Source organism: Lygodium microphyllum, chromosome 27 (genome assembly GCF_053477565.2).
Source record: "Lygodium microphyllum isolate KBCC chromosome 27, Lygodium_microphyllum_v1.1.10, whole genome shotgun sequence".
Lineage (NCBI taxonomy): Eukaryota > Viridiplantae > Streptophyta > Polypodiopsida > Schizaeales > Lygodiaceae > Lygodium > Lygodium microphyllum.
In genome coordinates this window covers 66,942,074-67,230,431 of record NC_141161.1, presented here as the reverse complement: position 1 = coordinate 67,230,431, position 288,358 = coordinate 66,942,074, and the positions used below count along the sequence as shown (strand labels likewise).

At 42.5% G+C, this 288,358-nt stretch overlaps 2 protein-coding genes across 11 annotated transcripts; one reads left to right on the top strand and one right to left on the bottom strand.

The window, feature by feature from the left end:
- The first annotated feature begins 23,250 nt into the window (after positions 1-23,250).
- Positions 23,251-26,615, top strand: LOC148012423 (uncharacterized). 2 transcript variants are annotated; one of them, XM_087669243.1, is made up of 4 exons: positions 23,251-24,179; positions 24,287-24,803; positions 24,899-25,240; positions 25,519-26,615. In XM_087669243.1, exons 2-4 carry the CDS (start codon positions 24,510-24,512, stop codon positions 26,068-26,070), a joined length of 1,188 nt encoding a protein of 395 aa, XP_087525369.1. In that variant the 5' UTR covers positions 23,251-24,179; positions 24,287-24,509; the 3' UTR covers positions 26,071-26,615. The 2 variants fall into 2 exon arrangements, with proteins under 2 accessions (XP_087525369.1, XP_087525368.1); XM_087669242.1 differs by having other exon boundaries at positions 24,284-24,803.
- Positions 26,616-56,566: 29,951 nt separating this feature from the next.
- On the bottom strand, positions 56,567-250,927 carry LOC148012422 (pfkB-like carbohydrate kinase family protein). 9 transcript variants are annotated; one of them, XM_087669698.1, is made up of 15 exons: positions 250,644-250,743; positions 237,459-237,598; positions 195,470-195,581; positions 195,270-195,359; positions 194,412-194,510; positions 193,706-193,780; positions 191,415-191,467; positions 191,183-191,333; positions 179,374-179,484; positions 148,268-148,394; positions 72,912-73,015; positions 72,594-72,738; positions 72,432-72,484; positions 72,270-72,331; positions 56,567-57,046 (listed from the first exon to the last, which is right to left on the bottom strand). In XM_087669698.1, the coding sequence occupies exons 3-15, from the start codon at positions 195,578-195,580 to the stop codon at positions 56,989-56,991; spliced, it is 1,239 nt and encodes a 412-aa protein (XP_087525824.1). In that variant the 5' UTR covers position 195,581; positions 237,459-237,598; positions 250,644-250,743; the 3' UTR covers positions 56,567-56,988. The 9 variants fall into 9 exon arrangements, with proteins under 9 accessions (XP_087525824.1, XP_087525825.1, XP_087525823.1 ...); XM_087669697.1 differs by lacking the exon at positions 237,459-237,598 and adding an exon at positions 202,025-202,136 and having other exon boundaries at positions 56,568-57,046; positions 250,644-250,762; XM_087669699.1 differs by lacking the exons at positions 237,459-237,598; positions 250,644-250,743 and adding an exon at positions 219,615-219,725.
- Between the last annotated feature and the right edge of the window lie 37,431 nt (positions 250,928-288,358).

Genomic DNA, 288,358 nt, shown 5'->3' with positions numbered 1-288,358 from the left:
TGGACTTTTGAGAGTCCTTCCCAAAATGATCATTATCTTTCTTGCCACTTTTGCCACCTCTAAAGGATAAAGCATGTGAACTATGAAAAGCATAATTGTTTTTCTTGTTAATTTCTTCGATCTCAGAAGAGCACTCTCTACATCTTTCTATTTTAGCCCATCAAGTTTGTTGGTATAGATCGCAGTGCGAAATACATCCCAAAACTCAGGTAAAGTGCCAAGCTGAAACAAAGGATGCAGATTATCATGAAACTCAATCCCTTGTTGAAGCAGATTCTTCATGATAGAATGAAACTAGCTAAAGTGAGCAGACAATGGGGTCCCCTCCTTCATCTGGAGATCCATCAAACTATTTAAGACAATACATATGTGAAGTGGGGCTCTCCTGTGTATAAAGTTCCTGAATCTTTTCCCATAAATTCCATGTATTTTGATCTTCATCTTCAATAACATTATTGTGGACCTCTTCAAAGAGTGATACAATGATAGTGGACTTGCATAGTGCATCTAAATCAGCCCAGTCATCATCATCCATGTTCTTGGGTTTAATACCCTTGTTTCTTAATGGCTTAATCTGCAATTTCTGCACCAAAACCTATCGTATTTGAGACTTCTAATAGCCATAGTTAGTGCCATCCAACTTGGCAATGTTAAACAAGGCCATATCTTTGAGATGACCAGCCATAATGGGTCGAACAGAGGTAGACTATGCAGAAAAAAATGTGTTGTAATTAGTAGTAAACATGCCAAAACCACCACCAAAACAAGTTGAAAATAAGAGAAATTGCTAAAATGACCAGTTGTCCACCAAATAGTACCAAAATTACATCAAAATGACATGATTAAGCTCAGTAAATACATCACAGTCCACATAAAACAGCTTGCTATAATAAATTACCGTAGTGAGAAAAAGAGAGCAAACAATGAGCTAATAGTGATCGAAAGTCAGGTGTGATTGCCAAGTTAGATCCTGCATCAAGTGGGCATATAAAAGACACTATAGTAGCCAAGAACCATGAGCCAAACACCCAAATGTGTTAAAGCAATCGATGTCAGTAGAAGGATGCAACCCCTGGCTAGAACTCAGAGAGTAAGCCAAGCTAGATGTATGCCTAATTGATAGGACTTGACAAAGGTTGGTGTATAATCAAAGAAGATCAAATCAGCCCAAAACCATCCAATGCAAACAAGTATCTATCAAGAGCATAGACATGTAAGAGATCCGAGTCTCATATACTGAAGAAGCTCAACTGCATAACCCGCAAGCTCTATATTATCTAGAGATCGCATGAAGCTCCCACTGGCAAAAAGATCAATGTCAATCGAGCAACCAAGCTCAAAGATAGCATGTGAATACATAAGATATCATAGAGCCAATACTGTATATCAACAGAGCATCCAAAGCGAGGGATCAGTCAATCATCACCTATAACATCTAGTACATCATGTAACAGTCAATGACAAATCTCTGACAACCAAATAAGCATCCAAGCGCTCCAAAGTATGCAAATGAAAGCCCAACGGAAGCTCCAAGTGGCAATCAAACAAAAACAATGTAAGGAGCATGCATTTCTGACATATGGTTCAAAGCATGTACCGAAGGGTCAAGCATAGACCATAGGCATAACAACTGTCACAAAGCATGCCATTGTAGACCAATGCTAATCAAATGCCAATCGAGATGGAGATCAAAGCTCAAAAGGCATTTCAGAGCAATACAAGACATGTGCCAACCTTCATATACATATGAATCACTCAAGAAGCACACGTGACCAATAGGAAAAGCATAAAGTGACCAAATAATCTTTAGCCTTAGTGTATTACAATAATAAAATCACTACTAAACTCATATAAAATAGGGCAAAATTTAGCTTCAAATCATTACCATAACATATGCATAGCATTCCTTGACATTTGGGCATCAATCGAGTACCAAATGGCATAAACTAGCTAGTACCAACCAAGCATAAACATCAAATGCTAATGTAACACTACCTATGGACTATTATAATAGCCTTGGAACTAATGTATATCAGTCCAAACACAATGACAATGATCAAAGCCTTCAATGCAAAGCTCTAGGCATGTTCGTATGCATTAGATGAACCCTTTTCAAGTGCCCAAGGCCTTTGAGAGCTACTTTGGACCAAAGTGAAGCAAAAATGTGACCTGTGAGTAGCCATGCCAATGGCGCCTTCAGTCTTGGAGGGGTTGGGGACTGCAACAAGGCTTTCGCTAGGTGTGGAGGGTCCTAAAGACCAGAGAAGCTCCCTCTTGAAGGGTAAATACAACAAGAAGGTGCATCCCTCTCAAGAAGCAAAGAGGCATGGCTACCCTGTTGTTCATACCCTATGAACTAAAGTAAAGAAACAAAGGAGAGATCCAATACCTTCAAATGAATGCCCTAAGGGTGCGCAAGAAACCCCAATGCGATCCCAAGAAGGATGAGACCAACCAAAAGCTCAAAGGTGCGGCTATGGCTATCAAGAGTGAAAACCAAGCTATAGGTATTTGAATGAATGTTGAATGTGTGCCAGCTCATGAAGAAGAAGACTCTGATACTAGTTGAAGGGAGGTGAGCCCTGAAGTGGAAGTGTAGAGACTATCAACTGCCAAGACCCACAGACCGCTTATTGTTTCAAGCGTTCCAAGACGAGCACTAATGGCTACCTCTCACATAGCCGATGTGCTATCCATCTCTATGGGTGTAGTGAGCTTATCTCCATGCCTGATCAAGTTGTCTCCTCTCCCGAGCACTCTAGGAGCTCCACGATCCAAATGCAAGCTTCAAGCAAGCTCCATCCTCAAGCTTCCACCTCCAAGCTCCATTGTTGTGAGCAAGAGAAGAGAAGAGAAGATAAGAGAAGAGAAGAAGAGAGGAGAAGATGGAAAGCTTCTCCACCACGGTCCCTCACCCTCACACACTTACTCCCTCAAGCACATGCTCAAGCAAGCAAGCAAGAAGAAGAAGAAGAAGAAGAAGAAGAAGAAGAAGAAGAAGAAGAAGAAGAAGAAGAAGAAGAAGAAGAAGAGAAGAGCTACTTTTGGCCACACACAAGAATGAGCTTCCCATTCACTTTTCAACTTTATATACAAAACCCTAAATCCCTTTTGCGCGAACATCCCCTTTTTTACATGGCTGGCTATGGCCTAGGTCCTTTTTTCCATTGTCCTCCTATCCTCCTAGCTTCCTTCCAACTGCCCATCTACCTTTACAAATTGCATGGGTGAGAGCCCAGAACTCTTAGAATAAATCATGGTGCACCTTGCGCTCTTTTACAATAGTATTGACTTGCACTTTTTCTTGTGCGCCTTTCCCCTTGATTTAGGACTTTTCTACACTTCTTGTGTTTTAAAATTCATCTTGGCGCGCCTTCGTCTTCTGTTTCACTTTTGCCTTGCCCTTGTCTTATGCTTTAGATTTTTCAAAATTTCCACCTTGTTTGTTTGAGGGTTAATATTACCCCCGTCCTAGTTGAGTGTCAGTCCCATGGCACTTGTCAAGGGATGAGTTGGATTCTGTTGCTAGAGTAGCCAAGTAGCTCTATGAGTGTGTGTACGAGTCGGGTTGGGAGCTGTGTTGGAGGGATTTATGGAACTGTGAGGCCTTGGAGTTGATGATCCCTTGTCTTGGAGGGATTTATGGACTTGAAGGGCCCTTGAGCTTGGACTGAGCCCTGGTCGTGGAGAGAGACTGGTGGGCAAATCTGGCATTGAAATTGAAAATTTTGTTGGATAGATCCATCATCTGGCCCTCTGTGGTGACCTTCTTATGCACTGTTCCAAACGAGCTTCCTCATTCACTTTTCAATTGGGGTTGTTGCGTCTGCCCCTTGGTATGTTGGGTCGGCATGGTAGGATATTTCTCAAGGTGGGGAGCACATTGCATGGATGATGGGGTCACTGAAGCTGGTAGTGGGGCCTTTGGTTGTACCTGGAAAGAAAAGAAAGGTGCATTACGTGTGGGTGTGTCCCATTGTCATATGGTGGATTGTGCGCGTACTAGTGGAATGGAGCTTAGGTGACACGTCTAACCACAGGTGAGTGTTACCTCCGTGGGTGTGTCCTGCCCTTAATGTGCCCTAAGTAGGAAGTGGGGGATCAAAATGAGGTTAGGGGGTTAGGAACGGAGCGGACTGACTGAGGCCATCGGGCGCGTGTAACTTGAGGACCCCTAGGTGTAGTGGCCATGGTGGATGTGCAACTTGCGGGGTGGATTTTTTTTTTGCCATAGGGGTGCTCTCAGACTGTACCATGTTCTTACTAGGACGAGTTGCAAGGTGGCCTTAGGGATTTAGTCAAGAAGGAGCAGCTTTGTAGGTATTCTTTGATGTTAGCCCTCACATTGAAAGGCGTGGTTGACAAAAAAGGGTGGTTACACCTGGTAAAGTCAAGGATCCTCATGTCTTCAAGGATCCTCATGCAAAACGAGGGAAGTAGGGTTGCCCTCATCATGATCCTAGCTATAGCACAGCTATCTATTCCTTGGTTAATGTCAAAAAAGAGTGGGGGAAGGTGGGCTTCCTCAGCCACTGGCTTTTGTTTCAATAGAAACCTAATGATCCTCAGGTAATTACAAGTGGTTATGATGGCTGGGTCTAGGCAGGAAGAGAAATCCTCAAGAAAGCGATTAATAGAAGGGCGCAAGTCCCCTATTCTAAAAGTCATGCATTCCCTCGGAGTTGCTACATTGATATTATAGATATTCAAAAAGTCATACCTGCCATGCACCCCCCTATCGTAATCCACCCCGTGTCTACTAGGGCAGGGCATGTAGGTGGGATCATTCCGTTCTTCCTATAGAGTGTTGTAGAAGGCCATCCGTGCATCAAAATTGCTGTCCCAAATCCTCCTTTGCCACTTTGACTGCGCCTTGTAGCCTTGGACGGTTTTGGGAACCTGATAGACCTTGTCCTACCAGTAGTCCATGGGCTCCTGCATCCAATGTGTGATGATGATACTCTACTCCTCGACCCATCAGTTCGCTACAGTATTGCCCAAATGAATGATTCCTTCCACTACTTCCAAGGGTAAGACTTGGTTTAAGGCCCATGGGTAGAGGAAGGAGAACTCTTGCTCCTCCTCATGCGTCCACTCTAGGGCTCACCTCCCTTCAAGAATAAGCATTAAAAAGTAGTGTGATCAAGGGCTTTTCATAAGCACAAATTGGGACCAATTGTTGCACAGATTTTAACTTGGGGAAGTTACTATATGTGTATCCTCTACATCACATGCGTTCAACGTCTATTTATAAATGTCCTTATCTGTGTTTTTTTTCTGAATAAAACATAACCCTTTTATATTCAATCTATAAATAACCCCTTTATATTATACCCTTCTGTATGTAAAAAATGTATAAAAATGGCATTTTAAAAATACCTTATTTTGAACCCACGTGATGCACACACATATTCATGAGTAACTTACCCGAGGATTTTAACCCAAGTTCTGTGCTCTTCTATGCACTCCAACTAGCCACTTTAACCATAAGACTATTGTTGAGACATCAAGCTCTCAACATAAGCTAACAATAATGTACCTAGATTACTATTTTTGCATTCATATAATTGACATGGTTGGTACTTGCATCAACATATCATTCCATTGATACTTTATAGCTAGTCACCTACCCAAGTTATGGGATATCTTTCTAATTAGCATATTCACGTTACACACTATTTGTATATTATGTATATTGTATACTATCTTTATTCTTGTAGACTGTTATAGTAAAGAAGAGAAGAAAGACTAGGGTTTTCAGCTTCCTATCTTGTGTGCATTCTCTATGTGTTATATGCCTTGCAAGAGCTTAAGCTCCCTTTCTCTCCCCCATCATTGCATGGTATGAGAACTGTGTCCAAGCAAGGAGCTATGAGCCACAAGCATAAGAGTCTACAAAGAAGCCCTGTTGTGGAGAATATTTGTGGAGATCTCTCTTGTGCAATCTCTGATTGAAAGCCATCTTCACCAGCTTGGAGTGCTCGAGGGAGTATAATAGACCTTCGGTGGTCTAATGTTCTGTGGTTGGATTCATGTTCTAAGCACATTTGGCCTTTATTTGGGAGGTATAGACTATCCGTGTGTGAATTTGATAAGCTTCATAAACTTTGCAAACCTTATCATTTTGCAAACAAGTTACAGGTGTTGGGTGTGGGAGGCAGCTTTTGCAAACTATTAGACATTACATGTATTGCTCAAGGTATGCTTATGTAGTAATTTTAATACATATAAAAATTTACCTAAATTAGAAGACTATCAATAAAATAGTTTTTTTAAAAAACTACATAATGACTAAGGGATTTAATCACATGATCAATGATAAGCTTGACAAGCTCTTATGGATAAAGGTTATTAGGACTACCTTGAAGGAGATAATACTGAGGCTCTAGAGTTACCAAAGAAAAATGTAACACTAGAGCATACCAACATATTTAAGAAATGGAATCAATGTGCTTAGACAATCATATATTAGCTTTCCATCAGTGTTTCAGACAACACAATTGGGTATATATAGGATGCAAACAATCCTATAGAAGCATGGAATAATTTGGTCAAGTTGTTGGGTAGAAATACTAAAGCTAGAAAGTTGCAATTGAACTCTAACTTAAACAATGTCAAGCATGGCAATCTATCTCTTAATGACTAAACATTGAAGATTATGAGCATTGTCGAAGCTCTTTGATCTATTAAAGTGTAGGTTGATCATGATGATATAGTTGTTGCATGTTTTTGCATATCTAATATCTATGTTAATATTAGAAGAGAAAACTTGGATTGTACTACATCTCCATCACAAAACAAGAACAATTTTAAACAGGTGCTCTACTCTAACATAAGTAGAGGTAGAGGTTGTGATGGTGGTTGTTATGGTTAAAATCATGGCCAATCTCATGACTCACAAGAGTGGCTACATAAGAGGCTAGTCTCAAGGTAGGAGGAGTCATAAAGGACGTGGCAAATAGGATGTAGTTTATTATAACATAGAACACTATAAATGTGGTCAAAGAGGTCATACTATATATGATTGTCTAGAATAGACAAGAGGTGAAAATAACAAAAATGAAGAAGCAGCATAACAATTATGCATCTATCAGTAAAATCAGGTTAATAATAAGAAATTCCTTATGTAGCACATGATAAATGTAATGAATATAGATAGATCAATAGTAATTACTAGTGATGTATGGCATGTGGATTCGAGTGTCTCTAACCATATGGTGTCTCATGGAGAATGATTTAGAGAAGTTAAAGATCATGAAATGCTTGGTTTAATGGAAATAGTTGACACTAAAATGCATCCTATTGCTTATATTGGGTGTCCATTGTCTATGCAGGATGGAAAAGTCAAATGTTTGGTTGATGTGTTGCATGTGCTTAATATCACAAAGAACTTGGTTTTTATTGGGAAAATGTTTGAGCAATTATTACAAGTAAAATTCAATCAGGATGGTTTCTTTGTAGAAGATTTTAGGAATGAATGTAAACTAGTTGCAAAAGGCAAGCATCCAGGAAGGATGTTTACCTTAGATATAAATGTACCTGAGCCGAATGGTGTTATGTTTGTACAAGGTGTAGAAGTTGTGGCTAATATTGACATTTGGCATAAATATATTGGGCATGTAAATGTGCAACGGTTGAAGAATATGTAGTCACGTGAAATTGTGATAGGATTGCCTAAGTTAAGAGTGGCTAATATGCAAAAAAGTGTGTGAAGCATGCCAATTTGGAAAACAAACAAGTCATGTATTTACTCATGATAAGTATGCAAGTAGGCATTTACTTATGTGGTACATTTGGATGCATGGGATCCTAAAAATACTATATAAATGGTTGGATATAAGTATTATGTAACCTTTATTGATGATCATAGAAGGAAGGTATGGGTATATTTCATGCATGAGAAAAGTGAGATGTTTTTTCACTTTTGGGATTTCAAAAATCTAGTTGAGAAACAAGCATGTGTGTAAATTAAGTGCTTGAGGTCAAATGGAGGGGGAGAGAACCTCTCCAATGAATTCAATAGTTTTTTAGAATAGCATGGAATTCAAAGGCTATTTACATGCAGGTACACTTTAGAATGGAATGGTGTTGCTAAAAGGAAGAACATACGTGTTGAAAATTTTGCATGAGCCTTGATGGCTAAAAAGAACATGCCTCATGATTACTGGGCTAAATTTTTATTTACAGCTATGTAGATTGAATAGGTTCCCACTATAGTTGCATGATGTGATACCAAAGGAGAAGTTTACTAAAAGAAGAAACTAGATTTGCCACATATTAAAGTATTCGAATGCATTGTATATGTACATGTTCTTGATGAGCTAAGAAAGAAGTTAGATCCAAAAGATAAAAAGTATGTATTTGTAGGATATTCCCTTGAGCAAAAGGGTTACATATGTAATAATCCAATTACATGCAAGATATAGATAAACAACAATATTGTATTTGATGTGATGAGCACTTGGTATGTTACTGAAAAAAATTTGTTGTAGATGATGTAAAAGAAAAGGTGGTTTTAGAAAATGTGGGTCCACAATTGCAAACATTGACCAGGCCAGAAGAGTTCTCTTTTTGTAGGTCTATCGAGAAACCATGGAGTGGCAAGTTGCATGTGAATATCACTCCTACAAAGGCAGTGTTGGGGATAAAGGGCCACTTTGGGCACCCATTGGGGTTGTACCTTTATTGATATACCTATCTAGAAAAACCTGAGTGGTACTATCTTTTTGTACCCACAAACCATGTCTTTGTCTCTCTTCCTATCCCCCTACGTTATTGCATCTATTGAAGCTTTGCACTCCATTGATCAATTCACTTCAAACTAGTATCAAAGCTTGGCATTTTTGGAGCTTCAGAAGCTAGAGCAATAAGTGGGAATGAGAGCTTTGAGCATTTTCCAAGTCGTAGTCAAGCCTACAAAATCAAATCCTTGACAGCCATATCTCACCTTGGAAGGTTTGTCTTGATCTACTCTCTCTTGGCATTCATCAGGGAAGCATTTGAGCTCTATCAAGAGCTATTCTTGAGCTCATTTTGGAGAGCTTTGGGCACACAAGTAAGTCAAAATAGGGCTATTGTCACTCAATTTTTGAAGATTTTCTTGTTCTCTACCCTTCTAAGCTTGATTAGAGGCTACCTTGGAGCCTTAATAGGCACCCCATTGGTGCCCCTTACATTTCCCATGCCCACAAATAGCATGTTGTGGCCTGTTTTGACTCTAGGCAGCCAACATGATGTTGCCAAACTATGTCTGTTTGCTGGCAGTTTCCAACCAGCCCATCCTTCAGCTCTCCATGCTTCTTGGTAGCTCATAAATTATCATTACTACATTTAGATGCTTAGTACTCATGCTAAGCACTGATCTTGGTCATTGGAGGTGATTGCCATTAGTTTGGTGGCTGGAATTTTTAGACATAAGATTGGAAAACAAGACAACACATACTCTTTAGTGTTTAAATACTTATGGATTATGCTTATGTGGTGGCTACTTGATGCCTATTGATGCTAAATGGTTGGGGATGTATGCCTCTTGTTTGGACATGCTTTTGGGACTATCTTTTAGTTTTCAAAGACATTGGTGGCTATAATTGATAGGCTAAAATTTGAAATTTTTACAAGCATATCATGTCTTGACTTGACTAATTGGTCATGTTTGTTTGATGCAAACACATGCCTACTTGTCACCAAAACACCATGGGATGTTATGTCCATGGTTAGAGATCATTTTGGGCTGGTTTTAGCAGGGATTGTACTTAGTTTGATTGTCATTTTGGCTATTGTAAACAGTAGGGCTGAATGCAAACTTGATAGTATATGCTTTATGTATTAGTCTTGGACTCGATTTTGGGTGTTCCAGATGATATCTTGATGTCTACCACATACCAGGAAATGGTTTTGGAGATGTCTTGTGCTTGATCTGGAGGTTGAAAATCTTGCTCTTGGCTATAAGAAATTTGCAGATAGCAGGGTCATATTTGCAAGTGGATTTTGACACAACTGTATGCTTTCAGTGAAGCTCTAGGCAAGCTTTTGGTATTGATCTAAAGTGATATTTTTACACAGTGATTGAATACATGTCATACCTCATTTATGAGCTGAAAATAGATCATTTTATGCAAACATTTGTTGCTGTACACAGTGAACAATAGAGACCTTTTGCAGGTAGATTGGTATCTACACCTGTAGGATGCTATTTGGGGATGTTTCTATGCATGCTACTGATCTAAAATGTCACTGTCATGCTGAAATATGATAAATAACCAGAATTGAAGATAAAAAAGCACACCACAAGTTGGTTTTCTTCATCCCTTCTTGGTCACTTGTTTGGGCACATAACTTCGCGATTTGGAAAAAGTAGTGCTACAATGTCTTGGTGAAAAAGAAATAGGTGAAGCCTATCAAGATGAAGGGAATATGTCCACGACCGACACAACACAAGACGATTGGGATGATCTTGATGAGCTTGCTCACTCAACCATTGAGCTTTCAGTTTTTTATGCTTTGTTGTTTAACATAGAGGGATTGGACTTTCCCTATGTGGATGAGACTTGAAGAGTTGCATGCTCAGAAGAGTTGTATGATCACAGTGGTAAAGTTTATTGGTTGAAGAAGTTAATGGATCTCCGCATGAAAGAGGGTATTGCCATGTCTAGACACCTTAATGAGTTTAATTCCATTTTCAGCTAGTTGACTGCCTTGAAGTTCAATATTGATGATGAGTTCCAGGATATTTTCTTGTTATGTACTCTACCTGAATGCTAGGATACTTTCAGGACAGCCATGAGCAACTCAAATGCTATGCTGATGTACTCTGTTTTGTAGAATGTTCTCTGCTTATGGAAGAGATGAATCGGCAGAACAATGCATCCAACAAGTCTTCCAGTGCTTTACATACTAGAGGCAAGTCTTAGCTTCCTACCTATCTACCTCAAGCACCGGTTTGGGGGAAAACCATACTTCAATACTCAATGCAAATCACGCAAGCACTCAAGGCTTGAATCCGTTGGTCCTGGCAACGGAACCAAAATGTAGAGGCAATCAACCGCCAAGATCCACAAACCGCTTATTGTTTCAAGCATTCCAAGATGAGCATTAATGGCTACCTCTCACATAGCCAATGCCCTATCCATCTCTACGGGTGTAGTGAGCTTACCTCCATGCCCCATCGAGTTGCCTCCTCTCTCAAGCACTCCGGTAGCTCCACGATCCAAGTGCAAGCTTCAAGCAAGCTCCATACTCAAGCTTCCACCTCCAAGCTCCATTGCTGTGAGCAAGACAAGAGAAGAGAAGAGAAGAGAAGACGAGAGGAGAAGATGGAGAGCTTCTCCACCATGGTCTCTCACCCTCACACACTCACTCCCTCACACTCTCACACTCTCACACTCCCTCCCTCAAGCACATGCTCAAGCAAGCAAGAAGAAGAATAAGAAGAAGAAGAGGAAAGCTACTTTTGGCCACACATAAGAATGAGCTTCCCATTCACTTTTCAACTTTATATACAAAACCCTAAATCCCTTTTGGGCGGTCTTCCCCTTTTTTACATGGCCGGTCGTGGCAGGCCTTGGCCTAGGCCCTTTTTCCCATTGTCCTCCTATCCTCCTAGCTTCCTTCCAACCGCCCATCTACCTTTACAAATTGCACGGGTGAGAGCCCAACACTCTTAGAATAAATCATGGTGCGTCTTGCACGCTTTTACAAAAGTATTGACTTGCGCTTTTTCTCGTGTGCCTTTCCCCTTGATTTAGGACTTTTCTACACTTCTGGTGTTTCCAAATTCATCTTGGCATGCCTTCATCTTCTGTTTCACTTTTGCATTGGCCTTGTCTTCTACTTTAGATTTTCTAGATTTTTCACCTTGTTCATTTGAGGGTTAACAAGAAGCATAAGCGAGAGCAAGAGCTATGGTGGAAGGAGAGAGAGAGAGAGAGAGAGAGTCCAAATGTGGAAACTCCAACAGTCACAATGTGTAACTGGACTTCCCTTTATATCAAATGTCATTGAAAGAATAAAGAATGAAGTGACAGTGATGGGCGCTTACAGCCTACAATGTGGAAGCATGGGTATTGTCAGTGTAGTAATACACAGGCGGCTAGGCAGAGGTGCCTTTACCCCTAACGATTCTTTATCAAAGTATTTTCCCCCTTCTCATTGATACTAAAATCCTTCATTGCTAAATTCACATTTGTTTTGCCTCTCCCACTAATAAAGCTCCATATGATGGAAAATTTGAAGATTCGCTATTAAATGTAGAGATTGATCCAACATAGTTAAGGTGTTCAACAATTGGCCCCTTTATCCTACACAAAATTTAGTGTATGTTTTGGTGGATGGTGAATTGGGAAGGATTGGGTTGGATACTTAGGCTTTGACATAAAATTGCTTCGATTTTTTGTTCTAGGAAAGTATGCACAATTTTGGGCAGCCAACTAATGGTGAATTGGGAAGGATTGGGTTGGATACTTGGGCTTTCACATAAAATTAATTTTGTTTTTTGTTTTAGGAAAGTATTCACTCAAATGTAGAAAGGTCAATGGGGGAAGTATGATAGGTGTCCATGTTTGGCATACTAATTTGATCAAACAATTAAATATAGACTCCAAAAATCAATGGGTAGCTACCATATTAAAAGCCAAGGAAGAATTTGTAGTAGTCTTCATGTATGCTAATTCCCTTTTCACTTCTAGAGCTCGTATCTGGTAGTCTCTCCAATACTTATTCCCTATCATTATCATTGGAGACTTCAATATATTGAACACATCCATGATAGGCACTTGTAGAAAGGGAAAATTATCTCAAGCAATTTCAAAATGAGTATAACTTAGTTGAGACTGATAATGAGGGATTTTCACCTAGTCAAACAAGTGGAAGGACAATAAATAGAGCTTGCCTCTCCTCTATATTCATGTCCTCTTTCACGAGTGCCAATGTCAAGGTTCATAAGGACATATCCATGCCTGACCACTTTACCATTCACGTGACACTATTTAACAATGACCATATCATTAAATCTAATTGGTTCCATGCTGATCCTAAATTACTTAAACTAAATGTAGTTAGGGAACTTGTCTAGAACATTTGTATTTAGGCCTTTTCATTTTTCCTCATTCCACTTAGCCTAGCCATAAGTAATTAAACAAAAACATGATCCTCTTTTGTCCATAAAAAGGAACATTATTGCTCATAGAAAAAAAAAGACTGCATAAAGCTTCATAGAGCCTTGAATTAGAGCCAATGGTCAATCTAGGAGATGTCTTTACTAAGGAGGATCTTGTTAAAACCAAATTATTGTTTAAAAAGGAGATGAAGCAGAAGCCAAGAAAATCCTCCTATTCACAAGGCTTGGTGGGCTAGGAAAATTGATAGGCCAACTAGCAAATGCTCAATCTCCCAAGGAAAAAGAAGGAATGGGAACTACTATCATAGCTAATTGATGATAATGGTGACCAGGCCAAATATCAATAATGAAATTTGGCCTTGGTATATTATTATGCCAATATCTTTAGCAAACCCTATTCATAATATGATGAGAAAACACATGCTAGAGCAAAAACTGCTTGGTGTAGACCTAAGGTAATTCCCCGCTCATTAGTTGGCTATCTTGGATCAAGACCTCATTGTACTAGTGCTCGAAGACACCATTACTCAACAAAAAAGGGAAAAAGCTAGGTTAGATGGACTCCCCAATGAACATTATCAAGAGTTAAAAGATTTCTTGCTCCACTCCCTCCTAGTGGTTCGAAAGGAATATTTGATATTCAGTGCACTACCTCACTACCTAAATGCTAGGGTAATTAAACTCATCCATAAGAAAGATGATAGGTCCCTATTCAGCAACTGGAGGCCAATTACATGCCTCACTTCAAAATATAAAATATTTGCAAAATTTTTAGCTAGGCAAATCTCTTGATTGCTTGATCATTGGATCAAAAGGAGTAAAAAAGTTTCACTAAAGGGAGATTTATTCTCACTGCAATTATCTCTCTTTGGGGTAGATGGAACATGCTAGTAAAAAAAATAAGATATTGAGGATGGGACTTCATATTTCAATCCTTAAGCAACATGGGTTTTGGTAGCTTCATTAGATTTGTGATGGTTCTATTTGGTAATGTATCTTCCAAAGTCTCCATGAATGGTGTTCTCATCCCTCCTTTCCCACTTTGGAATCCATTAGATAAGGTTTCCCACTTTCCCCCATTCTTTTTGTCATATATAGAGATGCTCTAGGCTAGCTAGTGCAGGCAAAAATAGAGGATAGAAAAATCAAATGTATTACCCTCCTAGATGGCATCGATTTAATAGTGCTTAATCTTTTTGCAAATGACACAAATGGAGTTGTACACAATGAGGAGTCCTCCCTAAGATATTTTTGGGTGTGTATAAAAGAATTTTGCCTAGCATCAAGTTTGGTAAACCCTAGGAAAACAAGCATAAAGGCTATTGTAAAAGACACACCAACTTGGCTGATTGAAGTAGACCACTCCATCATTAAGGATGGGAAAATTTTCAAGCTCCTAGATATCCCCATGGGATTTATGGTCACATAACACCAAAGTTGGCAATGGATTATGTCAAAACTAAGAAAAAAACTAGATTTTTGGAAGGGTTCATAAGGCAACTTAGCAGGTAGGTTTGTGGTCTCCTTAAACATATGCTAATTGTGTCGATTACTTATTCCTTGGCTTGTTGGAGACCTCCTCAAGCCTCAACTTGAAAGAATATGTAGGAACTTTTTTGGGGATTTTAGAAGGAAAAATCCAAAAGGTAGCATGGAGCACATGTGTCTTCCCTAAAAGTAAGGGGGGATTAGTCTTGCCAAATTTGGAAAAGATGGATGACAAATTAATAGTTGCTAGATGGGTGATTAAAAGCATACATCTCCCTATAGAGAACTAGGCCATGCTCTTCCATTGAAGTGTTCCACACTTTGCACTCTAGGATTATCCAAAATGGAAAAAGCTCTTGATCATCACTAGCACATTTGTGTTGAAATTCCCATTGAATATGTAAATCCTCTCCTCTTGCCTAAAGTATATGGAATTCATAGTTCAAACCCAAAGACAAAGTATACCTCAACTAGAATTCAAATGTTCCCCTTCCTTGGGTAGCACTTGACTCAATTTGGTTCAGTATATTTCACGAGAAAATGTTAATCTAATTCATCTAGACATAGGATGGAGATTATAAAAGAAGGGATCCAACATTGGGAGCATCTACAGGACTTTCATAATTGTTAGTGGCTTCCCCCCGAGCAATTGAAAATCCCAGATTCAATCTAAAAAGAGAGGACATGGCTTTCTTAATTGAGAGAATGAATATTTAGGACCTGAGGTTGGCCAAGGCTATTCAATTGAAAAGCCAATTCATTCTCAAAGCCATCACATGGGAGAGTGGACAACCTCTGTTGCAAATCCTAAACTTCCCCTCTCCAAAACCTCAAACCAATCAATAAAGTTAATGATAATATACAATGACACAAAAGCTAATGGGTTAGGTTCTCCCAATTGTGGTATCCAAACATCTCTCCCAAAAAGTTAATACTTCTATGGCATATTCTCCATAAAGGACTCTGGGTTGGTAAAAGAGCTCTAAAATTTGGGAACAGTAATGAAATTGAAACATTAACTCATTTATTTATGAACTATAGGTGCAATAAGGAAGTGTTTGAGTTTTGTCCGTTCGATGATTAAAGAGTTCCACCCCTTCAAACTAACTTGGAAAAAAATCCTCTTAGGAGAGGCCAACAGCGCCTTATTGAAATTTGGACTTTTCTTTGTGCTTATTTTCTTTGGGCAATCTAGTTACAAAAGAAATGATACGATTTTTAAAGGTTTTTATTTGCTAATTGTCATGGCCTAAAATTTAAATTTGTTTGGTAGCCTTGTAATGTAGAGAAAGGTTTTGTGATCCAAGCTACAAAATAGTCCAACATTTTCAAGAAGAAACAACAAAAGGAGCGTCAAGATAAGGAAGCTTGTGTACTTGTTGCTATTATGGCCACAGGACATGGCTTGTGCACATCCTCACTATCATCAACAAAGTTGTTTGCCAATACTAATAAGCTAGTTACATACTGATGCCAGGAGGCATATTTCACGGTGGATTCTGTGCCATGGTGGATTCCGTGATGTTTTACGATGGATTCCGTAAACTTTGTTGACCGGGGCTCATACACAAAGTGGATTCTTTGTGCAAGAAGTTGATGGGGACGCCTATCATTTTCGGGCATTTCATTAATTTAGTATGTACATGGGTGATTCCATAGCGGGTGATTCCGCAAAATACATATTAAATTAATAAACATTTATGAGTTTAAAGTACGCACTTGTAATAAATTAAGGTTAGGATTGATTTCTAACCAGTTGATTTATTTATGTAGCTGAAGACTGCTAGGTATTCACTTTTGTCGGTTTAATTGTATTATTTTACTAACGATTGTGAATGCTTCAGTTGATGTGTAGAGATAGCAGCAGTGGCGGAGGAAAGCATTGGAGGATAGCGTATATTCAAGTTATCACTTATATTTTGATGGGCGCATACCTTAGGCATGGTGCCTATATTTTATTGCGCCTATTTATTGAGGCGTTGGATATTTATTTATTATTTTGTATGCGCATGGGCGCACGATTATGATATTTGTATTTGGACATTGTATTGGGTATGCCTGACTCTTTGGGCGCCCGCCCATTAGCTTTATTTCTATTTTGTGCTAAAGCAAACTCAAAAGCCAAAAGCGTGCTATTTTGTAATTTGGGCTATTATTTGAGCTTGAAGATGATTAATACATAAAATACATGCTTTGTGGAGCGCTCACACAAGGCATGGAGGAAGATTGCACCCAATTGGTCTCTTGTTCATGTCGTGCATGCTTTCTACCTTGAGTTTTGTGCAAAAAGTAGAGTTCTTTTGTTCTTGGGGACCTTTCGGCGTTCACTACGCGAGTATACAGCGTCCGATCTGCACACCAGTGGTATCAGAGCGAAGCTGAGATCGAGAGCTTCCAATCGCTACCCATCTTGTGCCAAGGCGGAGCTCCTGGAACGATCGAGCTCTACGGTCAGTCTCATCACGAACGGTCGATACGGGTGGATTCCTGGCAGTCAAGAACCTCTGTTTACAGCCTCTGATCGTGAAGGACCGGCCTGTAACGGTGGAGGACCACTCTTACATCCTCTTCTCCAAGTCATCTTCTTACAGTAAACAGAGATAAGTTTCATAACTTCATAAGCTTAAAAGCTTAATATAAAGCTTATAAAGCTTAAGAAGCTTAAAAGGTTCCATTTTTTAAATTCGACGGCAGCAGGGCGGCTCTTTTCCGTGAATCGTGGCAACAGAAAACGGCCCCCCCCTACAATTCGACGATTTTTTAAATCACTAAGCTTAAAGCTTAGTTACACAAGTCCTAAATCACATGAAGCTCCAAAAACTCTGCAAGTTTTGAAAGTCTGCAACTCTGCAAGTCCGGCAAGTAACCAAAAGTCAAAACCGACTTGTGTTCAAAACTCCCATAAGGACTGTTCCTGAGCAGAAGCACCGAACTGCGAAGTTGTTCCCTGGAAGGTTCTGTTCACATACGCAGACTTGCTGAACCAGTTTCAGCACATGCAGAAGGTCAAAACACAGATTTTTCAAAGATTTCAAATCTCGCAATTGCCAAAGACGAAGACCATGAAAGCCAAATAAAAATATATAAGCCTTGTACACCCGATCTTAAGCTATGCTCATCCCGCTAATTGGATTTTGAGAGTGTGAGGTCTTTTGAAGTTTTGCAGGATGACGGAACAAAATATGGATGATTTGATGGCTGAAGGCGATCTTCCTGAACCTACGGTGGAACAAAAGTTGGATTTAATTATGATGCAGTTGGACGAAGAACGAAGAGCCCGGCAAGCATTGCAAGTTCAATTGGCCAATTTACAAAGATCGACTACCGATAAAGAGGAACCACAATCTGAAGATCTTATCCGACGTACCATTGATGCAACTCTCGAAGCTCAATCCATCCGCAAAGAAACTAAGATAAGTAAAAGAAATTTCAAATTCCGTACTTTCAATGGCACTCGTCGAGATGGAAAAATTGTTCTTGCATTCATCAGTCAATTTGATGATTACTTTCATGAGGAAACATACGCTGAAAAAGATAAAATCAAGTGTGTCACTAATCATTTAGTGGATAGAGCATCTCTTTGGTGGACCGTGGTTCGTAAGAGTATAGATTGTCCCACTACCTGGGAGAATTTCAAGACGAAGTTTATGCAGAATTTCCTTCCTCCACAATTCCATGAAAAATCCATAAAGCAATGGGACCTTCTTCAGCAAAGAGATCGTGAGCCTATTCCTCAGTACACCGAATGCTTTTGGAATGCATTACTCCAGTTACGCATGCTTAAAGACGTACCTGAAGCGACTCACAAGTGTAAGTATATGTCTGGATTACTTGGGCATTACTACGCTGAAGTCAATATGTTCAAGCCTGCAACTCTTGAAGATGCAATTTCTTTAGCTCATGACACTGAAGACAAGCTTTGAGGAAGAGACAAGCGTCCACAACAACTTCAAGCAAATGGTAACTATGGTTCTAAGCAATTCAATTCAAATTTTAGAAGATTCAATCAAGGTCGTTTTCCTTTATCATCTTTCCGTAAGTCTTGGACAAAACCACCTACTTTGTCATCGAATACCAATTAAAACCCTAAGCCATCTTCACAGCCAAATCCTAATATTCCTAGACTTCCTGCCATTGCAAACAATGTATCTAAAGCCAAACCTATAGTGTGTTACAAATGCCATCAACCTGGACATCTAGCAGCCAATTGCCAATCGAAGAAGCCACCTGTCCATATCAACTATCTTGGAGCAATGGAAGATGAAGAACATGAAGAAATGCCTGACTTTACGGAAGATGAAGACGACATTACTACTCCTTCGGATACTTTACCAGGTATACCAACTCCACATTCTTTGTTAACAATGAAATGTTTAGTGCATGGAAAAGAAAAGAAAATTTTGCATGATGATGGTAGTACACATGATTTTATTTCTGCAAAGTTAGTGAAAGAATTGAAATTACAAACTGTTCCCACGCATTATCGCATTAAAGCAGCATTCTTAGGCACAAGGTATAATGGAACACAAGAGGTGCATGATCTAGAAATTCAAATTGGTGAATATACTGAAAGAAGGAATTTTCTAGTTGTACCATTACAGTCCAAGGATATTATTTTAGGTATGCCTTGGCATCATCAGCATAATCCTGATATAGATTATTCCACGCATTCAATATAAATTAGTTGGAAATAACTGGATTCCTATTGATTCACTGTCTTATAATGATGGATACATGTTTTATGAAAAGAGATTATGTGTTACAGTTCCATTCAAATCTTTTGTTTTGAATGAGATTCATTGTCCTCCATATCAAGGTCATAGAGGTATCATATCTACTTTGCGTACATTGACTGAAGATTTTTATTGGCCACATATGGACATTGATGTATCTAGCTTTGTTTCTGAATGTTTGATTTGTCAAAGAGTTAAGAGACATCATGGTAAACAGTATGGATCACTTATGCCTTTATCTATTCCATCAAGACCATGGGAACAGATTTCTATGGATTTTATTACTAGTTTACCTGATACTAAAGCTAACCATGATATGATTTGGACTGTAGTAGACAGGTTTAGTAAACAAGCATATTTCATTCCATGTAAGAAAACTTTAACAGCATCTCAAGCATCACAATTATTTTTGAAAACTGTTTTCACTAATCATGGATTACCAAAAGTTATTATTTCTGACCGTGATTCTAGATTTTGTAACAACTTTTGGATTACTTTGTTTGCTAACCTAGGAACAAAGATTGACTTTTCATCTGCATTTCATCCTGAAACTAATGGATAAACAGAAGCCACTAACAGTACTATTTTAGATCTTTTACGTGCTTACACTATTTCTAAACCACAGACATGGGACACACATTTGCATTTACTACAGTTTGCATATAACAATACACCACACACATCTACAAAGAAAGCACCGTTTGAAGTGATTTATGGTTATAGATTATCTACACCTGTTGCATCTTTATCAAATAGAATTCAGAGTGCTGATGATATTGCTAATATGCACGCTACTATTTTTGATGAGGTTAAAGACATGATTGCCAAAACCCAGCAATCATATACAAAACAAGCCAATAAGAAAAGACAGGCCATGAATTTCAAAGTTGATGACTATCTTTGGTTGAGAATAGAAAAACGTAGATTACAAAGTGTAGATAAACACCCGGTTGTAAAATTAGCACCTAGATTCTATGGACCATTTAAGATCATTCACAAAATTAATGACAATGCATTCAAGTTAGAATTACCACCTCACTGGAAAATTCACAACACATTTCACATTAATTTATTACGACCCTTTAGAGGCCAATTACATGTACACCCTGTTTATGAAAACCCACCTTTGTTAGATGAACAAACTGAAATACCTGAACCTGAAGCTATCCTAGATACTGACTTTATGACCACTAGAACTGGCCGAAGATATTCTAGATATTTAGTCAAGTTTAAAAACCATCCTATTGAAGAGGCCCAATGGATGCATGCTAGAGACTTAAATGCTTTCCCCCCTCTGTTAACTCCACATTGAACTAATAGCAATTGAGGACAATTGCTATCCCACCCCGGGGGTATGATGCCAGGAGGCATATTTCACGGTGGATTTCGTGCCACGGTGGATTTCGTGAGGTTTTACGATGGATTTCGTAAACTTTGTTGACCGGGGCTCATACACAAAGTGGATTCTTTGTGCAAGAAGTTGATGGGGACGCCTATCCTTTTCGGGCATTTCATTAATTTAGTGTGTACATAGGTGATTCCATAGCGGGTGATTCCGCAAAATACATATTAAATTAATAAACGTTTATAAGTTTAGAGTGCGCACTCGTAATAAATTAAGGTTAGGATTGATTTCTAACCAGTTGATTTATTTATGTAGCTGAAGACTGCTAGGTATTCACTTTTGTCGGTTTAATTATATTATTTTACTAACGATTGTGAATGCTTCAGTTGATGTGTAGAGATAGCAGCAGTGGCGGAGGAAAGCATTGGAGGATAGCGTGTATTGGAGTTATCACTTATATTTTGAAGGGCGCATACCTTAGGCATGGCGCCTATATTTTGTTACGCCTATTTATTGAGGCGTTGGATATTTATTTATTATTTTGTATGCGCATGGGTGTACGATTATGATATTTGTATTTGGACATTGTATTGGGTATACCTGACTCTTTGGGCGCCCGCCCATTAGCTTTATTTCTTTTTTGTGCTAAAGTAAACTCAAAAGCCAAAAGCGTGCTATTTTGTAATTTGGGCTATTATTTGAGCTTGAAGATGATTAATACATAAAATACATGCTTTGTGGAGCGCTCACACAAGGCATGGGGGGAGATTGTACCCAATTGGTCTCTTATTCATGTTGTGCATGCTTTCTACCTTGAGTTTTGTGCAAAAAGTAGAGTTCTTTTGTTCTTGGGGACCTTCCGGCGTTCACTACACGAGCATACAGCGTCCGATCTGCGCACCACATACCAAATGATAGATGCCCAACCCCTGCCCAAATGTGGACATGCAATTTTTGAAACTAGGCATGGATATGAGTACAAAGCCTTTACACACCAGAAGGACACACTTTGCCAAAAAAGTTAAAAAAAAATGTTTATTATTTTTTGATTGGTTGCAATTGTAAAAAGTACACCCTTGTCTGTCACTTTACAAACTAGGTAGGGAAGACTCGCTATCCAAAAGTGAGTGGGGCGTTCACTTGTTTAGCATGTAAACAACATGTCATGTCCTCTCAGATGTGTAAAGGACCGCGGATGCCCAACCTCTAAAGACGTACTTTGATTGATTAATACTTGCAAAGTGGGCATTCCTCGTTTGGTGTGTAACTAGCCTAAGTCAACAACATTAAGGCTATCACACTCTTTTGTGTCAACTAGTCTTATCTTCCATTGTTTTAGTTACCATGTCTAGCTGATAAGCACTATCACCCAGAGCCTACTTTTGCAATATGCATCTCTCATACTTAATACAACACTTTAAGCCTTTCGATGAAAAGAAAATCTATTATGATCGTGGTGTAAGCTCCAAATAACAAGTTACTGATCGAATCGATGTCTAATGATCGTGCTTAGGGTGTTATATTGTTAGTGTTAGTTTAAATATTAGATAGGTTGGTAGATGGATGAGGGTAGTTACAAACAATATCAATGGACTAATATTGAAATATATTTACAAAATCATAAAAGATGCCTATAGTTGTCCTTAGCAAAGCAAAAACCTACCTTAAAGGCTTGCATTTCCATGCCCTCTTGCACCTCTTTGATCTTTAGAAAGAGCCCATCACTGCCATTATCAAAATCTTTGGAAATTAAAATAGTGATTTTTACTGCATTTTTAAATGAATCCATTAAGGGGGAGGCCTGCTAGAGGCACTTAAAACCAAGTTTAAGTTTTAAACGTTTAGCTTAATGTAAGGGATAAGTGTAGGCACTGGGCAGTAGTGGGCAGCGCCCACAAGTTACAACCCATGCATGCGCTTGGGACATCAATGGAGCTGCTACAGTCACTTGTGTACTCTGTATGTGCGCGCGTGCAGATTGCCGTTGAACAAGGAACACAGCTTTTGGCAGGCACAGAGAGAGAGAGAGAGATGATGATGATGATGGAGGACCAACAGGAACCTAGGCCTAATGGGACTCGGGAGGCTGGAGCCTGGAGCTATCGCAGCCGATGTGAGAGGATGGGTACAAGGTTCTTTTCTTTATTATCCTTATTTACTACTGTTTATTAATGTCTGAATTGGAAATACACATTGACATAACGACTAGGACGGAAGGAGAAGAGACAAAGGTGGGGCGAGTCTCTCCCCTCCTTGATTGTTGCTGGTCCAAATACACAGACACACAGTCTCACACACAATATACAAACAGTGATATAAGGTGCTCTCTCTTTTGTGCCCCTGTTTCAACATGCTGTCTACCTGTAGGGTGCTGCTGAATCCTGATGATGACCAATGAGGCTGGTGGTGGGAGCCAATAGGTAGCCTAAAAAGAAAGCAGGGGAAAAGAGGGAAAGAGAGACAGACTGCAGAGAGAGAGGGGGTGGAGTCTGGACTCTCTGCACTTGACTGATGATGAGAAGGATGTGATGTGCATCACCACCCTCCCAAGGTGTTTTTTTCGCCTCCCTCTTCTTTTCCTTGTTTTTAATCATATAACCCATATTTTGTTATTATTATTCACTTCTTTCTTCATATAACCCATATTTTATTTTTTAATTATTATTCACTTTGTTTCCTCTCATCGGCCTTCTCTCTCTCTCTCTCTCTCTGTGTGTCTGTTTTCTAATACAGTAGGCCTCACAGCCTACTAGGCACCAAATTAGTATTCTGAATTTCTGCTGTTTTCTGTCTTTTGGGGCCTCTGCTTTCTCTTGTTTGGTAGGCGCCATATCCCGGAGCTTCTTTTGCCTCCTGAGTCCTGCCCTTTGTTCCCTTGCTTTTTTTCCGTTGCAGCCAAATTTTGGGAAGGTGGGAAGTCACTCAATTCAGTATCAGATAGTCTAGAGAGAGAGAGAGAGAGAGAGAGAGAGGAGAGAGGAGGGGGGAAGAAGAATAAAGAAGAAAAAGAAAGTCAGCAGCAGTGCAGCACACCATCACAGAGAGAGATACACACACACACCCCCACATTCTCTCTCTCTCTCGTCTAAAGGCAAATCTTCTCAGAATAACGTCCCCGCACACACATAACCCCCCCATCCCCCCGCCCCCCCCCCCCCCGCACACACACACCCACACAGGCTTCTTGCTCAGCCCATCCTCCCCACCTTCCGTTACCCTCCCCTCCTTAAAGAACCCGCTTCTCCCCTGTTCCTCCATTTTCTTTCAACTTATCGTGAGCCTTCTCCATTCTACATTACGCCTCTGTTCATCTCTTATCATGGCCAATGTATCACCTGTATGTGGGGCCTCACCCATGGGACTGTCATCTCATGAACCGACATGCCTCTGTTTCCTCTGTTTCATGCTCCCTTCGTGAGCCATTGAAGCAGTGGTCCAAAGCAGCAGATGATTAAGAACCACTCAGGAAACCCCCCTTAATCTGTCGGCAGCTGTCTTTGTAAGGGTGATCCAGCTCGTTTTTCTAGCACATTATGGGTTTGCGCACTCATTAAAAAGCTTTGTTTAATCATAGTGAGGACCCATTTTGTGGGAATTGTGCAGCAGCCTTGCAAATTGTGAAGAACGTTGAATACAGCACTAAAGAGAGCCCGACAGTAGCTTATCATCCTACATTTGCTGCATAAATCACTTCAACAAGCTACACTCTCACAGTTATGGTAGCTTGGCATGATACATTTGGTACAAGACTACTCAAATAAGCTGCATCTTGTTAGCAGAGTAAGGATTCAGAAGGGACTCACATTTAAAACAGCACGTCTCAGCTAACATGAGGCCTAAAAAGAAGAGTCAAGTTGGGGTTTTGGCAAGCAGCAACCTTCGGTTTCTTGGGGAGTCTCTTGCACCTTTGGTAGAAGGTCCAATCCCAGAGGATCAGGATGACAATGGCAAGCATGACAATGCTTGGCTGAACTTGAGGACCTGGTTGAAGGGCTCCATGTCCCTCTCTGGAAAGAGGCGCTCCGACCCGAGGCTCCTTTTGGGGGTGCTTGGCTGCCCTCTTGCTCCTGTTGCCGTGTGCTCAGAGCCCTTCCCACAGATTTCCATCAAAGATGTTGCAATTGTGAGTTTGTATCCTTTTTGCTACTGCAATGCGATCAACACAAGTCTTTGCCTCACAATTCTAACAAGTTTCCTTCTCATGTGCTTCCTATGCAGGAAAACTCCTCTGCACAGTACATTGTTCAGCAGTACATCTCTGCGACCGGAGCTGCAAAGATGCACCATTCTGTGCATAATTCGTATGTTACAGGGAAAGTAAAGATGTTAACATCTCAATATGAAACAGCCACGAAGGTGTCAAAGATTCCCTTGAAATCTGCTGAGAATGGGTGGTTTGTTCTCTGGAATATGATGCCAGACAAGTGGTCTATAGAGTTAGCTCTAGAGGGCAGTATGGTTCAGGCTGGAAGCAATGGCAAGCTCGTATGGCGGTACACTCCGTGGTTGGGCGCTCATGCAGCAAAAGGTCCTGTGCGACCTCTTCGCAGAGCACTTCAAGTGAGCCCCTTAGCCTCTTGGTCATTTGCAGTAGATGTAGAGACAAGGATTCGAAATATCTTGTGAATTATGCTGAATATAAGCGTTTCATCATCTCAGGAAAAGCATCCCCCTCCCTCAATCACCTCAAATGAGTTACATTTGTGGATTGGTTAACTGAATTATATAGTCACTTCACATTGACAAGCTTGCTTTTAATGGGGTCGATTTTTCTTCACTCAAATTGTGTTTGTTGGTTTGGGTTCTGTCTAACAATCCCTCTTTCTGTCTGTGCCTAGGGTTTGGACCCATCAACAACAGCAAGTATCTTTGTAAATGCTCGGTGTGTGGGTGACAAGAAGATTGGTGATGAGGACTGCTTTGTTCTGAAGCTTGCAGCTGACCCTTCGACACTCGGTGACAGAAGTGATGGCCCAGCTGAGATAATAAGACATGTCCTGTGTGGTTATTTTAGTCAGAAAACGGGCTTGCTCGTCTACTTGGAAGATTCTCATCTCACTCGAATTCAGGCCACTGGCTGTGAAGCAGTATATTGGGAGACAACAATTGAGTCCCACTTGAAGGATTACAGGTCAGTGGATGGTGTGACAATTGCTCATGCTGGGCATTCTACTGTCACTCTCTTTCGATTCGGGGAAGAGCCTATGAATCATTCGAGAACTCGAATGGAAGAAACTTGGAGTATTGAGGAAGTTGCTTTCAATGTGCCTGGTCTCTCAGCAGAATTTTTCATCCCACCAGCTGACATTAGCTTACCAGAATCAACAGATGCCTCCCTCACCTCTCAAGGCTCTAGCAAGGTTCAAGCCATGAGCAAAATGAGTGAATAGGTGGTAATTTCCAACCGCTCAGTTTGTGGAAACAGCTGTGTAGATAATGTATTTGTGTTGGAGCCCAAAGACCAGATCATGGGAGTGCTTCAGCCTGATTTTCGACATCGAACCTTGTGCATCAGACGTCGTGCTGGTGGTATATGAAGAAGATGATCAATCTTGCTGAGATGCTTTGGCTAATTTGTAACATATAGGCCTGCTGATTGATAGGACTGTAACCTCGAGTGGCAAGATGAACTGCTGGGTTTATTAGGGTGTGTCAATACCTGTGACCAGTTAGAGAGACACAACCGCCTAGGTAATTGTAGGAGTTTCCTAAGGAAGCTGACCGGTTATAACACCACGTATTTTTCTCCAAGCAAGTTCTGCAGGGAGAAGGAAATCAGCCCTTGTCATTGTGACTGTTAATGACAGCTTCAGCATACTTGGAAGAGTTTCCAAAGGGAAGCTCTTCTCAGTATACTGCTGAACACGCTATGTAATTTTCTCAAAAGCAAGCTCTGGTAATAATAATAACCGAAGATGATTGTGGATATGCAGAGGCTGGCTTGGCTTCACAAGTTCTGACTGAACTTCCTGATGAGATGGGATGATGCTCTCCATCCATAATGTTGGACAATCGGGTTTGATCATTTGTTGGTAACTGGGTATAGTGTTAATCTTGATAAATAGACCTTACCTGGTCTGTGTTTATATATATATATATATATATATGAGACATAACGTATGAGACATAATAGTGGAAAGTAGTAGATATCACCACTAGCCAGAACAGGCCTCTCTTTCATTTTGCCGGAGTCTTCAAGCAAGTCTCCAAAGCCACCTGACTTAATATTTTATAGATTGTTTCATTTACTCCTATCCGAAGAGTGAAGCCCATGCCCAATTGAATTTTATTTGCATAAGTTTGCATAGTCAAGTTCAATAGTGTGTTGTTGGTTTATTTTGACCACTCTGAGTTAGAACTTAGGAAGTTCTTGGAGTATCTCTAAAATTTATGGTACTCCATGAACTTGCTCAAGTCGAAAGACTGAATCATTGTTTGGTAGGGAACATGTTCTTTCTTGAAGATCATTTTCTCTTTAGCTTACCTCTCTCTATCTCTCTCTCTCCCCATTATATGGCTCTCTCACACCTCAAACACCCTCTCCTCTTACCAGCATAAGTGGGGTCCTAGCCTAGTTAAAGTATGGGTGGCATTGGTGCCTTTGCTCCCATTTTTGCTTGTTGAAGTCTAAAGGCTTGGGCCTAGGTGTGGCATAGCCCTAACTCTTTCAAAAGTTGGTCCTAGCCTAGTTAAAGTAGGGGTGGCATTTATGCTTTTGCTCCCATTTTCACTTGTTGAAGTCTAAAGACTCAAGCCTAGGTGTAGCACAGCCCTAACTCTTTCAAAAGTTAACTTGAGTTCAGCCTCCCAAATCAATTGAGGGGTTGGGATTTAGACAGATTGGTGTCTTGACTCCTCTTTATGGCCTTAAACATTTATCTTTGCAAGAACACAAAATTTGAGTTTCTTGAACATTCAATTGGTTGAAGGTAGCTTGCCATAAACTTGTTGCTATGTAGCCTTAATAGGTATTTGCTAGTTTCTTCCTTACTACAGTTACATCCACTTTTTAAAACCTCTATTCTTTATAGACATACATTCTATCACGACTTTCGCTAACACATTAACCAAGATTTTATTAGTTGCTTTTGCTTCACTGTTTGCTTGTAGATAGTAGGGACTAGACTTGTGGTGCAAGACCAAGAATGTGGACATAAGATGTTTGATGACTTCGTTTAGGAAATGGGTTCTTGATCACTGACAATCTTGATGGGGTAGTAAAAGCATGAGATCACATGCTCCCACAAAAACTTGGATGTGGTTTTGGTATCATTCTTCCTAGTGGCCTTTACATCTACCCAAGAGAGTGGGTCACCATAGCTAAGAATGTAGAACCTTTGTTGTGGCATTTGTATCAAAGTTGCTTCTTGCAATTCCTCGGTGTGCTTCTTGTAGCACACCTTTAATTCCATTCTCATGCACCCATTTGCATACGCATATTTGCGAAGACCATCCCACCGCAGTGGATTGAGTTGATTAGCAATCATATGATAGGATCAAGCACTTAATCAAAAGATGTGTGAGATGTGTTTTTTCAATGGGTTTTTGGTTGTATAGACAACATTCTGTCCAATGAGATGCAAGATCCACCTTGAAGAGCCAAGGCTCTTGTTGAATACAGAACAAATGGGCACCAAGGTAATTATCGTTAATCCCAAAATGCTTACTTGGGTTTTGCCATTTTTCTTGAGTACCATGACAATGGGTGCTACCTACACATATTTTGCGAAGACCATCCCGCCCTAGTTGATTGAGTTGAATAGCAATCATCTGATAGGGTCAGACACTTAATCAAAAGATGTGTGAGATATGCCTTTTCAACGGGTTTCTTTGGCAGTCCATTTTCTAATGTATAGACAACATTGTCTGTCCAATGAGATGTAAGATCTACCTTGAAGAGCCAAGGCTCTTACTAAATAGAGAACAAATGGGCGCCAAGGAAAATTATTGTTAATCCCACAATGCGTACTTGGGTTTTGCCATTTTTCTTGAGTACCATGACGATGGGTGATACCTAGTCCGTATGCTCAATCTTGTAAATGAATCTTGCTTTTGGCAATTCCTCAAGCTCATCTCATGCATGGTGTATGTAGCAAGGATTTACAGGATAGGGTCATTATTTAGTTGGCTTGGCAACTAGTTTCAAAGGAATGGTATGTGTTAGTACTTTAGGCGGCATGCCCTTGAGGTCCGAGTTATTTTGGGCGAACACATCTTGATACTTCTTGACTAGATCAAAGAGTTACTATATATTGTCTTTTGCAGTGAGGTCCTCAATTACCTAGACTAGTTTAAGGGTTTCCCCTTGTTCAACAAGATTAACCTCCTTGACCTTTGTCGAGCATTCAATGGGTTCACTAGTTTACCCTTTTCTTTTTGCACAAAGCAACACAATGACTCTATCTTCTTTTTTGTATTGCGTGAATGGTTTAAGGAGATCCTGTGTGGCTTCTTTTGGCTCTTAGTTTCCAACTCAAACTAAGGTGTGATGTTTTTATGATGTTTGCACCTGAGATGAATTGGGAGTTTTGTTTTGGCCTTGCGAGATGGTGGCGGTATTCCAGGGTCTAAATTGTCACTCCCATTCGTTTTTAAGCTGGTATTCTTTGTTAGTGGAGCATCAAAGGGGGCTAGGTCTTGTTCCTTATCGACCAAGAGTATTTTTGAAGTGGGAACCAGTTCAGTGGGATGATATATTCCATTTTCTCAAGTCTAATACATCTAGGTACTCCAACATTCAATTTCATATTTAAGTTTGACTATGCTCACATCAATGACCAAACCTTTTATTTGTGACGGCCTTGGATCCATCAAGATTTGCTCTATCATTCAGCCATTGCTGTTGTAGTCGATTGAGTTAGTGTTAGTAAAATTGTCTTCATTATCATCCATAGATTCATCACTCTCATCTTCTATGTGTCAACCCCCCTACTTGTGATTAGAGAAATGGAGAGGTTGTTGTGATAGTCAAATAGGATTTGATGGGGGTATTGCTAGGTGGGGCTATGGAGAAACTCTTTGAAGATGGGGGTATTTGCCTTTGGTTTGTCACAAAAATAAAGCCTGCACTAGCTTAACAACTTGCATAGTTCAAGCTATTCATTAAAATAGGATAGCCCTTGGTGAAAACTTGTGGCACTGACTCAGTGGCCATCATGAAAAGAGACACTTAAACATAGCCTAATTGAGGGTTGATTGTTTGGATAGTAGGGTCTTGTGCTTCTCTTTGACTCAAGTATTCATGAGCTTCTCAATATTCATGTTCCTTTGTGCATGGCAATTCTAGAGTAGCAAGTATGTGCATTTAGTCTTGCTCATCTTCAAGGGATGAAATGTAATTCGTGAGAGGCTATTGGGTAGAAGGGCAACTAGCATCTCCTCGCAACATGCTAGAAATTGCATCTAGGTCAACTAGACATGTTTTCCAAGTCTCCATTTCAATCGTATTGCATCCTTCCTATTCCCAAGGAAGACTAGACCATTGCTCTAGTTCTCTATGAGTCATGCATTTTACATCCAAGGATGTCCAAGAAATAGCTCATAGTCGATCCCTTTCATGACAACAAAGATAACTAAAAATTGTACATGGTACTAGCCAATATTTTAATTCTCCTTCTAAACATGCTTTAAATCCATGGATGACAATTTGATTGAAGTGGATATGTTCAATTGTAGGATTCTCTTAGGCGTATAACATGTTCTTGCTATACCAATGCCAACTCTAGCTCTAGTATCGATGATTCCTTTCTTGGTAAATTCATTGAGGTCTTCTATTGGAAGTGCAGTTGTGTGATGGTTTGCTCCTTCTTAGAAGGTGTTAATCCCTAAGGCTCCTAGGGTGGTGATGCCAGGAGTCATATTCCACGGTGGATTCCATGAGGTTTTGCGGTGGATTCCGTAAAATTATATTTGTTGTCGAGGCTCATACACAAGGTGGATTCCTTGCGAAAAGTCGATGGGGACGCCTGTCCTTTTCGGGCGTCTTGTTAATTTAATGTGCAAGTGGGTGATTTCGCAAAATATATTTTTAAATTAATGGATGTTTATGAGTTTAAAGTGTGTACTCGTAATAAATTAAGGTTAGGATTGAGTTCTAACCAATTTATTTATTTTGTAGCTAAAGACTGCTAGGTATTCACTTTTGTCGGTTTAATTTTATTATTTTCTAACAATTGTGAATGCTTCAGTTGATGTGTAGAGCAAGCAGCGGTGGCATTGGGAAGCATTGGGCAATAGCGTGTATTCAAGTTATTTAGAAGAAATTATCATTTTGATGGGCGCGCATCTTAGGCGTGGCGCCAATATTTATTTTGACGTGTTTATTTATTAAAGCACCTGATATTTATTTATTATTTTGTATGCGCATGGACGCACGATTTAAATATTTGTTATTGGACATTGTATTTGGGCACATGCCGACTCTTTGGGTGCCCAATCGCTTTAATTCTTTAGTTGGACAAAAGCAAACACAAAAGCTAAAGCCTGCTAATTGTAAATTGGGCTATTTTTTGAGCTTTGAGATAAATAATATATCAAATACATGCTTTGTGGAGCGCTCACACAAGGCATGGGGAGAGATTGTGTCCAATTAGTCTTTTGCTTCATGTCGTGCAAGTCTTCTCTCTTGTTTTTTTGTGCAAAAGTAGAGTTCTTTTGTTCTTGGGGACCTTCCGACGCTTGCTACGTACGCATACATCATCCGATTTGTGCACCAGGTGGGCATAGTTGGGCAACTTGGTTGTGGATCACATGTTAACGGTGTAGAGATTATGGCATCCATCCAACTTTTGAATTCCTGCCATATAGTGGGGTTTCCTTTTATTAGAACTTTGAGAGATGTTGGTGGATGCAAGGGTTGAGATTAGGGCCTTATTTCTTCATATAATAGAATCTACATTGTTCTACATTGTGTGGAATTGTGGTCTCTTGTTTGTGTGATTTTTGGCCAAAATAGAGTGGATGAGTGGTAGAGTTTCCAAGGTTTGGGGTTTAGGCATGCAAATAATTATGCGAAGAGCTAGAGTGGTTGGAAAGTTTGACTGTTTCTAAAATGGCCTCAAATGGTTGCTTCCACCCATTCCTTGACCATATCAATTGTGGCCAATTGTTACTTATGATAAGTTTATTTTGTGCATTTGACTATAGCAACTTTCTCCTTTGAGGTGTACCATTGTGCTTTCTACACTCAATATAAGAGTTATGCCCTATTGAGTGGTCAAGCCTTTCCTTCAACATGCTTTTGCCTCTTTTTTCTATTTTTCTTGATAGGGTTGATTGGAATGGGAAGGACATCTTTGTCTTTGATCATTTCAACAATGAAGAGACTCAATTGCATTGAGGGTATGATTGCCTTGCTATAATGTTGGCTTTTTGTCTTGGGCAATCTTGATATATGTGTGATTCCACATTCAAGGCATTGTTGGTCTACTTTGCTCTCTTTAGATTGTTCTTGCATTCGTGGACAATGCCGCAAGGACATGTGTCTTGGTTCTCTGCAGTTCTAGCAAGCTATAATTTCTCTAGGCTAGATGTTCTCTTTCTTATTCTAACATCATAATAGACACACACCTATAATCCATCAAGATCGGATGATCCTCTTCATCGCAACAAATAAAGGGATTGAGTGTACCCCTTGTCCTCTACTGATTTCTTGACATAATGGATGGGCACACCACTTGGGGGATGAATAATGATTGGGCATGGTGGTTTAAGAATTCCTAAATGGTTGATTTTAGATCTTTTGTGGTATTTGTCTTCTCTTAATGGGAAGCTACTAGGGTGAGAGACTACAATTGACTTGGATAGTTGAAGGCTCCATTATATTGGGGATAGCCAAAGTTGGGGTTAGGTCATGGTAGTTGTTGCAGAGCTCTATAGTAGGCGACTTCATGCCCAAACTATCCACAATTAGTGCGTATACATTCTAGCCTTGAGTACTTCGAAGGGAGGTGGTCTCTGCTAGAGTAAATGCACAACATATTCTAATGGTAAGGTTGGGACATGTTCATGTTCTCTATCATTTTTAAGAGATGTCACATCGTTGTCTCTTCACATTAGCCATTAGGTCTTATGTGTCATTTACTTCACCCTTTCCATGGCTTTTGAAAGTCTTGGTGATTACCTATAAGTTACTTGCCATGGTTTTATAAAACTCTTCATCATAGATTTCCTTGATGAATGCTTTGGTTACAACCTTGGCAATGGGTCTTTCAACACTACTAAATGTATTCAAAGCGGCTTCTTACTTTGGAGACATAGTCTTGCAGACTCTCCCCCCCCTATTGCTCAATGTTCATTAAGCAAATGGTGAGGTTATCATCGTAATTAACCTTTGTGAAATGCTTGATAAAGAGATATTTGAGTAGGATGAATGAGGATTATTTAGTGGCATCAAACCCGGTAAACTAGGTTTATCCCTTCTATCTGAGGCATAGTTTGAAGGCTTGTGCCTTTTTTGTGTCACCCATGAGGTTATTCATCTTGCAAACTTGCTTGAACTGCTCAATAAAGCTATAAGAGCCATTCCTAGTTCTAGCTATTTTGCTATCAATAAATTTTTTAACTTGGTCTTTACTTCCAAGTATATTTTCCATTCCCCATCAAGAGATTTTGAGTTATGTGCGTGTCTAGTTGTAGAATATCAATATGGTCAAATGGGTATTGCTGCACTAGCTCTGATAGTGAATCTTGTGAGGATTCTACAACTTAAGTGCTCAACAACATTCTTTGAATGCTATCCATTTTCACTTGCATGGCCACAAGCTACTATTTAGTGTCATTGATGTCAAGAAACCAGTTTTGGAGTATCAATCCATTGCCCCTAGAGTTCCATAGGTTCTTGTGTCATAGCTTCTAAGGTCATGGTCGAAATATCGAAGTTGGCTACTCATTAGAAGTTATTAATAGTAGCCTGGAAATCATTTGAGGCTCCACCCAATGTATCAAATCTCTTAGTTATGGTCAATACAGTCCTTGTGGTCTCTTGATTGACTAGCTGAGTTATATGGTTGATCGAGTCAAGGATAGGTGTATTTTTAATATCAAGAGAGCCGTGAGGACTAGGTCTTGAGTGGTTGTGGGGTTCAGGAGATCATGTCCACTATGCAGGCACATGCATCTATGTTGTGGTCGCAAGTCCTAGGCTTCCTATTGTTGGTTCATCTTTAATGTTTGTGCTATTTTGCTATCCTACCCATTTGTTTTGACAGTGTTTTGAATAACCAAAAAGAAACAACTTCTTGTCTGAATTTTATAAAACTTTTGGTGCACTATGTGTAAACAGACTTTCTAAACAATTTGTGGTGGGTACATTTTGAAACTCACAATGTTACTTGATTAATTCGTTTGTCCCCATGCTGAGTTTCAAAGTTTCAATTGTTGTTTAAAACCTTTTTTGTTGTTTTGCCCCTTTTTAGTCGCCTTGCATCTTGTTTAGTTCTTCCTTCATTTTGTGTTGTCTAATTTTTGGATTTGTTTGATTTCTTGATTGAATGTATGCATGTGCATGGGTATGGTGATGTGCAGTCTTTTCATGCAATGCATTCCCATTGTGGGTGCATGAATGTGCGGATATAAGCTATGTGCATTAATTTAGTTGCAATCGTCTATGTACACAATAAACAAGAAATTGTGCTAAATTAGATGCGTGTGCTAAACTTTAAATGGATCTAACGTTTGTGCAATTGTGCACATTGCAAATAAGGACTCATGTGTGCTCTAAATGGAATGTACGAGGATGCATGCCAATACACTACAAGGTGCTTATTCTTCCTTTGTCATCCCTCTTGGCTCCCCCTTGCAAATAGGATGAGCTTCGGAAAAGTGAGAGAGGGAAAAGGGGACAACTAGTAGGTATGTGGCACACGTCTATTTTTGGTGTTCTAGGGTGATGTGTGCTAGTGTATGTGTACATGTGCATCATGCACTATGCACTAATGCACTAAATGGATGCTCATGTGCAGAGGTGTTATGCAAGAAGAATAAAGTTCTAGTGAGCTAAGAAATGGATGTAATGTGATGTGGGCAATCTAGGTGCAAGTAGCCAATTGCATTGGAGGTTACTTGTGTGTGGGTGCACTAGTGCACATGTGCACTAGTACATGTGTAATAGTGTATATGCACTGTGCACTATGCATTGTGCATTGATGGGTGATCTAGTGCTCACAGAATCTTACTCATGAAGGTACTCACCATGATGGGATGGAGAAGCGAAGATAGCATGCAAAGAGCTTTATACTCCATGTCCCTCACTCTCTCACAAGCTCTCAACTCACTCTCCTTTACTCTCTCTCAAGGCAATAGTTACAAGAAATTAAGAAGGTAAAAGTTAGCACATACATGAATAGCTTTTTCCATTAGTTCTTATCCTTCTTATACATGCAATTTAGGGTTAGGGTTTCCCCATGTTTCTTGGGGCATCTTTCCCCTTTTGTGGCATTTTTGACCAATCGTGGATCCTATTCATGCTTCTAGACCTTAACCAAAAATTGACGAATACAAATGATAACTTCAAGTACTAGTTGGTTACAATTCGCATGTGGATAGGAGTCTGTTCTCAACAAAGTCATAACACAAAATTTTACAAAACATGTTTCTTTTTTAAAAATCCATGGGCCCCTTTTCTCTTTGCAATTAACATAGAGTCCTCAAACATGGGTACTATAGTCATAGATTTATTCAGTGTTCTTCTAGCTCATGTTCATGTGTTTTGACTATCAGATTATGCACATGCCTAGCTTCCAAAAATATGTTAATAAAGAGGTCCTTGAGCACATCAAAATTATTGTGTTTGGTGTCATTCAAGTTGGTGAACCAAGTTCTACCCTTCTCTCCGAGACACAACCTAGAATCCTTGTTTGTTTGCCCGAGTCTTGGAGGTCATTGGTCTCACAAACTTGTTTAAACTCATGTAGGAAGCTACATGGATCATTTCTTATCGTATACTTCTTGATCTACTTTGTGAATATGGGAATTTTTGCTTGGTTCTTAGTGTTGGGTGATGTTCCTAGTCTTGAGGTTACTAATGCCACACTACTTTTCTCATCATTTAAACTGTGTAGTCAAGAGCTTGATCAGGGTGATATCTACTTTGAGGACTCTTTTCCTGTCAACATTTTTTCATGATCCAATTCTTTCTATGACTAGCAAGATACACTGGATCTAGTTCAATTCAACCTCTCTCCTTTACCTATCAAATCTTTGTGCCTACATGAACTTAGCAACTTGATGCAATATATCTCTCCCTAGTATCCTTTTCTCACCTAAGTCTACTAGTATCTCTTGTCTTGTCCTCCCTATGTGCACTGTCCTTATTTACTAGTCATATTGCACTAGTAACTTTGTTGAATCTTTGTTGAAAATTCATTCAAGTCAAAACCAAAATTATCCATGTTTAAACTAGAGGCAAATATGGTCCTTAACTCCTATTGTGTAACAAGGGTATTGATGAGGCTAATTAATCTATATAAAGAAGTGGTGGCTCTTGAGGAAAACACATCTCACTCTCAGAATTTATCATGTGTTGAACACTAAATGCTAAAAAAGATTGTCATCTAATTTTCCCTAATCAACTAGTACAGCTTATTGAGTGTGTTTTGCATGTGAGATCTAGAATAATTCTGATGGTAAGATCCATTTCTTAGAGCATGTTCTCTTCGATTAAGTTGAGAGTTAAGTTTCTTAGATGGTTGATATTGGGTCTTTCTGGTTTTTAATTTAGTTAGATTTCACTCTCCTCGATTGTCTCCTTGGGGTTGATTAAATTATTCACTTGTGATTCTTTTTTGGATTTATCTACTTATGTGTAGATGTTTATTTTTGCAAGAAATCAAAGGATATGCAAGTGCGATGTGCACAACTAGGATTTTGCTTTTCCACAATCAATGTGACAATGCAATTGCAATTATCTTGGTGATGATGGTGCTCAAACAACTTGTTTACTTTCCAATTCAATTATGAAATGCACAAAGAAGTATGCTCTTTCTTATGATCCAACTACTTTGTGAGCATTTTTGTAGGTCAACTAGGGAAATATCATGGTCTTCTTAGGGCTTATCTCTCTTGATATAGGCACTCTTGATGGTCTAGTTGTTGATGGTCTAGTTGCACGAGGTCCCAAGGTTTCACTATTATGCCTAGCTAGCACCTCCACTCAAGTCATCCCCATGCTTTGTTCTTCTTCTCAATCTCTTTGACCACAGCATTTGACCACAACTCGATGAGTCCTAAGTATTGTGCAAGTTGCCTAATGCCTAATATAGCTAATTAAGGTGATGAGACATGGTTTGGTGCAATGTTGGTGATGCAATTATGGCCTAGCTTTTTAAGATTTCACATTGGCATGCAACTATTGTTCAAGGCACTATGACTCCCAATGGAATTCCCTAGTAAGACACATAATCTGAGGGTGCAGACTAGCCTATTTATGCAAATTCAACTCAAGAGGACCCAAGTTCTTGCCAGAGTCCCATTTGCAATTCAACAAATTGTGGAGTGCACATGTAGATAATATTATGCTTGCGAGTCATAGCCTTGTGCTATGCTTAAGGGTTCACTCTAGAGCTAACTTTAGATGCTAGGGTCTTGTAGTTCCCACAACTTAAGGTGGATGCGCCTAAGGTTGATGCCTCAAGTCTTGGTTAAGTGAGAAAGTGTTGTCACTTGCTACTGCAAGCTAGGAATACAAGGTCTAAGCCTAAGTTCCTAGGTGATTGCAAGGTCATGAGTTCAACCCAACTTATCCTTGAGATTTGTTGCATCTTTCTTAGGAGATCCTTGAGACTTGTCAAGACATATCTAACCATGTGCTCATAGGCAAGTTGGAAATGTGAGCCTTTAGGTTCTTAGGACTTAATTGGACACTCTTATGCATTCCTAATTCTCATGATCACACACATGTGGCATTGTCATCTTGAAGTAGGGTTCTTGTGTCTCCAAGCAATGCTCACTTGTGTTAAATCTTTGCAACTCCCCTTATGAGTGCCACTCCTATAGTGGCAAATGGCTAAGGGTAGGCTACTCAAGGTTGAGTTGGTTTGGGATGGTTGAGGGCCATATTGGCTCGAGGCCGAGGTGACAACATGATAGAGTTTGAGCCTTATGTGGCTTTAACTGAGCATGGAGGCGGCAATTGTGAAGGACATGCCAAGGTGATAAGGAGTATCTAAGGGCCAAGTTGCAAAGGCTTGATTACAAGCCATAATGGGGGCGAAGGTGAGTTGAAGGGTTTAATGGCTGAAATGATGACAAGTAATGGCTATGGCCTTCTAAGCCAAGACAACACGTATCGAAGGCCTTGAAGGTTGAGATGATTCAAGTAGAGTATGGATATGGGGAGAGAGAGAGAGAGAGAGAGAGAGAGAGAGAGAGAGAGAGAGAGAGAGAGAGAGAGAGAGAGAGAGAGAGAGAGAGAGAGAGAGAGAGAGAGAGAGAGAGAGAGAGAGAGAGAGAGAGAGTAAATACACAAAAGAACAAAAAAAAGATGATTACTCAATAATAATCATAGCATCCATACTTATTTGCAGCAAGAGTTGGAGTAGATGATGTCTTTGTTGTAGCCAAGTTACACATTTGTCTCCTTTGTGTCCCTTTGCACGTGTCCACACCACTTCTTCTCTTTTCCTTCCTCATCCCTACTCTTCAACCCCCTAGTGGCACTTTCTATTCCCCAAAGCTCAAAAATCAAGACCAAAATGAAAAAGTTAAGCCTTTCTCTCCAAACTCAAAAGCTATGGGGAAATTCAAACCCCCTACTTTTCAGAGTGCGTGCGAGAAGCAAGCTTTTTGAATGAGCTTTTTTGGGCAACCTCCATTTCTTGTTCCACATAGTCCACTTATTCCACCCCTTGATTTTTTTGACCTCTACCACCACCACCACAACTTCCTCCACCACCACCACCACCGCCACACCATTGCCACCATTGCTGCCACCACCACGACTACCTTCACCGCCACTACCACCATCTCTACCACTACGGTCACTGTTGCCACCTCCACCACCACTACCATTATCCCCACCACCTCCATGATTGCGACCACTACCTTCACTCTATGTACCTCCATCTCTCTCTCTCTCTCTCTCTCTCTTTGTTTCTCCCTCTATGTGTATATTCTCTTTTTCTCTTTCTAGCACACTCGATCACATAGCACTCCATCTCGTGTAAACAATCTCTCTCCCTCTCTAGCATGTAACGTGGATTCATTCATGCGATCACCTCGGAACAATGGAACACCATGGCCCACACACACACACACACTCTCTCTCAAATTACTCCACATCTTTACTCTCTCTCGGTTTTTAGGGTTGTACATGCAATTTCTCCCTCTCACTCTACATTCTCTCTCTCTCTCTCCCCCACCCCCCCCCCCCACACACACATAAACATATATAAATCTTAGTCACTCACTTACTCTCCATGTTTATCTCACTCTCTCTTCTTCTTTCTCTCTCTCATGCATGCAATCAATCCACATTGTATGATAATGCCTCACATTAGATCATGGCACATGTTGTACAAACACGTCTCTTAAATCCTAAGTACGTCTCTCTCTCTCTCTCTCTCTCTCTCTCTCTCTCTCTCTCTCTCTCTCTCTCTCGTCATTAGGACGTTTTTGATGTAAGAGAAGAGGAGAGGAAAGTTTTAAAATAAAGTTTGATGAGAGATAAGAGAAAAAATAATTACTAGCTAGGAAGTTTAAATTATATATATGTTTATGATATATTTTAATATGAGACATAGTAGATTGAGACTTTTTGAATGAACTATATCGAAATGTTTGAACCTTATGAACAAAAAACTATTCTCTTTTAGGAAAATTTTCTCCTAATATAGAAAACCAATAATTAACATAATATATAATGGCTTTTGTCTTTTGCATCGTGTATTTGGAAAAATAAAGACCCTATCAAAGTTTTTTTTTTGTACTATTGAAATTATAATCAAAATGTGACTTTTTCATCTAACTATACTTGGGCAAAAAACTTTTAAATAGAGGAAGTTGATCTCAAGTTGGAGAGAGAGAGAGAGAGAGAGAGAGAGAGAGAGAGAGAGTGTGTGTGTGTGTGAATGTGTGTGTATTTTGATAAAAGTCCAAAGTTATTAATGTAAGAGTAGCCCAAAGGTAGTATTATAGTATTATAGGAGAGGGTTGCTATAATTGTTTTAAGCCGTAGAGAAAGAGAGTGTGTGAGTGTGTGTATGTTGATAAAGATCCAAAGCTATTAATGTGTAAGAAAGGCCCAAATATAGTATTATAAAAGAAAGTTTAATTTTTTTTAAAAAAGCCACACACACACACACATAGAGAATGTGTGTATGTGTTGATAAAGGTCCAAAGCTATTAATATAGGATAAGTCCAAAGGTAGTATTGTGGTATTATAGGAGAGAGTTACTAGAATTTTTTAAAGCCATGAGAGAGAGAGAGAGAGAGAGAGAGAGAGAGAGAGAGAGAGAGAGAGTGTGTGTGTGTGTGTGTTTTGATAAAAAATCAAAGCTATTAATGTGTAAGAAAGGCCCAAAGATAATATTGTAGTATTGAGAGAGAGAGAGAGAGAGAGAGAGAGAGAGAGAGAGAGAGTGTGTGTGTGTGTGTAAAGATCCAAGGCTATTAATGTAGGAGAGGGTCTAAGGTAGCATTATAAGAGAGAGTGCTAGAAATTTTTGAAGCTTCAAAAATTTCTAGCACTCTCTCCAATGATTTTTTAAAAGATACCTCTTTCTTGTCTCTAATTAATAATTGTTTTAATCTTCACACACACACACACACACACACACACACACACACATCCAAAAGTTATTTTTATCTCTTTCTCCTCCCTTTCTTCTCCATTGAGCCATAATACCCTTCCAATTGAAATTCCTTACATTCAAAGTACTTGTTTCTATCTCTCTCTCTCTTTCAAATATCTTGATTTGTCTCTCTATGTGTATGTGCATGTGCATGAATGCACGCTTGTGTGTATCTCATTAAGAACTTGTTTCTATATATCTCTTTTATTTAAAAACTATTATCCCAAAAAATCTTCCTCTCCCTCAATACTATATATATATATATATATATATATATATATATATATATATATATATATATATATATGTATGTATGTATGTATGTATGTATGTATGTATGTTGGAAGTCCTAATATGCGCGCACACACATGTATACACATGATTAGTTCAAAGAAGTATGACTATGTTTTATAGTATGTGAATATTAATATTACAACAACATGATGTTAAGTTAGCAAACACATGCACAATGAGAGATTAAGAAGATGGTCTCTCTCTCTCTCTCTCTCTCTCTCTCATTAAGTATATTGATTGAGCATCAAATTTATATTTATTTTTACCAATCAATATCCCTTCTTGCCACCACAACAAATAATCACAAATGTACAAGCTTTAATAATAATTTTTTATTTTTTAACAAATATTTTTCTCTTTCCAAATATGAGATGTAAGTTCTTTTCAATAAGCATGGATTGGTATATAAACATGTCTATATTTGCATCCATTCCAAATGCTCACTAAACATTTTGCTTTATACATGGCTCTAGCAACCTCATTAAACATTGGTTAAAAAATAACAACATATTATTAAAGCTTGCACATTTGTGAATTATTTGTTGTGGTGGCAAGAAGGGAGATTTATTGGTGAAAATAAGTACAAATTTGATGCTCAATCAATATGCTTAATGTGAGAGAGAGAGAGAGAGAGAGAGAGAGAGAGAGCATCATCTTGATCTCTCATAGTGCATGTCTTTGCTAACTTAACATCATGTTGTTGTAATATTAATATTCACATGCTACAAAATATATTTATACTTTTTAAAACTAATCATATGTGTGTGCGCATATTAGAACTTCCAATATATACACATAAATACATGCACATATATATATGTATATAGATTAATGAGAGAGAGATTTTTAGTGATAATAGTTTTTGAATAAGAAAGAGATATAGAAACAAGTTCTTAATGAGACATACACAAGTATGCACGCACGCATATGCACATACACATAGAGAGACAAATTAGGGTAGGTTTGCCCCCCTCCCCCCCCCAAAAAAAATTGTGAGTAGTACAAATTGATATAAACTATATATCAAGGATGCCATTGGTAAACTTTAACTGCTCTTTAGGTTTAGCATTACCTTATATATAGCTCTAACATCAATGTCACTTTCTTGCTTCATGTGATAATTGACATTTGAGGTTTGTTAAATTTAAGAGTCTTTTAGGGAATCATTACTAGAAAATGAATAGATACACCCAAATTGTAAATCATACAACATATGCTAGGAAAACATGAGTCTAAAAGACATTTTAATTTATTGAACAATTGTACAAAAATCTACTTTCTCTAGGTTAGTTTGCAGACTGAGACTTAAGTAGATGTCTCGATTTTCTAGCCCTCCCCCAAAATACTTTTTGTCCCCTCCCTTAAACATAATGCCTTTTTTATTAAGGTTAGCTTGATTGTTATTACTCTTCTTTTTATTGGAATTTTGATTAAGATTAGCTTGATCGTTTTCTTTTTTCCCTTTTCCTATTTACTTAATGAAAACCATCATCAGTAAGTTTCATTTTTTCTTTAGTTTCTATAGACTTCTTTAATTTTAATCTAGACAATCCTTAGCAAAATATCCCTCCTTCATGCATTTGAAGCATGCATTAAGTAAATTCTTGTAAGATAGGGATTGTTTTGTGATCAGATTCTCCTTGAAATTAGATATGAGAAGAAAGTCAAGGAGCTTATTAACAAATACTTGGGGAAACCATCAAGGATTAACCATGTTTGTTGGTCTCTTCCCTAATATCTTCCCAAAAGGGACAATCAGAGTTTTAACAAAGGACCAAAGGTTCTTGGGGAGGTGTGTGAGCTCACTCAACTGAATTTGGAATTGAAATTACCATCCATTGGTGTATCATGTTGATTACCCTCTCAAAGATCAACTTAGTGAAGGAGTTTGTCTCCAGAACTTAAATAACTATAACAACTGGCTAGGAATTTTCTCTAGTCTCATGGAACAATGAAACATTGAAACTACCCAACGTAGCTTTGAAGGACTAAATAGAACAAACAAAAGGGTGGCCTAGGATTACCAAACCTACTCAAACTATTTAAAGAAATGGTAGCCAAATAGATTGTCCAAACCTTCTAGCATAAATAAAAAGAATGGGTTACTCTAATCCTAAAGAGCTATTACAAATTTCCCTTTGAAGAATACCCAAGAAGGGGGAAGAGAGAGAAAGGGTGATGAGAGAGAGGACATGTGATGTGTAATTTTTTCTTACCAGAAAGAGGTCGTCAATAGCCCCTTATCGGACAAATTTTTTTTCCGACGACCCATTCCTAGCGAGGGCAACTTTTCGCCCAACTGAATTTGTGGCTTTTCTTCGCCCAATAAGGGGCTACCAGCAACCCCTTTTTGGCAAAAAAAAAAACCACAATTCTGAGAATAGACAGCATGGGAAGATGAGAGAGCAACAGAGTGTGGTTTTTTTTCCCGCCCAAGAAGGGGCTATTGGCGACCCCTTCTCGACGAAAAAAAATCCCACACATCCAAGAATGCATGGGGAGAAGAGAGAGTAATAGAGCGATGGGAGAGGGATGAGAGAGAAAGACAATATAAATAAAGCAATGTTTGAATGAGTGTGCTACCATTGTGCATACTTTCTTGATATGAATATGACTTTTTGCCCTCAAGATGGGCCATTCTACAAACAAGTGAGCATGTCATGTTCCGTGCTGCGTTTTGTGGTAGATATGCTGAACTTTTTTTTTTCGTCCCCTTGGGCGAAACCGACAACCCCTTCTTGGGCAAAAAAAAAAACGCTCTGTTGCTCTCTCTTCTGTTGTCTATTCTTGGAACTATGGTTTGTTTTTTCGCCAAAAAGGGGTCACCAATAGCCCCTAATTGGGCGAAAAAAACCACAAATCTAGTTGGCAAAATTTACTCTCTCCAAGAATGGCTTTTACTTAAAAAGGGGAGGCTTGGGAAGGGGGTAGGTTCGAGGCTTTCTAAACCTACAACCAAAATAAGACAAGTGCAGCCAAGACTTTTGACCAATTTTTTCTTTTGCATGTTGTCATGAAAAACATTTCATGGGTGTTCAATTATAATCTTATGCTTGAATATACGAAACTCAAATAAAGTTTGCTTATTTGAAGATGTGTAGTAGAAAAGCACTTAACATAAGGAAATGAAGACATTATTACCAAGAGAGTGCACAAGTACATACAAACATAGAACCATGCTAGTTAAATAACATAACGAATAACTAGCACAAGTCTCTTATTTTTTAAATAATTATGGGGGAGAGTGCCATTCCCTTACATGCGTTGGAGAAATATATATATTATTTAATTATAATTGGATGAACATATTTAAAAATAGTTTAGAAAAAGATTCTAATATTTGAGCAAGATCAAACTCTTGACGATTGTGTTAATCCTTTTGCTAAAGTCAAGCCTATCATGATAACAAACCAACCTATCATTTTGCATGTACAAATGTCAAAGTCAAAGTTTATTCAAATCTAGAAAAACTAACACAAAGGATTAGAAAATTGTAATATTTTTATTACTAATGAAATAATTAAATAAATGGAGAGCTTAAATGCAAATGATCATTTTCCCACTCAAAAATGGCAATGGACCAATTGTTGCTTGTAGGTTATTTGCTTACTTTTGACAAGTTAAGCTAATCTATCTTGAATTATAATGTCGAATTATAAGCATTTATTAGCACATACATAGTACACAATCCAACACCTTAGCCAACAATTTAACATATTTATCCATCCAATCAGGTAATGCCAAGATGGTGAGTGACATTAGGTACTCATACTAAAGCATATCCTAAGGCAATAAATTTGCACATAACAAGATGCAATAATATACCAAATCGTCTTTATATCCCATGACACTACCCAAGGTCTAATCGTGCTCATAATCGTGCTCATTAGGAGAGTCTATCAACGCTAGGATGCAACCTCTCCCCTAGTGACAACATGAATATAAACAACAAACTTACATTTATTACTTAAGCGACATCATGCATCACTATTTGTATGTTTTAAAGATGCACTAAATGGATTGCTTATTTAAAGGATGGTATGAACATATGTAAACTATAATGGATCTTTTAAAAATTGGTAGTTAAAAGTATAAATACCTTGTGCCTTCTTGTTACCAATGCATGTTACTATTAAAATAGAAAGCATTTCATGAGCCTCATATCACAATGGGATTGAAAGATGCCACAGTAGTAGGAATGACCCACTTCTCACCGCCTACCATACTGCAATGAAAATATGAAAATTTTTCCATAGTCCTTGTTTGCTAAAATTTAGTTATGGTTAAAGTCAACAACCAAAGCTATCTCAAGCATATGATTATTTTAATGAACACTTGAAATCGTCTTTAAAAGTAAGATTTTTCTAAGTAATGAAGTTTCTATTGAAGGTAAGGTATCTACATTAGAAGTATATCATGGCCTACACCAAATTTCTTAACAAAAGTCATTGCTCATGATAAAAGGGGTGGGGAGAGAGAGAGAGAGAGAGAGAGAGAGAGAGAGAGAGAGAGAGAGAGAGAGAGAGAGAGAGAGAGAGAGAGAGAGAGAGAGAGAGAGAGAGAGAGAGAGAGAGAGAGAGAGAGAGAGAGAGTGTGTGTGTGTGTGTGTGTGTGTATTAAGTTATGGACAATTTGCTATGGGAAACTTTATAGACCTAGGCATTTTCTTTCAAACTTCTCAAGATAATTAGTACATCTTCTTTTACCCTTGCAAGATCATCTTTAGAGTGATTGATAGATGGTGATGTTTCTATGCTTCCACATGAATTTGATTATGCAAACTCTTAAAATGTTCCAAATTGTCCTAGTTCCTCCGTCAAACTCTCGTACTAGGCCACCATAGGGGGCCATATTCATACAACCTTCCAAAAGCCTTCCATGTTGCCTTTGCTTCTACACATTCCCATACCAAATGTAGTATATTCTCATCCTTTCACTCATATAAGGAGCATATGAGGAAAGCTCATATGCTTCCTAAGTTTATCCATAGGATGTAGCTCTCCAACCACCACTTTCACAAGACTAGCTTCGACCTAACATAGAGTGCATCATTGCCACACACATCGAATCTTGAGCTTCCAAGTCTTACTTTTGGCATATAGGGAACAATTCTTCCATGTAATACAAGTATGTTGAATGACAATTGGCTTATAGCCATGCCATGTCCAAGTGTTAACCTCAACACAAGAAAAAGTGAAAAAAAGTAAAAAAGTGCAAGTCGGGAGCTAAAGAGGTAGCCCAGAAGGAAATCGGATTTGGAAGAGCCCAAAAGCGCAGGCATGGCCACTAGAAGTCCAAGGCGCAACTCAGAGCCCAAAAAGTGCTAAAAAAGAGAAGATGCACCTTTGAATGTAAAGGCACAACCAAAATCCTTGTAAAAGAGCACCAGGCTCCCTCTTGTGCAAATTGTAAGGGTAAACGGGTGATAGAAAGGAAGATAGAAAGATAGGAGGACAATAGAAAAGAGGGCCTACTAGGCCACGGCCGGCCATGTAAAAAAAGGGATGATCGCCCAAAAGAGATAAGGGTTTTATATATAAACTCAAAAAGTGAATGAGAAGCTCATTCTTTGGTGTGTGGCAAAAGCTTTTCTTCTTCTTCTTCTTCTTGCCTTGTTGTTTGTGTGTGCTCGAGAGAGGGAGTGCGAGAGCGTGAGGGAGTGAGTGTATGAGGGTGAGGGATCTTGGAGAAGAAGCTCTCTATTATATAATCTCTTATTCTTCTCTTCTCTACTTTTAACTTGTCTCGTGAGACTATGGAGGATGGAGCTCGAAGGAGAGGGATTGAGGTTGCTTGAGCTCGCATCATGAATCGTGGAGCTACTGGTGTTCATGAGAGAGGAGGGTACTCAATTGGTCTCTCTCTCTCTCTCTCTCTCTCTCTCTCTCTCTCTCTTTGTGCGTTAGTGTGGGAGCTTTCACTCAACATCCAAGACCCACAGACCGCTTATTGTTTCAAGCGTTCCAAGCCGAGCACTAATGGCTACCTCTCACATAACCGACGTACCATCCATATCTACGGGTGTAGTGAGCTTACCTCCGTGCCGTTCGAGTTATCTCCTCTCCCGCGCACTCCGGTAGCTCCACGATCCAAGTGCAAGCTTCAAGCAAGCTCCATCCTCAAGCTCCATGCTCCAAGCTCCATTGCCGCGAGCAAGACAAGAGAAGAGAAGAGAAAAGAAGAAGAGAGGAGAAGATGGAGAGCTTCTCCTCCTCGGTCCCTCACCCTCACACACTCACTCCCTCATACTCTCACACTCCCTCTCTCAAGCACAAGCTCAAGCAAGAAAGAACAAGAAGAAGAAGAAGAAGAGGAGAGCCACTTTTTGCCACATACAAGAATGAGCTTCTCATTCACTTTTCAACTTTATATACAAAACCCTAAATCCCTTTTGGACGGTTATCCCCTTTTTCCCTTTTTTACATGGCCGGCCGTAGCCTCTAGGCCCTTTTTTCCATTGTCCTTCTATCTTCCTATATTTCTTTTCACCGCCCATCTACATTTACAAATTGTACGGGTGAGAGCCCGATGCTCGTTGAATTAAACCATGATGTACTTGCGCTCTTTTACAAAAGTTTTGACTTGCACTTTTCCTTGTGCGCCTTTCTCCCTTATTTAAGACTCTTCTCCTTGTGCGTCTTTGTCTTCCATTTCTCTTTTCCTTGGCCTTTGTCTTTGTCTTCTGCTTTAGCTTTTTCGGATTTCCCACATTCGTTCGTTTGAGGGTTAACATTACCCCCCTCCTAGACGAGTGCCAGTCCCATGGCACTCACCGTCATAGGTAGCAGGTTGTAGCATGCACCGAAGACGTGGGTGACAAGGACACCTGTGGTTTCCGTGGAGGAGTGTTGGTGGTAGTGTGGCAGAAGGTCCTGGGGGCCTGTTGGTGGCCAAGGTGGTTGGTGGAAGGTTGTGGGAGTTGGTGGTAGGGCTATTCTGTGTTGGGGATTGCATTGATGGGGCCAGCACAAGTGTTGGTTTGTTGGGGATTCTGCACATGACGATTCTTTGCGGGCTTGTCGTATGGTAAGGGGTAAGCATTCAGAGTTGGGTGTTGATGAAGAGCGAACGACACTTTCGTTGGAGTCTTCAACACCTGCAATTGAAAACCTCTCATGTGGTCTCTTCCTAAGGGTAGTGCTAGTCTTCTCTATTGTACACAAGACATAGTTTGATTAGTTGGGGAGACAGGTCGAACTCTAAGCAAGCTGAGAGTATTATCCTGCACTTGAGGACCCAAACTGTGTATATACTTCGGTGCAGATATTATGTGAGTGCTCGTGCATATTTAGATATTACATAGTTAGAAGACCGTGGGCTAGTTTCTCGTAACAATGTGTTGATGTAGCAAAGTTGTCCATGTTGAGAAGAAGTTCACGTGAAGGTATATGAGACATCCTTTGCATTGTGTGACTGCTTATGACACGAACTGGCCTTCAGATGCCACCTTTACAACAATTGCTAAAAGCTATGATCGACTAGACCTTGATCTTTTGGACAACCCTTTAGCAATGGAGGTACATATGTTGCCTTGCTCGTGGGAAGAATCTAAATTCGTATTCGTTAAAGCTCCCCAGGCAGTTGAGAAATTAATTGCCACTGAGATATCCCAAGAACACACACGAAAACAATGCCTCATTACGTCTTATGATAACATCACAATCCTTGCCACTGACCAGGAAATGGAGGAGTTGAAACGGCTTGCTGACAATGACTCCTCTTTCTTGAGGAAAGGGTATGCTCTCCGACTTCAATGGGAGCAAGAGGGCTACCAAATCATGACCAACATTGAGCAATGATGTGCAATCAAAACCTCGGAGTATGATCCCACTTATGTAGATCCAACCTTCTATAGGGTATTGACCACCATTCGTAACCGACCCCTAGAAGAGCACCTCCTAACCCACCTGTATTTAGATCGAATTCTGATTGAGGAGGAGTTGCACATTGCTAGTCGAATAGACTCTGGTGATTTCCTCATGGATGTTCTCACCTACATCACTCAAGTAGGCATCCATCCTTTCGATATGGATCGTTATGCTAATCTAGAATACAAACCAAACTTCTATGCTTGGCTCATGCAAAAGTAAAAAACCGTAGTATGTGGTAAATGCCCTTGACCTCTCAAACCTTAATCCTAGGAATGATTATTCTCAATTCCAAGAGGAGGGGGTAAGGTGAATCAAACATGTAAGATGAATGAAATATGCAATGAAAAAATCCTCAATCAATGTCCAACAGTAGAAAAGAGCGGATGAAAACCAATGTGTGATTGAGGAAAAGTGTCAGAATTTTTTGGAATGAATGGACTATTTGAAGGAAAATTATCTTTTTGTACTTAAAGCATTTTATTCTTTCCATAAAAGCATAATCAATTCATGCTTACCTTTCAACAAGAAATTATCTTAAGAACACTAATGGTGAGCTATGGTATCATGGCAGGAACTCAAAATGGTAGCACAATAGGATTGGGCCCATTGGCTTCCATTCACGAAAGAAAAAAGGGAAAAGTACTGCATCTCCCTCGTGAACCGTGCCTATAACTAGCTAAAGTTCAGAACTATCCATAACATTGAAGTTGTGGCCTAGGAGGAGGCTGCCAAAAGAGTCATAGAGTAGTGTAATTTGGCAAAATACGTTGAGAAATTTGGGCAGGAGACTGCCAACCACACCAAATGCGTAGATTTCTTGAGAACTTATGATCCTAATAGAGAATGTGGCATGGTGATAGTTGGAAGACCGAGAAGGAGCCAAGCAGGTACATGTCTAGCTCAGTAAGGCCATGGTGGAGAAGGCACTAGGACTGGAACCCAAGGTGGAAAGGAGGCCGAAAAGAGATGTCTATACCATGTTGAACATGAAGAAAGACTAGGTTCTGACCAACGATGGCATCAACATTCAAGACATCCCCAACCTAGAGATAAGGCTCCAAGCAAAGGCCATCCACTCCTTGTTCTCTAGCCAAAGGTATAATTTGCTCATACACAGAGTCAACATGTCTATGTTAGAGAGCTTGGTAGCCTACTCATCGAATGAGGTCAATTGAAATGGGTATGTGAGAAAGATGATTGACCAATTAGCCAAGGCACTGGCTGGAGAATCCCTAGCCTCTAAAGCTAGGAGGTCATTGTCATCTAAAGCCTCTACCATTGGCTTCAAAGGAGTCTTAACGGCCATTATCAAAGAGGCCTTAGGGGAAGCGCAAGAAGACAAGGAAGTCCGTGAGACGCAAGTACGTCCCCCTCCGCGCCAAGAACAGGAGTAGTCCAATGAAAGGAGGGTGAGTGAGGAAGAAGGAGAGCGGCAAGCACAATCTAGCCGAGGAGGGGCCAAGAAAGAAGGACGAAGAAGAGAGCAGGAAGAAAGGAAAAACAACTCTGCTGACAAAAGCCCAAAGGGAGTCCAAATTGCCGAAGAAAGGAGAAAAAGAAGTGAGGAGGAGACGGAAAGAGTAAAAGAGGAATCTAGGGAGGTTGAAGAGGAAAGGAGGAGGAAAGTAGGGTAGATGTTGCACAAGTGACTTTGGAATCCCAACAACGTGTCTTCCTCCACACTCTCTTGGACGCCACACAATCTAAGGAAAAGGAGACCATTGAGTCATTAAGGAGAAAGTTGGAGATCATCCGCAGGGCTCTAAGACATGGGATGCATATCCAACCGCAAATTGTAGGGCCCAAAGAAGCAAAGCCACTAGAGCATTGGGGAGAAGAGAAGCAAAGGCCGACTAAAGATATAGGGCCCAGTTTTGAAAGGGGGCAGCAAGACACGGCTCCTTAGTAGAAGGTTCTTAAGACAAGACCCTACTTCGCAAGAATGCCATCTTCTACTACTCTTTTTTTACCTCAAATGCTACAACGATATTTGTGCAATAGCTAGGTCAATGATGCGTGAAAAAAAAAAAGAAAATGAACAAGAGATCCCAAGAAGGAAGTCGCAGGGAAATGCACTGCACATAGGCCATAGCCACTATAACTAGGGGTTCTTAAGTTAGGTGCTTCTGGTGGTTTTGGTCAACAGGCTCTGCCCCTAACCCCCTAGCCCATTTTGATTCCCCACATCATGCTTAGGAAACATTAAAGGCAAGAAATACCTAGGGAGGTTACACTCACCTATGGTTAGACCTATCTTTCTAAGCCACCCCCATCACACCTCTCTTATGCACGAACTGGGTCCTCAAGTGTGGGACAACACCTAGGCTTCCTTGGTGCCAAACCCAACTCCCAAATCCACTATCATGAGCACAATGCACCACACGGTAAGGTAGACACTCCCTCCACGTAGCGCACATCTTTTCTTTTCAGGAACAGACAAAGACTACAAACCATCAACTTTGGAGGCCCTGTTATCCACTCCAGCCATTCTTAGCCTCCACCACCTCAACATTTTGATCAGCTTCTCTCCAACGACTAATCCCTGAGAGACCTCATCATCATCAACTTACCAACCACCCTTCCAATCATCAAGCCCTCACATCAACACAGGCACACAAGTGCCATGGGACTAGCACTCGGCTAGGAGAGGGGTAATGTTAACATCAACACAAGAAAAAGTGAAAAAGCACAAGTCAAGAGCTGAGGAGGTAGTCCAAAAGGAAATCGGACTTGGAAGAGCCCAAAAGTGCATGCATGGCCACCAGAAATCCAAGGCGTAGCCACATCGAAGCCCAAAAAGTGCTAAAAAAGAGAAGGCACACATTTGAATGTAAAGGTGCAATCAAAATCCTTGTAAAAGAGCACCAAGCTCCCTCGTGTGCAAATTGTAAGGATAGACGTGCAATAGAAATGAATCTAAGAAGATAAGAGGACAATAGGAAAGAGGGTCTAGGCCACGACTAGCCATGTAAAAAAGGGGATGACTACCCAAAAGGGATAAGGGTTTTGTATATAAACTCAAAAAGTAAATGAGAAGCTCATTCTTTGGTATGTGGAAAAAGCTCTTCTTCTTCTTCTTCTTCTTCTTCATGCCTTCTTGCTTGTGTGTGCTTGAGAGAGGAAGTGTGAGTGTGTGAGGGTGAGGGATCTTGGAGAAGAAGCTCTCCATCATCTCCTCTATTCTTTTTCTCTTCTCTTCTCTTCTCTTCTCTTGTCTCACGCGGCTATGGAGGATGGAGCTTGAAGGAGAGGGATTAAGGTTGCTCGTGGAGCTACCCGTGTGCACAAGGGAGGACACTACTTAGCACCATGGACCACTTATTATTTCAACTTGTAAGCTCCCAACACTTGAAAGAATAAGTGGTTTGTGGGTCTTGGCAGTCCAAAGCGTGAGCTCCCAACACCAAGTATATTGACTTGCAAGAGTGCTTTGAGGACTTCAAGTTTGTATGGACACACGTAAGTCCATGTCAATAGAGAGACAATGCAAAAAGAATGAGAGAGCACAAAAAATAAGAGAGAGAATGCATAAAGGAGAAGAGAGATCTTATGGACTAATCTCCAAGTCCATAATCTCCAATTGGCCAGCTTCTATATACTCCAAGAGGCTCATGGACTACCCTCTTTTCTAGAGGGTACTTCGTTGACTCTCAAATTGCTAACACATAGGTTGTAGTAGTTAGTGTCGAGCACATATGTTATAACCTCTACTCCATGGACTTGTGTGCAAGTAGAATTTACTTGGAGTGGCTTAGCTCTTAAATAGTCTTTTCTCATATGGCATCTCTCTAAAGTAAACTTTGTAAATCTATAGTAATAAGCATAAGAGCATTGAACCAATGCTTCTTTTTGGGAAGTGAGCCAATCCTCCCTTTTCTTATCCATAACCATATTCATCAATGCAACCTCTTCATTTGAGATTCTAAAGTATGCGGCTATCCTTTAGGGGCTCAATAGTTTTGGGCTTGTGCATCTCCTAGATCCTTCTAGTTATTGATGCCATTAAAGAAGACAGCTTGAGCTACTTTTACAGGTTTCACATTACTAGACTTAAACCATCCCTCTAAGCATGGGAAGATAGCCACACGTTGTGAAGTAGTGAGAGATCTCTCCGATACTGGGTACCAATCTACCCCATGTGTCAAGTAACCCCTTTTAAGACTTCACTAGCATCTATCTTATATTTTTTGATGGGTAATATTCTAGAATGAAAATCCCCTCACTAATTAAAACCATACCATTTTCCTATAGGGAGAGATGCATGTTCCTGCCAATATCATAGATTATTAGACCACTGATAATTAACTTCTAACATTAGAATGAGGGATCACGAGAGCACTTTGCCATTGCTAGTGAGATTCAACACTCCAAGGCCACCTTCTCTCTTCTTTGAAGTAAACAACCTCCCAAACAACAAAATGTATTTCCATCCATCTTTGTAGCTCTAAACGAATTCAATAAAGGATATCTCAATGTAGTCTAGGAGGGTTTGCTAAAATTCAACACCATAGCTACTACAAATGCCACTAGTGAAAGAATCACCTTCACCACCACAAATCTTTGTTTGACTATTATTAGTTGTAAGATTCATCCAATTTGTTCCATGGTTCATGATGATGTACCTCTAATTTGAAGCATTCCTAGCATCTACAAGGTTAATCTATTGATAACATCAAAGGCAATTTTCATTGCATCGAGCAATCTCAAAAGTAGTTATTATTTGCATTGATTAGTCAAGTGACATAAAAAATAGTATCTCATACAATGTTATGCCATAGTAGTTTCTCCTATTATCAAATTAGTATTTGACTTGGTGTTAGTACCATAATGCATCGGCAATCCAAACATTATCTAATGCGATTGAAAGCTATAGCACAAGTGGAAGCACACAAGTGAAAGCAAGAGCTATGGAGGATGAAGCAAGAGAGTGAGAGAGAGACATTGTATGTAGGAACTCTAACAATCAAAACATGTGACTGGCCTTTCCTTATTTGATACTCATTGAAAGAATAAAGAATAAGTGACAAAAATGGATGCTTGCCACCTAAAGTATACAGGTGTGCAGTCATGATGTGTGAAGTAGAGGGTGGTGTAGGCATAGATGTCTTTACTCCCAACAACCTCTTACTTAAAGGTGAATGTGCCTCTAGTGAGAAGAGAATAAGAAAAAGTGACAAAGTAAAAATGTACATAAATTACAATAGGATGAGGAACATAAATCATCTCATCCTACGCCCATCATTTTTCAAAGGAAGACAAAACGTTCAGCTGAGATCTGCAAGATTCTTATAAGTTAAGTTCTTGACAAGATCAACGAACTTGTCCTCTACCATCTCCTTGATGAAGTGATAGTGCACCTCAATGTGCTTTGTCTTCGCATGGAAGACCAGATCCTTGGCCAACTAAATAGCAGTTAAAGAGTTTGAATGCAACGTAGAAGTAACATTAATACCAAGGTCTATCACCAAACAACCTAACCATAGGGCCTCCTTGCAAGCATATGTGATTGCAACATACTTTACCATAGTAGTAAATAAGGCGATGCATTTCTGCACACTGGATATTCAAGAAACAACACCTTCAACAAAAGTGAAGACATACCCAGAGGTGGACATCCTACTATCTACATGTCATATATAGTTGAAGTCAATGTAACCCATGACTCTAGTATCTTGACCACCATAGCAAATGATTATATCTCTAGTGCCTTTCAAATACTTCATGATATCCTTTACGACATTCCAATATGGTCGACTAGGTATAGCCATATAGCGTGCCACCACAACTCCCACTACAAATGCTATGTCTAGATGAGTGGCTATCACAACATACATAAATTTTTCCACTATAGATGCATGATAGCCAATAGGCTTCACATCCACATAAAGTACTAAGATAATAAGACTGCCATCATGAGCCTTCTATGTATAGAGACATGGATCCATATTACTATGTGTATATCTTTGTAAATGCATGAAAGTATCAAACTTATGGTGCCATTTCCTAGGTATCTACTTAAGGCTATAAAGGCTCTTTCTCAACTTGCATACTAGGTGTTGCTTGACTTTTTTCTCAAAGCCCATAGATTGATGTATATAAATCTCTGCATGGCCTCATCCTGGGTAAGAGGCCCACCAGTATATGTTACCATAACATAGTCCATAAAAGACATAAACTAATCATGCTAATGTCTATCTCTAGTAGATCATTGCAAAACAAGCTATGGAGCTTGCAAATCGTATTCAACATCATGATCATGGGCCACTAGAACATTAGCTATAGATTTTCTAACTAGTTGTATGGTTTCAAAGCCCTTAGATTGATGTATATAAATCTATGCCCGCCGCTCCCAAGAGTGACTATCACCTATGTGCATGGCCTCATCCTAAGTAAGAGACACACCAGTATCAGCTACCATAACATGGTCCATGAAGGGCACAAACTAAGTATACTAATGTCTATCTCTAGTAGATCATTGTAAAATAGGTTCTGGAGCTTGCACATCCTATTCAACATCATGATTATGGGCCACTAGAACATTAGTTGCGAATTATCTAGCTAGTTGTATGGTCTCAAAGCCCTTAGATTGATGTATGTAAATCTCTGCCCTCTTCCAAGAGTAACTATCACCTCTGCGCATGGCCTCATCCTAGGTAAGAGGCCCACTAGCATATGTTACCATAACATAGTCCATGAAGGGCACAAAAATCAATCATGCTAATGTCTATCTCTAGTAGATCGTCACAAAATAGGCTGTGGAGCTTGCACATCCTATTCAACATCATGATCATGGGCCACTAGAACATTAGCTGTAAATTGACTAGTTGGTTGTATGGTAATAGGAGGCTTCTCTTGAAATATCACGTTGTGTACTTCAACTATTTGATCAGTTTGCTTATGCATCTTCTTCTTATGGAAAATATCATGGCTATTGATTACCTTCCTAACCTGCAAATCCCATAGGTAATAGACTATCTCACTTACATCCCTATAACCAAGGAAGACACATTTTACTAATTTAGGATCTAGCTTATTGCATTTGTCCTTGAAAACATGGCAAAGAGCCTCAAATCTAAAGATATACAAATGAGCATATGATATAGGATTTTTAGACTATACATCCTCAGCAACTTGACAACCAATAATAGTACATGGAGATTTGTTTATCAGGTATATAGTAGTAGTAACTACCTCAATAAAAAAATGTTGCAATAAGACTACTTAACTAAGACTCTCTTTTGAATTGTCTTGTTTATGCACTCGCAACACCATTTTGAAATGGGGTGTAAGGTGTGATCAACTGACGCTTAATACCATGCTCATTGTAAAACTACTCAAATGCTTTAGAGACATATTCACCCCTATTATTTGACATTAGGCATTTTAGCTTATACCCATATTTATTCTCAACAAGATCAAGCAAACATTGAAATGTAGCTAATATATTAGATTTCTACTTTATGAAATATACCCAGACATTATGTGAATAATCATCAATGAAAGTCACAAATTACTTCACACCACCTAATGATTAACAAGGCATGGGACCACATATATCACAATGAATAAGAGCCAGAGGCTCACCCATGCGCGTATGCTATACTTCTTATGAGAACTACGTTACGATAGAAATGAAACCAATTCTTATGCGGGGATACATGAAAAGAATCCCATGAATCAAGTAGCTAACAAAAATTGTGAAAAAGTGGACGAGACATAAACCAACTAGCTAGTATCAAGAGAAAAAATTGCCAAGTTGTAACCATCATTAGACTTAGACTCCAAGATATTTATCTCCTCAATTTTTATGTGAAAATTACTAAGAACAATGCTACTATCATAAATCTTATCTTGGATTTTTCCCTTGCCTTTCTCATTGTGTATCTTACGGCATTGTGGCCTAACATGGCTTTGCTTCCCACAATAATAACATGTAGGAAATGCCTTACGACCACATGACTTATTATGAGACTGTCTGCAATATTGAGACCTTTGTAAGTCTCTACCACAATGGTCATTACCGTTCTTACCATCATGTTTGCCTCTAAAAGAAAGTGTCACAAGTAAGAATAATATGAAAAGATTATCCTTATACTAAATGCCCTGTGAAGTCAACAAGTTAAAAATTGAGCGAAACTCATTCAAATGCACAAATACACTAGTCCTTTTATGCGAAGATCCATAAGCTGTTTCAACCAATACATCTGTAAAATAGGACTTTGCTTGTTATAAAGATTGCATATCTTTTTAAATAATTGCCAAGCATTATCCTCAGGTACCACAACATTGAGACAAACCTATTTAGACAATGATAATATAAAAGTGGATTTACATACCTCATCCTAAGTATCCTAATCAATGTCTTCGAGCTTGACACTCTTGGTTTTCAAAGGCGTAACCTGCTTCTTTTGAACTATTACATGTCATATATGTGACTGTCAATAGGTGAAGTTTGTGTCATTAAGCTTTTCAATATTAAAAATAGCACTATCATTCGAAGAATCAACCGTAACAACAGTATACCAATGTAGAATCCAAGAGAATGGACCATTGTAAATGATTGCAAATTAGCACCCAAAATTCAACCAAAACAAAGGTAAAACAAAAGAAAATACCAAAGTATAGAGTTGTCCACCAACTACAAGTAATAGACTATCAAAGTACAATGTCTACTTTCTAAGATGATGGTGAAAACTGTAATTATAGCAATACTAAAATAAAGACATGTATATATCAATCCAATTGTGGAAAAATAGCCAAGAAATTAAGCTTCCACTCCCAAGAATATTTGAGTAGCAACTAGGATACAAAGCAACAGCCAAGTATAGACCACTAGTATCAAAGACTACCACAAACTCAAATTGTCAATAAGCCATACATTCCATAAGTATATACATCATTGACAAACTATTGATAGAGGTGAGTGCTAGTGTCCAAGGCATACAAAATCAAATGAGCCCATAAGCACAGATAATTGTATCCAATAGCATACATGAGAGCATATGTATAAACGAAGAGTTTCATTGTCTCAAATAACCAAGCTTTGCCAAGTAACTACAAGCATCTCCCACTAGAAGCAAATTCAGAATGCAAAGTGAGTAAGAAAAGCTCAAGACATATACATTAAAGCATCTAAGAAGCTCGAGTGCGTCACAAATATATTTGAGAGCATAAGTATCAAATGAAGATTTAATATTTGTAAGTTAGTAAAGCATATAAGCTCAAACCAACTTACGAAAGTCCAAGTACATCAAATGCAGCTCAAATCCAAGTACCAAAGCATGCCATAATATACATATCCAAGCTCATACATCAATAATAAATATGGCCATAGACATGTAGCATACTTAAAATACCATGTAGAACAATAGGCATTCAAAGCATGAAACTCACTTTTGTATGCTTGATGTCCAAACTATTATGATAGCAATAAACCTCTGCAAAATTGAGCTAATGAAGCTCAAAACAATCCAAATAGCATTCCAAAAACATAACCATACCATTTGGGCATCAAAAGAGAATCCTCAAAGCATCAAACATGCATTATGAAATTCATTGTTTGTTGTCTAAACTAGAATTGTTTTGTTCTATGTGAAACAAAGAATAAAAAATTGTACAAAATCAACTCTCATTGGGCTTTTCGTTTCTAGATATAGAATGTCAAAAATTTGTTACCATATGCAAAAGTTATTGTTAAAATACAAAAGTACTCTCAAGTTGCCATAACTATCCACAACTTCTACAACATGCTTTGTATCTACTTAAAAGGGATAGAATGGCTACTCCTTAGCTTAATAAGTACTCAACAAGGGTCAGTTAAGCCTTGGGAAGCTCCTCGACAAGGCAAGAGAAAGTTGGAGCAAACCAAGATAAGGAAAGACTCAATGTATACCTCGAGAGGAAAAAACAATGGTTGCCATGAAACCTTGCGCTGAAACGTTGAATCCGAATTGAAGTAGAAGATGAAGAAGCTTCTCGAATGGTTGGCTCTGATACCAATTGAAAGGCAAAGCCTAAGTGGAAGCACACAAGTGAAAGCAAGAGTAAAGTAGAAGCTATGATGAATGGAGCAACAGAGAGAGACATTGTATGTGGAAACTCCAATAATCACAATGTGTGATTGACCTTCTCTTACTCGATAATCACTAAAAGAATAAAGAATAAAGTGACAATAGTGTACGCCTACTATCTGCAATGTACAAGTGTGCAGTCACAGTGTAAAGTAAATATAGGGCAACGTAGGTATAGTTGCCTTTGCCCCCAAAATTTAATATTAGGACTTTCAATTTATTTCTCCTTATGTGTTGGTAGAAACAAAAGAGCCATCAAAAGACCCCTTACTTTCATATCCAAGAATTAACAACTCCATCTGATCTTTCACTAGCCTCTTGTTACTATCAAGTATAGGTTGATGATGGAGGATGCAAGAGCTCATGCGGCATCGATGGCTCCCATCCACATTGGATTGGAATAGATGCCATGGAGACACACAATGAAGAGAAGTTCCATTTACTCTATAGCATCAATTTACTTGTTGTTATCAAGTATGGGCTAATGATGGAGAATGCAAGAGCTCATGTGGCATCGATGGCTCCCATCCACATTGGATTGGAATAAATACCATGGAGACACACACAATGGAGAGAAGTTCGATTTACTCTATAGCATCAATTTACATCAAATTAAGGAGAAAGGATTAAGACATGTGGCCATTCTTCTATGTTACCTATTGTCACTTCTCCCCCCCAAACTCACCCCCACAAAAAAAAAATTTCTTTTAAAAATGTATATATAAAAACATGCCTTGTTTTTAAGTTTAAAAATGTAGTTATTTTAGCAATTTTTTGTACTGCTTGGAAACTTGGAATCATCAACACAACCTAATTGTCAATCGCATAGAGTATACAATATCCTTGGGAGATTGAAGGTATATCCATGGTTTTGCTAATCAAGGTGATGTATAGCTACCAACATTTATTATAGAGGAAACTCAAGTCCACTAAAGGCATTCCAATTTCCAGATATACATGTGATGCTTTGATATTTCAAAAGTAAATATTCCAACATTGCAACTCATGTGCCTGGGTCAATACTCCATCTTGAGGCTCACAATTATAGGGGCCTTGCCAATCATTATATCAAAATGTGATGGACTTTGCCAATATTGTTAAATGATAGGACTAATCTATGTCTTATTATCTGGCTAGAAGTGTGTAACAATTTGACGTAGTTTATACTTGGAGGAAGTATACAAAGAAGGGTGGAATAATTGGCTTTATGCTAATTGTTGGAACAATGGCAAGAGAGTAAAATAAGAACACACATTATGTGCGAGGGCAAGGGATATACTAGAGCCTAAGGACACATTGCATTAATTATAAAATCAATCAACAAAAATAAATAAGATTTGACAAAAACTTATGTGTCAAATATATAATATTTTATGAGTTCCCCCTACCATCATGGCACTTAGCCAAACAACTAATGGGCAATAATATGAAAACTAGCAAAGAAACTAGGGGATGATTATGAGCCTACTTTACATCTAAAATCTCTTCAATCTTGGAACTTTTGTTCACAACTTTAAAATAATAGAGAATAATGAAAGATAATAACGACCCTTAGCAAGGTTGTTGACAAGGCCCAACTAAGTCCTAGAAGTCTGATGCTAATAGGATAGAGTACCATGGTACATGTTTAAAGCATAAAAATGCATAGTTGTACATACATGGTTTGTTGAGAGCTTAAATTTCTTTACTACAATTATGAAGGTTTGCTTTGAATCAAGACAATGAAACAAAACAAAACAACGAACATTGTTCACAAAGTAACTAGTTACACAATGATTTAGTTAGTTGTAACATTGATTATAGAAATTAAAATAAATACATGCACCATGACCATGCACTCAAATTAAATAGTATATGAAAGATTAAAATCATCTAGAACATATTGGTAAAGAAAACCATAGATACTCACAAAATCATCATACGATATAGCATTATCCCGAACAAGAGAATCACAAATAAAATACCAACAAAAATCTTGAAATCATGTAGTAGTGCCTTGTTCTTGTATAGGTTCCTGATACTCCTAAGATGTTTTCAAGGGAGTGCAACTTGAAAACCTGATAGACTAATTGATGTGAAACTAGAGAAATTGAGGAATGTTATTAAGATTCAATATAAGAGGATACTCCATACACCGACTTGCACATCACTCATTCAACAATATGCCCAAACCTTTTCACCAAAAGTTTTCCAAGAAGAAATCTAACAAAAGAGAATCTCTAATGTGATGAAGTAGCCTGCACTTAGCTTCATGACCAACTTTGAAAGAAGCAAACAAGAAACAAAAAGCCTCCATTTTACCGAAGGAAGAAACAAATCAAAGGAAAGAAACAAAGAGAGAAGGTGGTGAACTTACCTTCTTCAATTTTTAGCAAGAGTAGTGTTTCATTTACTTGGGGAGTATTTAAAAAATGGTGGTTCTAAATTTGGTAACTATTAAGCCATACTAAAGACATCCTAAATATATTTCTTGCTACATTTAGAATAATTTCAATCATTGGAAATAATTTCTACTCTTAGGGTGCATGTGGAGGACTCGTCATTTTTAAGGAAGGTTTCAACAACATTTGGTTACACTACTAAAATTAGTGCTCCTTGTACTAACAAACTCAGTCTGGAGACATCTTAGTAATATTGCTGGCACATAGCAGCAAATGTCTTCAACATGACCATTTTGGAGACTTATTTACAAAAGGATTTAGTCAGGCTGCCCGATCTTTTGTCATTCATGAAGCTTTTGTGATTACTAAAATGGTGGATATGGACATAAATTGTATTGACAAGAACTCTCAAAAGCAAAGTGTCAATATAGCAAGCAACCTTGAATGGAGTTGAACCCTTTCTCTGGTGTTAAGACAGTTATGTACTGTGACATTATTCTCAGATTCTCCAAAATATTAGCACCACTTACGCAATAGAACCATGAGTGCAGTGAAAATGATGCAACCTAATTTTCTGGAAGCCCTTGCAGGAGCAAGATTAGGTTACCCACCATGCTTTCTTTATCATAAGAAAGCTCACCTTATTGTGGCGATCGCAAGCCTCAACAACAAGTGCAAACAGAGATTCATGACTTCTTATTCTAAGATATTTTGCATAAATCAATTCATTTATTTTTGTGAACTGGGTTCTCCAACTGGCCTGTTTTCTAAAATAATTAAGGATCCGGAGCTCCTCCGTCACGTCGCGCTGCTGCCCCGCCCCGACTGTCCCCTCGCACCAACCCGACCTGCTCCCTCGTGCCCACCCTGCTTGCGCTTGCCCATTGCCATCGCACCACCCCTCCCCTGCCCGTTGCCCTGTGGCGCGCCCTCCCCCCGCCAGCTCCCTCCCCCGTGGCGTGCCTGCCCTGCCTAGCTCCCCTCCCCGTGGGGTGCTGCTCCCCCGCCTAGCTCCCTCCTGCTACCATCCCCTGCGCTGCCCCTGCCATACCCACCCTCACCCTGCTGTTTGGCACTGTCCTTCCTGCCTCTTTCACAGGCGTAGTGACAGCCGTAGGAGTCCCAAAGGTACGGGTGGCAGTGAAAGAAGCCAAGAATATTCCACAATTCCTAGAGATTGAGGCACGCGGACACTCCTTCAGGCAGCACATCATTGTGACTGGGCAGCCTCAGCAATGCCTGTGCTGCCATAACTTTGGGCACGAGGCATTAGAGTGCACACGCTTCGGAGCTAGGGCAGCTTCACCGATAGCCCCACAGGTGGATGCGGACGGTTTCACACGAGTACAGAGACGACAAAAGAGGGAGACGGCAGGGGGCCCACAGGCAGCTCCTTAGATAGCCATGGCAGGGAGTAGGACGGCGAGCGTCGCCCCCCCGGCAAAGCACCACGCGGCCGCCCCCCTCGCCCTACTTGACAGGTCCACAAGTCTACACATCCACCCCCCATAGAGGCGTCGCAGGCCGCCTCACACGAGGGCCCACATCCCACAGCCCCCACCTCCTCCCCCCCCCAAGAGTTTTTTTGCAGTGGAGCGTGGAGTGTTCCCACTATCCCTGGAGATGGGAATCTTCGTGGTACGCAAGTCTACGAGCGGCAAGGTCCATCTACTAGCACCATCGGATGGACCAAACTATGCCTTCTTCCTTTAGACCTCTCACACAAGAGATTGGACGACAACTCAGATAGAGGAGGAGGTGAAGAGCTAGGTGGCAGACCACATCTCCCAGTGGATGGGAGAAGGTGGGCTGGCACTTATCTCCCAGTAGTGGCCGGGTTGCATGATGGACATCAACTGGTGGGCTGGGGCCGAGGTCCCTTATCTGGGCATTATCTTTTGAGCCCCTCCGCAGTGGAGAGAGCCGGTGGATGTGATCGAGTGGCCCCTGGCACAGGCAGCCCGTTTCTACCAGTGTACAGAGTGTCGCCTCTCAGCCTGGTTGATAGATGCCATGGTGGTACCACTAGGCGCATCCATCACCCCCATGGTCACCCGAGGGCTACCACGGCGGAATGGAGTTTCACCATCCAGGCCGACAGCAAAGCGTATCCGCATGCCTCATAGTTCCTCTTCTTCTTCAGCAGCTTCCACATTGAACAAATGCTTGTTCGGTCAGTCATCACAGGTCTCCCTATGAGTTTACACCTTGCATCCTGGAATGTGAATAGTCTCCACTATAGTGGGGCAAGTGGTTCCAGGAAGTTGATTGTTCGGTGGGAGCTACAGCCGGCCATTGCTGAACGGATTGACATCTTACTTCTACAGGAGCATAAGCTCACTTCTACCCAGGCCCAAAGGGTAGGAAAGGTACTCCCGGGCAGCTCGCACACTTATTGCAAGCACGCCATCGGTGCCCACGACAGGAGTGAAGGCGTATGCACCTCTATTGGCTTGAGTCTCACCGCCTGTGTACAAGACCACAGGACGATAGTGGCAGGGAGGGTTCTATGGATCAGATTGGATATTGGGGATTCATGCCTTGGAGTTCTTAATATCTATGCCCCTACTGAGGTTAGGGCACGCAATAGGTTCTAGGTGGAGATCGTGGATGGACTCCTGGATCGTTGGAGGAGACTTCAACAACTTGGAGGCTTTAGAGGACTAGCAAGGCAGAGGCAAAAACTACTAGGGCATGGCTAGGGAGGAGCAGGAGGCATGGGAGGTCTTCCTACTCGAAATAGGAGCATGCGATGCCTGGAGAGATCCTGCCTTTCATAGGAGGGAGAGGTCGCTGGACTTCTCTTGGGGATACAGGCGGCCGGGTGGTCCTGCTGGAGCGGTTGGAGAGGTTCTATGTGGGAGAGTGGGGATGCTCTCATGGAGGCCAAATTGGGCAGTTGGCGGGACATCACGTTGTCCGATCATTGCTCGGTTCTCCTGACACTTGATCCCCCAGCATCTACCCTAGACACATGATCCTGTCTGATCCCTGACTCAATCTATAGGAGGGAGGAGGTGAAGAGACAAATTGAGCAGATTTGGATGAGGGAGTGGGGCAAGAGGGACCAGTTTGCGGAGGAGATTGCAGAGGTCCTAGCCGAGTCCAGCAGTATCTGCCAGGAGGCAACCATACAGGCCATGCAATAGAGCTGGGAGGAGGAGAGAGCACTTTGGCGGGACCTTGCAACCATGTAGACATTATTACAGGAGGTGCCAAGTAGTCCCACCTTCCACACAAAAGAGGTGTATGCGCGAGCAGCCATCGCTCGCCTAGAGGACATGCACTCGGAGTTCTCTTTCTACACCTTAGTAGCCTTCTGGCCGCGGAAGGAGGACACGATGTGCAAGGAGGTTTTTCAGGAACACTAGTCTCACACCTCAGGAGAGCAGATACGCAGTCTTTGGGATCAGTATATGGGAGGACTCGTTCTAGCCCAGATTGTTGAGAAACATGGATCTAGAGCTAGTTAGCTATGGTGGATGTAAATCAAACATATGATACATTATTAAAATGAGAGATTGTAACTCAAGTGAATTAGGTTCCAAGATAGATTAGCTTGGACTCATAAACACAATCTTGAGTGAATCAAATTGATAGTGCCATTTCATTGAAATGAGTGTCAAGTACATGCTTATATAGCCTTTTTGGATAGTACAACTCTTCCTCTTTGTGCTTATGGGATTTTGGACATCTCTTCTTAGAGCTTCTAGAGCATACATCTTTGTCATATCTCTCATACAAAGCCACTTATGGGCAAGCCTCTTTTGGGCACACATTCAACCTCTATGGGCATACATCATTTGATTTCTCAATACCCCCCCTCAAATGATGAGTGTCTACCCTTACTGGCTTTTGCCTCCCCTGCATGAAAACATGGACCAGGAGACTAGCTCTTTGGCAGCCTAGTCAAGTTAAGGCTTGAAACTTTACATCTTTGGTAGGGTTTTTTCAATATCCACTATGGGAACAAATTCCTTAAAACAGTTTGTCATAGTTGTTGATGGTAGCGGAAGTATCTTTTTCTTCTTTTTCATTCATGAATTGATTTTGGTGGTGGTTATTCTGCATCTGCTGTGCTCTTTTCTTGTGAAAGCATTCACTGGCAATATGGCCAGTTTTACCACAATAATGACATGTCACCCGATTCCTGTTGTCGGTGTTGAATCCTCGGCCTCTTCCCTTGGGTCCAGTAGCTCCTCTAGTGTATAAGAGGTTTTCCCTTGAGCTGGTCTCTTTTACATCTTTGCTTTTAAATTTGCTTTCTCCATCAAGCAGTGAGTGCTCAATATCTTTGAGCGAGAGACTCGGAACATTACTTAGAGTGGATACAAGGTTCTCATATGGATCCTTGTTTACACTTGCAAGCAGTATGGCTATTGCTTCATCTTCATCAATATTCTTTTTAAGAGTTGCAAGTTGAGTTTTTAAACTCTTAAACATTTAATGTGTATGGTTATAGAAGCACTGTCTTTGATATCTAGTTTATAAAATTGCATGAGAAGTTTTACCTTTGAATTCTTTGCTTGGGTACCAAACATTCTATCAAGTTCCTCCCAGGCGGTTCTAGCATTTCTAATGCCAAATATATGATGTAGCACATCATCACTTAGTCCCCATGCAATGATGCCTAGTGCCTTATTATTCATCTTCCTCCATTCTTTGGATTTGAACTGGTCTTCTTCAACGAACCCGTTTTCATCATCTTCCTTCTTGTTATCTGCATCATCTTCAAACAAGTCCCATAAGTCTTTCCGCATAAGATGGTACATGGTCTTCTCCTTCCAGGCATGGAAGCCTTCACCATTAAATTTTGCTATATGTTCCACTTCAGTCATCTTTAGTAGGAGGTCTTACCACGAGAACTCTCGGCAGTGTCTATCCTTTTACAAGAAGATTGAGATTTACAAGGGATTCGATAATTGTGCAAGCAAATAATTTCATGCGGGAAGGTCTTACCAATTGGCAATCTTGCTCAATGGCAGTGTCTAATCCCGATTACAATTTCAAAAATTGATATTGAATTTCAGTGAAGGTTTGAATGCAACCAAAGGTGTGTGTGAACGAGGTTCTCAAGAAAGGACTAGTACGAATTTTTTCTTAAAATGGATAAAACAAGGTGTGAACAGGGCTTTAATAAGGGAGACTTCAAAACCTTTAATGATAAGGTTTTAATATAGTAAAAAATATATCATTTTCTGCATTCGGTGGTCAGCATCAATTCAGCCTTCCTTAATCAATGGCTTTCACAGGTTCCAGCTTGTCGTCTCGTGCAATGCTGTGGCTGGAGAGACCGCTGTTGGTCAGCTTTACAGTCAATTCCTCCTTGCCATCCCCACCAATTCCTTCAGGCGGAGGGCGCCCCAAGTCTGCATCCTTGTCGGCAGCTGGCACTGATAATAGAACTCTCTCTCTCTCACGGTTTTTCAAAACAGGAGAAGAGCGGCTGCTGGCGCTTTCCGGAGAGAGAACCTGCTTTCCCGCCAGTCTCTGTCAAGCATCCAAGAGACGAATTTGAAGATGCAGCACCACATGGAGCTGCGTTCTATCCTCATGAAGAGCTTCATTATGGTGAACGTTTCTCATGGAGAGAGCCGGAGCCTCTTGGGACTGCAGTGGATATCAACAGAAATGGGGTTGCATATGCCACAGGCTCAGAAATACCAGGATTAGGAGGGGGAGCAGTTATGGGTGTAGGCACACCTGGTCTTGGTGTTGGTGGCCTGGTCTTGGTCTTGATTGTTTTGTCTTCCTCAATCACAACTGAGGAGTAGAAGAAGAGGTCTGCCCCATCATGTTTGCTTTCCCTAAAGATGATTTTAGGGACATTGAGAGCAGCCCCACTCTGCAGCAAGACAGATCAGTCTGATCTGAGGTAGTTCCAGACTCTCCACCTAACAACCCAAACACCAAGTCTTCTCAACTTGAGCTCTCTTCCTTCCTCTCTATTTCTCTGTTAAAAAAAAAACAGCCCCTTCAATATAAACTCTAAACTGATCTTCTTGAGTAGCAGCACTTTCTTCCTTGAGCTCCTTTGGTAGCACCTCCTTCCTTAAGCTTCTTCTCCTCGTACACACAATGGATGTTGGATGGTTTGAAAGATTGGGATTGGAATGAGCTTGTAAAAGGAGAAGAATGAAGGAGGGAAAATCCTAGAGCATGCACAGAAGAAGAGATTCCACCTACTAGCTTCCTAGCTCAGCCATGGCTCCGATACCATGTTGAGAAACACGGATCTAGAGCTAGTTAGCAATGGTGGACGCAAATCAAACACACGATACATTATCAAAATGAGAGATTGTAACTCAAGTGAATTAGGTTCCAAGATAGATTAGCTTGGACTCATAAACACAATCTTGAGTGAATCAAATTGATAATGCCATTTCATTGAAATGAGTGTCAAGTACATGCTTATATAGCCTTTTTGGATAGTACAACTCTTCCTCTCTGTGCTTATGGGATTTTAGACATCTCTTCTTAGAGCTTCTAGAGCATACATCTTTGTCATATCTCTCATACAAAGCCATTTATGGGCAAGCCTCTTTTGGGCACACATTCAGCCTCTATGGGCATACATCATTTGATTTCTCAACACAGACAAGGTGATGGAGATTGCCATTGACAACTACAAATGCCTTTTCTAGCAGGAGATAGCCTCAACTAGAGAACAACGATGTAGACAGTAGGTCTGGGATCACATCCCGTCCCTCGTTATAGAGGAGATGGGATGCTCCCTCCTAGCCCCCTTCACAGAGAAGGAACTAGAGGAGGCTTTCCATACACAAGACGGGTAAAAATGCCCAGGAGAGGATGGCCTCTCTAAGGCTTTCTTCACTACCTACTAGGAGGTGGTAAAGGACCCCCTACTGATGGCCTTCCAAGAGATTTTCACTTCAGGACAGATGCCAGGGAGTCTTTTGACAAGCCTCATCAATCTTCTCCCCAAATGGGGAGACCAGTTGGAGCTTTTCCAATGGAGACCGATCACCTTATTATTAGTGGCCTATAAGGCACTAGCAAAAATGATCGATAGACGACTACACCCTGTGCTTTCAGACATCATTCATGACACACAGACAGGCTATGTCCAGGGTAGGGGCATCCTAGACAATGTATTCACATTCTTTGAGGCGACAGAGTGAGCTTAACACAGTGCATAGGGACTAGCTGTACTACTCTTGGATTTCGAGAAAGCTTATGACAGGGTGGATTGGGATTTCCTAGAGGGCATCGTGCTAAGGTTGAGCTTCCCCCAAGCTTGGATCCGCGGGTTCTCCGCACTTTACAAATCGGCTACCAGCAGGGTTCTCATAGGTGGTAGGCGAGGGGAGGAGTTTCAGCTGGAGAGATCGGTGTGGCAAGGCTATCCCCTGGCCCCATACCTGTTTCTACTCTTTGCAGAGGCGATGTCTCACTTCCTCAGGTCACAAGTGAGTGGATTACGCGGCCTCCGACTTCCAGTGAAAGAGAAGACTCAGTTGTTAGACTCAGAGTATGCAAATGATACAACACTCTACATAGAGGACGATGAGTTGATGTTGGAGAGAGTGAGGCTGGCTCTTGAGGTGTTCTGTTCTGCAGCGGGAGTGAAAATCAACTGGCGAAAATCAATTGCTTTTCTCACGGACCCGGACTCTAGCACGAGTGGGGCGTCCACCTAGGATTTAGATGGGTGAGCAGAGGACAAATTGTTTGTTACCTAGGGTTCCAGGTGCGACTTGACATCACTCCCGCCCATCAGTTTCTTCCAGTACTTCTCTTTTCGGTCCTTGGTGTTTGTCTAATCTTGTTGATGTTACAAGATAGATTTTCTTGCAGTATAAACCTTTTTTCCTTGGTGTCTCTCTTGGGCTTGTGGGCCCAAGAGAGACACCAATGAAAAAAGGTTTCTACTCTAAGAAAATCTATCTTGTAACATCAACAAGATTTTGTTTCATTCTTTAGAGAACCACAATAAGGAAAAGAACACCACTAGCAAGAAATCTTCACATAGCATCATAGAAACAATTATCCCACGGTTCTAACTTCAATAAATTTCATCATTCTCTTCATATTCTTCATATAATTCATCAACAAACAAAGAGAATAAAAACTGACCTACTGGAGCATTGCTCGCCTCTCACTAGCAGGCCGAGCCTTGATGGTCAACCAAGTCCTCCTAGAGACAGCCTGGTACGTCGCCTCGTGTTGGTGCTTCTCCTCATCCTATGTAGTGCAGCTTCACTGCCTAGTGTGAAACTTCCTTTGGTCCGAGTCAGACGACTTCAGGGATTCCAAGGCCAAGGTGGCGTGGGTGACTATCATACGGCATCGGTCAGAGGGAGGGCTTGGGATCATGGACCAGAGTATCAGAGTATGGCCCTCATAGGCAATCCAGTAGTCCGCGGCCTCACACCAGGAGGGCAAACCTGGAAGGTCCTATTGCAAGAGGGTCTTTAGGATTGTAGACCGAGGCTTGGTGGTGAGTGGAGGCCGTTCCTGAGATGTATTTTCACGACAGCCCAAATCACCCCCTCCCCCCCCCCCCCCCCAAAAAAAATCACCTTTCCTACGCAGCTTGCTCCACGTGTGGCAGGGCCTCCGTAAGGCCCTAATCCAGAGCCCCTCAAGCTGCCAGGAGGAGATAGACCATCACCCAGTGATCTCGAACCCCCAAGTCAGAGATCAGGAAGGGGCACAAATTGGCGAGCGCCCCCACATTCAGTGGGCAGGTTGGGAGGCCGGCCCGGCTTGTACCATCAGGACATGGCAGGAGGTGTATAGGATGGTGGACGAGGAGGTGCTGCAACGAGTATCAAGCTACCAGAGAGGAGTGGAGTTGAGAAGAAGGAAGATAGATGCAGCAATACCTGAGGAGTGGCTTGCTCCCCCGATACAAGAGCTGATAGAGCCTAGGGAGGTATGGGCCGCTAGTTTTTCACCAACACGCATCCCCCTCCAGGTGGCAAGTAGAGTGGGCGACGCTCCACCTGGGACCTTCACCGTGCAGGAGTGGGGGCATTTGGCTCTTGACAGAGGGCAGCAGGATGAGGGGATAGCTGTCATTTTATAGAGGAGGATCCGGGTGATTGGCCTTTAGGGGAAGACATGGCGGCAAGACCCTTTTTTCTTCTGGGAGGAGCTCAGGGAGTGGCACCTTTGGATCTCGGAGGGCACGCCACTTGATGAGCTGGAGTGGGATCCGGGAGTATGGCTATGGCCGGCCACTGTGGTCGCCAAGAAGCCACCGAGGTTCCTCGAGTACACTGCCAGGATTGGCAGTCACATACTGATGTAAGAGGATATGGATTGGGCACCATTACGTAGCAAGTACTGGGCGGAGCACAGCATCACGGAGCCTTTCCGACGGACCTTTTGGCGCTGCCTATGGGATAACTGGAGGCCGAGGAGGGTATTGTATTTCTTAGGGCTGGTGGCACATGGAGGCTTGGCGGTGGGAAGTTGGCTTGCCCAGATGTAGGAGGAGGGAGGTTAGAAGCGCTGCACACAGTAGCCTCTAGAAACCCCAAAGCACTGCCTTTGGTCATGGGAGGAGGCACAGCTCATGTGGAGAAAAGCATGCCGCATCCTTTGCCATATAGTACCCAGCCTTGGATGTATCTCATGGGGAGCTTTCTGCTCTGGCAGGCAGTCAACTAGGGCCGTCACCTTTTGTGTGAGGCCAGGATGCAGGACACGATATTCATTATCGAGGCAAGGTCGTGCGCAGTGATCGGTTTGGAGGCTCTACCCATTTGCCAGGCACAGAAGCCCATAGCAAACCACTCTGAGATATGGGAGATCATAGGGAGTCTTACTGGATGGCATATCTGGAAGGCGCGGTGTTAAGAGGCTTTTGGCGGAGAGAGACTTTCAATACAGGTGACCTTAGCAGAACTTTGGACCTCCATCATCCACTCCCTCTGTGGCCGATGGGATCAGGTGTGCAGGTTGAGTCCAAGGCTCGTCAGGAGCTCCGTTGCCATTTCATGCGCACTTAGGGCGGCCAAGACCTGTTTTTGGAGATGCAGGCAGGCAGCCCTAGATGGCGATACACCCCCCCTCCATGGCTTCTTGCCCCCATCCCCCCTAGACCACCTTGAGAGGCTTGTACATCTGATATATTTGTGGCTTTGCATCGGCTCCAGCTAGTCTGTTGAGCATGAGCACTTCCTTGTATTCAGGTTTTTTCTGAAGTAATATAATCAGCCACATTTTATTGCCAAAAAAAAAAAACATTTCATTTGTGACATAATTTTTACCTTCAGATGTTCTTTTGCTGATTCAGCAAGAGACAAACTAAGAGGAAAAGGCTGAAGGAAAAGGAAGAGTTGCTATTTGCTAAGGCTTCATCTAAAGCTGGGGTTCAGATTGCCTGAGAAAAGAAAGGCATTACTGGTCTTCTGCAGAAGTACCTACTATGTGCAGAGTTATACATTGCAAGTCAAGGTCTGACAGAGGCTACAAGTAGGTCATAAGTAAGGCAGGTGCTGCTCAATCTGTATGCATGAAACAGAGATGTAGCCTTGCAGAAACCTTCACTAATTTCCCAGATGGTTTTTTGCAAGCCTAAGCTGTTTGCCTGCTCCCAGCCTGCTTGCTTCTCTCCTGTTCTGATATTGATGACTAGTGACGGTAATGTCATTTTTGTGATAACAAGAAGCTTGCAGCTGTAAAACCAAAAAAGGCTTGAATGTTCAGTGGTTTGAACAAGCCATAGCTCAATCCAAGTGCAAGAAGAACATGAGAAGTTTCATATTGTTATCCTGCCCTATAAGAAGAGCATTATCCTTCCCTTCTTCTCAGGTCCTGATAGAAATTTTATGGGCTATAGTTCTTACATTAATCCAATAACAGGACTGGTCAAGGTAACTGGAACCCCTTACAACAAATTTGAGCAATGCAAAGGCATGCAATATAAATATTGAATGCATACATAATATCTAACACTATATACATGTGCTTGTACGACTTTTGGAGACATTTGAGACCTTGAAAATATGGAGGTATTCTCTCCTAGGAGTGGTCATTAAGTTCAGGAAAAATGAATACCTTTTTGTTTGAATAATTTGAGCTCATGCATGCTGAGCAGCAATGAAAAAATGACATTACAGATACATTTGAATGCCATTACTGTTGAATACAGAGAATTGGCTCTCTAGTTCATGAGGCTCATACAGCAGCAAGTTTCAGATATGGAATCAACCTTGGATCAGTTTGATATGGTAGACCACCACGGGCACCCAGAGCTCGACAATTAGCTGCAGCCTTTGTAAATATATACAACAGTGATTCTCTTAGAGAGATTCACAGAAAATTAATTGCGGAAATTACTGTTAATACTGAGGTTGGACAAGGAACTACTTACCACAGAAGCTCCAAAAGGAAGCATCTTCTCTGGTGGCATTCTGGTGCATAAAGCTGTGGCACAAAAATTTAGGCTAAACAACGAATCTTAAAATCAAACTTTTTGCCAAGAGAACAAGTATAACCTTTGTACTGGATTAAACATGAAAGAAAGCATAGATACCATAAATTACAGCACCAATGAACGCATCTCCTGATCCAGTTGTGTCAACAAGTTCAGCAGCTGGTATTGTTTCTGCTGTGCCAACTAGAAATCTTCCAAGAACATGATTGCTATCAATTGGTCTCGATGTTTTCAACAAGCCAATCTAGCAAGTGAGAGGCAACAGGAATTGAGTCACCAAAAAATCCCATACAGCCTGAGCATCAGAAACTACAACTTGACACCTCTTTGGCTATCTCATCCCCTATGTAGAACAACATTAGATGATCACTTCAGCTTTCATCTGCAAGTCACCTTGTATTGATAGTTTTTACTGACCTTTGAGGTGATCACAAACGGTTGGGAATCTCTTCTATCCTCCCTTTCTCTCTCCAGGGACTCAATGACGGAGTTTGCATCAAGTACAGCAGCATTTGCGGGATCTGTATCATACATAAATATTAACAGCTCCATTGCTGCGAGCACAAGATATGCTGCTGCAAGCCTCTGATGCAACTGAGAGTTTAGACTCTAGAGGATAAATGAAAGGTGCAGCTGAGCGTTAAGTGATTTGGTTACTTCGACATATTGTCTGTCTTCTTTTCCTGACTATTGAAACAAATAATAGACAGACCACTCTCTAAATTCATTCAACTGCACGGTTACCTCAATCTCATTACATATCTCAAGCCACAAAAATATAAAAAAAGGTAACCAGATCATGGTGTTGGTTATCCAGATCAAAGGAAACATTGAGGTGTATAACTCGCTATCAATGTGGTATTGATCATTTGCTTCTAATCAACTGTAGGAGCGTCATCAGCTATTGCTGCTCCCTTTCAATAAAAAGTCTGAAGACTTGTGAGTCCAATGGCTGTGACAGTGTATTACAGTGCTGATACAATACCATAACTGATGGTAAAGGCAAATTGTCAAAGTGACTTTAACTAAGGATATTCCTAAACAAACAAATCTCTCCAACCAATGTCCTTTTCCATCTTCATCAAAGATAAGGATCCACAGGTCTAACCAGGGAGCTTTCTTGTTTCTTAAGTTTACGTTAGACTCAGAGCTGTGTGCAAAAGGCAAGGGGGTGCTCGAGGTCACCACAACCATCTCAATATTCAACAGTGACATGTACCAACAACCGCTTGTTTTGTTTCTTCTATTTCTCTTTCTTGCCACTTCTGCTTAAATATAATGTGATTTTCAGCTTTAGAAGTCGAATCAGTGATGCTCTATCCCCTGTATCTGTGTGTAACGAGACATCATGCACAAACAGTGAGTGAAGTTGGGCAAAGTCACTAGCTTTTAAGAGATCATGGTGTTTGGAGTTAAGCCAGCCAAAGTACTCGTAAGTGATTCGTCTTATTCCCCAAAGCAATGGAAATAGACTGGAGATCACTTTTGTGGGACATGAATCACCTTGCTAATGATTACTGAAAAGATCCTAGCTAAGGCAATTGGCCTCAGGCTCACTCTAAAAATGCCAAATGTTATCAATTTGACTCCTGTTCTGGTTGTGGGAGCACAATATTAGGCAATAATTTACCTTTCGAGATGTAAAGTAGGAGGTAAGATATTATCAGTTAACCTATATAGTATAGTTTTGTCCCAGAGCTTATCAGCCAGGCTGCAGCAGAAGGATATCAAGGATAGGCTTTCAAAAGTAGTGTATCCCAACAGTCACAGCACTGTAGGATTCTGAACATAGCCAGGTTCTTGTCAGTGGCGCCAGAGGGGAGTGGTTTAGCATGCAGAGATCAGTCAGCAAGAGTCCCCTTTAGCTCTGTTTCTGTGTCTGTCAGAGGCTACTAGCACTTCCTTGACAAACAGCCAATTAGGTCTAGAAGAGATCATACTTCCCATCCCAAATGATATGATGGGATCTTGAGTTAGTAGATAACACAACTACTTATCTGCATGAGGACAAGTAAAACTTCAATGACATCATCTACTTCAATGTGTAGCTTTGACCCTCCTCCAAGGAATGTTAGGAATGCAAGACCCCATTGCCCCCTGACCAGAGCTAGCCAGGCAGCCTCCTGCATGATGAATAAGGTATCTGAGGGGGCCTCTAAATCTACCTGTGTAGCTACCCACCCATGGCCCGCTACACAGGCTCTTAATGAGAAGAGATTGCTGCATCAATCTCCCATCTCCTGGCCTCTGCCACCCTCCAGAGACCTGCTACCTGTGAAGTTCTTTTAGAACTGCATCCTTGGAGATGTCTCTCCAAACCCTAGTTGATCAAGCCGGCTCCTAGCCATCCCATCCAATATGTGTACACTCCCTGAGCTGATGCAGCACATCTCCAGACCATTGCGTTCCACGTGATTAGTTGTCTATCAATCTATTCCTAGCAAATTGGGAATCTCTACTCTAGTGTTGTGCACCCTTAGACCACTAGCTTGCCTTGCAGGGCCTTGAAACTTCGACCAAGGATCCGACTTGCATACAAGACACAACACAAGACTGTGACCCAAGGTCGTAAACAATTCTATTGGCACCCATCTGATTATCCAAGGATATAACACTTCCCCCTTATGAATGATTGTTGTCCTCAACAATATTATGAAGAATAAAGTACAAAAAACCATTCTTCAATAAACTCCCAAGTTACCTTCTCCTCCGGGCCATTTTCACACTTGATTAGATACATGAGATAAACAGTCCAACAAGATTGTTTAGTCCTATAGTCAAGAATCAATTCAGTTTCGAGCGGAATGTAACAAGTAATATCTTCTAGTCACAATACTTCTGGATCGGGATGACCAATTCAGCTTATGCAAGTTGTTCTTTCAAATGACTCAGATGTTCGGAGGTAAATCCAACTAGTAAGACACACTACTAATCTACTTGATAAGCTGGAAGGGTCCACAATACCTCAAAGATAGCTTATAGCACTTGCCGGTAGTCATTGGACAGTAGTCCTTTTTGACATTTGAGGTATACCCAAATGCCCTCTTGGAGCTCTCAAGGAATATGATTCTTGTTAGCGTAAAACTTAGCACAATCTTGGGCTGTTTTAAAGATTTTCTTTGCAATTGTTAACATTTCATGCATCTCATGCAAGAAGTCAACTACAGACTGCATCTTCACTCCTTTAAGCCATGGTTGTCAAGTACGAAAGGTACAATACGGTATGGTATGATAAAATACGATACAAAATGGTACCTTATGATTTTATAAGGTATGGTACGATGTTAGTACCCAAAAAAATTAACATCATTAAAAAAAAACCATAAATCATTAAATGATAGAACACATGTTTAAAGTGGAAATATCCATTTCATTACAAAATAAGATGAATACATGAGGATGGCCGTCGCAATCGCATGGGTTGCACACAACATGTGATATAACTAGAGTCTAGTACATACATGGTCCATAGATAATGCATCATAGTGGCATGTGGATACAATGATAGTAGATACAAAAAAGAGAGAGACCTATGAATCTATGATGAAGATATTGCAACGCTCATGCCCGTCATGTCACGCTACTGTCCCCCCGCCCCGACTACGCACGCCCGTTCGTTTGCCCACACCGTCCGACTGATCGCCTTGCCCTGATTGATCGCCCCCTCGCCCCGACTGATCGTGGCCGTCTGACTCCTTGCCCCCGCACTGTTCGCGGCCCCCCGCCCTGATGTTTTGCAACGGCCGCCTGTCTGCTGTTCCCCCCCCCCCCGCCTAGCTGTTTCCTCCCCTGCTTGGCCGTTTTCCCAAGCCCTGACAGACTCGCCGCGCCCCCCCCCCCCCCCCCCCCCCTGCCATCGATCTATCTACAGGCAATGGAAACCTCTGGTCAGACGCCAGCACACTCAACGAGTGCTCCCCAGTCAAATACCTTGCGCGTCGTCCTCTCTGAGGAGCAGCTCTTAGCTGTCCGAGCTAAGGAGCTGGAGCTAAAGGAAACAACAATTTATGGTCAGGTAGTAGGACATTCTCCTGCCAGGGCCTAGCTTCGAGACTGGCTTCACTCCACACTACGCATCAACATAGCGCAGATCGTGGAGGTGGTCCTACTGGGCCAAGGGATCTTCATGGTATGCGTCCACGAAGGGGGTCATATACATGGTCCCCTGGTACAGGCTTTATTGTGGAGGCGTTTGCACTCCACAATAGGTTTCTCCGGCACCCAGTCACCCTTCTTTTCCCCGGCTTGGCAATAGAGTATCGCCAGTTGGTGGAAGACTTTGGTCCGCTCTTCGGCACTATCCTTTCCGCATCCTTCGCGGATGTAGTGACAGCAGAAAGAGTCCCAAAAGTACGGGTGGCAGTGAAAGAGGTCAAGAATATCCCATAGTTCCTAGAGATTGAGGCGGACGAGCACTCCTTTAGGCAGCAAGTCATTGTGACGGGGCAGCTAGGGCAGTGCCTGCGCTGCCATGACTTTGGGCATCAAGCAGCAGGTTGCACGCGTTTCGGAGCCAAGGTGGCTCCCCCGACATGCCCGCAGGTGGACGTTGATGGCTTTACACGGGTCCAGAGACGACAAAGGAGAGGGAAGGGGGGGGGGGGGGGGGGTGCAGCCAGCGTCTCAGACCCAGCCTCGGCAAGGAGTAGGAGGGCATGTGACGCCTCCTCGACAAAGCACTCCACAACCCGCCCCACCCAGCAGGACCGCAACCTCCCACATTCACCATCCGCGCCACAGACTACCTCTCCTGAGGCCCCACAGCCCCCACACCCACCTCCCTCCACATCCCATGCTCCCACCCACCCCCCCCACCCCCCCCCCCCCCACCCACTGGCCCTGGCCCATAGCCCCCCAGTTCTAGGACCACCAGCCCCCCCCCACACCCGCCATGTACTTCCGTCCATCTCACCATCCCTCGATCATTCTCCCCCCCACCATCTCCCATACCGAGCACCCCCCTGATCCGCACCGTTTCTGGCGAGCTCCCCCAGGCCCACCCCCCCTTCAACCACAAGACGTGATGAGCCACACATGCCTACATCCTCTTCGTACCAGCAGTCCCCCCCTTTCCATACAGCCACCAACTCATCCACCCCTGCCGTCCGTCACACTTTCCCAAGACAAGCTCACCTACTACCACAGGAGTTCTTCCACAGTGGCCCATGGTCCTACTTGAGAGTTACGGAGCGCGGAGAGTTCCCACAACCTCTAGAGGTGGGGATCTTCGTGGTTCGTAAGTCAAGGAGGGGCAAGGTCCATCTTCTAGCACCACCGGATGGACCAAACTATGCTTTTTTTCTTCAGCCCTCTCACTCAAAGGAGTGGACGACGACATAGATAGAGGAAGAGTTGAAGAGTCAGGTGGCGGACCACACCTCCCAGTGGATGGGAGAAGGACTAGCATTGTTTGCACAGCAGTGGCCTAGTTGCATGATGGACATTAATTGGTGGGCTGGTACCGAGATCCCTCACCTGAGCATTATCTTCCAAGCCCCTCCACAGTGGAGGGCTCCGAGGGATGTGATCGAGTGGCCCCTGGCACAGGCGGCCCGTTTCTACTAGTGCATAGAGTCTCGACTCTCCGCATGGCTGATAGACACATTGGTAGTACCACCTGGAACGTCTATCACCCCTATGGTTCGGCCGAGGGCCACCACATGGGGGAATGGAGCTCGCCGTCCAGACCGGCGGCAAAGCGCACCTGCATGCCTCATAGCTCCTCCTCATCAGCAGCCTCCACACCGAACAGATGCCTGTTCGGGCAGTCACAGGTTTCCATATGAGCTTACACCTTGCATCCTGGAATGTGAATAGCCTCCACTACAGTGGGACACGTGGTTCTAGGAAATTGATTGTTCGACATGAGCTGCAGCCTGCCCTGGCCGGACGGATCGACATCTTACTTCTACATGAGCACAAGCTCACCCTCGCCCAGGCCCAGCGGGTAGGGAAGGTACTCCTTGGCAGCTCGCACACTTACTGGGAGCACACCATAGGTGCCTACGTAGGAGTGGAGGTGTGTGCACCTCTATTGGTCTGAGTCTTACCGTTTGTGTTCGCGACCACGGGACGATAGTGGCAGGGACGGTGCTATGGATTAGATTGGATATCGGGGACTCTTGCCTTGGAGTCCTTATTAATATCTATGCCCCCACGGAGGTTAGAGCACGCAGGAAGTTCTGGGTGGAGATCGCGGAAGGACTCCCAGAGGTGGACTCCTGGATTGTTGGAGGAGACTTCAACAACCTGCAGGCTTTGGAGGACCAGCAGGGTAGAGGGAGAAACTACCAGGGCATGGCCGGGGAGGAGCAGGAGGCATGGGAGGTGTTTCTACTGGTAGTAGGAGCACGCGATGCTTGGAGAGACCCTGCCTTCCACAGGAGGGAGAGGTTGCTGGACTTCTCTTGGGGATACAGACGGCTAGCTGGAGCCCTGCTGGAGCGGTTGGACAGGTTTTATGTGGGAGAGTGGGGAGGCTCTCGGGGAGGCCAGATTGGGCAGTTGGCGGGCACCACGTTGTCCGATCATTGCCCGGTTCTTCTGACACTAGATCCCCCAGCATCTGCCCTAGATTCATGATCTTGTCAGATCCCTGACTCGATCTACAAGAGGGAGGAGGTGACGAGACAAATAGAGAAAATTTGGACCAGAGAATGGGACAGCAAGGGCCAGATCGCAGAGGAGGTTGCAGAGGCCCTAGCTGGGTTGAGCAGGATCTGCCAAGAGGGAGCCATACAGGCCAGGCAGTAGAGCTGGGAGGAGAGAGCACTCCGACGGGACCTTGTAGCCACGTAGAGATTATTACAGGTAGCATCAGGGGATCCCACTCTCCACGCAGAGGAGGTGCATGCGCGAGCAAACATTGCTGGTTTAGAGGATAGGTGCTCTGAGTTCTCTTTCCGCACCCCAACAGCTTTTAGGGCGCGGAAAGGGGACATAATGTGCACAGAGATTTTTCAGGTGCACCAGCCTTGCACCTCAGGAGAGCAGATACGTGGCCTCCAAGATCAGTATGGGAGGATCGAGACGAGGTGATGGAGATTGCCACCGACTATTATAGTCGCCTCTTCTAGTAGGAGACAGCCTCAGCTAGAGGATAGCGAGGTAGACAACAGGTTTGGGATAATATCCCGTCCCTTGTCACAAAGGAGATGGGACACTCCCTCCTAGCCCCCTTCACAGAGAAGGAACTAGAGGAGGCTTTCCATACATAGGACGGGCAGAAATGCCCGGGAGAGGATGGCCTCTCTAAGGCTTTCTTCATTACCTTCTGGGAAGTGGTGAAGGACCCCCTACTATTGGCCTTTCAGGAGATTTTCACTTCAGGACAAATGTTAGGGAGTCTATCAGCAGGCCTTATCAGTCTTCTCCCCAAAGGGGGAGACCGGTTGGAGCTTTCCCAATGGAGACCGATCACCTTACTGTCAGTGACCTATAAGGCACTGACAAAGATGATTGGTAGGCGACTATGCCCCTTGCTTCCTGACATCATCCATGACACACAGACAGGCTTTGTCCAAGATAGGAGCATCTTGGACAATGTATTCACCTTCTTTGAGGTGACAGAGTGGGCCCAACACAGTGGGCAGAGACTGGTTGTACTACTCTTGGACTTTGAGAAAGCCTATGATAGGGTGGACTGGGATTTCCTAGAGGGCATCATGGTGAGGTTGGGTTTCCCCTAGGCTTGGATTTCCGGGGTCTTCGCACTTTACAGATCGGCCACCAGCAGGGGTCTCATAGGAGGGAGGCGAGGGGAGGAGGTTCGGCTGGAGAGATCGGTCCAACAAGGCTGCCTCCTAGCCCTGTACCTATTCATTCTCTTTGCAGAGGCAATGTCTCACTTCCTCAGGGCATGTGTGAGCAGTTTACATGGCCTCCAACTTCCAGTAAGAGAGGAGACCGAGTTGTTAGACTTAGAGTATGCAGATGATACATCGCTTTACATAGAGGACGATGAGTTGATGCTTGAAAGAGTAAGGTTGGCTCTTGAGGTGTTCTATTCTACAGCGGGAGCGAAAATCAACTGGTGAAAGTCGGTTGGTTTCCTCACAAACCCAAACTCTAGCATGGAGTGGGGCGTCTACTTGGGATTTAGATGGGTGAGCAGAGGACAGGACTGTCCGGTACCTAGGGTTCCAAGTGGGACTCAACATCACTCTTGCCGAGTAGTTTCTTCTAGTCCTCGATTCTATTCGGAGGAAGCTGACCTACTGGAGCACGGCTCGCCTCTCACTAGCCGGCCGAGTCTCGGCAGTTAACCAGGTCCTCCTAGCGACGGCCTGGTAGATCACCTCGTGTTGGTGCTTCTTCTCCTCTTGTGTAATGCAGCTTCGCCGCTGCGGAATTTCCTTTGGTCCGGGTCAAACGGCTCCAAGGATTCCAGAGCCAAGGTGGCGTGGGCGACCATTATACAACATCGGTCAGAGGGAGGGCTTGGGATCATAGTTCCAGAGTATTAGAGTATGGCCCTCCTGGGCAAGCTAGTTGTCCGAGGCCTCACACTGGGAGGGCAGACCTGGAAGGTCCTATTGCACGAGGGTCTTCAGGGCTGTAGACCGAGGCTTGGCGGTGAGTGGAGGCCGTCCCTGAGATGGATCTTCACGTCAGCCTTGTACTACACTCAGAAGGCATCTTTGGAGCACAAGAATGTGTCAAAGCATGTATACATTGGATCAAATGTCTTGGAGCTGAGATCTCTTGCTCAGAATACTCAGATCTGAAAATCAATGACAGGCTGAAAACTGTCATACACAGTCAATGACAGAATACTCAGATCTGAAAATCAATGACAGGCTGAAAACTGTCATACACAGTCAATGACAGAATACTCAGATCTGAAAATCAATGACAGGCTGAAAACTGTCATACACAGTCAATGACAGAATACTCAGATCTGAAAATCAATGACAAGCTGAAAACTGTCATACACAGTCAATGACAGAATACTCAGATCTGAAAATCAATGACAGGCTGAAAACTGTCATACACAGTCAATGACAGAATACTCAGATCTGAAAATCAATAACAGGCTGAAAACTGTCATACACAGTCAATGATAAGTATTGTGCATTACTGAAGCAATACAGGTCATCTTGGGGATTCCATCATCTATATGAACTGGCCTATACATGTTGAATGCATGGAGAATTGAAGCAAGCAATGAGCATCATTGAAAACTGAATTTTGAAGCTGAAGTAAATGCAGTTACACTGTCCTGGTTAATTACAAATAGCTCATGAGGTTTATGCCATTGGTCAATGAAGACAGGTTGTCTATGCTTACTCAGATGCTCATGTATTGAACTTGCCACTACAAAGTAAATGTATGACATGGTTAAAAGACATTTTGGAGCTGCTTGGAGCCTTGTATACTGAATTCTGGTTGACTACAACCTGAAACTGAATTTGTTGACACACTCAGTTTTGGACTTGAAATTGCTGCTGGTTACTCACAGTTTACAGTTTACAGTTTTCAGACTGCATGTATGTACCCTGGCAGTGAGGTTACATAAGCTTAAGCTGAAGCAAACACATAGCTTATGTATTGACAGTTATATCTACAGTTGAGACCACTTGTTTGTGGGTTGTTTTGGGGTGTCAGTGGGCTGAAATACCCTGGTTTTTTTCTGCAATTTAGTGCAGAAAACTGTCATAAACTGTTACGGACTGAACTTAGTCAGTCATACTTATTGGACTGCAGGGAGTCAGGCACTTGATAGACAGTCTATTGCATCATGGCTAATGCACATGGGACAGACAATATCACTCAGATAGTTGGAGAAAAGTTGGATAATAAGAACTTTACATTATGGAAATTCAGAATGAAAAACTTTCTGGTTGGCAGAGGTTATTGGGATTTATGTACAGGAGATGAAGTTGCTCCTGAGTTGCCTGCACACAATCCAACAAATGAACAGAAAAGAGCCTACAGGCTATGGAATGAAAGAGCATGCAAGGTGCTGCATTGGTTTTCCTTATGTATATCTAATGCTATGGTAATTCAAATCACTGGATGTGAGACTCCGAAGGATGCTTGGGACATACTGATGAAAAATTATGAAACCATGACACATGCAAGAAAGATCCAGTTGAAATAGCAGTTCAATAACATGTCTAGGAATGGCAAGAGCATCCAGATGTATACCATGGAGATTAAGACCATAGCTGATCAACTTGCTACTATTGGCTCAAGTGTATCAGAAGATGATATGATTGCTGTTGCTTTGAATGGCTTAGGCAAAGAGTACAAAGCTTTTGACACTTCCATTTCTGTCAGAGAAGAGCCCCCTAGCTGGGAAGAGCTAGTTGCTTTGTTGCTGCATGAGGAAGTTAAACTTGGTTTGAATATAGGTTCTAGTGCATCTCAGAGTAGAGACACTGTGTTGTACTCTAGCCAGCGTGGCAGAGGATCTAGAGGTCGTGGTTCATTTCGAGGTCGTGGTGACACTCGTAATACTTATGGACAGCAGCAGCAGCAGAGTAATTGGCATGGTGCCAATACACAGGGCCAGCGTGGATCTGGTGGGTTTAAAGGCAGGGGGAGATCACCCCGAGGTAGAGGTGGTGGTTCTGGTTCATGGCAGTCTACTGATCAGTTCAACAAGGACAAGGACTGTCATTATTGTGGTAAGTATGGGCACATAGCGAAGGAATGTTATAAAAAGCAAAATGACATGAAGACAAAAGGGAAACAGCATGGGCATTATGCATCTTCCAGTGGTGCTCATGATGAGTCAGTTGATAGACTCTTTGCCATGCAGCATGTGTCCAAGACTGCGTCAAGGCAGAACAGAGATGACAGGTGGTACATTGACTCTAGTGCGTCAAACCACATGACCCTGCATGGAGAGTGGTTTGATGAGATGGTTGCAGGTACACATGGTCATGTATGTACTGGGGATGATACCCAACATGACATAAAGCATAAAGGGATTGTTCCTCTTATGACGCCTGATGGCAAAAAGAAAGGCCTGCATGATGTCTTACATGTACCGACCATAACAAAGAATTTGTTGTCTATGGGTCAAATGGCAGAACAGAATTTGCAAGTGAGGTTCAACAAAGATGGCTGTTTCATTAAGGAGTATGGAAATGGCTGCAAGCTAATTGCCAAGGGCAGAAGGGATGGCAGGATGTTTCCTTTGGAAGCGACCATTCCTGAACTTAAAGCAGCTATGTTTGCTCATGATGAGAGTGCCATCAGAGATATAGAGATCTCGCACAAGAGAATCGGACATATCAATGTACAAAAGCTGAAATCTATGCAGCAGAAAGAAGTAGTACTTGGATTACCTAAATTCAAGTATAATGATTTTGGTCATGTATGCCCTGCATGTCAGTTTGGGAAGCAAGCACGGTTTCCTTTCATGAGACATGTAAAAAACAGCACTAGGCCTTTACAGTTGGTACACTCTGATGTCTGGGTCCTTCACATAATGCTTCTTTTGGCGGTGCACGGTATTATGTCACATTTATTGATGATTTCAGCAGGTACACTTGGCTTTATATCTTGAAACATAAGGATGATGTGTTTGATGCATTCAAAGACTTCAAGAAACATGTTGAAAATGAATTGGGCTGTTACATATCATGTTTGAGATCAGATGGAGGAGGTGAATATGTCTCAAACTACTTTGACAGGTATCTTGCTAAACATGGGATCAGAAGACAGCTCACATGCAGTTATACACCACAGTAAAACGGTGTTGCAGAGAGGAAAAACAAGGTTTTGATGGAGTCAGCTAGAGCTATGCTGAATGAAAAATGTCTGCCAAATGGTTATTGGGCTGAAGCAGTGGTGACTACTGTATATGTGCTGAATCAAACCCCTACAGCAGGGATTCATGATGTCACTCCGTATGAATGGCTGTATGGTCATAAACCTGATATTTCACACTTGAAGGTATTTGGTAGCATTGCATATGTGCATATACCGGATGAGAAGAGGAAGAAATTGGATCCTAAGGTAGTGAAAAGTGTGTTTATTGGATATGCACAGGAACCAACATGGACTCCAAGGCCAGCAGGGCATGGTGCTTCATGCAGAAGACCACCAGGATTAGTGGCTACGCAGCCTTCTCGTGGGCCATCAATGGCAACAGGTCGTGGTGTTAAACAGAGTTCATTGCACACTTCATGGGAACCAAAGAAAAAAGAGGAAACAGATGCAGCAGTGGCACGCTTTTTTTACCATGACCATATTGCATTCAAATCAGCCAGGTCACCTTATTTTTTAAATATGGTGACAAAGATTGCAGAGTATGGATCCACATATAAGCCCCCTTCATCAGAAACTATTAGGACTACATTGCTTCAAAAGGAGAAAGTGGCCATAGAGATTGCAACAGCAAATATTCGCAATCAATGGGCAAGAAATGGAGTGACATTGATAGCAGATGGATGGAGTGACACACGCCATAGGTCCATACATGGTGTTGTTGCATATTCTCGTGGAGATGTATACTTCATTGGTAGTCATGATGCTTCAGAGACTGGAAAGAGTGCAGATGTATTGGCATCCGAGTGGTGCGAGGCAGTGCAGGCTGTTGGGGCAGAAAATGTAGTGCAGTTTGTGGCAGATGGTGAACCTACAAATAGGGCAGCAGGAAACATTTTAATGGCAATGTATCCACATATCTCCTTTAGTCCATGCATGGCGCATTGCTTGAATAACTTGTTGAAGGATATTGGAGACTTGCCATGGATTGCATCTCTTGTTGCGAAAGGCAACAAGATTATCACTTTTATATGTAATCATCAGTACTTGCATGCTGAGTTTCACAAGAGAAGTGACAAAGAACTTCTTAAATACTCGGATACACGATTTGCATATAACTTTCTTATGCTTGGTCGATTGCACTATTGCAAAGGTGCAATTCGGGAGCTATTTGCTAGTGATGAGTATGAAAATTGGACTGGGGCTGCCACTGCTACTGCCGTGTTATGTAATGCGTATGTTTCTGATAGAGATTTTTGGGATGAGGTTAATCGCACCAACCAAATGGTTGATCCTATTATGCACATGTTGAGGCTTGTAGATGGCATGGATCCATGCATTGGGAAGATCTATGAAGATATGGATCGCATGATTGAGAGGTTGGAGAGTTTGGAACCAAATGCAGATAGGTATGAGCAGATCAAGGATTTATGCATCAGTAGATGGAATGAGTATGACTCTCCTATGCATGCTGCAGCATATGTGCTTGATCCTGAGTTTCAAGGAAAGATGCAAGAAAGAGACCTTGAGGTGGTCAAGGCTTGGAACACATTGCTTGCAAGGCTTTATCCCAGCCGTGAAATGCAACGCAAAATTAAAAATCAGCTCTTTGTATATCGGCAAACATTAGGGATGTTTGGTACAGAGGATGCACTAGAGGACAGGATAAATATTGGGGCTGCTTTATGGTGGGAGGACTACGGGGCAGAAGCTCCAGAGTTGCAGAGTTTGGCTATTCGTATTCTTAGCCAAACAATTAGCTCTTCTTGTTTAGAGCAACTATGGAGCTCATTCAATCACATTCACTCAAAGAAGAGAAATCGTCTTGGTACAATGAAGACGAATGACCTAGTTTATGTAAGCTCCAATCTTCGCTTGCTAGCTCGTATATCAGTTGCAAAGGCTGATTCTTTTATATGTTGGGAAAAAGATGACGATGATGATGATGGTGATGATGATGGGCAGGATGTTGTTCAACAGGATGAGCATTCAGGCACAGTGGAGCCATCTTCCATGAATCAGAGTACTTAGTAGCTACCCTTTTGGAACTTCAGAGTATTGACTTGGAAATTGGAGCTCTTGTAACTTGGATCTTTACTATTTAGGCTTTAAAGTTTAGTGCATATTTTGTGTTTTTGCAATGCACACTTGTTGCCAGTTGGACTTATGCAATATTGTTGATTAGAATGTTGAATTATGAATGCGACAATCCATTGCTAGTTACAATGTTTTGAATCTTTATTATTGTTGAAACTTGATTATTATGTCTCTAGAGTTTAATTTCATGAATTATGGTTGATATGATCTCTCTCTCTAGATTCTAAGACAAGTGTTGACTCTCTCTCTCTCTCTCTCTCTCTCTCTCTCTATATATATATATATATATATATATATATATATATACCGTTCCCTCACTTTGGACATTCCCCCCGTTCCAGGGGGTCCTGTTCCCGTTCCCGTTCCCCGTTCCTGGTAACTATGGAATATTCAGCTTTGGCTGAAAATTGTACATGGGATTTGGTACAGTTGCCTGAGGGCAAAACACCTATTGGATGCAAGTGGGTGTATAAGGTAAAATGTAAATCAGATGGATCACTGGAAAGATATAAGGCCAGGCTAGTTGCAAAAGGGTATGCGCAGCAGTATGGTCTTGATTATGAGGAGACTTTCAATCCTGTAGCAAAGATGGCTACAGTTAGAACTGTGATTGCTTTGGCAACAGCTAGAGGCTGGAAACTATGGCAGATGGATGTAAAGAATGCATTTCTCAATGGAGAATTACAGGAAGAGGTTTACATGGAACAGCCTGAAGGCTATGTACATCCAGAATTTCCAGTACATGTATGTCGGCTGAAAAAGGCATTATATGGGTTGAAACAGGCACCCAGAGCATGGAATGCTCGCATCAGCAGTTATTTACAGCAACATGGTTTCCGATTGGGAGATGCTGATCATAGTCTGTTTGCGAAGAAGACAGATAGTGGATATGTTTTTCTAGTTGTCTATGTTGATGACTTAATCATTACAGGAGATGATGAAAATGGGATTGCAAAAATAAAGACATGTTTACAGGCTGAGTTTAAGGTCAAGGATCTTGGAGAGCTGAAATACTTTTTGGGGATTGAGGTTGTTTCTACACCTCAAGGCATATGGCTGCTACAGAAGCAATATGCTCATGACATGTTACAGAAATATGGTATGGCTGATTGCAAGCCTATGGATACGCCTTTGGAGCAGAATGTCAAGCTGCAGATTGATGTTGGGACAGAGATTGAGAATGCTACTATGTACAGACAGATGGTAGGCAGCTTGATCTATCTCACGATCACTAGACCTGACTTGAGTTATGCTATGGGGCTGATCAGTCAGTTCATGCACAAGCCTCACAAACCACACTTGGATGCAGTCAGAAGAATTCTGAGATATGTACAGAGTACCACAGATCATGGGCTGTTTTATGCATATGGAAAAACCCTTGACTTGATGGGGTACACTGATGCTGACTGGGCTGGTTGCACATATGATAGGAGGTCAACCAGTGGCTATGCATTTGGATTGGGTAGTAGCATGATCAGTTGGCAGAGTAAGAAACAGCCTACAGTTGCATTATCCAGTACGGAAGCAGAGTATCGTGGTGCAGCCGCTAAGGCCTGTGAAGCTAAGTGGTTACAGAAGTTACTGAATGACTTGGGAGTACAATTGGACAGCAAAGTCAAGCTGTACTGTGACAATTTGAGCAGTGTTATGTTAGCAAGCAATCCTGTTTATCATGCAAGATCAAAACACATTGAGGTTCACTACTTGGTAAAGATAAGTTCATTCACTTTAGACAGCTACTTGGAGTGATGCAGATGATTTGAGTTTTGTTTTTGAGCTTGAGGGGGAGTGTTAGAAATCAAGCTCACCGTCAGTGTGTCTTCATCTATGACCGACATCTATGACAACTAGTGTGTACAGCTGTCTACATGTGACTACATTAAATAAGTCGGGTTAGTAGTCAGTCAATGACCTGACTAGAGTTAGTCAGTCTAGTCTACGTTTACACTAGGTCACTTTATCTTGTAGTGTGTGTGCTTTTCAGTTAAGTGTGTGGAAATGAAGGAATGAGCTTGAGAGCCTGAAGGCTCATGGATATGGAGTCTTTCCCTTTCTCTCTCTCTACTCTTTGAACAGATAGAGCCCGGGAGATATGGGCCGCTAGGTTTTCACCAGCTGGCATCCCTCTATAGGTGGCAGGAAGAGTGGGTGGTGCTCCACTTGGGACCTTTTTCACAATGCAGGAGGGGGGGCGTCTAGCTCTTGACAGAGGGCACCAGGATGAGGGGTTAGCTGTCCTTTCATGGAAGAGGATCCGGGTGGTTGGCCTTCAGGGGAAGACATGGCGGCTGGACCCGTTGGTCTTTTGGCAGGAGCTTAGGGAGTGGCTCCTCTGGATTTGGGAAGGAAGGCCACTTGAGGAGCTGGAGTGGGATCTGGGAGAGTGGCTTTGGCCGGCCACTGCGGTCGCCAAGAAGCCACTGAGGTTCTTGGAATATGCCGCTAGGATTGGCAGACACGTACTAATGCGGGAGGATATGGATTGGGCGCCGTCACGTAGCAGGCACTAGGCGGAGCACAGCATCACGGAGCCATTCCGACGAACCTACTAGCGCCGCCTATGGGACAGCTGGAGGTTCAGGAGGGTATCATATTTTTTATGATTGGTGGCACATGGAGGCTTGGCGTTGGGAAGCTAGCTTGCCCAGATGCAGGAGGGAGTTTGTAAGTGCTGCACACAGTAATCAATCGAAACCCCAAAGCACTGCCTTGGGTCTTGTGAGGCGGCACGGCTTGTGTGGAGAGGAGTACGTCGCATCTTGCGCCGCATAGCACCCAGCCTTGGATGTATCTCGTGGGGTGCTTTCTGTTGGCAGGCGGTCAACCAGGGCCGTTACCTTCTGTATGAGGCCGGGATGCAGGACATGATTTTCATGATCGAGACAGGGTCGTGCGCAGTGGTGGGTTTAGAGGCTCTTCCCATCCGCCAGGTACTGGAGCCCATAGCAGACCGCTATGAGGTATGGAAAATCATGGGGAGTCTTATTGGTTGGCATATCTGGAAGGCGCGGTGTCAGATGGCTTTTGGCGGAGAGAGACTTTCAGTACAGGCGACCCTAGTGGAGCTCTGGACCCCCATTATCCACTCCCTTTGAGGCCAATGGGATCAAGTGCAGGGCGAGTCCAAGGCTTGGCAGGAGCTCCGAGGTCATTTTAGGCGCACTTGGGGCGGCCAAGACCTGTTCTTCGTGATGTAGGTAGGCAGCCCCAGATGGTGATACACCTCTGTCCATGGCTTCTAGCCCCTATCCCCCCAAGTCTGCCTTGAGAGCCTTGTATATATGATGTATCTGTGACTTTCATAAGCTCCAGCTTGGTCTGTTGAGCATGAGCAGTTCTTTGTATTCAGGTTTTTTTCTGAAGTAATATAATTAGCCACATTTTATTTGCAAAAATGAATCTATGATGAGATATCATTATCATCATCATCATCATTATCATTAGAACTATCCGAGTACTCATCAAGAGAGTTTGAAGATGACTCCTCGGCATCGGATGCTGAGACACTCTCGTACTCATCCTCACTGATGAGATTACCATTATCATCAAATCATGGCTCCCTAGGTGCTGACTGTGTAGGCAAGGGGAGAATGTCATCATGAGGCATGAGATGTGAGCTACTAGAGCCTTGCCTTACATATGTCTGTAAGGCACTCAAACCACCCTTGCTCAATGTTAGAGGGCGCTGAATGACCATGCCCCTACTACCACCTACTCGAACTCCTCGCCCACAAGTACATTGACTGCGAGCGTCGTGAGTATCTATTGCTATTAGCTCTCTATAGAGCTCTGCAAAAGTCATCTCCTTGTCATCCACCTCTTGATGTACACTCAGAAGAGTGTTGCTTGTCAACTTAAATGTATCAACATTCACCTACACAACGCACATAAGATTGTAAATGTTTAAGTCTAAATTGTAAAGTATAATCTTTAAAGTTTAAAACAATAAAATTTAAATTTTATAGTTAGGTGTTTACCTGCTTTGGACTACCCATGCTCATCATAGCCCTCATCATACGTAAGTTAGTGCGGCAATAGACTAGTCGCTCTAACTGTCATGTGCTAAGCCGATTGCAAATCTTCTTGTGAATGAGAGAATAGGCACTCCAGTTTCTCTCACATGGACCTGAAGAGCAATTCTGAGCAAGGACACTCATGGCTAAGGGCTGAAGGGTCTCCAATGTATATCCAAATTTTTGCCACCAAAATAAAGGCTTCACAAGTGACTCTCTACTCCGACAAGTGGGAGACACAAAAGCCACATGTCCTTTGTGATACACATAGTATCCTAGCTCCTCCAACACTGCATTGTGGTCATCTACAAGGACCACACGAGTCAAATAAGCAAGCTGGTCCAAATGGAGCTCTCTATCATCCATGACGGCTAGTGACTTGTAGACCGGATGTACCAATGCGGAAAAACCATGGATGGGCTTATGTATCCATGCCCATCTCCTCTCTACTATCTCTAGAATATATGAACGATGTGTCTCTATGATCACTGTGCATACACCTGCCTCTGCCAATGCCACTCTAAAGAAGTGAATGAGAAGGCCCATAGTGGACCCCTCGCAATCACTCATACATAACACCCTATAAAAGGGAGTCACAACAATGATAATGGCATGGACTTTCTGCCAAAACTGCTCATTAAGTCATGAGTGGTGCATGGCTTTGGCCTCCTCTATCTCATGCTCATCCTACTCATTCCATAGAGTGGACACCACTATTTGGCGCAACGTGGACCGCACCTCATAAAGGCGCTTAAGCAACAACCACATGTAAGTAAACTGAGTCAAAGAAGGCTTCTTCAACTCAAGTGTGTTATACTCAAGATACATCGCAAGCACCTTTACCTTTACCGTGAAGGTGACAACTAATGTAGCTTTATAGACATGCGTTGACAATTCGATGCATTGTTGGTAACAACTTGAACCACATCTGAGGGGCCCACCTACAACCACAAATTACAAGTAACAATACTTGGAGTTAGAGAGAGAAAGAAAGAGTTGAGCCTTTCAAGTTTCAAGATTTACGAATCAAGAGAGATAGAGGTTTGTGGGAAAGAGAGAATCAAGATGGATATTAGCGAGAATAGGGAGATAGTTATGAAAAAATTAAAATGAAAGAAAGTGAAACTAATTTAAAAGGCAATGTATACCTCAATGATAGCTTGTTGAATGTGGTGGTAGATGAATACGTTTGTCGTTTTCCTCCCCCTCTTGTCAGTATCTACAGCCCACAAAAAGAAAGTGCTGAGTGGACATGAGACTAAGTATATTGATGATACTCTATTTCTTATGATCACTCCATCCGTCGGTGAGAATGGAAAAACCATATTTTATCCATGCGGCCCGAACAGGATCAAGGCCTCTATCAATCCTCTCCTTCTCTTCATGCATGCAAGATATCCTCCATAGTTTGATTTGTCCTCTTGGTCAATCCATTGGTCTCAACATGTTTGAAAAATGGCATGGACAATCATGTCTCCTATTTCTAGAAGACTATTTCCTAGAAATGGCCAATGAACTTAGGATCATAATCATTGATTGTTTCTTCAAGCAAATCATAAATCTTGTAGAGATACTCAACAAAGAGACTAGCCAACTCATGGCACAAACTAGCCAAATTGGTCAACTGATTGATCACAACCTAGATTGTATCATGACCTCGATTCGTAGGCAGTAATCCTACTACAAAATCCAAGGAGAGACTATAACCTCCTCGCATGTATGTGTCATTCCGATTTATTAAGCTAACATTACAAGCTCCCATGCACAAACAACTCAACTAGAGTCTTCATGTGCAAACAAGAAAAGTACATGTTAGAATTTACCAATTTTGGACAGTGTCCATGTAATTCATGTGGTGTGGATACTTTAATAAGTGTTAATTCTGTGTGTGTGTACCTAGTGTCCTTTGACATTAAAGTAGTGACATTAGGGACTAGAGTAAGTTAGCCTAACTCTAGTTAGTTGATGGAAGGTTGGTTAGATCAACCCATAACCTAACTTAGTGTTGTGCTTTCACTCTACCTTTCAGCTTAGTAAGTACACTCTACTCTCTTGCTTTAGCTCACTCCATATCACTATCTCTCGTTTCTCCCTTCTCCATAGCTGGTGCATTTTCTCACATTTGGTATCATATTAGCTCCCGCACGGGTTCTGTGAGTTAGCACAGAAGAGGTAAGCTTAGCATAGAAGGTGGCAGCACAGATGCTAGTGGCTATGGTGTAGGTAGTAGGAGGAAGCGGGCTGCAAGAGGGATCGCTGCAAGATAGTGCAAGCGGCGTATAGGAGGAAGGTGGCGGTTCTACTATTGAAGATGGTGATGTCACTGGTGGTTCTAGTGGGCAAGGCTAGCACAAATAACATTGGAAGTGGCAGTGGCAATGAGCATTGCAGAGTGGAGACCGGCGGCGCACAGGGAGGTGGCAGTTCTATTGTTGAAGTTAGTGGCGGCGTTGATGGTTCTAGTGGGCAAGGCTAGAACAAACGGCATTGGAAGTGGCGGTGGCAATGGGCATTGCAGAGTGGAGATGCATGTAAGTCACTCAACGATGTAGCTAACATACTTGATAGACAACAACATTGATAGTGCAGACAACGGGCGCAATAGCTCAACAGATAGGTGCAATGGGCATGAAGGCTAGCCTCTTTAGCGGACTAAGTACTGTAGGGAAACATTGGCAGGGTTGCGAATTGGCTAAGCTAGTGTGGAGAGCAAAGCAGAGGCGGCACAAATAGATGGTGAATATCAAGCTGGAGGCGGCGGCTTTGATAAGGGAATCTATGACAAAGAGCTGTTGAAGCTTCAACTTGAGCATCATGCAACACCTGAATGTCTAGACCTAGCACAAAGATGCCAATTTGGTCCAAACTTGTGCCATGGTGCACATATGTCTTGAATGCATGCATAGGATCTGTACAATTCAAGGAGAGAAAAGAGTGGGATCTTATGTTGAGCCGATTTCACAAGGCTACCTAGTTTGAGGTCTCTCCAACATAGGAATCCATAGTACATCGATGATGAGGGATCATCATGGAATCTCATACCTCAAAGGTGTCAAGGATGCACTTGACTTTAAACGACCAAGAATAAAAGTTCGTCCCATCTAGCTTTTCACGAGCAAGAAGAGAGGGTAGGACGCATACTTGTGTAGGTGGTGCCATGATCCCCAATTGTGGACTCCTAGCCACCATAAAAGAGGAAACAGAGTGATATGAAGGTGGTCCGGGAAGGAATTCGGTCATACTCCGCATGTCGATTCATATCATGATCTAAGTCTCCATCTCGATGGCCTTCACAACAATCCTCATGGTCATGGCAATTTGAATGCTAGTCTTCTTGGTCTTAGTCGTCACTTTGAAGTTCCTTGCAAGCATGATCCACACAATCCTATCAATAATGTTGTCCTGCCATTTGTACCCTCCAAGAAGCCCGCAAAAAACAAGAAAATGCTATTGCTAATGGAGAAAATGACCTATAGGATGATTACATCAGCCTATTGGGGATACATTTGCTCAGCAAGTCATGTGTACAACTGAATAGTGGGAGAGTGCCCACTCAGACTGAGGCTCATAAGCAAGAGATGACCATACATGGCACACATGACTTCTAAAAACAATGAGCTGCCCTAGCTTTGCCACTAACTACATGGATACCTAGCACCATTGCCACGTCCCCCCCCGCACCCCCACCAACCAACATCACTATTTTTCTCTCCCTTCAAAGTCACCTTCTCTCTCCTTAAACTCATCTTTTCTCTCCCTAACATCATTCTCTTTTTCTCACTTCAACGTGTCCTCACTTTTCCTCATTTCATAATGTCTCACCTCCCACTTCAACATTAACATTTAGCCTTCAAACCATGAATAACATTAAAATTTTAGTAGAACTTAGGCCTTTAATACCTACCTAAGCCCACCAAGCCTTCCAACTCACAACATAGATCCACAACAGGGATAAACATCAAACTTACCTCCCAATCGTAGAGCCAAGCACGCTCATTCCCAACCATGGGGCCAGTAGCATACCAAGACAATTACATCTCAAAAGCTAGTGTTTCATACCACCAACCCCCTATCGCCTATTTGGATATCCAAGGATATAACAAAAATCTTACTAGGCCTAAATTTGTCATCTAACCTCCTCCAAAAGTCTAAGAAAAAATGATCCAAGTCACCCTATCTCTATCAGTGAGGAGTGGTTGATGGTTGTGCTTTTATCTACTCATCTGAAATCTCCTCCCCTCTCCTCTCAAAGTTGGCCACTACTCTAATCCTCTGTCTATAACATCATATAAACTCTATCTAATCCAAGTCCTCTCTTTGAAGGCAGTTGTCCTCTATCGTGAAAGTAAAGATCTTGTTTTTGTTAGTCGCAATGATCCCAAGAAGGATATCCCCTCTAGTTTGAGAAGTGGTTGTATCTATCCTTCCATTAGGAGGGACTCCCTCTAACATGATCTCTAACATAAATTTGACACCTCTAAGGCGCTATAGTCTTTACCTCTCGATCTCCTATGGTAGCCCTTGATATGCAAACCAATCTCCCACTAAGAAAGCAACCTACAAGGAGACACCCCCCAAGATTTTTAAGTCCTTTGCCCAAGAGTATGACCTAACTCCAATCATAGATAGTGATTAAAGAGGAGGTTACCTTCTCTCTCTTCGACTATAGTCAGTAGCAAATGAAGGGGTGAGAGTGTGCAATGGCATGCAAGGTCAAAGCGTTAGCTGAAGAGCAAAGATGAGCTGAGCTTTAGAGGAAGAGTGAACGCAGAGATAGGTGTACCGATGTGATGGTACACAAAGAATAAAAAGAATGTATTTATATGTTAGGGTACATTAAGGATGTGTTCACACCCGTAAGTCTACTTACACGGAGACGAAGAGACTTTACACCCAACAACCTTCCACTTAAAGGCCCGAAGTGGTACCTTTAAACTAACCAACTCCCACTAAACGAATGCAATGCTCATGCTGAGCCTTTGCAAGAGACTTAGTGAGAACATCTGCAGGGTTATCTTGGGTTTTGACCTTAGTCAGTGTGACAAGACCATCATCCAAGACCTGTCAAATAAAGTGATACCGAACATCTATATGTTTGGTACGTCCATGGAACATGGCATTCTTAGCCAGACATACTGTACTCTGGCTATCACAACCAAGCACTAGAGTACGTGAAGAAAGACCAAAATCCTTGACCAAACAGCCAAGCCAAATAGCTTTCTTAGAAGCTTCTGTGGCTGAAATATATTCAGCCTCTGTAGTACTCACTGCCACAATTTTCTGCAGTCTTGAACACCAAGAGATGGCCCCACCAGCCAAAGTAAAAACATACCCACTCGTAGATTTCCTAGTGTCAAGATCTCTTGCCATGTCTGAATCACAAAATCCCTGCAACTCTAGTGTACCCCTTCCATAGCATATACACTTTTCTAGTGTACCTTTCAAGTATCTGAAGATACATTCCACTCCTTCCCAATGTGGCTTGCCAGGGTTAGACATAAATCTGCTAACAACTCCCACTACATTAGCAATGTTAGGGCGAGTTGCAACCATGGCATACATCAAAGATCCACAAGCTGATGCATAAGGTATACCCTTAATGGCACTAGCAGCTGCATCATCCTTAGGGCAATCAGCTTTGTATGTGGCGGTAAAGGCACACCAAGAGGGTTAGCATCAGCCATATTAAACCTGTCAAGTACTTTGCTGATATACTTGTCCTGTGAGAGAAACAACAAATGCTGCCCTCTATCTCTTTTAATGCGCATGCCCAAAATGAGTTCAGCTGCCCCCAAATCTTTCATAGAGAAGGCTGAACTTAGTTGTCTTTTAAGAGCATTCAAAGTACTCTTATGCTGTCTTGCAATCAGCATGCCATCCACATATAAAACCAGCACAATAAGGCTACCATCATCAACCTTTTTAGTGTATAAGCAGTGATCTGCATGACTGCGTTTAAATCCATGGTTGAGCATAAAGGTATCAAATTTTTTGTACCATTGTCTAGGGGCTTGTTTCAGCCCATATAAGCTGTGTTTCAGCTTACAAACCAAATGCTCTTTTCCTGGAATAGCAAATCCTTCTGGTTGTTTCATGTGCAACTCTTCATCCAAGTCACCATGAAGAAAAGCAGTCTTCACATCCATCTGATCCAACTCTAAATCCAAGGATACAGTGACAACAAACAAAACACGGAGCGTAGTCATCTTCACCACTGGTGAAAAGACCTCCTGGAAGTCTATGCCTTCCTTTTGTATATAGCCCTTAGCAACCAACCGTGCCTTACACTTGGGCTTCCCATCAATACATTTCACTTTATAAACCCATTTATTAGGAATAGCTTTCCTATCCTTGGGTAAAGGTACAAGCTTCCATGTGTTATTTGCATATAGAGACTTCATCTCTTCTTGCATAGCAAGCTTCCACTTTGTCTTGTTTTCACATGACTGTGCCTCTTTAAATGTTAGAGGCTCACCCTCATCAATCAACAAAATGCAATCCAAAGATGGCTGAAACATCTATGGCTGCCTTTTGACATGTGTAGACAGTCTTACCCAATGATCTGTATTATCAGGCCAGTGGGCCTACATCCTGAGGAATGTGCACACCATCACCAGGTGTCTAATTTTCAACATTTTCTTGCTGCTGTAATCTGTTTTCAGCATGTTCTTCTTGCTATCCTATTTCATCCTGTGCATCTATTTGCTGTCCATGATCTTCTGGCTGTAGCACAATAGGTTGCTGCTCATTTTCAGCATCAAAAGGGACAGAATTTTCAGCTAATGGCTGCTGAATGGCTGGCTGTTCATGCTGAAATTTGACCTTCTTTTTATCGAGATCACCATGTGTAGCATTTTTCAACAGCTTTGCCTCATTAAATACTACATCTCGGCTGCATATTATCTTCCTGCCCTGAGGAAGCCAAACTCTATAACCCATCTCTCCCTCATCTCTATATCCCATGAAGATGCCCTTGATGGATTTCATGTCCAGTTTGGTCCTCTGTTCTATAGGTACATGCACAAAGGTATCACAGCCAAAGACATGCAAATGATCATATGAAGTAGGTTTGCCAGACCAAACCTCTTTAAGAATGCCATTTTCCGATGCACAATTGGGAGAGTGTTTGCATACATGAACTATAGTTTTAAGAGTCTCTCCCCAAAACTACTGCGGGAGATTAGCTGTGGACAACATGCATCTGACTCTCTCACAAAGTGTGCGGTTAAATCTTTCAGCCACACCATTTGATGCAGGATTATAAGGGGCTGTCAATTCCCTCTTAATGCCATGCATCTCACAAAACTTGTTAAATTCTTTTGAGATATACTCACCCCCATTATCTGTTCTTATGGCTTTCAACTTAAGTCCTTTTTGTATAGTAACAAAATCATGAATTTTTTAAAAAGAATCCAACACTTCCTTTTTGCTCTTAAGTACATACACCCATGACTTTCTATTGAAATCATCAATGAAAGTAACAAAGTACCGTGCATCCCATACAAATTAACAGGCATAGTGCACACATCAGAGTGTACTAAGTCAAGAGCATTAGACTTCTTAATGACACCAGAGTAATAAGGAGACTTCACTTGTTTTCCATATAAGTAATCATTATAAAATTCGAGACCACAGCCTTTTACATCAAATCTCCCTAAAGAGAGTAATAAGGAGACTTCACTTGTTTTCCATATAAGCAATCATTACAAAATTCGAGACCAGAGCCTTTTATATCAAATCTCTCTAAAGAGGAGAGAACCTGAAGGCCTTTCTGGCTCATATGACCAAGTCTTTTGTACCAAAGCTCCATCTGTGAATGGACTTCAGCCACCACAGCCAATAACTTGCCAGGTAATGCTTTACAATGCAAATAATATAAAGTCCCCCTTTTGCTGCCTTTAACAATCAGCATAGAGCCCTTATGGACCTTCCAAGATCCACCACCAAATGTAGTAAAGTACCCTTCAGCATCAAGCTGCCCAACTGACAGTAGACTCTTCTTTATGCCAGGTACAAATCTGACATCCTGCAAAATCAGCTCTTGGCCATTTTCAAGAGCTAAGTGAATGGTGCCAACACCCTCTATCTCACATGCATAGTTATTACCCAAGTAAACCTTGCCTAGGCAACCTGCAGTGTATTCAGAAAATGACTCCAAAGAGGGGGTAACATGAAAAGAAGCACCGCTCTCCACTATCCATGGTTGTGACAGCCCATCATGAGCTGAAAGTAAGGCATCAATTACCTCCTTTTTGGTGATGTGCATATCACCTGTTGCTGCCATAATATCTGCATCATTAGATGAGGCTACAACAAGTATCTCTTCGGTGTCAGGAAGCTCTTCAATGACCACACTGGATGCAACATTTTCCTTTGCAACTTCTTTTGAGGAAGAGTTGTCATCATCTTTCTTTTTCTTACCCTGCTGTTTCTTTCTTTCTTGCTCTTTTTTGAAGTACTCGCAATCGAGCTTTTTATGCCCTTTACGTCTACACTCATAGCATGTGACATCCTGCTGTTTGCCCTTGCTTTTGCTTCTGCTTTTACCTTTACTGGCTGCATTACCTCTCTTTTCAGACCTGCCTCTTACATGGTAAGTTGAGCCATTGCTTTCACCACTAGACTTTCTTCTAATTTCTTCATTGAGGATTGAACCTCTAACACCATCAAAAGTCAAAGCGGGGTTGTTGCTAAGTGACACAACCAAAGCTTCCCAATTGTCAGGCAAAGTCATCAATAAGAAAATAGCTTTCAATTTATCATCAAAAGCCGTCAAATCAGAGTCCTGCAACTGACTCAAAACCCCTGTGAAAGTACTCAAATGCTCAGATGCTGGCTTAGACTCATCCAACTCCATGTTCACAAGTTTACGCATAAGATGCACTTGATTCACAGGAGTTGTATTTTCATAAGTGTTCTTAAGATTTTTCCATATAGCATAACCTGTATCAAGACGCTTGATGTCTATAAGTACATCATCAAACATTGCCATCTTAATGTATGCAATGGCCTTCTTATTAAGTCTAGCCCAATCCACATCTGTCATAGCTGCAGGCTTAGTCTCCAAGAGAGCATCTTCACAGTTCTTGAAAAACAAAATGCTTTGCATCCTATCCTTCCAGAAGTCAAAGCAAGTGCCATCAAACCTCTTGATTTCAAAGAGGGATTTTGTGTCACTGCTACTAGAAGTATTTGCAGCCATTTTTCAGCAATACACCAAAAATTCAATGCTGCAATTTATGACAGCAAAAATGAACTGAATATTCAGCTAATTTCAGCCCAATTTTTCAGCAAAGAATAACAAGATTCAGTCCAAGTACATGTACAACAACAGAATGAATGACTTTCAGCAAATATGATTGCAATTTCAGCATACAATAAATGCATACATCACTGCCAGATAACTCCCACTTCAGCAATATCACCAAAAATACATCTGCACCAATCCCAGATTTGCAAATGATCACCAAGACTGCTGCAACATGAATAATCAGCAATACATCAACTCAATGGGAGCTGCCCAACATGTGTACTGCATACATATGTGCTCGTATCAACTTGTGATACCCCAAAACACAAAGAATTCTCTGCAATTTCTCCAAAATTGCACAAGCGGGAGATAAAAATGCTCAAATCACTCTGCTTATGGAAACAAGATTCCTTCAGAAATATTCCCAAAGTGCATTTCACTCATTAACTTTGCCAAAATCCACAGATTTCAGTAAAAACCCCAAAATTTCACTGACCAATCTGCCCCGATTGCATTAATACATGTTCCCGAACGCATAAAACGGGCAAATTTAGCAAAATTTCACAAAACTTTGCAAAAGCCCCAAATTTCTCAGGTCCAATTGTGCACCAATGTCGGTCAATCTGACTCAGCTGACCAAAATTTCGCAAATACGGCAAAAGCCCCAAATTTTATGGGTCCAACGTCGAGAAATTTCACTCGGATAAGTAAAATTTCAGTAAATTTGGCGAAATCCCCAATTCAAATGCGCGCAATGTTTGCAATTTCTGACGCAGATGCCTCAATCTTGCATGAGCACCACTTAATCTGAAAAGCCCCAAATTTTTGGGCCTAAATCAACAAAAATCTACACATTGTGCTTGTGCATGGGAACACCCGGAAAACAAGAGATAAAAATAATCTCAAATATTTCTTTAAAAAAAACAGAATATGGGTCCGTTGACCCCACGTTCAGGTCTGTGACCTGTCAGGTGACATGATGCTTGCCAAACTGTCGCCCATACTATTGGTCGCGCTGCGCCTGGTATCGTTGGTGTGTCGCTACTAGACGAGAAGTCCAATACCTTTCTGCCGTCATGCTGGTCGTGCTGCGCCTACTCGCTGGCGTGTCGCGACTGGACGCGACGTCCACTGCCTTTCAGTCATCACGCTAGTCCTCATGCCCACTACTGCTATCTCCGACTGTCACTGGTTCACGCTAGACCTACCGTGGTCCTCCCCGAATGTTGATGTCACCTGTGACTGTTTTCCCTTGCCTGCGACTACTTCCTCTCTCCTGTAGCTGTAGCTGTCGCGTACACCTGCTTGCATGTTAACCCCAAGCCAAGAAGGCGGAAGGATGAATGAAAAAGCGGAAAGAAGATGGAAAAGAAGCAAGGACACGCAGGCGGCCTCTAAAGCTAAGCCGGGGCCAAAAGCGTTGTTTCAAATAAAAGGCGCCTCAAAAACTCCAAAAACTCTTGTAAAAAAGCGCCACGCCCCCTCCTGTGCCACCTGTAAAAGAATAGTCGAATATAGGCCTAGGGGATGAAGCAAAAAAGAGGGAATTAGAAAAAGGGACCTTGCCACAATAGCCGGTCATGTAAAAAGGGATGGGTGCCCATGGGGTTTTAGGGTTTGTATATATAAAGTTCAAAAAGTGAATGGAAGCTCATTCTTTGGTGTGTGCCCAACAAGAGCTCTTCTCTTCTTCTCCTCTCCTTGCTTGTGTATGCTCTTGAGAGAGGGAGTGATTGAGAGTGTGAGGGAGTGAGTGAGTGGGAGTGAAGGATCAAGAGGGTGAAGCTCTTCACCATCTTCTCTTCTCTTTTCTTCTCTTGCACGCGCAGCTATGGCGGATGGAGCTTAGAGATGGAGGAGGCTTGAGGATGCTTGAGCTAGCATCTAGGATCGTAGAGCTACCGGAGTGCACAAGAGAGAAGGCAACTCATATCGGCATCAAGGTAAGCTCATTACACTCCTAGGATCGATAGCGTGTCGCCTATGTGAGAGGTAGCCATTAGAGCTTGCTTGAAACAATAAGCGGTCCGTGGATCTTGGTGGTTGAGCGAAGGCTCCCACATTTTGGTTCCGTTGCCGGGACCAACGGATTCAAGCTTGAGCGCTTGTGCGCCCCATATCGAGCATCGAAGTAAGGGATTCTCCCCCGAAACGGAGCTTGAGGTAGGTAGGAAGGTTGGGTGTTTTGATCTTCGAAACAAGTAAGTATTTTGGGTTAGTTAGTTTGTTTGATGATTGGAAAATAGGGAGAAATCATTTCACTTTGTTGCTTTCGATTCTCGCTGCATTTAGTATAGGATAGGATTAGGAAATCGAACCGGAAAATGATAGGGTTTATTGTTTCAAAACAGGGCATAAAACATGCAAAAAATGGCAAAAAGTTGGCTTGGGATGCTTAATGTCGGCAAGTGAGTGATTGAGAGTGTCAAAGCCTTGCTCGGGAAGGGGTTTAAGAGCCAGGAGGCCAAGGGAGAGCTCATTTGCAACCGTTGTAGTGAGAGAGAGAGAGAGAGAGAGAGAGAGAGAGAGAGAGAGAGATTCGATCGCGTCACCGGAGAGCCTACCGCTCACCCCAAGTATACCAATCACTTCCCTAGGGGCCTTAGCCAGGATCTGGAAGTTTGTGCTTGGGATGATTGTCTGACTAGGGAGATTCGATCAAAATCGTCATTGCGTGGCATTCGTCACGCCGCGTTTGGCCCGTCCGAACGACCCTTGTTAGGCCGAGTCCCAGACTTGGCCCTCGAACCCGCCCATTCGGACCTCAACCCGAAAACTCTAATCGGCCCTCGGTCCAGCATTCGACTCGGCCCGTCCGAGTTACTCCACTCGGCCCTTTGACCCGACCGACACTCGGCCCGAACTCCACTCGGCCAAGGACACGAGGACCCGACTTGGCCCCCGGCTCAACATTCGACTTGGCCCGTCCGAGTTTCTCCACTCGGATCTCGGCCTACGAAAAACTTTTCGCACTCAAACAAGTGCAATTCGGCCTGTCTGAGTCACTCGCTCGGCCCCTGCAATTCGGACCAATTGGGCCAAGTGTAAGTCTAACTCAATCTTAGAGATTTGACCTGACCCAAGTGGAGCTCAGCAGCGCAACCTGTCGTAAGCCCCCCTGACGTTCAGAGCCTGATTCTAGCGCACCGAGTAGACAAAATCGTAAGGCATAGCCGCTTAACATTTTGAGTGGGTTGTTGCGATACCTAGAAACCCAGAGATCTAGAGGTAACCCGTTGAGCCATAAAACCCTAATCGAGCCCAAAAACGACAAGGCAACGTAACCGAAAGGCCTTAAATCTCGTCTACACGGCCAGAGAATTGATCTACAAAGCCTATGAGGCCCGAGGGTGTATGAGACGCTTAGAGGCTGTTTGCCGCACTCACCTTGAATTTCCGCACTTGAAGTGCACTTGAGAAAAATTAAAAGCCTGATTGAACACAAGTGCACCAGAAAAAACACACGCACGGAGTGGAGATAACTTGAGAACTGTATTTAATAAGTCAAGAAACTCACTCAGATAAGCCACTCAAGGAACCCACGAATAGGAGAGAACCCACGGACGGAGACAAACCATCAATACCCAAAGTAGGATCAAGCAAGCGGCGCAAACGAAAGGGATTTGACAAACCCACTCAATCTGATCGATAGCTTGGCGAAGCACGAGAACTCGACTGAAAGCTCGGACCGCAGGTCTAACAAGGAACTCGACTTGGGCATCTTCCCAGAGGCTATTCAGCAACTGGTCAGCAACTACGATGCACACGCCCGATATGAGCACCAAGGTCGGACAGCAGATGCTATCATCGCAGACTTAGAAGAAGAGAGGAAGCTAGCCCATAAGGCGTTGCAAGGCATAGCCGCGTACAATAGAGGCCAGCAAGCCAGGAGTCAAAGGCAAAGCATGGAGTTGCGTGAGGTACAGCGAGTGCTGAACTTAGCCGGCAGAAACCGAACGGATTACGAGAGAGCCCTAGAAGGAGACTTAACGCTGAGCGAACTTTTTATGAAGCGATTGTTAGACAACACCGCAGCAGAGCAAAGTGCTGCAGCATTGGCGACCTCACTGCTGGCAGGATTAGGAGTAACCTAAGGCTCTAAGAACCAGTCTAAAATCCCAATAGTCGCAAAGCAGCTCGACAAGTACCAACCCCATGACGACCCATACAGCTTTGTAGAGCAGTTTGAGCAAGTCTGCGAAGCCAACGGCCTCAGCGACCTGACTCAGCGTTCTTAAGCGTTCGGGCTCTGCTTAGGTGACAAGGACAGGACCTGGTATACAAGCTTAGATGCCACAGAGCACGCAAACTTCAATAGCCTCAAGAATCTCTTCATTAAGAGATTTTCAGAGCCTGGATACTCCGACAATCTGCTAGTACGACTGATGAATGTCAAGCAGAAAGAGAAGGACATTCACGATTACGTAACCCACATAAGGAGCCTCTTCAAGAAAATCCCTACAGGCGAATGACCGACTGAAAGAGCAGTTTCAACTGTGTTTATCAGCAGAATTCGAAACGAGGAACTGTATAAGGCTTTGGCAGCCAACTCGAGCTTGCAACGAGACACGCTAGCTAGGGTTTTTGAGAAAGCTATCAAAGTCGACGATCAACTGAAAGAGAGGAGCTCCAGGAGCTTCAACTCAGAAGAAACCATCTCGCGAGGTTTGAAAAGAGTATCAACCTCTGGTGAGCGACCAACCCCATCATCCCAAGATAAGGGGAAGGCCACCGAGACGAACCACGACTTGGCTGATGTCAAGATGGAGATAGTCAAGCTGTAAGACCTGTGGAGACGACCAACGTGGCCACACATCCAATGTGTGTACTGTGGCGGAAATCATTTACCAACCGAGTGTCCAGACCCTCGGTCGACACCTTGCACTGATTGCGGCAAGTTCGGTCACGACATTATGCACTGCAAATTGCCTAGGAGACTTCCGTACTCCCAACCATACGGTCAGCCTTACCTAGCAAACAGACCGCATCCACTTTTCGGAAGGGGAGCCTCATTGGCCCTTCCTGCGCCTAACGACATTAAGCCGGCTGTCCCCAACATGGACATAAACCCTACAGGTATACCTAGACCGCCCGATCCATATGTGATCCATCCACCGAGTGACGCTCCAGTCCACTACTACGTGGAAGAGCCAAATGAGGAAGACTTACTTGTACCCTTATGTCTCTCAGGACGATGAGGGCAACGCCGTTCTTATGGACTATCGAACAGTACCAGTGATGGCGTTACGAAGAGGACGAGATAGAGGCCTAGGAGAGCAGACGCAGAATCCAATCATCTGTTGGACTTGTGGTCACCTAGGCCATGTCTCATCACGTTGCCTCGAGAGGGAGCAACAGAACAGAGACAAAGCTGACCTAAGGTGTGTTGAGTGTGGAATCACCCATCTCTTCGTCGATTGCCCAAAGCGGAAGCCTTCTCCAAATTCAGCCAAAGTACCATCTGTTCCATTGAGACTGTTTGGCGTCGAGAACCTTGATGGGGAGACCACACCCACCCCGTTGTGGGTCATGACGCGTGCCTAGACAGAGCAGGCCGGCATATCACTACCGAGACCCAGCAACCTCGATGCAGCCTCGACGGGAAAAAAGAGCTGCAGGTGAAGGAAGAGGAGACTGGAGGCTAAGATCGCACTAAAAGCTGAGAGTGCTACAACTCTGTCTGTTGGAAAGAAAGTTGAGGACGCAGAGACGGAAACTTCAGCCCCCAAGATGGCCGAAAAGGGAAGTGCCAAGATAAGGGAGTACCCGCATCCAAATCGCCAACTCGAGGCCATAGAGAGTGAAGGACTAGGTGAAAGACGCCCAAGAGCACTTAAGGGATGCTGAGCCCATCCTAGAGGACGAGAGCAAGGATCTCATCAGCATGAGCACGGCAGTCTCACCCCCTCGACCAAAGTCAGGAGATACAGCCACACTGCAGACAGTACCCCTTAGGGCAAGCCTTGATGCTGGAGAACCACAAATCAGTCACGGCCACTGGCCAAGACAATCCGGCGTAGGAGAGGGACGAGTAGCCGACAGCCTCCTTACTACGCTAGTGACCACCCTAGTGACGTTAAGCCTAGGAGACCTGCTGAAGCAGCACCCCACCCTATGGCAAAACCTCAAGCAGTGGGTCGAGGAATCACGAGAACAGGTGTCGGATCTACAGGATCAGGACGCAGAAACACAAATACCGAGTCTAACGCTACACTCTGTGTCAAAATCCTTGCACGTTAATGCTCTCTGAGAAGGCATCGAGATGCATGCAGTGTTACCGGTCCTAGCCTTAGGAGACACAACAAGAAAGGGGATCGTAGACAAGGGAGCCGGGATTAGTGTGCTAAGCCACGCAGCACTGCAGACCTGGGGAAACCCACCTGTTGAGACTGCTCGATTTAATGTCACATTAGTAAACGGCATGAGAGTAAGGCCATTCGGGGTACTTAAAAACTAGCCAGTAAAAATCGCAGATGTCCAATTCTTTGTCGACTTTATAGTCATGAAGGGGGTGAACTACGATGTTCTGTTAGGCCGGCCCTGGATGCGCAATGCCAGAGTTATTGAAGATTGGGGTAACGGCTTGATATTCTTGGGCAACAGGACAGAAGCTGTGAGGATAGAGATGGACACTTGAAAGACCTCACCAGTCAACTTGGATGCCATCTCCTCGATGCTCAAGGGTGACAGTCAGGTCAAGAAGTCTTATGGGCCCTTGACCAAGTATATCCCATGTCCAGAGGATGAGCGCGATTGGATGCATGTCCTTGCTACAGTCGACCTGCCATTCCCGGATTAAGAGGTGCATGAGCAAGCCATCAAGATGATGGGCACGACCGACGGTACGCCGTCTATACCAGTGTGCATGATGGAATGAATCCTTCTTGGGAGACCTAAGCCCGTCACCTTCCAAGTGCCAGGCAACAAGAGAGAACTCTAGAAAGCCCTGGAATACCTAACAGACAAGCTGGCTGACAATTCAGCAGGAAAGCTCAAACCACTCCAGGATCTCTTAGGCGAATCCGAGTGGCAATGGACCAGGGTACATGACTTGAACCTTATGTACAACTGGGCCTTAGTCCCGGATCGATGACAAGAGATGTACCAAGCCCTATGAGACGATGAACAGCCTAGCCCAGAGGACTCTGACGACGAGTACGAAGACTGCCAACCCTTCAGTGATGGAAGTGAGATGAGGTAGTGAGAGCGGAGTTTTGAACCCGGAATGTGCCTAAAATTTGCCAAAAAATCCAGAATTTAGGGAAAAAATATTCGACATCGAAGGCGGCGGCTGCAGCTAGGACGATTTTAAGCACCAAGTGAAAGACGGCTTTTAAAAGGCGCCCGAGCGACACTTGTGGATTTTTGATAATTTTTCCAACTGTCGTACGGCATGCCGGGAGCTACCAGTTAGTGTGGGATGCCGAGACGGACGCGCAGGATTTTTCGGAGGTCGAAACAGAGTCCAAATGCGGAAGAGGCAAAAAATGGGCCAAATTCAAAAAGGTGGACAAAACTTAGGCCAAAAGGGGGGCGCCCTTTGGGACCTTAAACCCCCACCCCCCAAATCATGAATGGAGCATACAAGTAAGCCATAGAACAGACATTGGCCACCAACTTCTCCTTCTTTCCTGATCATATCGCCGGTCCTCGCGCGAGATATGGCTGTCTGGATGAAGAGATCAGAATCTAGTCTTTCTCTCTCCTCCCTCTCTCTCCTCTCTATAGGGTATTCATGTGCACTATCTTGAAAGAGAAATCGAGAAGGAGATTGAAGCAAACGGTGATGGAGATTGATGGAGATGCTGAAGATTGATGTGCAGCATTGGATTGAGAGCAATGGAGGCTCCATCCGCTGGTTATGCAATCATTTAATGCGTCTCGGGTTTCGTAAAAACACGGTATTACCATTTTTATGAAGAAAATGAAGGTTTTTTGGTATTTTATGATGGTAATGATGTTCTTATTGGATGAAAATTTGTTTGAGTGCTGGTTGCATCATGATTAATTGCTGTTTATCGGAAAATTTTGATTTTGCAATGATTTACATGCGCTATTTAATTCCCGTAAACCTGAAATGCGGTTTTTAAGCGGTAAAATGATAGTTTTGTCGTTTCGGGTGGGTGAAATGTGTTCCTATGGGGAAAAAATGGAAGATAAATTGAATGTTAGTACGCTAAAGTGATTGGAACAAGAAAAATCAGAAAATAACATATTTTATTGACAAATAAATCAATAAAATAGAAAAAATAAGGAAAAAAATAAAAATACGCCTCACAAAAATAAGGAAAAATATAATGATTGTTTGTGGATGTGTGGTAGTAGCAAAGCATGAGGTTTAGACTCAGTTTGCCCTATCTCCTTGTCAAAGTTTGTGATTTACCACTTTTCATACATCAAAACATGACAAAATGAACCTCTACACCTTACAACGAAAGCAATACCTAAACGTAGGCGGTTGGGGTGTTTAAATGGTGTGATTTGTGTGCTGATTGTTGCTGATTTTTCGATGCATATCATGACATAGAGTTTGTGTATTTTAATTAAGAGAATAGTAGCACGAGTGTTGTCTCAGTGCTATCCTTACATCGCCGCAACGGGTTAGTGAATGAGCATTGGAAAGCCTGGTTGTGCACCACACGTTTCTGATTGAAAATTATGTTCGAGCACTTTAGGATCATCCACTTTTACATGTGTATGTCAACCATGGTATCAGAATACAAAGAACTGGATGCATAGCACCTGTTTTCAATTATGATGACCCACGCTTGAGTGTGGAAGGACAACCTATGCCGTAGGATAGACGTTCGTTTCTTGGAGGATTATTTAGTAAGGACACATGGTATCTCCTGGAATACTTTCAAAATGAAAGAGTGGAGTTTGTTCGTTTATTCTATATGTTGAGCAGCGCATCAAGGCGCTAATCCCTGCGATGTAGAAGAGCTGCACTGGGGCCGCGGTGATTCCACCGAGAGGTTGCCTCCCATGTATGTGATTATCGTGGCATTTATTGCCAATATGTATGGGTTCTCCCTCTGTGGAGTTTATAGGAAGGAAAACGACGGACTACAAAACTATAAACGCATAGATTAGACTTTATAACAGTTTGTCCTTTAGCAACAAATAGACGCTCCTGGCCTGCGAGGCCGTGAGGGTGTGTTTGTCTGTTATGAGCATGAGGTCCGGCTAGTGCCATAGCCAATGCCGGACCATTTGAGGTCCCATCAGTGGTGCATCTGCCGGGAGCTGCCAACAAGTGGTGGTTCTCGAATCTAGGGTTTTTAGGGACCAAAAAGTTGGTTTATGTCCTCTGACAAGGACCGTCAAGCCGAAATACAAAAAGCAGAACGTGCTGAGAGGGCTAGACGGCGGTTGGAGATTGTAAGTCGCTATTCTCCTCAAAGGAGCAGCCCGATACGCATAACAGGCAGTGGTCCTAGTAACCCAACTGTTGCACATAGTCCTTTAGTTGAAGGAGGAAGCGCAAGTTCTTCCTCTCTTCCAACAAGTCAACCCACTTCAAGTGGGGGTGTAATCCCATCAGTCCAAACTCCTATTGTCAATCCGATTGTTGTCATGGCAAAACCCATTGCAATTCCTGCAGGGACGCCGGATCTACCAGCTTTAGGAGTTCCTTTACCCATTTTTAATGGGTTAGCCGAAGAAGATGCGGAGTTTCACATTTGTGAATTCCAAATATTAATGTTTAATTACCGCATCCAAGATGAGGGACATCTTATGATGCTCTTTAACATGACATTAAAAGGAAGGGCTGCAGTATGGTATCATAGCATAGAAATTGGAACCATAACTACAATCGACGAATTTTATGCAGCTTTCCGAGGAGAATATGCCCCTGAAAGAGGTGGCCAATACTGGTTGCGTGTTCTGAATGTAACACGCAAAGACCCCCATGAGAATGTGAAAGCCTATGCCAAGAAGCTTAAGGAAGTGTTTCGTAAGTTACAAACTTACATTCCTATTCTGCCGGCGCCCAATTGCAATACTTCTTGCATGGATTGGATTTCAATATTCAGGTACAATTGAGCAATGTGGCCTTGGCTGATATAGACACCGCCATCACGCGGGCAGAAGGAGTAGAGTCACGATTACAAACGGCCTAATCCTCTCGAATAAATCTTAATGCGGGTCTAGTACGTGGAGGAAATTTACCATTGATAAATGGAAGTCAAGGGATGCCTATGAATAACCCTAATGGGAGAGGAAGCATGGTTCAAAATGTACCTTTGCTGCTAGCTCCTCCCAGTGTGACTATGCCTATGGCTAGTCAGTTGGCTCCACCAAATGTTGGAGACCAAGCTTCGAATCCTAATGTTGTTCTTGTGAGTCAACCACCAATGCCCAAACAAATTGTTAGGCCAATGGAACGACGGATAGACGATCAAGGCTATGAGTCGAGTGCCTCTAATGATGATTTCTGAACAATATCGGCAAATAGCTGTTGACGTCAATTTCCTGAAGAAGCAACAAAATCTGATAGGAAGTCGATGCCCTGAAGAGGGTGGTCCCTCAAGATTCCCTAGAAACTGTCCAAATGTTAAATGTGATATTTGTGGGAAGTCGGGCCACTTAGCCACTACCTGTTGGAGTAAGATTAGTTCCCTCCAACAAGGGAGTAAACAGCCAGATCTAGTTAATCATAGAGCACAAGGTAGTAACCTCCACAAAATGATGGACCAAGACAAATATTGCAAAGGGGAAAGACCACTATAGAGGAGTTGCCACAAGGCAATGGAGTCAGCCTTATCGAGGTTGTACGCATCAATGGTGCTGAAACCTCTAATCTATGAGCCATGACAAGAGGCCAAAAGGCCAAAGAGGGTGATAGAGATAATGCAAAACCGGTTGAGGAAAACCCTAAGCAAGGAAATAAGGGGACGCAAGTCCTGAATCCTGGTGTGGAAGGTGGACCTCTAAGGCCTGTTGACAAAAGAGTTCATCCTAAGAAGGATGAGGAAGTGCCAAGAAAGAAGGCAAGAGTTAAAAAAGAAGCACCAAGCCGGTCCCGAGACCAAAAGAAAGGATGGTTTGGCGAGAAAATAGAGCTTTGGCTACCTATCATGATTTTGATTTAGCAAGTTCTCAAAGGAGTTGCTATAGCCGCATAATGCTTAATGAATATATGATAGAATGACGATGGATCAAGAAACCCTCTAAGTGAAGTAATGGTGTTAGTGTTATCAATCTAGTCAGCTTGTGTGTGAGTTTGGGCTATGCTTGATATTACTCGGTGTAACCAACCTTCCTTCCGTGGATGGGTAGTAAATCCCTAATTACAACTTAATTACAATAGCAAACAATTAATGCAAATCTAAAAATACAAATTTACCTACTGATCTTGGACAATGCACACTTTGAACTCTCAGCTGCACCTCGATCCTTCAATCTCACATTTCGTATAAGACCAATCTGCAGACTGAAGCTCCCACTGTCTGCAGCCCCCGCCAGTTCTCAGTTCTGCTCCAGGCCTTCAGCTCCAACCGACAGCGTAGCTCGTCTGCCTACTCCTATTCGTCAGGTCCACCCGTCCTGCTCGACAACTCCTGTTCGTCAAAGCAAGACCTGTAGCTCGTCACCCGTACTGTTCGTCCTGCTCTCACCTACATGTGCAGTTGCCAGCAGGTATGGGCGTCGCCTACCTCCAGCTCGCCTGCCTATGGCACGCCGCCTGTCTCCAGCGCCGCCTATCTACAGCGCCACCTGCCTGTGGCCGCCTGCCTGTGGCACACCGCCTGCCTGTGGCACGTCAGCAACCCGCCGTCCTGTTCGTCCGCTCCAAACAGCCCGCCCGACTGCCCCGTCTGACCAGCGACCTGACATTCGACATCTACCTGCAATCCACGTCAGCAACCGTCGTTTGACCGGCGTCCCCGCCCTAACCACGTCAGGTATTTTTTAACAAAAATTTTATCCCTTTATGCCAGAATCAATTTCTGGCAGAGGAGGTTCATACGAAGCAGGCACCACATACAAGATACTAGTGTGGGCTAAATTTGATGCAAATTTCTGGACTTGTTCATCAAAAATTTTGGGGCTTTTATGTATTTTGAGGACAGTTGCATATGAATTGCTGTTACAGTCCCTCACAGAAAGACTGTTTTGAACAAATTTTTGGCAAAATTTTTTGGGGATTTTGATATAACAGTGTTGCTGAGCATTGTTTGCACCTTGGGAAGCGTGCATTAAAAGACAGTTTTTGACAGAGTACACGTACCCTTGCACATTAATTACAGAAGTGTGCTTGCTGCAATTTCTGGAAATTTGCAGATTTCCAGTCCTTACTGCCTTGACATTGCTCATTTGTCTTTGGAAATTTAACATCATGGCAAATCAGGGAGGTGATGTATTTATGTATATATCCAAGGAAGACAAATTGGACGGAAACAATCACTCGCTATGGTCATTCATGATGAAGAATGTATTTGTGGCCAAGAATTTATGGGATTATGTCAGTGGAGAGGAAACTCGACTGGGAGTTGTAGCTCCCGTTACTCCTCCTCCTCAAGGAGCACGTGGACAACGGGGACCTTAGCCCGCTCCACCTCAGCCACTTCCTCCAAGAACTGCAGCTCAAAAAGCTTGGGATACACGTGATGCACAGGCCTTGTCGCTGATTGCTCTGGCAGTTCAGCGGTCCATCATCCCTCACATTCGTTCAGCATCTTCTTCACGAGTTGCATGGTTGACTTTGGAGCATATATTTGCAAGAAAGAATAAGACTCGGATCTCTTTCTTAAAGAAAGAGTTAGAGACTTTGAAGATGAATAAGGGTGATTCTATGCAGGATCACTTGAATAAGATTCAGGACTTGAGGGAGCAGCTCATGAATGTAGATGAGTACTTTTCAGATGCACAGTTGATATCCACCACCTTGAATTCCTTACCTCCTTCATACTTGTCTTTTCATACTGCATTGAACCTCACCATGAGGATTGCTGAGCACCCACTCACTTTTATTCAGCTGGTTAGTTTGCTTCTAGAGGAGGAGCAAACAAGGAAAAATAGTGGTGTGGATGCTATAGTCTCCGAGCAGGCTTTTGTGGCAAGACAGGAAGGCAAAAACAGCAAGGTGAAAAATGCTCCACAGAGTTCTGGCACTTCGGGCACATCGCAGAATCAGACACAAGGGGGGGCGCAAGCTAAAAAGGGAAAATGTCATTATTGTAAGAAGCCAGGCCACTATATCACTGAGTGTAGGAAGCACATTGCCAAAGAGAAGGAGTCAAGAATGTCTGTTTCTACTACTCCTTCCACTGCTAGTGAGTCCGCGTCCTTTGTTGTGGACAGGGACTATTGTTTTTATACTTGCAGTTATGACATCTCTTGGGCCGATAGAGCACTTAGCTTTACAGAGGATGCTGACACTTGGTTCTTTGACAGTGGTGCTTCTAGACATATTACATCTCGCAGAGATCTGTTTGCTTCAGTTAGTGCACCTCCCGTTGGGAAATCTCTACAGTGTGCCAATAATGCATCATACCCTGTTCGTGGTATTGGGGAGATTCAGCTCACAGCCATTGATGGCTCTATTCTCCGCCTGCAGGATGCTTTGTTTGTGCCTGGAATCAAGAAGAATTTGCTTTCTATTTCTTCTTTGGCACATTGTGGTTTGCAGGTCACATTTGATGATGACTGTTGCATGGTTAGAGATAAAGAACGCATGACTTTGGTCTTGACAGGATCTTTGTGTCATGGTTTATATGAGTTGGATGCTCTTTCAATAGATCAGACGGCATACTTGACATCCACTCTTACTCCTGCTATGATACAGGCGGAGTTATGGCATGCTCGTTTGGGGCATGTAAACTTTGGCAGCTTGATGCTTTTGCAATGTACTCAGATGCTAGATGGCTTATCTCTCTTGGAGAGACCTCTTGAGCACTTATGCGAGGGATGCATTTTGGGAAAAATGCATCGTTTCTCATTTCCTCGTGATGTTGCTTTCAAAGCAACAACCAGATTGCAGTTGGTGCATTCAGATGTTTGTGGGCCTATGCAAACCATGTCATTGGGCGGTTGTTATTATTTTGTGACATTCATTGATGACTTTACACGTTTTTGCTGGGTCTACTGTTTGAAAAAGAAGTCAGAAGTGTATGATGCATTTTTGGCTTTCAGTGCACTTGTTGAAAATCAATCTAGATGCAAAATTAAGACTCTCCGTTCGGACCGAGGGGGGGAATACATATCCTCTATGCTGAATTCTTTTTTGAAGCAGAAAGGCATAGTCCATCAGTACACTACTGCCTATACTCCACAGTAGAATGGGGTAGCAGAGAGGAAGAATCGGTCACTCATAGAGATGGCCAAATGTATGTTGAAGGCAAAAAGCTTGCCTCATAGTTTTTGGATGGAAGCAGTCATGTGTGCTTGCCATATTTTGAACAGATACCCTACCAAAGCCTTGAAGACCATCACACCTTTTGAGGCTTGGAACAGCCATAAACCTTCTATTGGTCACTTCCATACCTTTGGGTGTCTTACCTATGCCCATATTCCACAGGTACTTAGAAAAAAGTTGGACAACAAGGCTGTTAAGTGTATTTTTATGGGATATAGCAATGAGAGCAAAGGCTACAGACTCTATGATCCCGTTACAAAGAAGGTTTTTGTCAGCATGGATGTTGTTTTTGATTAAAAATCAGAATTATCCTTGGCTGGTTTGGACACATATCAGGCTGCCCGTGATGTTTTTGAAGGGCTGCTGCCCATTACTTTTGGTGATTCAGTTGGAGCTTCAGAAAATAAACCTAATGTTCAGCCAGCTGCTCCTATGGAAAGTGCAGAAATTCAGCCATTGGCTGATCGGAATATTCAGCATAATGCTGAAACTGAAATTCAGCAAGAGCTTGCACACAGTCAGGAAGCTAGACAGTTACCTAGATGGTATTTGCAGACTATGCAAGATAGTCCTTTGGATGCACCCATGGCTGGTCGTACTAGAAGGCAAACTCGTTTGCATGATTCAGCACATACCATGGAGTTTGTTATGGCAGCAAGTACTTTTGATAATGAAGAGCCTGAATGTTTTGAGGATGCACAACACAGTGTGCATTGGAAGGCAGCAATGCAAGCTGAATTAGATTCTATTACTAAGAATCAAACATGGGATTTGGTGTCCTTGCCATTTGGGAAGAAAGCCATTGGAACGAAATGGGTCTACAAACTGAAAAGGAAAGCAGATGGATCCATTGATAAATACAAGGCACGGCTTGTAGCTAAAGGCTACGCTCAGAAAAAGGGCATTGACTATGAGGAGACATTTGCTCCTACTTCCCGTATGACGACCATTAGGTCTGTGATTGCTTTGGCTGCACATTATGGTTGGACAGGACAGTGCATCAGCTGGATATCAAGACTGCATTTTTACATGGGGAACTTCAGGAGGAAGTTTATGTACAGCAGCCCATTGGTTTTGCAGTTGAAGGCTCAGAACATTTGGTATGCAAGCTCAAAAAGGCACTATATGGTTTGAAACAAGCTCCTAGAGCTTGGTATGCAAAAATAGATGCTTTCTTACTTAGTCAGGGGTTTCTAAACAGCTCATCTGAGTCTACCCTTTACGTATGTAAAGAAGGGGGATCTATGCTGATTATATGTCTTTATGTTGATGACCTTTTGCTCACTGGAACACATGCTGATCAGATTTCAGCATTCAAACAAAATTTGCAGCAAACTTTTGACATGTCTGACTTGGGAGTTTTGCATTACTACTTGGGCATCCAGTTCATACATGATGCTAGAGGTATTGGGCTATCACAGTCAAGGTATATTGGGCAGCTTCTTGAGAAGTTTGGCTTACAGGATTGCAAGCCAGTTTGTACCCCCATGGAACCTGGGCTGAAACTGTCATTACATGATGACAGTGATTTGTTTGATATACATACATATGCTCCTGCAATTGGATGTCTTATCTACCTATGCAACACTAGGCCGGACATACAGTTTGCAGTTTCAGCTTTGAGCAGGTATATGCATCAGCCACGTATGTCACATTGGCAAGCTGTCAAGCGTGTTTTTCGTTACTTGCAAGGTATTCGATCTCTTGGGTTGCTTTATGCCAAGGGGGGACCACTGCAGTTACATGCTTACAGTGATTCTGATTGGGCTGGTGATTATGATACACGTCACTCCACTAGTGGCAATTATTTCTTTCTTGGCTCTTCTTGCATTTCTTGGCTTAGCAAGAAACAATCCACTGTTGCCACATCGTCATGTGAAGCTGAATACAAGGCAGCTTTCACTACCACAGTTGAATGCGTATGGCTTAGACGCTTGCTAGCTGATCTGGATGTATCTGTTACGGAGCATACTCCTTTGTTCACTGACAGTCAAAGTGCCATTGCAGTGGCATGGAACCCAGTGTTTCATGCCCACACGAAACACATTGAGATCCATTATCACTTTGTCAGAGAGAGGCTACATGCAGGTGATATCAGCCTTGTCTATTGTCCTACCACCAGTAATGTGGCAGACATCTTCACCAAAGCTCTTCCTCGTGACAAATTTGAAGCATTTCGCAATGCTTTAAATTTGATATCCTTTGGTGGTGGATGATCCTTGTACTCTTGATCACTCTTTACTCCAGGGGGGTTTGTTGGATATTTGACTCACGCCTCACTTATGCCTACGCTCATATGGGAGTGTCGGTGATCAGTAGGACACTGGGGCACTTTTTACTCTCGGTAGGAGAGGTTTTTTCCCCCAGACTTATATAGTCTTATTGTCGTATATGCTTATGTGCTTATGTTACACACTTATGGGCACTTAGTGTGTGTCGGTGTGAACACCCCCTATAACCCTAAGGTTTAAGGGTTGTACTTTGTACTTTCTGGTTACACTCTTTCAGTCTATTCTTTTGGGTGTCGTGCTTCACTCTGTCTCTCTCACTCTCACACTATCTACTGAACTCTCAGCTGCACCTCGATCCTTCAATCTCACAGTTATGCGTACGCCTCTTGCTATATATGCAGGAGGGATGGGTCATAATCTTATGCATTTAGCTTAGGGCTGTGAGCCCTATTTTTCCTTCTTGAAAAGGAGTATATTATTATATATCTATACTATTTTGGGAAGGGATGTGTAGGTGCTATGTTGTTTTATTTCATTAGGCCAAGAGGGCCAGTCGTCTATTTAGTACAGGTGCGGTTAATGGTTTCTTGTTTTAGTCCTGTGCTAGACAGGTTTAAAGAAGAGCTTGGAAAGAGCCCATGTCGCGCGGAGATTTCTCGTGGCCCTATCCAGGTGATATCTCTCCTTTACGAGTAACGAGTTTTTATGCTATATGTGTCTGTGTACTTGTAGGGGATTTTCTTTTCTTGTTGGGAACCGGCTTCCAAGGCATGAAGTCCCAGGTTTAGGTTAGGTATGTCTGAGGGAGGGCTGAGTAGTCGTTGCCTCCTATAAAGACATTGCTAGGTATCGAAAGACCTATTTTAGAAAGCAGTCTTAGTGACCCTGTTCTGCTAGCCTGCTAGGCAACCGTTCTAGGAGTTCTTGTTAGTTATGAGGCAGTTAGAGAAGCCTGCCGAAAGGAAAACTGATGATGATAGAGAGGAAAAAAAAAACCCTGAATATCTCAACGAAAATAAATATATACAAAGGTATGTAAAAAGGGGTTCTAACCCCTATAAAAATAGAAAATAAAAGAAAGGAAAATGTGGAAGCAATTGATCATCGCCTTGCGCAGGCTTGGTAGATTCTTGGGGACGAGTCAGACCCGGGGCCGATACCTTGACTTCTTAGGGGTGGCGTCTCACTGGAAAAGAAGAAAGAGAAAGGAAGGTTGGAGCGAAAATAAAAGTGAGCGTCAGAAAAGGATTAAGTGTCGCCTCACGAGGGCTTGGTAGGTTCTTCGGTACTGAGACAGGACCCGAGGCTGATGCCCTGTTCTCCTTGGGTCACTACGCTCAGCTCCCTCCTTTTTACACGCCCGAGTATGGAAGAAAAAAAAAACCTAAAAGAAGAAATGAGCTAAAAGAAATACTTCTTGATCAGGCTATAGGAGTTCTCGCCTAGTAGGAGCTTTTTGGATGTGTTGTCCTTCGTTAGGTAGGTAGTTCAGACCACTACTTAGGGCAACCTCTTTGATAGTTCTTTTTAGTTTCGCCGTGTTGGAGCAGTTGGTTAGTGACTAGCTTCGGACCTTTTATCAGATTATGCTAGGCCTACTCCTTGTGGATTTCATGCCTTGGTTTTATCAGGGCTAGGGTGAGCATTGTGCTGTGGTTTAATATGTATCTATTTTGTATCAGCTTGATACTTTCTTTGGTTGTTTGTGCAGATCTCTTGTGGGATTCGACGGGCTGAGTCGCCCTATCCCGTGGTCGCCAATGAGAGCGGAGTTTTGAGCCCGGAATATGCCTAAAATTTGCCAAAAAATCCAGAATTTAGGGGAAAAATATTCGACATCAAAGGCGGCGGCTGCAGCTAGGACGATTTTAAGCACTAAGTGAAAGACGGCTTTTAAAAGGCGCCCGAGCGACACTTGTGGATTTTTGATAATTTTTCTGACTTCCGTACAGGATGCCGGGAGCTGTCAGTTAGTGTGGAATGACGAGACGGATGAGCAGGATTTTTCAGAGGTCAAAACGGAGTCCGGACGCGAAAGAGGCAAAAAATGGACCAAATTCGAAAAGGTGGACAAAACTTAGGTCAAAAGGGGGATGCCCTTTGGGACCTTAACCCCCCCCCCCTCCCTAATTTTTCATATGGTGTGGAGATATGGTGACGTCTACAGCAGCCGCGCGGAAAAATCGGACCCCCCCCCCCCCCCCCCCTCCACACCCAAATCATGAATAGAGCATACAAGTAAGCCATAGAGCAGACATTGGCCATCAACTTCTCCTTCTTTCCTGATCATATCGCCGGTCCTCGCGCGAGATATAGCTGTCTCGATGAAGAGATCAGAATCTATTCTTTCTCTCTCCTCCCTCTCTCTCCTCTCTATGGGCTGTTCATGTGCACTATCTTGAAGAAGGAATCCGGAAGGAGATTGAAGCAAACGGTGATGGAGATTAATGGAGATGCTGAAGATTGATGTGCAGCATTGGATTGAGAGCAATGGAGGCTCCGTCCGCTGGTTATGCAATCATTTAATGCGTCTCAGGTTTCGTAAAAACACGATATGACCATTTTTATGAAGAAAATGAAGGGTTTTTGGTATTTTATGATGGTAATGATGTTCTTACTGGACAAAAATTTGTTTGAGTGCTGGTTGCATCATGATTAATTACTGTTTATCAAAAGATTTTGATTTGGCATTGATTTCCATGTGCTATTTAAATCCCGTAAACCCGAAATGCAGTTTTTAAGCGGTAAAATTGTAGTTTTGTCGTTTCGGGTGGGTAAAATGTGTTCCTATGGGGGGAAAAATGGAAGTTAAATTGAATGTTAGTACGCTGAAGTGATTGGAACAAGAAAAATCAGAAAATAACATATTTTATTGACAAATAAATCAAGAAAATAGGAAAAATAAAGATAAAAATAGAAATACGCCTCACAAAAATAAGGAAAAATATAATGATTGTTTGTGGATGTGTGGTAGTGGCAAAGCATGAGATTTAGCCTCAGTTTGCCCTATCTCCTTGTCAAAGTTTGTGATTTACCGCTTTTCATATATCAAAACATGACAAAATGAACCTCTACACCTATGCAACGAAAGCAATACCTAAACGTAGGGGGTTGGGGTGTTTGAATGGTGTGATTTGCATGCTGATTGTTGCTGATTTTCTGATGCATATCATGACATAGAATTTGTGTATTTTAATTAAGAGGATAGTAGCACGAGTGTTGTCTCGGTGCTATCCTTACATCGCCGCAACGGGTTAGTGAATGAGCATTGAAAAGCCTGGTTGTGCACCACACGTTTCTGATTGAAAATTATATTCGAGCACTTTAGGATCATCCACTTTTGCATGTCATTTCAACCATGGTATCAGAATACAAAGAACTGGATGCATAGAACCTGTTTTCGATTATGATAACCCATGCTTGAGTGTGGAAGGGCAACCTAAGCCGTAGGATAGACGTTCGTTTCTTGGGGGATTATTTGGTAAGGACACATGGTATCTCTTGGAATACTTTCAAAATGAAAGAGTGGAGTTTGTTTGTTTATTCTATATGTTGAGCAACGCATCAAGGGGCTAATCCCTGCGATGTAGGAGAGCTGCAGTTGGGCCGCGGTGATTCCACTGAGAGGTTGCCTCCCATGTATGTGATTATCGTGGCATTTATTGCCAATATGTATGGGTTCTCCCTCTGTGGAGTTTATAGGAAGGGAAACATCGGACTACAAAACTATAAACGCATAGATTAGGCTTTAGGACAGTTCGTCCTTTAGCAGCAGATAGACGCTCCTGGCCCGCGAGGCCGTGAGGGTGTATTTGTCTGAGCATGAGGTGCGGCTAGTGCCATAGCTAGTACCAGCCCATTTGAGGTCCCATCAGGTGGATTCAGTAGAATATGACACGGAGGGACATGAAATAAAACAAATACGAGCGGATTCCAAGCCACAAAAAAGAAGTGCCTACAAGACAGAGCGAGGACTCATGCACATAAATTGTGACCGTGCCTGGTAAGAATACGTAGGAGCCATAGACCTTGAGCAAGCAGGCCTAGCTCAACCAGGAGCGACACCAGTGCTTAGGGCAAAATCACCATTTGAACTGCGACCACCAGGGAAGACCTCCTCTTCTAGCGAAGACGGTGAGTTCGACTCTGAGTCGGTGGTGAGCTCGGATAGCGACCCAGAAATACCTAGGCCTCCCAAGACCCGATGCACAACTAGGGACTTACTTGTCCACTTGAGGCGCAGACGATTGAAGCAAGGAAGGGTGAACCAACCCAGGGACACCCGAATAGACGAACAACGAAAATAACGGGACCTTCCAAAACGATTTACGAAATTCAAGAAAGAAGATAGGGTAGCGATCTTGATGGGTGCCAAACGGCAAGGGCAAACGAGCGAACCGATCGAGGGACCAGCCAGGGTCAAAGAGGTGAACTTAGACCGAAAAGGGGAGACACCCCGACCAGTCTTCATTGTCGATGACTTGGCTGAGAAAGAGGAAGCGAGTCTTATCGCTCTCTTGCGAGAGTATGTAGACGTATTCGCATGGTCCTTGGAAGAGCTTAAAGGGGTAGATCCGGGTGTAGTGACTCATAACATAACCATGACACTAGACGCAGCGCCGGTGAAGCAGCGACCGTACCCAATGAATCCTAAGCACGCTCATACTGTCAAGGAAGAAATTAATAAGCTGATAAAAGCAAGATTCATTTACGAAATTGAGCACACGGACTGGGTATCACCCATAGTCATTGTGATGAAGAAAAACGGAAAAATTAGAGTGAGCATCAATTACAAGAAGGTAAACGCTGCTACTAAAAGGAATAATTATCCATTGTCATACACCGAACACATGCTTGAAAGAGTAGCAGGCAAGGAGGCCTACAATTTTCTGGACGGCTTCTCAGGATACAATCAGGTGCAAGTGCATCCTGCCAATAGGCATAAGACTGCCTTTGCCACCGAGTGGGGCGTCTTTGCATACATTGTCATGCCTTTCGGGTTGACTAATGCCCCTGCCACCTTTCAACGTCTCATGTGCGCCATATTTAAAGACATGCTTCGCAAGGAGTTAGAAGTCTTTGTTGATGACCTCTGCGTTCACTCGACTTGGATGGAACACTTGAACAAACTCCAAGCAGTCTTTGACTGATGTCGCCTATATCATCTCTCCTTGAACCCCTTGAAATGCCACTTTTGGGTGAAACATGGATGCATCCTCGATCATGTGGTATCAAGAAACGGCATTGCTACTGACTTCTCGAAGGTCAGGGCTATTGTGGACCTTCCACCCCCAACCAACTACAAGGGAGTTCAATGCTTCTTAGGCCATACGGGATACAATCGACGGTTTGTGTTGCATTACACATTGATAGCTAGACCTTTATACAAGCTGCTGATTCTCTTTGAATGGACTGAAGCATGCCAACGAGCATATGAAGAGTTGAAGAGGGCTCTAACTACAGTACCAATTCTACGAGCCGCGGATTGGACCATAACCTTCCACGTGCATATCAATGCTTCTAAAATTGCTGTGGGGGCAGCGCCAACCTGGCGAGCACAACCTAGATTATCCAGTGAGCTTTGCTAGCAGACAACTCATGGAGACGGAAATGAATTACTCGATGACGGAAAGAGAGGGCTTGGCCATGGTGTTTGCTGTGAAAAACTTTCGGCATTATCTATTGGCTACATCTTTTACCTTCTTTGTAGACCATCAAGCCTTGCTATACCTAGTGGAAAAACCTTGTGCTACAGGACGCATAGCTCGGTGGCTCCTGCTTTAAGAGTTTGACTTCTCCATGGTTGTACGAAAGGGAAAATAGCACTACATGGCTAATCATATGTCACACATCCCCACAGGAGAATCCGCTGGAGAAGGCATCACCAATGAACTGCCAGACTCCCACCTCTTTAACCTCTCTAGAGAGAGGGATTTATTCAAGGCCGATCTAATGCCAAATTGGGTAGATGACGTAGTCCAAGTGCTTGAGCACGGATTGCCTGAACGACCAATAGAGAAGGCAAGACTGAGACAACTTATTCTCAAAATCCAACCCTATCAGTTGATAGCAGGCCAGCTATATCGCTTAGGGCAAGATGGATTGCTGCGCAGATGCGTGTGCAAACATGAGATGCACGACATGCTCTCGGAGGCACACAATGGGATTGCTGATGGACACTTTAGCGGAGACACAACGGCCCGCAAGGTGTTGCAGTCTCAACTATGGTGGCCAACGCTGTTTCGTGATGCCGCACGATTTGTTAAGCATTGTGATGAATGTCAGTGGACGAAGGTTCCGATTCGCAAGGATCAAATGGAGTTGACCCCAATCATTGCACGACAACCCTTCGAAAAATTGAGAATCGACTTCATGGGACCCATCAGCCCCGCTACATAGTATTCTCAGGCCAAATACATCATTGTGGCCACGGACTACCTAACGAAGTGGGTAGAGGCGAGAGCAACCCGAAAGAACGATGCTCGAACGACTGCCAAGTTCTTGTGGGAGCAGGTGATCTCACGATTCAGATGCCCCATCGAACTAGTCAGTGACCAGGGGACACACTTTGTCAATGAAGTAATAACTCATCTTCTATCCACCTTTCTAATTATCCATCGGAAATCCTCTCCATACTACCCTCAAGCAAACGGCCAAGCAGAATCCACAAATAAGATTCTTGTCAACGTCCTAACCAAGGTAGTCTCGGCCTCACGCAGCGACTGGGATAACAAGCTAATGGCGGCCTTGTGGGCTTACCGCACAGCTAACAAAACGGCCGTCGAACCCCCTTTAAGTTGACCTACGGAACCGAAGCAATTCTCCCCGTAGAATTCTTTGTGTCTAGCCTACGAATTGCACTTCAGGAGTGATGGGAAGGAAAGGAGGCATGGACGCAATGCCTAGTAGAGCTCGAGCGCCTCTCAGAGACTCCTCTTCTAGCCACTCATGCACTCATATGTGAGAAGGCACGACGCAAGAGTTGGTTTCACAAGCATGTCAAGCAACGCAACTTCGAACAAGGCAACCTAGTGCTCCTATACTCAGTCAAGGGGCACAAGCAAAAAATGAAGTTTCAAGGTCTTGGACCTTTCAAAGTCCATGCAATCAGTCGAACGGGAAACGTCAAGCTCAAGACTCTAGCCAGCGAAGAAATAGGTTTCTTCAATGGCAGTCATGTCAAGAAATACTATCCCCCTGCGCATCCTTTGCATGAACCACCAATGTTGAAACCACTAGTCAACGTCCGAGTAGCCACCATCACCGAAATCGATGACGGAGATGAGGAACTCGTGGAACCTGCATACCTGCACATCACGGTCACTGCCAAGCGAACATGCATCTTCAATGCCTTAATTGACGAGGGAGCGGACTTCAATGTCTTGACTCACGATCATTGGACCCAACTTGGCAAACCGCCACTACAACCCACTAACGCCAAATTAAATCCATATGGGGGCCGCTCCTATGCACTCCTCGGTAAGTGTAGGGGCATCATGTCTATTGGGACTGAAACTGTACCAATGATCTTCTACGTGTTGCCAAACACCAAGGACGCAGGCACGGAGACGCTGCTAGGGCGAACCTTCAAGAAGCAAACTCGTTGCCACATCGATTATGAGTTGCAGCTCATTCACCTCACCATAGATAACATCTGCATTGATACACCTTTCAGCAAGGGTTGCGCGATGGAGCAATCCGCGCGGTCACCGATGGAACTATTAACATCCGAATCTAAGGGGAAGGGTAGTGCCCGGCCACCACCCACCACCTCTCAAGAACCACTCCTCGTGGTAACAAAGCTAAGACTCAACAGCCTCATTTCCAATGGAGGCCTAAACAGCCACAACTGCTGCCTAGGAGTCGTCGCACACGACCTCATAAGACCCAAAGCTCTAAACGTAGGACACCAAGGTGCAGTAATCAAGGCATGATCAAGCGAAGGTGGGCCTCTAAAGCCCTCCTGCACGCGCAAGGCTACTATGAGGGTAAGGCATGGTTATGGATCCCTAAAGCCCACACCGCCAAGACCACCACTCGTATGCTACCCCCAAGCCTAATCACCCCCAGCCCCATCAAACCTCAAAGCCATAAGCCGCAATGCTCCCCAGGACCACATCCATCAAGCCCATCCACACATATGCCCGAGAGAGTCAAACAAGCCTACCGGCCCAAACGACAAATATCGTCGCATGACCTATCACCCACTAGAGCCCATCCGACTACAATGATCCACTCTGAAGGCAGCAGTCCATCAGAAGTAGCTACTGCTTCCCCAACCCTAAGCCAGGAAGCCCAATCACAACCTAAGGCACACCCACAACCACAACTATCCACTATCAAAGGCTCTAGTGCTATCAAACCCCAACCACCAGCACGTCTTAAACCCTCCTACGAGCGGAATTCATTTTTGACACTGCCCTCAGATCTAGCCGAAGATACAGGGGATGACGTGCTTGATTGCATTAGACGACTCGATGCCACCTTCAAAGAGCTAGCTCTGAGCTATGACCGCTTGGACTTAGGCTTGTTGCCCGAGCCTTTTGCAACCAAAATTCACACGATGCCTTGTTCTTGGGAAACGTTGGAACTTGCCTTCGCAAAGGCAGTATACTCCGCTGCTGTATTGCTCAACAGCAAGGTCTCTAAAGAGCAAGTCCTCAAACAACGCCTCATAATGTCATACGATCAGCGAACTACTTCTGCCATCACCAACGCGGAGCAGTAGAGGGATGCAATGGAAAGTAGAGGGATGCCGAGTCATCACCAACGCGGAGCAGCGCCGCGTAATCAAAACAGCGGAGTACGACCCCACTTATATCGCACCAACCTCGTATAGAGTGTTAACCACTCTTCGTGACCGCCCCCTAGAATAGCACATCAAGGGACATCCTTACCTCGATCACCTACTGACTGAGGAGGAGCTACACATTGCTAGCCACAGTGCCTCCGGTGACTTCCTAACAGATGTTCTCACTTACATAACACACGTTGGCACTCACCCTTATGATCTCGATTGCGCCTATAACCAGCTAAAGTTTCGAACCATTCACAACGTAGAAGGTTTGGTGGCCAAGGAGGAAGCGGCCAGGAGAGTCGTTGAAAAATGCACCTTCACCAAGTATCTGAAAAAATTTACGCAAGAACCTGACCACACAAAGTGTATGGAGTTTCTCAGGGCTTACGACCCCCACAATGAGTGCGGCACCGTCACAATAGGAAGGGGACAAAACACCAAACAGGTGCAGGTTCGCTTAACCCTTGCCTTGGTGGAGAAGGGGTTGGGACTGGAGTCAAAAATAGAAAAGAAGCAAAAGAGGGATGTGTACGCCATGCTGAAGATGAGAAAGGAGGACGTGCTGACAAATAACGGCATCAGCATCCAGAACATCCCTGATGCGGAAACCAGATTGTAGGCAAGACTAGTACACGCGCTCTTCTCCAATCAGCGCTACAACACCTTGATGCACCGAATCAGTGTGCCTGTGCTAGAGAACGTAGTGGCTCATACCCTGTATGAAGTCGACTAGAACGGCTATGTGCGCAAAACTATCGACCAGGCGGCTAAAGCACTGGCTTTAGAAAGCACACCCGCAGGAGGAGAGTCTCCAGCTTCTAGAGCCACGGAAAGAAAGAAGGCCTCGTTCATTGCCTATGGAAGCATTTTGGCTGTGCTCATCCAGGAGGCAATGAAAGAGACGCAGAATGCAGAAGAAGGGAAAGGAGAAACGCCCAACAGGTCACCCCCTCATCAGGACCAACCAAGAAAGGTCCAGTGACAGGACCGAGACTGATAAGGAAGGGCAGGGGCAAGAAGAGCAATCAAGCAAAAAGCAGGTCAAGGAACCCAAGAAGGAGACAGCGTAGAAGAAAAAGAAGCCGGATGAAGGCCACAGGAAGGAGAAAGAGGATTTGGAAAAAGCAAAAAGACAATCCCTCAAGGAGGCCGAGGAAAGGGAGAAGAAGAAGAAACAGGAAGAATAAGAAATAACAGAACAAGTCAAGAGGGCTAAAAAGGCGTCAAAACAGGAGGCTGAGAAGAGAAAAAGAGAAGAGCAAGAAGAAAATGAGAAACTGGAGGAAGAGTACAGGAAAGCCGAAAAAGAAAGGCAAAGAAGAGTTTTGATACATGCTAACCGCATGCACATATGAACTATAATATATATGCACCTATCAATCAATATAATTAATCTCAAGTACATGTTAGTTGCAACTTATGCAACCCTAATCATGGCATTAGTGTCACTCTCTCAATCATGGTATTTTGTCTTATGGTATCACTATCTATCTCTCAGCCATGGCTTCACCTATTGCATTCATGAAATTGATGGTTGGATGATTGTGCATCCTAAGGGCTTAATCCTATTTCAGTGCACATTAATCTTTGGCACGTGTTACTTTTATAAGTGATGCAACCCTAATCATATCATCACTATCTCTTTCTCAATCATGATATTATTTTGCATTTGATTGCACATTTCTAACCTGACTAGATCCAACCTCTTAGGTACAATGTCTATTTCTCTTTGATGGTTAGTTGTCATTGATCACACACACACACACACACACAGACCTCCCTTCCTTCCGGAATTCAACTTTCAGAAGTCCACATATTCAAAGTTTCCCGTTCTTCTTGGGTACAACCACAATGGGCGAAACCCATTCACTGTTAGCCATTGGATAAATGAACTCAGCTTCAAAGAGCTTCAATAATTTGGCCTTCACCAGAGTAGAATAATTGGGATTCATACGTCTCTGTCTTTGCCTCACAGGTTTGGCATTAGGCTCTAGGTCGATGTAGTGTTGGCATACTATGGGGTCAATCCCCTTTAGATCTTTATAAAACCATGCAAACACATCTAAGTTATCCTTTAGTAGATATCGCTCGGACCAGTAGTTCTTCTTCTCAAAGATTTAGACCCACCTCTAAGTGACGTTCAGTACCATCAGCAGGAAGAAGAGGAACTAAGAAGGAAGGAGGAGGACTTGGCCGAAGCCACATGCCGGTCCATTGAGCAAAAGTGCAGGGCTGATGATCCAGGAGCCTGAAGCTAGCTGAGGGAAGAAGAGCCTAGCTCTAGCACGCAGGTACCAGAAGTCGCACCGCCCGCTGTCCTGGAAGGCAAAGGCAAGGCCCTCCTCCATCCTATCCCCACCCTCATGGCACCCTCCACCGAACCAACCATCCTCACCCCTAGCATTCCCACCAGCATGGAGGTTTCCAACTTCGTGGCCTAGATGCAATATTTTATCAGTAAAAAAATGGCCCAAGGAAAGAGCACAGAAACCACGGCCACGGGGCAAAAGAGACCAGTCACCGCAGATGCTGAGTCCAGACAGGACCAGAAGCGTCCGAGAGTGGAAGCCTTGACCATCCAACCCACACAACAATGACACCACCAGCCAGTTACAATGAGTACGTCGCTGAGTTGCTCTCCCAATTGGAGAGGGCGAAGGAGGAAAAGAGAATGGCTGTGGCTGAGTTGGAGGCAGAAAAGGAGTCAGTAGCCGCCTTCCAGCTTGAGAAAACCCGCACAATAGCCATGCAACAACGACAGATCTTTGACCTCAAGCAGGAATTAAAGGCCAAGGAAGACATGGAAGAAAGCTACAAACAGCAGCTTGAGGATGAAAATCAAGAACTGGTGCAGATGCAGCAGGAATACAAGCTCCTCTTGATGCAACATAGGGAATTGGAGGCAAAAACCATCAACATCGAGCAAATGATGGAGGAACTAAATGCCAAAGAGGAGGAGAGAAGACAAGAGAGGGAGCAGCAACAAAAGGAGATCGACGAGTCTATGACCGATCAACTGCACCTGGAAAGGAAAGAGCATGAAAATATGAGCAGAGAACTCAAAGCCCAGGAGCAGAAGCTCGTAACCTTAGCACAGAAGCAAAGGGAGAGTATGGAAGGGATGAACAAAAGAGCAGAGAAATGGGCCGCGCAGAACGAGAAACGGGTGAAGACATTGGCACGGCGCCTCGCTTTGGTGGAGAAAGAAAAAATCCTTGCAGAAAGTAAAGCAAACGCCGCCCAAACAGCCTTAAGTGCCTAGCAACAGGCCTTCCTCAACACATTACTGGACACGACCCGGCCAGAGAAAAAGGAGTCGTTGGAGGTGGTGCAAAAGAAACTGAGCATCGCACGTAGGGCCCTGCATGCGAGGCTACAGATGCCACCCCAACCTGCGGAGGTTAGGCTGAGCTTAGAAGAGCAGCGGAAGTACCTACTATTGGCCGGCCCAACCCCCCAGGAGTTGGACGCACTGGGCTTTGAGGAAGGAGCGCAACTAGAAGATCGGCAGGGGGACGAGGCTGACCATAAATTCTTCATGAGGAGAACCAGCGAAGAGATAATCCCACAATCCCCCTCGCCGCATGTTCAGGAACAACAACAGATTGATCCGCCCTCGGAAAAACAAACCGCGCTCAGGGAGAGACGGAGAAAATTAGTTGAAGAAACCAGGAGGCAGTTAAGAGCCAAACCAGTTATGGGGCTATCTGCACCCCTCCCACCGTGCCCCGATGACCTCCCTGCTGGATTCCACGCAGAGCTGGTGATTTGGAAACAGCAAGAAAACAAAAAGGACCCTTTCACCTTCAGCTTCTTCATGCCTAATAGCCTGCGGAGGGTCCTACCAATTAAGGTAATGGAAGAGGTGATCGCGACTGACGGCCAACTGGAACAAAAATCGCTGGAAGAAAGAGAGAAGACCCTCACTCTGTGGGGCACGGAGGAAGCACAGTTTTGGTAAAACAAGGTGTTCAAAATACCACATACTATACAAGGCTACAACTGCCAACCCCTTTGGAGGAGGCGAGTGTGCGATATTAGCATGCTCGCCTGGATGGCGTTTTGCAACACCCTACCCTATGAGAGGAACGACCCCACATTCATGGCGTATCCTCGTAGGGTAGGTGTGGATTTTGTTGCCACCCTCCATGGGCATTATGATTTCCCCATCATCTACAACTCCAACGCCGCCTCCTTCGAGCATGCCCTCCTTTTTGACTTAGGAAGCCTAAATAATTCCATGATGCGCTTTCTCGCGGACTTCTCTTCATGCTCCGATCCAACCTTTATAACTACCTGTAATTATCTTAGGCTACTTAAGCTACTACTCAAGCAGGACCCGACCCCACAAGAGCGTGGCTTGTCTCTCCTCTTTTTTGACCCCAACGCCATTGACAGCTGCGCCATGCCGCGCCTAATGATGAGAGCTAGCCTTTTTCCCTCCTTTTGCCTAGCTCTCCTAGAGGATATGAACGACAGCCAGTTTACTAGGTGCAACCATCCCTTCCTCTCCACCACCTCCCTCCATGTCCGCATGAACCTCAAAGGGTACATGCAAAGTCATCAATTTTTAAGCAAGTCCATCTAACCCCCTTCTCTGCCTCAATCAGACAAGAAAGATTAGGTACCGACTGTCGTTCTACTAGTGTTTTAAAAAAAAAAAGAGCACAAGCGGAACATTACACATGGAATAACCAAAACAACTCACTTACACAAGCACTCAGCACCACATCAAGCACAATAACTGCACCTAGGATCCTCAAGTTAGGTGTGCCCAGTGGCTTCAGTCGGCCAACTCCGCTCCTAACCCCCTAGCCCTATTTGCTCCCCCACTTCACGCTTAGGGCCCATCAAGGGCAGGACATACCTAGGGAGGTCCACTCGCCTATGGTTAGACTTGTCACCCTAAGCTACTCGCACCGCACCTCTAACACGAATGGGGCCCCCAAGCGTGGGATATCACCCAGGCTACCTGCCGTTAAACCCAACTCCCCATTCCACCAGCACGAGCACAATGCACTACACAATACGATAGACACCCCCCTTCTTAGGTGGGGCACCGCATCCTATCCTTCCAAGCATCACCAACGCGCCCAACCACCTACTTCAAAGGCCCCCGCCAACCACTCTCTATCCGTTTGACTTCTCCAACCAACCTTACTACCACGCTTCCACGAGCACCCAAGTTTACACGTTGCCCTACTCTCACATGACTACTTCGCCAACTGCCTCTTAAACACCAACAGTCCACAAGAGAGCCATGGGACTGGCACCCGTCTCGGAGGGTGGTAATGTTAACCCCAAGCCGAGAAGGTAGAAGGATGAATGAAAAAGCGGAAAGAAGATGAAAAAGGAGCAAGGACACGCAGGCGGCCTCTAAAGCTAAGCCAAGGCCAAAAGCGTAGTTTTAAATAAAAGGCGTCTCAAAAACTCCAAAAACTCTTGTAAAAGAGCACCAGGCTCCCTCCTGTGCCACCTGTAAAAGAATAGTCGAATATAGGCCTAGGGCATGAAGCAAAAAGAGGGAATTAGAAAAAGGAACCTTGCCACAATGGCTGGTCATGTAAAAAGGGATGGGTACCCATGGGGTTTTAGGGTTTGTATATATAAAGTTCAAAAAGTGAATGGAAGCTCATTCTTTGGTGTGTGCCCAACAAGAGCTTTCTCTTCTTCTCTTCTTCTCCTCTCCTTGCTTGTGTGTGCTCTTGAGAGAGAGAGTGATTGAGAGTGTGAGGGAGTGAGTGAGTGGGAGTGAGGGATCAAGAGGGTGAAGTTCTTCACCATCTTCTCTTCTCTTCTCTTCTCTTTTCTTCTCTTGCGCGCGCGGCTATGGCGGATGGAGCTTGGAGATGGAGGAGACTTGAGGATGCTAGAGCTAGCATCTAGGATCGTGGAGCTACCGGAGTGCGCAAGAGAGAAGGCAACTCATATCGGCATCAAGGTAAGCTCACTACACTCGTAGGATCGATGGCGCGTTGGCTATGTAAGAGGTAGCCATTAGAGCTCGCTTGGAACGCTTGAAACAATAAGCGGTCCATGGGTCTTGGCGGTTGAGCAAAGGCTCCCACATTGCACCTGTCTCGTCTACGAGCTTGGACTGTCGCGCTCTGATACCAGTTTGAAGGGGTGAGAGTGCGCAATGGCGTGCAAGGTCAAAGCGTTAGCTGAAGAGCAAAGATGAGCTGAGAGTTAGAGGAAGAGTGAACGCAGAGATAGATGTAGCGATGTGATGATACACAAAGAATAAAAAGAATGTATTTATATGTTAGGGAACATTAAGGGTGTGTTCACACCCTTAATGTTAGGGTACATTAAGGGTGTGTTCACACCCGTAAGTCTATTTACACGGAGACGAAGAGACTTAACACCCAATAGCAAATGATGAAGGCCAAATGAAATAGATCTCCAAGCTTTGATAATGACAGCTCGAATCTATCCTCAAAGCTCATCCCCAAGTCTCAAACCCAATGAATGCTAGGTTGCCATGTCCTCCATATGTAGGTGTAGCTAACTGAAGCCTTCATAGCAAATGTTTCTTTCACAGTTCCTCACCTTGAAGGAAACACTTGACAATGACCTTAACCAATAAGACTTTGCTTTGGTTGTCTAGGTCTATGATCCCTAAGTCTCCTCTAAATCTAGGCTGAATAATAATATCCCATGCCTCCTTTCCTTGGTCAAGCTCTTGTCTCCGTTTAACTAAATAAAGTTTTGGATAAGCTACTTCATCTGCCAATGCATGTCCTAGAGAATGCCCAACACAAAGTAATGTACCACATGGCCATGAGAAAAACCTGTTTCAAAGTGATGTACCACATAGTCACAAGAGGAACCTGGCTAGAAACCACCACTCATTGTGATAATTAAAACCTCCCAAGCTCCAATGAAGGTCTGTGAACCACTGCTCTCTCTACTAATGAAAACTTCCCAAGGTCCAATGAAGGAGCTTCTACTTGATGCTCTAGAGAAGAGATACCAGCTACTACTTTGAAGTAATGTTAATCCAAACATGGCATCCAAGATATCTTACCATAGTCCCTTGAAAAGCCCAGGTGAAATCCTCAAGGGGTCATCAATCCAGCTGCCTAGTGTGATTTTCCAAAAACTGTCACAGGGATGTGAACTTTTTGAGATACTTTAATCTTGCTAGTAACATTTGATTAATTTCATAATCAAATGTGCAAGGTTGTAAGACGCATGCGATGCACATGGCAGTTATTTTATGGTTATAGGCCAAGGACCCCAAGGATAATCAAATGTGCAAGGTTGTAAGGCACATATGATGCACATGGTAGTTATTTCATGGTTACAGGCCAAGGACCTCGAGGAAGCACTAGAAGGCAAAGGAAAAAGTTATGACAAGCTATGCCAACTAGGTTTTGGATGCCAACTATTGTCAATTTTGGCCCTAAGATAGATAATTGACCATTAAGTGTCAGTGGTGACACTAGGTGTTACATTAATGAATGTAACTTATGGGGAAACAGTACGAAAGATGTCCGTTCGGGGGCCTTGGGCGCCCGTACGGGGTTCAGGGGGCTTAGGAAGCAAGTGAGTTATAAATTAGCATAACTCACTAGAAATTGACACCTGGTAGGAGGAGACACGTTTTTTTCTTCCGGCATCTTTATGAGCGTGGCTGGGTGGCGAATCGAGGGTTCTCATGCTTCTTGATTGGCGGCGATTTAAGTTTTAACATTGGTATCAGAGCAACGATCTCGTCCGCTCGCGATTTGGAGACACGGTGCCGCATCCAACGTGACAAGGCAGCCCAACTTTCCTGCCTAACAGGAAAGCACAAAAGCTTCACCTCATTTCCTACGGAAGAGCTTTAATTGGGGAACAAACCAAAACTAAAGTTTTAAAAAACTTAAGGTAGCTATTGCTACAGCTCCATTATTATTAATTGTGGATCCCAATATACCATTCGTGGTTAAAGCTGATACCAATGACAGGGCAGTAGGCGCGGTCTTATTACAAGAGGGTCGACTAGTTGCTTTTGAAAGCAAGAAATTAGACCATGCAAAACGGAATTATTCTCTCTATGAGAGGGAGTCGTATGCAATAGTACATGCAATGAAGAAATGGAGGCACTATCTGTACGATGCCAAATTTTTTATCTTGTCGGATCATGAAAGTATTAAGTGGCTTAATAACCAACCGGATCTACATGGGCGTAAAGCCAGATGGGCCGAACTCCTTCAAGAGTTCGACTATGAGATAAGGCATAGAAAAGGAAAGTACAATATAGTGGCCGATGCACTCAGCAGAATGCCCATCATAAATGAATTGAGTTTTACTCAGTTCACTTCTGATTTGCTTGAATCCTTAAAAGGGAAATGCCAAGTTGATCCAGCATATTCCAACATATGGGAAGCAATTGAAAATGGGGATCCAAATGTAAGGGCCTCCACTGAGGAAGGAACATCTGAGAATGTTCAACAAGGAAATGGAGCATCAAGGGTTGCTCAAATGGGATTCAAGTGGAAGAATTTCACCATTGATAATGGTTATTTACTCTACAAGGGTAGGGTATGTGCCCCAAAAAGATAAAGAAATAAGGCACCAAATACTCTTCGAGTGTCATGATACCCCTAGTGCGGGAAATCCAGGAGTTAATAAGACTTATAGTCTTATTAAAATGTAATTTTATTGGCCTGGAATGAATAAGGACGTCCTTGACTATGTGAACAAATATAATAAGTGTCAGGTTAATAAAGCTGAAAGATTGAAAATGGGAGGACTTCTCCACCCATTAGAGATTCCTTCGGGAAAATGGGAGAGTATCTCCATGGACTTCATTGTTGGGTTATCCAAGACATAGAGAGGGCACGACTCTGTGTTGATGATTGTGGATAGGTTAACCAAAATGGCTAGCTTTATTCCAACTTCAACTGATGTTAAAACACCAGAATTGGCTAGATTGTTCATAGAGAACATATACCGATCGTATGGACTTCTGGGAAATATAGTTTCTGATCGAGATAGAAAATTTGATAGTCAATTTTGGCATGCTGTATTTAGGAAGTTGGATACTAAACTTAGCATGAGCACATCGGAGCACCCGCAAACTGATGGGAAAATTGAAAGGGTTAACCAAATCCTTGAAGATATGTTGAGAGCATATGTAAGTAAAAGGCAAACTAATTGGGAAGAGTATTTACCAATAGCAGAGTTTGCATATAATAGTGTCAAACACTCTTCCATTGGATATAGTCCATTTATGCTAATGTATGGGTTTCAATCCAGAGCTCCTCATTTAGTAGGACTGTATAAGGAAAAGGTTCAGGCAGCAAAAGATTTTTTGGAAAATATGAATTGTATGTTAAAATTTGCTCAAGAAAATATTAAGAAAGCTCAAGACCGAGCTAGAGCTTATACGAATCCTCACTGAAGAGACATCTCCTTTGAAGAAGGGGAATTGGTCTATCTTAAAGTGCCTGGACAAACTAAAACCATGAAAACGGGACGATGGTCCTTTCACAATACTTAAGAGGGTGGGAAAACAGGCTTATAAGCTCCAACTACCTGCTAGTAGTAAAACACAGCCAGTTTTCCATGTAAGCAAGCTAAGAAAGAAGCTGTGTGAAATGGATAATCTAATCTTAAATGATAAAATTGAGGAGCTATTCAATGACCAAACTATTCCACATAAACCAGAAAGAATTTTAAATGTTCGTAATAGACAAACAAGGCATACTGTTTATCAAGAATGTCTGGTAAAATGGAGAGATTGTTTAGAAGAAAGCTCAACATGGGAGGGAGTAAGCACTTTAAGAAAAAGGTTTCCCAATTTACAGTTAGACCTTCCAAGTATCGTTTTCGAGGATGAAACCGATTCTTAAGCACGAGAAAATGTTACATTAATGAATGTAACTTATGGGGAAACAGCACAAGAGATGTCCGTCCAGGGGGCCTTAGGCGCCCGTACGGGATTCAGGGGGCTTAGGAAGCAAGTGAGTTCTAAATTGGCATGACTCGCTAAAAATTGATGGTTGGCAAGAGAAGACGCGTTTTTTTCTTCCGGCATCTTCCTGAGCGTGGCTGGGTGGCAAATCCAAGGCTCTCGTGCTTCCTGACTGGCGGCGATTTAACACTAGGGACTAGAATTAATTAATTAATTAATGCCAGACTAAGAGTCAATTAAGGTTGGGGACCATTTAGGGTTGCAAATGGCCTAGCCAATTCAATTGTGGATGGGCACATTTAATTTTGGGCAAAAATAAAAGGGCTCATTTATTTTCATAATTAATTAGCTTTGAATATTAATTGGTTGGAAATTGCTGGAAAATGGGATTAGAAGGCTGCCACTTGGCAAAAAGTGCCCAAGGAATGGTAGAGAGGGCTGTTTGGGGCCAGTGGGGAGCCATTCAATGTATGCAAGCTATGAGAGAGAGAGAGAGAGAGAGAGAGAGAGAGAGAGAGTATATTAACGTCTCTAAAAGGCCAATGTGGCCTATGAGACCAAAGCAATACATACAATGATGGTGTGTTTCTCATCTGGAACGAGAAAAAATATGAAAAACATGCCTATAAGACTGAAAAGGAAATGAAATAGTGTCCTATAAAAGGGAAACATGTCAGTGATCTGAAAGTGAGAGTAGAGAAAGGAAAACTCTCCATCAATGATATGTCTGTTCTCTAGGGAGGTGTATCTCTGCATGGCTGAGGCGTCTCGGCATCTGTCTCCTATGGCGCTCAATGATGGCTTTAATTTGTCTGTGGTGTGGATGTCTAGGCCTTCGTCCGGGTGGACGTGGGCGCCTAGACCGGCTAAGTGCACTGCTCTATCCAAAGGGACACCTACAGAAGATGAGGTCCAATGACGATGTACTCCTGTAGGCTGTGTGGCAGTAGTAGTGGTATCTGCCATACTCTGTCGTGTATCAGTGAAAAAGTCAGTGATTGTCTATGTGAGCCGAGCTGTGGGGGCCTCCTACTCCGTAGAATTGTTGCTCTGCACCTCTGGAGCTCCAAGAGGAAAAATCCCAAGCATCTCTGATCCTCAAACTGCATGATCCGTCTCAGGGGTCCAAAACCCTCTCGAAACAGACAGTGGTATCTACCTCGAATGTCATAATATACAGTGCATCGGCAGATGTAGTGTTCCTTTGTCTCTGGCTCTCTGTCACATAGTGGGCATATGCGTTCTTCTTTCTGTATACCCTCCCATCTGCCTGTCTCAATCCTCAGGTGGTGGGATGAGGTGCGGATCTGACCAATAACTGTGCGTAGTCCATGAGGCAGCTGTGTGTCCATGTAATTGGGTCGGGTAATGAAACCATCCTCAGATACCTGGAGGAAGTGGGTCTGGTAGTGTGCCATCCTCGTGCCATGGGGCGAGGGGGGTCGGATCCAGGTCTTCTCCGTATCTAACTTCAGTATGTCTGCTCTGATCACATGGTTTAGCTCTGATCGGCTTAGGTCAAGTGTAGGGCAATCCAGGCTATAGTCAAAGGGGGGTAGTCTGTCAATCTGCAGACCATGTAGACGCATCCATGTACTCATCTGAGCATACCAACAGTGTCTGTCACCATCTGCTGCTAGTTGTCTAGAAGAGGCCAGGGCTAGCAGTGGGTATCTATCTTGGGGAAGCTCCCATAGTCTATGTATGAAAGTCACTGCCTGAACCAAGGCCTCAGCCACCATGGGTGATGCCCCCAACTCAGCTCTGATAATCTCATGTGGGGTCGAGCTCTTCGCTCGTATCATGCATGAGATCATCATGACCAGTGGTCTTTCCATATGCTCCCATCCATCATAGTATTCCTTCTCTGGTCCATCCTGGTGTCCCAAAGGCTGTCTCCTCGTGTGAAACAGACTCGGACCCCAAATAGCTACCCCATATAGGAGTGTGGGTGTAACCAAGGTGTCAAAAAGCCACAGTTTGGTGCGCGGCTCATGAAGTTGTATGTGAGCACATTGCCTCTCCAATGCACCTAAGGCTGCATATGCTTTTGCCAAACGAGCCTCTGATGTCTCTCTCCAAGAGAACTGTGGTCCCTTCAATGTGACCCCCAAATAAACATACTGCCTAACCATCTCCACTGGCTCTCCGTCAAAAGTAAACTGGTGCTCAGCTCTTGTCACCCAAGCAACTGAAGTGTTAAATACCATAACTTTAGTTTTCCCAAGGTTCACCTTAAGATCTCTATCTCTGCAAAAAGCTGATAATGCATCCAAGTGTCTATTTAGTCCCTCAGGTGAGTCAGATATAAGTACAATATCATCGGCATAAAGCAATAATGGTATCAGTACTCCAGCTAGGCTGGCTCCGGCCCCACCCGTCCTATCCACATATTCTGAAATTTCATCTATATACAGCCCAAAAAGTGTCGGTGAAAGTGGACAGCCTTGTTTCACCCCAATGGTGCTATTGACTGTATCTGAGATGCCCTCAGGTGTTCGTACTCTGCCTATCACTGTCTCATACAGGGCATAGATACTCCACTGTATCTCTACGGGCACATCAATGTTTTGCATTCTTTTCATGAGTCTAGCACGTGGCACTATGTCAAAGGCCTTGCGAAAGTCCACAACACAGCAATAGATCTTTTTCTTGAATGCCTTGCCTTCTTCAATGATTGCCCTCAACGTAAAGATATGGTCTAGAGTTGTATATCCCCTCCTGAAGCCAACCTGGCCTTTTGACCTCAGGCCATGCATCTCGACCCATTCACTCAACGCTTGTTCCACGATAGAGCCATATATCTTGGCCAGCATGTGTCTAATCATGATAGTTTGGTAGTTACTAGGTAGCGTGGGGTCTCCACTCTTAAAGAGCGGCACAATAATATGGTCTGACCAACAGGTTGGAAATCCCTCACGAATTGCCCTATTAAAGATGTGAGCCAGCGTTGGTGCCAGAATATCACAGGCATGAGTGAAGTGTTCAGCCACTAAACCCTCATGGTCTTGGGCTCTTCCATTTTTCAGTTTCCATATGGCATTCCTCACTTTTTTTTCTGTGAAAAATCTGCAATTTGTTGGTCTTGAGGTTGAGGGGAGTGGCATAGGCTCTTGGCCAGGGATATCATAGAGTGTGCAAGCATATCCATGCCAATCATCCGGTCTAGTAATTTGTAGGGGTGGCTGGCTCTCATGCATCTTTTTCCATGCTCTCTTGCTGTCCTGCCCCAAGAACATGGAATACATTTCTGTTTCTAGTCTGCTCAAGTATTCCCGCTTCTTTTTGCGTACCAACCGTCTGAAGAGTGTTCAAGCATGCTTATGTGTGCATATGCCAAGTGCCAGCTCTCGCTGAAAACGTGCTCGTGTCTCTCTGCACTCATCATCATACCAGCCATTCTGTGGAGCAAGAGAGAGAAGGCTGCTGGTCATTTTTCATATGCACAAATCAGCATTTGCTGCAGGTGACAGCCATCACAGGCCTTCATGAGGCATGTGACAATAAGGAGACACCTTCTAGGTGTTGGCGATAGCATTGCTGATCGAGGGATAGCATTCTAGGCCCTTGGGACAGCAAGTCACTGCATTCAATGCAGGGTGGAGGCAACATGCAGATTCTAGGGTTTTTTTGCGTAGAATCTCTGATTTCTCTATCATCTCAGTATTCTCTCACCTTCTAGAGTTTGTGCTCACCATTCTCACCAATTCTCGACCATTTGGAGAATATCTCAACCAAATTTGGTAGACAGCAATGAAAACTCTGCTATAAATCTTAAATTTCTGCAAAATTAGGGTTTAGCAACCACCTTGGGACTCATGCCATCAGTCAAAGGCATTGTGCACTGAAATCACCGCCTTGAAATTCAAGAAATTATCAAGGATTTCAAATGCCAGCCCATCCTATGTGATTTGGGGTAGCATTTGGCTAGTGTAAGTTGTCAAAATGTTGAGAATAGGGACAGATCTGAAAATCTATCTAAAAAGAGATCAAAGCAACAAAGAAAGAGCTAGAATCATTGGCATAGTGTAGAGAATTGATGGATGCAAATAAGTGTTTTATTTGTGAGCAAGAGGGTCATTTGCAAAGGACTATTTCGATAGGCCACAAACTAGAAAATTAGAAAGTCAAGGAGATTCTAAAGGAAGGAAGCCCAAAATATCAATGGGATTGGTGCCCAATGTTGTTAGTGATTAGCCCAATGATAATGCTCTTGAGTTCAACAAAGCATAGGGCAAAATCATAGATTAGCAAGCATTGATATTCTTTGATAATGGCGCATGGGCCAACTTCATCTCTAGAGATATGATAGCCCATCTAGGCATTAGAGAGGATGAGATGGGACCCATGGAGGTATTCGAATGGCATGTGAAAGCAATGTAAAGCTTGTCACACCACTCATTGGAAAACTTCAAATGCACATTCAAGGATATATGGACAGTGAAGAGTTCTTTATTACTCCACTTGAGGATTGTGATGTCTTGCTTGGTATGCCATGGTGCTATCGTATGCATGCAAAGATTGATTTACATGCAAAGTGATCGCTATTCAATATAAGGGTAAGACCCATATACTTGATGTAAAGTTGAAAGGAGAATCTGTCCCTATCGTATCAGTGCTACTATTTCAAAAGTAATGAGAAATCACCTTTCAGCGTACTTGGTTTTTATAAGGATACGGTTGATTATGAAAATGTTGGAAACATGTCAAAGTTAAAGAAGAATCGCATTTCATTTTTGAAAATGCATGCTAATTGCTTCTCTCAGTCACTTCTAGAGCAACTACTATGCTTGAAAGGCCTAAAGATCATGTCACAAACCTTATCCCTAGAAGTAGCCCACCTAAAGAGTTAGTGCAGCCCATCAGGAGGAGATTATGAGCCAAGTGAATGAGCTGTTAGAAAAAGGGTTGATTCAACCCAGCTCATCTCTCTTTTGCTCTCCGACGCTTTTGGTATAGAAAAAGAACGGTTTATGACTATCCTGCTTTGAATAAATTCACGATAAACAATTAGTTTCCAATCCCTTGGATCGGTGATGTTATGGATAGATTGCAATGGGCATCCATATAGATTTGAAAAGTGGTATCATCATATATACATTGCACCAAAGAATGGGTCTAAGACAGCTTTCAAGACATTTTTTGGATTATATGAGTTTCTTGTTATGCCTTTTGAATTTATGAATGCTCCTACCACTTTTAATCGGATGATGGATCGGATCTTCAAGATTTATAGGCACTCTTTGATAACATGATTGTCTACTCAAAGAGTAAGCATAGCATAGAAAGTACTTTGACATTATTTTCAATGAGCTACATAAGCATAGGATGGTCATTAATGACAAGAAAAGTGAATTCTTTTTGCATGAAATCAACTTTTTGGGGCATATTGTATCGGCTAATGATATTCTTATGGACCCTACAAAGGTTAAGGCAATACAATTTTAGCCATCTTTGAAGAATATACATGATATCCGCAACTTCTTGGGTTTATGTTGTTACTACAGGAAGTATATATGCAAGTTTGCTGAAATTGCATCTCCATTGCATGCTTTGCAGAAGAAAAATGCGCCATTTAGATGGACAATAGTGAAAATTTCAGCATTTGAAAAGTTAAAGGAAAAGATGACTTCAAATCCATTGCTTGTGTTGCCCGATCTCAAGAAGTCATTTGTGGTTCAATATGATGCATATGGAAACAGCATTGGGCCTACTGTAATGCAAGATGGTTGAGTTGTGACTTATGAGAGCCATCTTCTCCACAATGCAGAGAGAAATTTACATGTCTAAGGAAAATATCTTGGCTGTAATTCATACACTATCTATGTGGAAATATTACTTATTAGGGGCTGATTTTACAATGCAAATAGGCCACCAAACATTGAGGTACTTTTCAATGCAAACAGTTGTTAGAGAAGCATATGAGATGGCCAAACTTTCTCTCTGTCTTTCATTTTCAGATTGTACACATTGGTGGTAAAAAGAATGTTGTGGCTGATGCATTGTCATGTATACCACAAATTTCAGCCGTTACCATAGTTTAACACACTAAGTTGGATGCCACGAAGGAGCAGTATGCTATTGATTCAGATTTTGCTAATGTTTATGATCAGCTTTGCAATGGCCAAAGGCATGAGCACTCTGTTCTCAAAGATGGATTTTTTATGATACAAGGATGACTATGTTTCACAAAGCAGTTGAGGCTAGAGTAATAAATAAAAGTCATGCTTCTTTGTATATGGAACATAGAGGTATTGATGCCAGAGTCAAGACACTGGAGCATTTCTTTTATTGGCTAGCTTTAAGGCATGATGTAGATCAGTTAATCAAGGCATGCATCATATATCAAAAGGTAAAGCATAATAGGCAAAAGATGTCGGGTTTGTTGCAACCCTTGCCTATTCCAAATAGGCCTTGGCAGAGCATTACTATGGATTTTATTTTTGAGCTTCCTAGGACACATATAGGGAATGATGGAATATGGAATATCATTTGCAAATTTAGCAAACAAGCCCATTTCATTCTGGTGAGAGAGAAAATAAAGGCTAATCATATGACATGTTTGTCTTTCAACACATGTTTAAGTATCATGATATGCCATAGTCGATCCTTAGTGATTAAGATCCTCATATGACCAGTTTATTTTGGAAGGGGTTACTTGAGAACATGGATACCACGCTGAAATTCTCATCATCCTTCCATCCGTAGACAAAGGGTCAGTCCGAAGACGCGAATTCCAAGGTTGAATCTTTTAAGATGCTATGTTTCAAACCATATGACATCATGGGAGTAGTATTTGCCATTGGTTGAGTTTGCATACAATAATACCATGTATAGTTTCTCTTGCAAAGCTCCATTTGAAGTGGTTGGGGGTGGCAAGAAGATACCACCTATTTTGCATACTGAGTTTGTACTACTAGGGATTCACTAGCTATCCCCCAATACAACCGCATAAAAGAGAAGGCAACCTCTTCTCCTCAATCCCCTTTTGAGATGAGACTCCGACCACACTCTTGGACAGAGGACATACTTATCATGGGGGAGATTGTCTTTACAGGTCGTTGTATCAATGGGAGATTGGTTTGCATTCCAAGAGCTTCCACATGAAACTCAGAGACAGAGACTACAGGGGCTAAGGGGAGCTAGAGTTATGATTGAGGCCATGACAAAGAGAGTTCCACCAAATTGGCAGACAAATACAAACCCCTCTCACACTTGGATCGATCTCTTCTCCAAAGTGGGCATTCTTCTAGTAGTCTTTGCAACTAGCAAAGACAAGACATTTACTTTTATGGTTGAGAAGGATGGCTCTCTCCAGCGGAAGGACCTCAACCAAGCAACATTCATTGGATGCTCCAAACAGAGGATTAGAGGAGAGGCTCACTTCGAGAGGAACTGGCACATTGACCCAGATCCAACCACCTGTCTAGTTGATGGATGGAGATATTGGGCTTACTAGAGGAGACCTCTACACAGATTACAATGGGATCCATGATAGTGGATGTGGAGGGATTTGTTCCTTGATAGACCTTGTGATGTGCCCTTCTTTGGCTACACTACTAGGCTAGAAAGGAGAATACAGATGAGCTGAGTCAAAGCATAGCCAATAGCTTCCCCCCATTGGCACAAACAGGTAATCACACAGGAGTTCCTATGTGACTTTTGGAGGAGGCTACATGATAGCTTCAAGCCTAGAAAGATATCTCTCTTTCTATGCCTTGTAGCTCACAGGAGCCTAGCAATCGACACATTGCTTGGATATGGCAAGCACCCAGTAGCATGCGAGAGATGTCGTGACCAACGGAGAAACAGAGACATTACCTGTGGGACTTCCCTAGAGCCCATCAGGTTTGGAGGAGAGCCCTCAAGATAGTATTTCATGGCACAACACAAAAAATGGTGGCTAATTGTTGGGTTGTAGGATGGGTCACAAACAAAGGCCCAACATGCAGTTATGAGGATGTTTAGGGGAGCTACTCTTTTCTCATCATTGGACAGCATCTAAGCAAGATCCTCACTCTAGATTACTCACAAGCACAGTGGACTCAGGGACACTGCCACAGATGGGAGTTGATTGCCAGCATCATAGCTTGGTATATTTGGACTACGAGATGCAGCCACATTATTGACCTTCTGGATGTATCCACAACGAAGACTCTATTAAGGATATCAACAAAGATCATTCAGAATCTCTATGGGAGAGGGGAGAGGATGTACAACAACTCTGAGGGGATGAGGAAGAGAAGAGCGACTTTTCTGCAAATATGGAATTCGCACACTTTCTTTTATAATGTCCCTCATATGGTTTGGCATTACAACCCACCAGATTGGTTGTTCACACAACAATTGTATTTGTTGTGTACTTAGTTACTCTTCACAGAGTTCTTTGTACTTAGTATTTTACCTCAAGTTATTCGCTGAGGTGTTATTAATAGAAATTTATTTTCTTAGGGAAAAAAAAAGCTAGTGCTTGAGGGATTTTGGAACAAGGGCCAAATTGTCCATTGACAAGTGAATAAGACGCCGAGTTGCACTACTTATGTAGGACTTTCCACAAAATTTGCAAGTCCATTAGTTACAATTAGACTTGCTTGAGGCATCCTCAAGGTTTAATATGTAGAATCCAAAAGGCTTCATGAAAAGGCTTAGGTATTGTGGTAGAGACACAATGAGTGTGTAAAGGTAGGGCTATAGATAGAGGTAGAGGCAGAAAGGAAAGAGAAAGAGAAGAGATGGAAGCAGAGGTTAAAGGGTAGGAGAAAGAAGGAGAGGGAAAGGGACGAGAGGTAGAGGTAGTGAGATAGGTAGATGTAGATGTAGATGAAAGAGGGAGAGGGACAGGAGGGAGGGGACGACTCATGAGGAGGAAGACCACTAGAGGTAGATGTAGGTGTAGATGAAAGTGGAAGAGGCAGAGGGAGAGGGAGAGGATGATTCAAGAGGAGGAAGACCAATACACGTGGGTTCAAGAATCAAGAGGTAGATAAAGAGAAGTGCAAGAACAAATGCACAAACATCCCTTTTTTGCATAGTCACAAGTGACGGTCATTCTTAGACTTAAGAATTGCGGGGACAGCACATCCTTTCCATCCCTGTCCCATTCCATGTTACTACATTGTCACAATGACAGCGATTCCTCCCCGTTCCCCATCCCCCATCCCTATCCCATTTTGTGTCACTTGTGACTTTGTTTTTTTGTGAGGGTGAGGGCTGAGCAACAAGTTCAAACATTTGAATGGATTGTTTGGGTCACTATTTTATGTCGAACAAAAACATCATGCACCAATCATACGAAACATAAAACTACAATTGTATTAACCATACTAATCTATTTATTCGTGAATGGAATGCAACTAGGTCCTTGATGGGCGGTATATATAAGAAATCTGCCGAACTACTAGCTAATAGATTGCATAAACACCTTTTGAACATAGTGTATCCAACTCAATATGCGTTCATCAAAGGAATAATTTGTATAGTATTCTCAATGTATAGGTAGGAAGGGATAATACATAGCATACAAATCAAGAGATAGAGATGGTTCAGTTGGATTTGGAGAGAGCTTTTGATTATTCAAATTTGTATTTTATGATCCACCTCAGAGCCCACAATATCAAATCTACTCTACACATGACCCAGGCCTCTATAAGAGCAATGCTTAATGGAGGTGTTATGGAATCATTTTCTATTTCCTATCCTATTAGAGAGGGGTGTCCTTTGAGTCCTTTCTCTTTGCTCTTGCGATTTATCCCATTTTAACAATGTTATCCCATCTGGTAGCAAATGGTGAGGTGGTTGGCTTGTCTCTCCCTTGTTGAGCTAAAACATGGTTCACAACTGATTAGCATATTTAAAAGTCCCCCAAAACCCTAATTTTTGGGGCACTCTTCAACATCTATAAATAGACATGTTGCCCACCATTCAGTCTCATTCCTTCTGTGCAGATTCTCACCCTTCTGTGCAAATTTTAGCCATTAGCCTTCATCCATGTGATGATCCACCAACCTTCGCGACTGCTACCACATCTCCTCCAATGTCTAGCGCCTTCTTCCACGGCTATTGCCCACTATCTGGCACCCTCCCTCCTGCTATGCTTGGTCCCTTCAACCATCGCCACTGATCAGACTGCCTCCTACCACTTGCATTTGATCCTCATCAGCCAAGTGATAGTTGGCAGTAGTCTTCCTCAACAATAGTCAACCTTCTAAAGCTTGCATTTGGCCCTCCTGTCTACAGGCAATAGCTAGTTGTCTTTCCTCCTCCAAGTGGCCCTTCTATTGCTACGTTTGCACTTCTATTGCTACGTTTGCAACTTCCTACTACCGCCCTCTACTCCGAGCATCATCCCTAATGTTGCCTCTCTCTTCTGACAACCTAGTGATCAACATTTGGTGTTTTCCTCGTCATCCGCACTCCGACTAGTGATCAAAGCACTTGGGATCTGTCTTTTGTGAACATCACTCTCCGACACTCCATTGCTCTACCCTCAGGCATTCTATACTCTCTTACATTCATTTACAACATTCATTCACTTCAGAGTTTCTCCTCTTTGTGTTTAAGTTTTGAGTTTTGCATTTGTGTTTAGGGTTTGAGTTTTGCTTGTCACTATCTAAGTTTTTGTGTTTCAATCTCCGTCGTACATACTATGTTTCCTCAGTGCAAACTCTAGCATATGTTCACATCCCTTCTCAACAACCATTAGTAGACCAAGCCTTGGCAGACAACACATTTATGTTCTTGAAAGTTTATAGGGACGCCATTAGTAGGCCAAGGCTTGGCAAACAACACCTTGTGTTCTTAAATGCTAGTAGGGACAAAGCAATGGACATTTGGGAGTTATTTGCTTTAGCTGCAGGGCTGCACATTAACACAGCAAAATCACCTCTAATAAGCTATATAGAACAAGATTACTGGCATTGAGATATTAGGGGAAAAGTGGTAAACAAGGCAGCATTACGAGGCACTTGGGATATCCCATGGGTGCACAAGTCCTCGCTAAGCAAGTGCATGGTTGGATTTCAGCTCACTTTGCAAACAAGGTTGTTTACTTGAAATCACATACATGGCCTCTCCATATAGGCCTCAAGGTTGCTAGGACAATTATGTTGACCCTAATTTCATATCACTTGCTATTACTACCCTGTTTGAAGTTTTCCTTGCAAGAAATCACGCAATCCATCTGCTTCATGTTGTCAAAAAACGGCTCTACATATTTAGCCTTCCTTGGATTTCCTAGGTTCATATATGTACGTACAAATGAATGGGCTGTTGCATGTGTCTTCTTCAGTGGCAAGTGAGCACCATCGAGTATGTGGATCTTCCTACCAAGGATGATTTGGCTCCCTCATGTGCTGCAGCCTCTTCAGTCACCCTGGCTGATCTTCAGTGGTTGTGCAACTCTTGTACTTTCTGTACTCAATAATTAATACAATTACCCAACTATTTTATAAAAAAAGGATTGTGCAAACTTCAAACACACACAAAGTGTGTGTGCATGTGCATGCGTGCAATTTCTACGGAATGAGAGAGAGAGAGAGAGAGAGAGAAAGAGACAGAGAGAGAGAGAGAAAAGAGAGAGAAACATTGGGGTTGCAAACAGTCCATGATGGTGTCATTCCTGGAAAGCCCCGTCTTTATTCTTCCCGGCATATTCGTCAACACTTTCGGGTGCCTCAAGGATACCACGACATTTGGTCGTCTATACAAGACAAGCTTATGAGGTTCTCTCCTTTGCCTGCATTATAGCCATTGTCTCCTTGGCATGATTGGATGTTTGTGCTTCCTGATGATTTCAAGAAAAGTTCAACCAACTAGATATATCATTAGATGGTAGAGGCCAAGAGATGGGTCACTGGAAAGGCTAATAAATTATGGCGTATTTGGGATAGAAAAAAGAAGTGGCAATAAAGATTCATCCAACTCTGGAAGTCTAAGGTTCCTTATCACGGTAAAGTGTTCATGTGGAGGTTGCTTATTGGGGGTCTTCCAACTGGCGATGTGTTGCATGCTCGCAAGATCTCTGTTGGTCATTGTGTATTCTGCACTACATGTGATGAGACATTGCTTCATCTCTTTGTCTCTTGCCCTGTTGCTCGACAGATTTGAAATTTTGTTTCCCGTGTGTGGTCCTCGGCAACCCAACACCGGATATCAGCTCATTCGTGGATTATGGGAAAGATGACCTCTATGTCTACTTTGCCTTCAAATTATTCCTGCCTCTTCCATTTCCTTAGATGGACAATCCTATGGCATATTTGGCATACTCAGAATGCCTTTATTTTTTATTCAGTAGCGGGCATTCATGGTCATGTGCCGTGTTCGTGGTTTAGTGTTATGGCAAATCTCCTCTATGGTGTCAGCTGATCTGGTTCTTCTTTACATTGCTGCTCCCTGGCTGGATATTGTTCACTCCTCACCAGCTATCCTTTCTGTGTGATATTCCTATGTTAAGGTCTTCATAGATTTTCATTTGGATGTGTTCTTTCTTCGCTGACCTGATGGTCTGATGTAAATATTTACTACTTAATTCAATTATCTTCACGAAAAAAAAAAGAGAGAGGCAGATAGACAGACTTGCATGAGTAAAGGTGTGCTTTGGGGAGCCCACATGAACACTCCCAACTGTACCTTTTCTTATCCTTGAGGGAGAGTCATCCCCCAGTGATCCCCTTCTTGGGGATGGACTAAAGGACATCTCACCCACCCCCCTAATTGGGATAGGCTCATAAGACATCTCAAGGGCCCATCCTGCCTGTCCTCTATTTCTATACCTGGCTAAGTTTGGACACAAATATGCAGTCACAGGCATTGAGCAGCCTTCTATTATGACTTTTAAGACCCTTACTCTTGTTGGATAAAGATCTCATCCACATGCTCAAAGGAAGATAGAAGAGATTACAATGACTGTGAGAGTATGAAGAAGAGAGGCATTTCTTACCACAAAGGATACAAAGACATCAATCCATCTCGGGAAAGATGGAGCCTACATAATAGTGCATTGTAGATAGTCCTCTACATACAAGAAAGTAATACAAAAGTTCAATGCAGACATGGGAGCTAACATTCACTTGCAAAAGGAGGCCATGTGCCAGTGTGAGGTTCCAAAGTTTATTCTACAAGTATATCACTTTCTCTTCATATGCCAACAAGTTCTGTTTAGAACTTAAGACCACCTATTAATAATTGTCCTAATGGATAGTCTCCAGCAACCTAATCAACAGTAATATCAGGACAATGAATCCACTTTTTATCTTTTGGTAATAATTTATGTTACCTGTAGGAACAATAGAGGTGAAAGCCTGCTATTTATTGCAACATACAATACAGGGGACTTTAGATCTGAGAAACCTTTAAAAAAACACATTATATGAAACAGATAGGGAAAAGCTCAATTACCTGTAGAACATCTCTCCAACATGATACAGCCCAAGGCACCTAAAGTTACAATTACAAAGCTTAGATTTGGCAGTTTCAATGCCATCTCAACAAGTGCTTCAGGCAAGCTTGATGCCTCAGTCCATGCCTACATCAACCAAGACAGTAGAATTTACACTTGAAAATATGTTTATCAGAAGCCTCCCTCTCTGCTTCAGTCCACCCAACCTGCCGTCCCAGCCCTATCCCATTAACAATTAGCACAACATTTCATCTAAATCCCATCCTGATCCCATTGCCTCAGTCCATTCCTATATCAACATAAACAGAAGAATGCAAGACTCCAGAAAAATGTTCATAAGAAGCATCTCTCTCCTCTCCACTAGGTCCAAGTTGCCAACCAAGCCCCATTCCATCAATCTTTTCTGGACAAACTTTCATCTCAGCCCCATATTTACTACCCTTTTCTGCACAGCCTCTCATCCCCACCTCCCCTTTTTGCACAGCCTCAGTTACAGAAGTATAATCAATGTGACAACTCATGCTACATAATGCCCAGTATGGTGACCAGCTGGACTCTTCTCATCAACTTCAGTCACTTATCTCCTGCAGCAGTGTCAAGATCCACCGTGATGCATTGAGTAGGACAGATGCAAAAAGATAAGTGGCTGGAAAGAGGAAAACTGTTGCATGTAAGAAACCAGTCATCAATGGCCACACTAATGCAGCTTGAACCATCTTCGTTGCTTGGGAGACAAATTGAGTTGCAAAGGAAAGTATTTTAGCACATGATGATCGCTTTTGACATTGAAATGGCTGCCATAGATATAGTGATGCCACTTTTTAATAGCATGCAATATTGCTAACATCTCTTGCTCATAAACATGTAGTTGGTGCTCCTTGTCATCAAGCTTTTGGCTCTCATAAGCTATAACTCCATGAACTTAATATAAAACAGCCCCTACTCCTCTTCCACAAGCATCTGCACATATAATAAATTCCTTAGAGAAGTTCGAGCACACAAAAATAAGTGCTAAAATTAGAAGAGATTTCAGCTCATTAAAGCTTTTGTCGGCTATGAAGTCCCAATAGAAAGCTTCTTTTTTAAGCCTATCCATCAATGGAGCCACTACATGAGCATAATTCTTGATGAACCTCCTATAAAAAGAAAATAATTCAAGGAATCCTCTCAAAGATGTCGAATTCATAGGGATAGGCCATTCTTTGACCTTGTTCTCCCACAATATGACCTAAGTATTCCACTTCATCTTCCATGAAAGAACGCTTCATCATCTTGACAAAGAGTACGTATCTTCTTAGGGTATCAAATGCCTACCGTACATGCTTTAAATTCTCCTCCTTGGACTTGCTATAGATAAGGATATCATCAAAGAATACAAGGACTGTTTTGAGCAAGAATGGCTGCAATATTTTGTTCATAAGGGGTTGAAAAGTGACGGGTGCATTGGAAATTCCAAAAGGTATAACCAAGAAGAAGTGATATAATCCCCTTTCAATCTAAAAGGCTGTTTTGAACTCATTCTCTTTCTTCATTCCAATTTGATAGTAACCCAAACGAAGATCTATTTTGGTGAAGACTTTTGCATCCTTAAGCTCATCAAAAAGATCGTCAATGCGGGGAATAGGATACCTATTCTTAACCATTGACTTGTTCAAATCCCTATAATCAATGCACATGAGAAATGATCCATCCTTCTTTTTTACCAAGAGCATGGGAGAGGCAAACAGCAATTAACTTGGCTAAATTAAGTCCATTTCTAGTAACTATTTAACTTGTTGCTCCACCTCTTCCCTGTCAAACTTAGATAAGCAATAGAGAGGTTTGTTGATTGGCTTTGTTTTGGGCAACAAGTTGATAGGATGGTCAACCTCTTATTTAGGATTTTTCTTTTATACTTCAACTTCAGCTCTAAGCTCCTACCAACGCGTTGCTGCTACCTCGCCTCCCGCCATCTAACCACCGCGCCCCCGGCCATTGTCCCGTGGCGCGCTCCTGCTCCAACCTCCATCACGCTTGTCCTCTCTCGCCTTCTGCCGCGCCTACTCCCCCGCCTTCTACTCTACCTCCCTCCCACATTGTCCCTATCACAATTCCCCTCTCCTCCCAACGCTAACCCCGCCTCCTTCCGCCTACTACTCCGCCCGTCCCCTGGCGCAACCTCCCCCCAGCGCAAGGTCTGCCTGCCGTCTGTTTCCTCCTCCCTCGTCAGCTCACCCCCCCACCTAAACTCGCCCTATCCCCCATGATTGAGGGCCTCAACCCCCGCCTCCTCTGCCCTGACCATCCATCTCTTTCGTACTACAGCCCCCACCCCCGTCTGACAGGCCCAACACCGGCACTATGGCCATTGCGAGCCGGCTTACTTGGGTACCCAACACCCCCCCCACTCCAATTGCTCCCTCCCTCTATAGCAACTCGCCCTCCCCCCGGTAGCGCAACAGCATGTTTGGTAGGTTCTCAGCAGGAACGCACAATGAAAACCTCTAGTCAGACGCCCGTGCAACTTGCGAGTGCCCCCCAACCAAACACCTTTGCGTCGTCCTCTCTAAGGAACAGCTCTTAGCCGTCCATGCCGTAGAGCGGGAGCTTAAAGAAACAACAATCTTTGGGCAGGGGGTAAGTAGTACGTCACTCCCCATCCAGGGCCCAAGCTTCGGGATTGGCTTCACTCCATGCTGCGCATCGGCACAGTGCAGATAGTGGAGGTGGTTCTAATGGGTCAAGGGATCTTCATCATTCGACTTACATCAGCTGACGCAACCCGTGAGTTACTAGGCAGTTCACCCTATGCTTCCGCAAAGGGGGTCACCCACATGCTCCCTTGCTACAGTGGCTTCATAGTGGAGGCAGTTGCGCTCTACAACAAGTTCCTTACACACCTAGTTACCCTTCTCTTCCCCGGACCGGTGATAGAGTATCGCCAGTTGGTAGAAGACTTTGGACGGCTCTTCAGCATTGTCCTTCTCGTCTCTTTCACAAACGCAGTGACAATCGCAGGAGTCCCAAAGGTAAAGGTGGCAGTGAAATAGACAAAGAATATTCCACAGTTTCTAGAGATTGAGGCAAGCGGACACTCCTTCAGGCAGCAGGTTATTGTGACTGGGCAACCAAGGTAGTGCTTGCGATACCATGACTTTGGGCACCACACAGCAAAGTATACGCGCTTCGAAGCTCAGGCGGCTTCGCCGACAGGCCCATAGGTGGATACAAATGGTTTCACACGAGTGCAGAGACAACAGAGAGAGAAGGCAGGGGGGACCGCAGGCAGCTCCATAGCCATGACAGGGAGCAGGAGGGCGAGTGTCACCCCCTCAGTAGAGCACCACACGGCCCCCCCTCCTCGCCCTACCCGGCAGGTCCACAGGTCTACACATCCATACCCCACAAAGGCGTCACATGCCGTATCACCCAAGGACCCACAAACCCCCCTCCCCGCAACTCCCTCCCTCGACCCTAGCTCACACCCCCCTTCACCTAGAGCTACTAGTCCCCCCCAACACCCACCGGGTGCCTCGAACCACCCTATCATCCCTTGATCCTTCCCCTCCCCACCATCACCCCCACCGCGACCAGTCCCCTCCCCCTGATCCCCACCTAGTACAGGTGACCATTCCCCTACCCATCCCCCCCCCCCTTCCATAGGAGGTGAGGAGCCCCAGACGCCAACATCCTCCATGCACTAGCAATCTAGCCCCCCCTCCCCCCCCCCACACACAATCACTAGTTCATCCGTCCATGAAGCCCGTCACACTTTTCCGAGACAGGCACAGCTGCTACCATAGGAGTTTTTTCGCAATGGGCCATGGTCTTACTTGAGAGTTGCGAAGAGCAGAGTGCTCCCACTACCTTGAAGGTGGGAATCCTCGTGGTACGCAAGTCTAGGAGCTGCAAGGTCCATCTACTAGCACCACTGGATGGACCAAACTACGCCTTCTTCCTTCAGTCCTCTCACACAGGAGACTGGACGACAACTCAGATAGAGGAGGTGAAGAGCCAAGTAGCAGACCACATCTCTCAGTGGATGGAAGAAGGTGGACTAGCACTTTTCTCCCAACAGTGGCCGGGTTGCATGATGGACAACAAGTGGTGGTTTGGGGCCGAGGTCCCTCATCTGAGCATTATCTTTCAAGCCCCTCCACAGTGGAGAGCGCCGATGGATGTGATTGAGTGGCCCCTAGCACACATGGCCCATTTCCACCAGTGTACGAAGTCGCACCTCTGAGCCTAGTTGATAGATGCCCTAGTGGTACCACCAGGCGCATCCATCACCCCCATGATCTACCGCTCAAGGGCTACCATGGGGGAATGGAGTTCACCATCCAAGCCGGCAACAAAGCGTATACGTATACCTCATAGTTCCTCTTCTTCATTAACAGCTTCCACACGAAACAGATGCTTGTTCGGTCAGTCGTAGGTCTCCCCATGAGTTTACACCTTGCATCCTGGAATGTGAATAGCCTCCACTATAGTAGGGCACGTGGTTCCAGGAAGTTCATTCTTCAACAGGAGTTGCAGCCTGCTCTTGCCGACGGACCGATCAACATCTTACTTCTACAGGAGCACAAGCTCACTCCCACCCACGCCCAACGGATAGGGAAGGTACTCCCGAGCAGCTCTCACACTGGGAGCACGCCATTGGTGCCCACGGAAAGAGTGGAGGCATATACACCTCTATTGGCCCGAGTCTCACCGCCTGTGTATGAGACCACGGGACGATAGTGGCTAGGAGGATTCAATGGATCAGATTGGATATTGGGGACTCATGCCTTGGAGTCCTCAATGTCTATGCCCCTACGGAGGTTAAGACATGCAGTAGGTTCTGGGTGGAGATCGCGGATGGACTCCCAGATGTGGAATCCTGGATCGTTGGACGAGACTTCAACAACCTGGAGGCTTTAGAGGACCAGTAGGGCACAGGAAGAAACTACCAGGGTATGGCTGGGGAGGAGCAGGAGACATGGAAGGTCTTTCTACTAACAGTAGGAGCATGCCATGCCTAGAGGGGTTGGATAGGTTTTATGTGGGAGACTGGAGAGGCTCTCCTGGAGGCCACATCGGGCAATTGACGTGCACCACGTTCTCCGGTTCTCCTGATACTTCATCCTCCAGCATCTGCCCTAAATAGGAGAGAGAAGGTGACGAGACAGATTAAGCAAATTTGGACCAGGGAGTGGGGCAGGAGAGACCAGATCGCAGAGGAGGTCGCAGACGGCCCCAATCGAGTCGAGCAATATCTACCAACAAGTGGCAGCCATACAGACTAGGCAGTAGAGCTGGCAGGAGGAGAGAGCACTCTGGCGGGACCTTGCAACCACGCAGAGATTATTACAGGAGGCACCAGGGGATCCCACCCTCCACGTAGAGGACGTACGCGTGCGAGCAGCCATTGTTGGTCTAGAGGACAAGTGCTCGAAGTTCTCATTCCGTACCTCAATAGCTTTCTGGGTGCGAAAGGGAGATGATGTGCAGGGAGTTTTTCCAGGTGTACCGGCCTTGCACCTTAGGAGAGTAGAAACCCAGCCTTCGAGATCAGCATGGAAGGACTCGTTCTAGCCTAGATGAGGTAATGGAGATTGCCACCGAGTACTACAGACGCCTTTTTCCAGCAAGAGACGGCCTCAGCTAGAAGACAGCAATGTACACAGTAGGTCTGGGATCACATCCCTTCCCTCGTCACAGAGGAGATGGGGTGCTCCCTCCTAGCCCCCTTCACAGAGAAGGAACTAGATGAGGCTTTCCATACATAGGATGGGTAGAAATGCAATGGCCTCTCTAAGGCCTTCTTCAATACCTACTGGGAGGTGCTAAAGGACCCCCTACTGATGGCCTTCCAAGAGATTTTCACTTCAAGACAGATGCCAATAAGTCTTTCGGCAAGCCTTATCAGTCTTCTCCCCAAAGGGGAGACCGGTTGGAGTTTTCCCAGTGAAGATCGATCACCTTATTGTCATTGGTCTATAAGGCACTGACAAAGATGATTGATAGGCGACTACGCCCCGTGCTTCCAGACATCATTCATGATACACAGATAGGCTTTGTCCAGGATAGGAGCATCCTAGACAATGTATTCACCTTCTTTGAGAAGACAGAGTGGGCTCAGTACAATAAGCAGAGATTGGCCGTACTACTCTTGGATTTTGAGAAAGCTTATGACAGGGTGGACTGGGATTTCCTAGAGGATACCATAGTGAGGTTGGGTTTTCCCCAGGCTTAGATTCGCGGGGTCTCCGCACTTTACAAATCGACCACCAACAAGTTTCTCATAGGTGGTAGGCGAGGAGAGGAGTTTCAGCTGGAGAGATTGATCTGGCAGGGCTGGCCCCTGGCCCCATATCTATTCCTACTCTTTGCAGAGGCAATGTCTCACTTCCTCAGGTCACGGGTGAGTGGATTATGTGGCCTCCGGCTTCAGTGAGAGAGGAGACTGAGTTGTTAGACTAAGAGTAGGCAAATGTTGGGAGGCTGGCCCGGCTCGTACCATCAAGACATGGCGGGAGGTGTACAGGATGGTGAACGAGGAGGTGTTACAACGAGTATCAAGCTACCAGAGAGGAGTGGAATTAAGGAGAAAGAAGATAGACGCAACAATATCTCAGGAATGGCTTGCTCCCCCGATACGAGAGCCGATAGAGCTCGAGGAGGTATAGGCCGCTAGGTTTTCACCAACAGGCATCCCCCTAGGGGTGGCAGGTAGAGTGGGCGGCGCTCCACCTAGGACCTTCTTCACTGTACAAGAGGGGGGCCGTCTGGCTCTTGACAGAGGGCAGCAGGATGAGGGGACAGCTGTCCTTTCATGGAGGAGGATCCAAGTGATTGGCCTTCAAGGGAAGACATGGCGGCTGGACCCTTTTGTCTTTTGGAAGGAGCTCAACGAGTGGCGCCTCTGGATCTAGGGGGAGGGCAGGCCACTTGATAAGTTGGAGTGGAATCCGGGAAAGTGGCTATGGCCGGCCACTACAGTCGCCAAGAATCCACTGAGGTTCCTGGAGTACACCGCTAGGATTGGCACATACGTATTGATACAAGAGAATATGGATTGGGCGTCGTCACGTAGTAGGCACAGGGTGGAACACAGCATCACGGAGCCTTTCCAACCGACCTTTTGGCACCCCCTACGGGGTAGCTGGAGGCCGAGGAGAGTATCATATTTTTTATGGCTGGTGGCACTTGGAGGCTTGGCAATGGGAAGTTGGCTTGCCCAGATGCAGAAGGAGGGAGGTTGTAAGCGCTACACAGAGCAGCCTCTCGAAACCCCAAAGCACTGCCTTTGGTCGTGTGAGGCAGCGCAGCTCATGTGGAGACAAGCATGCCGTATCCTTCGCCCTATAGCACCCAGCCTTGGATGTATCTCATGGGGAGCTTTTTGTTGGCAGGCAGTTAGCCAACGCCGTCACCTTCTGAATGAGGCCAAGATGCAAGACACGATATTCTTTATCGAGGCGGGATCGTGCGCAGTGGTCGTTTTGGAGGCTCTTCCCATCCGCTAGGTACTGGAGCCCACATCAAACCGCTCTGAGGTATGCGAGATCACAGGGAGTCTCATTGGTTGGCATATCTGAAAGACACGGTGTCAGGAGGCTTTTGGCGGAGAGAGACTTTCAGTACATGCGACCTTAGCAGAGCTCTCGACCTCCCTCATCCACTCCCTCCACGGCTGATGGGATCACGTGCAGGGCGAGTCCAGGGCTCATCAGGAGCTCCGATGTCATTTCATGGGCACTTGGGGCGGCTAGGACTTGTTTTTCATGATACAAGCATGCAGTCCCAGATGGCGATACACCCCCCTCTCCATGGCCTCTTGCCCCCATCCCCCCTAGACTGCCTTGAGAGGTTTGTATACATTATGTATCTGTGACTTTTATCAGCTCCAGCTAGTCTATTGAGCATGAGCACTCTGTTGTAATCAGTTTTTTTTTAGTAATAGAATCAACCGCATTTTAGTTGCAAAAAAAACCTCTCGTTTAGGAGGCAAAGATGATGGTGGCTAAAACAAAACCTTATATTCCTCCAATAGCTCTTATAATCTAGGGTCCCTTTTCTTTGAAGAAGAAGATGGCTGATTTGGTGGTTGATCTTCATCTGCTTTTGCAAGCAAAAGAGTAAAGATACATGACTTCGTATTGATTTCCTTCCGCAATTTCTTCATGGAGATGAGCTCTATCTATTTGTGGTCAATGCCCTTCAATTCTATGTGGTGTCCTTGCCAATTAAATTCCATTTTATTTTGTTCCAAATCCAAAGTAAATTTGTCAAGAGTTTTCATCCAATAACAACATCAATTAGCCCCATATCCAAAGTGATCAATTCCACTTTTATTGTGCAAGTAGGAGATAATTATATAGAAATACATGGACACACTTCTTTACCAGACTCATTAGCACCATTTGCAACTTGTATTCGCAAGGATGATTCCATATTAATGAATAGCAACTTCAGCCCGCTCAAGGAGCTGGTATTGACGAAGCCATGAGTACTACTCGTATCCACAGGAATATATACAATCTTACCATTAATGATACCTTTGAATCTAAGAGTATTTTCTCCTTTGAAACCTGTCTATGCATCATGTGAAATAGTATATAAGGAAGAATGAGAATCATTGGTGCCACCTGGATCAAATAGAAACCCATCCATGGGATCATAAAATTCTGCATTGGTAACATCCTCTTCTTCATACATTTCTTCTACCATTGAACAAATATCAATATGCAATAAATTTCCCTCTTGTTCCTCTTCTTCTTCAACTTCCACATATTGAGTAATCACCATGTTGATTTTGAAATTTTGGGCTTTGTACTTCAGCTTGTGATCTTGGGACCACTTCTCTCCATATTTAAAGCATAATCCTTGGCGTGCATTTCTCTAAGCTTGTCATGACGAAGGAAGTTGATATTGGAATTGTTTTGGGTAAATTTTGAAGCACTTTCAGCCCTTGAAATTTTTCCTTTTGCCTCAGCCATATTTCTGAAACTTGTCCCTGTTTTGGAGCATGATTCCCACCTTATTTTGAATCATAAACAATGGAAAAGTTGGCACTTTGCTGTAATTACTGTTATGACTTGCTAAGATCCTTGTTTTCTTGCTTGAAACCCCCTCTCAATCGGCTAAAAACTTGTCCATATCTTGTAGGTTGATTGGAGGAATTATCCCCAAACTTCTTTGCTAGGAAAATTCCTTGCATCTCTCTTGTGTTTCTAAGAATATCTTTCAGCCAACTGAATTGCTTCGTGCAAAGTTTTAGGATGTTGAGCTTCAATTTCCGATGACAAGGCAGTGTCAAGACCAAAGATATACTTGTTTAACTATGCAAAATTTGAAATACCCTCAATATACATAGAGAGATTCAAATAAGTATTTGAATAATCTCTAATGGACATTCCTCTTTGGGCCTATGCATACCATCTTCTTTGAAGTCTTTCCTTTTCTAAAGGGAAAACAAAAACATCAAGCATGGCTTACTTGTGTTGGCCAACCTCACACATATATCGCCATCAAGTATAAGCATAGCCTTCAAGGTAAAGAGCCACAAATTAAATTTTTCTTCATCAGTTTGAGGATAGAGAGTGAAATACATCTTAAGTTTGTTAATCCACTCCGACGGTAAAGAATTTTCCCCCTTGAAATTGGTGATATTGATCTTTTCTTTGTACTCCTCATTGTAAGATGGTTGCACATTGTTATTTGGCTATCCATAAGAGTGTTGTCTCCATGAATCCTTATTCCAAGAATGTTGCCCAAGGTAGGGTTGTCCAAAACCAAGTGACAGGGGTTGACCATTTGAGATATACTCTTTACTTCAATGATCTTGGGCTGATCTTCTTCGATCATTTTTCCCATCAACATGAGCTTGGTTATTGACTGTGTTTCCTTTAGGTACATTATTGGGCTGATGATAAAAGGATCTATAAAAAGAGTCACATCCATGATAATCTTCATCCATCCTAATGTCATCTTGTTCATCTACATATCTATGATCATCTTTAGGGCTACTGAACTAAGGTCTTGAAGTATACTTACCATGGGCTTGCGATGAAAAGAACTTACCCCTCACTTTTGATGGTTCACCTCTTTTAAAAATAGACATAACAAGCTAAGTACTTTCCTTATTAGGATGGGCTAGATAAGAATCACGAAAGATTCTAATAAGAAGGTCACCAATAGGTTGGGATTCTGTTTGTGATTTGCTGTCTATATCCCTTACGGCTAAAATAAGCTCTTCAAATAGAGATTTGTTGCTTTACTGTAATTCACTAATCCCTTTATTCATTTGTGCCACTCCTTGAGTCAACCCATTATTCATTTGTGTCAAACCTTCATTCAATTTCTTTAATTCTTTAGAAATCCCTTCATTCATATGGCCCAACTCTTTGGATAGTAACAAGTAGTCATTGATTGCATGTGGCTCATGAGTAGCTTCAATCCTTTGATACATGCTATAGGCAACTACTATACTAATGCCTTCATCACCTTGCTCATGATTTTGAGCCTCATTAATGTAATTTTGACCCTCGTGAAACTCTCTGACATCATCATCCATTGCTTCTAAAACAAAATCCTTCTTCTTGTTCCTGGCCATTGAAAGAGGAGTGCTGTAATAGTGGACTGCCTGTCAATAAATCCTTTGTTTTTCTCCTACTATAGCTCCAATCCAAGTGTTTTTTAGCTCAATAGGAAGCTTATGAGGTGGGGATACACCATGTTTATAGAGGTTTCAACTTCGGATAAAGGCCTAGGTGAAATAGTGTCAAACAGTGTTACCCTGTTATGCTGTCCCACTGTATCTCCTGTCAATAAAACTGAAATATCTTGAGCTCCCGATATCGGATCAATGAGATTTTTGATTCAAAACGGAGCTGAATATCCCCTATACATATCGTGCTATCAAGCTCCAATTAATGGATCAATACAGAAATTTTGGTAATAAGATATTTACTACTATACAGAAGTTCCCTGTACCCTGTCTACTACTTGTAAATGTCCTTTTTGGACCTGTAAGAACTCCCTGGGTATAGCAAACCCTGCAAACACCTGTAGGGGCCTAAAAAGGGTTATGAGGCACCTATGGGGATCAAAGCAGACATGTAAAATAATGGATATCTGCTGTGTAAACCTGTAAGACCTGTTGAAACTTGTAGGTATCAAGAGAACAAGAAATACCCTGCTCCTCTTCCACTGTTCGTTCCAATGTCTGAATGGGCTGAGATACCACTGTACCACTATTTATTCCAATGTCTAAATGAGCTGAGATACTACTGTACCACTATTAACCAATGCCAAAGATGATGTACCTGTACCTAAACTTAAAATTTGCATGGGTTCCGAGACTTGAGGGGTGTGCCAAGTTCCTCCTCAAGCCGGTTGATACACCCCTTCAGCATCATAATCAGGAAGGGAGGGTCACCTCACTATTGTCTTCCTAACTCGCTTGGCATCTGCTTTTTTCTCACGGGAATGAACATGGCAAGTACATGCTACTTGGCTAAAAAAACAATGATGTTGTGCATTGACTGAAAAACTCTTTGAATCCTTTGATGAAATGCAGGTGAGAAATAGAAATTGACTGAATTAAAATGATCTAAGGATAGGGTATTACCCTTTGCACTAACTCACTGCATTACATGTATCCGGTTTATCATTTTCACTAATATGTTCAATCATGTAGCATTAATGATCAACCAACAAATCAAATTCCATGTTAGGTATAAAATGTAGGCACTGAATCAATGCTTGCAATCAATTTTGGCACTAATCTTCAGTGGACAGGATAAAGAAATATGAAACAATCACAATCAACCCTATGTTAGGCTCTATATGCTCTTAAATATCAAGCTTGATGACCAATTACTCTTAATCTCCCTTTTTCAACAATTGGATTGGCTCAACAATAGGATAATAAGAGAGATTAAAAGCATTAACCAGTAAGAATACATCTTGTTGCTAAGAAGAGTATTGAATGGGTTTTAACCGATCAATCCCCTACATAATCCATCCCCAAACTGATCAAGATTGAGTGCAATAGATTTAACTTTAATAAAAATTTGGTCCTATGATGCTTGCCCAAATATGTCTTCAGCTTCTAGTAATTAAGAGTGCTCCAATGGATTATTAGAAATCCATACTCGAGTAAAAGATTTCATCATCGTAGGAGAAGAGCCTTTGAGCAATGAAGAAGCACTAATTCTTGATGGAGATCAAGAATTGATGAAGATACCATATGTTCAAGTATCCAATAGAGTGAAAATGCCACTAATCTTGATGATATGCTTCAATGTTTGTCGAATCTTAGTGGTATAGCTTTGCTCCCGCCTTTCTTGATTTGAATACATCATAAGCCCCATGGATTGAGCCTCATTGAAGCTAAAGTTTGAAGAAATTTGTGGCTGCCTGCTTTTTCCCAAATTGAAACAAAGAAATTGCTTTAAATCTGTGAGAGAGGACAAGATCCAAGCTCAGCACGGAAAACTAGTAGACAGTGTGAGAGTGAAGCACGACACCCAATCCAATAGCTGAAAGTACAAGGTACAACCCTTAAACCTTAGGGTTGTAGGGGTGTTCACACCCAAACATGGTAAGTGCCCATAAGTGTGTGTCATAAGCACATACGAAATAATACCATAAGTCTGGGGGAAAAAACCTCTCCTACCGAGAGTAAAAAGTGCCCCACTATCCTATTGATCACCCACACTCCTATGTGAGCATAGGGGTAAGTGAGGCGTGAGTGAAATACCCAGCAAACCCCCCTGGAGTGAAGAGTGATCAAGAGTACAAGGATCATCCGCCACCAAAGGAGATCAAATTTAAAGCATGGCGAACTGCTTCAAATTTTTCACGAGGAAGAGCTTTGTTGAAGATGTCTGCCACATTACTGGTGGTAGGACAATAGACAAGGCTGATATCACCTGCATGTAGCCTCTCTCTGACAAAGTGATAATGTATCTCAATGTGTTTCATGCGTGTATGAAAAACTGGGTTCCGTGCCACTGCAATGGCACTCTGACTGTCAATGAACAAAGGAATAGGCTCCATAACAGATACATCCAAATCAGTTAGCAAGTGTCTAATCCATACGCATTCAACTGTGGTAGTGAAAGCTGTCTTGTATTCAACTTCACATGACGATGTGGCAACAGTGGACTATTTCTTGCTAAGCCAAGATATACAAGACGAGCCAAGAAAGAAACAATTGCCACTAGTGGAGTAATGTGAATCATAATCACCAGCCCAATTAGAATCACTGTAAGCATGTAACTGCAGTGGTCCCCCCTTGGCATAAAGCAATCCAAGAGATCTAGTACCTTGTAAGTAACGGAAAATACACTTAACAGCTTGCCAATGTGACATGCGTGGTTGATGTATATATCTGCTCAGGGGTGATATTGCAAGCTGTATGTCCGGTCTAGTGTTGCATAAGTAAATAAGACATCCAACTGTTTGAGCATATGTATGTATATCAAACAAATCACTGTCATCATGTAATGAAGTTTAAGTCCATGTTCCATTGGTGTACAAACTAGCTTGCAATCTTGTAAGCCAAACTTCTCAAGAAGTTTACCAATGTATCTTGACTGTGATAACCCAATACCTCTAGCATCATGTATGAACTGAATGCCCAAGTAATAATGCAAAGACCCCAAGTCTGACATGTCAAAAGTTTGCTGCAAATTTTGTTTAAATGCTGAAATCTGATCAGCATGTGTCCTTGTAAGCAAGAGATCATCAACATAAAGACAAATGATCAGCATGGATCCCCCCTCTTTACATACGTAAAGGGTAGACTCAGATGAGCTGTTTATGAACCCTTGGCTAAGTAAGAAAGCATCTATCTTTGCATACCAAGCTCTAAGAGCTTATTTTAAACCATATTAAGCTTTTTTCAGCTTGCAAACCAAGTGTTCCAAGCCCTCAACTGCAAAACCAATGGGCTGCTGTACATATACTTCCTCATGAAGTTCCCCATGTAAAAATACAGCTTTAATATCCAACTAATGCACAGTCCATCCACAATGAGCAACCAAAGCAACCACAGACCTGATGGTCGTCATGCGGGAAGTAGGAGCAAATGTCTCCTCATAGTCAATGCCTTTCTTCTGTGCATAGCCTTTAGCAACAAGCCTTGCCTTGTATTTGTCAATGGATCCATCTGCATTCCGTTTTAGCTTGTAAACCCATTTTGTTCCAATGGCTTTCTTCCCAAATGGCAAAGACACCAAATCCCATGTTTGATTCTTAGTGATAGAATCCAATTCAGCTTTCATTGCCACCATCCAATGCACACTCTGTTGTGTATCCTCAAAACATTCAGGCTCCTCATCATCAAGGGTGCTTGCTACCATAACGAACTCCATGGTATGTGCAATATCATGCATACGAGCTTGCCTTCTAGTACGACCAGCCATGGGGGCATCCAAATGACTATCTTTCATAGTCTGTAAAGATCATCTAGGCATTTATCTTGCCTCCTGACTGTGCATAAGCTCTTGCAGAATTTCCGTTTCAATACTTTGCTGAATATTCAGATCAGCCAATGGCTGATTTTTTGCATTTTCCAAAGGAGTAGCTGGCTGAACATTGAGTTCACTTGCTGAAACTCCAATTGAATCACCAAATGTAATGGGCAGCAGCCCTTCAAATATATCACGGGCAGCCTGATATGTGTCTAAACCAGCCATGGACAATTCTGATTTTTCATTAAATAGTATATCCCTACTGACAAACACCTTTTTAGAAACAAGATCATAGAGTCTGTAGCCTTTGCTCTCATTGCTATATCCCACAAAAATGCATTTAACAGCCTTGTTATCCAACTTTTTCCTAAGTACCTTTGGAATATGTGCATATGCAAGGCACCCAAAGGTACGAAAGTGTCCAACAGACGATTCTGGCTGTTCCAAGCCTCAAAAGGTGCAATTTTCTTCAAAGCTTTGGTGGGGCATCTGTTCAAAACATGGCAAGCACACATGACGGCTTCCATCCAAAAAGTGTGAGGCAAGCTCTTTGCCTTTAGCATACATCTGGCCATCTCCATGAGTGACCGATTCTTTCTCTTTGCAAACCCATTCTGCTATGGAGTATAAGCAATAATGTACTGATGGACAATGCCCTTTTGCTTCAAAAAGAAATTCAGCATAGAGAACATGTATTCTCCTCCTCAGTCCGAACAGAGAGTCTTAATTTTACAACCAGACTGGTTTTCAACAAGTGCAATAAAAGCCAAGAATGGATCATACACTTCTGACTTTTTGACCAAAGAGTAGACCCAGCAAAATCGAGTAAAGTCATCAATAAAAGTCACAAAATAGTAATATCCTCCCAACAACTTTGTCTGCATAGGCCCACATACATCTGAATGCACTAACTGCAACCTGGCTATTGCTCTAAAAGCAATATCACGGGGAAACGAAAAACGATGCATTTTTCCCAAAATACATCCTTCGCACAAGTGCTCAGGAGGTCTCTCCACTAGAGGTAATCCATCTAGCATATGCGTACGCTGTAAGAGCATCAAGCTGCCAAAGTTCACATGCCCTATCCTAGCATGCCATAACTCTACCTGTATCATAGCAGGAGTAAGAGTGGATGCCAAATACGTTGACTCATCAACTGAAAGAGCATCCAACTCGTATAACCCATGACATAAAGTGCCTGTCAAGACCAAAGTCATGTGTTCTTTGTCTCTCACAATGCATCTGTCATCATCAAATGTGACCTGCAATCCACAACGTGCCAAAGAAGAAATAGAGAGCAGATTCTTTTTTATGCCTGGCACAAATAAAGCATCCTGTAGGCGGAGAATAGAGACATCAATGGCTGTGAGCACAATCTCTCCAATACCTCGAACAAGGTATGATGCATTATTGGCACACTGTACAAACATGCCAATTGGAGCAGCACTAATAGAAGCAAATAAATCTCTGCGAGATGTAACATGCCTAGAAGCACCACTGTCAAAAAACCAAGTGCATGCATCCTCAGTAGAGCTAAATACTCGATCTGCCCAAGATGTGTCATAATTGCATGTGTAAAAACAATAGTCCCTGTCTGCAACAAAAGGCGCGGACTCGATAGCAGTAGAAGGAGCATCGAAACAGACATTCCTGACTCCTTTTTCTTCTCCTTGGCAATGTGCTTTCTGCACTCAGTAATGTAGTGGCCTCGCTTCTTGCGATAATGGCATTTGCCCTTTTTTGCTTGCGTACCCCCTTGTTTTTTATTTGCATATGATGTGCCAAAAGTCCCAAAACTCTGCAGAGCATTCTTCACTTGGCTACCTTTGCCCTTCTGTCTAGCCATAAAAACTTGCTCAAAGACTATAGCATCCACACCACTATTCCTCTGTGTTTGCTCCTCCTCTAGAAGCAAACTGACTAAGTGAAGAAAAGTGATTGGCTGTGCGGCAATCCTCATAGTGAGGTTTAAGGCTGTATGAAAATCCAAGTACGAAGGAGGTAATGAGTCCAAAGTGGTAGATATCATCTGTGCATCCGAATAGTACTCGTCAGCATTCATGAGTTGCTCTCGCAAGTCTTGAATTTTGTTCAAGTGATCCTGAATAGAATCACCTTCATCCATTTTCAATGTCTCTAGCTCTTTCTTTAAGAAAGAGATGCGAGTCTCATTCTTACTTGCAAACATCTGCTCCAAAGTTAGCCAAGCTTCTCGTAAAGAAGCTGTTGAATGAATGTGGGGGATGATTGATCGCTGAACTGCCAATGCAATCAACGACAAAGCCTATGCATCCCGTGTATCCCATGCTTTTTCAGCTGCTATTCTTTGTGGTAGTGGCTGAAGTGGAGCAGGCTGAGGTGCCCTTTGTGCACGTACTCCTAGAGGAGGAACAGTTCGAACCACAACTCCAAGTCGAGCTTATTCTCCACTAACATAATCCCAAAGATTTTTTGCCACAAGTACATTTTTCATCATGAAGGACCAAAGTGAATAGTTATTTCCATCCAGTCTATCTTCTTTGGATACATACGTGAAGACATCTCCTCCCTGATTTGCCATGATTATAAATTACCAAGAAAAAGCAAAAGAGCAATGTCGAAGCAGGACTACACTAGAAATCTGAAAATTTTCTAGAAATTGCAAGAAATAACTTTCTGCTTTTAGTATACAAAGGTGCACTTTGTCAAAACTGTCTGTTATGCATGCAGTCCAACGTGCAATTAGTGTTTAGCAACACTGTACCAGCAAAATCCCCAAAATTTCTTGCTTCAGATTTGTTCAAAACAATCTATCAATGACTGTAACTGCAGTGTGTATGCCAATGTCCTCAGAAAACATAAAAGACCCAAATTTTTTTATGAATGTGCCCTGAAATTTGCATCCAATGTGTCCCAGACACGTTTCTGAATGCTATGCCTATGGCGTAGGAACCCCTGCTTCCGAAAATTGCAGCTGAAATTAAAAAATTAAAAAACAATTTACCAAAAAAATGGAATGACTGGCGCAAAGACGTCAAGCAGGTGTCAGGTGGGTTGACTGGTGGCGCTTCAGACGGCGGGCTATCGCTGGTGGGTTCGGGCGCCGCAGTAGGTTCCTCACGGCGCACTCGACGGGTCAAACAAGTGGCGAGCTACAAGTCAGAGACTGTGGGAGGGCACATGCGGCTGCAGCCGGCCATGACGACTGGTTACGAACGTTTGGCGGGGCGTGCAGTAGCTAGCGGGCGACGTGGCAGCTGCAGACTGATGTGGCAAAGGGAGTGTCACAGCAGGACTGATGGCGGGGCACTGACAAGCCACAAGTACGATAGCCAAAGGGCAGGCGGGGCAGTGGCGTTGAGCGAGGAGCTGTAGGAGACGGACAGCACTGATACTAGAGAGCAGGGTAAGGGCAAGAGCTGCCGTAGAGACTGAACAAAGCCAAGGCAGAGTTAGACTGAGCAAAAAGCTCCCTAGAGGCTGAGCAGAGTTGGGCAGAACCTGAGCTGAGCAAAGTAGAGCCAATGCTCTGATACCAAATGTGAGAGAGGACAGGATCGAAGCTCAACACGGAAAACTAGTAGACAGTGAGACAGTGAAGCACGACACCCAATCCAATAGCTGAAAGAGTGTAAGCTGAAAGTACAAGGTATAACCCTTAAACCTTATGGTTGTAGGGGGTGTTCACACTTGAATACGGTAAGTGCCCGTAAGTGTGTGTCATAAGCACATACGAAATAATACCATAAGTCTGGGGGAAAAGACCTCTCCTACCGAGAGTAAAAAGTGCCCCAGTGTCCTACTAATCACCGACACTCCTATGTGAGCATAGGCGTAAGTGAGACATGAGTGAAATACACAACAAAATCTTGCCAAGAAGCTCCAATTCAACTCAATGATGAATGTAGATGCTTATCTTCAACTTCCTGAGGCCAAGAAGCATAAAAGCCCTCTCAAATCTTCAAGAAATGGTCCAAATATACTTGTTATCCTGAAACTACCATAGCTAGGGTTTCCATAAAGCTTCAAAAGTTCAAGAGAAAAGAAGGAGCTTGAATATAACAGCCAAGAGTTCTTAGTTAGTGAGTATGGAGCCTAATTGAAGTACAAATGAAGTTGGAGAGTGTTTGTCTGGCTAGAGATGAAGTATCAATGTTGGGAATAAAGGGCCATCGTACCTTTTATATGTGCACGGGTGTGAACACACCCTTAGCACATTGTACTTGCATATATATATATATCTATCTAAAAACCTAAACGTACACTCGCCATTGTACCAAAAAACGTGCTCACACTCTACACAGCTTGCTTTCGCTCTCTCTCTCTGTGTCTCTCACTACGCATACGACAATCTGCCTTGATCTTCATGCCTAATCAATTCCTACAAACTGGTATCAGAGCACAAAGTGCTACAGACGATCGCCAGGATGAGGCAGAAGACCAGCGTGGTGATGAGAGCTCAAAGGTGAGCAGGATAGTCACAGGTGGGAGCTGCAGGCAGTGACAGTCGACTGCAGCACGCGACGGGACAGCAAGCGTGAAGCATAGATGACAGGCTCGCATGCACGGATGGCAGGCTCACACGGGTGACGATCGCGACCAGCAAGGACGGAACCGGCAACGGGGCTCACAGCGCCCGACTAACAGGTCAACCGACCCATTAGAATTTTCCAAAAAAATTCAATCTTTTTGGAAATTTATTTTACCCACTGACAGGGTTTCGCACACATAAGCACAAAATCTCAGTTCTGTGCAAAATCGGCTCAAAAATTTGGGGCTTTTCTCGAATCTGGGGATCTCAACACAAAATTGGAGAATCTGACTCAAAAATTGCAAAGTCAGTGCACATTTGCCTGGGAATTTTGGGGCTTTTCACATTTTAGTGAAATTCTTTCAATTTCACTGAAATTAGTACACGCAGGACTCGGAAAATTTGGGGATTCGTCCAAATTTGGTGCGAACAAGATGCAACAGTGATATTTGTCTCAGAAATTGCACAAATTTGTGACATTTTGTCCTTGACATTTGGGGCTTTTAATGTACATGCATAAATTGGGCTGAAATTAATCCAATTTCTCGACATTGAGGCAGATTGGACCCCGTGAAATTTGGGGCTTTTGCAGTTTGGGCAAAATTTGTGCAGCTTTTGGTCATTTTATGTACATGTAGGTTGAATTCCGCGCAATTTGGACATCAACATTTGGTAAAATTTGGGGGTTTTGCTGAAATTGCTTTATTTTGGCAAAATTGGAGAGTCCTATGCTTGACAGAGGAAATGCAGATGTGTGTTTGACACTTTTGAGCACAAAATTTTGGGGCTTTTGACCGTTCATGTCAAATTTTATGCCCGTGGGTACATGTACAACAAAAATTGCAGCTGAAATTTTGGGATTTCTCATGTAATGTGATGCACATGCCCTTTGGAACAGCTGTAATCAGTTGGATAATGCTGTAGCACTTGGTTTGGTGCTTCTGAAAACTTAATTACAGATTAATTACAGATCTGAAATCTGTACTTTTGCGTGGTCATTTATTGCTGATTGGTACTTGTTTGTACCTTGGTCACTTGGGTGACAGTTTGGGCCTGCATTTGCTAGTTTTTTTGTCACATTTGGGCTGAAAACCATGGCTGGCAGCAATGACAGCAGTAATTTGATGCATATAAAGAAGCTTGAAGGCGCACATAATTTTGCAGTGTGGCAAAAACAGTGCTACAATATCCTGTTACAAAAGAAGCAGGCAAAGCCGATCAAAACCAAAGGGGCAAAGCCTGCGGACATGGATCAGGACGATTGGGATGAGCTGAATGAGCTTGCACGCTCAACCATAGAGCTATCGATTTCTGATGCCTTGCTCTTCAATATTGAAGGTTTGGATTCTGCATATGCTATATGGACTAGACTGGAAGAACTGTATGCACAGAAGAGTGTTGCAAGCAAAGTGTATTGGCTGAAAAAGCTTATAGATTTGCGTATGAAAGAAGGTACAACAATGTCTACTCACTTGAGTGAGTTTAACTCCATTTTCAGCCAGTTGGTTTCCTTGAAGTTCATGATTGATGAGGAATTTAAGGCTATTTTCTTGCTTTGCACTCTACCAGAGAGCTGGGATACATTCAGGACTACTATGAGCAATTCTAATGTTATCCTTTTGTATGCTGATGTAGAGAGTGCTCTACTTATGGAAGAGATGAATCGGCAAAACAATGCATCCAATAAGTCTTCCAGTGCTTTGCATACTAGGGCCAGATCACAGCAAAAGGGCAAATATGATGGCAAGGGACGCAGTAAATCACGTGGCAAAGATGTTGAATGCCATCATTATGGCAAGAAGGGTCACTTTAAACGTGACTGCTACAAATGGAAGAAAGAGAAAGGAAAAGGCAAGAAGACAGATGATTGCAAGGAAGAAAAGAAGGACAATCAGCCTAAGAAGAGCAGTGTAAAAATTGAAGAGGTGAATGTAGTCACTCATGACAGTGACAATGGGAGTGATGTACTCTTTGTCTCTTCACATTTTGGTGCACATGCGTTACTTGCACGTACAGATGATGACATGCATACCTGGATTCTTGATTCAGGCGCTTCCTTTCATGTCACCCCTTATCATGAGTGGTTTTCCGCCTATACAAGGGGTCGACATGGTGTTGTCCATCTTGGGGTCAACTATGTATGTGAGATTGCAAGTATTGGCAGTGTGTAGTTTCAGTTTAAGCATGGCTCTGTCTTTACACTTCAGCATGTACGGCATGTACCTCAGCTCAAGAAGAGCTTGATTAGCACATGGCAGCTAGATGATGATGGTTTTCATACCACCTTCGGTGATGGAAAATGGAAGATCTGTAAGGGATCTAGGGTTATTGCCAGAGGCTGCAAGAGTGATACTTTTTATCCACTTCATGTATCGAGTGTGCGTGACCATGTTGTTGCCGTGACCGAGCAGCCAAGCGTTTCTTTGTGGCATGGATGGTTGGGACACATGAGTCAAACAAGAATGAAAGTGCTTTCTCGTTTGGGTTACTTGCCTTGTCTTCATTATGCTGATTTTGAGCATTGTGATCATTGCATTTATGACAAACATGCACAGACGTCACATAAAAAATCTCTTTCTTTGAAATCTTCTCCTCTAGAGTTAGAACATTCGGATGTATGTCAAATGCCAAGATTATCTTTAGGGGAAAAGAAATATTTTGTCACCTTTGTCGATGATGCTACACAGAAAGTATGGGTTTACCCTATTCGTAGCAAGGATGAAGTGCTTGATAAGTTTAAAAATTTCTTGGCATTGGCTGAAAATCAGACAGATAAGACACTTAAGTGTCTTCGCTCTGACAATGGTGGGGAATAATTGTCCAAGGCCTTTCAGACATTTGTGACAGCAAAGGGATGAAGAGGGAGCTCACTGCCCCTCATAATCCGCCCCAAAATGGAGTTGCAGAGCGTATGAATCGGACCATACAAGATAAGATCCATACGATGCTGTCTCATGCTGTATTACCCAATGGTTTTTGGGCAGAGGCTGTTATGATAGCTATTCACTTAATTAATCGGTCACCAAATAGGTCTTTGGGAGAGGAATTTCCCCAAGAAGCGTGGTCAGGAAGGCCACCTTTATATGCTCATTTGAAAGTGTTTGGCTGCGAGGCTTTTGTGCACATTCGTAAAGAAAAACGCAGCAAACTTGAGCCAAAGTCCTGTAAATGCATTTTCCTAGGATATGGTGACGAGGGTGAAATGGGATATAAATTGTGGGATCCCGAGAAAAGGACAGTAGTACGCAGCAATGACGTTATCTTCTGGGAAGATCGCATGCACAAACAGTCCGAAAAGACTGAGGAGGTCCATAGGGTTGTATTCCGTAAAGAAATACCTTTTGGACAGTAAAATGTGCCCATTGTACAGCAGCAAATACCTACTGTAAATGAACCTGTAAATGTAGGAAATGACGCTCGAAATGATCAGCCAGCTATTACCCATGAAAATGAGCCATTACATGTGCAAGAACAACCAGGACAGCAAGCTGTTAATGCTGATTTGTAGGCTGAAATGCCAGGACAGCACGCTGAAAATGGAAATTTCTAGGAACAACCAGCAAACAATGACCATTGGGTTAGAAGATCGTCTAGGGCTACTAGACAACCTGATAGGTTTGTTCCTGGTGCAATTAATGTGGCTGATTATGTCATGTTGACAGACTGTGGTGAACCGTGTTGCTTCAAGGAAGTAATGGACAGACAGGACAGCAAGAAATTGTATAAAGCCATGTTGTCAAAGATGGAATCTCTCGAAAAAAATAGCACTTGGAACTTGGTGCAGTTGCCTAAAGGGAAAAAAACCCTTCCATGCAAATGGGTTTACAAGATGAAGGTCACTTCTGGTTCCTCACCAAAGTACAAAGTAAGATTGGTTGCAAAAGGATACAAGCAAGAGCATAGAATTAACTTTGATGAGATTTTCTCTCCTGTAGTCAAGATGACTACATTGAGAACCATTTTGGGCTTGGTAGCAATTGAGGATATGGAGCTCATACAAATGGATGTAAAGACTGTGTTTTTACATGGTGATCTGCATGAAGACATATATATGTAGCAACCTGAAGGGTTTGTTGAACAAGGGAAGGAAAAAATGGTATGTAAACTCAAAAGGAGTTTGTATGGGCTGAAACAAGCACCAAGAGAATGGTATTATAAGTTTGATACATTCATGCATTCCCAAGGTTTTCATAGAAGTCAAGTGGATCACTGCTTGTACACCAAGAAGCCAGCAGATGGCAACCTGATTATCCTGGTTTTGTATGTAGATGACATGCTAATGCTGGCACGGATACTTATGCCTTGGATTCACTGAAGCAGAGTCTTCATGGCAGCTTTGACATGAATGATCTTGGTGATGCAAATCACATTCTTGGCATGCGAATACTCAAAGATAGATCGAAATGCTTACTCTATCTATCTCAGCAGGAGTATATCTCCATTTTTTTGCAGCGTTTCAATATGAAGGGGGGAAAACAATTGGGGTTCCATTGCCTCCATATGTGAAACTCAGTGCAAAGGACAGCCCTACATCTAATGATGAGAAGGCTGAAATGGCCAAGATACCATATGCTTCAGTCATTGGGACAGTTTGATGTATGCTATGGTTGCTACACGTCCTGACCTTGCCTTTGCAGTGGGAGTGGTTAGCAGATACATGGCAACCCCTGGCAAGAAACATTGGGATGCAGTGAAAGGTATTATGAGATACCTCAAAGGCACAAAGGAGTTGTGCATCTGCTTTGGAAAGCAGAAGGCATTTGTTGTTGGCTTTACAGATGCAGACTATGCTGGTCATGCGGACTGTAGGAAGTCCACTTCTGGGTATGTGTTTACTTTCACAGGAGGAGCAGTCTCTTGAATCTCCAGGCTACAAAAGTGTATTGCATTGTCTACTACAGAGGCAGAGTATATGGCTGCCACTGAGGCATGCAAGGAGGCCTTATGCCTTTCACGTCTAGTGGGAGAGCTTGGCATCACAGAGTTACATGTTCTCCATTGCGATAATCAGAGTGCTATCATGCTAGCACGGAATCCTATCTTTCATGCAAAGACAAAGCACATACAGGTGAAGTACCACTTCATTAGAGATGTACTTGACAGCAAGAGCATTGAGCTTGTCAAAGTGCATATAGATGATAATCCTGCAGACCTTCTCACAAAGGATCTTCCAGCAGAGCGGTTTGCTCATTGCCGCGACAGATGATGGGAGTTGGATAGATATATTTATTTCAACTTTGTACATACCTAGACTTAGCTGATTCTTTTCTCCTCTTAAGGCACAGTGCCTTTAGGTGGGAGGTTGTTGGGAATAAAGGGCCATCATGCCTTTTATATGTGCACGGGTGTGAACACACCCTTAGCACATTGTACTTGCATATATATATATATATATATATCTATCTAAAAACTTAAAGGTACACTCGTCATTGTACCAAAAAACGTGCTCACACTCTACACAGCTTGCTTTCGCTCTCTCTCTCTGTCTCTCACTGCGCATACGACAGTCTGCCTCGATCTTCATGCCTAATCGATTCCTACAATCAACATATTGAAATTAAGCACAAATTGTGTTGATGGCTCCTATTGTCCACGTGGTGTTCAATTCAGCTCCCATAGCAAGAATGGTATTCAATGGGTAGAGAATAAGGTCAAGAAGAAGCCTATGCCATCCTTGAAGCTCAGAAGGAAAAGGGAAAGAAGATTAAAGCATAAATCTCCATGAAAGCTTGTGAGAAAGCTTAAGAGGGAGAGAGGTAACTCTTGATTAGTGAAAAGTAAACTTGTTCAAGCCTTTTCCTAATCTTCATTAACCTCATATGTACCGAGTACCTCCAAAATGTCCTCTTCTTGACCACGAGCTGCCAAAATGTCCAAGAATCCGCCATTTCCACTTTAGATCTTTTCCAAGAGCTCTAAAATTGGTCAAGGCTAAATGTAGAAAACCCCAACTGGTCACAATTTAAATTGTACTAAGTCCACTAACCAAATCTTGAATCCCAGTTACTCAAAATGGTGCTAGTAACCAGATCTGGACTTGAAAACGACCTTGCCAAGAATCAAATTCAAGGCTCTGATACCATTGTAAAGAAGCTAATTCCCACAACAAGCTAAAATACTGAAAATAAAAGAAATACACTAAAATGCTAAGAAAGCCATAGCCAAGGTGGCTAGGCTGCCTTGAATGATGTTACCGAATGATACAAAGGCTGCAAATCATTCATGAGAGGCTACAGCATGATATCCTCCTGGTGCTGTGGAGGGGCATGGTATCTACCCCAATGCCATGCTGAGCAAAGAGTATGCACCCTCAATGGATAGTGGGAGGTGGAAACCTCAAACAAGAAATATTTACAATAGTAAAAGATGCTTTGTAAGTTACAACTTAGCCTTTTATATCTAACCCTAGACCTAAAATTGGCAAAGGTATTATTTTGCTTTATTACACTTTTCTAAAGAGAATCATGTAGTGATTGTGGAGGCTAGTCTTTGTGCCAAACTCACACACGACTCGATTCTAACTCAATGTCTCACGCACCTTCTCCTTTGGATCCTATGATGCCCTATCAAGCTTCTCTATCATTGGCGGCTCTAAGAAGGCATTATGGTCTCGAGAAGGAGGTAGACACACATTCACCTTTACCATCTTCTTCTTCTTGTTTTGGTCATCTTATAGATGAAAAGTTGGCCAGGTCCTGTTTCTTCAGGAGTAGTGAAGGAGATAGGCTGTTGAGACTGTTCGTATGTCACATATCTAGTAGCCATTGGGACAGATGGAGCAGAGGATGCAGTAGCGGGAGGCATACACCCAATGGATTGGCCAGTTGGAGTAGAGGCAGTCACAATAGACTGCGGTGGTTTTCTAGGAGGAAGACCCTGGGCCTTAGTACGACACTCCTCGTCCACATGGCTTGACCTTTGTAGTGCGTGCAAAACCCATTTTTCTTAGAAATTTGTTGCCAAAAGGGTCGTGTTTCTTGGGTTCCGTCGGAGAAAGTGCTGTCACCCTTGTTTTGGCTTGCCTTTGCACAAGTTCTTGCCACTGGTAGTTTTATCTCTCTCAAAGAGGCAACCAGCCCTCGCCCCTTTGAATGGATATGTGTGGAGGATTTTTTGTGGACTTGATCATGTAGCCTTGTTATAACGAAAGAACTGACACTCAAACTCGTAGAAGGTTGGCAATCTAGGTAGTGAAATAATAAGTTGGATAAAATGGAAGTATTTGTCAGGCAACTTGTTCAAGAAGAATGTGACCTAATCGTCGTCTAACTTTGGGGAGTGAGCAATGGCAAAGTTGGCGAGTAACCGCCGATATTCGGCCAACTTAACTTTCAAATTATCCCCTTTCTTAATAGCAAACTCTTGAAGCTCAAAATTGAGATTAATATGTCGAGTCCGATCTCATGTTGTATGGTGGTCAATGAGATGACTCCAATGCTCAGATGCGAGGGGAAAATATTGTAATTGAGAGTGGAACTTAGGAAGCAATCCTTGAATTAACTCAACATTGGCTGTGGTATTATGGGCTCTTCATTGACAGATGTGATTAGGGTGAGCTAATCAAGGTTTGGCATAGGCTCCAGTACTAACGATGACATCTCAAAGTCCTTGAGATTCAAGCACTTGTTCCACGAAGTTCGACCAAATGGTGAAATTTGACCCATTAAAACGTATCTTATGTGTAAAGGCATTCTTGGCCATTGCAACTGGAGTGGTAGTGCTAGGAGATGGAGGTGTGTAATATGTTTAGGGTGGATAGGGTGGATAGGGGGAATCCCAAAGGACCCATCATGTATATGAGAAGTATGCATAGCGGATCGAAATGTGGGCATGGGTGGGGATTGGGGATGGGCAGAAGTGGAATGTAATCCAAGATGTTGGAATGAGGATGTGAGTAGATCAGAATGTGGAGAAGATAGTAGTGGGATAGAAGGGAGTTGAGAAGTGTGGTTTATATGCTCAAATGAAGTAGATGGTAGAGATATACATAATGAAGCGTATCTGCTTGGAGAGCCTCCTCTAGTACTGAAAATCATCTGGATCCTACACAACAAGGGAAGAAACAGGAGAGGGTTTTGGGTCATATGAATCAAAAGGGTTATACGAACTTGACATAAGGCTTGGCCATGATGAAGGAGATGGATCTCCGGACACGCCAAATGTCATGGTCCCTCCAAGATCAGAAAGATGGTCAGTCTCACTAATCGGTCCAAACGGAATAGTAGCACTTGTTGGAGGAGTATAAACCGAACACTACGTGATGCGCTAGTGCTCTCCAAACTCTTCATCTATTTCTAGGATAGGAGCTTCCAATCTCATAGGATTGGGCTATATGTGATCGCACTCTGTCTATGATCAATAGGGAATTTACTGGCTTAGAGGCCTCTAAGCTTCCCTGAGCCTCAGTAGCCATCTTACATAGCAGGGGCACTTATTACTAAGCCCTTTGCCCTCTTAGGTGCTCGAGTGATCAAAAACCAAAAACACCTACCTCCCTCAAGAGCATAGGACCCCCACCCAGAGGTGAGTTTTTCCATACTCTGGAGAGTATTTAGGAGCATTGGGTTGGGGACCCCAATGTCCCAAACCACCAATCCACAACTCATCCAGCTGTTACAAGCACGGAACATAAGAGACAAAATTTACTAATTAGTCTCGTTGTGCTCACCTATTACACTTTACGCATCCATTCCTATGATATCCACTGCACCTTCTAGGACCACTTTCCCACCATGCTATACGCGATGATAGCCACACACTTAGCCTTTCCTTTTTTGACTTACGTTACATATTTACATACTCATTGCATTGCACTTAGCTTTGCTTTCTTTTATTTTCAGTTTTGTTTTTTTGGGTATCCCACTACTCACCTCTGTACTTGCAAATTTTTTATCTCTTTTGCAAGGTTTTGTATTTCAATGTAGGGCTAATATGTAGCCTTACACTAGTTCTTCTTGAGTTGGAGAGAGGAGATGCACATCGTTGCTTTCATGGTTCCATCTACTTGGAGTTTTGCTCTTCTACGAGCATGGTGACTTCCCCTCTTGTGTTGGATCATGTAGCATCTCTCTTGATGCTATCATGGTGATGACTTCTATCCTTGCTCTTCGAGTAGGGATGCTTTATCATCATCATGCACATGGTTCTCAATACCACACAAAGACCAACATTCTCAAGCTCCTCTTCCTTCTTCGGCTGTAGTTTGGTAGGCCACTAGGTAGCCGATGTATGCCCTTTGTCCAATGCCCTGGTTGCTTTGGGGATGTCTTGGGGTAAACATTGCTAACCTTCCCTTTCAAGCTCACTTTTGGGCCTAAGAGGAGGTGTTGAGCTAAAATACGCTTTATAGCTGATTAGCATTTTCAAAGAGCACCCAAACACACTGAATTAATGAAAAACATAAATTTGACACGTTGTTCGAGAGATTTTTAGTGGTCCCCCAAAACCCTAACTTTTTGGAGCACCCGTCAACATCTATAAATAGACAAGCTGCCCATTATTCAGCCTTATCCCTTCAATGCAGATTCTCACTCTATTGTGCAAATTTCAGCCAATCAGCCAGCTACCATCTACTGTCCAACCATCACCAATTGCAGCCCATCACTATCCAACCCTAGGTGGCCTGTTTTCAGCCATCGCCCTGCTGTTTGGAGGTTTCCATTTGTTGTGTTATCATAGCACCACATCGGCCTGCGTTTTCAGTGTCTCGTGCGCCAAGCAATAGACTGCTGCCATCTCTCCCACCAAGCAACTGCTGCAATACTTGCATTTTTGCTGTCCGGCAAGACATTTACATCAATGAACACCTATCTTGTTGTCGCCTGACAATTCTCTACCTCGGGTGATCAATTTTCAGCCATCCTTTGATGGTACATCTGCATTTACCAAATTTCAATCTCCAACTGTTGTGTTTTGGTGAGCAGCCTACTACCCTTCATTATTCAACACTCTCATCTCAAACTGGTGGTCACAACACTTGGAATCTATCTTTGGTGGACATCACTCTCCGACACTGCATTGCTCTGCCCTTGGGTATCTATACACTCTTACATTCATTTACAGCATTCATTCACTTCAAAGTTTCTTCTCTCTGTGTTTGAGCTTTAAGTTTTGCGCTTTGCGTTTTGCGTTAAGGGTTTGAGTTTTGCTTGTCTCTATCTCAATCTTTGTGCTTAAGTCTTGGTCGTACATGTTGTGTTTCCTGCAAACCCTAGCATATCTTCACACAAACTCCACATATGTTGGGTGTGTGACAAATCCATCTTGAAAAAGGTGAAAGAAGTGTGTTTGGTATTGTTCCACGTACCACCCAACTAATCCCCTCACTATCTAATGTCACAATTTGCATCCTCATCATTTTATTCCACTTTAGGCAACTACAAGAGGACAATCAAGGGTGTAGCCAACTGCTAGGAGTACATCCTTCCTCATTCCATGCATGTTCAGGTAGGTGCCCATACCAACAGCGGGTATCACTCTCCTGCACTAATTGTCTAGAAGATATGAGTGCTAAGGGAGGGTATCTTTGTTGTGAAAGCTTCCATAGTCTCTATAGGAATGTTACTGCTTTGAAGAGGGCCTCTATAAACATAAGCGAGGCACTTAGCATTGCTCTAATGATATCATAGAGTACAAATGGCTTGCTCCTAATCATACATGCTATCGTCATCCGCTTTACATAGCTACATGAGGACAATCAAGGGTGTAGTTAAATGGTGGGAGTACATCTTTCCTCATTCCATGCATGTTCAGGCAGGTGCACATCTAGGCATACCAGCATCAGGTATCACTCTCCCACGGTAATTGTCTAGAAGATATGAGTGCTAAGCGAGGGTATCGTTGTTGTGAAAGCTTCCATAGTCTCTAAAGGAATGTTACTGCTTTGAAGAAGGCCTCTATAAACATAAGTGAGGCACTTAGCTTTGCTCTAATGATATCATAGAGTACCAATGGCTTGCTCCTAATCATACATGCTATCATCATAGCCATTGATCTCTCTTTGTTTGCATTCTATCAATGGCACCCATAACCATCCCAAGAGTAAAGAGGGAACTATCTACTGACTGCTGTGTAACTGGGTCTGGTAAATGTGCTTGTCCAGTACATACAAAGCTTGAGCATGGTCATGCCATGTCTCAGGTGCCATGATCAGGGTGAGGGACTCCCTCTCTTGAAACACTGTCCAAGCACTTTGTTGTCTTGACCAAAGAATACCCAGTAGATCTCTCCCACAAACCTACACAAGTTGTCACACTTCTTGCTCCATACAAGGTGTCAAACGAGCATCCTTGTCTCTTTGTGCAGACAAATACTACATGAAATCTCTTGCTACAATTAGGCTAGTGTACCATGGCATTCATCATCATACCAGTTGTTCTAAGGGAGAGTGCTACGTGAATCAAAGACTGTGCTGCGTGGAAAAGCATATGCTGCTGAAGTATAGGAGTATCTGCTGGGATTCTCGTAAGTTCCTCTAGAGAGTTGTGTGGGTCCATATTCAAATGTCTCCCATAGACTGCATTGCTATAAACACTCATTGTCTCTTTGTTAAATGCTGACTTGGATAGCTAAGGGCTAGAGTGAGGTGGGGATGGTGAGCCTCTCAAGTATCCATAGGCTAGAGTATGTATGGTCTGTTCTAATTCATCCATTGCAATTCATCATAATAATAGCTATTCTGAGCACAAGGACTGCCTTTGACACATTCTTTGCATCACCCATTGAGATATTTGCTGAAGCATAAGAGGCGTTCACACATGTAGGGGATACAATATCCAATAGGTTGTCATTGTTATTGCAGCTAATGCTGCTAGATACTTCCAGAGAGAGCAAAGAAGTTGAAAAAGTTGTGATAAGTCACTAGTTGACATAAGTATGATTCTCCTAAGAAGTTGTACATGCACCACCCAAGTTTTTCCTCTGGCAAAAAGTATGTAGACAATAATACTATGAGATGTTACAAAACAGGAGGGTTTAATGTCTACAGCACCTTTAAGCACAAAAAAATCCTGACATTGAATATTTAAAGACATTAAAACTTGAGAAGCTAACAATATTCTAGCCAAAGCATACATATACCAACATGCTCAGGTGAGGGAAAGCTTCTTGAAAATTGACATCAATACTCATCCTGAGGTAAAGATTAACAAACCTGAGGAAATTTTTCAGAGCAAACAACGTACTGAGCCAATGGCAATAATTTATCCAACCCTTCTCTCTTTCTCTCAGCATCAACAAGAATAGGAATTCCTTGTCGCTTTGCCTGCCCAAAGGAACAAAGCAGCCTCAATACCACTCTTTTTAATGAAGAGAAATTCATGTTTACCTGATATCTTCTAGAAACATGGTTCAAAGAGCATCAAGATGCTGTCTAATAAAATGCAAGTGCATAATACCTTACTGATTTTTGGCCATTCATCACATTGAGCACCAAAATATAAAGGAAAATGGGAACAGGGAAGACTACAAACCCTGAACGTGAAATATGGACAGAGAAAAGGAATGGGAAAGGCCATCCAATGTTTTGCAACTCTACAGTAACATGGAATGGAAAGTGGAATGTTCCTAAAGAAAACAGAGAACAGGAACAACCAAGGCCAGTGTGCAATTCCTTGCGACTGTATAGTCACAAAAAATGGAAACTCCAATATTCCCAAGTCCAAAAATGTTTGCCTCTCTATGAGTGTGGTTGTGAGACCTTCCCGATTCAATAAACCTCTTCAGTGGTGTGAATCACAATGGAGCTAGACACAAAGCTTTGTGAAGCCGAACAACAGAGGCTTAGGGGTCCTACTCAAGAAATAAGGCTGCAAAGGAGGATCCATGAGGTCATCATGAGACATCAAGAGAGGCCACAACTAGCACATCTCCCTAGAGGAAGTTGATAATATATCTTCAAGAGACCTATAGGAAATTCATCAAACAAAACAAGGCAATGCTTGCGAGCTGATTGTTAGCCCCCTCACCTCTACCCTTTGACCCTTCTTCCGCACTTGCAGCCTCCTCATCCAAATGCCCCTCTTGCAACACCCTTCCTTCTAGTGCACCTCCTTCCTCCCACTCATGTAATGCTACAGCCTTACATGCCCATGCGCAATATACATTCACCTTCCTTCCTAAATCCCCCCACTTGCCACCTCCCTCCTTTCTCTCAGTATCGGCTGCACCTTCTCCTCCCTGCCCACCATATCTCTCCCCTCCATCCCTTCTGCCTTCTTCCTTCTAGCTTTCACCTCCCTTCTGTTGCCTCTACCTTTTCTCCACATTCACTCCCTTCTTGTTGCACCACCTCTGCAATTGCCCCTCCATCATCTTGTAGCAATTTTCCTGGCTGTTTGGTAGGTGGTCTTCGTGGTTTTGGATCTTATCTCAAGAATGCACAATGGAAACTAATGGTCTATTGTTGGCACTCCCCAGGTGCACATCAGTTTTCTTGACTACTTGGCAGGTGCTCTTATTGGTTTGGGGCTTGCACAATAGAATGGATGATCCAACATTGGTACAAGACCCACCATTGCTCCCTTACCTTGCATGCTGTGCAACAAGATCATAGCGCACTCTCTCCCTCTGGCTTACTTTACAATTGGTTGCAATGAACTTTGCTCATCCGCACCTAGGAGTCAGGACATTGCTAAAGGCATACTTCCAGGATAAGGGATCTTCATAATTCATCTCAACTCTCAATTCGCCCAAAGTTTCCCAAGAGTTAGTCACAAACTCTTAAGGGCTTTGGGTAGTGATGTTATTATATTATCCCCTATTTGTGGCTTCAAGGCAGCAGGGTTGGACTTGCAGCAATGCATTCATTTCTATTGAGTCACTCTCCTCTTCCCAAGGCTAGTGGTGGAATATTGGATGAAACGGATGACTTCAGGCATCTCTGTAATGATCCAAATATCCTTTTCAGATGTCATGACCAAGGTAATTGCCCCAAACAGCGAATGAATCATAGCTAATTAGTGTCATGAAGCAAAGAAACCATTGCCTTTGATTCCCCATGTTCGGTCACAACCACAACAACGCTACTTCTACATGAACACTAAGGGATTTACCAAAGTCCCACAACATCAAGGAAGGGGTAACACAAAAGAGTAAACTTTACATATTCAAAAAATTAGCCAGCCTTTAACAGCAGCAGCCTCTAGTGTACCCAATATGCTGAATACAATGAAAGAACAATTGTAAATAAGTACAAAATCATACAAGAGAGTGATAACTAATTATCATCTCTTAGTTCATCTTCCTCTCTGTCTCCCTCTTCCTCATCCATGTCATAGTCTTCAGTTGCTGTAGGCAAATCCTCTTCATTATCATCCTCCTCGTTACCAAAGAAAGTTGAAACGGATAGAAACGACTCTTAGCTTAACCATTTTAAATTATTAAACATTAAATCTCTAATGATTTAAGTTTAATCAGTGAAACATTTAACATTTAAACATTAAATATTAAACGACTATTTAACATTATGAGTTTTAAGGAAAATGCTATATTAAACATTTGACAATGAAACATTAATAACACTTAAAAATATGACAATGAAAAAAGTGTAAAGAACATGAGATTAATAATGCTTTAAACGGTACATTTAAAGAGTGAAGAACATGACAATTAATAAGGCTATGCTTAAACAAGCGTAAAGAACATGACAATTTATAACGCTACGTTTAAAGCATAAAGAATATACTACATTTTGCTAGAAACATTTGGGCTCGTTGGGAAACAACACAAACTAAAACATTATGCCATCTATGGCACCCTCTATACAAGGGCCCGTAATCCCTTCTTTGCATAAAGAAGATTGGCTTGATGGTTTCAACTATTCACTTTGGTCATGTAAGGTGGAGTGTATCCTTGATACCTTCGATCTTTGGGAGTTTGTTATCTACCCTATTAACTATCTATTGGAGGATCCCATAGTGGGATCATCGATGGATCGTGCAACCATATGGGATCTGCTCAACTCTAACGCTCGATCTTTCCTCTTTAAGAGCTTACAAGATTCTATTCTAATACATGTGTGCACGTTGCGGAAAGCAACAGAGGTGTGGACAAAGCTTGCTTCTTTGTACCATCGGAAAACATTTCCCACTTGATTACTCTCAAGAAGAAATTGCGGACGCTCACCTATTGATGACTCTCTTTCCCTAAAGGATCATATCAACAAGTTGGAGGATATGAGGAATGAGCTTGCATCTCTTGGCAAGATGATATCTTAAAAGGATGTAGCCATGATTCTCTTGACTCAGCTACCATCTCCACAGTTTGACGTCTTCTACACCAACCTTCTTACATCAAGGACTTGTCAGAAGCTTCTATGAGAGGAGCTTGCCCCGCTTGGTTTGGAGCAAGACAAATGCGCCAAAGAGGTCACCAGTGGATCCACCTCCACCACAAGTTTTATTGTAGGTTTAGGAGGGGGAAGAAGAAAGGGAATTCAAAGGCTAAACAACACGAGGACTTCAAGCTCTTAACTCTAACTCGGAGAAGCCTAAATGCCCATACTATGGGAAGGGGATATATTAAGAGGAGAAATGTTAGAAGAAGTACCCTCACCTTCATTTGAGAGCGAAGGATGGAGCTAAACCATCCATGCCTTCTATCTCTAGTCCAATGGTTACCCATGAGTCAATGTTCCTCCATATTGTTGAGTCGGAGGAGTCTTCTTCAGTGATTGCCTCATCTTCTAAGAGGCCTTGGATAGTTGATAGTAGAGCTTCTAATCATATGACTCCACAAGGTGATTTGTTATGAGATCTACACCCTTGTGAGGATTCTATTACTATTAGTGACATTGTATCAATGCCTATTAGTGGTATTGGCACTTTGCCTTTGTTTCCTGACCGCTTGTTGAGCTCCCTTTCACATGCCCCTTATGTTCCAGCTTTGGGCTTTCCGCTCCTCTTACTTTATGGCCTTATTAGGCTTGGTACTTGGGTTGTCTTCACCGAACAGGCCATTTGTATTGACGATTCTTCTATAGGAGCTTCTATCACAGCAGGTTGGTAAGAGAGTCGGCTTTATAGGCTCCATTCCCCTTCTCTTATGAAGGGTCCTCCATGGTAGTTATCTTTGCTACATTCATTCCCACTTATGCACCATCCCTTCCACAAGTTCCTTCCCATTCCCCACCTTCTCCTCCAATGGTTCCCTCGTTACCCCCCCCCATCTCTTTTAGAGAGGGACGATCTCAGTGATGCGGCTATGGATTCCCTGGCCCCTAGTGTTTCAAAGGGGGTTTCCCAAGATCGTGAGGGGCTTCTTCATCAGCGATCTACATCAATGGGCTTTCTTGACATTGGCATTCCTTTTGCCACCCCAAGATTTGTTTCTTTTTTTGCCGTGTGCCACATCCAAGCCCTAAGAGGGGGTGTTAGCAATCATGATTTTCATGCCTTGTCATCTCTTGCCTGTGAGTCAGTCTAAGTCTGACAAGGACTTTAGGAGCTCTAACATGTCTATCACTTGTTTTGATAGAGGAAATAGCTCATTCTAGAGTGACCATTTCATTGCCTTTCTGGGCATTTTCTCCTCCAGTCGAATAGTGTGTTATAATGTGTGTGTGTGTGTGTGCACGCATGCGCCCCCACGTATGCATGTGTCTGTGTTAGTTTTATGTGTACAAGAGTGTTTGCTTGTATGTAATTGTGAATAGGGTCTAATAAGCCCATCCTGACTAGACTAAAGAGGCATCCACACTGCTCGACACATGGAGACAGAATGGTAGGTGGTGGAAAAAGTAGGCTCAAGAAGGACTGACACTAGAAAAACGAGTGAGGGAAACTTTGGAAAAGTGGAAGGAATGGTGGCAAGAAGAGGAACGAGAGGAGCAATGTGTAAAAAGAGGGAGCCCGGATCTTGCATGCTTGATGATGACATAGGGTATGAAGGACACAGGACGAAACCATGCTAGTATGTCAATAGTTAAAGGGAGGAAGGCTGAATGGATAGGAGACAAATGGCACATACTAAAATACCCTTCCTACACTGTGCCAAAGGTGATAACCGCCAAGTTGGCACAAACCATTTCGTAGTCACTTGGCATAAAAATCCATGAGTATGTCATGAGGAGAGACCGTAGGGCATCTCTATTTCAAACATAAACAGGTACTGTCAATATTTATAGTCCAAAAGACATTCAGAGTTGTTGAGCTAAAAATGCATTAGCCTAACTTAAACAACCCCAAAAACCTTTAATTAATGAAAAAACCATCTTATTTTTAAAAAAACGTCATCCTAGAGAGTTACTATGCCCCACATGCAAAACCCTAATTTGAGTGCCCCAAACTTTCTATAAATAGGCATGCAACCCACCACTCTCTCTCAATCTCGTTTTTGCAGGTTTCAAGAGCTATATCTCTATTGCCCACACCCCGTTCGCGGAGGACATCACGATCAAAGCCTTCCATCATAGTCTACTATCACCTAACACCTAATTCCAACTGCTATACATGTCACCTATCTCCTATAACTATCGTCATCATCAAGGAACTTGTGTTTGCTGCTACCAAGGCCAGTCGCCATCATCAGCATCCAATCGCCATAAGTAGAAGTTGTTGCCATCATCATCCTACTTGCATTTGCAATCAATCTCTCTCCTCCAATTGTCACCATTAGCATCTACACTATCACCATCGGTTTCCACCTGTCGTCCAACACAATCTGCTTACGTTTACCTGTTCTGCAAAGTTGCCAATTTTCTCTCTCCTCATGTACCTGCAGTTTTGGTATTTCTCTCTCATGCACTACCATTTGCATTAGATCCAACCTTCCCTGGCTGCGTTTGCTGGTGTCCGATGCTCAGAGGCTGCCTTGCTGCATTTTGAGATCCGTTTGGATTACAACACACTCTCCAGCCCATAACCTCTGCCTTGATGTCAAAGATATGAGAGTTCAAATTTCAGAATTCACTACATAGTGTGTTTGCTGTATGAGCATTGTATATTCAGTATTCATTCACTTCACTATTTATTGTGTTCACTATCTCTAAGTTACCCTAACCCTAAATGTGTTCTATGTTTATCAATCTTTGCTTTGTCATACGATTGGTTTTCTGTTTTCTGCATTTAGAGCATTTCTTCACAAGAATGGGAACACTAGATCTACTCAATCAGCCTGCTGACCACCTAGCAGCAAGGTGGACATGTCTTCATGAAGGGCCGACAAAACCACACAACCACCACCTCATTCTGAGCATGGACCAACATTTCTTGATGGAGGGAGTTGGGGCTGTTAGCCTCACACATTAGGACAGAAATTTTGATTTGATGGCAGGGATAATATGCAGTTTGTAGAGTAGCAGGGACTGCTTGTGGAGGTCAAAGAGTACTAAATGCGGCCTTCTAGAGCTTCATTTTCATCATTTGATTGCAACGACTGCCGAGATGGACTTTATTGCCAGGAGTACCAGGTATAAACTCTAGCAGATGGGTACAAGCACTTAACAGACAGCTGTTTGGGAGGAGGCAGCCATAATAAAAACAACCATAAGCATGTAGCCAATCAGAAACAAGGAAGGCGCTGACTAGAGTCCCCATGACTCAGGCTAGTGCATTCAAAAGTACCCACTAATGTCTCATTCAGAATTCTTGTATTGATAAAGACTCCTCCAAACGTGGTTAAAACAAATGCAGATGGTTCTATTATGTATTCACAAGTTCAAATTCTACTTTAAATTAGACTTGGGAGACACTAGTTAGAACACATGCATGAGTTGTATCAAATTGCATACAATTGCATTCCTTTGACAAAAAAATTTTGTTTTGGTATGTTTTTGGATTGTGATGTCCTCTCATGGTCAAAGTAGGCCATTCAAAAGACGTAGCTAAAGGGTCTCGCTTTGCTTTCTAGTATGTTGAAGGTTCAAAATTTGGATTGAGATGGTTGGATGCATGTTTGAAAATACTTTAGAATTTTAAAAGCTCGTGATACACTCGTTTTCTAGACACCATAATACTTTGGGGCTCCAATTCCTCATAACCACTCAAATTCTTTAAGGTTTATTTTGTGTCATTCTTTGATACAAGTTCAAAGTACTTGAGAAAGTGTCAAATGAGATCTTTAGGGGCTACCTTGTGCTTTCTTTAGTGACTTCTTACATGGGACATGCCCATAGCATTCTAGGAAATCACAATTTTAAATGTGAAGGTTTCTCCTAAGATGACCGGACATATATGAAGCCTTAAGGGTTGTGGATCATTGTGCAAGGATAAGCGTTTGGTTGGAGATGGTGGGATAAGCCTCTTGAGTTACCTTGTGTGTTGTCATAGGAGTGATTAACTTGATTGGAAACTCCTTACTTAAAGAAAGAGAGAAAAAGAGAGAACTCCTAGCTTGAGAGAAAATAAATTGTGTCTATAGATACCTTTGAAGCCTCTTGGGTTTGAGAGCTTAGAGGGGGTACATTGTGCTTTTCTTGTTTTACAAGTATGGTATGGTAGCCCTCTTGTGCTTAGTGAATTAGATACTTTGAAGAGAGAGAGAGGAAGTGGAGAGTCCTCAAGGGTTTATGATCATTGTGCTTTGTTTGGGTGGATACATAAGGAAGGTCATTTGGTTCACTCACTCCATTGAAACCCTAGTCAAAGATATAGAGTAAGCCCCTTGGGGTTGCCTTATCCATTAGCATTGTTAGAGTCTACCTTGAGTAAGGATCTTTATGGACCATCATTCAAGAGAGAAAGAGAAATGTCTTTGGAGCATGTGTCAATGTGTCCTATCCACATACTTAGTGAGGTATGTACACAAAATTTATAGCATGGAATATGGTGTTTTATATGATCATTTCAAAATAAATAGATTACTAGTTTAGGGTTTAGGGTTAGGAAAAGAAGAGGAAGCAAAGGAGGAGGAGATAGAGCAAGAGGTAGAGGTAGGGGATGAAAAAGAGGAGGTACAAGTAGAGAGAGACATAGATGAAGGGAAGAGAGACAGGAGGTAGACGATGAGGAGATGGTAAGAGAGAGGGAGAGGAAAGGAGGTAGTGAGAAATGAAATGATATATTAACATCTACAAGAGGCCAAAATGACCAATGAGACCATGAGTTATAATCATCTATATGACAATACAACTGTCTTAAAAGAATAGTAAATCAAAATACGAATGAACAGTACAAGAAAGCTAAAAGCTGTAAGTAAAAAGAGAACTCTAGTTGACAAAGTGAGAGCTCGAGCTGATACAATCTTATGGGGGCATAGAGGGCCAAGAAATGATCTAGTTCCACATATGGATGTGTCGTTGATGCATGTGTCAAGAGCTAAGATGCCTGAATCGGCTAGGCTGGATGGCTCAATCAATCAATATCCTTGTGTGTGTGTGTGTGTGTGTGTGTGTGTGTGTTGTGGCTCTGTCAGAATGTCCGTGGCAGGTCCTCCCATGTGGGTTGCAATTGTGATTGTGTTTAGACCTCTTGAGTGTCCCTCACAAAGAAATCTATAAGCTACCTCTAGGTAGGGCCTCAATGTCCTGGAGCTGTTGTGCTCTTGATGAGGAGAGTGTTCCAAAGCATCATATCTCAAGGAGAAACAGGCCAAGGCACTACTAATCAATAGAGTCCATGACTCTAGATAGTGGTACAAACCTGTCTCTAAATAGACAATGAAAACAGCCTTGAATATCGCATAGTATGTTGGGCAGCAGCAAATGTAGTGCTCCTTGATCTCTCACTCTAACTAGCATATCTGGCATATGCGCTTCTCTAGTGATGGAAAGAGAGGTACAAGTAGAGGTAGATGAAGAGGAAGGGGAACAGTTTTAAGCTTTCAGTGATAAGTAGAGCTGAGAGCTTGAGGTGTGGTAGCCAAGTATGAGGAGTCCCTTTTTAAAGAGACCAACTAGCCCAAAATCGAAAAGGGGTTAGAAGATGGGTAAGACCACACTTCTTTCAAGCTCCAACAGTCCCTTACAGAATTTATTTTCCATTCTGAACCACACGGATCTACGGATCATACAAGTCCCAGCTCGACTGGATGGATTAGACAGTATGAGCAAGCTTTAGATCCCTAACGAAATTTTGCTTCCCATAGAAATAGAGGACAGTTCACTTTCATTGGTTACAAGTTTGAAATGCATTGCCTTTTCATTTTTCAAACCCCCCCCACCCCCCCCCCCCCCCCCCCCCCCCTTTCACTCAGTCAACTATGGCAAGCAAAACAAAAAAAAGTTTATTACATTTTCTTAGGTCCTAAGAGTCCAAGCAATCTACACCCTTTCTAAACCATAAAAAGAAACGTGTTTGATTTTATTTGCAACCAATGCATTGCAATGCAGATTAAATGGACCATTTCCCTCACAACAGCCACCTCATATAGTAAGTTTCTTATATTAAAGCATACTTGAAAGTTATTGTACAACTTTTGTCCAGACTCCACTTGCCTAATGACAAAAGATGAGTCTTTAGATGGCTCTTAAGCATACTTTCATAGCTTCTAGATCCCAAACATCATTCATCACAAGCAAATAAGATTTGTCCACAATACAAGCATATAGGACAGCATCTTTACCTTCTTCAAGGCCAAGAAATGGACCCAAAACAATGGTCATGGCATCATTGTACTTCTCTTGAATTTTGCAGCATCTTATGGCTCAGTCAACTAGGATGAAACACTAGAACCATGGCATTTCTAAGCTTTCCTTGGGAAATGAATCAACAGGGTGCGAACTCTCTCACATTGGGAGGTAGGGGAGTTCTGGCTAGAAGGGTTATTCAAATAGGCACACTTCCCTTGTACCTACCCATAATCTACACTTCAGTGATGTCATACTTCTGCGTTCCCGAGCCACAGGATTGAGAGGCTTGAATTGCCCAGTGCAAAGTGACGTGAGATTCTGCACAAAGTATGCTAGAGGTTGACATTATGATGAGGAGAGGTTTTGCTTGCCCTTGAGATGTTTCCATAGCAAGTGAGAAAATGAATTGACACAAGTCATTGGTTTTCCTCCTAACTGAGATTCTAGCACAGACTTGCAAGTTAATTTTGGCTTGAAATGGGTGAGTAGGAAAATTTTCCATTATATTTTCGTGAAAGTGGGTCTTCACATTACAACAGTGCAGCGATTCATTTGGTAACAAACTTCACTAGCCAAAATGACCTTACTAAAGCATTGCTTGTCTACCCTAGTTGGAGTATTGATAGTCCCAAGTCATGTTAGCCACGTTTTGGTATGTTGCTTCTCGCTGGTACTTCTCATCCTCTTGTATTGGCACAACTTTATAACGTAGTTTTGACCTTCCTCTACTCTAGCTCAAATGTTTGATAGACATCTGATTTTTGGCCAAGGTGGCTTTGCAAACTATCATTCTGAAAAAGTTGGAGGATGTTCCAAAGTATCAGAGTCACATGTTATTTGCTATGTTAGTAGTTAGGGGACTTACTCTAGGCACAAAAACCTCCAAATTGCTCTTCCAAGAGTCCCACCATTGTTACCCTCACCTTGGAAAGAATAAGACCTTCCTTGTGTTGGATTGTCACCATGGTTTCCCATGACTCTCCCTCATAGGCCCTTGAGAGTGTGGCAGTGACTCCAGAAAATGCTAATGCAAGACTCCCCAAGACCAATCGATAGGCAGTCACCCCATCATCTCAAATGGGTAGGTCAGGGGCAAGGATGGCCTTCAGCCACATGAGGGTGCCCACATTTAGTGAGGGACATGGGAGCTAGCCCCACTCATTCCATCAGGGTTTGGACTCTGAAGAGGTACCTACCAATTTGCAAGTGATTAACTCTGGCTCAGTAGATAGGCATCACATGAGGGGTTTGTAGCTTGCAGGCACAAGATGGATATGGCTATTGCAGCTGAGCAGTTGCACCACCTTGCTAGATGCCGTTGGGACTGAGCAATGACTAGCTGGTCCAGTTCTCCCCTCTATGTCTTCTATTACAAGTGGGATTTGAGCCTCCCCCAAACACATTCAGGGTCCAAGAGGATGGAAATTTGATGTAATATAGAAAGCAGCAGGGAATAGCCTTCTCAGCCCTTCCTTGGAGGACTCAGATGGTTGGGCTGAATGGGAAGACCTAGTATCCTGACTCTTGTAGACCTCACATACAGGAGCTTCATAAGTGGCAGCTGCGAACGTGGGTCGGAAATGCCTTGGATGAACTGGATTGGAACTCAATGAAAGTGGCATTGCCTTATCATTCTCAGAGATCTCCACAAGTTCTTTTACACAAACAGGGCAAGCAGCCATATCCGGATATACGATGATGATGAGTTGCCCTTACCTGGCAGACATTTGGTTGCATAGAGCATCACTGAGCCTTTCAAATGTGTCTTCTAGAAGCACCCCTGGCAGAACTGAAGAAGGTATTATTCCTTTTGTGGTCTATGGCAAATGGCATGCTGACAGTTGCAGTTCGATATAGTGTAGATGTAGCAGGATGAGGTTTATCAAAGATGCCCCAAAGTAGTGCTTGGAAACTCCCAGATATTATCTTTTGGCATGTGAGGATACTCCTCCCCAGAAATGTCTTTGACATGTGATTTCTATGAGACAGCTTGCAGGAGCCTAAAAGGAATGTTCATAACTGGTAAGTAAGGCAGAAGTAGGTTTAAAACACATTTTCTATCAAAATAAAATGAAGTAGAAAGTCGAACTGTGTAGACCTGGTTTAGTTTGGTCTGCCTTAAAGGTGACACAAAAAATCTCATCCTGAGATGTCACTTGCTTCATACCTAGCCAATACACCTCTCTCTGAACGTGACAGTATCCACCTAAAAGGGTTTATCTATCTAATGCTTTAATATATGAAACCATGATCTCCCAGAACTGCTGACATGGAGTAGATAATATGCTAAAATGTAAGACGTCTTGTAAGTTCAGTTAGCAACACCATGACACTAAAAAAGAATCTCAATGATGCAATAAGTACTTTTAATTTGCAGAACCTCTTCACAAAAAATTAAAAGACGAAGGGTTAGAATAGACAAAACTATAATAGCCACTAGCAAACCTCATTTCACCTCCTTTGCCAGTAGTAAAGCCGTCTCTGGAAGCCTTCCATCCAGATAAAGAATCCTTGCTTCTTGAAAGAAAAGGTCCACAGCACCATTGGGAAGTTCTTGAGGAATCAAAGGAGGATATGCTGGCGAGCTAATGCAAGTGCGGGTGTTCCTACAAAGCATATAATATCTCAGAGATAGCCACTGAGTTAAAACATCAAGCATGGAACTCTTAATAATAGCAGCCACTTACGTCCCCCTATCAACAATGACATAAGTAAATGAAGAGTTTCCAGTCTCTGACTCCTGAAAACAAATCAAATGCAAAAATTACTGAGACAAGCAGAACCTGGTGACTGTTTACAAGATCTTTCTTGACAAGGTTAATGTTAAGAATAATTTTCATATAAAGTTTCCAAAATATAGATTTATCCATCAGAATGAACATATACCTCTACTCCAAATAGGAAAAGTAAATTTACAAGGGGGTGTGTCAAGAAATGATTGTGGCATCTAGAATAGGACACGTATCCTTTTTAGAAACACAAGTGTCCTTGCACTCGTCTTTCTACTCAATACTTGTCATTTTTAAAAACACTTGTCATTTGTACCCTCTACTTCGAATTTGAGCACCCAAGCCCCACAACTATATATTGGAGGTCTCTTTTTTCATTTCCAACAAGCTCTGACATCGAAATTTCAGCCATATGCTTTGTACATGCTTATCTAGCACTCATTTAAGAATCTTTTTTACTCAGCCTAAACGCATCAAAGCACAAAAGAAGGAAATCAAATTGCTCCCCATTCCATGCAAAAATTAGGTTCCAAAACCCTAATTTTCAGAATTGCAACAAATCAGCCCATTTTGATTGTGTATGGTTCACACACTTGGTGCCCATGGTTTGTTTCAATAAGATATTGTAAAGGGGGAGAGGCCGATTCCCCTCTCAATGTGGTGTACTCTCTCTCTCTCTCTCTTTCTCTCTCTCTCTCTCTTTTTTTCGTAATCCTGAATTGAGAGCTCTTTAGTAATTAAAAAGAAATACCACAACATCTGTCAGTTTTTCACTGTGGGATCATTCTAGCTCCAACATTTGGGAGGTATTGTTTTGCTGATTTACACTTTCGTATGTTGTGCTTGCTAGTTAAATGTTACTACTGCCCTTTAATGTAATTGAATCAGTTATTCCACCTCTTCATCAACAGATCTTTGAACTCCCTCTTCTCTCACTCCTGTGACAGTAAACTCAGTTTCAGGTCCTCACTTGAAGCATTTATACTTCCCTTCTTCCACTTTGGGATTGTGAAGGACACAAACTGGTCTCATTTTCCATGTCAACCAAGAGATTTATCAGGTAATTTACCCCTTTACCCAAAAATTGATTTTCTGATTCAACTCTAGAATCATGGTGCACTTGCCCACGAGGCTTCCAAGGACCTCTTTTCCATACTTGAATTTGATGATCAGACTCTCCAGCTCAGCACATTGTGGAGACTTCTCCCCTTACATCAGCATGTTGAGTATCACCAAGCTCATGGTTTAGTGAGGAGGTGCTTTTGTCAGCAACAGTAACAATCCAACAGTGGATTCCCTGAGCCTATTCTTTCCAGCTAGCACATACCTCTTCTTCAATTTTAGGGTCATAATCTTCCAGAAGTTCCAGTTTGTACACTACCAATAGAAAATAAAAGTCAGTCGGAACTTGAGCCACTTTCCACACTTCCTTCCAACTCAGGTGGATTACAAAATCAAGTTAGAAGCTGCCATCCAGCAGTCAGTCAGCACCCTTTTCAATAGAGCTTTCTTTCTTAGCAACATAACAATACTAGACTTCAGTTGCAGAAACAGAATTAGACCACCTCAACCCAGCTTCCTATTCAGTAGGAGAGTTTTCCAATCCAGCAGCCTCCACCACCTAGCCTTGCACTTAGTGGGGCAGATTTTTGGGATCCTCAGGTTTTCAGGACTCCAAATATTGGAATTCAAGAATTCCTTGGAGATTCAGGCCACCTGTAAAAGTCTCCAATGCAACAGCCTGCACCAGTTTCACTATTTTCCAGAATAAGACTTTCTGCCTTTTCCAGTGAGGGAGCTAGTACCAGTGCCATCCTGGTGCACAAATCATGTGTACTCTTATTATCCCATTTTAAGCTTACTACAGGAGTGTTCCACTTCAGTAATGTTAGTACCACTAGGTCCAAAAAACACTTTTGGACTTCAGACTGCAGTTAGCAGATCAGATTACCAGTCTTCATCAATTCTAGACTCAGTAACACCACAACGATGCAGCTGATCCAGTTTGCTAAACCCTAACACTCGGGCTCTTATAGGTTAGATCCTCCAGCTCTAACTAGCAAGTACTCAAGACTGGCAACTGCTCACTTGTATACCTAAAAGGAAATAGAGGAGTACAGACTACAAAACAATTGGACAAAGAAAATCTGACTAAGCCAGCAAAGCTATATGTAAAATAAAAGACAGTTTAGTTAATAAGTTTTGAAACCACATGTTCCTTTGCAACAGAAAGTAGAAGTTCTGCTCACCACTATAAACGACGTATCAACACCATCATTTTTCAACTCATCTATCAAAAGCTTTCCAAATGCATCTGCAGCCACCTGTCAAGTTAAACAAGGAACTAAAATTATGCATAAGAGAAGCTTTTAATTTCAAGTTAACAATGGCTTAGAATATATCTGTTCTAAGGAAATCTTAGGTGCTAGTCTGCCCTGATAGCTATTTGAGAGGATTTTGGCAAGCTCAGGCCTATTTCTCTTGAACCATTTTGAAGGTTAATTACCGATTTTTCTGTGACTTGGAGTCAATTTGGAGTTGGCATTCACCAAATGTGTGCTTCTAGCCCAATTTTTACACATTTTTAACCATAAAATTCAATGAACAATAGAACCACAGGGCCATACAAGCGCAGATACCAATATATATCATTCAACTTCACCTTGATCTTTTTGTTTCATTTTCAACCAGTCTCTCAAATTATTCAGGTCCATCCAGACAAGGAACGGCCCCTTCAAAATTATATATACTTAAGTCCTGAGCCAAATCCAAGCTTTTTCTTCAGAATCCTCTCTTGATGTAGAAGAAATATAAATTAGCTATTCATCTGGCAACACAATCCTTGAGACAAATTTACTGCTGATGTTTGTGAAGGGTCCATATGAGTAGCACTTAGGAAGCGGTAAAGCTGTGCAATGGTGATAAAAAGCAAGATCAACAACATTCTGTAGTCACCTTGGATATTAACCTGGGCTGCAGCCCTAGTCTTGCAACAGCTGTCAAGGCATTTCCAGCGTTGCCTCCTCCTTGAACCTGCACAAACTTATCCAATGTCTGACCAATAACAAAAAACAAAGAAAAGGTTAACATTGAAAGTGAGAGGAAAGTGTTACTATAGGGTTCCAAATCGAACACCAGACAAGAATATGTAGATGTTCAAAAAACCTCCACCATAAGACAGACTCACAAGGTTGTAACAAAATGCTAAAATGGTCTGAATTGCTTGAAGATTGCGGTCTCCTGCTCAGGATCAGGAACATATGCATCCAGTGGATCAAAAGTCAAGGCAAGTTTAGCAAATCTGATATCCTGCCTGAAGGGGAGAGCGAAGCCTGCAGGCTCAGCAGACCCCACCAACTGCATTTATTGCAGTGTGGCTAGCTGCCGGCCATGTCACAGGTAGCACAGAGCACGTGCTACCCACCAATGTCACCATCCCCACACAGCTGTCAACAAAGCACCTTAGCAATCTGGGAGCATGCTCACAACCATTCTGCACTTTGATTGTAAATCTCAGACTTACAAAAGCTGGAATATTAGACTCACAATCATCTCTTGAGCCTTTCTGTCAGTTCTGTCCTAGTCACAGTTCATAAACCTAAACTATTCATGTCTTTCACTTCCATAATGAAAGCATTCGAACATAGCAGCCTGTTTGTTAAACCTTAAAGACTTTTTCTTGACAGATCTCATCTTTCACATGATTTGCAAGCAAAGCAGGAAAACTTCTTTACTTTTATGCTGAGCAAAGAACCACAATGAAAGACAAAGCAATGAGCAGTAAACAATCAAAGATATCTGCGATCTACATACTTTAAAATCTGTGCTCCGAATCTTCTCATCAGGTTGGGGAAATCTTGCTACTGATGCAAGATAGTCCACGGATATTGCACCACAACCAACCTATATAATCCACCTCACCCAAAAACAAGAAGCAAGAAACAGCAGTGTAAATAGAACAACAATTGAAGTGAGCAAATCACACAAAGTTTCCAAGGTTGTAGAGCACATACCACTACAGATTTTCCTTTTGGACCAACATAAGGTGTCTTGCTCTTTTCTTTTTCTTCATTCGAGAAAGATTTATTAAAGGATGTTGTTTCTCTCTCTGTGGTTGATGCCATTCTGTTCAGAGTAATCAATAAAAGGTGTCATTGAAGAAGTGTATGACCTAGCATGTCAGCACTACAGATCGATATGCTGAACTAGATATAGTTAAAAGTAAAATGATTTGACAAATCGCTTCAGAGGACAGCAGTCCATAATGCTGCACATGCATCTCACAGGACAATATCAAAGATTGCAAAATCTAAACTGATCTGCATGGTATGTTGGAACTCCAAGTAGAATATAGAAGGCCTAAAGTACAGAATTAATCACATTTCTGAATGTAAAAGCTCCTGCATAAAGGAGGGAACCAAACAGCGCATGGATTCAGTCATTTCATTCAAGAATATTCATACGTGGCAATAATCCATAAAGTCAGTGAGGACAAACATCGTGATTGGCATCAGGGCTGCTTGTTTGAGTGGTGAAGTATAAAGTATGAAGCCAAATAAAAATAGGGCCACAAGGGGTTGAAAAGGACCATCTTCCATATTTTTCCACAAGTTGCCTGAGTGGAGAAAACAGGGCATGCACTCACTCACATAACCAAAGGATAGTGCATGATGGACTGTGCAATAAAAAATATCAAGGCAAATAAGCATAGGGCTACAAAGGGATGAAAAGGACTATAGCCTATTTAAAGGCATATTATAAATGCATTTGAGTGTGTGGTTTGAACTAATGTCCTTTTCCTAATCTCATGGCTTTCTACCACATAGATCCTACTCGTTTCTAACATGGTATCAAAGACTGCTTCTCATTGTTCCCTCCTCTAATCTCACCATCTCTCAATATTAGGCTTTCTACCTTCATCCACTTAGCTACCTAGCTTCAAATCCAAGTTCATTCTTCAAATTCTTTTAGCAAATCTCAGAGCAATTATCATTAGATCTTAGTATGCAATTCAAGCTTCAGACAGACTACAAGTAGTCCGGTGGCTTCAAAATCCAAGCTTCATTCTTCAAATTCTGTTAGCAAATCTCATAACAGTTATCATTAGACTTTAGCATGCAATTCAAGTTTCAGCAGACTACAAGTACTCCAGTGGCTGTCAGAAATGGGTGCAGCAGTGGAAGCGTAGAAGACTGCACAACACAAGAAAAAACAGAATATAGAAGAAAGCATAAGAACAATGCAAAGGAAGAACTCAAAGATATGCTCGGGAAATGGAATCTGTATACCAAACACAAGATAGTCACATACAACAATGAGTCACTGGCACCGGCTCCCTCTCTCCAATATGACCTACTCTGGAACACTGCAGATGATGAATGCTCTGACTGAGGATGAGGGAGCTGTATAAATAGCACAAAAATATGCCATAAAAATGACCAGGTCAGCCAGCATTAGGGACCACAATAAATGCAGTCGGCCAGCAAATAATGGCCCCAATCACCATAATAATTACAATTTAAAAATGCCTAAAATAAACAGCATTGCCCAGCTCACTATTTGCCCAGACTCACTCATGAGCTGACTAAACCACTAACAAGTGGCTGCTTGTCATTAGGCCAAAATTAGTATCCTCCAAAAGGATTTGCCGCTTTGGGAAGCCATAGCCTGCATCAGACATCTCTGGTGAAACGGAGATATCTTTCTCTATAGCTGATCATCCTTTAAGTCCTATTGCTCAGATTGAACAGCAGACCAATTCGCCTTAAAAATATCAACATTGTTTGATCTTTGGAGTGCACCGACCTATCATTTCTGAGAAGGTGGAACAGTCAGTCATACGGGGGCTTCAAGGGCTGTGATGAAAATTTCTTTAGAAGCCCATGGTTGATGCAACCTTGTAAGTCAAGCACCATTCCCACAAAATCTTGAGCTCTGCAATCAGAAGTTACAGTCTGTCCTCGGCCAGAAGGTAGTCACAGATGCCTCAAGACTCCATAGCCATACTCTATGAAAAGTTAGGGCTTTTCACTAGAGGTTCTCTAATGCTTCAATACTTAATAAAACCATTTGCATCTTTTCAAGAATATGCTATCACAAAGAGGTCCCATCATCGTTCCATCTTACCTTCCTTCATCTCTCGGTCAGCTTAATCTTTATTGTCAACCATTTGAGCTAGATTTCTAGCTGCAATTGATCTCTGATATCAAATATATGGGAGCATGAATCTTCTTTAGGAATAGAACTTTCTGTGTCTGCAATAGATCTCTGATACCAAATATATGGGAATATGAATCTTCTTTAGGAACAGAATGTTCTGTGTCGTTTTCCTCAGCAATTGTGTGTGGTTTTTCTAGTCAATATGCTTGCCACATCTTGTAAAGAGATAGATACTGTTGGTTCTATATATCGCCATTACTAGTTCTAGTTTGACTGTGAGAATTGATCAATTTAACGGCCAAGGCATTTCACACCTGGTCCACTCAAAATCACTTTCTTTCTTAGGCAAAAGAAATCGTGCGGTATTGCAACAGATGGTATATAAGAAACAAGTGCATCACATTGGAAAGAAAGAGAGCAAAAAGTATTATCTTTGACAGGTCTACAATTAGCACCAGGCCTAACTCACTGTATCAATACTAAGGGGACAGCTGAAGAGGCTTGCACCGAGCTCAACAAGATTTTGCATCCCACACCAAGAATCAAGAGCTATATTTAGAAATTGAATTGTATGCTATTAAACATGACTTCAAAGACTCACTTGCTGAACACATCAACCAAATAAGAAGCATCATGACCTAGCTAGATGGGATTGATACAAAAATTTGCAAAGAAGGATTTAGTAGCGATGCTTATGGTCAGTCTTTCTAATGAATATGATTCAACAAAAAACACTCTAAGGAATATGGAAGCAATTACTTTAGAGTATTATGCTCACTTTGCTACTAAAGGAAAAAGAGCTCAAAGGACAAGAAGGTGACCTAGCTAGATGGGATTGATACAAAAATTTGCAAAGAAGGATTTAGTAGCGATGCTTATGGTCAGTCTTTCTAATGAATATGATTCAACAAAAAACACTCTAAGGAATATGGAAGCAATTACTTTAGAGTATTATGCTCACTTTGCTACTAAAGGAAAAAGAGCTCAAAGGACAAGAAGGTGACCTAGCTAGATGGGATTGATACGAAAATTTGCAAAGAAATTGAAAGTAGCAATGCTTATGGTCAGCCTTTCTAACGAATATGATTCAACAAAAGACACTCTAAGGAATATGGAATCAATTACTTTAGAGCATTATGCTCACTTTGGTACTAAAGGAAAAAGAGCTCAAACGACAAGAAGGAAGCACTCCAATGAAAGATGTTTCTACACAACAAAACCACCAAAAAACGACAAAAGCAACAAGGCTGCTTGTACCCATTGTGGAAGGACACAACAAAGAGTTGCAACTTGCTATCACAAGAACAAGCCCAAGTGCACGAACTACAAAACAATTGGGTATAATATAAAGGAGTGTTGGAGAAACCAAGCCAACCTAACAGAGCAAGAAGACAATAGAACATGTATCAACTCTAAAGAGAAAGATGATATAATGCAACAACTCATTACGAAAAAAAGAGAGACGGCCAGTTCTCCTAGCACAAATTCTAGATTCTTGTAGTTAAAGATTTCACTCTTTGGGACTATTTTAAGAGCCAGAAAGATATTACTAATTAGTAGCCAATTTTTGGGCGGCTTAACAACTTGATTACTTTAACAATGTAGATCATTGAGAGAGTGCTATCATGCCTATGACTAAGGTTCTAAGAAACCCTAACTTATTGAAATTCCTAATCTACCCTTGTTTCTTAAACTAAGAAGAAAGTCCCCTCCACAACCTACTAATTCCAACCCATGACACATTGGCTTCCTTAGAGCATTGTGGATAGTAGACTCTATACATTAATTTCTTGTGATAAACACTAAGCTTTAGAAGAGGGTATATGAATGAATTAGGGGCTACACCGATTGTAGTAGAGGTCCTCACTCGATCACTCTCATTCATACACAGTCTATGGGATTTACCCAAATGCAAATATGCATGGCTAGCTCCTGAGTCCTCTCAACAGCTTACTTGAGAAAGAGATACTTCATGTTGGTATGCACAGATGTCAACCTGATTTGAGATACATGGCTTTAGCATGGATAGACTATCCCTGTTTCAATATTCCCTTGATGCACCGCCTCTTACTCTAAGCCACTTAGAGATTGGCAGGATCATCAAAGTGGACCTCACTCGGATAACAAGAGAACATGGTTGGCACCAATATAAGAGTTGGGGACAAATGTGGCTTTCTACCAAGAGCATCTTCTCCATACCACAAATCATGGCTTTATTGTCCATCCGAGATACATAGACACCTACCTTTTCCGTGCGATTGGATGTGCTACTAGCCAATTGCACACCTCTTCACATAAACTAGAGATTGAGACTGGCAGATATATAGATACATATTCCAAGGGGAGGATATATGTTAGATATGTCACCTAGAGTCAAAGACAAAGGAGCACTACATTTGCCGCTGCCCAGCCTACTACGAGATAAAGGCCACTTTCATTGTCTCTTCGGAGATGGATTTGGGCCAAAATCGAGAGTCATGGATTATACAAATCAACGATGTCTAGGCCTCTTTCTCCTTGAGATACGATGGCTTAGAGAGATGCTTCTTAGGACTAGAGCTCTAGTGCATGGAGGACCTGTGCAACCAGGGGCATCTTACAAATTTCTTTACAAGGGAGACCTAGGGGGCTTCATAGCAATTTCAAACTCAATCTACATCTAGGAGGAGCATTGAGAAGACCCCAATAAAGCCATAGCCTACACCTACATGAGGGACATTGATTGATCAAGTGGTCCAGGTCTGTCAATCCAAACATCCCACATCTTGACACATGCATATGAGGATACTAGAGATTATTGCTCGAGCTAGAGCTAGGCCCATGTACCTCCATGATATTACTAGTCTTGGTCAATGTACATTAGGTCTACTACTCATGCCTGTATCAACTAGGGCTTTCTTTTAGCTTTTAGCTCTATAGCTCTTTGCTTTCTTTTACAATTCATTTACATTACTATTTTTTCCCAAACAACTGTATTATTACATATGGTTGTAACTCATGGTCCCATAGGTCACTTTGGCCTTTTGCAAACATTAATAAATCATTTCATTTCATTTCTCTCACAATAGATTTTCAATTAATGGATAGAAATACTTGCAAGGGGCCTTGTAACTCTTGGTCTCAAAGGTCACTTTGGCCTTTTGCAAACATTAATAAATCATTTCATTCTATTTTTCTCACAATAGATTTTGAATTAATGGATAGAAATAATTGCAAGGGGCCTAGGCAAACTCAAAGACAAGTAGAAAACAACAAAAGAAGCCCCTAAAGATCCTAGAAATCCCCTCTGAAACACAAAGGACCAAGGAGTCCACAACCACATCACTGATATCATCCCTCTCAAAAAAGAAAGGGGAATACCTTGGTGTTACATCCTCGGACATCTGAATAGACACTAGTAGCACTTAGTCACAATGGTCATGAAGTGACTTAGTGTGAATGCACTAAGGGCACTTCGGGGTTAGGGCAATCAAGTCCTATTTACATGGGTGATCACTACTCTTGGACTCTTGGCCCGTTGGCTGACGCATCCATACATCAAGATGGTGTGGGTTGATGGCATAGGACACTTGTGAAGAAATACCCTAACACAGAAACATAAACGAAAACCATACGACAAAGCATAGACTGATAAAAGAACACAGTTAGGTTTAGGATAACTCAGAGACAATGAACATTGTGAATGAATGAAGTGATATGACTATTGAATATACGATGCTCATGCAACAAACACACTATGTACTAAATGAAAACTAAACCTCGAACTCCTGTATCTCAAGGATCAGGGCAGGGGTAATGAACTGGAGAGAGTGTCGTACTCTGAACGGATTCCAAATCGCAGCAAGGCAACTTCCGGATATCGAACACCAGCAAACGCACCAGTGAGAAGCTAGATCTAATGTAGGCAACAGTGAGGAGAGAGAAATAATAAAAACGCAAGCAGGAATGAGGGCCTTATTGTGAATCATTGGGATTAGGTGGTACTGTGTTTAGATTTTTTTAATCCAATGGTACCATTAACTTATGGACTTCCGACTTATAAGCCTTAACCATGTTAATGTTATTCTTCGCATGCCATGGTTCTTTGATAAATATTGCTTATTATACATTGACTAAAAATCATGTACTTTCTTTTGAGCTTGATGGTCATTTCTATGTGATCGAGGGTTGTTTACCCTCCAAGATCACACAGAACAATGCACATAGAATTTCAACATTGAAATTTAATCAATGTTTTTTCGATCCAAATATTACTACTTATATTTATTTTCTTGAAAAAGTTCAATCATCTGATTCACAATGTATTTCAATTTCTTTTCATAATAATCATAATATGAATTCAAATGTGAGTGAGTATTTGAATCTAATAGTACAACAAGAGTATGTAGTTGTCTTTCCATCTGAATTACCTGACGATTTCGTCATCTCATAGAACTTTGGATCATAGGATTGAGATGTTGCCCGATAGCCATCCCATCTCTCAGCAACCTTATAGGTTTAGCTGAAGCCAACCTTTCCTCCCTAATAGAATGGTAATACCTAATCAAAAACTTAATTACAGCAATCAATAAAAGAGCCATCCCATCTCTCAATAACCTTATAGGTTTAGCTGAAGCTAGTCTTTCTTCCCTAATAGAATGGTAATACCTAATCAAAAACTTAATTACAGCAATCAATAAAAGAGCATAAATTGAAATGCACACTTTACCTTAACAATCTTGGAAAATAGACACCCTATTGACCCTAAAACTCGAGCCCCTTAGGGTATTTCTTTTACTTAATTGCAAATGGATGGAGTACAACCAAGATTTCACCATCTCGTCCACTGATTCAAAAGCCCTTGCTGTCCAAACTCATCAAAAAGTCTTTCAGGCAATTTGTCCCCTGAATTTCACCCAAGACTTACACAAATTCAACTCCCAACTCGCCAAATGCTGCCCCAATTCACAATGGATGAGCTAGTATCCGAAAATCTTGACAATTCCTTGAATTTCTGTACTGATTTCAGCTTACAATGCCCTTGACTGATGGCACAGGTCCCAAGATGGCTGGTGAACCCTAATTTTTGTTGTAAATTAGGATTCGTAGCAAAAATTCCCTTATCATCCACCAAATTTGATTGAGATCTACTGTGAATGACTAAGAAATGTTGAGATTTGATGAGAGACGATGTGAGAGGGCTACAAAGAGAGAAATTCCAAAAAAATTTCGCGGAGAAGTTCAAGAAATGGCTGCTGCCCTGCCAGGATCAACCCAAAGGCAGTAGCCTGTCCATAAATACTGTCACCAGCAATTGATGGCCTCATAAATGTTGTCGCATGCTTCCTCTGACCCCAAGCTGCTGTTCTCTCCCTCCAATGGCTGAAATCACAGCTGAAAACTAATCAATTCTCTCTCTCTTTTTTTTTCGTAAAAGGTAATTGTATTAATTACGAAGAAAGTACAAGATTACATGATTACACGAGTACAAGAGGCACGAGGGCCGTAGGCCAACGTGTGGGAAATCCCCGGACTAGGGTACTAAAAAGTTACACCAATCATGGCAAGGACCCAGAGGCAATTGCCAAATACCAGGAATACAAATCCTCCCGAGGGAGCAAGTCAGAGTGCCTGATGAGATCTAGCTGCCAATGCAAGAGCCCTTTAAGCCTTGCAATATGTCGCGGTACATTAGAAGCCGAATCAAAGAGAAAAGCATTTCGGGTGGTCCAAATGTGCCAGCATCCCCAGTATCTGAAAAAATGGAATAAGATCTGCATATGTAACGGTGGTGGTGTGGGATACTTCGGGCGCACAAAAACCCAATCGAAGGGAGTCAGTGAAGACCCCACCACCGCGTGCCAGATTCGTGACAAGAGTGACCAGATATTCTTGGCGAGCGGGCAAGAAAGAAAACGATGTCGGGCCAATTCCGCCGAAGTGGTGCAGAAGAAGCAAGTGCCATTCGAGATTCGACGCTTGGAAAGGGCCGAGGCAAGAGGAAGACCACCAATCATTACCCGCCACAGAAAGACCTTGAATTTGAAAGGTGTCTTGTTCTGCCATCCCTCCATCAGCGTTGCCTGCCACCATGACAGTGATTTCCGCAGGCCCCAAACAGCATTAACTTTCACGCCCAACCATTGGTGATCTTTAATGAGAAGATGATACACCTGATTAGTAGAGGCCTTTTCCAGACTCAACCGGCCTGCAAGGTCCCAGTCCTGCCAAGGGCGATCCATAGCCAGGGCAGGAAAGGGTTGCCTACCCTGAAGTTCCGAGGAAAGCTTCCCCCATAAATCACGGTATCCGCGCGGGATCCTGAAAAGTCTCCTAGCAGTCCGAAATGATGCAAGGACATTGCGAGTGGCAAGGGTAGCATCCGCAATCGAAGTCACACCCAAACGGGCCATGCGGTTAAATCTTGGTCTGAGCTGATGTTTATCTTCCCATGAAAGTAATGTGGATACCGCCAACAATTCCAGCTGAAAAGAATTTGTCTGCACGCGGTCCCCTACAGGATGCCAACGGGCCTTTTGGAGCACCACTTTCCAAGAGCCAACCAAATGCACTAACAAAGAGGAAGAGGGACTGGAGAATCGAGCGTCAGCATTAAGGACATGCCACCATGAGGCTCGAAGCCGTGTGTTACCCTGGCGGAGGCCGCTATCCTCAAGAAAATAACGGACTATGATGGTCCACGGGTGATGATCCACACACATGGCACGAAACAGAGACCAACGAAGAGCCAGCATATGAGTTTCTGCATCCAAAATAGCTCCACCACCCATGCGCTTAGGGGTACATGCATGTGACCATGAAATCCAGGAAATGCCTGCCTGCAGTGAATCTTTCTTCCATAGCATGAAACGAATGGGATGAGTAAGAGCCTTCAAAGTACTGGGCGTCCATGGCAGTAATGGCAAGAAATACGTCAACATTGGTAGCATAATTGTCTGAGCCACTTTGAGGCGGACATGGAACGGCCAGGCTTGCGACTTCCAATACATAAACTTCACGGCCAGTTTGTGTGAAATCCACTCCAGCAGGGCCTTTGGCCGTACATCCACCCCCAATGGGTATCCAAGATGCCTGACAATCGAGCCACGAGAAACCACCTGGCCCTGCCAGCCTAATGACTCTAAATCAGGCTCCGTGCAACTGAGAATGGCTGACTTGAAGGCATTGATGCGAAGACCAGAAGCTTGACCAAAGAGCGTCCAAACATCTAATGCCTTGCGAATGTTATCCCTGTCCGCCTGCAAAATCATAAAGGAGTCATCAGCCAAAGATTGGCTAATGAAGTGCTGCCCCAAAGGAAGAGATAACCCTGCCAGCTGGGCAGAAGCCGCCATGGAGGATAACATTGAAAGGACCGGGTGAGTCGCCAAGGCAAAGAAGAGAGGACTCAAAGGGCAGCCTTGTCTGAGCGAGCGTGCAAGGAGAAATGGCTCTGTGACCCCACCATTAAGCATAACTCTTGAAGAAGCCTCCGTACTAATGGTGTAGATCAATCGGGACATGCGGACCCCAAAGCCCATAGCAGACATAAGCTCTGCAAGGAAAGACCAGTCCACACAGTCAAACGCCTTTTCCAGGTCCAGTTGAATCAAGACCACTTGCTGATTGGAGTGCCTCGCATAATCAATAGCCATTTGCACATTCAAGATATTGTGCAAAATGTTGCGTCCCTTAATGAAACCATATTGGAGGGGGTGCACAAGAGCTGGAAGGTGCTTGTGAAGCCGATTTGCCAGCACTTTGGAAAAGATTTTATACATCACGCCCATCAACGAAATTGGTCTCCAGTGTTGCAGCTTTGACGGTGAAGGGACCTTGGGGATCAGTTTGATGAGGCCTTCTTTCCATGAAGAAGGCATGACCCCTGTTTCCCAAACCTGCTGGAACATGACCACTAAAGGCTTTACCAACTGCGTGGCTGAGTGCTCAAAAAATTCATTAGTGAGACCATCCCAACCAGGACTTTTATCCTTAGGCAGGTGCAACAACACATCCATAACCTCCTCTTCGCAAATATCCGCCTCCAAAGAGGCTTGCATATCAAACGGAACCTGCTGGTGGACTAGCTGATAGAAGACCGAGCGGGCATGCGCAACCTGGCTAGACGGCAAGGATGAAGAACCAAAAAGATCCATAAAATAATTTCTGCACATATTGATAATGGTCTGCGGATCAGTGACCATGCGACCTTCCGAGTCCTGAAGTCGAGTCATATTTTCGCGAGCCGGAGAAGCATGCAAGGCGCGAAAGAACTTATGAGACTGGCAGGCATTATCTTGCAATGTGTCAGTCAAGTTATGCAGCTTGGCCTGCTGATAAGATTTCAAGCTAAAGACTTGAATAAGATGGGCCAAACGCCGCTCCAGTGACAGCAGAAAATCATCATCTGGGGAATCCAGGAGCAAGGAACGGACCAAGGCCAATAAGTCCTCTGCTGCAAGTCGACGGCGGCGACAAAGAGAGGCAGTGTGAATCCCATACTGCCGAGCAACCCGCTGCACATTAGAGAGCAGGCGTGCAAATGAAGCCAAGCCCTCAGAGGCGAAGTCCAATAAAAACCTCTCAATCAGTTGCTGCATATAATCCTGAAAAATTGGATGCTTCAAATAAGAGGAGTTGAAGCGTAAAGGGAGCTTATCCAGTAACTGCATAAAAGGTGCAACAGATTGTGCCCGCATCTCAAGCTGGAGGGGAAAATGATCCGACAACGCATATTGCTGCAAGACCTTCATCTCCAGCATCTCGGGAAGAAAATCATCCCCCTGCATGATATACATTCTGTCCAATCGCGACCAAGTGGTTGCATATTGCGCAGAATGAAAAGTAAAACCTGAAACAGAAGGGTGAAGCCACGACCAAAGATCTTGCTTAAGTATGTGCAAAGCAAAGGAGTTCCACACCCGGCTTTCTGGCGTATCCATTACCGAATGCCCTGAGGTGGACTGAGAAGAGTCAACACACATATTGAAATCTCCCATCAAAAACCCTCTGCGGCCAAGTGCCATGGAGCCCTGCAAGGTCAACCATAGATCCCGTCGGGATGCGGGATCATTGGGAGCATAAAGTCCCAGCAGCCATAAAATCTCGCCTTCAAATAGGACTTCGGTTACCAGAAAGCGGCCGTGCACATCATTTTTAACAAGAACAGGCTGGTATTTCTCATGAACAATCATCAGCACGCCCGAATAATGCTTAGCATGTGTCCCTGCATAAAACAGACGAAATCCACGACAATCCACAACCTTTCCTGCCTCACCATGACTTTTGTGCTCCACTGCACATAATACATCCCACTGATTCTCATGCAAGACAGACCACATGGTATGCTGCTTATGGCGAGAGCAAATGCCTCGCACGTTCCACGTGGCAATCTTCATATATTTTCAAACAAAGGAAGTCAGGAACGAGGCGCCTGTTGCCTCGATTGCATCTTTTCCGCGAGGGCATCCAGGACACCCTCATCCAGAAAATCAGCCAATACTGCAAATGAATTCGGGCGACCTGCTTTAGAGGTAGAAGGGAAATCCACTACCTTGGGAGCAGGGCGGGGATAACGCCTATCCCAAGGAGTAATCACATTGCCTTTTGCATCAAACGCCAGCTTAGCAGGTGGGTCCTTGGGGCCCTCGGAATAGACTTTCCTTGAAGACGGATTGCGGGGGGCTGACGGGGCCATGGTACGCGCAACCTGCGGTGGGGTGACCATGTCTTTCCTGCGCGTGTACGTGCGCACGGAATCCGGGGAAACATGAGGCCCAGGATCTGCCAGGCCTGCGTCCAACTTTTTACCTTTTTTTTATCGTGCCTCAATCCAATCAGAGCTAGGAGAATCCAAAGCTCGGACCTGTTGTTTACCTTTTTCCATGACAGTAGGGGGCTGAAGGGTCTCCTGTGTCTGGGCATCAAGCACCATGTCATCCTTGGGCTGCACAACCTGCGCCTCCTCAGAAGACAGTTACCGTTCCGGGCATTCAGCTACAAAATGCCCTAATTTACCACATGAAAAGCAGTGTCCGGCAAAATTGCCCCATTTCAGGCGAAAATGCAAAGGATGCATGCCAGAGCAATTGAGGCGAAGCCACGCAGGCCTTTTCCTGGCCGTATCCCATAACATGCATAAACGGTTTCGGTTCATAGCCCTGAGGCTGGGGGGAACCAGCACTGTGCCCACAACCGCCATCGCGTCTTTCAACAATGGCCAATATACCGCTGGACAATTTTCCACTTCCACCCACACCGGGCATTCGCGTTGAAGCAGACACTGGAAGTCAGCCATAGGGCGCCATGGTACCACATGGACCAAGCGGCGGTCAAAGAATAGTGGCAACTTGGACAGTAGCTCAGCTCGATGCGATTCGGATTTCAACAGCACCTCATAAAAGCCGCGAGGTCCAAGGAAGATCTCCTCAACATACTCCCCTTGCAATAAGTGGTGCATCCACTGGCGAATATGTGAGAGCACTGGGATCCTGCCGGTGAAAAAAAGTATAACTGCACGGTCATAGAACACTGAGAAGGACCGCAAGACTGATTTTGGGTCCACTGTCGCTTCCAGCACATCATCCGCAGCCGCAGCAGAGAAGGTTTCATTATTATGCTGGACATAATCGCCAAGCAGAGTATTGGCAAAGTCCAGCAAATGCTCCCAGTCTATTTCCTGCGAATCCACAGGTTCGGAGGCAACCTGCGCATAGGAACGGTCCTGAGGACCCATTGGCTCGTCTAAAGTGTGCTTAGAGCGTTTGCCTGCCGGCGGCAGTTCAGAACCCGGAGGCGGCTCCTCCGTGCATGGCACCATATCCTCCGGCTCCTCTGTATCGGAATCAGGGCCAAGGGCTGCCACCGTCCGGTCGAGAAAATCCATATCCAGGCCAGCCATACCGCTGTCTTCTCTCTTTCGCTCGCTCCCTCACTATAGCAGCAGGATGCACTGTCTACAGTCTCTGCTCTTCAATAATCTGCTGCCTCCTCGGCACAGATCTGTCCTTGTAAAATGTCTATCTGCCTAAACTGTCGTGTCCCGGCCTGTGCAGGGACGTATTCTGCAAGCACACCCTTTGATCCTGGCGATTCTCTGGTCAGGGCTTCCACGATGCAGCACAGCACGGTTACAGGTAGACAGTGTGCAGGTCACGTTGGCGCGCCAGGTAGGCAGTGTGCAGGTGACGTTGACGGGCGCCCAGGGCCAGCACAGGTGACAACATCTCCGATTTGCTTGCTCTCTCTCTCGCTTTCTCTGCCTGAGCCCTGCGCACAGGGGACCACGCAGAGTTGCACAGGCCTGTGCACGTGATGCTGGTTGCGCAAGCAGGCAGGGGCGCAAAGCTGAAGACAAGTCGCTGTAGCGAGCTGAGAGTTGACGCAGACCAGAGGACGATCTGTGGCGAGCACACAGGCGACAGCGCCCAGGCCTGACAGCGACCACCGACCAGGACCCGCAGGTCAACCAGGCGACGGCTGCGACGAGGCCTGCAGGTCAGGCGGCCGGCAGCAGGGCGGGACGCTCGCGCGGCGACATCTCCACAAACTCTCTCTCTCTCTCTCTCTCTCTCTCTCTCTCTCTCTCTCTCTCTCTCTCATATCTCTCTCTCTCTCTCTCTCTCTCTCTCTCTCTAATTCTCTCTCTCTCTCTCTCTCTCTCTCTCTCTCTCTCTCTCTCTCTCTCTCTCTCTCAAGCTAAATGGACTGAATCAACCTCTACCAATCCCAAACAGCTTTCTCCCCCATTGCATGGGTATTTTTGCCAGGTGGCAACCTTCTAATCCCATTTTCCAACAATTTTCAACCATTAAATTAATTTTCAAAATTAATCAGTTCTGAAAATTAATTTCAACCCTTCTAGCCCTGCCCAAAATTAAATATGCCCATCCATAAATAAATTGGCTTGGCCATTTGCAACCTTGAGTTGTCCCCGGCCTCAATTGACCCTTAGACTAGCATTACTTAATTAATTAATGCCTAGTCCCTAGTATCACCATTGACACTTAATGGCTAATTCACTGTCCTAGGGTCAAAACTAACACCAACCGACAACCAAAGCCCAACAGTTCAAATAACTTGTCACAACTTTTTCCTTTGACATCCATTGCCTCTTCGACGTTCTTGGCCTATAACCATGAAATAATTGCCATGTACATCACATGTGCTTTACAATCTTACATGTTTGATTATTAAATTAATCACATGTTACTAGCAAGATTAAAACATTTCAAAAATTTCATATCCCCGTGACATTAGCCCAAAAGAGAAAGACGAGATAGCAAGATAACTTCAAAACTATTTAGCTAAGGATTTTATTGAACCAAGTAAATCCCCATGGGACACACCTATCCTTCTTACTTAAAAAAGCATGACACGATGCACTTTTGTCTCGGTTACAACGGCCTCAATAAGGTGACCATCAAAAATAAGTATCTATTACCCAAGATGGATGACCTTATAGATCGGCTTTGTGATGTATAATATTTCACCAAAATCGATCTTAGGTCCAATTATCATTAGTTACAGATAGCTTCCAAGGATATCTCGAAAACAATGTTTCAAACGCAGTATGGACGTTATCAATTTTTTGTCCTGCCTTTTGGATTGACCAATTGTTAATCCTTAAACACACAAGGCGGAAATGTTAGAAAATCTAAAGCAGAAGACAAGGCCAAGGCAAAAGTGAAACAGAAGACGAAGGCGCGCCAAGAAGAATCTGGAAACACAAAAAGTACTGAAAAGTCCTAAATCAAGAAAAAAGGCGCATGAGAAAAAGTGCAAATCTATACTGTTGTAAAAAAGCGCAAGGCACACCATGATTTATTTTAAGAGTGCCGGGCTCTCACTCGTGCAATTTGTAAATGTAGACGGGCGGTGGAAAGGAAGCTAGGAAAATAGAATAACAATGGAGAAATGAACCTAGGACACGGCCAGCCATGTAAAAAAGGAGATAAGGGGATGACCGCCCAAAAGGGATTTAGGGTTTTATAGATAAAGTTGAAAAGTGAATGAGAAGCTCATTCTTGTGTGCGGCCAAAAGTGACTCTCTTCTTCTTCTTCTTCTTCTTCTTGTTGCTTGCTTGAGCTTGTACTTGAGAGAGGGAGTGTGAGAGTGTGAGGGAGTAAGTGTGTGAGGGTGAGGAACCGGGGAGGAGAAGCTCTCCATCTTCTCCTCTTCTCTTCTCTTCTCTTCTCTTCTCTTCTCTTGCTCGCGGCAATGGAGCTCGGAGCGTGGAGCTTGAGGATGGAGCTTGCTTGAAGCTTGCACTTGGATCATGGAGCTACCGGAGTGCGCGGAAGAGGAGGTAACTCGATCGGCATGGAGGTAAGCTCACTACACTCATGGATAGGTAGCGCGTCGGCTATGTGAGAGGTAGCCATTAGTGCTCGGCTTGGAACACTTGAAACAATAAGCGGTCCGTGGGTCTTGGCGGTTGAGCGAGAGCTCCCACATTTTGGTTCCATTGTCGGGACGGATTCAAGCCTTGAGCGCTTGCGCGCTTTGAATCGAGCATTAAAGTAGGGTTTTCCCCGAACTGGTGCTTGAGGTAGTTAGGTAGGAAGCAAGGGAGTTTGAAGGGGTATTTGATCTCCTTAGCAAGTAGGTTTTTGGTTTTTGGACTTGGAAAAGCATGATGGAGTAGTGTAAGTATTTCCTTTATGATTTTTTCTTGCATTTAGGAAGGATAGGAGTAAAGCATTGGAGCACACAGTAAGGTTTCCTATTGTTGTATAACAGGTTGAAACAGGGAAAAGAATGGCAAAAATAAATATTAGTAAAAGGGGACAAGACTAAGATGAGTACAAGCCCGGGCAGGGTGATAAGAGGCCAGGAGTAGCAAGAAAGGCCTCATTTTGCATTGCAAGGTTTCAGTAAAGCTGGAGAGAGGAAGAGAGCTTCATTGCGTGGACCTGCTTCGATCTTGTCATCTAGGAGCTGTTTGTCCAACCCAAGTAATTCCACACCTTCCCCTATATGAGTAGCTTGGATCTGGAGGTGCTCAACGGGTAGGAAGGCCTCGATCGCTCAACACGACGAATTCTTGGAAGTCTGGCGAAAAAACGTGTCACGCTCAGCTCGTCCGAGTGACGGCGATTCTTGGCCAAGTTCCAAAATCGGCTCTCGGACCACTCGGCCATTCGGCCCTCGGACCACTCAATCCATTCGGCCCTTTAGTATTCGGCCCTCGGCCAACTACACTCGGACGCATTTCACTTGGCCCGCCCGAGTGAAGCATTCTGACCACTTGATACTCGGCCCACCTGACTTGGCCATTAGACCCTCGGCCCACTCGGCCACTCGGCCTTCGGACCACTCGGGCACTCAGCCTTCGGACCAAACACACTCAAACTGGCCAAATTTAACATTCGGACCAGTTACATTCGGCCCTCAACCATTCGAACAAGCCGAATCGGGCATTCGGCCCCTGCAATTTGGACCTACTGGGCCAAATTTGGATTTTTTCAGATATTTGACCCATAGACCCCAAAACCGACACAGAGACTGTATAGACCCAAAAGCACATCATAGACCTATCACTAGACTGAAATCTAGAGCAAGTAGTTCAAAAATTGGCTACGCACGGTCCTTCAAATCGCACATGGTGTTTACCGTAACGGCCCTACGGGCCAGGGGGGGATTGCCCCCCCAAATCCCAGCAGAGGGGGCTCTGCCCCCTCCGCACCTCCCTCAAGTAGGTTGGAGAGAAAACGCCTGCCGTGACAGATCCTCCAAGTTAGATCCTAGTGTAGTAATGGCTCTGCACAAGCATGGATTCTCACTTGTAAAGGAGTGACCAAAAGCCCGTACCCGAACAAAGACAAACAGAGACCCTAGAACCTCAATGGGCCAATCTAGCCAACAAGGGCAAAAAGGCCACACCGCAAAAACATGTATGTGTTGCATTCGGACTACATCTAGTCAAAGTGCAAATCAACAACATCAAGCTACAACTGCGCCGAGGATGACTAGATATGACAGTTCTGACAATAGATGCACCTTGAATAGCGCTGCACAGACAATCCAAGACATCAGTGGAGAATCCACATCTGGTCGTGCAGTTGAGGACTCAAGGGCATTTGTCAATAGGCTTAAATTTATAAGCCAAGACCCGGAAGATGAAGACATAGTACGGCCTGCTTATCTTAGGGTCAAACTCACCGCGAAAAGAGAGCACACTATCGATGCCCTCATTGATGAAGGGACACAATTTAATATCTTGACCTATAAAGCATGGACTCTGCTAGGCCAACCAGAGCTCACACCGACTAATGCAACTATTAGTCTATACGGGGGACACCCACAAGCACTCATAGGAAAGTGCAAAATCCTTGTAACTATTGAAATTGAAAGCTTGCCTATCCTATTCCATGTTCCTCCAAATAGTGCTAGTTGTGGAAAGGAAACCCTCCTCGGACGACCTTTCAAAAGGGCGACAAAGTGTGAGGCTGATTACCTAGCACAGAGGATACACTTAACACTACCAGGTGTGAGAATAATCACAACCTTTAGCAAGGGTGACCTCATCGAATCTCGAGAGAAATGCAAGGAAGATGCCGACATAACAGACAAACCTAGTAATGAGAGCAAAGACCTATTGAAAGAGTTGATACAAACACAGGTTGAACAACGAGAACCAGTAAGTGAGGCCATGCTTAAAACAAGAAGGTCAAGAGACAATACCAAGGACGGGCTTTGGACTTACAAATATCGTAGAAGACCCCGAAAGAAGCCCAAGCCTTATAGATGAAGGCATCGATGGAGAGCTAGCACAACGCCGCGATGGATATCCAAAGCATTGCTATGTATATAAGGGTATTACGCAGGTAACCAATGGATTTGGGTACCAAAACCCCTTGCTAAACCTCCTCTATCGGCCGAAGGCCAGGACGTATCAAGAGCAAAGAACTATAGGAGGAAGTCTAAACGAAAAACCAAGTCTTGAGTCAAAAACATTGGAGTGACTGAGCCTCTCACAATTGAAATCAAGAAACCAAACGGGACTAATCAAAGGGTAGATCCTCAGCCTAAAGTGCTTGACAAGCAGATATCACATGTAATCGTTGAGGATATGCAAAAGCCACTAGTGCCCAAGGAGCCTTTGATTTCCCAAGTGAATAACAAGCATCATAGGCACAACATTACTCATGGCAAGGCTAAATGCTCAACAAAGAAAATGGCAAAATCATCTAACAGCCACAAGCAAATCTTCCAGCCAGTGTCAAAGCCACTTAGGAGTCCCAAGTCTCCTACACCCTCTTTCCCTAAACGGACACAAGAAGTACAACAACAGTCATCAAGTGCAGCTGCTCAATCCCAATCTCTAGCTCCATCTAAGCTTCCAAATATCCAAGAGGTGGGACATGACACCACCCATAGCTCTCGGCCCAAGGATATGTTTGTGCAATCTATTGTGACTAGATCAACTAAGGCGATCTGCACAAGTGAATGCTCAAAGGGCAACAAAAGACAGAACCACTTCCGATCTGCCTAAGGACCTGACACTGCAATCTACTAACAGTAGCCAGTCCACTAAACTAGCTGCTACTACTTCCAATCAAGGATCACAGCAGTCACAGCCTTTGGCCGTGACGACACCCCTTGCGGAATACGTCCTTAGCAATTCACCTATGGAAGAGGTGTCGCAACCAACATCCTTGACACCTCCAGCACTTCCAAAGCACCTAAATCCTAGGCTTGAGGAGAAATCTCTCAAAGAGGTGGCCATGGAGAGGATGCATCTGACCAATCAACCTAGCAAGGCTATTCAGCAGGCCGCAGCCATGCCCCATGAGGACACACTAGAGAAAGAGAATGCTGGGCCCAACCAAACACATCAACGATTGACCTAGTTCACGGTCCTGAGTCCTTAAAGGAGACACTGCAATTGCCCAAGAAAAAGAGGACAAAACAATGAAAACAACGGCAGTTGCAAGTGGTGGTAGACGCCAATAAGATCGAGACCAAGAGCACTGAAGAGCTGAGGAATAAAACATCAAGCCCATCCACCAATGAGCCCATTGTCATCTCTCCTAACAACGGTGAAACCTCAGACGCATCCATGTGTTCTGATAAGTTAAAGCAACCATTACCATCAACGGTTACTTGCAACACTCAATCCACCGACAACAGATTTCACATTGACCAATCAAGAGTGGACTCCTCAAATCCTCCTCTCACCACACGTCTAGAAGTTGTGTGACCATTCCCACCTCCAGGTGGAGGGCATACAACTCTCATTACCACCATAGGCAACCCTAACTAATACCTCTACGGGCATAGACGGGGCGTCGTCCCTTTCTACAGGCTTTCCCCCCGTTTTCGGTCTATTCTTCTGGGGATGAGCCCTGCTCCACTCCATGACAACCAATCCACGCAACTTAGCATAAGCCAAGATCTGCTAATGGCTGGAATACGCCCCACAGTCCAGGCAGGACGAACATCATTACGGGGGCCATCCCTCTATAACAAACACTGCATGCCTCACCTCGCCCCTCCTCCTCAGATGCGCTTAATAATCCACTGTTTAATCCCTTTCATGCAAATAATTCTATCTTGCCTCAAAGCCTGACCTTGATTCATATTTTGCAGATTTTCCCACAGTCGCCGTCATGGAGCACACAATGCAGCTGGCATGCAAGGAAGCGCTCCTCCGTAGAAGGGAGCATAAGGCACTAGCGCCTCCACCAGAACGCTACGTGCCTACTCTAAAAGGTACGCGCCGAAAAGAGGCCCAAAGAGACGATGTCCAGGATGCAGACCGAAAACCCCCCAACCCAAGAGGACGAAGGCTCAAGGGAGCACCCGAGGTGTGGCAACACCGACCGTACAGGCCCCCACCAGATGCTCGGGCACCAGGTGCTCGAAAGAGAAGAAGGCAGCTAGAGATAAGCAAGAATTTGATAAATTGTTTAAAAGCATTCTTGAAATAACTGCGACTAGGGACTACACCATTCGGATCCCCGCCGATATCTTTCCCGCCCAGCCTGACAGGAGCCCACCACTAGCACAACCCTGGTCATCTGATCACCCAAATTCACCCCGCCTCATACAAATAGAATAGGCCCTATGTTGTATAAGCTACTTGCCAAATGCCATCTTGTCATAACTTTTTGTCCTTAAGTGGTTAAGGGGGCAGGCTCCCCAACTGTACAAACCTCCCTTACTACTAATCCATGGCATGTCTTTAACAAGCGTCAATGATATGCATCGCAGCCAACACCATAGGATTTTGATAAAGTAGTATCTTTTTATGTTGCATCTGTTCATTATAATTTATGCGTGTGACTTGCATATACTCTCACGAAGTGTCAAGTGGATGCAGGACGACACAGGTCTTTGTACGAAAGTGTTCAATGCCCAAGTCACTGCAAGACCACCAACCTCACAAAGAGCCATGACGAAGCCACACCGCCGAAAGCGAAAATCACCCTTGCCGATCGCCCACATCGCATGGCCCAAAGCATGATCAGTGGCTACTCTCTTTCTGGGTCAAACTCTACACCTGGCACTCACGGCAGCTGTTACCTCAATTGTACCAACATCACACGTTACAAAGAGGTTTTGCAAAATCTCCAGTGTATCTCTCCATCTCAACAATTGTTCCTCTAGCAACGAGGCTGGGACACAATCATCGCTGTAATATCCAGTTTCGCAGCCTTTGAATCTCGACATTTCCCAATCCAATTAAAAGACTGATAGCCTCAATGTATTGCAATGGTTGTACTCATGTTATTCTTTTTTTTTTAACACTCACAATCACAGCACGACACCTAGAGGTCCTCAAATTAGGTACGCCCAGTGACCTTGGTCGGCTGGCTCCGTCGTCCCTAGTCACCTAGCCCTCTACACACCCCCCACAATTGTTCAGGGCATATCAAGGACAGGACATACCTAGGGAGCTTGTCTCAACTATGGTTAGACCTATCACCCTGATCCATTTGCACAATTCCTTTTTGCACTCCGCCTTAATACCATTGTAATCGATCGTAGTAAGCACTGCACGAATGGCCATGATAAGTACATTGTACTCGTCAAGCAAGCGCAGTAGCTACCAACTATCAAAAGTTCAAATCAATGTGTTCAATTATGCTATATCATGCTGTCACAACGCAAAGGATGTCTCATACATCTTCATGTGTACTTCTCCTCAAGATGGATAACTTTGCTTCATCCACACATTGTTACGAGGAACCAGTCCGCGGTCTTCTAACTACGTAATATCTAAGTATGCACAAGCACTCACATAATATCTGCACCGAAATATATAAACAGTTTGGGTCCTCAAGTGCAGGACAGTACTCTCAGCTTGCTTAGAGTTCGACCTATCTCCCAAACTAATTGCACTACCTCTTGTACACGATAAAGAAGACTAGCACTACCCCGAGGGAGAGACCACATATGAGAGGTTTTCAATTGCAGGTATTGAAAACTCCCACGAAAATGTCGTCCGCCCTTCATCAACACTCAACTCTAAATTCGTATCCTTTATCATCATGCAAACCCACCAGGAATCGTCAGCCGCAGAATCCCCAGAATATCAATACCTGTGCCAACCCATGAGTGCAACTTCCAGCCCTATCACCAACAACGTACCCCCAACTACCTTCATCCGCACCACCACTAAAACTCAAACGGCAAACCACAGATGTCCCTTCCACCCACGTCTTCGGTGCATGCCAAAGCCTGCTACCTACGACGGTGAGTGCCATGGGACTGGCACTCGCCTAGAAGAGGGGTAATGTTAACCCTCAAATAAACAAGGTGGAAACGTTGGAAAATCTAAAGCAGAAGACAAGGCCAAGGCAAAAGTGAAACAGAAGATGAAGGTGCGCCAAGAAGAATCTGGAAACACAAAATGTGGAGAAAAGTCCCAAATCAAGGAAAAAGGTGCATGAGAAAAAGCGCGAATCTATACTGTTGTAAAAAAGCGCAAGGCGCATCATGATTTATTTTAAGAGTGCCGAGTCTCACCTGTGCAATTTGTAAATGTAGACGGGCGATGGAAAGAAAGCTAGGAAAATAGGACAATGGGAAAAAAGGCCTAGGCCATGGCCGGCCATGTAAAAAAGAGAATAAGGGGATGACTATCCAAAAGGAGTTGAAAAGTGAATGAGAAGCTCATTCTTGTGTGTGGCCAAAAGTGCCTCTCCTCTTCTTCTTCTTCTTCTTCTTCTTCTTGCTTGCTTGAGCTTGTGCTTAAAAGAGGGAGTGTGAGAGTGTGAGGAGTGAGTGTGTGAGGGTGAGGGACCGGGGAGGAAAAGCTCTCCATCTTCTCTTCTCTTCTCTTCTCTTGCTCGTGGCAATGGAGCTTAAGGATAGAGCTTGCTTGAAGCTTGCACTTGGATCGTGGAGCTACCAGAGTGAGCGGAAGAGGAGGTAACTCGATCAGCATGGAGGTAAGCTCACTACACTCATGGATAGGTAGCGCGTCGACTATGTGAGAGGTAGCCATTAGTGCTCGGCTTGGAACGCTTGAAGCAATAAGTAATCTGTGGGTCTTAGCGGTTGAGCGAGAGCTCCCACACCAATGCTCCCGCAACTTTCCAACACATGATAAATGACTTATTTCTTCTGTTTCTCGAGTGGATGATTGTTTTCGTCCACAACATTCTTATTTATAGCAAGTCATTGGAGGAGCATGTGAAACATTTACCCGTTGTCTTACATTCCTTAAGACAAGAGAAATTGCTTATGAAACTATCCAAGTGTGAATTTTTTAAGTGCTTGACTGTATTCTAAGGACCATAAGATAAGTAAAATCTTTTTTAGATTTTACTCAGTTTTTTTTGCAGTTGATATAAGACTATACTCATATTGCTAAACCTTGGACACCTTGGCTTAAGGGTATTCTAAAGCAAAATGAAGCACGTTAGTCTGCCAATTGTTTGGACTAGTAAGCTCAATCAATATTTTCAAACATTAAAATGGTTGGTTACTACTACACCGATATTATAAATTATCGATCAGAATAAACCTTTTGAGGTTCATATGGATGTGACTCATTATGCTTTAGGTGTTGTCTGTTATCAAGGTGGCCAACCTATCGCATTTGAGAGTTGTAAGCTCACCAATGCCCAAACATATTTTACCACCCAAGAGAAGAAATTATTGGCAATCATCCATGCGCTTAAGAGTATGGCATCATTATTTATACGACAGCTAGTTTATTATTTGGACTGACAACCATTCATTAAATACCTTTATGATCAGCCAAATCTCCATGGCTACAAGATGAGATGGACAAAAATTATACAAGAAACTTTGTTTCAAAATTCACTATAGAAAAGGTGCAACTAATATGGTTGTTAATGCTCTTAGTTGAAACCCTAAAGTTAATGCTTTATTCTTCTCTGAAATCTCAATTGATTTCTATCTTTTTCTCCAGTTGATGCTACTAAAACAATCCTTACTTCAATAAGATTTGGCAACAAGTACAAGAGGGATCTAGTAGCCCGAGAAGCTTTGGCAATCTGAATGCTCAAAAGCTAGCTACTGAGAGAAAGACGGTAGAAAAGTATTCCATCCGTAATGGATTACTTTTTAAACAAGGCAAAGTATATATGCTCAATGATCAAGATACCTGCAAGAAAATTTTATTAAGTGTCACAATGCACTTTATCGAACATCTTTTTAGACTTTATGATTTGCTGAACAAAATAGTCAATAACCAAGATCCTAAGTCCACTGGCCATTTCTCGCCTACAGTTTTTCAAGACTTGAAAACTTAATTGTCCATGTTAACCTCAAAATATCTTGAAACCGATGGACAGACCAAATGAACAAATTAAACCTTGGAGAATACGCTATATGCATATGTCACCCATAGAAAATATGATTGGGAGTATTATCTTCCTTAGATTGAGTTTGCTTCTAATAGTACTAAGATGTAGAAGGAGCTCACACTCAACCACCAAGACCCACGGACTGCTTATTGTTTCAAGCGTTTCAAGCGAGCTCTAATGGCTATCTCTCACCTAGCCGATGTACCTTGGAACCTACGAATGTAGTGAGCTTACCTCGATGCCAAAGTGAGTTGCCTCCTCCCTCGCACATACCGGTAGCTCCACGATCCTAGTTGCTAGCTCAAGCATCCTCAAGCCTCCTCCATCAAGCTCCATCCACCATAGCTGCACGTACACGAGCAAAAAGAAGAGAAGAGGAGACGGTGAAGAGCTTCACCCTCTTGATCCCTCACTCCCACACACTCACTCCCTCACACTCCCTCGCTCCCTCTCTCAAGAGCACACACACACAAGCAAGGTGAAGAGAAAAAGAGAAGAAGAGAAAAAGAGAGGACTCTTGTTAGCCACACACCAAAGAATGAGCGTCCATTCAATTTTTGAACTTTATATACAAGCCCTAAAATCCCATGGGGACCCATCCCTTTTTACATAACCGACCGTTGTGGCAAGGTCCTTTTTCCTATTTCCCTCTTCTTGCCTCATGCCTTAAGCCTACACCCATCTATTCTTTTACAAATGGCACAGAAGGGAGCGTGGCGCTCTTTTATTAGAGTTTTTAGAGTTTTTCAAGGTACCTTCCATTTAAAATTGTGCTTTTTACCTCAGCTTAGCTTTAGGGGCCGCCTCTGCGCCTTTGCTCTTTTCCTATCATTTTTCCGCTCTTTGCTTCATATTTCCGCCATCCCGAATTGAGGTTAACATTACCCCCCTCCGAGATGGGTGACAGTCCCATGGCACTTAAAGCTCTTTGTTGTGGAAGGATAGGCTCTAGGCAAATGGCTAGTGGGGTGATGATAGGGCCACATGAGGACTCCGTTGATTGGAAAGCTTTGATAATGATTTGGATGGAGAACCCAAGGTATGTCGAGTGGATGATGAGGACCTCCGAAGTTGGTGGTTTGCAGCATCTTGTTGTACCTGAAAGAAGGAAGTGCTCTACCTAAGGGGAGTGTCTACCTCACCGTGCAGTAATCTGTGCTCGAGCTGGTGAAACGGAAAGCTAGGTCTAACCACAGGCAAGCTTGGGTGATATCCCATACTTGAGGTCCCCGTTCATGCGAAGGGAGATACGGTGTGTGTAGCTTAGGGTGACAGGTCTAACCATAGGCGAGTGTTATCTCCCTAGGTATGTCCTGCCCTTGAGGTGCCCTAAGCATGAAGTGGGGAGTCAAAAAGGACTAGGGGTTTAGGAACGGAGCCGGCCGACCGAGGCCACCGGACGTGCCTAACTTGAGGACCTCTAGGTGCAGTGACTGTGAGCTGTGCCGCGAATTGTGTTTGGACATGTCGTATGCTCCTTTCATTGTTATTTGTTTACTGTCTTTGTGTTTGGCCTTCTCTTTTCTTTTCTTTGCTTCTCTTTTCTTTTCTTTTCTTTTTCTTGTTTTTTTTCTTCCTTTTTTTTGTTTTGCTTGCTTGCTAGGTTACATGATTCGGGCAGTAGCTAATTGCTAGTTATCATCATCAAAATGTGGTGGATAAGGGGATTTAATAGAGTGACTTAAAAATTTCCAGCTCTGCATGTAATCCTTAAAGTTCAAGCGGACACGGAGAGAGGTGGTGAAGGAAAATGGGTGGTTACAGCGGGTGAATTGGTTGTCGCTCATATTCTCGAGAATAGCGGAGCAGAAGAAAGGTAGAAGGCTAGCTCGCATCATTAGGCGGGTCATTGCATAGCTATCTATGGCGTTAGGATCAAAAAAGAGTGGGGGGAGACCACGTTCTGCCGAGATGGGATCTTGCTTAAGTAAATTTTTTAATAGCCTAAGGTAGTTGCATATGGTAATAAAGGCGCGATCGGAACAGGAGGAGAAGTCAGCAATGAAGCGGGTCATGGTAACATCTAGACTGTCTGAGGTGAAAGTGAGGGCTTGTGCTAAGGTAGTAATACGAGGGTTATATATGATGGGGAAGTCGTAGCGACCATGGATGTTTGTATCAAAATCTACTCCCACCCTACAAGGATACGCCATAAAAGTGCCATGAAGGTGGGGTTGTTTCTCTCAGAGGGGAGGGTATTACAAAAGGCCATGCAGGAGAACACATTGTTGTCGCAAATGCGTCTCCGTCACAATGGTGGCTGGCACTCGTATCTAGGCACTGCCCAAGGCACTTTAAAAACCTTCTTTTGCCAATACTCCACATCCTCGGTGCCCCAGAGGGTGGGATTCTTCTCTCTTTCTTCCAACCATTGTTGGCCTAGCTGACTTCCAATACTGATCACCTCTTCCACTACTTTAAGGGAAAGGACTCTGCGTAGGCCGTTGGGCAGGAGGAAGCTGAAGTTAAAAGATTGTTTCTCTTTTTCTTATCTCTCCCAGACTACGAGTTCTGCATGGAAGCTGGCCGGCAGGTCACCTGGGCATGGTGGAAGAGGTGCAGACAGCTGTACCATAGGTTTGGCCCTCAATCTCTGTCTGGCTTCTTCCACCATTTTCTTTCTCTTTTCTCTCAAGGCGGTTTTTCTTTCTGCGGATGTATCTGTTGATTGCTACTGCTCTTCAGAGTGGGGTGAAGGGGATTGTGGGATCACTTCTTCTTCAAATCTGCCCATATCAAACTACAGTTCAGCTTCGTTCCTTTGGCGATCTTCTTGCTATACCTCCTCTACAAACCCCACTGCATCAATCTCCTGGGGGATCAAGCCGGCCAACAATAGATATTTGCGTTGTTCATCAAGGCTCAACCCAACTGCAACGGATTGTGGTTGCATGTGTAGCCCTGCTTGCAGAGCTTTGCATGCTATGCTCAGCTTCTTCTTTACCACCTAAGGGACTCCCTTTCCTCCATGTGAGTGGCATCCATCAAAGTATTCAGGAAAGCTTGTTGTTGAGTATTGAAGCCCACTTGGGCTGCCTCTGCTCTGCTTTCTGCTAGGACTTTCTCTTTTTCCAAGAGAGCCAGGCGACGTGCCAAGGTCTTCACTCTTCGTTCATTTTAGCTTGGCCACTCTTCGGCTCTCTTTTTCATCTCTTCCATACTTTCTCCTTGTCTTTGTACCAAGGCCATGAGTCTCTGCTCCTGGTCTTCCAATTTCCTGCTCATTCTCTTTTGCTCTTTTCTTTCAAGGCTCAACTTTTTGGTCATGGTTTCCATCTCTCTGTGGTATTGCTCCTCTTCTTGCTTTCTTCTTCCCTTGCGGCGAACTCTTCCATGCCTCGTTTGATCCGATCTGTTTTTGCTACCAAATCCTCATATTGCATGATTAAAAGTTTATATTCTCTCTGCATTTTCACTAGCTCTTGATTTTCATCTTTGAGCCGTTGCTGCCAGCTTTCCTCCTTGTCATCTTTGGCCTTTGGTTCTTGTTTTAGATCAAAGATCTCCTTTTGTTGCATGGCTATTTGCCTCGTCTTTTCAAGCTGAAAGGTTGACAACTGACTCCTTTTCTGCTTCCAACTCGGCCACCGCTATGGGATGGGATGGATGGGAGCCTTGCCCTTGCCTTCGATGACCATAGGCCGTATGACTTCAAGTACCTGAGTGCTTGGCTGCTTCGCTAGTGAGCACCAAGAGGGGCGGGATGGGATGGATGGAAGCCTTGCCCTTGCCTTCGATGACCATAGGCGGTATGACTTCGGATACCTGAGTGGTCGAAGCTTCCACCTTTTGGCATTTCAGATTCTCCCTAGACTCCGCATCTGTGGCCGATCTTTTCTGCCCGGCCGTAGTCTCCACACTCTTTCCTTAGGCCAGTTCCTTATCGATGAAGTACTGCATCCAGGCCACAAAATTGTTTACATCGGTGCTAGCCGAGATGCTTGGAGTGAGAGTGGTTGCTTCAATAGTGGGCACCAAGAGAGGCGGGATGGGATGGATGGGAGCCTTGCCCTTGCCTTCAATGACCATAGGCCGTATGACTTCGAGTACCTGAGTGCTTGAGCCAGGTCCCTTATCCCTAGGCGGACTGAAAGCCCCTAGGTCATCGAGTCGGCTTTGCTGTTCTATGGACCGGCGAATTGCTTCGACCATGTCTTCCTTCTCCTTTCTCCTCAACTCTGTCTCCTTTTCTATAGCTCTTCTCTCGCTCTCTTCCTCTGTTTTCCTTAATTATTCTGTCAGCTGTTCAACTTCTTTCTTCTCTTTCTTCTTTCTCTCTTCAGCCTCTTTTTCCGACTCCTTGGCTTTTCTAGCTTTCTCTTTCAACTCCTCTGCCTCTTGTTTTTTCTTCTTCTCCCTCTCTTCAGCCTCTCTTAGGGATTTCCTTTTTGTTTTCTCTAAATCTTCTTTTTTCTTCTTCCTACCCTCATCCTATTTCTTCTTCTAAGCTGTCTTTTTAGTGGGCTTCTTTGCTTTTTTCCTTTTGGATTGAGCCTCCTGATCCTCCTTCTCTGTCTCAGTTTCTGTCCTATCGCTCGATGCTCTTCCTCCTGGTGGATCAGCAACCTATCTGGAGTCTCATCCTCTCCTTCTTCTCCTTACTGAGCTTCTTTTACAACCACTTGGATTATGGCTGTCAACACACTTTCATATCCAATGAAAGAGACCTTCAAGAAAGGTTTCTTTCTCTCGGTACTTTTAGAGGTTGGGGAATCTCTGACTACCAATCTACTGCCCAGGGCTAGTGCTTTGGCTGCTTTGTCTATAGTCTTGCGCACGTAGCCATTCCAGTCCACCTCATCCAAGGTGTGGGCTGCCACATTCTCCAGCATAGGCGCACTGATTCGGTGCATGAGGGAGTTATAGTGCTGGCTAGAAAAGAGTGAATGCACCAATTTTGCCTGCATGCAGGCCTCAACATCAGGGATATCCTGTATGCTGATGTCGTCATTTATCAAAACATCCTCCCTCTTCATCTTTAGCATAGCATACACATCTCTTTTATGTTTCTTCTCCACCTTAGGTTCCAACCCCAGTGCCTTCTCCACCAAGGACCTGGTTCAATGGCACCTGCACCTATTTAGCATTCTCCCCTCTTCCCACAGTTACAGTTCCGCATTCTTGATCGGGCTTGTACGTTCTCAAAAATTCCACACACTTTGTGTGGTCAGACTCCTGTGCAAACTTCTCTAAGTACTTCGAGAGGTTGCATTACTCTCCTTGCAGCCTCCTCCTTGGCTATCACCTTCTCGAGGTTGTGGATACTCCGGAATTTCAACTGATTATAAGCACGGTTTTCTAAGCTAATGCCGTACTGCATCCTCTCCTCCTCCGTGAAAGGAAGTCTGTGAGCACGATCTTGCTGCAACATCTTTCGTTCCTATCATGAACCATGATTCCTATTAGTGCTTTCAAAACAATTATTAACTGAAAATAAAGACTTCATGTTTGTTGAATAAAAACATTTAAGCTCCAAAATAAACTTTCCTTTCAGAATTTTCACTCTTTATTTCAAAATTTTTGTGATAGTTTTCCTCAATCACAAGTTAACATGTTTCTTTCCTTTTTGTGTTTAAGTGGTGACTGAGGTTTTCACGGCGGTGTGCTTTTTCTTATGTGTTTATGCGTTTGCTTAATTTTGATCGATTCTGATTTGACTCAGAATGAAAACATTTAAGCTCCAAAATAAACTTTCCTTTTAGACTTTTCACCCTTTATTTCAAAATTTTTGTGATATTTTTCCTCAATCACAAGTTAACATGTTTATTTCCTTTCTGCATTTAAGTATAGACTGAGGTTTTCACAGCGGTGTGTTTTTTCTTATGTGTTTATGTGTTTGCTTGATTTTGATTGGTTTTGATCTGACTCACCTTATCCCCTTCCCTTCCAGATTTGAGAAGAATCCTTCCCAAGATTGAAGGTTAGCGAACCAAGGGCATTCAGCGTATGGGTCGAGTGTTTTCCTTTGCATGAGCCAAGCATAGAAATCTAGATTGTACTCCAACTGAGCTTCGCAGTCCAGATCGAAGGATTAGCTGCCTACGTATGTGATGTAAGTAAGGACATCCGTTAGGAAGTTGCCGGAATTGACATGGCTAGCAATATGTAACTCTTTCTCGGTCAGGAGGCAATCAAGGTGAGGGTGTCCTTTGATATGCTCTTCCAGGGGTCGGCCACAAATAGTTGTTAACACCCTATACGAGGTTGGAGCGACATAAGTTGGGTCATATTCCGATGTCTTGATTGCGTGTCGCTGCTCAGGGTTGGCCATTATTTGGCATCCTTTGAGTTCCCATTGCAATCGAAGAGCATACCAGTTCTGTAAGAATGGGGATTCGATTTCGGCAAGCTGTTTCAACTCCTCGATTTCTTGGTCAATGATAGCAGAAGTAGCTTGCTTATCGTATGACGTAATGAGATGCTGTTTAATGGCTTGCTCTCTAGATATCTTAGAGAGGAGCAACTCTACAGCATAGTGGGATGCTTTGACGAATGTGAATTCGAAGTGGTATGCTCTCATACTCGATAGAAACTGCGGCATTGCACTTCCCTAGGTGTGCATATGATTGGCCCCCGTATGAGCTTAGTTTGGCGGTAGTGGGCTGTAATTGTGGTTTGCCAATGTGGGTCCAATGATCGTGGGTTAAGACATTGAAGTCTGCTCCCTCATTGAATCAAGGCGTTGAAAGAGCATGTCTACTTGGCAGTGACCGTGATGCAGAGGTAAGCAGGTTCTACGGCTTCCTCATTTTCATCGTCAATCTCTATAATTGTGGCTACTCGTACCTTGACAAGGGTTTCTAACATTGGTGGTTCATGCAGCGGATGCGTGGGAGGGTAGTACTTCTTGATTCAACTGCCATTGAAGAAACCTATGCCCTCACCATAGTCTCGAGTTCGACATTACCAATTCGACTAATGGAACGAACCTTAAAAGGCCCTAGATCTTTAAACTTCATTTTCTATTTATGCCCCTAAATGGAGTACACGAGCACTAAGTCTCCCTGTTCAAAGTCGCACTCCTTAACATGCTTGTCAGACCAACTTTTGCGTCATGCTTTCTCGCATATGAGTGCATGGGTAGCTGGAAGTCGAGTTTCCGAGAGGCGTTTGAGTTCTCAACTAGGCGTTCCGTCCATGCCTCTTTCCCTTCCCATCGTTCGTGAAGTGCGATCCTCGAGCTAGGAACGAAGAACTCTACAGGTAGAATTGCTTCAGTTCCATAGGTTAACCTAAAAGACGTGTGGCCTACAAATGTTTTATAGGCTGTGTGGTAAGCCCACAAGGCTGCCATCAACTTGTTATCCCAAAAAGTGTGCGAAGCAAAAACTACCTTGGTCAGGACATTTACTAGAATTTTATTTGTGGATTCCGCCTGGCCGTTTGCCTAAGGGTAGTATGGCGAGGATTTCCAATGGATAATTAGAAAGATGGATAGAAGATGCGCAATCACTTCATTAATGAAGTGTGTGCCTTGGTCGCTAACCAGTTCGATGAAGCAGCCGAATCATGAGATTACCTACTCCCATAGGAACTTGGCAATTGTTCTAGCATCATTCTTTCTCGTAGCTCTTCCTTCTGCCCATTTCGTTAGATAGTCAATGGCTACAATGATGTACTTGGCTTGCGAGTATGTGCCGCAAGACTAATGGATCCTATAAAGTCAATTTTCCATTTCTCGAAGGGTTGTCGTGCAATTATTGGGGTTAGCTCCATCTGATCCTTGCGAATCGGAACCTTTGTCCGCTGACACTCGTCATAGTGCTTAACAAATCGTGCCACATCGCGAAAAAGCATGGGCCACCATAGTTGAGATTGCAGCACCTTGCGGGTTGTCGTATCTCCGCTAAAGTGTCCTCCAACAATTCCGTTGTACGCCTCTGAGAGCGCATCGTGCATCTCATGCTCGCATACGCATCTACACAACAATCCGTCTTGCCCTAGCCTATATAGTTGGCCTGCTATCAACTGATAGGATTGTATCTTGAGGATAAGTCGCCTAAGTCGGGCTTTCTCTATCGATCGTTGAAGTAGTCCATGCTCAAGCACTTCGACTATGCCGTCCGCCCAATATGGTGTCAAGTTGGCTCGAAATAAATATCTCTCACTGGATAGACTAAACAATTGCGCATCTAGCAACTCATCAGTGATGCCTTGTCCAGCGGCCTCTCCCGTGGGGATGCATGACATGTGGTCGGTCATGTAATACTTACTGCTTTCCCTTTTGTACAGCCACGGAGAAGTCGAATTCTAAAAGCAAAAGGAGCCATCGAGCTATGCGTCCTGTAGCACAAGGTTTGTTTACTAAATACAATAAGGCTTGGTGGTCCACAAAGAAAGTGAAAGGCATAACTAATAAATAATGTCGAAATTTCTTCACAGCAAATACCATAGCCAAACCTTCTCTTTCTATCGTCAAGTAGTTCATCTCGGTCTCAATGAGCTGTCTGTTACCAAAGCTCGCTGGATAGTCGAGATTATGTTTGCCACGTAGGCACAACACTACCCCCACAGCGAATTTCGAAGCATCAATATGCACGTGGAAGGTAATGGTCCAATCTGGGGCTCGTAGAATCGATACTGTGGTCAGAGCCTTTTTCAATTCCTCATATGCGCATTGGCATTCTTCAGTCCATTCGAATATAATCAATAGTTTGTACAGAGGTCTAGTAATCAATGCATAATTCAGCACAAACCACCGATAATATCCCGTATGACCTAAGAAACATTGAACTCCCTTATAGTTAGTTGGAGATGGAAGATTGACAATGACCCTGACTTTTGAAAAGTCCGTGGCAATGCCGTTCTTCGACACCACGTGCCCTAGGATGCATCCGTGCTTTACCCAGAACTAGCACTTTAAGGGATTCAAAGAGAGACGATATAGGCGACACCGTTCAAAGACTACTTGGAGTTTGTCTAAGTGTTCTCTCCAAGTTGAGTGAACACACAAGTCGTCTACGAAAGCTTCTAACTCTCTCTTGATCATGTCTTTAAATATAGTGCACATAAGGCGTTGAAAGGTGGCTAGAGCGTTAGTCAACCCAAAGGGCATGACTATGTGGACAAAGACACCCCACTCAATGGCGAAATGCAGTCTTATGCCTATCATGAAGATGCACTTGCACTTGATTGTATCCAGAGAAGCCATCTAGAAAACTGTAGGTCTCTTTGCCCACCAGTCTCTCGAGCATGTAATCGGTGTACGGCAATGGGTAGTTGTCCCTCTTAGTGACAGCGTTCACCTTCTTGTAATTGACGCACACTCTAATCTTTCCGTTTTTCTTCATTACAATGACAATGGGTGACACCCAGTCTATGTGCTCAATTTCATAGATGAATCCTGCTCTCATCAACTTGTCAATCTCTTCCTTGACCGCATGAGCGTGTTTTGGATTCATAGGGTACGGTCGCTACTTGACCGGCATTGCGTCTGACGTCATGGATATATTATGAGTCGCTACACTCGAATCTACCCCCTTAAGCTTTTCTAAGGACCAAGCGAATACGTCTATATACTCTAGCAAGAGAGCAACGAGACTTGTCTCCTCTTCCTCCGTCAAGTCATCGGCAATAAAGACAGGTCAGGGTATCTCCCCTTCCTGGGCTAGGTTCACCTCCTTGACTTTGGCAGGTCCCTTGATGGGTTCACTTGCTTGCCCTTGACGTTTGGCACCCAGCAGAATCACTGCCCTATCACCCTTCTTGCACTTCGCAAATCTCTTAGGGTAGTCTTGTGGTTTTCGTTGTTCCTCTGCTCGTGCGTCCTTAGGCTGTTATGCCCTTTTTTCCTTTAACCGTCTACGCCTCAAGTGGACGGGTAGGTCCCCCCTAGTACATCTAGTCTTGGAAGGCCTAGGTATTTCTGGGTCGCTCTCTGAACTCACTTCCGACTCAAAATCGAACTCCCCATCTTCGCTAGAAGAGGTAATCTCTCCTAGTGGTCGCAGCTCAGAGGGTGACTCTATTCTAAGCACTAGCATGGTACCTGGTTGGGTTAGGCTTGCTTGTTCAAAGTCCGTGGCTCCTATATGTTCCAACTAAGCGCGGTCACAATCTATGCACATGGCCCCTCTCTCTATCCTGAAGGTATTCTTTCTCTGTGGCTTGGAGCCTGCTCATATCTATTCTATCTCTCGTCCTTCAGTGTCGTATTCTATGGTATCTATCTCCCCCTCATTCTCATCACTGAAAAAGCGGCAGTCTTCGTATTCGTCATTGGAACCATCTTCGTCTGACTTCTCGTCGTCTCCTAGGTCTTGGTATGTCTCCTATCTTTGATTGGGGACTAGGGCCCAATTGTACATGAGATTTAGGTCATGCACCCTGGTTCATTGCCACCTTGGTTCATCTAAGAGATCTTGGAGTGGCTTGAAATTTGCTGCTGGATTACCAGCTAGCTTGCGGGTCAAATACTCTAAAATCTCCTAGAGTTCCCTCTTGTTTGGCACTTGGAAAGTGACAGGGTTGGGTCTTCTACGAAGATTTCCTGCCATCATGTAGACCGGTACCAAGGGTGTACCGTTGGGCTTGCCGATCATTTTAATGGCATATTCGTACTCCTCATTGTTCGAGAACGGCAGGTTGATGGTAGCAAGGACATGCATCCAATCTCGCTCGTCTTCAGGACATGGAATATACTTAGTTAGGGACCCGTAGGATTTCTTGATCTGAGCATCACCCTTAAGCATCGCGAAAATGGCATCGAGGTCGACTAGTGTAGTATTCTAGAAGTCCATTTCTACCCTTACGGCTTCTGTTCTATTGCCTAGGAAAATGAGACCATTCATCCAATCTTCGATCACTCTGGCATTGCGTATCCAAGATCGGCCCAATAGGACATCCTAGTCCACTCCCTTCATGACTATAAAGTCAACTGAGAATTGGACTCTAGCGATTTTTAGTGGCCAATTTTTTAGCACTCCAAATGGCTTCACTTTCATTCCATTGGCTAATGTGGCATTGAACCTAGCAGTCTCGACAAATGGATTGCCCCAAGTCTGGAGCACTACATGGCTCAGTACACTAACTCCCACTCCTGTGTCTACAATCCCTTTCCTTGTTGTGTCGCCTAGGGCTAAGACCGATAAGACCACATGCATCTCAATGCCTTCCCAAAAAGCATTAACGTGCAAGTACTTAGGCACGGAATGCAACGTCAAACTCGGTATCTACATCTCTGCCTCATGTTCTTGTAGGTCTGCAGCAACTTGCTCTCGTGATCCTTTAACCCACTGCTTCAGGTCTTGCCATAGGATCGGATGCTACCTAAGCAGATCTCCCAAGCTTAGCGTCACAGGGGTAGTCACTAGAGTGGTGAGGAGATCTCCTATTCCAAATTGTCCCGGCCAATGGCCGTGACTAATTTGCAAGGCCCGTAGCGTTGAGGCTTTGCCTAAGCAGTACTGCTTGTGGTGCAGTCACATCTCTCAATTTTGGTCGAGGGGGTGAGACTAACGTGCTCATATTGAAGAGATCCTCGATCTCGTCCTCTAAGATGGGCTCAGCATCTTTCAGGTGTTCTTGGGCCTCCTTTACCCACTCCTTCACCTTCTTGATGACCTCTAGTTGGCGCTTCGGGTTGGGGTGACCTTAGCACTTCCCTTTTCAGCCGTCTTTGGGGCTGATGTCTCTGCCTCAACGTCAGTGGCTTTCTTTCCAACAGGTAGGGTTGTGGCACTCTCAGTTTTGAGCGTGACTTCAACTTCAGGTTCCTTCTTCCTTCGCCTACAGCTCTTCTTTCCTATCGAGGCTACATCAAGATTACTAGGACCTGGCAGTAATATACCGGCCTGCTTCGTTTGTGCACGGGTCATGACATGCAATGGAATAGGTGTAGCCTCCCCATCGAGATTCTCGACACCGAACAGCCCCAATGGGACGGATGGCACGTTAGCCGAACTCGAGGATGGTTTTCGCTTTGGACACGCAACGAAGAGAGGAGTGATTCCGCACTCAGGGCACCTTAGATCAACCTTGTCTCTATTTTGTTGCTCCCCTTCAGGACAGCATGATGAGATGTGTCCTGGGTGACCGCAAGTCCTTGGTTCTTGGGTCTGCCCTCCTAGGCCTTTACCTCGTCCCCTACCTAACCCTATCACCAGCACTGGTCAATAGTCCATAAGGACTGCGTTGGCCTTATCGTCGTGTGAGACGTAAGGGTATACGTAAGCCTCTTCCTCATTTGGCTCTTCCACATAGTGGATTGGAGCATCGCTCGGTGGATGGGTCACATAGGGACCAGATGGTCTAGGTATTCCAGTAGGATTCATGTCCATTCTAGGAACAGTCGACTTAACGTCGTTTGGCGCAGGAAGGGCCAATGGGGCTCCCCTTCTGAAGAATTGTTGCGGCCTATTCGCTAGGTAAAGTTGACCGTATGGTTGTGAGTACGGAAGTCTTCTAGGAAATCTACAATGAGCAACGTCATGATCAAATCTACCACAATTAGCACAAGGTCATGACCTGGGGTCTTGACACTCGGCTGGCAAGTGGTTTCCGCCACAATACACGCATTGGACGTGTGGGCGCATTGGTCATCTTAGCATCTCTTGCATCTTGGCTATTTCCATTTTCATGTCAATCAATTCCTGGTTGGTGTTCATGGCCTTTCCCTTATCTTGGGTACTTGTATCTGATTGCTTGTTGGATGCTAAAGCTCTCTCCGAACTTCTAGAGTTGGTCTCTTCTTGATTTGAGTTCCTGGAGCTCCTCTCCTTCAATAGGTCGTCTTCTCGAATGGCTTCTTCAAACACCCTAGCTAGCGCGTCTCGCCGCAAGCTCGAGTTACCTGCCAAGGCTTTATAGAGCTCCTCATTTCGTATTCCACTGATGAACACCGTCGACACTGCTCTTTCGGTCAGTCGTTCGCTCATCGGGATTCTCTTGAAGAGACTCCTCACGTGGGTCAAATAGTCGCGCATGTCCTCTTTTTCTTTATGCTTGGCATTCATAAGTCATACTAGCAGGTTGTTAGAGTATTCAGGCTCAGAAAATCTCTTAATAAATAGGTTTTTGAGGCCATTGAAGTTAACTTACTCTGCGGCATCTAGACTCGTGTACCAAGTCGCGACCCTTGTTACCTAAGCAAAGCCTGAATGCTTGAGAGCGTTGAGTCAAGTCAGTGAGACCATTGGCCTCGCAGACCTACTCGAACTACTCTATGAAGCTGTATGGATCGTCGTAGGGCTGGTACTTATCGAGCTGCTTAGCGACAACTGGTATCTTAGGCTAGCTCTTTGAGCCTTGGTTTACCCCTAACCTTGCTAGTAGTGACGTCGCTAACGCTGTAGCGCTCTCCTCTGTTGCTGTGTTATCTAGCAATCACTTCATGAGAAGTTCACTCAGCGTCAAGTCTCCTTCTAGCGCTCTCTTATGATCAGTTCCTGCCTGCTAGGTTCAGCACTCGCTATATCTCTCACATCTCTGTGTTCTGCCTCAAACTCCTAGTCTGCTAGTCTCGGTTGTATTCCACTATGCCTTGCAATGCTTTGTGGGCTAGCCTACTTTCCTCCTCTAGGTCAGCTATGATGGCTTCTGCCGTTCTACCACGGTGCTCGTACCGAGCGTGAGAATCATAGCTCTTCACCAACTGCTGGATCGCTTCTGGGAAAACTCCTAAGTCGAGTTCCTCGTTTTGACTGCGGTTTGAGCTTTCTTCTGACATGGTTACGTTCTTGTGATCCACCAAGCTATCGAGCAGGTTAAGCAAGTCAGGTAGATCCACGTCTCTGTTGCTGTTCGCTTGGTCCTACGCTGGGCTCCAATTGTCCGTCTATGTCTTGGGATCTTCTCCTATTGATGGGTTTCTTCAAGCTATTTTATCTGAGTGAGTTCCTTAATTATTGCATACAACCCTCAAATTACCTCCACTCAACATGTGTATGTGTGTGTTCTTTTCTGTGCACTTGTACTTAATCACACTTTCAGTTGTTCTTAGGTGTACTTCAAGTGCAAGAAATCAAGGTGAGTGCGAAGAACAAGTGTCTAAGCGGCTTACGCATTCTCGTTTCTTCTTAGACCTGATAGGCTTATTCGATCAATTTCTAGCCGTCTTGATAGCTTTTAGGATCTCTTGTAGCGTGGCCTTACTCGTTTTAGGATCAATTTCCACTGGCTGTCGTTAAGGCGCTAACTCTCTCAACAACCTACTCAAGCTGCTAAGCGTCTACGTCTTGTGAATTCGCCTATTCCCAGAATCAAGTTCTGGGCGTCGAGATGGCTCACAAAGGTTTGCGCGGTTGAAATCTGGCTGGGTCTGGTACAATTTTCCAAAAAATTTGCAAAAATCTAACTCGGCTCAACTCATTCGAATTGCAGGGGCCGAGTGGTGGATTCGGACAGGGCCGAGGGCCGAATAAGAACAGTGGCCGAATTTGCCGCTTAGACAGCCAAAAGGACGAGGCCGAGGGCTGAGTCAAGTTAGTGGGCCAAGTCGATTGTTCGGACGGGCCGAGTGGAAATGGCCGAGTTGGTTTGGGCCGAATCAAGTTGGCCGAGTTGTCCATTCAGACAGGCCGAATTGGCGAAGTGCAAGAGGCCTGAGGGCCGATTCTGGGACTCGACCCAAATCCAAGCTACTTGAACGGACCGAGTTGCACGCGACAACTGCAGCACCGATGATGATTTCATTAAATCCAGCGATCCAAGCAATCACAAGGCACACAAACTTCCAGATCACAACAAGGACATAGGATAAAGGGTTTGATATACCTAATGCGTACGAAGAACTCCCCAATGGCAAGATCGAATCAAATCACCAATGGAAGCTCTGTCTCTCTTTCTCTCTCAATGCTAGGGTGAAAAATGAGCTCTTCTATGGTCTCCTTGTCCTTAAACCCCTTGCCAGGCAAGGTCTTGCTATCCTCAATCACTCACTTGCTGACATTAATCGTTTCAACTACTCACTTTTCCCCGTTTACCACGATTTGTGCCCTGTTTTACCTTGTTTTATAGCAATAAACCCTACGCTTTTCCGATCCAATTTCTTAATCCTAATCTACGCTAAATGCAACAAGAATCGAAAGCAAATAACTGAAATGATTTCCCCTTCTTTTCCAATCATCAAATAAACAAAATACTTACTTGTATCGAATATCAAAAAACCCAAACTTCCTACCTATCTCAAGCTCCGTTTCGAGGATGAATCCCTTACTTCGATACTCAATATGAGGCACGCAAGTGCTCAAGCTTGAATCCTTGGTCCCGAAAACAGAACCAAAATATAGAGGAGCTCACGCTCAACCGCCAAGACCCACGGACCGCTTATTGTTTCAAGCGTTTCAAGCAAGCTCTAATGGCTATCTCTCACCTAGCCGACACACCTTTGAACCTACAAGTGTAGTGAGCTTACCTCGATGCTGAAGTGAGTTCCCTCCTCCCTTGCACGCACCAATAGCTCCACGATCCTAGATGCTAGCTCAAGCCTCCTCCATCGAGCTCCATCCACCATAGCCGCACGCGCACAAGCAAAGAGAAGAGAAGAGAAAAAGAGAAAAGGAGATGGTAAAGAGCTTTACCCTCTTGATCCCTCACTCCCACACACTCACTCTCTCACACTCCCTCTCTCAAGAGCACACACACACAAGCAAGGTGAAGAGAAGAAGAGAAAAAGAGAGGACTCTTGTTAGCCACACACCAAAAAATGAGCTTCCATTCACTTTTTGAACTTTATATTCGAGCCCTAAAATCCCATGGGCACCCATCCCTTTTTACATGACCGGCCGTTGTAGCAAGGTCCTTTTTCCTATTTCTCTCTTCTTGCCTCATGCCTTAAGCCTATACCTGTCTATTATTTTACGAATGGCACAAGAGGGAGCCTGGCACTCTTTTACAAGAGTTTTTAGAGTTTTTCGAGGTGCCTTCCATATAAAATTGTGCTTTTTGCCTCAGCTTAGCTTTAGGGGCTGCCTCTACGCCTTTGCTCTTTTTCTGTCCTTTTTTCGCTCTTTGCTTCATATCTCTGCCATCCCAAATTGAGGTTAACATAAGCATTCAGCCACTTGCTATAGCCCATTTATGCTTATGTACAGTTATGAGCCAAAACTGCCGATTGCTACAAAGCTCAAGGGGATGAAAATATAATCCATAGTTAAACTTTCTACACGATATGCAAGCGATAGTGCTAGGGAAAGCATTAAAACTGCCGATGATTGTACCACCTTTTATGCTAACCAACACCGTACTCCTCAAGAGCTCAAGGAGGGTAAGTGGATTTACCTTAAAGTCCCAAATGACTCCAATTCAATAAGTACCAACAACTACTATAAATTACCTTCAAGGTATTGTGGTCCTTTTCAAATTAGCAAGACGATTAGTAGCATATCCTACAGGCTGGATTTACCTTTGAAAATACAAGTTCACCTTGTTTTCAACATTAATCGTTTGAAATAACAATTGGAACCAAGTGAACTCATTGTTCTAATTGAGGAAGTCCTACAGCTTAAGGATATTACTTGTTATATTCCATTCAAATCCAAATTGGTTCTTGACCTTACAACTAAATAATCCCATCGGACCATTTATCTCAAGTATTTAGCCAAGTGGAAAAACTGCCCAAAGGAGGAGGCTACTTGGGAGTCAATATATTCATTGAAGAGTCATTTTCCTCACTTTCATCCTTGAGGATATTACTGAGGACAACAATCATTCATAAGGAGGGAAGTGTTACGTCCTTGGACACCCGGATATGGACACTTGTAGCATTGGTCACGGTGGTCATAAAGCAACTTAGTACAAATGCACTAAGGCCACTTCAGAATTAGGGCAACCAAGTCCTATTTATAGGACTCAAGGCCCTATTGCGCACATTCACTATGTAATCACCACTCTTGGACTCTTGGCTAGTTGGCAACATATCCGTACAGCAAGATGGTGTGGGTTGGTGGTATGGGATACCAACCCTTGGGATGTGGTCATGGCCCAAAGTGCTACTAGCTCCCAAGCTTGAGGGTGAGCCCATTTGGCTCTATGGCTAGGAGGTGAATCTAATGTCCAATCCCTTTTATTGTGGATATGGCTTGTGTCATGTCTCATCTACACATTGGATCGCAAGGAGACATATCACAAGGAAACCACCAAAGATGGGCATGGGGTAGAACCTATGGGATGGGTGGGGCACAAATGGAAACGAGTGCAACCAGAGAAATTTGCCTTGAAGGGTCCTTCACATTGAAAGGGGAATGAAGCTTATATAGCCCTCTCTTCTATACCAACTTATCATAAAAATGGCTCTGAAAAAAAAAATCCTCAACAAAAATTACCTACTTTGTGAAGAAAACCCCGAGTACTAAGTCTAGAAAGACCATGAATTGAGAGGAGATGGCACCCCAAGTTTGAAATATGTAGGACTTCTAAAACAAAGCTCAAAGATGGAGAGTCTTATAATAGAGGCAAGATGTCAACACCAACAGTAGGCACCAATGAAACATCATCTATAGTGATTATACCCTTTAATAAATGAAGATTCTTGAGTCAATCTCCTCAAGGAGCCATATGACTTAAAGCACCATTGTCAATGAGCCAAGGCCTCCTTGAAGACAAGGCAACCATAGATGGCTTCTCCATCTCATGGATGTGAAGAAACAATGACTCATGAGTAATAGCCAATGTAGACTCAAAAGTAGAGGTAGAGGAGGCTCCAATGATGTAGCTCAATCCTTTGCTCTCGAATGAAGGTAAGGGTATTTCTTCTAGCAGTTCTCCTCAGGATGCAAGGTCTTTCCACATTGTGGACACCTGGGATATCCTTTGCTTTCCCTTTGAATTTGTATATGAATCTAAAGATTACCGATGTCTTCGACTTCTTCTTCCCTTGCTTCTCCTTCACTTGTCCTTTGTCAAAAAATGATGTTACAAAGACATAGCTCTATGCTCTAGATCTAGCAAAATCTGTCTCCTTATGTCACACAACCTGCTCAAGCACCATCAGGACTAGCTCCACACAAGTGATAGTATCCCTCACATAAGACCTAAGAAGGCTAGTTTAGAACACATCATACATTGGTGATAGGAGATGTGAGAGAAGTGTCATAGCAAGGTCCTCCAATAACACAACCTTACCAAGTGATGCAAGCTCACCATGAATCTCCTCCATCTTGTTGATGTGGTCCTTCATCATAGAGAAACCTATGACAAATAGTTGTTGAAGCTTCAACTCAAGGGTTTCCCAATGCTCAAATATTCAGAATTGGTAAGAGAATCCAATCTCTTCAAGACCTCTGCAAAACAGTGCGGATGTATCTTACATGCACAATTCACCTAATTGAAATAAAATAATAATTTGCATATTTAGAATCTAACGCATTATCTAGACTAAGTAATAAGTGGAATACAACTTGTTATTTCTAACATACTTGTCTAGCCATGGGCATCTCATGCACAATTCGAAGCATACACAAGTTAGAGTGACAATAAATTAGTCGCTCTAACGGTCGTATGCTCAACTTGTTTCAGATCTTGGTGTGAATGGGCGAATATGCTAACTAATTTCTCTCACATGCACCAGTTGAACAATCCTACATTGGACAAAAAATTCAAATTGTTTCAAAATTCAAATTCAATGATCACACAACAATTTAGCTTTAGGTGACGACTTACTATAGGGTACTTACAACTTACCTATGCAAGCACTCTAAGGGCAATTTTTTGGACAATGGGTACTTGATATCCAAAAGATTTCCACCAAAAAAGAGGCTTGACCAAAGAGACCCTCTTCCAAGATATAGTGCTAGCAAAACTAGTTCCTCTTTGGTCACTATAATTGATGATTTCTTATAAGAATACTCAGTGCTAGTCTTCATCCAATGCCTTCAAGAGGTAAGCAAGATGCAAGAAGGCAACCAATCAATAAATGGGTCTTCTCATCCACTTCCATCTTTTCTCCACTAAGTAAAGGATATCATCACACCTTGGTGTGGCATCCAATATGTCAACACTACATTTATTTATTTTTTAATATTTAATTTAGTCATTCAAATTTGAAAATTAAAACTCTTTACTTTAAACTTAACTTATGCAAAAACAAGTGTAGTTACCTTGGGTCCTTTACCTTCTTGGTGATGAAATCTACTATGAGACAAATGTCCCCGACAATCTTCCTCGCCCATTTCAATGACCCTAAATTTTCCATGAGGAGATCAATGTAATGGGTAGCACATGGAGTCCATACAATGGACAAAAACTCCGCTTCAAGCAAGCGGCCTATACTTCGACAATTGGAAGCATTGTCAATGACCACTTACACCACGTTGGTCATACCAACCTACATGGCACAAGTGAAAGAGGAGATAGGTTTGAGTTATTATAGAACCATGGATCATGGAGATAGAGATTTATAAATGATAATGGAGGATGAAGAGGTAGAGGTTTATGAGCAAGCGGCGTATACTTCGACAATTGGAAACATTGTCAATGACCACTTGCACCACATTGGTCATACCAACCTACATGGCACAAGTGAAAGAGGGGATAGGTTTGAGTTATGATAGAATCATGGATCATGGAGATAGAGATTTATAAATGATAATGGAGGATGAAGAGGTAGAGGTTTATGAAGAGGTAAAATGAACTATGATTTATGAATATTGAAACATAAAATGAGTAACAAATCATTGAATCATAAAGCAAAAAAATATTACCTCAATGATAGCTTAGCGAATATGTGAGTATATGAATGCGCCCATAGTTCTTCATCCTCTTTGCTCCACATCCACGGCCCACAAGAAGAATGTGCCACGAGATGAAGAAACAAGGATAATGATGATGCCTCATTTCTTGCCATTGCTCTATCCATTAGAAAGTATGGTGCAACCATACTTTGCCCATCTGGTATGCACAAGATCGAGAGATTTATTGATTCTCTCTCTTCTCATCAAGCTTCTTGATCCGCATGTCATTGTAGGTGACACCATACCACCCCTCGCATGGACCAAACACAGCAATGGCTTTGACCATTCTCATCCACCTATCCGCTCAAAGCAAGTGGAATGGGAGATTGCATTCCAAACTAACTTCATTCCTTGCTAGTATATGTTTTACAATCTAGAGCCTCTACCGGAAATCCTATAGTTTCATTACAATGCTTGCCAAATGTGCCAAGGACCCATCCAACGCAAGTAATAAAAGAGATGGGTATGCTCCAACTATAACATCATCATGGAAGACATCTTGCCCAAATCCCCAAGAATAGGTGCCTATACATTGATGTGGGATTAAAGTCCATACTCAAGAAATGGCACCCCAAACTGCAAGAAATAAAGAGATGAGTAGATGTCTCATCACATATAATATAGCACACACATCTACCACTAGACATCTTGCCATATCATAGCATTTCCTCAGTGGGAGACCCTTGATAAACAACCTCCATATAAAAACTTTACCCTTGCAAAGAAGCTTAGACTTCCACAATTGAAGCAATCGATCAAGCCACTTAGCTTTATTATCTCAAGAATACCAAACCTTATTTTCTTTCTCTATCACCCATCTCTTATCCTCAACTACCTGATGATAAATCTGAACGGTTGCTCTATTCAAATCATCCGACGCATGGGGATGAAGGCTAAAATGCAACCATACGGAAGTGCCATTGAAGTTGTTACTCTTGTTAATGGTTATGTTAGTTCATGTGTGAGTCTATGCATGTCCCAGTGGGCTGGGCACAATAGAATATTTTTGGTATTTTTCTGGTGCCTCGTCTATGAGGTTTTGGCCATTTTATGCTGACCGACTTGATGCATATTTGGCATTATTTTGTGCCTATATATTCAAGCCCCCTCCTCCCATGTCAATCGCTCGTCTGCATACTTCCATAGCAAGTACCAATGGAGAGAGGGAGCTAGTGCCAATGCACACACAACTGGTGACTCACATTGTTTCTCTATTGTCTCGTGTCTTGGGATATGGATTCCATTTCCCAAGCATCTCTTTCTTTGTGATTTCTTTGTGCAATGTTCTTTTCTTTGTAGTTTTCTCTTTTCTCTTTTCTCGTGTTACGCTATCTATTCATGCTTCCATTGCTGCATTCACTTCTGACATGGTATCAGATTTCAGGTTTGGGGCTTTCTCCTATTTGGTAATCAGCCATTTGAGGTGTGCTGGCACTGCCTTGTTCTACTGCAGGTTTATGTTTTCAGTTTTCTGTTGCTGATTGATCCTTCTCGACTGCTGCGACCTGTCTACAGCCTGGGCGACCATCTATGAGCTCAATCAGCCTATTTTCTGGCTTTTCAGCCTGCACTTTGCAATGTGCCTTCAATGTTTACTGTTTCTGGGACTATTTCAGGGTTGGGGATCTGTAACTGAAACCTTAACTTCAGTGTTCTCTGGGGGATGCATCTGAATTTTGAGTTTTCAGGCCTAAGTGACCAGTTTTATACGGAACAACAGCATTAATGCTTGCTAATTCTACATTTTGATCTTCTGTTCACATGCAGGGCTGGTGACAATGTTTTGAGGATGGTTTCAGACTCTGTCTATGTTGACTATATTTTGCTTTGTGCTTTCCTATTTGGTCTGTTTTTGCAGCAGGTGTCTTGTTTTCTGATCAACCTCTGTGTGATATACTGCTCAGGGTGACATACTGAAGAAGAAGCAGTCTCAGTACTATTATTGTGACAAGAATGAACATCTCCAAAAGGACCATAGGACATTAGCAGCTTTGCAGAAGGAGCAGTGGACAATGATGAAGGGTGACAACTCTCTCAGAGAGTCTTCATCATCTACAAGTCCACGTTTATGCTTCAGCCATGCAGCCCTCGCAATGGCTACAAGGGCCTCCCTTCTACCTTGCTACTACCGGTGATGCAAGACATTCTTCACAACTCTCCAGTGCCAAAGAGGGAGTGTGAGAGTGTGATGAGGTGAGGTAGTTCAACCTCATCTGTACTTTTATATAGGTGCACAGGATCCAAAGAGGGGTTTCCCTGTTCAGTCTAGCAGGTTTTAAAATCTTGGAGCTGGGCTTGACATCCAAGTTCATGATGAACTATTTAATAGAGAACGAGATTGCCTCCTAGTTCAAGCTCACATGAGGGGACACTTTGGCGATCAAGGCAAAGACAAGGAATGCATGGACATTTATGCGCTACATCACTGGTGACAAGATGGTCACATGTGCTACTTCAGTGGCATTGTTGATAGACACGGAAAGCTCCTATTATTCTTCTCTATTTTCAAGAGCTAGTTTGATTGACATTAACATTGGATTCTCTCCAAGGCACCTTGGTAGTGGCTTGTGCACCCGTTGCTTAGGTATCCATGGTCCTACCTAATGGTCATTGTTGTATGTACTATGATAGGTCATTATCATTGTATATTATAATGTGCTATATCACCCATGATCTGAGAGATGGTGTTAGTGGATATATCAGTTCATATGTAATTTTGTGCATGTCCTAGTGGGTTGGGCGCAGTAGAGTATTTTAGGTACTTTTCGGGTGCCTCATTTATGAGATTTTGGCCATTTTATGTTGGCCCACTTGATTACTATTATTTTATTTAGCTAGCCAACCTGATGCATAGTTTGCATTATTTTATGCCTATATATTCAAATTCCCATCTCTTGTGTCAGTCGCTCATCTGCATACTTTCATAGTAGGTGCTAATGGAGAGAGGAAGCTAGTGCCAATGCCCACACAGCTGATGACACACATTGTTTCTTTACTATCTCATGTCTTGGTATATGGATTTCATTTCTCAAGCATCTCCTTTTTTCTAAGTTCTTTGTGCAGTGTTAATTTTTTATTTGCAGTGTTTATCTTTTTTCTTGTGTTATGCAAGTAAGCTGAAAGTATTGACAAATCAAACAAAACGAATAAACTGAAGGTTGACTAAGAATGATACCATGCCACAAAGTCCTCAAACCTAGTCATTATACTATCCTATTAAATTTATCACATTCCATATGCTTATCATGACAATCAAGCAACCCAATATGAAAAAAACCTCAGCTTGCAATGAATTAGCCTCATCTAGAGTTAGGGAGATACCAAGCAATGAAGTGAAGGATCTCTGGCCAAGAAGCAATCGAGTATTAAAGAAGAAAAGACTATGGCATCTTGATTTCTTGAGTCAAATCTAAGATATGCCACTAGAGAGCCTAGATTCTAGTGATCTCTCCCCGAGAAACAATCCCACACTACCTACCCAAATCATGCACATATCTCTTTGAAATCTATACAATTGATGAGAATAGACTTCTATGCATTGATGTTGAGGCCTGAACCAAACATTCTCCAAATGGTCATTGCTCTATCTAGATTAGACTTTTCAATGTTGTGGAACATAAATGAATCATCTGCCAGAGACTATCACAAAAGCTTAGCCCCATTGGAAAGAGCCAAACCTATTTCACCATCAGCTGCCATCTTATCCAACAAGGAAAGCATAGGACAAGTCACCAATGCAAACAACCAAGAACCAAGGGGGCATCCCTGACAAAGGAATCGAGTGAGAGCAATCTCTTTAGTGACTGCCCTTTGAGTCCTATGGGCACCACTCCACCAAAGCTGATTTTATCAACAAGAGGAACAAAGAGCCCATTTTCTGCAGCATTTTCAAGCTGTTTTGCGGCATTTGGACCCCCTGGGCCCTGCAACCAGGTGACTTGCCTCTTACCCCTCTTCTGCTGTCGTCAGCCCTTCAACATCACTAGCATTGTCAAAACACAGGTATTCTCCTATTACAGCAGATCATTATCTGCAACAGCATGCAGTACTGTCAAAAATGCAGATCTCCAAAGCCTCTATCCTACAAAACACAGACCTACTGTGCGTTTTCAGCTGTTATCTAGCCCTTAAAGCAGGTCCTCTACATCAGCCACCTTTCCCGGCCTAAAAAAGCAGCATCCAGAGCCCAATAGGAGGCTGTTTTTGCCTTCCTGAGCCCGCCAAAGTCAAAACGCAGCAAGGAGCAAAGAGCCATTCCCTCCTAGAGGCAGTCCCCATCAGAACATAGCATATCTTCTTGTTTTGCAGGTTATTTGAAGGATACACATGGCAAATTGGTAGGATTGGCAAGATCAGATGGAGAGGTTCTCCCAAAGAAACCGTGAGGTCCTCCAAGGCAATGGTAAAGTCTTATGATACGTAATTTCTATGAAAAAAAGATGTTTATATAATTTATGGATTTTAATTATTATTTTCTCTTAACCACATAGTAGTGACTTGTTATACATGTATGTGTATAGAACTCGTCACATCATGGTGGGCAGATAAGCAAGGAATCAATGTGCTTTATGTTTTGGGTGAGCAGATTGTTAGTGGCTGGAGTGATGCAAATGCAATGAGGTTTGTATTTACCAATGGAGCACCTTTGGTGCATGGGATTATTATTTTGGGCACTACTAATGCACAAATTTATTTGTGCCTTTATGCACAAGATTGTTTATTCTTGTTGTAACCTTTATATTATGGCCTTAAGGCTTAGGAAAAGACAATTATATTAGTGGAAATCAAAAATCCCAATAGGATGCGACGCATGTTTCATAATTTTTTAAGCACAAGAATAAAAGAAACACAAATCACTAAATGCATGCACGAGGGAAGTGCTCACTCATGCATGGGGGAAGATTGTACCCATTCTCTTGTCTTGCACTCTTATCCTCTTGCTTTCTTGAATGTTCTTAATTTTTGCTTGATTAATTGTTAAAAGTATAGTGAAGGTGAATAGCATCGAGACCATGAAAACCAGTGTTTTGACTACAATGACCATGAGAATTGTTATGAAGACCACCAAGATCATGAGATCGACACAAAGTCCACAATCATATAGATGGAGAGGATTGATGTGAAGACCACAGAGATTGCAATGCTGATCGAGATGCACGCCATAATCAGCCACCCTCCCATCCGCCATCCCTTCATAACTCCCATTTTTCAGCCTCATCTGCATCCCTCATTCCACAAATGGCCATCTTGGCACCATAAGTACAAGTTCCCATTCTTCCCCGACTCCTAAAGAAGAACAAGCTCAACAACTCGAGTTGGGCCCTGTAGTTGTGCAAGATTGAGTGTATCTTAGACACTTTTGTTCTTCACGACTTTGTCACCCTATTGGACCCTACCGCTCATCCCTTAGTGGATCCAATGTATCTACACAAGATTCAGCAACCTTAAGGGACTAGTTGAATTCATAAGCCCGGTCATTCCTCTTCATGAGCTGCCATGAAATCAGTACTCATTTACATCCAACACATACTTTATGTCTCAAAAGTCTAGACTCGGTTATGTACTCTTTACCAAGTCAAGACATTCACCCGGGTCCCACACGATTACTATTGAGATGAAGTTACGACAACTTTCTATGCGCAGATCCCTAACCATGAAGGATCACATCACCAGGATGGAGATTTGGGATGGGCTTGCATCCCTAGGTATACATATTGCCCTGAAAGACCTAGTTGTGACTTTGTTGCCACATACCCCATCACTAAAATATGATGTGTTCTATATCAATCTTGTCACCTCCAAGGGTCAAGACACGGTCTCCTGGGAGGAATTACTCCCCATGGTTATTGACCAAGATGCCTGCAACATTAGGAGACATGATCAAGAGGAGCATGATCCATAAGGCAAGCCTTTGCAGCAAGCACTTCATCGAGAAAAGGATAGAAGAAAGGTAAGAAGGCTAATCTGAGTCATCCTCAAACTCTGATTTTGACAAAGAGAACAGGTGTAAAGGGTTTCCCAACTGTCCACATTGTGGAAAGACCTCACATCTCAAGAAGTGCTAGGAGTATCCTCACCTTCGTTCTAGTGCGAAGGAGGACAGAAGAGCATACATACTCCTACATCCACGTCTACTTCCACAATCACATAAGTCAATTTTCCTTTATATCTATCAAGTGGAGGACTCGCCCTTGCTCATGGACAACAGTACCACAAGTCAAATGACTCATAGGTGTGATTGGCTCCAATATCTCTGTTTCTTGAAAGGTATAATCACCATGGACAACATTTCATCACTGCTGCCTGTCAAAGGTATTGGCACCATACTGATTCTACCCAATCATCCATCATCTTCAAGTCCCATAGTAGAGGTCCTCCATGTTCTAGATCTGGGCTTCCATTTCCTCTCAATCCATGGCCTTACCCATCTTGGGAGACATCTTCTATAGAGCTATACTTTGGACACACCTTTAGGAGTGTGGGCTTCATTGGTTCCATTCCCCTTCTACCTTTGCAAGGTCCTCCTCCGATCTCCCCATTTGCCTCACCCATCAAGCTTGCATCCATCCCACACGCTTCTATCCATCCCCTACCATCTTCTTTGGTGGTTCCCTCAAAACTCCTATCCCTTGCAGATGGGGATACCAATATTGGTGATGTGAGCCTCAGTCTGAGTTAGACAAGGACTTTTGGAGCCCTACCATCGTCCTAGTCTAGCATTCATTCCCTCGTGTCACTGATCTTCATTTTAAACACATTAGGTGGAGAATGTCAAAATAACAGGTATGCTCTGATACCATGTCAAAATAAGCGATAGTGCAAAGAGACAGTAGGGTTTGCAAGGAGTAACACAAAGTCTGTATAGCAAACACTAAGAGAGAAGAGAAACTCAAAAACACAAGAACACGGTGATGATGCACTAAATCATGCTATGAGAAGAAAAGCTAATACAACAGTGCCGAATCTCAGAAGATAATTGCATTGACACCTATGGAAATCTACATAGTGAAGGGAGTAAAATGCAGCTCTCTGGGAAGTGGGCCATCAAAGTAATCACTAGAAGATGAAGGACAACTATTAAGGGAGTGAACTGCAATCCTCTAATACTGTCAGAGATATGGAAGATGATCACCAACTATCGAGGGAGCGAACCGCAGTCCTTTGATGCTAGCAAGTGACCTGGGCAACAAAACAAAGATCCCAAAGTATCAAAGCTGTCAAACATAGAGAGAGCAGCCCAGATGCTGACGCCAAGTGGATAATGATGACACCAAATGATGGAGAATGAGCCGGGCTACAAAAGCGCATGTCCTGGCAACTCCAATGTGAGACAAGTGACGCCAGGTGATGGAGAAGGAGCCACGCTGCAAAAACGCAGGTCCCAACAGCCCTTGTGATAGACAAGTGATAAAATCACTAACACTTGGTGATGTAGACTGCCGCCAAAGGCTAGGATATTGACACCAAGCTGGAGATGAAAACGCCAAGCAAGGAGAAGATCTCCACACTAAAAAACGCAGGTGAAGGTGGAGCCTCATGGAAAAGGGTACTGATGCCGAGCAGATGACGGTGACGCCAAGTGAAAGATGCTCCAAACACAAGGCCTGATGATGGAACAAGGCACCTGAAGCAGATGATGAAGGGTGAAGGCAACCACAAGCCACAAACCGCAATGTCCTGAAGGGGTGTGAGAGCAGTAGAAAGGGCCGATGAAGGAAAGGGTGTTTAATGACGAAAGAAGAGGGGTAAAGAATGACTGAAGAATGGTGGGGTGGTGAAGAATAAATGAAGTGACTGCTATTTATAGGCATAAGCAGTCTAGCGTGGTGCACCATTGTGTGAGCACCCACTAAAAAAGTAACCAAACTGTGGACACCAACCCTTTTTGGGGTTGTTAGTGCAAAACCCTAAATAAAGTGTGTGAACTGAAAAAGTGGTTTCTCAACAGAGAGAAAAGTGCAACTGCCACTTATCCACTTGACTTATCCACAATACACACTTAGGATCAATGGGTGCATTTGCACTTATGCCACATGCTAGTAGGAGCGCCTCATTTCAAGGTGCCCAAATATTATGACATCAAATCAACCTATTTTGCTAGTCATCTTCAATACATTAGTGTCCCAATCCATGCCTCCTGTATTCAAATAAGATCATCATTCCAACCATTATCACTCTTCCACAACTTCCTCGATCAAACCTTCCACTATTAGTCCGGCATCCTCACTGACATACCTCTGCATGTGCACAGACCGATTGTGTACAACCTTGTATTTGTGCTTTCAAATCAGTATTCCTTCTATTCTTTTGCATTGCATCCTTGTTTTCCCTTCTCTATGAGTTCCTCTCTTGTTGTGAACTCTCGTAAGAACAACACGAACAAGCTGTCCATCCAAGAATAAAGGAATGTGTTACATGATCCAAGTACAAGATCTAGAGGTCCGAAAGAGGACCTTGAAGAACCCTTTGAGCCCATCATAAATTTCCTCAACAAGAGGAACTCGCACCTATCCCTAATCAAGATCATTGTGCAACATGGCCTATTGAGCTACAAATGCATTAGCATGACTTAAACAATCCCAAAACATGCTTAATTAACAAATAAGACCTCTTATGTTTAAAAAAAATGCGATCCTAAAGAGTTATTGTGTCCTGCATGCAAAACCCTAATACAGGTGCTCCAAACTTTCTATAAATATGCAAGCAACCAGCACTCTCTCTCAATCTCATTTTTGCAAGTTTCAAGAGCCGTATCTCTGTTGCCCACACCCCATTTGCAAAGGACATCGTGGTTAGAGCTTCCACCAGCCACCTACTACCATCTGGTGCCTAATTCAAGCCTTCCATGCATGTTTGCTGCTATTGCCAAGTCTCAAGAGCTATCGCCTACAATTGGGTGTTGTCGCCTATTGTTGGTTGCCATCGCCAACAGCTAACAGCTGTTGCCAGGATCTTCTTTCTCCTTAAGTACCAGCGTTTTTAGTCTTTCTCTCTCCTACACTGCCATTTGCATTAAATCCAACCTTCCTTGGCTACGTTGGCCGATGTTCGACACTTCGAGGCTGCCTTTGCTGCGATTTGAGATCCATTCGGAGTACAACATACTCTACAACTCGTAACCTCTACCTTGATCCCAAAGATACGAGAGTTCAAGCTTCAATATTCACTGCATAGTGTGTTTGTTGCATGAGCATTGTATATTCATTATTCATTCACTTTATTATTCATTGTGTTCGTTGTCTCTAAGTTACCCTAACCCTAACTGTGTTCTGAGTCTATCAGTCTGTGCTTTGTCGTACAATTGGTTTCATGCTTTTTGTGTTTAGAGCATTTCTTCACAGGGCCTCTAGCCATGCCCAAGTATGAGCAATCATCAATGAGGGGAGAGGACCATCAATGAGGGGAGCCCTTTCATGGAAGTCTGTTGTTTACTACAACACAACATATGTCCCAAAACTGCCACGTAGGTTCACCTTCTGCTAAACTAGTTGGTTTCCCTTCATTCACATGAACATAATCATTCATTGAGCTATTATTTGAGAAAGCATATATTGAAACCCCTGCCACCGAGTTATGTATGGTAAGTAGACTATCAAACCAAACTCATAACCGACTGTGAAACAGAAAATGAAGTGTAAATGCTGCAGTTGACTGTGCAGCAAATAGGACCACAAAAACAACTCAGAAAATATTCCATTTTCATTTCATTTTCTCTCTCTCATCATCATCATCACCATGATCATCTCACACCTTTCTTGCTGCCACCTTGTCCTCCTATTCTCCAAGGAACTATTGTCTAGGTGGCTGGTGTCTCTCGCTACCTTTTCCAAACCCTGCAGTTGTTGTGTATCCACAGTACAGCTGCTGTGTTTCCATCCTCACCTCTCCTATCTACTACATTTGGTCTCCTTTACAAATTTTTCCCATCCAAAATGTGTGCAATGGCGGTACCCTTAGGCTAGAATTCCAGGGTAATTTAGGCTAGTATACCATTAGGCTAGTCTAGCTCAATCTTTTCATAGTTGTTTCATCTCACAGCTCCTTAGGCTAATTGAGTCAAGCCCATACACTAATTGTCCTTTGGCTAGGCATCTTTAGGAATTCATCCTTTCTCTTGTATATTGTGCATCCTTAGCTTAATATCAAAGCATCTCACTGCTCCTACAAGAGATTGTGGTTGTTGGACAGCCCTTCACTCGAGGATCCATTGTATCGCATCCTACATCGGTAGCACTCATTGACCCACTTCTTCTTCATTTGCATTCTTGTCTGAGCTCATTGTGTTAGTTGTGTTCATACAACACCTATGCTTCTCTGCAAACCCTAGAGTATCCTTACACAAGTGAGATTAGGACTCTATCAGTCAAAGGAGATGCAATGGATATAGGGGTGCGACCCCATGAGAGGTGGGGATGATTTAGGGATGCCCTCTGTATAGCCATTGAGCCACATCAATGGTAAACTATAGCCTATTAAAAGGTGCATGACTAATGCGTTTAAGTGTGTTTTCAATCAAATCTAATTCTTCTAATCTCATGGATCACTATCATATAGACTCAATGGATGTGCTAAGCAATTTCCTGAATCATGAGATTCAGTCACGATCCAGGAAGGGATCTATATGGAGCAGCCAGACAGATATGCCATTCTAGATTAAGAGGATCATGTACCTACAAAAGGCCTTGCATGGTCTACTCATTCTGTACTTCACACACTTATCTGAGGAATAGGTTGCATACCAACCTATATTGCTATTCTATTTATTCAGTTCATGGCTCAATTGATTTACATGTAATTTGGTTAGTACTTTTGTCTTTCGTCCTTCAGACCAACCTCTTTGAAAGATGCCCTCTCCCAAGCCAAGACGCCCTCACATGGGCAAAGAGGCCCTCACACAAGCAAGGCCCCTTCTCACCGATGTCAGGAGGTTGCAGCAGAAGGAAGAGAAACCTCCACAAAAGTTTCTAGGCCAGTGAAATGACCACGTGGAGCAGGAGAGAGAGAGAGAGAGAGAGAGAGAATATTTACTACTTAATTCAATTATCTTCACGAAAAAAAAAAGAGAGAGAGATGACACTGAAGATGAATTCTCAGGTTTCATAAAAGGTTGGGGATTGGAAACAAGAAATGTACACTAGCATTGGGTGAGAAGGATCTCGGCCCCTTCTTTCATGATCTCTTCTTTGGAAAATCACCGTGCACTCACACGCATATGGTGCGGCACACTAACCCCATGCTCACAAGCATGGAGTTTCTATTTCTTTGGACTGCATTGCTGATCTACCAAGCCTCAGAGGAAGCTGAATGCGGGAATGCAGGTATTTGTATTGCAGAGACACACTTCAAGTTCTGAAAAGACCACCTATGAAACCGACAACGCCGGCATGCATACAGAACGAAAAGCTGAGGTTCTGCAGTCTTATTTGGAGGTCAAGTTCGCTTGTTTTTTGGCTTACCCAGGAACCTTGTTCTTAGTCTTCTGAGGAAATGCAAGATCTTGTGGAGCTCGATACTAGGAAAAAGAAAACAATCCATTGAAGAATCCATTTACTTCACAGAAGCATTTCGAGAAGAGGGTCTCGAGATGGAAACTCACACTCTCGCGTATGTCCCCGTGAAGCTCACCGAAGGACGCGACAAGCTGGGCAATTGCAGGAACTCTGCTTGATGAACAAGATGACGATGATGATGCTGTGAACGAGGCAGAGGAGGTGGACTAAACAAAGCCATTGCTTTGTTCTGCCACTAGCTCTGCATCAAATTCAATAGTAGTGACAGATACAGCTCATGCATGTGTTGATTCCAACCAATGTAGGGTAAAGAGGCCAATAGAATTGTGACATCTCACATCTCTTCTGCCAAGCCAATGTGCTTGATAGTTTATCCTTCACATCATGTGACACCCAAATTAAAAGTTTTGAGGCATTTTGGTACTTTTATCCAATACATCTACTTACAAATGAAGGGTTCACAATAGAGTGATAAAGAGGAGCCATTAGGGTGTGTTTTAAAGTTTTACCAAATTCAAAATAGTAAAAAAGTTTGGATTACTCAATCATTTGACTCTGATTAACTTTTATGTGATGTGATACTTACTAATTTGTGTCATGGCTTTAAAGGGCTAGAAAATAATGATCTTTTGTGCAAGACTATTACTAAATTGGCCCCTTTGCCTTATAGCCTAGAGTATTTCCTCAAATCTATTTAATTTACACGGCCAATATTTCATCTCATTGCAAATTTCACTATAGCAAGACATTTAGTTATTCATATCATCAAAGTTAGCTATTATAAATTATTTGTGCTAAAGAATGACTTCCTTTGCATTATGTTTTGAGTCTCACCATCATCTTCATCTTCATCTTTATCTTACTATTATTTTGGTTGCAGGTAAACCTCCCTTTTATAATTAAAACCCCCTCTCACACATATTTAATCACTCCCTCTCTCTTCCCCCTCCCCTTTTTAATTAAACCCTCTCTCTCTCTCTCTCTCTCTCTCTCTCTCTCTCTCTCTCTCTCTCTCTCTCTCTCTCAAATCAAACTTTTCTCAAACGATCTCTTTCTCTCCTTTTTTAAATCAAAAGTTTATATATATATATATATATATATACTTCTTCTTTTAGTTAGATTAAACTTTTAAATTTAAACTTCCCTCCCTTTTTCTCTTTTTCTTTCTCCTCTAACTAAATATTCTCAAAAGTCCTTTTAAAATTTTATTTCCCTTTTAATTAAATGCTTTTAAAAGCCTTTTTTTGGGAGAGAGAGAGAGAGAGAAGAAGAAGAAGAAGAATAGAGGATATGAACATGGGGAAAGAATTATAGAGAGAGAAAATATAAAAACTTAAATGAGAGAGAAAAAAGATAAAGATATAAAAAAAGAATGAAGAGAGAGAGAGAATAAGAAAAAATGGGAAAAAAGAGGAGAGAGAGAGGAAAAGGAGAGAAGAGAAAGGGGTGAGAGAGAGAGAGAGAGAACAAGGAGATGAGAGAAAATAAACTCAAATAAAAGGCAAAGAGAGAGGGAAGGGGGAAACAAAGAGAGGGAGAGAGAAGAAAGAAAATTTAAAAGAGAGAGAATAAAAAAGGAAAGAAGAGGAGAGAGAGAGAGAGAGAGAAGGAAAAGAGAGGAGAGAGGGGAAGAAAAGAGGAGGAAGAGAGAAGAAAATGAGAGAGAGAGAGAGAGAGAGAGAGAGTATGGACATACAGAGAGAGAATTATAAAGAGAAGAAATAAAAAATTTAAAAGAGAAAGAGAGAAAAAATTTAATGAGAGAATGAGGAGAGAGAGGGAAGAAGAAAAGGAAAAAAGAGATGGAGAAGGAAAAGAGAGGAGAGAGAGGGGAGAAGAAAAGGAGAGAGAGAGAGACAGAGAGAGAAAAAAAGCAAGGGAGAGGGGAGAGAGAAAAAAAGGAGAGAGAGGGAGAGAGAGAATTTTGTGTTTGATGTGAGAGAGTGAGAGAGAACAAGGAGATGTCCTTTCCATTTCAATAAAAACCCTTTTAACTAGTGAAAATGACAATGTTATACTATTGTAATTGCTATCCATCATGCACATCTTTATACCTTACTATGCCATTCTACTCAGAGCTTAGGTAATTTTACCTTGGGAAATCACAAGGCTAAGTGGACCTAATGGTGTACCATAACTTGATAAAGGGAATATAGCTACTCTTTTCCAACCCTCTAGCCCCACAAATTGCAATAAAGTAGGGCAAATTCAAGTGTTCCTCTCAGTCCTCCTTTTACTCCACCTACTCTTGGGGCCTAACAACCTCGGGGTAGTCTTAAACCAAATCAGCTACACACATATGGTAGTAAATACTTTTAGCAAAATTGGTGCCTCCACCTAAAGCACGATAGGCTTCCTTCTCTACTAAAAAGCTATAAGGAGATTTGAACTTGATACCACTCCTCTATTATCTCTAGTCCAGGGAACTCTATCTTATTAGTAAAACTACTAGTTGCAACAATTTTATTGCCTACACATCTTTGACGACATCTTCTCATGCTTCCTAGAAAAAATGAGATTGCACTCAACCCAAAATCGAATGTGTCAAACTATGGAAAGTGCAAGGATATGCTGCTACATCTTCTTTCTTTGGGTGATCATTGTAATGCTATGCAATTGTCATGTGCAATTGCCAAGCTTCCCACTATTATCAATGCATATTATTTGATGCCATTTGACATGCTTCTTCTTCTTCTTCTTATTGATGCATTTATCATCACTGATGTTTGTTTACCATTGTATTTGACATGTGACTTATCTTCATAATCTAATTTTTCTTGCCACTATAGTTGGGGGCTTTGTAAGCATGCAATTATTTAGTAGTGTTCCCTAAGGGAGCCACTATATCGATGGACTGATAGGCCACAAATGATCATTTTTGTAGGTTATGTGCTTCTAGCAAGCATTGCAATCGAATGCTAGCATGCTTAATTGTATCTTCATGATATGATATACTATTTTTAGTAAATTGGAACATGAAATTGTTTATAAGAAGAGAGCCAATTCTCTATTTGGTTCTTGGTTGATACTTGAGCTCAGGGCATAGGTTTTTCACTAGTGATCACCTTACTCATGCACTAGTTCATATTCAATTCGTAAGGGTATTCATATACTAGGCTAGTATGTGATTGAGTTTCATGTCCTTTTTGATATAGCATATGTTACAACAGTATGTATGGCATTCTGCTCCCACCTTGTAATACCTAAAAGGCACTTTGCTTCTTGTATAAATTAATGTAGATAGCATTCATGGTTGAGGCGACTAAGTATCTTCGTTCACATGGCAAGAGCAAGGTATTTGAGTTGATATGGTGAAATGGATGGCAATCAAGTTGTGCCTTTAACATCTATAGCACAGGTTTGTTTGCATTGGTTCTTACTAATCTTCTAGTTATCAAACTCCTCTACATATCTTCTTACGTATTAAGTTCATGTTGTGAGATTGATTACTTGGTCTAGGTATGTTATGTGTCCTTTTTCATGGACCCTCTTGTGAACATGAGTTATCTTTCAACATTATGCTATGTAATGCCTAAGGCATGATTCCCAATCAATTGATCCTTCTTGTAATGTACATTTACACCCTTAATGCTAGTTCATTGTTATTATTTTGTTTCAACACAAATTTTGAGGATATGGTGCCATTGTAGCCATGCCGTGTACTTTAGTCTTTGTGTCAACTAGACACCCTACCCTTTTGTATGGTATATGTGTATTGGTTCGATAGGTATAGATGCCATAATGTATATAATCTAACCTTATATGACATTCATCTATCCGTCACTCCGAAACAATGAGTTTTCCACTAACCACATGATGATCAATGCTTCTCTTCAAAATAACAATATTTCATTATTGGCTATCTTACTATTACGAGCCTTTTATATGCTTACCTATACATGCTTTATCATTCACATTAGTGCAAGCTATTCGGTCTCCTAGCTTAAATATAAGATTGGGTTATAGTAAATTATGGGGGTCCAACGTCACCTATGTTATTGATCTACAGGGAAAGCTGGTGCATGAGAGTAACAATGAGTCTTCAAATAATCTTTTGATTTTTTCAACAAACCTTATGTGTTGATATTCTCTCCAAAATTTATAGCCATTGCAAATTAGCTTGGATAGCTATTACATCAGATTAGCAATGGACTATTGGATCAAGGCAATTTTTTTTACTAGTGGTATGATCAAAATAATCTCAATTGTTAGCTTGATTAGATAGTCCAACATACTTACATGAATTTCCTATAAGAATGGACCTAATTAGATTGTCCTCAATAAAGCTATTTGGTTGTCATAAGGATGCTAACCATTTGCCCTCTATTAGCTAATTATTTTATCCATTTAATTTGAACTTATTACTACTATATGTTTGTAAATTCTTGCATAAGATTACATCACTTGCAAGAAACCTGTGATTGGGCTATTGCCTTCCTTATTTAACATTGGCAAGTTTCATTCCATGCATGGAATTTCTTATTTAATGCAAGAGGTTCTTACATGAGCACCTACCATTGGCAACCGTTTTTATTTGATAATCTTACACACAGGTCTATTCTAAAGGAGGGACCCATTGAGAAGGCAATAAGACCTTTTGGCCACCTCTGGAGTTCATGTAGCCCCCACGACCTCTAGATTTTTTCTTTTTCTTTTTCTTCTTTTTTGGGGGGGGAGAGGGGGGGGGGGAGGCATGGCACTTGCCTAACCCCCCCACCCAAGGCGACTAGGCCATGTGGCCATTTGCAAGGTTGTTGCATCCCCTTTTTGTGGGGGCTTGGGAGGGCACTCTAGCACCCCTTGTGGATGCTTGGTTGTGCATGGTGGCAACATGGGGAGCACCGCATGGTTGCAACACCCCTCTCCACCTAGAAGTTGGGTTTTAAAAAACAAAACTTTTTAAATATATTTTGTCAAATAAAAGGATATTATTTCAATTTAAAATTGGTTTTCTTATTAAAGGTTTGTTTCAATATTTCATAAAATTTACTGATTTATTATTTCTTCTTTTACAGGTATCTCAACTATCTTTTTTCTTTGTAAGAAATTGAGAAGATACATTATTTTAGTCTGTTTTGTTAAATAATACCATGTCACACTAGCATAGGTGTTTTAGGTGTTGAGACTTGTAAATTTTCACCATTCATTAATATAACACTACAATCTCTTCATCTTACTTTCTTCTCTCAGCTTTATGGCTTCTCGCCTCTTTCTTGTCTTTCTAGTCTTTCTCTCTCCTTGTCAATCTTTCTGTCCTCTTTTCTCTCTCTTCTACACTCTTCTCTCTCATCCCTAACCTCCTTCATTACAAGTAGTATCAATGCTTAGGCTCTTTGTCCATTCGATTTTTTTATATTTCCTATTCTTTTCTCCTATTTTCATATTTGAAAATCCAACACAACAAGTACAAGGACACATGGTAGGTACTTGCATATTATTTACATGAAGCAAAGGCTAATCTTGGAGGAATTTTAGCCAAATTGCGACCAAAATGGTAGGTCGTGGTCAAGTTACGAGCCATTTTGAAGATAACTTGGAAAAATGGGGAATAATTGGACTTAGTTGAAGCCTAAATCATGGTTATATTTTGAGAAGAGCTTCTTCTTCTTCATTTTTAAAACTTCCATGGAACTTTCTAGCTTATCACCTTCATTCTACATGAATCTTACTGCCCCTCAAGATTGGATGGCATAGGAAGCTCCTAGACATTACGAGTAATAGATAGAGTAACATTGTATCAAGAATTAATAAGCATACCAATGAAAACAACACATAGGAATAAACAACATAAAATGCGCTGATGATTAGGCTAGCTCAAATCCCTCCTTACATAGCCATGTGCCTTCTTCCAAGCTTTTTCTCTATGATATGGAGCTACAATCTAACATCCTTGTTGCTTATTGAGCCATAGAAGCCCATCTCTTCAAGCATTTCTCCCTCTTGAAACCCTAATGGTGCAAGGTATAGACAACCATCAAAATTTGGTCCATAATTCTCTAAGTTAAGGGGCTTTTGCCTTTCTTTGCCCCTAGAGTCTACCTACAGCAAGGTTCTTCAATATCTTTTGCAAGATTTGGAGCCCATTGTCATTCTTGGAGTCTATCAAGCTTCCATGGGAGAAGAACTTACCGATTCCTCAACAAGCATGGGATTCTTCAATTGTAAAGCATAAAAGAGAGTCAAAGACACTCAATTCAAGTGATTTTAAATGATATTGCTTCATCCTTATCGACATTGGAGCATTATAGTGCCATAGGCGCATTAGGGAGCTATGGAATGCAATCATGAAGCAATATTTTGGGGATTTTATTCATAATGGAGCAATATTCACCTATTGCTTGTGAGAGTGCTATGGGAGGCATCCATTGAAGACTTTACATCAATGAATGCATCCAATTGCATTGCTTATATAGGGCATTCAACTTCAAATGGTACCTTATTACAATGAATGGAAACTTAGAGATAAGATAGTGCCACCCAAATATAATGGCCAATCTTTTTCTTCATCAAAACTTGAAGAGTAGGTAACCAAATTGGAATATTACTTTGATATTGTCTCAACAATGGATGACCAAAAGATTCAATTTGCCACTTTGCACTTAGAAGGCTTCACACATACATGGTGGTGGTATATAACAAGGAAAATTAGCTTATAGATACTTGGGAAGAGTTCAAGGCACTCTTGGCACAAGTTTTTATCTCCCTAGTTGAAAAGATATGGCTTGCTCAAAGGTGATACAGCTTAGAGTAGCGAGGACTCACCATATATAAAGTAGTTTCTTAACTTTACCATGTATATGGAAAGCATTAGTGACGATGCTAAACTACATAAGTACATGTATGGGTTAGATCCTAATTTTTTTGCTAATGTTATGGCCCAATCTCCTACCATTTTGTTCAAAAGCTAAAGAAGTATTAAAGAGAGCCATCATTGCAGGCCTCCTATGGATAGCAAAGGATTGTTTAAAGGTAAGGCCAGTTTGGGAAAATTTATAGTGGAGTTAATGTCATTTAGTGCCTCAAGGTCCCAAGGAGATTCCAGGCTAGCAAACACTCCTGGAGTGGACAATAAGTAAGCTAAAAACAAGCCCAAAATTTTTGTAGCCCATTTAGCATAAAAATTCATCCCCATAGACCTCTTTAAAGAATGCAAGGAAAGAGGGCTATGCTTTAAGTGGGGAGAAATATTCAAGCAACCATGCTTCAATGTGCAAATTCAAGTATTCAAAGGCTAAGAGTTACAATATGTTTGTTATTGAGGATAAGAAAGAAGTAATTGAGGATATTATTGCTATTATGCATGCTAAAAATGAAGACTTTGAAGAAGATTTTGATAAAAAATAATATTATGATCCTCTTGATGGTTTTTCATTTGGCCCAGGTGGGCACATCCCTTTTGATTCAGGTGGTATTGAGACACCTACTACTCCTTCCACTACACTTTATTCTATCTCCATGGATGCCTCGATAGGTTCTAGGAGCCCCAATACACTTCATATGAAGGGTACCACTCATGGGAAATATTTTTTTATCCTAAGATATGTTTAATATTGATAGACACTGGTAGTACAACTTTAGCCCATAAAGGTTCAAGTAGCCAATGGTGAAGAGGAAATTAGTACCTAGATGTGTCCACAAGTTCACGTACAGTTAGCTAAAAATCGTGAAGCAAAAGTAAATTTGATTACCTTAGAAGTGGGACCTATAGATATAGTACTTGGGTGTGATAGGATAATGACCTTGGGGTAGGATTACTATGGAGTTTTTGTAGTTCTACATGGAGTTTGCCATTGATGGGCAGTTTATCTATCTATAGGGAATCCAAAGTAAGTCTGATTTTTAGCTTATCACTATTAAGAAGCTCAAGAAAGAGTAGAAAAAGCACTCTCAAATCTTCATATTACACTTGAATAAAGAGAGAGAAAATCGGTCCAAGGAATCAGTTGATAATTTAGCATTGCAAGCCCTACTTGAGGAGAATAGGGATTTGTTTTAGGTGCCTATAGTACTACCTCCCAGGAGAGTAATTGATCACCCTATTGATCTAGAGACTTACTCCAAGCCAGTCAATAAGCCATCCTATAGTTTATCTAAATGTAAGCATAAAGAAGTGGCCGAGCAAATCAAGGATCTTTTAGAAATAGGTTTCATTGAACCTAGTTCTTCATCATATGCTTCACTAGTCTAAAGAAGAAGTATCCAGTTCCTAGAGTGGATGATTTGCTAGATGAGCTCAAGGGGACTAAGTTCTTTTCATGGAGATTGACTTGAGCTTAGGTTACCATCAGATTTATATGTGAGAGGGTGATGAGGTTAAAATAGCCTTTAGGACTGATCATGGGCTATACAACTTCTTGGTGATACCATTTAGGCTAACCAATGTCCTAGCCACTTTCTAGAGTCTAATGAACAAAATATTGTAGCCTTTCCTCTTCAAATTTATCCTAGTGTTCTTCACTAATATACTCATTTACAACAAGACATTGGAAAACTATCTTTCATATATGAGAAAGGTATTTGATGTGCTAAGACAACACAAACTCTTTGATGAGGAGACAATGTGCTCTTTTATACAGCATGAGGTGGAGTGGTTAGGCCTTATTATCAGTGAAAGGTATCCAGGTTGACCCTAACAAGGTGCAATGTGTTAGAGATTCACCAACACCTACAAACACTACTTCTCTTAGAGGATTTCTTGGCCTATCATCATTGTACCATAGGTTCATAAAGCATTATGTGACTATAGCAGCTCCTTTGACTGTCACATTGAAGAAAGAAACTTTCTTTTGGGAGGTGATTGCAAACTGAAGCTTCAATTAGTTAAAGAAACTCCTCACTTTTGCTCCTATTTTAGTATACCCAGATTCTCTAAGGAGTTTACTATATAGTGTGATGCCAATGATGACAAAGGTATAGGTGATGTATTGCTACAAGAGCATGGTCTCATTACCTTTGAGAGTTCCAAGCTTATAGATAAAGAGATGGATATGAATGTGTATGTCCAAGAGATGTTTGCTATACTCCATGCGATCACCATTGCTTGTATGGCAACCAATTTAGGGTCAAAAGAAATCATAGGATCCTTACATATTTCCTTAATCAAATCTCACTCCTCCTAAGTAGCATAGGTGGGTGGCTACACTGTAAAATTCTGATTTTGACATCACTCCTAAGCAACATAGGTGGATGGCTACACTACAAAATTATGACTTTGACATCACTCATACACAAGGCAAGGATAATATAGTGGCTGATTCTCTTTCTAGGATACAACCAAGTAAAGTTTTAGCCATAACTAAGCTTCATATTAGTGACTAGATTGAAGAGCCACATGAAGCTTACATTTTGGTTAAAGAGCTTAACCATACATTTTACAAATTATAGCAAGGACCAATGGAGAAAAACTTACACTTTTAGCATAATAATGACCTCATTCATAACTAGAAGGGATCGTGGAAAGATGTAAAGGATTATGTCATGAAGTGTATTCCATGCCAATAGAATACGAACAACACTTGTAAGCTAGGTGGTTTGTTGCAGCCATTGTCTATTCGTGAAGGAAAGTAGATACATATAACCATGGATTTTGTTATTGGTTTGCCTATGACCAAAAAGGGATGAAACAACATATATGTAGTGGTGGATAGACTCACCAAGGTAGCCCATTTTATCCCCACAAAGACACAATTCATTGCATCATCGATGGCTACTTAGTTCAAAGGCTCAAATTCTCTCTTGAAGACATTCGAACACTACATATTTGGAGAGACTTCTATTTATGTCTTCATCTCAATCAAAGATTTGAATTTTCTCATTCATTTTCTACCATTTGTAGGGCTATAAAATAAAGTAGTACTTTATTATGCCTATATTCTTAGCCATTGTAATAACTTTCCAATTTTGTTTTTGTGGGCAAAAAGCTTAAGATAGGAATGAAATGTAAAAAGCTAGGAAGAGATATTACTTTAGTGTGGTTTATTAAATAATACCATAATACACTAGCATAGGTATATAGGTGTTGCGACTTGTAATGTTTCATCATTCATTAATACAAGATAAAGATCTCATCATCTTACCTTCTTCTCTTAGTTTTGATGGCTTCTCTCACCTCTTTCCTATCTTTCTAGTCTTTCTCTCTCTTTTGCACTCTTCTCTCTCATCCCCAATCTCCTTCATTATATTTTTGCATTATCAAATTTATTCATGTATTTTAATTATTTTTGTTTTATATACTTAAAAAGCTTATTGTTGTTAGTATTTGTATTTATGGTTGGAGTGTATGGGGGGCCTTTATTACCTCCTATTCTAAGAATCAAAAAAATTATTTCCCCCTCCTACATGTTTATCCACATGTTTATGGTGCTTGTGGGGGGGGGGGGGGGGGGGGGGGGGTGGGACACCACATCGAGGGGGGCACTTTGCAATGAGGGCAAGGGTGCCCGCATCCCCCCTTCAATGTCTATGCACATGCAAAGAGTTGGGGGGACAAGGGGCGAAGGGAGGGGCTGTCAAATTCCCTAGCCTCCAAGAAAATTTGTGATGTGGGGACCATATGTGATTTTTAAAAATTTATTATTAGATGAACTTACAAAGTGCCTCCCCATATGTAAATGAGCATGTTTATGGAGGGGGTGCAAGTACATGTGCCCTTCTCTCCCCCACCTTTATTGTCTCCATGCATGGGTAGGCAAAGCTCCCTACCCTCAAAAAATAATTTTGGTTTTGGGAAAGGGGGGAGGGGGAGAAGGCTCCACCATTCTAAGATGAAAATAAATATAATGAAGATATTTATGAAGAGGGTGGAATTTTGGGACCCCTTTATACATCTACACTCGCACAAACGGTTGGGGGGGCCAAAACTTGCCCCTTTAAAAAATAATTGTGGTGTGGGGGGCACAAAGGCCTCCCATTCTAAGATTTCAAATTTTAGGAAGGGGAGCACTTTGTGCTCCCACCCATACATAAATGAACATATTGAGTCAAGGGCCAAGGGTGCATGCCCCACCCCCCCCGCTTCACCCTCTATGTGCTTGTAGATAGTTAAAGGGGGCTAAGCCCCTAGCCCTCTAAATTTTTTTTGTGATCTCTAGCCCCCCCATTCTATGTTTTTTTAAAATTTATTTTTTGGAGGAGGCACAAAGTGCCCTTTTCCCACATGTTGATGGGGGTAAAGGTGCTTGTGCCTAGCCGCCTATGTATTTATTACATTGACAATACCCAGATCATGTATTAGTTACCTATACACATGTATACTACATGTGGCAGGTGCCCATCACTTTCACTTTACTCTTTATTCTTTCAATGACATTTGAATAAAGGGAAGGCTAGTCACACATTGTGACCATTGGAGTTGCCACATCTTATGTGTGTCTCTCTCTTATTCTTACTCCTTCCACTATAGCTCTTGCTTCCACTTCATGCTTTCACTTCAAGGCTCACTCTCTTCAATTGGTATTAGAGCTTTCTTCTCCAGAAGCTTGGAGCTTGGTGCGCTGGCATCAGCTTCCATTCGAGCTACTTACAATAGGGATTCACCATTGGCAATCGTGGATTCTTCATCCCGAGGTATACATTGAATCCTATCTTCTTCTCAGCTTCTTCTACCCTCTTGAGGCTTGATCTAGGGCCGTGCTAGAGGCCTATGAGCATTGCCATAATGCCTAATGAGGCCTTCAATAGTAGCCCACATGTTTGTGCCTATTTGGGGAGCCCTGCTCCTTGCAACATTTAACATCCCTCCCACCTCTTATGTGGCCTTTTGCATTTGGAGCAATCATCTCGAGCACTCCATTGCCATTTACATTGGCTTTGGCATTGGCTTTAGCCCTTGGCATTGAGATTGGGCAACTTGTATTTAGTTCACTAACTATGTATTCATCATACAATCTGTAATAATAGGGTAGCCCCCTGTCACATTGATGCCTCTTGCTTAATGGTGATGCATAAATGATGCCCATACATTTGGGGATGCTTATCCATTGATTGGAGATCAGTTTGGAGCTGATTTAAACACTATTCTTGCTTAGTTTGACAAAGATTTGGGCTGTTGTAATAACCAAAGCTAAAGCTCTATATGCCTATTGCTTCTCAAGTGCTTACTGACTACTTGGATTGATATATTGATGCTTATGGTTCACGTTACATGCTTTGTCATGGTTGTGGAATGATTTTGAGTAGTGATTGAAGCTCACTTTTATTAACATTGTTTGTCATTTACCTACAGGAAGCATTCTTTGAAACAATTTAAGCCTATTATCCTTGGATGATACTTGGGCAATCCTCTTGGATGTTTACGTCTGATATGGATGCTACATGTCTTGTCTATGGTTGCCTTTGACTTGCATTTGAGTTATTCTGGAGCTTTGGACATTGACATTGGTTGTTAGTTACCTACTTGGTTGTTACAGTGGATGCTTTCTTGACCACTTTTCCTTGGATGCTTTGATGTACACACTTAGATCTTGGATGTATGATGCTATGTACATGATGCATCTGAGCTTTGCTTACTCATTCTGTAATTGACTTTGTTCTAGTGGGAGTTGCTTCATTGACTTTGATGTTACATAGAGCTCATGGTTATGCAATTGACCTTGATTGTTGACACAGTGGGATATTTACTTTATGTACATCCTCTCTTTATGCTATATATTTGCAGTTTATGCATTGAGGATTGATGTGAGTTGACACTTGTCTTGGACTAGCATAGGTCATTGTTAGTTTTGCATACATTTATCTTGGCCCTTTATTGAGATTTTGCTCAGGAATTGTACCTTTGGTTGATCTCTTCCATTACCATGAGACTTGCTACATGCATGATTGGTATGCCAATTGATGTATACATTAACATATTGTAGTTGACAGCTTTGGGTGCTTCTCTTATGTATGTTGGTTGCTAGAGTTTCTTACATACCCTACATGATACAAGATATCACCTGGAAGTTCTAGTTTGTCATGTCTCAGTGATTGCTAAGTTTTCGCTATTTATAACAAACTGTAATTGCAGATTTTGTCAGTTATCATGAGGGTAGCCACTTTCATTTGACAGTTCTTTGCATTGAGTTTGTGGATAGCTCATTACTTGATTAGTACCCCTTGTTTTTAGCTTGATCTGGTACTAGTTTTGGGGCTAATTTGCAAGTTATTACAACAATCTATTTTTCCCTTCTGTGCATTTACTTGGTCTCACTATGGCTAGTGGTTCCAATGATAGTGCTATCTTTAATATTGACAAGTTAGATGGCACCTCGATGGCACGAACTACAACTATTTGAAGGCCCAAATCTGGCAAGTTTTAGTGCAAAAAGTGCAAGTTAAGCCTTTGAAATATGAGGATGTTGAGCCTGAACATATTAATACAGATGATTAGGCTGAATTAGATGAGCTATGTAAGTCCACCATCATATTATCCCTCTCTAAGCTTCATTTCTTAGATGTATTGGATGAAGTAACTCATGGACCTTCATATGAAGGAGGGAACTTCCATGTTAGTCCACTTAAATGAGTTTCATTCCATTCTAAGCCATTTGTCTTCACAGGGGATTGAATTCAAGGGCAATCTCTTGCCTTTCTTCCTCTTGGTTACACTACCTAAATCATGGGATACATTGAGTACTATTGTGTGTGTCAACATGTCTACTAATGGGATGGAATTATAGGATATAGAGGATGCACTCTTGAATGAAGAAGTTAATCGAAAGAATGTCGATGCTTCTCGCATCTCTCATGCTTTTACAGTCAGAGGCAATAATGGTAGGAGTAATAATGACCACTGTGTGAGAGACTCTCACTGGTCTCATTCTCAGTCACTTGGATAGTCTCGTAGTAAGTCCCATGGCAATAAGTCCTCATTGACTTGTCATTATTGTGGGAAAAGCAGGGCATATTCGACCACAGTGCCATAAAATGCGTGAGGACAAGCACAAGGAAAATGACAAGGGTAAAGTACAATACGACAATAATAATCACAGCATTGTCCCTAGCAAGTCATGCGTTAAGATTGAAGAGATTACTATTGTGCAAATTGATTATGATGATGATTTCATACTTGCAGCATCTTCTCTTAGTACTTTACAACTGATTGGTGCTTTGTCAAGGTATACTCAATGTTGGCTGATACATTCGGGGGCTTTCTTTCACGTGCCCCCTCATAGAGAGTGGTTCCACTCCTATCGTAGTTGGCCCTGATCTATCTATTTGGATAATGGCCTCACACTAGAGATAGTTGGTATTGGTGATGTCTAGCTGCAATTTGGTTCATGTTACATGTTTACTCTTTAGGATATACATTATATACTGGCTCTCATGAAGAGTCTCAACAAGCAAAAGCAAGAGCTATGGTGGAAGGAGAGAGAGAGAGAGAGAGAGAGAGAGAGAGAGAGAGAGAGAGAGAGAGAGAGAGAGAGAGTGTGTGTGTGTGTGTGTGTGTGTGAACTCCAACAATCATAATGTGTGACCGGCCTTCCCTCTATTCAAATGTCACTAAAAGAATAAAGAATAAAGTGATAGTGATAGGTGCCTACTACTTGCAGTATACAAGTGTGCGGGTATTGTCAATGTAACCAATACACAGGTGGCTAGGTATAGGTGCCTTTACCCCCAACAACCTCAACTAAAGTAAGCCAATGCTAAAATGTAGCTAAGACTTCCAATTTTTGCTTAATAGGATATGCTAGACCTTATGCATATAAACATCACTGAAGGTAATGAAATACTTCATGCCACCTAATGACTTGTAGGGCTACATGGAACCACATACATCCAAATGAACATGAGCCAATGGCTCACCCATGCATATCATACTAGACTTTTTATGCATATTACATGTCAGCTTGCCATATAAATAATGATCACAAGACTCAAAGCACTTATAGTCAAGGGACAGAAGATACTGTCAATGGGTAGGCATTTTCATTCCTTTCAAGGACATATGCCCAAGGCGATGATGCCAAAGAGATACATATGGAACTGCATCCATAGCCAAAACATGGTCAACTAACCCAAATACAAGCAAGGGGTAGAGAATATTGGACTTAGCACCATGTGTAATGAGAAGCTCGTGCCCCCTCCCCTTTCCAACCCTCATGGCCCCCTTTCCCATCTTTGCACATAGGGGGGGCCAAACTTCCCCCACCCTCAAAATGAAATTCTTGTGTAGGACATACCAACCCCCCCCCCCCCCCCCCCCCAAGTCAATGTAAAATAAAATAAAATCAATAAGCATATTTATGAAGGGGGTGAGGGTGCTTGTGTTCCCCCTTCATTGTCCTATGTTAGTGTAGATAGTTGCGGGGCAGAAACCCACCCTCTTAAAAAAATTGTGGTGTGGGTGGGCACAAAGGTCCCCCATTCTAAGATTTAAATATTTACAAAGGGGGCTACAAAGTATCCCTTGCCCATATAGTAATGAGCACATTTATGGAGCAAGCAAGGGTGTCCTTGCCCCCCCTTTCACCATCTGTGTGCATGCATATGGTTTTCTAAAAAAAAATTTGGTGTGTGGGGGCAAAAGGCACCCCATTTTATGATTTCAACAAAAATATTTTTGGGGAGGGGGCACAAAGTAAACCCCCCCACACACACATGTAAATGAGCATGTTTATGGAGGGGATAGGGGTGACCATGCCCTCCCTTCACCATCTACACTCACATAGACTATTCTAGGGCTCAAAACCATGACCCCTTAGAAAATTTGTGCTTCCTTGGTCTAAGATTTAAAATTTTAGTAAGGACACTACCTGCACATTAATGAGCATGTTTATGGAGGGTGTGGGGGTGTCAGTGCTCCCCTTCACTGTCTGAGTATGCATGCACAGACGGTGGAGAGGAGCCCACCCTTCTACAATTTTAAAATTTTATTTTTTGAGACCCGCTCGAGAACATATTAATGACCATATTTATGGAGGGAGTGGGAGTGCACATGCCTCCCCTTTTATCATCCCCACATGTGGGGTGCCAAAACCTCCCCCCACCCTCAGAAAGAAAAAAAGGCATGGGGGCACCAACACTCCCCCAAGTCTAAGATTTAAAAAAATTTATTGAGTATATTTTTGAAGGGGGTAGAAGGCCCATGCCCCCCTCATGTCTACGCCCATGTAGATGGTTGGGGGGACCAAAACCCCACCCCTTAAAAACGTTTGTGGTGTGGGGCACACAAAGGCCCCCTATTCTAAGATTTAAAATTTTAAGGAGGGGGACATAAGATGCTCCCCACGCACACGTTAATGAGAATATTTATAGAGGGGGGACTTGTATCCATTCCCCCCTAATTGCATGTGCTTGTCTAGACAATTGGGAGAGGGGCGCAACCCCCTTCCCTCTCAAAACATTACTGAGAATATTTATAGAGGGGGCACTTGTACCCATTCCCCCCTTAATTGCATGTGCTTGTCTAGACAATTGGGAGAGGGGGGCAACCCCCTTCCCTCTTAAAACATTTGTGGTGTTTAGGTGCGTGGGGGAGGGGGGGGGGGGCACAAAATCCCCTCATTCTACAATTTAAAGAAATTTATTTTTGGGAGGGAGTCACAAAGTGCCCCCCCACCCACATGTAAATGAGTATGTTTATGAAGGGTACAAGATGCATGGCCCCCCTCTTCACTATCTATATTTGCATAGACAATTGGGCATGCCCAAAACTTGGCCCCTTTAAAAAAAATAATGGTGTGGGAGGCACAAAGGTCCCCCATTCTAATATTTAAAATTTAAGGGAGGGAGGCACAAATTCCCCCCATGCCCACATGTTACTGACTACCTTGTCCTACTTTGAGCTTATTTTATTTGCAAGTGAGTAAGAGTTTGCTCAAGGAGAAAATTTAACATTTGATGTTATAGCTCATGCTTTGGACATTGTTTTTCCCACCTTAATGTTAGAAGACAGGCATAGGAACCCACTATAAGCAAGGGAGTATAAGGGCAGATGAGTGTGAATAGCCCTAGGGGTAGGGGAAACCCTAACCCTAGCTTGGCAGAGGCAATATAAACAGCCTATGGGTCACTATCAAGTGTGGGAGAGTGTACCCAAGTTGTACTCTAAGTAACTTAGTAAGCAAGATTTTGTTCTTATACTTTGAGCTCTCTTCTCCCTCTTGTGCACACATTCCAATGTTGCAACTCTGGTTTCTAACATGGTATCAGAGCCATCTCTGATCTCCTCAGCTTCCCTTAGCCTCAGCTATCACTATGTGCACATGAGCTATCATCTCTTTCATCTTATCCTTCCTTCCTCCATAGCTGCCTGCAACCTACCTCCATTGGAGGACTTGGGGAGGACAAAGGAGGCCATATCTCCCTCTGATTTCTTCTAGGGACTTCTTGCCTATCCCAGGATGAATCAGCCTGGCACAATAAACCTCGTGATTAGATGACATTGTGGGCAGCATTGTCCAAATCTCAGAAACGACGTAGTTTCTGACAGTGTGGTGACTTCAAGCGTGGCGTGGGCAACAGGCGGTGCAATCTCTGCCACCACCATAGGGATTCCATAGCCCCCCTAGTGGGCCATCTTCCCACAAGAGGGCTTTTGGAAATTCCACCCATAGAGAGAGATCTCTGCCAAACCCTAAATGTGTATCTTGTGGTAGCCATAGCCAGCAAGCTCTAAGCTTGGCATTTTTTCACTTTTTTTCACTCTGAGCTTCATTAACAGTGATTCTAATCATTGAAGCATATTCTCAGAAGCTTATTCCAGATCTAAAAGCTCTTGGGCATGCTCAATGGACATCACTAAGTGCATCGGGAAGCCAACTTCCAACCGGGTTTCATTCAAGCATTTCACTAAGCTTGACATTAGTGTTTCTAAACACTAATCATTAATCATCTAATCATTTGCTTGCTGGCTATTTACTAAAATCTAGTGAGTGTTATTCCTCTTCGTATATTGTTGTAAGGTTATGTGTACAATTATAAACACATAGACCATCATACACTAAAAGTGTATTGCATACCTTGAGTGACTTTGTTTCAAGTACACTGGTCAATGAAATCAAAAGGATGAGTGTCATTGTACTCTCCTCAGAATCATCAGCAACAAGCATTGAGATCATAGACCAACCTTGTCCAACACAAGCTTCATCCACTAAGCCATACCACAAGGAGGAGCCTGGAGTCTAGTCTAGGTTTACTTCATTAAAACCTAAAAAGACTATTAAACCTTGGAAGAAGTTTACACATAAGAAAGGACCACCATAGTCCTACTTTGAAATATTACATTTATATGATTTTTAGCCTTTCTCTTCATTGCAACTTTGATTTCAAATTGTCTGATTTGCTTCCGCATTCAGTGGAAAAATTGTAAGGGACTAGACACTGCCCTTGTCCTAACAAGTGGTAAGACCTTCCCAATGACCACAACATATGCTGATGTTCGTCCTCAAACTCAAAATTTTGATGGTAAAGATTTCCACCCATGGCAGGTACTTATAAAATACCAAATGATGGAGAGAGGGTATTGGCCTCTCATTCAAGGCAGTAGAGTTGTAAACTTTGCAAATTTGGTTGATATAGAGGATGACCAAAATGCTCAAGCAATCATAATGTTACACTTAGACGAATCCTTGATTCATCATGTTGATCAACTAAACACTGCTAAAGAAAAATGGGATGAGCTTGAAAAGCTCTATGGAGCCACTGGTAAAAATACTAAAATCTTCCTTTAAATTGAATTCTTTAGCTTGGAATATCGATCAGGAGAAGATTTGGGAAAATTCATCTCTCACATGAAGGGACTTATGGCACAGTTTGCCTTTGTACAAGCTCCAATTCATGAAGAAGATGCTATTGCTATTCTCCTAAAAGCTATAAAATAGGTGTTTCCTACTATTGTAACCACTCGCACCAACATTCTAGATCCTACATTGGCAAGTACCATTCAATCCTGTTTGGATGAAGAAAAGAGGAACCACAAAGAAAGTAGCAACAGTCAGGAATCTTCAACTTCGCGTGATCAAGTATTGGTACATACAGCTCTCACTAGATGTTCTTTCTGTAAGAAAGAATGACATCTTGTAAACAACTATTGGAAGAAGTATCCCAAGAAGATGAAATGTAACAAATGCAAGAAGACAGGGCATATCACTAGTAAATGCCCCAACACTCCTGATATACCCAAAGAATTGGTGGCCTACTATGCCTCCAATCCATCTGAAGAACGATTGTTTTGACTCTTTAAATCATCTAACTAAAACAACCTTGTAAGCTTGATTTATAAAGGCATCCCAAGAAGGGGGGGAACATCTTACATGCCTTGTAATCCAATGCCACTCTGGCATTGAGGGGGGGTGTTAGAAGACAGGCATAGGAACCCATTATAAGCAAGGGTGTATAAGGGAAGATGAGTGTGAATAGCCCTAGGGGTAGGGAAAACCCTAACCCTAGCTTGGCAGAGGCTATATAAACAGCCTATGGGTCACTATCAAGTGTGGGATAGTGTACCCAAGTTGTACTCTAAGCAACTTAGTAAGCAATATTTTATTCTTGTACTTTGAGCTCGCTTCTCCCTCTTGTGCACACATTCCAATGCTGCAACTCTAGTTTCTAACACTTAGGAGGGTTCAATGTAATCCATACACATGCAAAAGTTAGTTGTTGCGAGAGAGAGAGAGAGAGAGAGAGAGAGAGAGAGAGAGAGAGAGAGAGAGAGAGAGAGAGAGAGAGAGAGAGAGAGAGAGAGAGAGAGAGTAGAGTAGAGTAGAGTAGTAGAGTAGTTTATTATCATCCATGGAAGGCCAAATTATGATCCATGGGACCTTTCCACATATACAATGATTCTCCTCCCCCATGGTAGGAAAGGGTAGCTATGGTGAAAGAACGATCTATGCAGCGTGGTTCTCCCAAAAGCGTAACATGCGGGTGATGAGAGCCCTTAAACTTCGATATAGGAGTAATGGTCAGAAACTGGTGAAGTGGCCCCTGTAAAGGGATATCAAAGTTAGCCCGTATGTGTGCATATGCTGGGCATGTCATAATCATGTGCTCCTTTGATTCTACACTCTGTAGTCTACACAGCTTGCATAACCTCGTCTCTCTTGCCTGTCCAGTCCATGCACCTATCTCGATAAATAAAGTGTGTGATCAAGTTCAAAGTCGTGCAATACTCCATCTAAATACCATTGATAGTGGATTGGCTATTTATGGTTGCGTGTGTGCCTCTCCCTACATGTAGGATTCCCAACATGAGGATAGATATGCATACTATAATAAGCAAGTTTGCCATTCACTCTCTTGCTTTGATGTTTTACTTGGTACGCTCGTAAGAGGTCTGATTGAAATGTGTCCATGAATATATCTTCGGATGCCATATCTAGATATTTATCCACTCCCCACCCTTTAAACCATTTTCGCATATCCAACACCCATCCTATTGAAACCACTTTACTTTTCCATGTTTTCTATAGGCGTATACTAGCATCCCATGCCCGTTTGGGGAGCCTAATGTAATCCATTTGACGTACTCGGGTGGCATATCTCAGTACTCGGATCATAGCATATATCTCAACTGGCTGACGGCCAGTTTCCAAAAGCATAAGTACATATGGTGTGGTGCTTTTGATGCCCAAATGTCTACAAATTAAAGCTTTCTGCAGCTTCTCAATGTCGTTCCATGTAGATGAGGAGATGCTCCCTCCCCACGCTTCCACTCCATATAATACCTTCTGTAGAACATATGCATCATAAATCATACAACGTATTTTCCAGCATTTAGTATTTGTACGGCTACAGTCGTTTTCAAAGTGATAATACTTGCTTTCCCCTGCCGCTAATCGCCGCTCCACATATGTATACTATCTATGGTCTATAGGTATCTCAATCCCCAAGTATTTGAAAGTAGATACTACCTCTATAGACTGTCCTGCATAGTGTACTTTTGGTGGGGTCTTTGATTGCTTGGTGCGCATAGCCATTAGCTTTGTTTTCATTACATTCACCATCAAACCACTAACTTGACAAAACCGTTCAAAAATCCCCCTATACTACTGCATACGTTCCCCAGTATATGTAAAGAAGACCACATCATCTGCATAAAGCAGGAGGAAGATGGCAAACATACCTATATGCGGGCTTTTGGCTTCCTCTTCATTCATAGCCATGAGAGTATTTCCTCTAGCTTATCAATGCATAAACCAAATTATGTAGGGGAGAGTGGGCAACCTTGCTTGATTCCCATATTACTCTCAAATACTTGTGACAGCCCATTGCAACCTCTGAGGCGGCACACCACTCATTGATATATCCTGTAAATTCCCATGCATAGATCATTTGGGATCCCTAATTCTTACATTCATTGCCATAAGCCAACCCTTGGTACGGTGTCAAAAGCCTTAAAATCCACAAAATAGCAATACAAGGTTGCTCCCTCAAGCCGATTCTCATCTTAACCAAATGGTCTATGATGTTATGACCAGGGCAAAAACCTACTTGCCATTTTTTTGCCTCACTTCGTTCTTGTCCCTTAGGGAGGATTTTCAGCTTTCTACGTGCAGCCTTACATTCATCATCAAACCATTTCTTGCATGGCAATCCTTTGACATTTTTGTGACTTCTCTTTGGTTTTCCAAAAACCTCTATAGCCGTATTTAACATTGCATCTCTCAAATCAGCACATGTGCTCCTAGTAAGATTGCTCATAAGACTACCTAGGTGACCAGCATATGCTTGTTTCTTGTATACATCAATACGGAATGCACCAGTACCTACTACGTCCCCTGCATGTCCTACCTGGTGGAAAATATCAAGTGTCAAGCCCCAAGCTATATGAGAGAGAGAGAGAGAGAGAGTTCGTAGTGAAGGTGTTGTGATGTTGATATTGGATGGTCAATTTCAAATATACAATCAACATTGTAGGATTTTGAGTGCTACCATCCATCTTAGCTCCTTGTAGAACTAAAATGTGTCAAACTTGAGGGATTCTCCATGGGATTCAAAGATGGCATTTACATGCCTAGAATTTTCTACTCTAGCCCCTTATATCCTAGCTCAACCAATAATGTGTTAAACTTGGATTAGATGGACTTATTCAAAATGAACAACAAATTCATCAATAGCTCTAAGGAAACTTATTGGTTTCTTGAACTACTCCACCATGGCATGTGTCAGATGGATCTAACCTATGTTTGGCGAAGGTCATCCTAGGAAACTAGTAGTGGAAACAATGTACTCTTAGGGCTAAGATGTTAGCTTGGAATGCATATCAACTTACACTCGGTTCATGGAGAGGGGAAAATGCTTCCATGACTTCAAGTGCTAATACTCTACCACTCATTTTCCCTAAAAGAAGTTGGTCTAATGCTCTCTATAACCTAGTTATTACTCTATTGACTTTTTATTTAAAAGCTTCTTGACTCATCAAGTCCACCCAACCATAGGACACTATTGTTGGTGGAGGATCTTTCCATTTTCCATGTACACACCAAAAGCATTCTTTAGCTTTTCTACTATTTGACTAGTAAAAATAGCTTCCTTACTTAAGTCCCTTGAACAACATTCCTTGGCATGTTTCTTCATTCACATACATAGAAGTAAGTCAAACAATCTACTTGTTAGTTATCTTCTTGTCCAATCAAAATGCACCAACATCCATTAGCAAGTGACTCAACAATGAATAACTTGTGGCAATCAATCAATAAGGTTCTTTGAATATATTCATTTGAAGATAATGCCTTTCATAGTCATCTTTTCAAAATAAACCAAGTTTTAAGGACCATTTACATTACTTTTTAAAAAAATAACTTGGGATAATCAATGCCTATCTTTTCTAGGGTTTAAGGCATCATTTCTTTTAAGGTTTATGATGAACAATGGTCCCTATAGCTTTCTTAACCCATTCAACTATCCCCCTCTTTTTTAGTGTCCTTCTTAAGGGTTGCTACTTGTGTAATATTCTAGCATTCTTGTATATTACCCAATAACATTTTTCCTAGGAGGGAACTAGTCATTTTGACTTAGAATACAAGATTGTGGCCTTATTACATTATCTTTGACTAACATTAAGGAGATTTATTATTAGAACATCTTATGTGGATGTGTAGGTTTTTACTTTGTAGAGCGACTCAAGGTAGGTTTCTCCCTATAGTGGATTTGTAGGATTGCCTTTAAGTAATGCCTAATACTTCTAAGATGTCGAGCTCTAATCCCTAGTCCATAAGTTCCTAGTAGATGAAGGTTTTTGGGTAACATTATGTTTGGCACAACACTTTGGTACATTGCTAAAGGGTGCTCGAAGTGTGAGCTTGAAGCTCCATTGCACTTGGATACTCATATACAATGGTGGTTACAAGCATCCAACCACTCGCAGGATGAGCTCAATAATGTATTTATTGGCAATGCACACCACTATTTTGAAGTTGTGATAATCCAAGCTTGCAACAATTACTTGTTTGTAGATAATAGATGTAACATGCCGCTTGAGCTATTCCTTGGCAGTATATTCTTAGTAGCCCATCAAGAGATGTTCTAGGAAGTGCCATCTAGAATTTTGATAAAACCCCTGGAGTTTGCTAACTAGGCTCACTTTAGTCTACCCTATAGTGGAGGTTTTGACCATTCCCATGAGGATCAACCTGAAATTTTCTAGTCAAATCTATTACTAGCGGCTAATTAATATTAGTGGATTCTAAAGTGATGTGAGTCGGTCTTTCTGGTTTCTAATAGTCCATCAAGTGCGATTTTTATTCCTTCTTAGGAAATCTCTCAGCTTACTGAGACCACCCAGCCATAAGTTTGGATCCGTCGGGGATCCATCCTCCCACTTCTCTCTCGAGAGTATTTTTAGTTATCTAATTATCTACCACTTTAGGTTCAACATATAAAAACATCTTCTTTGAATTATCTCCTGATACAAATTCGTTACACGTCCTTAATTCATAACACACACAAAATTAGAGTAAAGTAATTTCTTCTTAATAGTTCCTTTCATAAAAATGACATTTTACAAATATTTTATTGTTCAAAGGTATTATTCTCTCCAAGTTCTGTTCCCCAACTAGTATTAGAGCTTCCAAACACAGTCTGGAAATCAAAGGGTAGTTGGCAGTTCATAAGAGCCTAAGGAGTTTATGACCAGAGCCTCATGGTATCCTCACCTCCTCCTGCCAACAACTAGAGTTCCCTACGACAAGACCTTTTGCATCATGATTGGTCTAAACTCAATAACATAAAACAAAAAAAGAAAACCCCCTTGGAGTAGGTTTTATTCACGTTGGCCTTGGGGAGGTCTAGCACCATTAAGAACACTGCCTCAGTCAGCGTTCTGTGTTTACCAGAATATTGCCTCAGTTGACGATCTATACTCAGTCATCCATCTTTTAGCCTGATGATTTTAGGAAAGATCAGTGCCTAGCTTACAATCACAAACATCTTATTTTGAATGCATTATACATAAACTTTTAACAAGTTTATTTTTCCAAGACAAATATTTTCTTTTCAAAAATAATAACATCAAGGAAAATTAGCATAAGTGGCAAAATAAGTTTGAGACAATTCAGTATAAGTGGCAAAATAACTTCGAGACAAATCAACATAAGTGGCAATACCTTCCAATAGTCTTCATGGGCTTCCTCTTCCTTGGGGATTAGTTTGGATTGAATTTAAGCAAGAATTTCATACTTGAGAATAACTCCCTTGGAGTTTCATGGTTCTTTGCCTACAATAAAAGAAAATCATGATTAGTTTAATTACGAGTAAAATATCATTCGGCAATTGCATCTCAATATACCAAGGATTAGCCTTTGTGATTACCCATTAGAGATTTTGTTTGATCAACACAAATAATTAGAAATACTAAATCTTTTAGGGACACAATACCTTCCTTGTACTTGATTAGGTTCATCTTGTATAGACCCAAGTTATCCCTTGGAATTTGTGGTTAAGAATTCCTTAAAGAAATTATATGTAGGAATCGAATAAAATCTTATTTTACACACGTAGCTTCTGTTACCTGTTCACGGATAAAGGCATGCTAGTTGTTTTTATTTAAGAAAAATAGTACTTAAAGATCCATGATGGGTACTTGGTTGATGGTATTTACAACTTCATTTATAATTCCCGTACTCACCATTCCATTTGTGGTAATTGTGTCTACAACATTATTGGTAGCTCTTGCCTCCATGACCTTCGTAGCTTTCTTATTTGGGGACATGGTCTTTAATCGTGAGATCGTAAAAAGAGAAATTTCGTGAAGGAGTTTGGGAGTAATTAAATTGGCGGGGAAAAAGAGCGATCATCAAGAATTTTGAGAAATCGAGAAGAGTCTTAATTCCAGACGGGGGAATAGGATAGAAGGAATGCAAGAATTGAATTCGAGAGCTCGTGGAGTATCCTCCTTGTCTTCTTGACGAGGAATTCCCGTGTTTATGCTTCTCTTGCCCCACTCCCTTTTGCTCTATACTCCTGAGAAGGGCCTCTCCCCTCTTGCTTGGATTACTCTCAATGACTCTCCATGCCTCTTATTTATAGCTAAATTAGAGAAGAAGGGTTGTGGCTAAGAAGAATAGCTCTTTATGGAGGGGATCTTGGCAAAATCAGAAATCTAAAGCTTCCAAGATGCAATCTGATGCTTAGACCATAAATTTGATGGTTCCATTGGCTTCAAAAGGGGGGTAAAATCCCAAGACAACACACCTGGTCAGAAATCTTTTAGACCACTCTTTCTTTTCCTCATTCGGAGTGCTATTTTCTCCCTGTATATGCACTAACACTAATGACTAATATGGCTCATAACTCTCATTCACGTGGTAACTCTTGTGACGGGTGGCTAGAGTCCTTGTCAATACGATCCTCAAGTTTTTTTGCTCGATATCTTCTTCATTTAATGATTTTAGAGTTCTTCCAGTCCATTTTGGGAGAAGTCGGGAAGATTTTAAATCAAAGTCGGGATATCACAATAGACTTGACCATTGGGTTATTTTATCAACAAGGGGTTCTCATTCCCATGTATGATTGTGAGGAGTGAGAGAAAGTGGGACCATACAAGCACCTTGCCACTTGGAGCTTCCCCTTGGAGTCAATAGCCTATAATAGGTACTTAAATATTGCATTATCTTGCAAATGGCTACTAAAGACAGTCTTTCCATGAATAGAAATAGACACAAAACCAGAGTTGAAAGCACAAAAAATCCATGTGTATGGCTTTTCCATTGATCTTGAAAGTGGAAAGAAATCACAAACCTCCCTCTTAATAATCAAGAGATTCATCATTTTCATTAGGCATGTCCATATCCATTGTAGAAAAGAAAAGAGAAAATGGAAAAGATAAATTTTTGCACAAAGAGAGAGAGAGAGAGAGAGAGAGAGAGAGAGAGAGAGAGAGAGAGAGAGAGAGAGAGAGAGAGAGAGAGAGAGAGAGATTTTGCACCATAAAGGGAGAATGTGGGAATCTTCAAAGAAAGGAGAGAAAGAGGCACATAATCATATGTGCACTCCACCCGACCTTTTTCCCAAAAGACACCAACAACCCTTCAATATTATTATTATTATTATTATTATTTTGGATTTTTGATACATTTGAATTTGTAAGACTTTGCCCTTTACATTTGAGTTCTTTCTAGCTCTTTAGAAATTCATGCATGTACACTTTTATGCATACCATTTATTTTTATGGATGTAAATGTGGCCTCCTCATCTAAGGTGTGTTTTAGCATTTTTCAACAAAATGATTATTATTTTCTTTGTAAAAAGTAAAAATGTGATATATGCATGTATATTTTTGTGCCTTGTTTTTATGCTTCTTTGGGTCTCATCATTTTCTCCCACATTAAAAGGTGAAGCATCCTTGCAAACCTTGTCAAAGAAGAACCACTGTCTAATATAAATATCTAAATTGTTAGAGAAAATAATACCAATGAGAACAATGAGGTCTAGCCATGGTAGGGTATAGAGACTCCAAAGCCATGACCACCAGAGTAAGGAAACTCTTGCCTTCATCACTCCCACACTGAAAAGTTAGACTAATCTTTCAAGGATATGATTTGTCATCACAAGGGATCATAAGGGAAACTTCTCCATCCAATGGAGAAAGAACGATGATGCCTTCACATAAAGATGATGGAAGAAAAAGACTATTGATTTTAAATGGGTCTTCCTATATCCTATTGAATTGGACTCTTCTCTCATCTTTTGAAGGCTAAGGGAAGCTATCAATGGAATTTAAAAAAAACATGGGAATGATACAACAATATAAATTTGGGATTATTTTTATTGTTGAGTACATTTGGCATTTGTTTTCATTGTTGTGACTATATCGAGCTCCGCACATTGGATGCTAACTTTAGAGTAGGATGTTGGTGTCTGATTCAGGTTTTTTACAAACCGGATTTCTACCACAAAATTTGGCCAAAACCCCTATCAAAAGCCTTACCATATCACTTTGGGTTTACTCTTCAAGCACTAGGTATGCTACATTGCTTCTCGATTATGATAACTCTAGCAAATGGGGGGAACAAGTTCTTAGGAGGGATGCCAATGTAAAGGGTAAAAGGGATGGTTATCTTAGTGAAGATGGAAATGGATTACACCTAGGAGTTGAGTCAGTGCATAGATTTTTCAAAGGACTAGCCTCCAACTACATGTGGGTTCCGCTTGCATCACTAAGATTTGGAATCTATCACCATCATTAGAGGACACCTCACCCTAGTACACAAGTCAATATCCACATCATGGTGTCATTTGGAACTTACACAAAAGCTTACAAGCATAGACCCCTTCTGTCACATGCTTATATGTATTTATATATATATATATAAGGAACTAAAGTCAAAGCAGCTTTTGGAAGCCGTTTTTTATAATCTCAATAACTCCCAAGGGAAAGCTAATTTCAAGAAAATTCTCGAGATACTCAATCGATTTTGACCTAGTCTACAAAGTTGCAGAAGAAAATTTTTTCAGATTCTTCACCGATTTGAAGTTACGAAGGCACAGACTACTGGCTACATGCAAATTTCTTCTCTCTTTCACCACATCAACTTTCCATTTTATCCTTATTGTAAATATATTATAATAATGTGCTTGGGCGCCCATCTCTTGTAATCTAGCTCCCTTTCTCTATTTTGTCTACCACCACCCTTGTAATCTAGCTCCCTTTCTCTATTTTGTCTACCACCACCCTTGGCTTCTTGCATGATGACCAAGGTGGGGACTTGTCCCATCCACTATTTTCCATATTTTCAAAGATGCCATACATCATCTAGGATTATGTTAATCAAGAAGATTAGCTTAATCTAATCCCTCATGGAAGCTATATAAGGAGCCCATGGAGATGTAAAGGAGACAATGACAATGACAAGCACATGAGAGCACTCTAGAATACCCTCATGCTAGTCCATCTCTTTGAGGTAAGCTATAAGTGAGTTCTTTTATTATGTAACATAATGGCAAGCTTCCTCTACCTCTTCTCCTCTTGTCTCCCTCTCTTCTCATCTTCTCATTCCATGAATACATAATAGCAAGCTTCCTCTACCTCTTCTCCTCTTGTCTCCCTCTCCTCTCATCTCTCTCTTTCTCTCTCTCTCTCTCATATTCTAATATGGTGTCTAGTACATATATTCTCTCTTGTGAGTCTTCTCCTCTTGTCTCCCTCTCCTCTCCTCTCTCTCTCTCTCTCTCTCTCTCTCATATTCTAATATGGTGTCTAGTACATATATTCTCTCTTGTGAAGTTGTGTCTTCGTTCTTTTGATTCTCTTTGAGAAAAGGGATGTCCTAGCCCATCCTCCCTTTAGCTAGGTGGTGCCTCTCTTTAGTTCTCTTAGTGAGGATTGGAGGTTGGATGGGTAAGAGGAAACCCATTCATCATTTCAACCCTCAGTGTCCACGTGTTGTCTTTGAATATGACCACATTCCACTCTATGGCACTAGTGCTTGGACTTGATTACACAATTGAGGAGTTCTTCATCCTTTGATTTAGCTCAAACTTAAAGCATTAGCTCAAGATTTAATGGTAGCTAAGACTTGTTGAGGGCTTATTTAGCTGAGTAGTGTCAAAGAATAGGAGAGAGAATAGAGGTAATGAGTTGGAGTAGAGAACAAAGATGTATGTTCTCATCCTTCTTCTTCATCATTATTCTCCACAGTCTTCCATACAATGAATATAACACACAATAGTGTTGTAATCTAGGCCTGCAACTAAATAAGATTCACCTATGGTTGAGTTACTAACTTAACTTATTGACCACATACACACACCATACATCTAAGCTACAACTAGATACAGCTGGATAAGTTGGGCTAACTAAATGAGCTTGATCCCCTCAATGCTCCCCCTCGAGCTCAAGAAAGACATTGTACCCCAAGCAACTCTCTAAAGTGACTGAACTTATCTTTACCTAGTGACTTGGTAAAGATATTAGTTGGTTGGTCTTCAGTTTTGATATGCAGGAGATCTATCTGCCCTACAAGTATCATCTCTCATATGAAGTGATAGTGCCTCTATGTGTGTTTCTTTTTGGCATGATATATAGGATTTCATAGCTAGAAGTATACTAGTCATGTTATCACAGTACAATGTGATTGGAGTGTCTATCTACATACCCCAACTTGTCACCAACTTCAAAAGTCAAGCAATCTCACATGCTACTAATGCAACACCTCTATACTCTACTTGAGTACTAGAGAGTGCAACTGTCGATTACTTCTTGTTGCTCTAGCTAATCATTCCAATGCTAAGACTGAATGCATACCCACTAGGAGACCATCTATCATATGGACAACTTGCCCAACTTGCATTAGTATATCCCATGAGTTTCAGGTGCTTATCACTCTCATAGAAGAGTCCATAGTCTATTGTAGCCTTGATATAGTGCATAATTCTCCTCACTGCATCCAAACCGGGTTTTCTAGGCTTCTCCATGAACTGACTAATAAGTCCAATTGAGTAACTAAGATTAAGCCTAGTAACGGTAAGGTAGATGAGACTTCCTCCCATCTGCTTGTCTATAGTAATATTTGAAATTTCAACTCCAATATTCACATCCACCTTAGTATTCTGATCCAAAAAAGTATCCAAGGGTTTGCAATATGTCATACCATATTTCTTCAGCATCTCCAGTGCATACTATGTTTGCCTACAGGAGTATACATAGATGGAATTTCAAGCTCACTATCCAGGCTATTCGTCTAGTCATATCTAGAAGTCAAAATCCTAGGAGCATTATCAAGGACTTTCTCTTTGCCTTTGCCTTCTATCTCATTTCTCCCTCTCACTGACATAGTGTTGTCAATGGATGGTGATGCATGACTGCATAACCTACTAGTCCAAGGCAAAACACTTGAAGGTACATCACGTGTAGGACCAAACATAGTATTGCTCTACTGTGAAATCTCAGTAGATACATGATTGGAAGATACATCATGTAGAATAGCAACATGTAAGCCATGCCAAGATGCCAATTCATGAAAGATAACATCTCAAATGATTACTGTTTCCCATGTAGATGGATCAAAGCATTTATACCCTTTTCGCTCTTGTGCATAGCCAATGAATACACAAATCGAACTTCCTTCTTTTCTCATCTGGAATGTGTACATATGCAAGGCAACCAAAGACTTTCAAATGACTGATGTCAAGCTTATGCCCATACAACTTCTCATATGGGTGTCATGTCATGAATCCATGCTATAGGAGTACGATTTAGCACATACATAGATGTCATAATAGCTTCAACTCAATAATATAGTGACATATTCTTCTCATTAAGCATCGGACAAATAGTTTCCATAAGCACTCTATTCTTCCTTTTTGCTACTCCATTTTGTTGTGGAGTGAAACTATAAGTAAGTTGCCTATGAATGCTGTTCTTAGCCAAGAATCTATCAAATTCATTGGATACATATTCATCACCAATGTTAGATCTCAAGCAAGAGATCAAGCAATCAAATTCTTTCTCAATAAGCTACTTAAATTCCCTAAAATAACAAGTACCTCATATTTATGCTTTAGGATATGCACCCATGTATACCCACTGAAATCATCAATGAATGTCACATAATATCTTGATCCATCAAGAGTAGCATTATGGGCTAGGCCCAAGACATAAAAATGAATTAATTATAATGATCTAGAGATGTTTTGAACATGTTTTATAATTGGAAATTGAGATTACTTGTTGAACTGACATGCATTATAAACATGACCTAAATTGGTGTATGTAAACTTTGACAAGCCTATAACCATTTGCTTATTCTTCATATTATGCAGCCTTTGAATGTTAACATGATCAAGATCTCTAACTGCTCCCTATCCATGTGCAAACATAGGTAATTTTAGCTATGGAGATTAGCACCTAGAGTAAACATTTGACCATGTGTTTTGCCTTTAGCAAAAGACAATCAAGTTACAACCATTTCCAAACTCAATAAAATAGCCATGTTTACTGAATTACACTTGCAAATTCAGCCAGATCTACTGCCCGACTGATAGCAGATTCTTAGTGATAGAAGGAACATGCAAGACATCATGGAAATTCTTCTTCTGACCATCATGTATAACCAGAGGAATCACACCCTTATTCTCAATGTTATGTTGAGTATCATGACATGTACAAACATAACAATGCTTATCAAGAACCATATTAGTGAACCATTCACCATGTGAAGTCATGTGTTTGGAAGCTCCTGAATCAATGTACTATACATTATCTGACTTATCAGCCCCAATGACATTCTTCTGAACATAGGTCATAGCAAAATACCTATCAACAGTAGCATCCTCAGCATTACTAGATGTAGCATAATGTCCATGTTGCTTGCCTCTTTGATTTGCTTGCTTATTCCAGCATTCCTTAGCAATATGCCCATACTTCTCACAGTAGTGACATTCCTTATCTTTATTCACATTCTGAGATTGCTATGAGTGTCTACCTCTAGAGTTGGACCATTCTCTTGCTCGAAAATATCCACCACCTCTAGCATTTTGTACATGTTGATTATTCACATTTGGAGATGCGTTCTAATGAGTCCCTTGACCATGAGCTGCTAACCCTCCACCACGACTGCCTTGACCTCTTTGATGTGAGTAAAAGCTTAACCTCTTCATGAATAAGCAAAGTAACCAACTCATTAAACTTAGGCATTTTTGATTATACTAATATAGACATATCAAATGACTTATAATTTCGTCTAAGACCATTCAATGTAACAGCAACCAAATCTTCATCATCAACTTTAGCTCCAATAGATGCTACTTGACCAACAATGGTCTTTATCTCTATGACATAGTCTTGTATTAAACAACCTTTCATGTCCATGGTGTTAAACTTTTGTTTCAGTTGGATTTTTTGTGCACTGGTAGTAGTACCATAATACCACATCACGATATTCCATGCACCTATCGGTGACTTGTAATTCATAATTTGCAGGATCATTCCATCAAAGATACATAGCAAAGCTAGTGTAAGACTCTGAGCTCTTTCAAGCCATGCACGATGTGCTCTCTGCTTTTGCTGATCAACAAAGGCACAATGGGACTTTGTTCTAGAAGCTTTTAGGTTCAGCCTCATCACTTGTAATTAGATCCCAATATCCTTTAGTCAGGAAATTCTCGATGCAAAATTTCCAAATTGCATAATTATTGTTATCCAGCTTTTCACCCACTATTTGTGTAATATTTTATGTCCTATCAACATTTTCCATGTTTGTAGCTCTATATCTTTAATGCAATATTCAAGCTGTCAATGCTCAATTCCGTGCAGAGCAAGATGTCTCTTCAATGATAAAATGCTTGCATAACATTCAAGAAACACATGTACATTTGCAAGTACTTGCATCCAGTTCAGTCTGAGCTAATTCTAGACATGTAGCATGCATCAATTCTTCAGTTAGAATCCCTAAAACCTTCAGTCAACCAACATATGCATGCCACTTTTTAGATAAGATAATTTTAGTTTTAGAGTAAATGATAGTTGAAAATCTGCAATAGTCAGTGTATTTTAGCTCAATAACATCCATAGACATCTTAAAACATTCTCCATAACATCTATAAGTAGTAGCATATCATATAGATCTCATCATTGATTGCATAAAGCATTATGCATAAGTGAAGAAGAACCTTCTAGTATCCACTGACAAACAAGCATTTTGAAGCAACCAATAGTAGAATCTCTACATAACCAAGGTATTTTCTGATTAAAATAGCCTCAAAGCCTATTATGCATGTGCCATAACCTTTGGAAGTTGGTACATGGACATGTGAACATCAATGCTTGTACCTACATCAAGTAGTAGTGAGACCAAGAAGCTTCGCACAGTTGTGACTAGCCAACAAACCTATTAATCTGGCTATGAATGAATCCAAATTGAGTGTTCAATGCTCATGAGCATGCATAGACCATCCATCAATCATGTGGCATCATCCAATCACTAATGGCTAACACCCCAAGCTTTAGTGAGCTCTAGACCAACAAGTAGAATAGTTACAACTTGTATGATAGCACATAGTCTGTCATATACAACATATAGATGACCTTCAGTCCACTTGAATGGATACTGCAATGCATAACCAACATACTTTGATGCCAATGCTTGGGAGTACTTTCAAATTTCTATGTTATTCTAGCTTCCAAATGAGCTACCAAGTAGTTCAAACAATGTTTCAAAAAAGGAGGCATAATTTCATGCATTCGCACTAGCTATCCACGTGGAAGACTGATGCTTAGCTACTGCCGGCATTACTGATGCTCAGCTGCTATTGCCAATATTAATTGATGCCTCTGATGTCACATAAATATGATCAAGGTTTAGTAGAAGACAAGAAATTATTGAATCAGGTAATGGTCAGATATGATAGCCCTTTGAATATCTAAATGTTGTCTATGCTATCTTGAAAAATAGCCGCAACTTCATGGTTGATCCTCATGTGCCTACTATTGATTAAATACCCAAGTATTCAGCACTCAATAGTGCTCTCCAAGCATTAGAGATGATTAGTTGTATTTCTTGAATGGCTTTTCAAAGACTGATCAAAGAACACACCACAGACATGCCTCTTACCTTTGCAGTTTACCTCTTGCTCCCAGTTTCAACAAAAGCTGCTCTGATACCATTTTAAAGAATAGGAGAGAGAATATAGGCAAAGAGTTGGAGCAAAGAACATATTTGTATGCTCTCATCCTTCTTCTTCTTCATTATTCTCTATAGTATCCCACACATTGAATGTAACACACAATAGTGTTTTTATGTAGGTCTGCAACTAACTAAGGTTCTAACTATGGTTGAGTTACTAACTCAACTTATTGACCACACACACCATACAACTAAGCTAGAGTTGGATACAACTCGATAAGTCAATTGAACTAAATGAGCTTGATCCTCAAAAAGAGGCAGCCATTTTATGCATTTTAAGTGGATACAGATCATGTTGTAGAAGTCCTGGATAGCTATGGAAGCTTGATAGCACTATCTTATTTTGGCCATAACTTTTGCATACGGTATCACATTCAAGCATTCTATAGCTAAAAGTGAAGAGTATGATGATATGTATAGATTTAAGCACTCATAGAGTTGATTCTATGTAGTTTTATATTCTTTGTTTCGCACAAAATAGAATAATTTTGGTTTGGATAGCAAATTGTAAATTCCATAATGCATGTTTGATGCTTTTGGGATGCTACTTGTATGGTTATGATTTTTTGGATGCTATTTGGATTATTTAGAGGTTTATTAGCTCAATTTTGTAGAGGTTTATTGCTATCATAACAATTTTGATAGCAAGTATACAAGGTGAGTTAAATGCTTTAAATGCCTATTGTATCTACATGTTATTTTGGGTATGCTATATATCTATGGTGGTATCTAGCATTAATGTATGAGCTAGGATATGGCTATGATATAATTTGACACTTGGATTTGAGTTACATTTGATGTACTTGGAATTTGGTCAATTTCTTTGATCTTTTATGCTTACTTACTTACAGATACTGAATCTTCATTTGACACTTATGCTCTTGGATGTATTTGTGATGTGCTAGGTGATACGGCCTTTCTCACATGTCATTATTGTGGGAAGCAAGGCCATATTAGTGACATAAGATATGGTGATGATCAGCACAAGGAGAAAGGCAATGGAAAGTTTCAAGATAAGTCTATATGATCATAGCATTGTTCCTTGTAAGTCTAGCATGAAAATTAAGGAGATAAATACCTTGGAGCATGAGTCTAATGATGATTATATCTTGGTAGCTTCTTCGTTTTGGCTATTGATGTCTTGTCCACTTTTTCTTAGTGTCGGTTGCTTGATTCATGGGATTTTTTAAATATTAACCCACAAAAGGATTGGTTTCATTCCTATCACAGCATGATAGGTTCTGTGTGACTAGGAAATGACTTGGCATTAGTGATGTTTGCTTTAGGCACAACACTTTTGTTTTGCATGATATATGCTATGTTTTGGCTTTGACTAAAAGTCTACTCTTTGTTGGATAGTTCGATGATGCAGGGTATCATGTATCTTTTGGTGATTTGGCATGGAAGATTACCCATGGGAATCTTATCTTTGCTTAAGATGCTAAGACTAGCAGTCTCTCTTCCTTGCTTATATCTAGACCTATTGACCATATTTTAGTTGTGGTGGTGGCCGACATACCACATGTATCTTTATGGCATCATTGCCTTGGACAGATGTCCTTAAAAGGAATGAAAATGCTTTCTTATTTGCATCATCTTTTGCTCCTTGACTACAAATATTTTGATTCATGTGATTATTGTCTTTATGGTGGATAAACACACAGTTCTCATAAGAAGTTTAACATTATGCAAATGGATGAGCTTCTGGCTCTTGTTCATTTTGATATATGTGGTCCTAGGCCCTGTTAATCACTAGGTGCCAAGAAGTACTTTGTGACTTTCATTGATGATTATTTGCATAAGGTCTAGGCATATCCCATAAAGTAGAAATAAAATGTATTGGCTACATTTTAGCATTGGATTGCTCTTGTTGAGAATGGGTCTGGGTATGGGATGAAATACCTAAGGTTAGATAATGGGGATAAATATGTTTCTAAAGTATTTGAGCAGTTTTGCAATGAGCAAGGTATTAAGCATGTGTTTGACCCCCCCTTATACCCCATCCTAGAATGGTACTACACAGGGTAGATGAATAGGATGATTCATCAGAGAGTCTATTGTATGCTTAGCTAGACAAGTTTCTCGCAACATTTTTGGGCTGAGGTAGTTACTACTATCATACACTTGAGTTAAAAATCCCCATTCACTGCTATTGATTATCAAGCTTCAAAAGAAATATGGCATGGAAAACCTCTATCATCATATGTGCATTTACATGTCTTTGTATGTGAGGCTTTTTACCATATTCCCAAGGACAAACACAATAATCTAGATCCTAAATTAGTGAAATGCATCTTTCTTGGTTATGGGAATGTAGGAGAGATAGGCTATTGCCTATGGGATTTGCAGGCTAGGAAGGCCATCTATAGTCATGATGTTGTTTTCCATGAGGAGAAGATGCATAGGCAGCTTGAGGATGTAGTTGAGGTATGCAAAGTGATGTTTCAAGAGGAGCCTTTTTTTATCATAGAGCTAGTTAGACAACCTATAATTGATGTTCTAGTGGCCCATGATCATGATGTTGGTGGATGGGATGCACAGGCTCCACTACCTATTTTGTGGCTAGAGATAGACGTCAACTTGATTGGTTTACACCCTCCATGGACTATGTTATGGTGACAGATGATGTTGAGCCTTTTACCTATGATGAGGCTATGCACAAAGGTGATAGTCACTCTTAGGAGAGGGCCATATAATCAAAGTATAATTCATTGCAAAAAAATCATATGTGGGATTTGGTGTTGACTTTGATGAGGTCTTTTGTTCGTATTCAAGATGACTACTCTCTATGCTCAGTATTGGCTTTGGTTGCTTAGTTAGATTTGGAACTTTATCAAATGGATGTAAAGATAACTTTCTTACATTTGGACTTGCATGATGAGATTTACATGCAACAACCTAAGAGGTTTGAGGAAAAAGGTAAGGAAAACCTAGTGTTCAAGTTGAGAAAGAGCCTTTATGGCCTTAAGCAGGCACCTAGAAAATGGTACCATAAGTTTGATACTTTCATGCATTCACAATGATATACATGTAGTGATATGGATCAATGTCCCTACATGAAGAAGACTTGTGATGGTAGCCTTATTATCTTGGTACTTTATGTGTGTGATACATTGATTGCTAGGAGAGCTGATGATGAGCTAGATGCCTTAAAAAGTTAGTTCAAGAAGAGCTTTGAGATGAATGAAATTGGACATGCCTCACATATTCTTGGCATACACATCACATGCAATTGCTTTAAGGGGCTCATTTACTTATCATGAAAGGACTACATATAATACAGAAGGTCCTTGAGTGCTTACATATGTAGGATGTTAAGCCTATTTGCTATTCCTTACCTTCCCATGTGAAGTTCGAACAAGAAGAGTATTCCCAAACAAATTTTGAGATGGCCAAGATCCCTTATGTATCCATAGTGGATAGTTTGATATATGCTATGATAGCCACTCATCTAGACATATCATTTGAAGTGGGAGTTGTGGCATGCTATATGGCTACACCTGGTTAGCAACATTGAAACATTGTGAAGGTTATCATGAGGTTCCTAAAAGGATTGTAGATATGAGCATTTACTATGGTGGTCTCCTAATCACTCTTGTGATATCCATGTACAGAGAGGGAAATTCTAACTCCACATGCAAAACAACTTCTATATCATACACCAATTGGAAGGGTGTCTATCATCTTGTAGTAACCTTATGGGAGGTTCTGTGCACCTAGAGGACCTATGTAAGTTGATAGTCCCAATCACAATGATGAGT

Excerpts from the sequence above, each read along its gene's own strand:
- LOC148012423 (XM_087669243.1), top strand. The coding sequence starts at position 24,510 with ATGAGGCCTAAAAAGAAGAGTCAAGTTGGGGTTTTGGCAAGCAGCAAC. Across the intron at positions 24,804-24,898 it reads CCATCAAAGATGTTGCAATT|GAAAACTCCTCTGCACAGTA; the intron begins GTGAGTTTGTAT and ends CTTCCTATGCAG. Across the intron at positions 25,241-25,518 it reads CTCTTCGCAGAGCACTTCAA|GGTTTGGACCCATCAACAAC; the intron begins GTGAGCCCCTTA and ends GTCTGTGCCTAG.
- LOC148012422 (XM_087669691.1), bottom strand. The coding sequence starts at position 250,777 with ATGGCTTTGTTTAGTCCACCTCCTCTGCCTCGTTCACAGCATCATCAT. Across the intron at positions 191,468-193,705 it reads TTGATACGTCGTTTATAGTG|GAGTCAGAGACTGGAAACTC; the intron begins GTGAGCAGAACT and ends ATTTGTTTTCAG. Across the intron at positions 73,016-148,267 it reads GTTGGAGAGATGTTCTACAG|ATCCCGCAAATGCTGCTGTA; the intron begins GTAATTGAGCTT and ends TGTATGATACAG.